This window comes from Agelaius phoeniceus, chromosome 23, assembly GCF_051311805.1.
Source record: "Agelaius phoeniceus isolate bAgePho1 chromosome 23, bAgePho1.hap1, whole genome shotgun sequence".
Taxonomy (NCBI): Eukaryota; Metazoa; Chordata; class Aves; order Passeriformes; family Icteridae; genus Agelaius; species Agelaius phoeniceus.
In genome coordinates this window covers 4,012,475-4,295,239 of record NC_135287.1, presented here as the reverse complement: position 1 = coordinate 4,295,239, position 282,765 = coordinate 4,012,475, and the positions used below count along the sequence as shown (strand labels likewise).

General features: G+C 49.0%; 7 protein-coding genes across 13 annotated transcripts; 3 read left to right on the top strand and 4 right to left on the bottom strand.

The window, feature by feature from the left end:
* Positions 1–69,307: 69,307 nt before the first annotated feature.
* Positions 69,308–115,485, top strand: B3GAT1 (beta-1,3-glucuronyltransferase 1). Of its 4 annotated transcripts, none has more exons than XM_054647550.2 (7): positions 69,308–69,499; positions 97,960–98,088; positions 98,228–98,374; positions 101,380–101,888; positions 105,358–105,654; positions 111,415–111,532; positions 113,245–115,485. In XM_054647550.2, exons 3-6 carry the CDS (start codon positions 98,263–98,265, stop codon positions 111,499–111,501), a joined length of 1,005 nt encoding a protein of 334 aa, XP_054503525.1. In that variant the 5' UTR covers positions 69,308–69,499; positions 97,960–98,088; positions 98,228–98,262; the 3' UTR covers positions 111,502–111,532; positions 113,245–115,485. The 4 variants fall into 4 exon arrangements, with proteins under 4 accessions (XP_054503525.1, XP_077046121.1, XP_077046120.1 ...); XM_077190006.1 differs by having other exon boundaries at positions 69,481–69,499; positions 97,960–98,071; positions 101,416–101,888; XM_077190005.1 differs by having other exon boundaries at positions 69,481–69,499; positions 97,960–98,071.
* A 487-nt stretch (positions 115,486–115,972) lies between these two features.
* Positions 115,973–150,915, bottom strand: LOC129129455 (beta-galactosidase-1-like protein 2). Of its 2 annotated transcripts, none has more exons than XM_077190002.1 (19): positions 150,718–150,915; positions 144,434–144,631; positions 142,645–142,713; positions 141,892–141,987; positions 139,951–140,059; positions 139,372–139,464; positions 136,520–136,601; positions 131,903–131,967; positions 129,273–129,357; positions 128,558–128,695; positions 127,853–127,933; positions 126,977–127,083; positions 126,491–126,637; positions 125,052–125,123; positions 122,988–123,069; positions 119,976–120,063; positions 118,102–118,216; positions 117,098–117,214; positions 115,973–116,686 (listed from the first exon to the last, which is right to left on the bottom strand). In XM_077190002.1, exons 1-19 carry the CDS (start codon positions 150,798–150,800, stop codon positions 116,600–116,602), a joined length of 1,914 nt encoding a protein of 637 aa, XP_077046117.1. In that variant the 5' UTR covers positions 150,801–150,915; the 3' UTR covers positions 115,973–116,599. The 2 variants fall into 2 exon arrangements, with proteins under 2 accessions (XP_077046117.1, XP_077046118.1); XM_077190003.1 differs by having other exon boundaries at positions 122,988–123,066.
* A 1,468-nt stretch (positions 150,916–152,383) lies between these two features.
* On the bottom strand, positions 152,384–162,692 carry ACAD8 (acyl-CoA dehydrogenase family member 8). Its single transcript, XM_054647312.2, has 11 exons — positions 162,392–162,692; positions 160,460–160,560; positions 159,926–160,095; positions 159,171–159,280; positions 158,786–158,862; positions 158,417–158,554; positions 157,651–157,786; positions 157,452–157,549; positions 156,182–156,334; positions 153,962–154,064; positions 152,384–153,123 (listed from the first exon to the last, which is right to left on the bottom strand). Exons 1-11 carry the CDS (start codon positions 162,690–162,692, stop codon positions 153,071–153,073), a joined length of 1,440 nt encoding a protein of 479 aa, XP_054503287.2. The 3' UTR covers positions 152,384–153,070.
* THYN1 (thymocyte nuclear protein 1) lies at positions 162,598–168,318 on the top strand. Its single transcript, XM_054647314.2, has 8 exons — positions 162,598–162,728; positions 163,720–163,803; positions 164,732–164,958; positions 165,405–165,473; positions 166,122–166,214; positions 166,809–166,904; positions 167,855–168,005; positions 168,087–168,318. The coding sequence occupies exons 2-8, from the start codon at positions 163,761–163,763 to the stop codon at positions 168,131–168,133; spliced, it is 726 nt and encodes a 241-aa protein (XP_054503289.1). The 5' UTR covers positions 162,598–162,728; positions 163,720–163,760; the 3' UTR covers positions 168,134–168,318.
* A 745-nt stretch (positions 168,319–169,063) lies between these two features.
* On the bottom strand, positions 169,064–181,394 carry VPS26B (VPS26 retromer complex component B). Its single transcript, XM_054647313.2, has 6 exons — positions 181,041–181,394; positions 177,331–177,487; positions 175,529–175,693; positions 173,729–173,904; positions 172,972–173,114; positions 169,064–172,073 (listed from the first exon to the last, which is right to left on the bottom strand). Exons 1-6 carry the CDS (start codon positions 181,261–181,263, stop codon positions 171,927–171,929), a joined length of 1,011 nt encoding a protein of 336 aa, XP_054503288.1. The 5' UTR covers positions 181,264–181,394; the 3' UTR covers positions 169,064–171,926.
* A 191-nt stretch (positions 181,395–181,585) lies between these two features.
* On the top strand, positions 181,586–222,333 carry NCAPD3 (non-SMC condensin II complex subunit D3). 3 transcript variants are annotated; one of them, XM_077190044.1, is made up of 35 exons: positions 181,586–181,788; positions 182,598–182,752; positions 183,373–183,535; positions 184,343–184,518; positions 184,606–184,779; positions 185,285–185,346; positions 185,606–185,693; positions 187,885–188,018; positions 188,692–188,764; positions 189,061–189,183; positions 189,327–189,579; positions 190,928–190,990; positions 191,169–191,252; positions 194,049–194,122; positions 196,355–196,489; positions 197,967–198,187; positions 200,189–200,380; positions 200,658–200,755; positions 201,828–201,943; positions 203,322–203,429; positions 203,962–204,076; positions 204,687–204,794; positions 208,295–208,533; positions 210,703–210,782; positions 211,997–212,134; positions 212,432–212,565; positions 212,711–212,910; positions 213,341–213,451; positions 213,847–214,002; positions 214,744–214,913; positions 216,041–216,180; positions 216,524–216,601; positions 220,261–220,335; positions 220,447–220,507; positions 221,646–222,333. In XM_077190044.1, exons 1-35 carry the CDS (start codon positions 181,728–181,730, stop codon positions 221,758–221,760), a joined length of 4,473 nt encoding a protein of 1,490 aa, XP_077046159.1. In that variant the 5' UTR covers positions 181,586–181,727; the 3' UTR covers positions 221,761–222,333. The 3 variants fall into 3 exon arrangements, with proteins under 3 accessions (XP_077046159.1, XP_077046158.1, XP_077046157.1); XM_077190043.1 differs by having other exon boundaries at positions 190,928–191,011; positions 214,747–214,913; XM_077190042.1 differs by having other exon boundaries at positions 190,928–191,011.
* Positions 222,334–223,261: 928 nt separating this feature from the next.
* JAM3 (junctional adhesion molecule 3) lies at positions 223,262–259,110 on the bottom strand. Its single transcript, XM_054647560.2, has 9 exons — positions 258,995–259,110; positions 232,073–232,138; positions 230,860–230,973; positions 229,888–230,040; positions 228,521–228,717; positions 228,153–228,252; positions 227,697–227,826; positions 226,335–226,389; positions 223,262–225,745 (listed from the first exon to the last, which is right to left on the bottom strand). The coding sequence occupies exons 1-9, from the start codon at positions 259,044–259,046 to the stop codon at positions 225,710–225,712; spliced, it is 903 nt and encodes a 300-aa protein (XP_054503535.2). The 5' UTR covers positions 259,047–259,110; the 3' UTR covers positions 223,262–225,709.
* Positions 259,111–282,765: the final 23,655 nt, after the last annotated feature.

Sequence of the window (282,765 nt, the reverse complement as noted above, 5' to 3'; positions counted from 1 at the left end):
AAAGAATAAAGCAGGGATTTCTTAAAATGCCTCAATGGATGCACCTTGGGCAGCACAAGAGCCCAACCAGGGCTGCACCCAAGGTGAAAAAAAATGGCCCCAAAATGAACCCAAAATGAACCAAAATGGTCACAAAATGAACCCAAGGTGAACCAAAATGGTCCCAAGATGAACCCAAGATGAACCCAAAATGCACTCAAGAGGAACCCAAATGGTCCCAAAGTGCCCGAGCGCTCCCGGGGTCTCTCCCTTGGATCAGTTCTGCTCCATTTGCATCTTGCAGTTCATTGTCCCATTCCAGCTTTAGCCCCTGCAGTCCCATCCTTGTTTTTCTCTCTCCAGCCCACGGGGTTTGTGCTCCTGGGCTGAGATTTGGATCATTTGTCCTTGGTGCCCAGCTGGAGCAGGAATTGTTTTGTGTCCCTGCTCTGTGCCCAGAGCTCAGCATCCCCTGATGTGAACCCAGACCCACACACTAAAGCAGCACAGAACCTGAAAATAGAAAAACTAAAGCTGAAGCACCATTAGCACCCACGTAAAAAGTCCCTGTGCATCTTTCCTGTCTGTTCCCTGTCAGACCTGGAGCAGCCCTGGGGACAGGAGGGCTGCCAGGATGGCTCCCACAGGGCTGAGCTGAGCTGCACTCAAGGCCACCACCCCCTGACAGGTCACGAGCAGGAGAGGTTTGGAGGAGCCAGCCCACCTGGAGACACAGGACAATTGTCTGGAGGGAGACAGGCATTCAAGTGTTGCTAAAAAAAGGCCTGAGGAGCTGGTTCAGGCCTTCCCAGCCATGGAGGCTGCGGTGGAGCACCCAGAGCTCTGTTCCCAGTGCTGGCTGAGAGCTCTGGGTGCTGGGCATGTGGGAGGCTGTGAGTCAGCCCCCACAAGGGCTTGGATTCCTGCAGGCTCTGACTCAGCCTGGCTGCAGTGAGAGGGGGAGGTTTGGAGCAGGAAAAAATCATCTGTGAAGGGGAAGGGCCATGGACATTCTATCATTAACCTCTGAGTGCCTCTTTGGCACCCCTAGCAAGGGTATGAATAATGAGCTCTGGCCAGGGTCGTTGCTGTCCAGAGACCACCTCAGCCACCTGTTTCAGGGAGCAATTAAATAATTCAGCTGCTCCTGCAGTCCTGGGCTGACTCTTGCTCTCAGCAGGGCTGTGCCTGGGGCAGGATGGTTGTTTGAAGCTCCTCTTCCTCACTGTGCCCAGGACATCAGAGCTGGGACAAGTTTGGACACTGGAAAGGGACAACTGGAGATGCTGGGGGTGGGGAGTGCTGGGGACAGCTCTTGGATGAGCAGAGAGCCTGGAGCTGTCAGGAAATTGCCAAATATGAGAGCAGGCTGGAGTTTGTCCATCAGTCCATCCCTGGTGATTCCAGCAGGCACACACAGCCTCGTCCCTGTCTGAGAGCAGGGACCAAGGGAACCTCACAGCTCCAGAGCTTTGTCCTGCACACAATTCCAGCTGTGGTGGGTGTTTGTGTGCTGCTGACCCACCAGGTGTAGCAGCTCTGGCTCTGATCATGGTACTGGTGATCATCACCCCTCAAAACTGAGTCAAACTGCAGCGGCCAGCATGGAAAATATTTTGAGATTCCACTCCAAGGTCCAGCAGTGGAAAGGGTTTTGGGGTGAAAAGTCAGGCTGGGGATGAGGACAGCCAGGTGTGGGGGGTGGATATGGGGTGAGGCTGAGGATGTGATTTTGGTCAGGCACTCTGGGTGACGTGTGACATTTCGGAGAGCTGGAAAAAGGCAGAAAGCAAACAAGGCTCATTAATCCCAACAAAGGGCAGCGTATACAGCTGCCAGCTCCTGCTCTTTCCTTCAGCTCATTGTCTGAGGGCTTCTGCACCATAAACAGCTCCACAAATTGCACAACAAATAGAGCTCTCAAATATTAAATGGTTGAACAGTAGGTAACAAAGGGTGGGAGCAAAGCTCTGTGACACAGACACTTCCACGTCCTGCTCCTGTCTGATTTGGAGGTGCAGAGCTGTACCCAGGGCTGTGGCTAAGCTAAGCTTAAAGCTAAGCCCACCCCAGGCTGTGTTCAGGGTAAAACCTGCCAGGAGGAGCTCCACAGGCAGGGAGCAGCTTGGGGAAGCAGCTGACAGGGAAGAGCACAGGCAGCAGTGACAGGCAGGACTTGCAGAGGTGCCAAATCATCTCTGCAGGCTATTTCAGTGCAGGCACTGGGCAGCAGAACCAGGCTCCCCCACAAAAAGCTGGATTTGGATGATAATTCATCCAGGGGGGCTCTCCCTCTCTCTTCTCATGGCCAGGCTCCTGGGCCGCACAGAACATTAGAAGAAGAATATTCAGGCATGAATTTATTTTTAAAAGTGGAACAGTCTGTTCCTGTTTGTGGAAAGGTTCTTTTTTGAATGCCCCGAACAAAAAAAGATCTAAAATCACCTGTGGATCCTGGAGACAGCTCTCCCTCTTGGAAGAGCTTGGTTTCTTTCTTGCTGTGTAATTCAAGCTGGGCAAACATGAATGTTGCTCAGCTAAGGATGATTTAATATTTAACAGCCTGCTCTGAGTGGTTATCAAAGTGAAGAGCAACTTGGGAGTTTCTATTTAATATCCTGCCCTGTGTCACGCTGTGTCTCGAGGTGGTGATGCTGGATGGAGATTTGGGTGCTCCACATCCCTGGGGTTGGGGTCCATGCTTGGGATGGCCAGAGGAGGTGGTGTGACAGTCTGGCACAGTGCACACAGGAAAGGAAGCCCAGGTGTTCTCATGTTGAGCTCATTCAGTGCAGATCTGGGAATTAAGTGTGAGCACAGAAGGCCTGACACCTTCCCAGGAGCTCAGGAATTCCCTCTGGGTGTGCCAGAGGGAGAATTTGTGCCCAGCTGTGATGATTTCTGATCTGCAGTGAGCTGAAACCTACAGGACAAGAGCACCAGGCCAGTCCCTTTTTGCATCTGACCTCCAGAACCACAAATCTGGACACGTGCACATTGCTCACCCTGCCCTCCTTGATCTGAGCTGCTCTGCCCAGCTCTTCTTGTGAGTCCACCACTGAGTCAGAAATTACACAGATAAATGAGTGACACACTCCATGCATTTTCAGAAGGCTAATAATAATTTTATTAGGAACCCATTCCTTTTTATACCTCAGTTCACCATAGGTGGACCTGATTGGTCATTTAATCAACACATTTCACATGATTGGTTAATTAAGACACCATCTTTATGAGGAAAAGAACTTATTACAAACACCACCTGCATATTGTTTTAATATTTGACTATCATTGTTTCTCTCCAGCTCCCTAAAGCTTCCCAGACCAATTAATGGGAAAATTTATCTAGCTTTCCTTCTCTCTGACCAGACTGTCACATCCACACTCCTTAGACTTTATCAGAGCCACATGAAGGCAGCTTTAATTTTCCAATCTTATCCCAGTTCCAGACACATATGGGATGACAGGTGTCTGCTAAGGAAGGCAGGAGCCTCCTCTAAAATGGAAAAAATGTAAACCCCCTCCCTCTGAATTTCATAAATTTTAAATTAAGGGGCTCTCAGGCAACAAATATGGGAGCAGGAAATAACAGTTCTTTAATAGGGAAGAAAATAAAAAGATAAAATAAACAATGCAGTAACTAAACCAACACTGCCAGAGTCAGAACCCAGCCTGACACCCTGTGGGTCAGGGTGCTGGCAGCAGAACCATTGGAATTGTGGCTCAGCCCTCCTGCAGTGTCAGGGCTGGTTCTGCTGGAGCAGGGATCCTGGAGAAAGGTGCAGTCTCTGCCTCTGGAGATCCAGGGCAAGAGGCAGCTGCTGCTCCTCTGGGGAATCCAGTGCAGAAGCCGTGCTGGTGTTCCAGAATCTCCAGATTATATCCAGGCAGGAATGCTTGGCTGGTGTTCCAGAATCTCCAGATTATATCCAGGTAGGAATGCTTGGCTGGTGTTCCAGAATCTCCAGATTCTATCCAGGCAGGAATGCTTGGCTGGTGTTCCAGAATCTCCAGATTATATCCAGGTAGGAATGCTTGGCTGGTGTTCCAGAATCTCCAGATTATATCCAGGCAGGAATGCTTGGCCTGTGTTCCAGAATCTCCAGATTATATCCAGGCAGGAATGCTTGGCTGGTGTTCCAGAATCTCCAGATTATATCCAGGTAGGAATGCTTGGCTGGTGTTCCAGAATCTCCAGATTATATCCAGGTAGGAATGCTTGGCTCCTCCCTCTGGGCTCACATCTCCCAATGGGATGCTGCAGTTCTTATCAGCCATGCAGGGACATTCCATAGCTGTTATCAGCAGGTGTCTCCCAGAGGGAGGAGTGGGTGTGGAAGAGATAAGGCAAACTGCCCACTGAGCAGAAGCCAGCTGCCATGCACACAGCAAACAGGACACAATGTGCTTGGCAATCCAGGACAGGTGGTTATCTCCTATTTTCCAACCAGGGCATGGACCAGGCATTGTCCTAACTTGGTTGTTCCTGCTGCACCCTTCAAGTTTATGAGGTTGTTGCGTGATTCTTTCTATTTACTACTTGGACATTTGGGGTTTTGGCTCACTGCAGGCAGTGGACAGGAACAGTCACAGTTCCAAAACCAGGATGAAAAGAAGTTGCCTGAAATCAACATTAAGAATCAGAAAAAATCTGATTTTTGGTGCTGGTAGGACATGCTTGTCCTGCCAGCATGGAGAAACTCCTGCTTTGGTCCAAGGATCAGCCTGAAAACCATCTCCCATCTTCCTGCTGCTGCTTCAGGAGTTTCCTGCTATACAAGCCTGGAATTCATGCCCTGCTGGTGTTTCACAGCTCTGCTGGTTCCAGCACCACCAGGACCTTCCCCGAGGCTGCACAATCTCCATGGAGACCCCTGACATGTCTGTGCACCTTGGCCCTGGCATTAATCCTGTTGCAATGTACCACAAAGTCAGCTTTAGCTGGGAGGAGAGATCAAATAAATATGAAAACTGCTCCCAGAGGAGGTAAATATTCGCTAGACAAGCAGAAAGAAAAGCAATAATATACCGTGTAAGCTACTGCCTTTTATTAGCTCAGCTCCCTTTTCTCCCCTTGTAAAGCAGTGTTGTGTTGTTATATTAATCTTTACTGTGAAGCAAATTAAAGCAGGGACAGTTGTCAGAGCATTATCAAGAGCATCTGTTTAATTAGGGCTGCCTTTGCATCCCTTTGAGGGGGGAGTGGAATTGCCCTGCTCATCCCCTCCTGCCTCTCTCCCCCTGCCCCTGTGGTGAATCCAGAAGCCTTCATCACCTCCCCTTCCTCTGCTAAAGCTCTCCCCATTCATCCTGGGAAGGAAGGAAGGAAGGAGGAGCAGCAGCAAGGTATGGCTGTCCTGGGGTTCTTGAGTGATCTCTGCCTTGAGAGCCTCCATCCCCACTTACTCCCCCTCAGAAAATAATTTGAAATTCTGTAAAGAGACCATGAACAACTATTAATTATCATTAGCAATTTGCCATTCCAGGCCAGGCTTTCATCTGGGAATCTCAGAGCAGTTTTACAAATGCTAATTAATTGAGACTACTTCATGAAGAAGTCTGTTAAACTCATTTTGCAGGGGTAAATCAAGGCTGAGAGATAGGCAGCCACTTGCTGGAGTGCAAGGTGGTGCTGCCACTGGAACCAAGACACAAATTGTGTGTTTCAAGGACATTGTGTGTTTTCTTCTCAGACACAAATTGTGTGTTTCAAGGACATTGTGTGTTTTCTTCTCAGACACAAATTGTGTGTTTCAAGCACAATTGTGTTTCAACACAGCAATTGTGTGTTTTCAGCCACATTCTCCCACTTTCCTTTCATCCCCTTGCACAAGGCCACACCAGGAGGGGACAAAACCAGCTGTGGCCTTGCACGAATCTTTATGTTCCCCAGATTAGGCTCACTAACAATTATAAAACACAGGGATTCAAATTAAAACAGGGATTAAAATTATTACAGGGATTAAAATTAAAACAGGGATTTAGCTGCAGTCACGTTGCCAGGGTTTGGAGGGAGCTACAGGGCTGCTCTGAACATCTTTTGTTCTCGCTGCTGGTCCCTGTCAGCACTTTTGCTCCATTCAGAGCAGCCCTGACAATCTCCCCTCGCTTTCTCAGGTATCTCTGTGTTTCCCTGTCTGCCCAGATAGCAGAGTCTGATTGTCTTGTCGAGGCACCATTTCTCCTGTATTTATGTAGCCATTTACCCAGGCAGCCAGCAGTGAATTAATCATTGTGTCTCCAGTCTCTGCTGGGAGAGGCAGGACTGTTTGTTACCTGATTGTTGGAACCCAGGACATTCCTCTGGCTGCCCTGGAGGACTCCAGACCCTGGCAGGGGGCTCAGAGACCTTGGCACAGAGTCAAAACCACCTGTGCCTTAGATTTTAACCCATGGAAACAATTCCCAACTTTGTATGAAGATGTACAAGCCACAAGGGTTTGAGTGGATTGATAGTGAATTTATCACAGGGTGAAAATGTAGAATTTTGGGGTTTTTAGAATGGGGATTCAGGAGGCAAGATGGAGGAATCTGGGCATGTCCTGTCCTTCTTCTTCTCCTTCTTGGCCTCCATCTTCTGCTGTGATGGTGGCACTGCTGGATTGGTTTAGAGTAGAGACAAACTGTCTAATATAGGTGATAGGTATTTGAAAATTATTGTAAATAAAGCACATGTAGTTTTTAGTATAAAAAGCCAACACCAGTGTGCCTCAACCCGACCTGCTGGACAGATCTCAGCAGGTCAGAGAAAGAATGTTATAGATAACAGAAAATAAACGACCTTGAGAATGAGAACCAAGGAATCCTGGCTTCTTCTTCAGTCTGGGGCTGGGAAAAAGAGACTTTCCAACCCCTCGGGGTCATCTCGACACCAGAGACCTCCTCACCTGCATTTGGGGTGGCAGAGGGGCTTTAATGAATGAAGGTCTGGGCCCAGCAAACAAAAGTTTGTGTTTGGGGCTGGGCTCTGTGCAGTTCTTCACACAATCCCAGCCTGGTTTGGGGTGGGAGGGACCCTAAAGATCAATTCCAGCCCCCTGTCCTGGGCAGGGACACCTTCCCCAAGCCCAGGATGCTCAGGGCTCCATCCAGCCCAGGCCTGGGCAGTGCCAGGGATGGCGCAGCCGCACCCTGGGCATTCTGCAGGAGCAGAAATAAATCCACGAGGACTGAGAGAAACAGAACTGAGTTCTCCCCAGCAGCCATTTCTCCTGGTGCCCTGCCTGTGCCATCATGTGCTTTTGAAAATTAGGAATTTCAATGGAGTCAAGCCTGGCTGTCCATTTAGCAGAGACATTTTCCCTGGGAGTACATTCCCTGAAAGGTCTGCCTGCTCAGGCACATAAATTATCCCCAGGCTCAGGCTATCTGGGGAGTTAATCAGGTTTAGAGCTATGTCAGGTCACTCAGAAGTTCAAAGCTGCCCAAGCCTACCTGTGAATCCAAATTCCAGTGAGCAATGGGGGATATTGTAGCAGAAGCTGTTTTACATGCTAGAAATAGTAAAAAATACCCAAAAAACCCCAAGATAAATCCTCAACTTACAAGTGCTTTGGAATATAAGGAGTTCTGAGATAGTCTAAAAAATCTGGACTCTGAATATTTGAGGCTTTCCCATCATTATGAGAATTAAGCATATAATTAGGTATTATCTGAGAATTATCCATAAATGCTCATCACAACATGATATTTGCCAAGTAATAATTAGGCCATGAAAGGAGCTCAAATAATACCTTTGTCTGGAAAATTAAAAGCCCTGCCTTGGGTTTATACAGCACCATGCTGAGGGGGTAATAGGGTTTAAAATTGCAGTAAATTGCAGTTAGACCAAATCTCAGCCCCTCAAGTGTAAGGAAGCTGCAGAGGGAGAGAAACAATCAGGGCTCCTTCCCTAAAGAAAGGCAGGAGAAGGCACCAGGTTTGTTCACAGGAGCAGCACCTGGGCACTAAAACTCCTTCCACATTTTCCCTGGAGCTGAAATCCCCATTTTCCAAACTCAGGTTCTGCTCAGAAGTACAGGATTCTTCTCTTTTACCTTGGGCTGGGTGGAATGGTTATCCGAGGATGGTAATGATTTCTGGGGGATAGAGTTCATTTTGCTTTGGTTTGCAATGTTTCAAACCTCCCCTGATGAGCACAGCAGAATCTTCTGTATTAATTTATCATCATTAGAGATTTCTGGGCTGACCCTAAGGAAGACAAACATGCAGATTGCTTTGAATTCCTTATTCCCATTAAATTCAGTCCAGAATCACAGGGCACAAGAACATTTGGGACAAACTTTTGCTGCACAGGATAAAAAACTGAGTGTCTCTCTAGCAGAAAAGTCAAATTTTGGCATCCTGTCTGAAACCCAGACTGTGGCTGGCACATGATGGCATTTCCAGGGATAAAAGCAGCATTTGACCTCTGGAAATGGAAAAGAACAAGAGTGTGCTGCTTGTGGGAGGCTTCCTCACTCCTTTCCCCACTTTTTATATTTCCATTTTATTTTCACTTTTATTTCCTTTGTGCAGCCAAAGCTTTAAATGGTGCAATAATTATTTTTTTTTTTTGCTGTCCGTTGGTTCTTTGCAGAGGGACTGCAAAGAAAAGGAGGAGCAGCAATACCAGAGGGAGCTACAGCCCCTGGCATGATCCACCCTCTGCAGCAGCTGGGATGTCCTGGAATCCTCCCTGGAATGCTTTCCTGGGTAAAACAGAGCATTCCTGGTCACTGGGATTTGAATTGTGATTTTCTGTGGCTGAAACCCAGCTCTCATCTTGCCTCCTGTTTGAGCACTCTGCTTCCCAGGGGGGAAGGAAAAGACATTTTCCAGCAGAGATGTCCATGGAAATTCAGGCTTTGTGAGCTTTAAACGCTTTCATCAATAGATCAGAGCTGATGAGAAGTGGTGGTGTGGCAGCTGAAACCTTCTGAAATCCTCACTCCACACCTTGGACCACCAGGGTGTCTCAAACCACCCACTCTGGGCTGAGCTGAGAAATTGCTCCCATTTCCAGCAAAAACAGTGGAGTGGGAATTTCTGGCTGGAATTTCTCTGTTCACACTGGGATTGATCCTCAGCAAACTCAGCTCATGCCATTACCCCACTGCTACCAGTCAGTGCCAATCTGGATTTATTCAGGGCTGGGACCTATAACAGGTGACATCTGGGAGTGTGGCATCTGGGATGCTGTGAAATTTCCATGCCATCAGGAAATAACAGAGCTGAGGGAAGCAGACAATTTGTCTGAAAGAAAAAACAGCGTTTGAGAGCATGAGTGGTGTTTAAATCTGAGCAGAAAGTGCAATATAAAGATCTCGAACAAATGTAAAACATGTTTTTAATCAAGTTGCCCTCTCAGCCTCTTTATTGTAGGTTTTAAATGCTAATGTGCAGAGAGGACAAAGGAGGTGACTTAAACCTGCCACTGCCTGGTGAACTTGGGGTTTTTATATCAGGAGTCCTCTGCCCAGAAGGAATTGTAAAGAAAATGTGTTTGTGTGCTGTGATCCATGAAGGATCCGTGCTGTGCTTGTTCACTTCACAGAGGCAAACATCTCCGTGGTGAGGACATGGGATTTAAGGACAATGCCGTGCTGCTGACATTGAAACTGGGTTAAAAGTCCTGTTCTGGGGTTATTTAGAAAGCCCAGTCCTTGTTCAGGCTCAGGCTGTTCAGCTCTTCATCCTGCCCACGATTTGGAGAGGAGGCTGCAAGTGAAATCCCCTGGAATAGAGGGTCGTGCAGCTGTGAGCTGCTCCCCAGTAATACATTGCAGTTGAAGCTAAAAGTTGTTTTTCAGTTTTCTTGCAGAAAAAAATTCTGAGATCTTTACTTGCAACATTGGCAGCCTTGTTTGCCTGTGCTCTCTTTGTGCTTGGTAAAAACATCTTCTTGTTTGGGGTGGGTTTATCCTTTGCTCTAAGCCATAAAAACCCCTTCTAACTCACACAGCCTTTGCCTCCTTGGTTATCCAGTGACACTGGCTCAGCAATTCTTTTCTTCTATATCAAAACTTGCTTCCATTTCTATTCCTTCTTCAAATTCTACATTCAAAAATCTTTCTGCTAAACATCTGTGAGACCTTGTCAAACTCTCATCCTTCCCAACAGTGTGATGCCAAGCCCTTGCCCTGGTGAGCTGTGGGCATGGATGAAGGTTTGAGTGCCCCAGCCCTGTGTCCTGTGCCTGTCCCACACTGCTGGCTGGGGCAGGAATACCTCACAGGAGTGTGAATTGCAGAAAAAGAAAACAAACTCCACAACTGTTGTGGAAGTTGTAAATCTGGTATGTTTGTTACAGTGCTGGATGCATGTGGAGATCACTCCCCTTAAAATGACATTCGTGCTTCTGGGAACTCCAGATCCTTTTTTAATCTCCTTTAATGATCCATATACATGGAATTTCACCATAGGTTCACACATATTCATTCTACTGATTTTGGGTTGCACTTACAGGTGGTTACCCTTGGCCAATCCCACAAAGCTGTGTCCTGGCTGTCAGCAGACAGTCACATGTGGAAGGGGCTAACAGCTAAAGGAGCGAGAAGAAGCTGAGAAGTAGAAGAAACTGATAAGGAGCTCTCTCCAAGGCTGCAGCCAAAGAGACCGAAAGAAGAAAGATAGAAGAACTTTGCAGCTGAATGAAACATTTTTAGAAAGTTAATTAAGTCACTATAACTTCTCACCAACAGTATTATGTTGATTTATTGTGGCCAATAGTAAAGATAGAAGAAAGATAAACAATTGAAAAGTGTATAAAAATCAGCCATATTCAATAATAAAGTGTTGCCAACTGAGACTGCTTGTAGTCTCTGCTTTATGTCGTGACCGCCTCGACAGCGACAGTCACGAGTTCTCTTTAGTATTTGTAATATAGTATAATATAGTATAATAAAGTAATTAATTAGCCATCTGACACCATGGAGTTCTGTGCATCATTCTTCCCAGACACAGGGGATCCTAGCACCAATAGCTGCTCTCCAGGAGCAATCTGCCCCTGTTCCAGCTGGGATGAGCTGATTTTGCTCACAAGAATGGCCTCATGATGGGAATGAAGCCACCTTCTGCTGTGGGTTAGGCTGGGGGCACAGAGCCCACCCAGACAGGGCTAAAGAGATTTTTATCTGAGGGTAAAAATCCTGTTGGTTGAGGTAAAAACTGTTTAATCAAGCAAAGCAAAGTAAGGAATTCCTCCAGTGCTCCCCATTGCTCAGCTGCGTCCTCCCAGCTTCCTGCATTGCCCTGGCAGGCAGTGATTCCCACTCCAGGGACTCTGCTCTTGGAATTCTGTAGCCTTTGGTGAAGGTCAGGAGCACAAATGGACCTGGGAGAGCTGATGGCAGCTTGGAGTGGTGCCTTGGTATGCAAGGAAGCACCTTTGGAGGGGTTACAGCTCTGTGCCGTGCCAGGAGGTGAGAGCTGCAGCTGCCAGGAGCCCGGGGGCAGGAAAGGTTGGGAACAGGGGCAGGAAAAGGGGCAGGAAAGGCTGGGAACAGGGGCAGGAAAAGGGGCAGGAAAGGTTGGGAACAGGGGCAGGAAAAGGGGCAGGAAAGGTTGGGAACAGGCCTCAAGCTGAGCTCTGGAGCTCTAAATCTGCCCAGCAAGATTTGGGATGGTTTGACCTTGGTTCCTGATTTCCACTGGGACAAAAGTGCAAGAATCCCCCTCATCAGGTCCCACTGGTTGTAACCACAGGGGTCAGTGAATAAAGAATGACTTTCACCCTTCACTCTGCTCAAGCCCTGTTATCACTTTCCATTTCTTGGAATCTCCACACTCACCTTATCTCTGTTTTCTTTTCTTTTAACTTCACAAAACCAGGCCATGGCAGCGAGTTTTGGAGTCAGAGTCTCTGGAGGATTAACACCAATAATGGAGAGCACAACTCTGTGAGGACCAGGAGATTGCTAAACTCATTAATTTTATTCATAATAGGAAATTAATGTGCAGAAAGGCAATGCCAGCCTGGCAGTAATTGCTTTTTGGTTTTAAAACATGAAGTGGAAAAGTTAAAAGTCATTTACAGCTGCTGCTTCCTTTCTCCTCTCCCTCGCTCCCCCCTTCCTCCTCACACTCTTCCTGTCTCTTATTTGTGTTTCACAAGAATTGAGCTTATTTTTTCTCCCACCTCTGCTTCATTACGAGTCATTATATTTCATCATTACAAGACTTTGGTCATATTTCATTGCTTCCCCATTAAGTTTTCATCATTCTTTCTCCTGAAATTGCTGTGCAGGGCAGAGCCAGGCAGAGGATTCAGGCAGCTCAGCTCTGCTGGGGTAATGAGCAGCCACATCTCTGCCCACTTTGGGGCCAGCAGATGCCATTTGCTGTCCCTGATTCCTCTCCCTGGCTCCACCACCTCCTTCAGGCAATGGGATGTTCCCTCATTCCACCCCGGGAAAACAGAAATGTTCCCTGTTCCACCCTGGGAAAACAGAAATGCCACTTCACGCCCCCTTTAGGGTTGAAATAGCTCCTTCTCTTGTAAGCTTCGGAATGTGGGAGGAGGAGAGGCTGGTGGATGAAATAATTGGAGTTCAGAGCAGCCTAAAGCGTGCTGGGCATTGCCTGGCACTGCTCTTGGCTGGGATATTCAATATTTACACCGCAAAGAGAGACCCTGCCACGTCAGCCTTGTGATGCTCTGATCCTGGACTCGCCCCAGGTGCTCCCTTGGGGTTGGTAACGCTGCCACAAGGCCAGGGCTGAGCCCAGCTCAAGGTCTTTGGGGTCTGCTTAGTTAAACTTAGTGCAGAAGGATTGTGTGGGTTGGTTGTCAACATTCCCCAGTCACCTGTCCCCAAACCAGAGCCACCAACTTCAGCTTGTCCTTGAGGGGAAAGGAGTGGGAAGATCAGAAAGAGAAGGAAGAGGAAAAGGAAGAGAAAAAGGAGAAGGAGGGAGGGAGGGAGGGAGGGAGGGAGGGAGGGAGGAAGGAAGGAAGGAAGGAAGGAAGGAAGGAAGGAAGGAAGGAAGGAAGGAAGGAAGGAAGGAAGGAAGGAAGGAAGGAAGGAAGGAAGGAAGGAAGGAAGGAAGGAAGGAAGGAAGGAAGGAAGGAAGGAAGGAAGGAAGGAAGGAAGGAAGGAAGGAAGGAAGGAAGGAAGGAAGGAAGGAAGGAAGGAAGGAAGGAAGGAAGGAAGGAAGGAAGGAAGGAAGGAAGGAAGGAAGGAAGGAAGGAAGGAAGGAAGGAAGGAAGGAAGGAAGGAAGGAAGGAAGGAAGGAAGGAAGGAAGGAAGGAAGGAAGGAAGGAAGGAAGGAAGGAAGGAAGTTCAGTGGTTTTAATTCCATTTTTATCACTGCACTAGGTTTTATCAGTGTGTAAGCACAAGCAGATTGTGAATTCCTGGGAGCAGGGGAGGTGAGTTTGTCCTGCCTTTCCTCAGGGTCTGAGGAGTCTCTAAGGAGTCTCAGTTTGGGCTAATTTTTAATTGTCTAGACCAGAACATTAAGTCTGAAGAAGTCCTGTGACCCAGTTCCACATGCAGACCTCGTGACTCATCTCAACTGCACCCAAGTTTATGAAAAATCCATTATCATCCTTTTTTCCCCTTTCCCTCTTCCCCTTTGTTATATCTGCAGTATGTGTACAGCTTAATTTCAGTTCTGATAAAAGCAAATGACATTTTAATTTTTATAGCATGATTTATTGTCATTTGGCTTTAATTTATGAAAATATAATTGAAAAGAAAGAGAGATTTAACCCTGACCAGTATTCCTGCTATCCATGAGCCATAGCTGTGAGACTGCAGCTATTTCAGGGCATATTTTATTCACCCAAGCAGGACAGGGATATATCATCTTCTCTTACTGGTTCTGTGCAAAGGTCTAATTATTTGCTTGCTGGCTGAAAAAAGATCTGAAAAGAAAAATAATCTGATTATCACAGTGCACATTTTTTTTCCTATTGGTTTTCTGCAATTAAAATGAAATATCAGGGAACTGTGGCTGTTGTTTATTCTGCTCCTTTGCTCCAGAACTTTGTGCTGGTTTGTGCCATGACCATTCTGTTGGGTAACTCAGGGAATGGCTGCAACTGTGTCATGGGAGGGTCAGGTTGGATATTAGGAAAAGGTTCTTCCCCCAGTGCCTAAAAAATTCAGCTTTTATACATTTTTCCTATATTTGTAGCTATTAATACATGGTTATGCAGCTCCTGGTATTTTTCCTACCCTTTATCTTGGTTTGTAGAGTAATAAGTTAACCTTCTAACACATTCCTGAAATACTGTTTGCTCTTGTTTTCAACAAGAACATTTTGTTTTCCAATCAGAATCTGAGAAGACACAAGAAATGGGGCAAAGAAGCCCTGGACCAACTCAAATGGGGCAGTACCCAGGGGGAAAAATTACCTAATCAACTGCTCTTCTAATTGGAAAAGGTTTGTTAGAGATGCTAATTTGTTAACCTAATAAAAACTGCAGAAATCTGATACCAGAGGTGCCCATAGCCCAGAACTATGGACACAGCTGGGAGTTTCTGATAAAGAGCTGCTTTTTTATCTGCCCGTTTTAATGCTCTTGCAAGGGGCTTTGACCTTTGCCATCAGAGGGTGCTGGCACTGCCCAGGCTCCCCAGGGAATGGGCACAGCCCCGGGGCTGCCAGAGCCCCAGGAGGGGTTGGACAATGCCAGGGATGCCCAGGGTGGGATTTGGGGGTATCTGGGCAGGCCAGGAGCTGGTTCAATGATCCCTCCTGTAGGAGCGCTAGGGGTAGGATGGACGGGATGGATGGAGACGAGAGATCTCTGCAGCCAGGGCTGGAACTTGGGGTTTATTGCAAAGGGCCTGGGTGCAGGGCCCTGCTGGGAGCTGCCAGGCACAGCTCAGAGCAGGGCTGAGAGAAGAGAGGGGGAGAGAGGGTGAGAGGGTGAGAGAGTAAAAGGGGTAAGAGAGCAAGAGCATAAGAGAGCGAGGTTCCCGTTACAGCACAATAAATCTTCTTCTGTGTTGAATATTCTGATTCTCACTAACCAATCTAGTCCAAGATACAAACCCTACAGCATTTCCATACAGCCTATAAGAATCATTACATCACCATCCTGTGTTACATTTTAAACCCTAAAAACTCCTCTTTGGGCCCCTTCTGCCAAGCTGTAGGGTCTGCTCTGCCCCTTGGGGCTGTCTGCAAGCAGAGGGTGTTGTTCCATCAAAAGGGGATCACCTTCAGCAGCCACACCATTGTTTTCCAGTTGTTCAGTGACTGAGGGATCTCAAAGCTTGCTTTCATTTCAATCTCGCTTATAGTTTCCATATTCTCAAAATCTTTTGCCAGACAATCACATTGATAAGGCTTTCCTGTTTCATCTTTCCCAACAGAAGATGAAACATTCCTCCCAGCTCGGGATATTCCCTGATCCTTTCTCTCTGTCATCCTGGAGGGATCCAGCCCCATCCTGTGTGTCCCCAGGCCTCCTGCTCCCCGTGGTGGCAGGTGGCACTGGCTGAGGTGACACTGGCTGAGGTGGCACTGGCTGAGGTGGCACTGGCAGGCTCGGGAGGCCCTCGGCAGCCAGAGGAGCAGCAGGAGCTCTTGGACCCGGCCCTAAGTGGTCCTTGAATGCTAATTGGGCTCCTCATTAGCACCTCCCCGCAGGGCACAGGAGCAGCAGGAGGAGGAGGAGCAGTGTTAAAATCCATTGGAAAGGTCTCGGCCCTACCGGAGTGCCTGGAAAGGGGAATCCTCCAGGATCTGCTTCAAGGCTGGAGAGGGGTTGGGAACACAAACCCTGAGAGGAACCCCTGAGGGAGCTGGGGGTGCTCAGCCTGGAGAAAAGGAGACTCAGGGGTGCCCCCATCACTGCACAGCTCCTGAAAGGTGCCTGTGCTCAGCTGGGGCTGGGCTCTGTCTCCAGGAACTGACACAACCAGAGCACACAGCCTCAAGCTGCAACAAGGGAAATACAGGCTGGATATTAAGAAAAAGTATTCTCCAGAAAGGGTGATAAAGTTCTGGAATGTTCTGCCTGGGGAGGTGGTGGAGTCCCCATCCCTGGGTGTGTTTAACAAAGCCTGGATGTGGCACTGGGTGCCAGGGTTGAGTTGAGGGGTTGGGGCTGGGTTGGACTCCATGATCTTGAAGGTCTCTTCCAACCTGGTCATTCTGTGAGTCTCTCAATTCTGTGAATTCAGTGTGATTCCCTCTAATTCTTCTTAGGCCACACTCAGCATTTGCATCAGTTCCTTTCAAAATCATCTAGACCTCTATTTTGTCTAGTAGCAAATCCCACAGTAAATGATGCATTTTAAAAAGCAATTATTTACCTGTCTCCATCATAAACGAGCTGCTCTTTCCTCACTCCCTTCCCCACTATTTTATTTTATGCCCTCACAAGTGCTCACACCCTCACGGTGAGGTGCTGCTGCCAGGTGGGTGAGGAGGGGTCTCTTTGGAGCCTGTTGTGGTCACTGAATACATGTTCCAGTGAAAAACGAGTGTGCCCAGGGCTCCAGCTGCCTTTTGTGCTCCCAGCCAGTGTGTCCCTGTGCACTTGGCCACTGGGGAATTTCATATTTCTGTAAACATTTCCCTATTGAAAAATGCAATGCAACAAGAGCCTGGCTCCTCTGCCATCTGCAGGGGGAGCTCCGAGGGCCAGGGAGATGCTGGCTCTCCCTTTTCTCCACAATCCCGCAGGTTTAGCACATCTCAGACCCTGCTCTGTTAGTCACAGCTCTAAAACCATCTACAATTAAAAAATCCCACTAGAATAATTCCCAAGTAAGTTCCCCTGTTTTTCTATGCTTTAAACATCTTCCAGTGACTGCTGCCAGCACTCTCCCCTTTCCCCTTTTTTCTCCCCTTTCCCCTTTTTTCTCCCCTTTCCCCTTTTTCCTCCCCTTTCCCCTTTTTTCTCCCCTTTCCCCCGGATCTGTCCCATGAGCAGATGTTTGCATTTCACACTCCCCTCTCTCCCTCCCTGCCTTGCAAGGAGGTTTTTGTCACCCATCAGAGCCCTGGGGGTTCTCAATGAACAACCTCTGCTAAGGCAGAAAAAACTAACAAAAAGAAAAAGTCCTGCAAATGCCAGGGGCAGCTGGTGTTGAGGGCAGGATTCCGAGGGATTTCTTGCTTGGACAGGATAATTCTGAGCTCCTCCAGCCTTGTCTTCAGCAAAAGAGAGAAATTCCAGCACCCCTGGCCTGAGCTTTGCCACTTCTGCAGCCGCCAGTGCTGAAGGGCTGATGGTGAATCCATCCTGGTTTTCTGTGGTCCTCTAACTAAGCACCAACAGGAAGAAGCTCTTGGTGTCCTTTCTGAAATGCCCTCGTGGATCAGGAATTAAAGTCCTGCTCCTGATGCCCCGGCATGACACCTGCTATATTTAAATATATCTACTTAAATTAATTTATTTGGGCAGGCAAGGGAGGGAATGAAGTGAAATCCCAACCTGCAGCAGCAGGAGGCTGCTGAAGTGCAGCTCCAGCAACACAATTCCAGCAAGAGATAACATCACCCTGCTTTGCATATATTGGGGATGTGGTGATAAGGCAGGCATTCAGATAGCCTGGAATTCCCAGCGGGTTAGGGCAGGAAATGCAGCTAAAATGGAATCTGGAAATGGAGTTCACATTCCCAGCACAGCCCTGGGATGATGCAGAGCCACGGCCACGCTTCCTTGGCAGTCTGGGCATGTGTTTCCTGCAGAAAGACTCTCCCCCTTTGGAAATATTTTCTCTGATTGTGATTCCTCTCAGCAGTTTCTCGCTGACCTTTGAGTTTAGAAAGCCCTTAAGTACCACGGAGAAGGAAAGCAAAATATTTGTAGTGATAAATTTCCACCCTTGCTGGCAACTCAGCGTTAGTCCTATTTTTTGTGGCATTTTTGGGCTCTAATGGATTAAAAATGGACCTTGATTCTGGTATTTCTGGCTCCCCTGTGCTTTGGAGAGCCTGGCTGCAGGTCTAGCTTGAGTGGCAGAGAGAGAGATTGTCCCAACAGCTCCCAGTGAGGCACGGCACAAAGGGACAGGGGACGGACAGGGGACACCCAGGGGACACCCAGGGGACACCCAGGGACTCAGAACATCCTGGGCAGCCCCGTGGTTTCCCACAGGAGGTGCTGGAATCCTGGGAATTAAAGGCTGGGCTTAGCCAGCACACAGCCCAGCTGGGACAAGGCTCACCTGGGAGTTTGCTGTGCTCTGCCCAATCCTTCCCCCTCGTTTTAAACCCTCCCACAGCCCCAGGCAGATGTGGAATATTTCCCTGCTGGACTGGTAGAGTGCTGCCCTGGGTCTGCTGCTTGCCATGTGCTGCTGGCTGGGTTTCAATGCCAGATGACATTTTCCCAGTGCATGCAGGGTTTGTAACCAGCTCTGATGAAAGCTTTCTCCTTGAGCAGAAGGGCACCCACCAGGAGCAGGCACTGGCCGCTGAGCCAGGATGCTTTGATGCCCTCCCTGTGATTGACAGAACGTCCCAGGTCACCTCCAGGCTGACACTGGTGTCTCCCTTTTTCTGTGCAAAAATCCTCCAGGATCAGCTTTTCCTCCCTCCCTTCCTGTGCCCCATCCCCAGCAGAAACAGCCCAGCCCAGGCTGTGTTCCCCACACAAACTGGGGAGCTTTTTGCTTTGATGCTTTTTTGGGTTACCTAAAAACATTCCAAAGCAGCAAAACACAGGAGAAGCCAATCAGATCATTATTGTTTTCATTTTTCTCTGAGGCTTCTCAGCTTCCCAGGAGAAGAAATCCTGGCCAAAGGGATTTTTCAGAAAATGTGATGGTGACAATCCTGTCCTTTCCTGCTGCCATCACACCCTCCCAGCTCTGGAATTGTCCTGCTCAGCTCATGAGCTTCATGGTTGGCACCTGGCCACAGCCCCCTCCAGGCTGACACTGGTGTCTCCCTTTTTCTGTGCAAAAGTCCTGCAGGATCAGCTTTTCCTCCCTCCCTTCCTGTGCTCCATGCCCAGCAGAAACAGCCCAGCCCAGGCTGTGCTTCCCCACACAAACTGGGGAGCTTTTTGCTTTGATGCCTTTTTGGGCTACCTAAAAACAAAGTTAAGAGAATCAAAAGAGGGCCAGGAAGAATGAAGTGCATTTTCCCAGTGCATGCAGGGTTTGTAACCAGCTCTGATGAAAGCTTTCTCCTTGAGCAGGACATCCACCAGGAGCAGGCCCTGGCCACGGAGCTGGGATGCTTTGACACCTTCCCTGTGATTGACAGAACGTTCCAGGTCCTGCTCCACGGAGCACAGCAGGAGCCAAGCCATGCCAAACATCTCCTCTCCTTGCATCTTCAGCTCTGTCTCAGCCAGCACTTGGCCCAAATATTCTCCCTTTGCTGTCATTCAGAGCGGTGCTGCTGGAGCTGTTCCTGCCTCTGCTTAGCTCCTCTCCTGGCTTCCTTCTCTCTGCTCGTCAGCAAACAGACAAACCAGCACAAAAACAGCTCCCTGCCTTCTGCTGGGAGCACCTTGCACGGTGTTGCATTCATTTTGGGCAGTGATTTTCCCGTTTTATTGATGAACCACTTCTGTTTTGATTCCCTGACTCCATCCATCCCTGCGTGCCGGGCAGCACAGGGGGAGTGGAACAGGGACACGTGCACTGTGATTATACATCATTTCTGTATGCATGCACACATCTCTAGATGCCTCTCAGTCTGTGCCAGGAGTGTTATATGACAATACAAAGATTTTTTAATACATATTTGATGCTTTTCTGTGCAATGCCAACACATTTATTTTTACCTTCGGGTGAATTCCTGCGCCAAACCACCTCCCTTCCCTCCAGCCAGCCCATTGTTTTAAGCTCTGCCACTCTGTGTACCATGAAGGAGAGGTAAAAAGGCAGGCAGAGAATCGAGGGAGGCAGCTGGGAGATTATTAATGTTGAAAATATCAGCAAGCAGCAGCCCTTTGATCACCAGGCGTGTTTACAGAGGGACCTTTCCTCGGCAGCACCCCGCCGAGCTCGTTGGCATTCAGGGCATGCCAGAGCAGCTGCTCCTGTCTCCTGCTCCTGCCTGTCCAGAGAGGCTGGAAAAGAGTCAACAGGTAGGTAAATAAAGAGAGAAACCCAGGCTGTGGGTTTATGGAGATGCAGCCTGACAGGAGGTGGGGAGGGAGAAGTTGGCTGAGACTGGCCCAGCTCCAGAGGTCTGGGAGTGCCTTGATGCCTTGAGAAGGCTGAGCTAGAACAGAGGCTGGACAGAGTTAAAGAATAAAGTAGGGATTTATTAAAATACTTCAATAGATCCACCTTGGGCAGCACAAGAGCCCAGCCAGGGCTGCACCCAAGGTGAACCAAAATGGCCCCAAAATGCATCCAAAATGAACCAAAATGGCCCCAAAATGAACCCAAGGTGAACCCAAAATGGTCCCAAAATGCACGAGCGCTCCCGGGGTCTCTCCCTTGGATCAGTTCTGCTCCATTTGCATCTTGCAGTTCATTGTCCCATTCCAGCTTTAGCCCCTGCAGTCCCATCCTTGTTTTTCTCTCTCCAGCCCACGGGGTTTGTGCTCCTGGGCTGAGATTTGGATCATTTGTCCTTGGTGCCCAGCTGGAGCAGGAATTGTTTTGTCTCCCTGCTCTGTGCCCAGAGCTCAGCATCCCCTGATGTGAACCCAGACCCACACACTAAAGCAGCACAGAATGTGAAAAATAGAAACTCTAAAACCTGAAGCACCGTGGGGAGTTGGGAAAGGGCAGGGAACAGTGGGAGAAGCACGGTCAGCTGGGCCTGGGGGCCACTTTCAGACCTGCTTCACTTTCCCCTTTCACCCCACCTGCAGCCTTTCACTGCTGGAGAAGATTTGTGCTCCCCAGCTCATGGTGTGGCTGTGTTGATGCTGATCAAGGCCTCTGGGCTCTTCCAGAATAGAAATAACCAAGAGCACCAGCGTGGTCTGGGCTGTGTCCTCATGTGAACCTTCTTCCAAACAATTCTCCTTGGGACAGAGTCTGAACCACAGAAAACCAAAGATTGTCCCAGTCCCATCACCCCCAGCCTGGCCTGAAGACATTGATAAAATTTCCCAAGGGGTTGCTTGGGTTTGGTGGGGGTTTTTTTTGGTTTTTTTTGGTTTTTTTTTTTTACTTTCCCCTCATGGAAAACCACTGTATGACTCTGATGGGATTTTTTTTCCCTTTTTAAACCAGGAACCAGTCACATCCAGGCAGTGGCTGCTGTTTAACACTTCAGGTGAGCCCTGGAGCAGGGCTGGCCCAGTGGAAGCTGTTCCATGGCCCAGCCTGCTGGATGCTGATCACAGTGTAAATTATAATAATTACTAATTATGGCTGAGTAGCTGTCTGCAGCCCTGCCTTGCTCAGTGCCATCCATGCTGGCTCTGGGCTGCATCCTCATCTGAGTCCTCTTATTTGGAATTATTCTTCCAAATAATTCTCCTTGAGACAGAGTTTGAACGACTGAAACCCAAAGATGGTCCCAGTCCCATCACCCCCAGCCTGCCTGCAGATATTGATACAACTCCTAGGTGGCTCTTTGGGTTTCTTTTTTCTGTTTGAAGCACTGGATGACTCTGATGGGGATTTTTTTTTCCCTTTTCCAACCAGGAACCATCAAGGCAGTGGCTGCAGTTCAGGTGAGCCCTGGAGCAGGGCTGGCCCAGTTCCCTGGCCGAGCCTGCGGATGCAGATCACAGTGTAAATAATAATAATAATAATAATTAATAATAATAATAATTAATAATAACTGCTGATTAGCTGTCTGCAGCTCTGCCATGCAGGCTGGCAGCAGTGGCAGGGCTGGCTCAGTGTTGCCCAAACAGCATTTGCAGCTTTTGTTCTGCCTGGGTGCAGCTGTGGGCAGCAGCCCTGGGTGAGCCCCTGGCTCACACGTGGGTGAAGGGACAGCCCTGGGCTTGCTCTGAGGGACAAAAATCTACAAAATAATACCACAAAATAATAATTTTGATCCTCAAAACAAAAATGACAGGAGCAGGAAGCAAGGAGAAGGAACAACTCAGCTGTCCCAGGAGCTGCTGATTCCCACCTCTCTCCTGTGGCATCCTGGGGCTGTGTTTTCCTCTGTCCCTCTTTTATTTACATGAGGCATTTTTATAGCTTCAATTCCATTTTTCTTGGCCTTTCCCTCACACACAGGGGCAGTTTTATAGGTTTGGGTTCTCCATCTCATGCATGGAAATACCTGTGCACAGAAATGCACACACAAGCTGGTTTTATTGATTTTTATAACTTGCGTGTGTGTTTGCCTTGTAGTTGAGAAGGCTTCTGTAGCTTTAATTAAATTTATTCTTTTATTGCATATATAATATATAATATATAATATATAATATATAATATATAATATATAATATATAGTATATAGTATATAGTATATAATATATACTATATTATATATAGTATATTATATATTATTTAATTACACAGAATATAAAACTTTTTATCATACTATTTTATAATTATATTACTTATATTATTATTATTTATGATAAATATATTATAATATATTATAGTCCTTATATTTTTTATAGTATGTAAATAGTCTCTCTCATACATATTCATGCTTCTTTTCTTCAGTTCTGTCACTCAGAAGCAGGTGCTGCTCCATTTGAAAGGTAAAAATGCTGGGATTTTCCTACCTTTACATCTCTAAAATCAAATTAAAAGATCTCTTGCTTGTTTTTAGTCCAAGGGGATGGAAATACTTTAAGTGAAATTACTGGACTCAGCAGAGATAAATGGATGGATATCATGGTAAATGTAATATTTGTGATATACAAGAGATCACCTAAATACTCTTAGCTTCAAAGAAAGGTTCTGTTCTCTCTTGTACTTTACTCCTGGAAGAAATAAAATGTCAAAGCAACAGAAGGATTTGTGGTTATATCATTTGTTTTCCTGCTGTTCCAAAAAGTAATGGAAGCTGAAAATGTGAGTAAACACACAAAAAAGCTCTTTACTGTGTATCAGATAATGTTTTGCTTTGCAGCAACTTTGTTCTCTTCAGGTTTTCAATTTCACTTAGACCCAAACAAACAAAGCAGTGAGAAAACAAATTTTTAAAAGTATTCAAAAGTAATTGGGGAAGGGAGGGAAGCATTTTCCCCTTAGGACTTTGACAAAAAGAATAATAACCTCGTTTTTTAACCAGCTTGTCCATGGAATCTTCATCCTTCCTACATTTCTTTTTTACCTCTAGTACTCAGCTGCTGTAGAATGAATGAAAAAATTTTAAAGTTAAACCTCACAAACAATTTTAGGGCATTTTTCATTAAACATCACCCCTCATGCCAGCAGCAAAGGAGCTTTTAGTGGGAGCTGCTTCCTTTGGGAAGGATGAAAACTGCAGTGGAGAGGCTGGACAGGAATTAACTGCCATCTCCTCAGGGGCAAATGTTGCTCCAGCAGAATTTTTAGCATCTCAGCCTGGGAGAGGACAGGGAGCTGAATAAATGGCAATGCCCTGACGTCATTTGAAATGTTCCCAGGGCTCTCTCTGGTCACACTGTTTGTACAGTTTAAGGTTTGAAATGTAACAGTCGCTGTTATCCCAAGATAAGACACAAAGAAATGCTGTCTGTAGCCAGTGAAGGTTATTTCTGTAAATCAAATTATTTCATGCTGCTAGGTTTCCAAATAGACTCTAATTAAATTAAACAGCTTTTTTAACATTTTTTTTTCTTTATCACCAGAGGCAGATCGAGATTGTGTTGCCATTATGGGGGAAGATCTGTATTTATAGCATGGAAAGGATTTGTGCAGCAGTCACTGTTGTCTCTGTGTGCCTGACAGGACATTTCCATTCTGCACTAATGTTGTGTAACCTTCGGGTGAGAGGAACAGGCACAAAATATTTACCAGCACTGGCAAGACAAAGCTACAGGTCTTTCTTCTTTTGTGCTTAAAATATCAGAGCAGATGCTAAAGCCCTCTCTTGTTAATCTGTTGGAGGTTGAAAGCTGAATTCCCACTCGCTGACACCAATGCAAGGGAGAAATATCAGATATCCTGGGTGGCAGGAGAGAAATACACAAGAAATCCAATATCTGCTGAGGAATTCCACTTCTGCCTTGGCTTTCATTTGCTATCTCCCAGGTTGTGTCTGAGCAGCTGATAATCCTTCATGTCCCTGTCCCCAGAACATCCCTGTGAAAAATTGCCAGCCCGGCCACGAGGGAGATTGGCAAGGGGAGTTCATATCTTTTCCAATCTCAGCCCTTCATCAATCCACAGCTGGCAAAGGTTACACTGCAAAATTGGTTCCCCCCCAGCAGCAAGACAAAGCTTTTGGAGGCATTTCAGAACTGATGAGAGGAGCTGTGAGTGTGCCTTGGTTTGAACAGCCAGGTGTCTGCTGAGGAAGGCAGGAGCCTCTCCTGAAATGGAAAATGCAAACCATCTCCCTGTGAATTATTATAATTTTGAAATTAAGGGGCTCTCTGGCAGAGATATGGGGGCAGGAATAACAGTTCGTTATTAGGGAAGAAAAATAAAATAAAATAAAATAATAAAATAATGTGCAGTAATACAAAACAGCAGTGCCAGAGTCAGCCCATGCCCTGTCCCCTGTGTGTCAGGGGGTGGCACAGCCCCATCCCATGGGGGCTCAGCCCTCCTGCAGTGCCAGCTGTGGCTCTGCTGGAGCAGGGATCCTGCACAAGGGGGGAGTTTTCCTCTGCAGCTCCAGGGCTGCTGCAGATGGGCCTGGGCTCCCTCTGGCCATGCAGGGCAGCAGAAGCTGCTCCTCTGGCAATGCACTGGGCAAAGGCTGCTGGGCTGTCCCAAAGCTCAGATTGGATCCAGGTAGGAATGCTTGGCTCCTCCCCTGGGCGGAGCATCTCCCCATGGGATGATGGGATTGGATCAGCCCTGCAGGGACACTCAGTGGCCATGGACAGAAGAGAATTAATAATGAATGGCCCATGAACAGAAGATAATTAATAATTAATGGCCCATGAACAGCAGAGATCTCCTGGAGGGAGGATTGGCTGTGGGAGAGATAAAGAAAACACTGCCCCATGAACAGCAGAGAACTGCCCCAGAGATAGGAATGGAATTTGCACCCCCATTTCCAACCCAGCCGTGTCACTGGCCCTGGCCAGGGAGCTGTGAAAGCCCAGCTGGGTTTGTCAGAGCTGCTGGAACAGCTGGGCTCAGCTCCCTCAGGTCACTCCTTGGGCAGAGCAGCTCTGCTCTGCTCCTCCAGGTGTGCAGATCCCAGCCTGCCTGATGAAGGACCCTGTTAGTGATCCAGATGTGCTGGGATTCAATGCAGCAGCTCCTGATGCTGTGGGTTCCAGCAGACACCACTCAGACATTCCCCTGCTGTCCCTGCACTTGGCACCTCCTCATTACCATAATCAATGCAATTTGCACCCAAAATAATCAATGAGTAGCTATCAGGAGCACTGGGAGCTGTGTATCCAATCTTCTGCTCCAATTCTCACTTTTTTCCTTCACTGCAGCTTGCATTGCTATGAAAATATCTACAAGTTGAGCATAATAAGATTAAAAATACAAAAAAAGATTCGAAGTTCAGGGTGCAGCCTCATTTAACATTCCCAACAGAAATTAAAGAAAAAAAAAAAAACAAAACAAAACCCAACATTTAAGTAACCTTAATACATTTAAGTAACCTTAATACAAATTAAATACCACTTACTTATTCAAATCCAAAGAAAAACATTCCCAACCTGCTTAATCAATCTACCAATAAACAATTAACCAATACCACAAAATATCTCTCCAAATCTTTCATAATTCATTACCAATCCCACTAAAAAATAAAATATCTAAACCAAATTTCTCCCTAAAACACCCTCTAAACCTCCAAAATGAACAGCTATAATAATAATAAACAGCTCAAGTGGAGTGAGCTTCTGTGTTGTTATTACAAAATTATTTTTAATACATTTTCTAACATGTAAAAAAAATAAGTCTAGAAGGAGAACTCAGATTCTTCTTAGCTTCCTGGTGATGAGAATTAAGATTAAGGAGCTGTGGAAACTGGCCAGCAGATCAATTGTAACAAATGATAATGTTAAAATGTGCCCTTTTTTCACTTTGTTGGTTTTCCTTTCTCAAGCAGGGGAGGTTTTTGCCCTTTGCCAAGGCTCCATCACCCCAAACACCCCTGCAAGCCTTCCTCCCGTTAGAAATGAATACTCTAATTTAATAATTAAGGAAATCTATTAAATAATCAAAGTATAAATTTGGAAAAAACCACAAGCACTTCCACTCTGAGCCAGGCAATCAGAGTCGGGGATACCCAGGATTTGGCCTCAATGCACCAAAATCCCTGTGGGTCTCCAAATGTCATTTCTAAGGGGTTTGTTTTATATGGTCTTTTGGGCTCTGGAAGAGGCCCTTCATTAGCATATTTTAGCATATTATCAGAGTTTTTTTTCTTTCTTGCTGCCGTGTTTCTCAGACCTGGTGAATAATTGCTGAAATCCTGTCTGGTGAAAATCTTCTGGGATAAACTTCTGGTGTTGAATATTATTTTATTGATGATGCCTATCAAATGCCTCCTGCTGGGATCTTGTCAGATGAAAAAATCCCTTGAAATATCCATCTCTGGAGTCAGTGTCCTGCTGGTGTTTGAATCCCCATCCTTATCACTTAGCCTGTTACTGCTTGTTGCCCCACACTGGCTTCAGCACACAGAATGCTGTGATTTTTAATTTCCTTTAGCACAAATTATTTTATAACATATATTACACTCCTGTCCTCTGAATGCATTCAGGGAGTGTTTTGCAGAAAATCAGAGGCAGCTGCTGGGGGTGGTTTGGGCAGCTAAACCAGGGCTCCCCTTTTTGCTGTAATTTTCTGTGATTTGTTGTGATTTGCTGCTCTGAACAAGCCCAGGAGGGGAGGCTTGGCCAGGACAGTTCATTTCCCTGACACTGAGGGACTGTGGGGCAGCAGGGACATCAGGAGCAGGCTCAGTGCCCAGCAAATTGTCTCTGTGTCATCTGTGGCTGCATGCACAGCGCTGCCCTGGGGGGAACAGATTCCTCTGAAGAAGGAAACCACCTGAGTCTAAAATCCTGTTCTTCCTGGCCCACAGACAGGCACTGCACAGCTGATCCTTGGGTCTGGGGGAGTGTGGCCACATTTCTCCTCACAGAGAAAAGCAAGGCACAACTTCCCAAGGATTTTCTGGGATTCGCGTTCTCTGAACCTCAGAGAAACGAAAGCCAATTCTTTTCTCATTTACTGCCCCTGTGTTTTGGAACAGGTGGAATGCATTGTGGAAGTTTGTTTACCTGAAGGGAATTGGTAATTGGATTCTGGTGTGAGTGCCCTAAAATTGTTTGTGAGGTTTAACATGAAAGACTTTTCATTCATTTACAGCAGGTGAGTACTAGAGGTAAAAAATAAATGCAGGAAGGATGAAGATTCTGTGGACAAGCTGGTTAAAAAAAGTGGTTATTTCTCTTTTTGTCAAAATCTTAAGGGGAAAATGCTTCCCTCCCTTCCCCAATTTCCTTTGAATACTTTTTGATTCATTGACCAGTTGAATCCAGGTGTGTGTCAGGACTGTTGGCTGACAGTCACGAGATTCTGTGCAGTTGTTTGGCAGATTCAGTGTAATATAGTATAGAAAAATATAGTATAATAAAGTGATTAATTAGCCCTCTGATCAGATGGGGTCAGATGCATCCTTTTCTCTCCCTTTTCCTGCTTTTCCAATAGGGGAGCCCTGCTTTGGCTGCCCAAACTCACAGCAACTTAAATTCCACACTGGGAGCAGGAGCCGTGTCCTTGGCAGCTGCTGTGGAGCTGTGGTTTGAATAAAAAGAATAAAAATATGAGAAAAATATAAGAATAGGATAATAAGATAAATATTAATAAGACCAAAAGATAAGACTAAAAAGAATAAAAAATTAAAACCAGGATTTTATCCCTCTCTCCCAGGCTCTGCCCAGCCCAAGGGATTTTGTGGGCAGGGCTGGGGGAGAAGCTGAAGGCACAGCCTCTCCTTTTCCCAAGGAAACTTCCAGATGGCTGTAGGAGCTTTCCAACCAAAGATTCCCAGCCATATTCAAGGGAATATTTTCAGCCAGAGAGGTCTGGGACATCTCTCAAACACTGCCTAGATAAGCAGTAAATTACAAACCAATTAAGACAGAGGGAGAGGATGCCAGGTGTGGCCCAGGCTCTGTTTAAACTTGCTGCTCTCCCTGTCACACTTGGTGGCACTGCCAGCTGTCACTGCAGGCTGTCTGTGCCCAGGGCCTCGAGGTGACAGCACTGGTGCATGTCTGAAGCAAGTGGGCACCTTCTGGAAAAACATCTCAGCTGCCTGGTGCCATCCATCACAGAGGCAGCTCCTCTCAGCACTCCAGCCCTTGCTGTGCATCCCCAGCAGCTCTCCTGGCTCAGCATTCCCTAAGCCAGGCAGGTCTCCAGCATTGTGAGCCCAGTCTCAGCATTGTTATTCATCATTTTGATCATTGAGAAGCCACTCCCAGGCTCCTGGGTTTGTTCTGAGTACCCAGGAAATGACAGCGCTGTTCCAAAAAAAAACCCCAAACGTCCCAGGTAACTGGGATGGAGCAGGTCCCTACTGCAGAATGTTCCATCCTGTAACACTGCCTGACTTTCCATGTCCAACCCCATTGGGATCAGCAGGGAATCTGGCAGGGATGCCATCTCTCGTGGCCTGAGTGTCACCTGGAGCAGGTGATGACGCTCAGGGCTCACCTGCATTCAGAAAGGCTGGATTTATTTATCTATGGGTTCATTTCTTTGGGGTTTTGCTAATGAACAGAGATTCCTGACCCCTCTGCAATGAATCCATTGGCAAACATGCTGCAGATTTTGCTAAGCAGAGTTTACCAAGCTTTTGGAATAAAAACTCCTTAAGATGTCCAAGAGCCTGCTGCTATGCCTCACATGATGTGTTTTTCAGGACTGGATTATAATTCCAAACACGGCGCTACTTATTCCACTCTGTGGAGTCTAATTAACTGTCAGGAATGCATTGTTGAAGGGATGATGGATTATAGCAAGGAAAACATTAATGAAGCTCATTCCAGGCAGCACATGAAGACCAGAGCTGATGTCACTGGCTGCATGGGAAGTCCCTTCCTTTTGGTTTCCAAAGCCTGGAGCAGGATCTGAGTGCCAACCCCACCCAATTAAGAGCTCATTAGCTGCACCCTTTTCTCTCACTGTCGTGATCAAGGTGATTTTTTTGCCTTTGTGAGTAGCAGAGACTGGAAGTGAGCGCTGACTGGGGGAGTTCCTCACTCCAGGCTGTCAGAGCTGCGAGCAGAGCCAGGCTGAGGGAATATATACATATATATATATATATATATATATATATATATATATATATACTCTGCTTGACCATTCCCACATCCTGCAGAGCCAGGATCTGCCTCTTGCTGTGGAGCTGGGAGCAGCTAAAAGCTCTGAAGGACCAGCAGAGCATCTGTCCTGTGGTGCCTTCAGGGTCCCCAGTGGAAGGAAGAAAAAGCTGAATCTGACTCCATGTTCTTAGAAGGCTAATTTATATTATATTATATTATATTATATTATATTATATTATATTATATTATATTATATTATATTATATTATATTATATTATATTATATTATATTATATTATATTATATTATATTATATTATGCTATACTAAAGAATACAGAAAGGATACAGACAGAAGGCTTAACAAGGTACTAATTAAAAACTCCTGACTCTCCAGAATCTGACACAGCCTGACTGGATTGGTCATTAAGCAAAAACAATTCACATGAAACCAAACAAACAATGAGCAGTTGGTAAACAATGTCCAAACACATTCCAAAGCAGCCAAACACAGGAGAAGCCAATCAGATAATTATTGTTTTCATTTCTCTCTGAGGCTTCTCAGCTTCCCAGGAGAAGAAATCCTGGCCAAAGGGATTTTTCCAGAAAATATGATGGTGACAATCCTGTCCTTTCCTGCTGACATCACGCCCTCCCAGCTCTGGAATTGTCCTGCTCAGCTCATGAGCTTCATGGCTGGCACCTGGCCACAGCCACCTCCAGGCTGACACTGGTGTCTCCCTTTTTCTGTGCAAAAATCCTGCAGGATCAGCTTTTCCTCCTTCCCTTCCTGTGCTCCATGCCCAGCAGGAACAGCCCAGCCCAGGCTCCGCTTCCCCACACAAACTGGGGAGCTTTTTGCTTTGATTCCTTTTTGGGTAACCTAAAAACAAAATTAAGAGAATAAAAAGCAGATCTATTTATTGAAGGGTCTTCAGCTACATTTAGGGCAGACAAAACCCACCCAAAAATGGATAATGGGTCACAGGTTTCACACTTTTATAAGTTTGGTCCATTTGCATTTTGGGGGTGAATCTGCCAATTCCAGCTTCAGCTGATGAAGTCATTTACCCCAAGTTTGCTGCCCCCAACTCCCTTTTGTTCCCATCTCTGGGCCCTGAGGCAGTGAGGTGTCCTTGATTGCCAGGCCTGGAGAGGAATTGTTGTGTCTGCCCCAAATGGGGAAGCAGCAGCTCCCACTGGGTGTGGAGTTTGGAGTTATGCACTAAAGAACTGCAGGGCTACAAATAGATGGAAAATAGAAAAGCTGAAATCCTGGGGCAGTGGTTTGGACATCCAGTGTCCCGCACTGGGCAGAGCTGCAGGATCAGGGCAGATCCATTCAGCACTGGCCACCCCTGGGCTCCTTCTGGCCACAGCTGGGTCTCTCCTGAGGGCATCCAGAGCTTCTCCAGCCTCTCCCCAGCCCCTGTGTGCCCGCCCAGAGGTGACAGTGTGTAATTAAGTGGGAATGGATCCCCATGTGAGCCCAGCGGACAGGGGTGAACATAAAAGCCTGGCAGAATTTTTCTCACCTCGTTCTGAGCAGATGACACCTAATCAGTCCTCTCTCCTTTTTTTCTTTTTTTTTTTTAACCTTTTAAATAATGAAGCAGCAACCTGGCAGAAATGGCCCCATCTGGATCATATAATCCTAATCTTCCTCTGAGGTTAAGTGCAGGTTATGTCACCAGGAGCTGAGGTGACAGCATGGAAATGGCACACAGATCCACCTGTAAGTGACTTTATTTTCACCACTGGGAAAACTGGGATTGGGAATGGCTCCTTCTGGGAAAACTGGGATTGGGAATGGCCCCTTCTGACTGCAGACCTTTTTCCAGAATCCTAAATTAGTGTGTATTCCACTGCTGCCTTTTTCCCCTATTAACGGTTCTCACCCCACTCATTTAAAACACAACAGGTTGGAAGAGCAAACAGAGCCTTACTCTAAATTCAGCTGAAATCCCCAGCCTGGAGCTGCCCTGAGGCTCCTGAGGGTTCAGATCAGCGTGGAGGTTGTGGTCTGTCCTCTCTTTCTACTCCAGTTCCTAACCCAACCATTTAATTTAGCGTAGTGGGATTAAATCCAAGGCTTGACTTGAATTTTCTCCTTCCAAAATGTGCAGGAAAAGTCTGTCAGAGGCTGTGAGCAGCAGGATAGGAAAGGGTTTAAGGGTGACGCAGAAAATCTGAAAAAAAAACCTAGTGGGATTAAATAAAGCACTGAGAGTTTGACACAATCAGGAATTATATCCTATTAGACTACAGGATAATCCCAAGAGAGGTGGCAGAATGCAGCAGGCAGTTTAAACCAAATTGCTTATACCAGCCTGTGAATACTGAGAGATAAAAGGCAGCAGATAAATTAATTAAAAATCCATAGCTCAGACAGGCCTTGCTTTGCCTCTCACTGTCCCTGGAATTCATGAGGAGAGAGAGAGCAGCACAAAGCCAATGGCACAAGGGCTGAGCCTGCCATCTGATTATGTCAGTTAATTTAAGGCAAAGACACTGCAACACACACAAAAAAACAAAACAAAAACATTCCAGCAAACAAAAGTCGCATCCCAACGAGCCATTTGTCACTTTTTTTATGACTGCATTTAAAAGGCAACCTCTGAAACAAAGTTCACCCTGCTTATATCTCATCACCGGGACCTGGTGCCTGCTGCAATGAAAGCAATTAATTGAGGTCCTTTACATCACTTTCTCTCATGCATCATTGAGTTAATTATTTAATGACATATAAATCCTAACGGTTCAAAAGGTCTGGGGCTCTCTGCAGCTTCATTGCAAAGCTGTCTTTCATCTCCCTCTTCTCACACAAGAGCAACTCCCCTTCCCTGTGAAGAAGGAGCTCTCTCTCTCTGAGATATTGTTGTGGCAGCCATCAAAAGGTGTGATATGAAATGTTTATTCACACACAGATAGCAGATATTAAATGAAATGAGACATATGTGGTTGCCTGTTTGTTTGGTGCTCCCCTGCTAAACCCTCAAGACACTTCCCTGTCACTCTCTCTCCTTGGATTGGCTGTGGGATGGGATATGTCTGTTTGATCTGGTGCTTTCACTTCCATTAGATAGTGCTTGTCAGCAAGGAAACACCACAAATTAATTAATTTGTTAAAAAGACTGAGTGTTTCCTTAACAATGCCTCGCATTTGTTTGGAACCTTTCATGTAAGGCTCTTGGAAAGCTCTGCAGAACTGAATTAATTAGTGGTGAGGTGGCATTTTCTGCCATGCCAGTGTGAGCTTGGCACTTTTGGGGCTACAGCTTTAAATTAAATTAAAATTTTTTAAAGTTTGCGCTTTAAATTGTGCGTTTGGGCCCAGGGCTGGCAGCTCCTGGGTGCCTCCACCCCTGAGTGCAGGGACACTCTGCCCCTCTCACAGCCTGGGGCACAGCACCCTTCCAGCTCAGGGGAATTCCTCATGAGAGGAATGAGTGATTTGTCTTTCCAAACCAGCTGTGGGTCTGCTGGGAGAGAAAAGAAACAATGGGGAGGATTCCACTGAGTGATGAATGGAAAAAGAGATTTGCTTTCACAAGTAAACTGTAGGTTTGCTGATAAATGAAAATGGATATTGAAAGGTGAAAGAAACAATGGGGAAAACTCTAAATTCCATAAGAATTAAAAATTAAAAGGCAGGGTGGCAGGGTTATACATTAGAGGGGAATCTTTGGTATCAGGTGTTTTGGGAAGTCTGAACCATGATTTCTTCTTCTCATTTGTAGCCATTTTGTGAATGGCTTTGAATGCCTGAGCTTCACAAAAAAGAAACGGCTGTGTTTCTCAAACCCTTCCTTATCAGGCTAGAAAACAATCATTCTTCATTGTAAACCCAGCTTTAGAACGTGTGAATTATCTCGTGTCCATCACAATCAGCTGAAAACCTGGCATGGCTGCATCCACTGCGGCTGGGGGAATTCAAACACATTTGCAAACATCCCTTGTGTGCAGAGGGAACAATGGGCCGGGCACAGCTGCCTGGGGAGCGCTCAGCACCAGCTGCAGCCTGGGCCTGCTCCTCTGGGAGGTGACAGCTGGGGAAGGACAGGGACGGGAGGTTGGTGACAGGAGAACACCCTGAACTATGGCAGGGAGGGGGACACCTCGGGGAGCTGCTCTGCACCCCCACCAAGGAGGTAAATGTGTTTTCTTAGGGTTAAATTTCTATGCCTTTCATGATCTTGGTACCTCACCTGCCTTGGAGGTTCAGAAGAGCTTGATTGCACAGTGGGCAAAGCTTGGCTGGTGCAAAGGCAGCTGCAGACATGGGTGTCCCAATGAATGTGAACAGAAATTAGCATGGAGAGCGAGGATTACTCTAAAAATAATTTGTTTGATAGAACAAAAGCTGTGCAGTTTGAGTAATTATTCATACAGCACTTTTTGGGGAATCCCCTCTTGCTTTCTGCTCCCTTGTTCCAGCCTCAGCTAACAGGTTCCTTGTTCTAGATTGCAAGGCAAGATGTGTTCTTGTATGCTCTTGCTCTGTATGGCAGATTATCTTTTGTCAGGTGAGCAGTTTGCCTTATCTCTCTCTGAGTGACCACAATCACTCCTCCCTCTGGGAGACATCTGTTGATAACAGCTATGGAATGTCCCTGCATGGCTGATAAGAACTACAGCATCCCATTGGGAGATGTGAGCCCAGAGGGAGGAGCCAAGCATTCCTGCCTGGATATAATCTGGAGATTCTGGAACACCAGCCAAGCATTCCTGCCTGGATATAATCTGGAGATTCTGGAACACCAGCCAAGCATTCCTACCTGGATATAATCTGGAGGTTCTGGAACACCAGCCAAGCATTCCTGCCTGGATAGAATCTGGAGATTCTGGAACACCAGCCAAGCATTCCTGCCTGGATATAATCTGGAGATTCTGGAACACCAGCCAAGCATTCCTGCCTGGATAGAATCTGGAGATTCTGGAACACCAGCCAAGCATTCCTGCCTGGATATAATCTGGAGATTCTGGAACACCAGCCAAAGCATTCCTGCCTGGATATAATCTGGAGATTCTGGAACACCAGCCAAGCATTCCTGCCTGGATATAATCTGGAGATTCTGGAACACCAGCCAAGCATTCCTACCTGGATATAATCCAGAGGGTTTGAGACACCAGCACGGCTTCTGCACTGGATTCCCAGAGGAACAGCAGCTGCCTCTTGCCCTGGATCTTCAGAGGCAGAGACTGCACCTTTCTCCAGGATCCCTGCTCCAGCAGAACCAGCCCTGATACTGCAGGAGGGCTGAGCCACAATTCCAATGGTTCTGCTGCCAGCACCCTGACCCACAGGGTGTCAGGCTGGGTTCTGACTCTGGCAGTGTTTTAGTTACTGCATTGTTCATTTTATCTTTTTATTTTCTTCCCTATTAAAGAACTGTTATTCCTGATCCCATTTTTTTGCCTTAGAGCCCCCCCTTAATTTCAAATTTATAACAATTCAGAGGGAGGGGGTTTACATTTTTTTCCATTTTAGGGGAGGCTCCTGCCTTCCTTAGCAGACACCTGGCTTTCCAAACCAAGACACCAACATTACCCCATATGTGTCTGGAACTGGAATAAGATTGGAAAATTAAAGCTGCCTTCACGTTTTCTCCATTTCAGGGGAGGCTCCTGCCTTCCTTAGCAGGCACCTGGCTTTCCAAACCAAGACATTCTCTTCCTTGCCTTTCCTCAGGAAAGGGGTTGTAATTGAGAGAGAGAGAGGAGGATGAATTAAACAGATCCACTTTGAGAGTGAATTGTAGCTTTTCAGGTTGCCCAAACTCAGGCAGACAAGCTGCCCTTGAGATAAAGCTTTTGCATCTGTGGGAGAGAAACAACTGGCCAGGAGAACCATTTGCAATCCATTTCAGCAACACTTTCTAAAATAAGTGCTTTAAAGATTCCATTTAGATTCTGTCAGGCAGTTTCTGGGTGTTAATTAAATACTGACTGATTATGGAAAACTTATTTATGGGAATCCTAGACCTGCTGATGACTCTAGGAGCATTTTATAACACATCCTGCTTAGAAATAAATTTTTTTTTGCATTGATTTCTCTACACCCTTTTTTTTTTTTCCCCACTTATTTTGAAAAATGCTATCAGGAAAAGAAAGATTTCTTTCTTAAAAGTTTTCCTGCCATAACTTTTTAATTCTCTGGTTCTTACTGGATGAGTAGGAGACTGCAAGTGATAAATCATAGACTCCAGTTAGAAATATTTAGACTGTGGAAATGCAGCCAATGGAATTAAAAATGAGACATAGAAACCTTTTATACTCTTAATTTGTGGGCACTCATTTTGCTGTGAACAACCCTTTTCTGGTGGTGTCAGCAGCAGGTTAACCATGACAACCACCGTGAAAAGCTGACAGAATTACAGATTCACTGGCTCAAAATATTCACAAAAACAGGGAAAAAAACTTCTCGTAAATGCAACAGGTAGGTGTGGAACTCTGGCAACTTGTCTTGAGGAACAGGACTGCTGGGATTGTCACTGGGGTTGTCACTGGGATTGTCACTGTCACTGAGGTTGTCACTGGGGTTGTCACTGCCAGTGGGATTGTCACTGGGGTTGTCACTGTCACTGTGGTTGTCACTGGGGTTGTCACCGTCACTGGGGTTGTCACTGGAATTGTCACTGGGGTTGTCACTGTCAGGAAGCAGCAGAGGGAACTGGCAGTGCTTGGGGAGCTGCTGCATTTTCTTGTGGGCACAGGAGCATCTCTGTGACCTGCAGTGCTGCATTGGTGACACAGCTCCTGTGCAGCTCCCAATTCAGCCTTGAGGAGCCTGGCTAATTAATGCTGTGTAATACACCTTGAAAGGGCCCCCGGGTGTGACTCATGCAGGGGAGCTCAGCAGAGCACCAACATTTTGCTTGAAACTATTAAAACTGAGCTTAGCAGCACACCCCAAAGGGGAGGAATGACAAACAGAGGTGACCAGAGCAAACACAACCCTTCCAGGCTGGCATTGGCCCCAGAGAGCCAGATGGGCATCCTGGGTTTGCAAAGAGCACCAGGGGTTGTCAGCCCCAGGTTTAATGCTGAATCCAGGGAAGTGTTCAGGGATCTGTTCCCTGATCCCAGAGCCTCACGTGGCCCTGCAGAAGGGCTGGGCCCAGCTGAGCAATGCCTGATCCATCATCATTGCCTTTGATTTAATGCACAGTAACCCTGCCTCTAACCTAAATTAATTGCATGGTCGTACATATGAGTCACTTAATTGTAATTGTTATTACCTTAATTTCTACAATTACAGTGGGTAAACAACAGGGCTTCATCTTCCAAGGGACGTGGCTCACGTTTGGAGCACGTTTGCTTCCCTGCCTTGCTCATCTCTCCTGTCAGATCTCTAGAAAACATCATGTGCATCCTCCCAGGCAGGGAATTTGGAAATATTCTTATGGTAATAAGAACTTCTCCTTCAGCTCTGGCCAGCTCCTGTGGGTGGGACGTGGTGACTGAGTGGCACCAGCCTACCCTACAAAGGGACAACTTCATCAACAGCTGGGTGCCAAGAGCTTGCAGCTCTTGTCTTCCTTCTGCACCCCACACAATGGTCTGTAAACCCAGATTGTAAAGTGATTTGTAAACCCAGATTTACAGATTTTCCAGACACTGACTTTTTTTTAATTTGAATTTTAGATAAACATTTTGTAGGTCTGGCCCTGTAGTTGTAGCGGCTGGCTGACGTCTCCTGCTGATGGGATGAGGCAGTGCCTCTCCAGCTCCAGACATCACAGATCCCAAAGAGCAGAATTCACCAATAACTTTAATTCCTCTCCTCTCCCTTCAAGTTACAACCCCTTTAATTACAGGCCTGTAACATTTTTCAGTCGTTCTCACTTCCCAGCAAATAGTTTGGCTAATAGTGGTTGTATTGATGGACCCATCCAGCAGAGCAGAGAAAGAACCAAAGCTCCTGGATTTAAAATGAATGGAGTGTTTACCTGTACATCATTTTAATGGATGGTGAAATTCATTCTCATGATAGACCCATAAATGTCACTTTCTGTCTGCCACAGCAAAATACTCGTGTAACAAATGGCATGCTGCATTAATACCCAACAAGAGGATGTTCAAAGCAGCTTGACTTGCATTACACACGCTAATAAAGGCTCAACCTGGGATTTTTATTCATTCTGTTGGCTCAGGGAGCAGCAGAAACACATGGGTAGAGGTACAGCAAGAGGGAAGATGAATTATATGAAATTAAATATAAACTAGTCTGGCTCCCAGAAATGAGATCCTTTGTTGAGCTTGGGTCTATTCCAGGTGCTCCGGTAGAAACTATTTTTATTTGTTCAGTTTTTTTTTTTTTGCCACAATCCTCTGTGAGTTTGCTCAGCTTTGAGAAAACCTGGAGGCTGATAGCAGCTTCTTCCATCCCTCAGTGGAAATGCAATCACATCCCTGAAATCCCAGTGTCCAGGGAGCTCAAAGCCCTCCAGGTGTGCACAGAAGAGCAATCAGGGCCCTTTATTACATCCTGTTCTGCCCCCCTCTCCCAGGACAGCAGCAGGTTTGGGACCCTGTGTGCAAAGAGGAATCAGCAAAACATCCCCAGCCTTTCTGTTTCCTGTTATTTTCTCTCCAGGAAAACATTTTCTCAGGTTCTCTTCTCCTGCATTCCCCTGGGTTGGGAAGCACAAACATTGTCCTCTCCTGGGCCCAGGGATGGAGCAAGCAGCAGAGAACAGCTCCAGCCCCCATGCCAGGAGCCAGCTCTGTGCCTGTCCCTCTGCCTTTGACCTCACAAATCCACCCTGTGGGATTTCAGAGCGGGGAAACCAAAGGAAATTTTAGAATTAAAATTTATTTAGTAAAAAGTCAAACCCTCTGTAGTCCTATAGAAATCAAGAAGTTTCTTCACCTCTAAGTCACCTTCTAGGCTTTAACAGAGAATAATGTCTCATAACATCCCTTGAGAATAATGTCTCATATCTCATCCTTTTTACCAAGGATGGTAAAAATAGGTGCAAAATGTAGAGAAAATGAGGATTTCTCTCTTCCTCTTAAGATCCCCATAAGCAGCTCTTATCTCAGCATTTGGGATGTTCTTATCTCCCTGTGATGGGAAGGGCTGGGCGTTTCATGGGCCACAAACAGTCCCACCACCACTTTGGGGCTGAGGAAGACTCCAGGCCTGCGAGAGCTTTCCTGGATCAGCCTTTACCCCTCCAGAAAGGCACTGATTGAAGCTCCCACCCAAAGAGCACTCCCTGTGTGCCCTCCCACACTCCCTGGTGATAAATTGGGCATGAGGGTGGATGAGAAACCCCTGATTGTGGCTGCTCAAACAAAGGTCAGGGCTCTGTGTTCCTCAGCAGAGGATTAGAGCCTGGGGGAAGTTTAGCAGGACCTAAATTGAATCATTTAATTAACAGAAAACTCCCCCTTCCCATCCACTGCCAATTTTCTGTTACACCTTTGGTTTCATCTTTATTCCCTTTGGTTTAGTTCCAGCTCCCCTGTCCCTAAACTCTCAGAGAGGAGCCCTCCTGCTTTTCAAAAAAATGCTGCAGCTCAGTTTGCAAGCCTTGCTGAGCTCTGTCAGATCATTTAAATATTTAACTTAGCCTGGATGGACTATTTGTTAATTAGAGCTTTCTGTGTTAGAGAAATGTTCCTTAATTTGCATCTCCCAATAAAAATATCCCCTGGATACCAGCACTTAAAGCTGCAAACCCCTCCACAGGAAGAAGCTGTCGGGGACAAAGCAGAATGGGATTCCCCTGCTTCCCAATTCCCAGGATCCATGGCCACGTTCCTCAGATTGGAAACATCCCAAAAGGAGGGCTTGGATGGAGCTCAGTGTTTGCATTAGCCCAGGTCTCCAGCACAAGGAGCATCCCAGATCTCCTGGGCTCTGTCTGAGGGTAGAAATGCAAAATGTGGCTGGGGGTGTGTGTTCTATTCCCATTTTTTACAGGTGGGGCAGTTCTCTGCTGTTCATGGGGCAGTTTTCTTTATCTCTCCTACACCCAATTCCCCCTCCAGGAGATCTCAGCTGTTCATGGGCCATTAATCATTAATTCTCTTCTGTTCATGGGCCATCAATTATTAATTCTCTGCTGTCCATGGCCACTGAGTGTCCCTGCAGGGCTGATCCAATTCCAGCATCCCATGGGGAGATGCTCCGCCCAGGGGAGGAGCCAAGCATTCCTACCTGGATCCAATCTGAGCTTTGGGACAGCCCAGCAGCCTTTGCCCAGTGCATTGCCAGAGGAGCAGCTTCTGCTGCCCTGCATGGCCAGAGGGAGCCCAGGCCCATCTGCAGCAGCCCTGGAGCTGCAGAGGAAAACTCCCCCCTTGTGCAGGATCCCTGCTCCAGCAGAGCCACAGCTGGCACTGCAGGAGGGCTGAGCCCCCATGGGATGGGGCTGTGCCACCCCCTGACACACAGGGGACAGGGCATGGGCTGACTCTGGCAGTGGTTTGTTTTGTATTACTGCATTTTTATTTTATTTTTATTTTTTCCCTAATAATGAACTGTTATTCCTGCCCCCATATCTTTGTCTTAGAGCTCCTTAATATAAAAATTATAATAATTCAGAGGGAGAGGGTTTGCATTTTTCATTTCAAGGGAAACTCCTGCCTTCCTCAGCAGACACCTGGCTTTTCAAACCAAGACACAGGTCCTGCTGATGGGATCTGAGGCGTTCACCTGCTCCTGATTTCTCTCACTGAGCTGTTGTAGGAACATGTTTGAGGCATTGCTCCTCTCTGATGGCCTCTCCAGCTTTCTGTGTGAGGAGAGTGGTAATTCCACTGGTGATACTTCAAGAAATATCCCTGGCTCTGTGTATTTAAGGGCTTTGAATCGTGAAGAGAAAGGGGAAGTGTAATCTTCTTACATTATCATTAAAGGCATCAACTAATCCTGCTGCAAAAGGTGTGACTTGCTGATGGAAAGGGGAACCTTGCTGCTGCCTGGGAATGCATCTTGCCAGCTAATGAACACTTCTCCCCCAGTTCCTCAAAAGCTTATCTGTGCCTGATAAATTCCAATCCCCGCCTGGTTAATGCACAGTCCACACCTGGCAAATGCTGTGGCCCTGTCCATAAATATTTGCTTTGCCACCGCTGAGTAAAAACAACAAACTGGTGCTGGGATGTGCAAGTGCTGCAGATCAGGCAGGAGGTGGCACAGTCAGGTGGGCAATCATCAAAGCAGCCAGGGGCACACTCAGGGTTTTCATTTTGCTGCTGACTTGATCTGCTGCCTCAGGCAAAGCACTTCACTGCGTTCTGCTTCCAGTTCCACCCACTGGGAAAATAAATATCAGCATACCCAGCTTTGTCCCTCTGCTTTGGAAAACAAAGGAGGTGAGATCTGGGAAGAAGCATTCCTGCATTTAGCTGTGTGGCAGTGATCTCTGATTCTTTTCCAGGCAGGATGAGGGAAAGTTTAACTGTCCCTTCCTCGATTTGCACTCTTGTGCCAACCCCACAGAGGGGAAGAGGGACGTGAGCAAGGTTTGGGAGCCTCTGGGCACAGGGATTTATGGAGGGCAGAGGTGCCAGTGTGCTGACAGAACATCTTCTTTCCTCCCTTGATAAGTTTTTTTCCACTGCAGGTGCAAATTGGTCAGATTTACCTTGCTCCTGTGTGTTCCATCTGCAGGCACACAGCAAATTGGTTCTGCTGATAACTTCCCCTCCCCACACATCAACCGTTCTCTCCAACACTCAGTGCCTTCCAAAAAGTGCTCCATGGCTTGGAGAGGCTTTGCACAAGGAAAAATCCAAGCCAGAATGTTGAGGGATGGCTGAAATGGTGTTCATGGAAAGGAGTTTTGGGTTTGGTGCAGGGTGTTGGAGTCCAAGTCAAAAATCCTTGAACTGAGTGGGCTGGGGACCACAACAGGATTTCGTTCCAGGGAGTGGAGGTTTCACAGGGAGGAGGTTTGTGCAAGCAAGAGGAACCCAAAGAGGGAGCTTTTCACGAGGATGGAGGAGTTGAAGTGTCTAATATATGAATAAGGAATAATCTATGAATAAGGAATAATCTATGAATAAGAAATAATCTATTAGAACCCCCAGGCTGACAGGGAGCAGCAGTGTGTGACAGGAGCAAGGATTGTCCTGGACACGTGGCTTGGCCATCCCAAAAGCAGAGATAACCCCAGGTTGTGCCACTGCTGTCAGCAGCAGGAGCTCTGCAGCCAGCTGGCAGAGAGGGGAACTCTCTTATTTCCACATTTATTTCATGCCAGGGTTCCCCAGTGCATCTCAGTGACTGCAGCACTATTGGAAAACAAACACAATTATTTTGGATTTGCCATTTCTTATCTCTATTTTTTAATTTTTAAATTTTTTTTTTTGTTCATTAGTGGCTTGCTTTTAGTTAATGAAACCTCCTGCTGCTAGGGAAGGGAAGGGAAGGGAAGGGAAGGGAAGGGAAGGGAAGGGAAGGGAAGGGAAGGGAAGGGAAGGGAAGGGAAGGGAAGGGAAGGGAAGGGAAGGGAAGGGAAGGGAAGGGAAGGGAAGGGAAGGGAAGGGAAGGGAAGGCTGTGATTTCCAGCCAAATGTGTGTGTGTGTGTGCCAGGGACTGTCAGCACAACACCCTGCTCAAATTTGGGCAGGGACCTGAGTGCGGGAGGCTGATTGAAGGAGCAGGACATGAAATTCCACTTGCCTGGCTTTTTCTGTGGGATCTGGAATTCAAATTTAGGCTTCACTTGTTGATGTTAGACCTGGAAGTGCCTGTTGCCATCACTGATTCAGGTGGACACGCCAGGAATTGACTCCAGAGAGGAAATGAAACTTTCTGAGCTTGGAGTCCACACCTCCATCTCCTGTCGGGTTGGACACAGAGGATTTGTAGAATCCTGTTTGAAAAATGGGCAACAGTTGTGATTAAAAAGAAAAACCCTTTGCCAGCTTTCTTAAAAGCTATTTTATTATTTTATTATTATTTTACCTCAAAAGCTATTTTATCCCCCATGTGGGGAGAAAAAGGGGGAAGGATGCCTTAGAATAACTCCTGTGCCTTGGAAGCATTTTTAATATCCCTTTAAGTACAAGCTCCAGCATATTTCTGGCTGATATGAATTGCTCTTATATTAAAAATGTAGCAGTGGTGTTTTATGAAGGGGAAACATTTTTAATGCCAAAGTAGGGCTATTTTAAAATGAGTTGCTTTTATGAAATGGATGAGGTGGTTTTATTTAAAAAAGACCATTTGGGAGGGAAAACTGTGGCAGTATTTCTGTCTCACAGTGCAAGACAAAGCTGCATTTTTTACACTACCTCTTTTTTGAAAAGAAGGGGCTTGATTTGAATTTTTTGGGGTTTCCATGGAGTCTGTTTAGGCTCTGCCTGCAGACAAAAATCCAGTTTTTCATGAAGGTTGTGTTATTAGAAATAGTCCAAGGTGTTTCTTTGGCTCAAATACAAAGTGACCTTGTGGGAAACTGCTTTGGAGTAAAACCTGCATTTATAATTATAAATAATAATATTATTTAAAATATAAATAATAATTTATAATTTTAAATAATAATGTAATAAAAAATACAAATAAAATGCAGGTATAAATATAAAGATTATACAAATAATTATAAAAATAATTATAGTATTATATTATATTATATTATATTATATTATATTATATTATATTATATTAATTATATTATATTTATTATATTATATTATAACCTGCAGCACCCACTCTGCTCTCATCTTGCTGAACTGCTCCATAAGCCTGGATTCCCACCTTTGTTTCCTCATTAAAAGCTCTGATCCTGGATTCTCACCTCTGTTTCTTTATTAAAAGTTCTGGTTCTGGTTCATAATTCTGGCTTCTCATCTTTGTTTCCTCATTAAAAGATCTGATCCTGGATTCTCACCCCTGTTTCTTCCTTAAAAACTCTGGTTCTGGTCCATGACCCTGAATTCTCACCTCTATTTCCTCATTAAAACCTCTGGTTCTAGTGCATAATTCTGAATTCTCCCCTTTGTTTCCTCATTAAAAGCTCTTGTTCTAGTGCATAATCCTGGATTCTCACCTTTGTTTCCTCATTAAAACCTCTGATCCTGGATTCTCACCTCTGTTTCTTCATTAAAAGCTCTTGTTCTGGTCCACAATTCTGGCTTCTCTCCTTTGTTTCCTCATTAAAACCTCTGGTTCTAGTCCATGATCCTGGACTCTCCCCTTTGTTTCCTTATTAAAATCTCTTTAAAAGTTCCTGGAATTTTGTTATTTTCACTCCATGGTTCATTTCTCAGCTTGCTGCTGTGTCTACCCCACCCCTCATCTCTCACTTCGTGCTTGTGGGCAGAGGGAAAAACCTTGGGAATGCACCTTCCAAAGATCAAAAGAAAGTTAAAAGCCAGGAAAACACTTTTTCTGAGCGTGCTTGCTTGCAGGAGGTTGAGAGTGGCCGCGGATGTTGTGAAGGAGAGCAAGGCTGATCTGTGCTCACACAGATTTCTGGTTTTGAAAACAGACTGGGGGTGGCACAGGACCAAAGGCAGATTTAAACACTTTTCAGAGGTGAAATTCCTCCTTTCCTAAATTACTGTCTTGGCTCATTTCAGGGTGTGGTGTGTGTGCTGCAGAGAGGCTGCCAGAGTGCTGGTAATGCTTTGGCAGTCCTGACTGACCTCAGGTGCTGCTTCCACAGCTCTGTTATCCATCCCAGGAAATCTGTGCTCCTGGTTTGAACAGCCAGGTGTCTGCTGAGGAAGGCAGGGACCTCCTTGGAAATGGAAAATGTAAAACCCCTCCCTGTGAATTATTATAATTTTGAAATTAAGGGACTGTCACGCAAGGATATGGGAGCAGGAATAACAGTTCGTTATTAGGGAAAAAATAAAAATAAAATTAAAATACAGTAATACAAAACCCTGCCAGAGTCAGCCCATGCCCTGCCCCCTGTGTGTCAGGGGGTGGCACAGCCCCATCCCATGGGGGCTCAGCCCTCCTGCAGTGCCAGCTGTGGCTCTGCTGGAGCAGGGATCCTGCACAAGGGGGGAGTTTTCCTCTGCAGCTCCAGGGCTGCTGCAGATGGGCCTGGGCTCCCTCTGGCCATGCAGGGCAGCAGAAGCTGCTCCTCTGGCAATGCACTGGGCAAAGGCTGCTGGGCTGTCCCAAAGCTCAGATTGGATCCAGGCAGGAATGCTTGGCTCCTCCCCTGGGCGGAGCATCTCCCCATGGGATGATGGGATTGGATCAGCCCTGCAGGGACACTCCCTGGCCATGGACAGCAGAGAATTAATAATGAATGGCCCATGGACAGAAGAGAATTAATAATTAATGGCCCATTAATTATTAATGGGAGATTAATAATCTCAGAGATCTCCTGGAGGGAGGATTGGGTGTGGGAGAGATAAAGAAAAAACTGCCCCATGAACAGCAGAGAACTGCCCCAGCTCTGACAGGTGGGGACAGAATAAACACCTCTGGACATATTTTGCAGCCTAAGACATTTGTGTTCTTGAGTAGAGAGAGAAATCATGGCTCCTGTCACCCAAAGATGCATTCCATGTAGGAATCATCTCCTTGGCCTCTGGGTTGGGAATCAAGAGCTCACACAGCCCTGCAGGTCAACAGGTTGCACACTGAGTGTGCTTCAGGTTAAGTTTCTGCAATTGCTGAAAGGCAAAGGGGAAAAAACTCATTGGTGTTTGTTTTGTCTTTAATCACTCCTGCACAAAGGCAGCTCTGTGCCTCCCTGGGGTCTGCCTGGGTGGTTTTGCATATCTGAGAGATGCAGTGCTGGCTTCCCCCTTCCCTCTCCATTATTTATCTATCCCTTTGTGTCAGGGCCAGCTTAAGTTGTGCGCAGTTCTCTGGGCTGTGGTGATAATTATATTTATTCTTCTGAGATGGTTTTCCTTGGGTTTTCAAACAAGACAGGGGCCTTTGAGATCCCACTCTCCGTGGCTCTCTGATAGCTTTTGAACCATTTGTGAATCTCCAACAAATTTCCCCAGCATGTGTCAGTCTCGAAGAGAACTGGATGGGGATGTTATTTTTGTTACCCAAAGGGACTGCTAGAATCCTGTATTTCTGTAAGTTTCATAAACACCGGGGGGAGAGAAATGGGTGTTAATTCCATATTTCCATAGGCTTTGTAAATGGAGGTGGGAGAGAAAAGGGTGTCAGTCCCACTGCTGGGGGTTGAGGGTAAGGTCACCCTAACAAGAAACCAGGATCTGTGTGGGAGACATCCCAAATGTCCCAGGAACAGGAAAAGCAGCTTTGTGCCTAAACTTCCATCCATTTCCATGGGAAATTCAGGGGTTTGTGGTTCCACCACCCACAGAGTGACCTAAGTGTTAAGCCTTATATATTTAGAATTTATTTTGTCATGCTGCTCCTTCTGCTGCTTCAGCCATCTGACTGACATCTATCTCAGCATTTCATAGCTCAGTCTCTTCCCTGAGAGAGGAATGTGTGAGGGCTGCAGGCAGAATGAGGTATCCGTGCTTGGGATGGAGAAGGTGTCAGGAAAATCAATCCACAAACACCAGGGGTTGATGTCCAAAAAGGAGACAGAGCAGTCCTGGAACTTCATTCCAATCAAGGCAGAGGCCATGGGCCATTCCCCTGGGGTCTTTCCTATTTTTGAAGGACTCAGCCTCCTTTTTATCCCAATTTCCAGCCACATTTCCCTTCTCTCTTTCCCCATTTCTGAGGTACTTGAGAGGTTCAGACTTCCCAGAACACCTGATCCCAGAGATTTCCCTCTAATGTATAACCCTGCCTTTTAATTTTTAATTCTTATGGAATTTAGGGAGTTTTCCCTATTGTTTCTTTCACCTTTCAATGTCCAATTTCATCCATCTGCCGACCTACAGTTTCTTTGTAAAAGCAAATCTCTTTTTCCATTCATCAATCAGTGGGATCTTTCCCATTGTTTCTTTTCTCTCCCAGTGCTGGTTTTATCTCCACAGCTGGTTTGTAAAGACAAATCCCTCATTCCTCTCAAAGATGCCGTGTGAGGCACACACACCCCTCGTGTCTGGCATTTTGGGGAGTGCAGAACGCCCTGGTCCCGTCCCTTCCTGCAGACAGAGACGCTTTCTGGGTGCATGACTCAAGTGAACTCAATGATTTTGTCTCCCTGCCATCCTCGGGGCTGGCACAGATGACCTCATGTCTGGGAGAGCACAGGGCACCCTGTCCTCTGCTTCCTGCACGGACAAATCCGCTCCCTGCGTGTTCTGAGACCTGATTTTCAGTGCTGCTCCCTACTGAGTGTCGGGTCTGTCTGTCTGTCTGTGCCCCGACACGGGTAGGGTGGTTCTTGGGTGCCCCGCGTTTCAAAGGACGAGTCTGGACTCTTCAGCTTTTCGATCTTCAGATTGTTTATTGTTTCTTATCTACAAAATTTTCTGTCTGCCCAACAGAGGTCTGATCTGCAAGCAGTCACAGGCACTCTGCCCACCCACGGGGCGGTCATGTCTTTTTATACTAAAATCTACGTACATGATATTTACCTTTATTTTCCAATACTTTTCACCCATGTTGGCAAGTGCACCTTCACCATAAACCAATCCCCAAGTGCCAACATCACCACAGGAGATGGAGGACAAGAAGAAGAAAGAAGAAGGACGAGACACGCCCTGATCCCTCCATCTTGTCTCCATAACCCCCCTGTACCAAAAACCTTAAAGTTTATATTTCACCCTCTAAATGTGTCCCTTTTACACCCTTCACTCTAAAGTGATTCTCATGTCCTCAAACTGCTGTCACTTCTGTGGATGGATCAAAATCAAGCCACCAAACACTCCTGGCAACATTCCAGGATTTCCGAGACCCCCAAGGGTTCTCCTGGCATCTCTGGACATCGGGAACGATGTGCTGAGATCCCACACTGAGCACCCCCATTCAACCAAAAAAAAAAAGTGTGCAAAGCCTTCTATGTGCAGTTTTCAAGGGAATTTCTGCGTGAGAAAAAAAGTATAGAACAATTGCACTTAAATACTTCATTCATTTTTAAAAGAACTCTTTGTTCCTTTCCTCCCTTAAAAGCTCCTTTAGTGATTTATCTCAGCAAATTCTGAGGGCCAAAAAGGCTCCTTGGGGTGAGCTGGGAAGGGACCTGCAGCCTTCCAGCCTGGTGACACCAGGACAGCCATTGCTCCTCTCTGTCAAAAGCTCTAATTCCTAATTTAGGAGGCAATTCTAGTGCAAATTAGTGCGCCTTGCAGATAGAATTAGAGTCTGTGTGATGATTTGGAAAATACAATCAATTTACTCCAATTGTTTGTACATGTCAGATCTCTCTCCAATAATGAAGAATTTACTCCCTTCGTGCATGAATACAAACAATGAGCCATTAACCACGGAATGGGAGGCAGAAACAGCACATGGGGGTGAGGGGCTCCTCCTCAGGGAGGGTATTTCCAGGTCAGGGAGGCTGGGAACCTGCCTGACCTGGGAACAGCCTGGAAATATCCTCCTGGAAATATCCCTGGCCTGGAAATATCCTTCTGGAAATATCCCTGACCTGGAAATATCCTCCTGGAAATATCCTCCCTGGCCTGGAAATATCCTCCCTGACCTGCGAACAGCCTGGAAATATCCTCCTGGAAATATCCCTGGCCTGGAGATATCCTCCCTCCCTGTTCCTAGGTCAGGGAGGATATTTCCAGGTCAGAGAAGCTGTTCCCAGATCGGGGAGGATATTTCCAGGTCAGAGAGGATATTTCCAGGTCAGGGAGGATATTTCCAGGTCAGGGAGGATGTTCCCAGGTCAGGGAGGACATTCCCAGGTTGAAATCCCAAGCCCTGCCCTGTGGAAGGCTGCAGGTAGAGGAGGGATATTGGGTTCAGGGTGACCCCTGTGGCAGGGAGGAATGATGAGGAGGACTCCATTGATAGCACAAGGCTAATTAATTACTTTATTATACTATATTATTCTATATTACATTACACTAAACTGAATCTGCCAAGCACCCAACTCTGCACACAACTGCCCAAAATCTCATGACTGTCCCTCAACAGTCCCAACACACACACACACACACACCTCTGGCCAAGGAACCAAAACCCCATCACTGTGGGTAACAATCTCCACACTGCATTCTGCTTTGGCACAAACATGGGCACAGCAAATGAGATAAGAATTGTTTTTCCTTTCTGTGATGTTCAGAGAATGTGAAACCCAGAAATACCCTTGGGAAGAATTGTGCCTTGCTTTTCTCTTTCTGAAGAGAAATGTGGCTACAGAGGGATGTCAGGGATGACCTTCCCCTGCCCAAAATGATGTGGGAGGAGGATGGAGGATGGCCAGTCCTGCTGCTGGAGCAGGGGAAGAGAGGCCAGTGCTGGGGCCAGGGTGGCTCTGTCCTGCAAGGGACACCACGTCCTCCCCCTGTCCCCAACTGGCTGTCACAGGGTGGCTGGAGGGGCTCTGTTCCCAGGGCTTTTCCAAGTTCCTGGCCTCCCCAAAGGTTCATTCTTCTGATGAAGCTCCTGAAAAGTGCATTTATTGAGACATCCCACTGGGGACCATGCTGTGGCCATCATTACCATTGCAGGTGTGATTTCTGTGCTGCAATAATTCCCCCTCGGCCCTGGGAGGATGCCAGGCTGGGCCTACAGCTGGTTCCAAAGCTCTGGGCCATTTCTGAGTGTGTCCAGTGCCTCCCTTGCAGAGCTCCTCCAGACCATCCCCTGTCCCACATCCACCCAGAGCTCATCAGAGGCTGCCTGGGGAGCGATTGTTGCTCTAATTCTCCATTTCTGGTCTTTTCACAGCTTTTTGGGAAGCAAACAATGTGCATATTTCATGGAATTCAGCTCAATATCTGTTTCATTGTGAACACCCTGGGTGAGTTTCCAGGAGCTGCCCCAGTGAATCACTTGAGCTGACAAAGAGGGAAACTGGGGAGGAGTTTCTGAGCTCCAGGCCTTCATCAGCGTCCTGCTCCTCTCCCTCAGAAATCAGAGATCAGCTCCTCTGCCTCGGGCTGGCAAAGCCTGATTTTCTCCCAGCAGAGTTTCATGTTTGGTTTTGGAATTTGAGCAGATCCTAAGGAAAGGCCATTCCCAGGAAAAGTTCCCTTTAATCCCCAGGATGGCTGGAAAAGGCTTCTTTATCAGAGACCTCTGCTGCCTGCTGGGGCTGGAGGCCAGGATGGTTTGTGCTGTACAAATCCACCCAAAATTCCATCAGGGATCCCCAAAACTCCCAAATCCACCCAAAGATTCCCCCCAGATTTCCACCCAGGAATCCCAGAAATCCTGAAATTCCCAAAAATTCCACCCAAAATTCCATCAGGGATCTCTGAAACTCCCAAATCCACACAAAGATTTCCCCCAAATTTCCACCCAAAAATTCCCCAAATTTCTGAAATTCCACCCAAATTCCACCTAAAATTCCACCCAGGAATCCCAAAAATCCTGAAATCCCACCCAAATCCCACCCAAAATTCCACCCAAAATTCCACCCAGGAATCCCAAAAATCCTGAAATCCCACCCAAATTCCACCCAAAATTCCACCCAGGAATCCCAAAAATCCTGAAATCCCACCCAAATCCCACCCAAAATTCCACCCAAAATTCCACCTAGGGATTCCAAAAATCCCCAAATCCACCCAAAAATTCAAAAAAAATTCCACTCAGGAATCCCAAAAATCCTGAAATCCCACCCAAATCCCACCCAGAATTCCACCCAAAATTCCCAAAATTCCACCTAGGGATTCCAAAAATCCCCAAATCCACCCAAAAATTCAAAAACATTCCACCCAGGAATCCCTGAAATCCCAAATCCACCCAAAATTCCACCTGGGAATCCCAAAAATCCTGAAATCCCACCCAGAATTCCACCCAAAATTCCACCCAAATTCCACCCAAAAATCCACCCAAAACCCCACCCAGGAATCCCAAAAATCCTGAAATTCCACCCAGAATTCCACCCGAAATTCCACCCAAATTCCACACGAAATTCCACCCAAATTCCACCCAAATTCCACCCAAGAACCCCAAATTCCCCAAATCCACCCAAATTCCACCCAAGAACCCCAAAATTCCCCAAAAAATCCCCCCCAAATCCAACCCAAATTCCATCCAGGCATCCCCAAAATCCCCAAATTCCACTGAAAGTCACAGATTCTCCAGGAGGGAGGATCCTGTGGCTGTAAATTCCTGGGGCATGCAGATGTTCCAGCATATGTATCCCATCTCTGGGGCCAGCCTTAATGCTGGGGGAAACGCACAAGATGCTAAAACCTGCATTATCTGGGATTTGGGATGTTTGCTTGGCAGAACAAGGGATTAGAGAACAGAAAGCTGAAATGACCATCTGTCTGCAGAAAAAGGATCCCGTGAATTCAAATTTCCATGGTCGTTTTCCTTAATCTCCTTGGCTTCGTTTGATAGCTTCTATCAGAGCCGATGCCCTGTGCCCCAAACAGGGACAGAGTTCATTTCCCACACGTGGGAGTTCTCTCCTACTTGTCTTTCTCTAGAAACTGTCACTTTTGAGTTTTTCCTGTTGTTTGCAGCCCATGGTTTTAGTATTGGGAAAGAGGAAAGCTTTATCAATACGATTGCCTGGCAAAAGATTTGGTGTCAGAACCCAGGAAATTCCTCTGGCTGCCCTGAGGGCTCCAGCCCCTGCCCAGGGGGCTCAGAGACCTTGGCACAGAGCCCCAGACACCTTGATCCATGGAAAAACCATTACCAACCTTTATATGAAGAATTACAAGTCAAAAGAGTTTAAGTAGAATGACAGTTAGTTTGTCATGGGGTGAAAAATCGATTTTTGGGGTTTTTAGAATGGGGGTTCAGGGGGCAAGATGGAGGGATCTGAGCATGTCCAGCCTTTCTCCTGCTTCTTCTTGGCCTTCATCTTCTGCTGTGATGGTGGCACTTTGGGATTGGTTTAGAGTAGAAGCTCAGTGTCTAACACAGGTGATGGGTATTGGAAAGTTATTGTAAATATTGTACACATAGTTTTTAGTACAAAAAGATAACACAGCCCTGGGGGCAGGCAGATTGCCTCTGTCTGTCCTGCTGAATGAACCTCACCAGGGCAGGAGAAAGAATTTTATAGATAAGAAACAATAAACAACCTTGAGACTGAGAACTGAAGAGCCCTGACTCCTTCTTTGACTGCCAGGCTGGGAAAAGAGACTTTGGAACACATCTGGGGGTCACTGTGAACAGCAGAGATTCCAGGAATTTGGAGAATATGGAAACTATGAGTGAGATTGAAATGAAAGCAAGCTCTGAGATCCCTCAGTTACTGAACAACTGGAAAACAATGGTGTGGCTGGCTGAAGGTGATCCCCTTTTGATGGAACAACACCCTCTGCTTGCAGACAGGCCCAAGGGGCAGAGCAGACCCTACAGCTTGGCAGAAGGGGCCCAAAGAGGAGTTTTTAGGGTTTAAAATGTAACACAGTGTGGTAATGTAATGATTCTATAGGCTGTATGGAAATGCTGTAGGATTTGTATTTTGTACTAGATTGGTTAGTGAGAATTAGAATATTGTTCTAGATGGATAATGAGATGATTGGCTCTCACAATTAAGGGATAACTATTGTGTGAATATTAAGACAAGCTTTAGTGATGCACAGTTATGTTATTGCAGTTTAGATGGCCTCTGCTCTCCCCATGGTTCCCTTTCCCCCTGTATTGCTGCCCTCAGACAGCCTGGGCTGTCCAGGACAGGTACAAAGAAGCTGCACAGGTGTCCCTTACCTGGGGCAGGTGGGAATGGAAAAGCTTGGGGGTGCTCAGGGGGTGGGCATGGCAACACCTGAGCTCCAATGCAGTGACAAGAAAGCAGTTTGCACTGATAAATGGCACAGAAGAGCTGAGTGACAGATCTTGGGAGGGGCCAGGGCTGGCTGATGCAACCCCAGGGTATAAAAGCCTGAGCACCCATCTTGAACATGAACTGGCCATGTGCTGTGCACGAGGGGCAGCTCCCAGCGCTGCAGCTTCTCCCTTGTGTAGTCCTTTGTTGGATTTTTGTCAAGGTTTAATAAACCTCTTTAAATTTTCACAGTGAGCAGTTGTCTCTCACCATATTCAGCACAGAAGAAGATTTATTGTATTGTAATGGGAACTTCCCACCTCTCTGGGGCTCCTTTGGGGCTGCTCCAAGCTGTGGCTGGCAGCTCCACCCAGGCCCTTTGCAATAACCCACAAGTTCCACAGCCTGGCTTCAGAGATCTCTCTCTGTCCATCCTGACCATCCTTCCCCTGTCACTCCTACATTCTTAGGGTTTCCAGCACCTTCTATCCCCAAAGAATGAGAGCTGGGTTTGTATTTCTTCTCCATCTAGACCTGAAATGTTTTTTCCTCTGGGCTGGGATGACTCACGCTGTTGGACCCTATCACTGCACGAGGGTTTAGTCACCAATTCCAGCTGTTTATACACCAATTTTTGCCACGTGCTTGTGAATCTGTTGGTATTTGATGTCTCCCCATAGAGCCCCTGCTCCTGGAAATGTGAGAACCTTGAAATTTTGGGTTTAAAAAAGTTTCAAGGCCCTGTGGCTGTCGAGGAGAAATCTGGAAGTGTGTTAAAAGTGCTGCCTGTGGATTCACCGCCCAGAGAGCTTAAAGCCCCGAGTTTATTAATTTTAAATCTCATTACCTTTAAGAGCAAATTATATTTTCCTTAAAATAGCAGAGACATAACACCTGCAAAGAGGCAGCAGATCCTTGGTTCTGTGGTGGGGCTGTGCACTGGGAGATGCAGAACCTCAGAGCCTGAAGGAAATAAAGTCCTTTGCTTTGTTTTAAAACCTTGCCTTGCTCCCATTTTTTAGGATTTAGTTCTGAAGGCAGCGAGCCTTGCTGGAAGACCTTGATTTGGGGTATCTTCAGCAAGACAAAGAGGTTGCTGGGCACTAATCAGCTCTGCTGGAATGGTTTGTGGCCGTGCTGGCGTTAGCATGAGCTCCCCAGGGGCTCCCAGGTGCCTTTGGAGTGAAACACCAAATAAATTGGGGTCCTCACCCCTGTGCAGGCTGCCTTCAACCACAGAAGCTTGAGATTTCTTTCATTTTTTTCCTGTTCTCTGTGCTCTGCCTTTCCAGCTTTCCTTCTCTTTTAGCATTTCCTTGTTTACAGCAAGGTGAGTGGTATTTACAGCGCCGGGGAATTTGTCAGGAGCTGCATTCTGCTCCTCATCTGCTCCGTGCCCGTCTCACAAAGCAATTAGCAGGCAGAGCATGTGAATAACAAACGGTGCTGGAGGGGCTGCTCAGCCGGCTGTGCCCAGCAGGGCTGCTCCTGCCACAGCTGGGAGCTGGCAGTGCCAGCAGCGCTGGCCAGGGCCACTGCCAGGGCCACCAACCTGAGCGGGGGGACAGGGACAGGGAGCCACAGCTCTGGGGACACTGGGGACACTGCTGTGGGGCCCTGGGGACACTGCTGTGGGGTCATTGGGGACACTGCTGTGGGGACACTGGGGACACTGCTCTGGGGACACTGGGGACACTGCTGTGGGGGCACTGGGGACACTGCTGTGGGGGCACTGGGGACACAGCTCTGGGGACACTGGGGACACTGCTGTGGGGACACTGGGACACTGCTCTGGGGACACTGGGGACACAGCTCTGGGGTCACTGGGAATACTGCTGTGGGGACACTGGGGACACTGCTCTGGGGACACTGGGGACACAGCTCTGGGGTCATTGGGACACTGCTGTGGGGCAGGGAGTGGCAATTAGGGACAGGTATCAGCTGTAGGGCAAGGACAGGGAGCCACAGCTCTGGGATCCTTGGGGACACTGCTGTGGGGTCATTGGGACACTGCTTTGGGACAGGTATCAGCTCCAGGATGAGGACAGAGAGTCACAGCTCTGGGGTCCTTGGGACACTGCTGTGGGGCAGGTATCAGCTGTAGGAAAGGACAGAGATCCACAGCTCTGGGGTCTTTAGGACACTGCTTTGGGTCCCTTGAGACACTGCTGTGGGGCCCTTGGGGACATTGCTTTGGGGCAAGGAGTGGCAATTAGGGATAGGTATCTACTGTAGGGTGAGGACAGAGATCCACAGCTCTGGGGACACTGGGGACACTGCTGTGGGGTCCTTGGACACAGCTTTGGGGTCCTTGGGACACTGCTTTGGGACAGGTATCAGCTGTAGGAAAGGACAGGGATCCACAGCTCTGGGGTCCTGGGGGACACTGCTTTGGGGTCCCTGGGGACACTTTTTTGGGGTCCCTGGGGACACTGCTGTGGGGCAGGTATCAGCTCCAGGGTGAGGACAGGGATCCACAGCTCTGGGACACTGCTGTGGGACAGGGAGTGGCAGTTAAGGACAGGTGTCACATATTTGGCCTTTCCTTTTTCAGTGGAAGCTGATGAGCTGTGCCTCCAACTCTCAGAGGTGTCCTGAGCTGTTTTAGTCTTAGAATCAAAGAAATAAAACTTTTGTGCTCAGTTCTGCTGCCTGAGATGCAGCCTGGGCTCAGCTGGAGTGTGTGGCTGGGGGTTTAGCCAGGGGAGAGCTAAAAGAGGTGGGATAGCAGAGGAGTATTTCATAGACACTTTAAAAAGTCATCTGCAAATATAAATTAATATTTCTCTTTGTTTGCATGGGATGGTTCCCTGCCCTCAGTGCTACGCTGAATTTGGATGCTGGAATCAGCCAGGGAAGGGTGAACAGAGGGATTTGAGGCTGCTTCAAGTGCAAATGTCTGTGCAAACTCAACCTGGAGCTGCTGCTGACTTTCCCATTATTCATTTATTGGGTGCCTTGCTCTGAGGCTGAAATTGGTACCTCCAAAACTCAGCCTGGCCCTAAATGAGGAGAGGAGAGGAGAGGAGAGGAGAGGAGAGGAGAGGAGAGGAGAGGAGAGGAGAGGAGAGGAGAGGAGAGGAGAGGAGAGGAGAGGAGAGGAGAGGAGAGGAGAGGAGAGGAGAGGAGAGGAGAGGAGAGGAGAGGAGAGGAGAGGAGAGGAGAGGAGAGGAGAGGAGAGGAGAGGAGAGGAGAGGAGAGGAGAGGAGAGGAGAGGAGAGGAGAGGAGAGGAGAGGAGAGGAGAGGAGAGGAGAGGAGAGGAGAGGAGAGGAGAGGAGAGGAGAGGAGAGGAGAGGAGAGGAGAGGAGAGGAGAGGAGAGGAGAGGCTCCATCCTCTATCCCAGGCTTTTGGACACTTCCCAGTCTTTTCCTTCCCTCCCAGGATTGCTGTGCTGCCCTTCAAGCCAGCACTTTGCCTGAAAAGCAGGCCCACATCACCCAGCCTGGCCTCCAGCTGCCTTCCCATGAAATAATAACGAGAGCATTTAGGAAATGAAGCCCTGAGTGTCGCCCGAGGGCAGGCAGGCCCTGCTCAGGGAGAGTGGAGAGGGTTTGTTCAGAGCTGGGAAGCAGCACAGGATGGAGCTGAGTGCAGGGGACAGCCCTGAGCCTGATGCCTCCTGACGGGCCCTGGCTGCTCCCTCCATCCCCTTGTGCCCCAGGGAACCCATCCCACCTGGGGCCAGGCTGTGGAGGTGAGGGATGGGCCTGGAACAGCTCTGAGTGTGTGTGTGTGTGTGTGTGTGTGGATGCAGAGCCTGCCCTCAGGAAGGATTCCAGGAGTGGCCGTGGCCTCAAAGCCCCCTGTGCTTGAGCCAGATTTGGTTCTGGTTGATCCAGGTGTGGTTCTGGTTGATGCAGGTGTGGTTCTGGACACCTCACTGCCTCAGGCCCCAGAGATGGGAACAAAAGGGAGTTGGGGGCAGCAAACTTGGGGTCAATGACTTCATCAGCTGCAGCTGGAATTGGCAGATTCACCCCCAAAATGCAAATGGACCAAACTTATAAAAGTGTGAAACCTGTGACCCATTGTCCATTTTTGGGTGGGTTTTTTCTGCCCTAAATGTACCTGAAGGCCCTTCAATAAATAGAACTGCTTTTTATTCCCTTAATTTTGCCTGGCCTCTGTTTTTAGGCTGCCCAAAAGGCATCAGTGCCATCAGTGAGAATGGAATGAGGTTGCTGTCCCTGCTCCAGGCTTTGGGGGTTCCTTCCTGCAAGGACTTGGGCAGTCCCTCCCTGCAGTGGGCTCTGCTCTCAGAGGAACCCTGACATTCTCTCCCTTTTTTGTCCCTCTCTTTCTAGACAGGAATGAGTAGCTGGGAGACTGGGAAAGAAAGAGGAAAGGGTTGTCAATAATCAGGGAAGAAAGAGGAAAGGATTGTCAATGATCAGAAATTCAGGCAGTTACAGAATGGTTTTGGTTGGAAGGCCATGGGCAGGGATAGCTTCCACTGTTCCAGGCTTCTCAAAGCCCTGTCCAGCCTGGCCTGGAACGCTTCCAGGGATGGGGCAGCCACAACAGCTTAACAAATGTTCCATTTCTGTTTATGAAAAGGCCCTTTGGTGAGCTGGTGGCCATTTAAACAGCTCCCTAATCCAGTGCAGGCTCTCAGAAAGGCCAGCAGTGGTTGGCAGCACCTGAGATGGATGAGATGGCTCCTCTGCTTTCACCAGGAGCAATTTATTTACAGGGTGAGGCTGTCAGCCCTGCATGAGCGCTGCCAAAGCTGCCAGGAGGAGCTTTTGTTGGGTTTCTATTCCCAGCTTCAGCCAAAGCAGCCCTGCCTGGGCCATGGCTTTGTTCTGAGGAGAATGAGGTGGTCCAAGGCAGCTCCTGCTCTCTCTTGGTGCTTCCATGTCTGGCATGGTGCTGTGTGGGACGGCTTGGAGCAGAAATGAGAAGTGCAAAGGTGGTGGGATGGAACCCAGGACATTGCTCTGGCTGCCCTGGAGGGCTCCAGACCCTGGCAGGGGCTCAGAGACCTTGGTACAGAGTCATAGACACCTGTGCCTTGGATTGTAACCCATGGGAACAATTCCCAACTTTGTGTGAGCCACAAGAGTCTGAGTGGAATGACAGTGAATTTATCACGGGGTGAAAATGTAGAATTTTGGGGTTTTTAGAATGGGAGTTCAGGGGGCAGGATGGAGGGATTTGGGTGGAAATTCCTCTGGCTGCCCTGGAGGGCTCCAGACCCTGGCAGGGGGCTCAGAGACCTTGGCATGGAGTTAAAACCACCTGGGCCTTGGATTGTAACCCATGGAAACAATTCCCAACTTTGTGTGAAGAGTTACAAGCCACAGGGGTTTGAATAGAATGATAGTGAATTTGTCACAGGGTGAAAAAGGAGAATTTTGGGGATTTAAAGTGGGGGTTCAAGAAGCAACATGGAGGAATTTGGGTGTGTTCTGCCTTTCTCCTTCTCCTTCTTGTCCTTCATCTTCTGCTGTGATGGTGGCACTTTGGGATTGGTTTAGAGTAGAAGCTCACCGTCTAACACAGGTGATTGGGAAGTTATGGTAAATAAAGTAGAGGCAGTTTTTAGTATAAAAAGCCAACACCACCCCAAGGGCAGGGACTGTGCCACAACCCCAACTGCTGGACAGATCTCAGCAGGTCAGAGAGAGAATGGAACAGATAAGAGCAAATAAACAACCTTGAAAAGCAGAGCTGAGGAATCCCAACTTCTTCTTCAAGCACGGGGCTGGGAAAAAAAGAGACTTTTTAATACCTCAGGAGCCATTCCAACAGCTCAGAACCCGAGAGTGGTGTTGCTTGTACCTCCATGGAGAATCAAAGCCTGATTTTTCTCTTTAGCTGGGAATTAGCTGGGGGAGTGACTCACTCTGCTAATGCTGCCTGCAGAATTATCCTGGCCACAGCAGCCTGGGCTCCTCACTCACTCTGCTCCACTTGCTCTTGGCCAAATTTAAGGTTTGCGATTCGGTTGCTTTTGCTGCGCTGCTTGCTAAGCTGCTGAGGGGATCAGCAAGAGAGGTGGGAGGAACTGTTGGGAAAAATCAGGGATTTCAGGGCATTGCCAGAATTCCAGAGCTCAGCCTGGCCTGGCTTGTGGCCTCCAGGAGAGATCAAACTCCATGAGCTTTGGATCTGCTGTCTGTGGCAGATTAATGTTTCTGTTCCTCTGGAGCCCACGGCTCAGAAACAATGACCTGGCGAGAGGCACATCCAAACAGTCCACGGAAAGGTCATGATAACAATTACAGGGGTGCAATAAATGCAATTAAGAATTCACAGCAGCTGATTCCTCGCTAAGGGTGGAGAGATCCCATTTTGGAGAGGAGCAGAGGCCAGGCAGCAGAAGGGTGAGGAGCATTTTTGATGTGGCAGGGAATGAATTCCCTGCCTCGAGCAGGGTGAGTGTCCCTCTGATCCCTGCTCAGGGCTGGGCAGGAGCAGGGATCAGCACAGATTATGGAGAATCCTCCTTATACACCTGCCCTGAGGGCTGGCAGGTGGAAATCTGCAGGATTTGGTGCTGTGGAGGGGCAGAGACGTTCACCAAAGCCCAGTGATGGTGAAAGTCCTTGAGGACAGGGAGCAGCAGCAGGATGGGGGAGGCTCCTCTGCAAGGAGGGGAAGGTGCTCACCCTCTGTGGCTTCAGCAGCTCATTCCTGGGCAGGAAGGAGAATGGGAGCATTCCTGGGCTGAATTAATCAGGATGGGAGCATTCTGGGGTGAAAGGAGCAGGATGGGAGCACTCCTGGGCTGAATTAATCAGGATGGGAGCATTCTGGGGTGAAAGGAGCAGGATGGGAGCATTCCTGAGGTGAAAGGAGCAGGATGGGAGCATTCCTGGGCAGAAAGGAGAATGGGAACATTCTGGGCAGAAAGGAGCAGGATGGGAGCATTCCTGGGATGAAAGGAGAATGGGAACATTCTGGGCACAAAGGATTAGGATGGGAGCACTCCTGGGCTGAATGGAGTGGGAATGGGAGCATTCTGGGGTGAAAGGGGCAGGATTGGAGCATTCTGGGGTGAATGGAACAGGATGGGAGCGTTCCTGGGCTGAAGGGAGCAGGGTGGGAGCAATCTTGGGCTGAAAGAAGCAAGATGGGAGCTTTCCTGGGCAAAAAGAAGCAGGATGGGAGCATTCCGGGGTGAAAGGAGCAGGATGGGAGCATTCCTGGGCTGGATAGAGCATTGCTGGGCAGAAAGGAGCAGGATGGGAGCATTTTGGTCGGAATGGAGTGGGAATGGGAGCATTCCTGGGCTGAAGGGAGCAGGATGGAGCATTCCTGGGCAGAAGGGAGTGGGAATGGGAGCATTCCTGGGCTGGATGTGGCATTCCTGGGCAGAAAGGAGCAGGATGGAGCATTCCTGGGCAGAAAGGAGCAGGATGGGAGCATTCCTGGGCAGAATGGAGTGGGAATGGGAACATTCCTGGGCTGGATGTGGCATTCCTGGGCAGAAAGGAGCAGGATGGAGCATTCCTGGGCAGAAAGGAGCAGGATGGAGCATTCCTCACTCCACAGGCTCTCTCTGCCTCGCTGCAGGCCTGTTCCTGCAGCTCTGCCAAAGGGTTTGTAGCTGCATCCTCTGCTGTGCAAAGGCAACGTTTGGCTGCCAAGGTGATGGTGTAACTGAGATTGAAGGCCTGTGTGTGTGCAAAACCCTGCAGGGTTTGAAATGGGAGTAGGAACAGTCGTCCTCAATCTGCTCTTTTTGTGCTGTCGGATGAATCTCAGGGGGAAATTCGAAAAGAAAACACATTTCCCGTGCCAAAGGTAAATGCTGGGACATTTCTGGGGGCAGTGGTGGTGTTTGCAGGGCAGGATTGGTCCCCCAGTGCTGGATGAGGGGGTTTGGGCACAGCCCATCACCTCCATCAATGCCAGGGCTGAGGAAGCAGCTGGGATTTATGTGCCTGGCTTTGGATCCACAGCAGAGCTGGAAAAGGGACCCCAGTGCCTGGGATCTCAATCTTCTGCTGGAAAAAGGATCTCAGTGCTTGGGATCTCAATCTTCTGATGGGAAAAGAACCCCAGTGCTTGGGATCTCAATCCTCTGATGGAAAAAGGACCCCAGTGCCTGGGGGGTTCTTAATCTTCTGCCCATCTCAGCACCCCAGGGGAATGGAGCCTTTCTCCAGTCCTCTGCTGGTGCTGCCCAGGGCTGGGAGGCTCAGCTTGGAGTGGGGATAGTCAAGGAGAGCTGTCAGTGCTGCCTGGGGCTGGCTCCTGGTGCTGCTGCTCTGGGGTGCTCTGGGATGATGTGGGAACTGCTCTGGGATATGGGAGCTGCTCTGGGATGCTCTGGGATGATGTGGGATGATCTGAGATGTGGGAGCTGCTCTGGGATGATGTGGGTTGCTGTGGGATGTGGGAGCTGCTCTGGAATGCTGGTCTGGGATGTGGGAGCTGCTCTGGGATGCTCTGGGAGCTGCTCTGGGGTGTGGGAGCTGCTTTGGGATGTGGGAGCTGCTCTGGGATGTGGGAGCTGCTCTGGGATGCTGTGGGAACTGCTCTGGGATGCTCTGGGATGCTCTGAGATGCTCTGGGGTGCTCTGGGATGCTCTGAGATGCTGTGGGAGCTGCTCTGGGATGCTCTGGGATGCTCTGGGATGCTCTGGGGTGCTCTGGGATGTGGGAGCTGCTCTGGGATGTGGGAGCTGCTCTGGGATGCTCTGGGAGCTGCTCTGGGATGCTCTGGGATGCTCTGGGGTGCTCTGGGATGCTCTGGGATGCTCTGGGGTGCTCTGGGATGCTCTGGGATGCTCTGGGGTGCTCTGGGATGTGTGAGCTGCTCTGGGATGCTCTGGGGTGCTCTGGGATGCTCTGGGAGCTGCTCTGGGATGTGGGAGCTGCTCTGGGATGCTCCGGGATGCTCTGGGATGCTGTGGGAGTTGCTCTGAGATGTGGGAGCTGCTCTGGGGTGCTCTGGGATGTGTGAGCTGCAGGGATGGAGTCGCTCCCTGCTGTTAACCCCTGGCTGCCCTGTTTGCCCCTCTCCAGGAGCACCCTGCAGGCTCCCTCTCTGTGGTGGGCTGTTTGTTTGGCAGCAGTTCCACCTTTGTTCCTGAGCCTGGAGCAGGGCTGGGCAGAGGCAGTATAATTAAAGTTTGTTCAGACAAAGCTCGGTGACGAGATGCAGTGTTGCTGAATCCACAAGGGGCACAATTAACTGATAAGAGTAAACTAATTGTTATTCATATTAAATTAGGGCACAGGTGATTTGGAAAATCTATAGACACTCCCATATGCTTTGCAGTTTTGCATTGCAGATTATGGTTTTATAAGGCCCTTCTGGGATTCGGATTAGAGAGGCAAAGTGAGGAGCTGTATCTAAACTGAGCACACTCCTTCCTGATTAACTACATGATAAAAACATAAATGTGACCATCAGAGGATTTGTCACTGTTTGCATACTAATTTTTCTTTTCCAGGCATGAACACAACAGGTTTTTTTTAATACATCCCAGTGATTTTGTTTAGTGGCAGCTTGGTAAAGCCAGACAGGGTGACGTGATTGCTGTGTTGTCACATAAGGGTTTGGAGCTGGAGGTTGAGAGGAATGAGGGATTTGTGTTTCCAAACCAGCTGTGGGGCTGCTGGGAGACAAAACCAGATAAATGAAACAATGGGAAGGATTCCACTGATTGATGAATGGAAAAAGAGATTTGCCTTTACAAATAAACTGTAGGTTTGCTGATCAATGAAATTGGACATTGAAAGGTGAAAGGAACAATGGGGAAGAAAAACCCCTAAATTCCATAAGAATTAGGAATTAAAAGGCAGGGTTATACATGAGAGGGGAATCTCTGGGATCAGGTGTTCTGGGAAGTCTGAACCTCTCAAATGCCTCAACCAAGGGGGAAAGGGAGAAGGGAAATGTGGCTGGAAATTGGGATAAAAAGGAGGCTGAGTCCTCCAAAAATTGCAGAGACCCCAGGGGATGCCCTATGGCCTCTGCCTTGATTGGAATAAAGTCCCAGGGCTGCTCTGTCTCCTTTTTGGACATCAACCCCTGGTGTTTGTGGGTGAATTTTCCTAACAAGGTTAACAGCAGGGAATGGCAGGGACATGCCTGCCTCAGGAGCTGGTTCACGCTCTCTGTGGATATTTGCAGATCTGTGCTCACCCTGCCAGGATGAGGTGAGGCTGCAGAGAGGTGCAGTCTCTCCACACAGCCTGGGAAAGCCAGGCTGGAGCTTTTGGAGCAGTTCTGTATCAGGCTCCGTTGGTTTAAAACATCTCTGAAATGAATATTTATAAATGGGACACGAAGAAAGAATCTAAATTGCTTGTGTGATCTTGGGACGTGAGATATTATGATTATTTATGCGCTTCTATGTCTTGCTTTATCAGTTCATTGTGTTGCAATCCCAGAGTGTCACAAGCTGCTCTTGAAGAAGGTTCTCTCTCAGTTAGAGGCAAAACTGCCTGGAGAAGCAGTGGTGGGAAATGTGGGGACAGCAGGGCAGGAAATGGGGCAGAGGATGAGCCCACAGCCCAGCTGGGGTGTTGAGGGAAAGAGAGATGCAGGCTTGGACGGGCTGCTGACCCCTGAAAACAAAGAGTCTGTGACTTTTATCATCCTGAGGTCCCCATTTGGAGTTGTCTCAGCACACCCACTGTTGGGGAAGATGAAACAGGAGAGCCTTATAAAAATGATTGTCTGGGAAAAGATTTGGAGAATATGGAACTATAAGTGAGATTGAAATGAAAGCAAGCTTTCCTTGTTACTCAGTTACTGAACAACTGGAAAACAATGGTGTGGCTGCTGAAGGTGATCCCCTTTTGATGGAACAACACCCTCTGCTTGCAGACAGGCCCAAGGGGCAGAGCAGACCCTACAGCTTGGCAGAAGGGGCCCAAAGAGGAGTTTGTAGGGTTTAAAATGTAACACAGGATGGTAATGTAATGATTCTCTTACAGGCTGTATGGAAATGCTGTAGGATTTGTATCTTGTACTGGATTGGTCAGTGAGAATCAGAATATTCAACACAGAAGAAGATTTATGGTGTTATAACGGGAACCTCGCTCTCTTACCCCATTTACTCTCATGCCCTTCTACTCTCTTACACTTTTGCTCCCTTATCTTTTTACTCTCTCACCCTCTCACCCTCTCTCCCCTCTCTCCTCTCAGGCCTGCTCTGAGCTGTGCCTGGCAGCTCCCAGCAGGGCCCTGCACCCAGGCCCTTTGCAATAAACCCCAAGTTCCAGCCCTGGCTGCAGAGATCTCTCATCTCCGTCCGTCCCGACTGTGCTACCCTGTGACCGTGCTCACAGGGGTCCCAGGATGAGGGAAGAGATGAGGATCTGACTCCATGTTTCAGAAGGAGCCAGTTGGTCAAGAGCCAAAAAACAATTTATTAGAAAAATAAAAGAACAAAGAAACTAATGGCTTTTGTGGGGTGCTTTACCAGAGGCAAGAACCTCTTTCACCTGGCTCGGGTTTTCTCTGTAAAGAGTTTTGTTATTTTGCCTTTTATTAAAACTTTTCTGTTTCCAACGCTACCACAAAAGCCATCCTGCTGATTTTATGCCATCTAAGGTGGCTGAGCTATCTTGGGTGTGATACAGATCTCCAAGAGCTTATGAGACCTGGCTTGAGAAGACCATAAATCCCTCTGTCCATGGGGAGCCCCAGGCACAGCTCTCATCCCCTGGGCTCTGAGCTCTGCAGGCTCAGAGTCTCAGCAGGGCAGGGAACAGGGGGTTTGTGTTGGGCTGAGGTGCCTTCACTGGAGGAAATCCTGGTGGGAAATGCCAGGCTGGGGCTGGATTGCAGGGGAGAGCACCACCTGCTGATCCAGCACCACGGCTCCTCTGCTCTTCTCTGCCTCTCACCTGCTCCTGAACGTGCTGTGCGCTGCTGTGAAGCATCCTGAGAGCTGCACCCACAGATCAGGGAACAGAAACCTCCTCCATCCACTTCCAGAGCTTTGCAGGGGTGGCCAGCTCCTCCCTGATGCTGGGGAAGAAAGTGGGGAATGTCTGTGTGCCTGTCCTGAGCCTGCTGGCCTGTGGCCCTTGGTGAGCAACAGGGTTAGGGTTATGAGGACAGCCAGCACAGCAGGTGCTTGTTGAAGGGTGTTCTTGCCCAGGGTGCAAATGACAACCAAAGCAGGAGCAAGGATCTGTCCCAGAGAGTGGGAGGGACTGGGAAGGTTGAAGGGAGCACCATAAACACTGGGCTGGGGGGTTTGGTGGGATGGAGGGTGAACACAATTTGTTAGTTTGGTTTCTGGGTGTGAGCAGCTACAAACACTGTGGGAAGAAGGGCAGTGGTGTTAGTTTGGCAAAGTGGCCAGAATTTGGCATTCTTTTCCTCCCACAACCTCTGGGTTGTCATGCAGGTGAGAGGGACCATCAAGTGACACAGAGACCCACAGAGAGGCATTGCTCCATCCCTCTGGATGAAAATTACAGCATGAGGCACCCAGAGCTGCTCCTGGTGATCAGAGCAGCAGAACAACCATGCAAAGACACTGCCCTGGCATTTCTTACAAAGACACTGCCCTGGCATTTCCCAAGGCTGTCCCTTTGAACCAAGGGCAGGGCTGGGTCTGAGGAGCTCAGGGCTGGGTCTAAGGAGCTCAGGGCTGGGTTTCAGCATCTGGCCCATGCCACTGCTCTCCCTGTTTCTGCAGGCAGTCCTGTCTCCAGTCCTGCACAAGGTGACGATGGCCTGGGGAAACTCCCTGAGGGGAGGAAGAGGAGGCAGTGCTGCTGGGGTGTGAAGCTGTGGCTGGGGCAGCAGCAGAGGCTGACAGCCAGGTGAGGTGCAGTCAGGGATCTCTCCAGCTGCTCCCAGCCCCGTGTCTGTGTGTGCCCTGCTGAAGCACACTGTCCTGGATTGCCAAGCACATTGTGTCCTGTTTGCTGTGTGCATGGCAGCTGGCTTCTGCTCAGTGGGCAGTTTGCCTTATCTCTTCCACACCCACTCCTCCCTCTGGGAGACACCTGCTGATAACAGCTATGGAATGTCCCTGCATGGCTGATAAGAACTACAGCATCCCATTGGGAGATGTGAGCCCGGGGGGAGGAGCCAAGCATTCCTGCCTAGATATAATCTGGAGATTCTGGGACACCAGCCAAGCATTCCTGCCTGGATATAATCTGGAGATTCTGGAACACCAGCCAAGCATTCCTGCCTGGATAGAATCTGGAGATTCTGGAACACCAGCCAAGCATTCCTGCCTGGATAGAATCTGGAGATTCTGGAACACCAGCCAAGCATTCCTACCTGGATATAATCTGGAGGTTCTGGAACACCAGCCAAGCATTCCTACCTGGATATAATCTGAGATTCTGGAACACCAGCTCAGCTTCTGCACTGGATTCCCCAGAGGAGCAGCAGCTGCCTCTTGCCCTGGATCTCCAGAGGCAGAGACTGCACCTTTCTCCAGGATCCCTGCTCCAGCAGAACCAGCCCTGACACTGCAGGAGGGCTGAGCCACAATTCCAATGGTTCTGCTGCCAGCACCCTGACCCACAGGGTGTCAGGCTGGGTTCTGACTCTGGCAGTGTTTTAGTTTACTGCATTGTTTATTTATCTTTTTTTTTCCCTATTAAAGAACTGTTATTCCTGATCCCATTTTTTTGCCTTAGAGCCCCCCCTTAATTTCAAATTTATGAAATTCAGAGAGAGGGGGTTTACATTTTCCATTTTAGGGGAGGCTCCTGCCTTCCTTAGCAGACACCTGTGTGTTCAAACTAAGACACATACCCTGCTATTTACTGAGGACTGGCCCTGGTGCTGTTCCCTCGCCCCTCACAGCCCTGGCTGATGAGCTGGTTGTTCACTGGAGAGAGGCACCACTCCTGTCCATGCCTGGCTCCGAGCACAGACACTCCCAGCACTGCCAGATGGCAAACACAGGGCGAGGAGAGCAGGGAGCTGCAGCTCTGCTTCCTCACAGGAAAAAAGCCTGGAGGGAGCGAGCCTGCCCTGGCCCTGCTGCTGCCTGGCTGTGGAGTTGGGAAGGGCAAGACAGAGCAGGGTCAAGGACTGAGCCCTGAGCCCCAGGGTGGCTGGGGCAGTGCAGGGTGTGGGGCTAGGAGTGTCTCCTTTAGGTTTGCACGTGCCTCCAGCCCTGTGGAAACAAACCTTACATAAACGTAGCCAGAAGCACAGCATTAATATTTAAAAAAATGACATTTAAGGTATTGGATGTGCGCTGTGCTCTCCAGCAGTGTCTCTGTGTTTGCGTGTGCGCACTCACGCTCCGGGCTTTGTTTTCCTTTTATAGTGGATTGTTGTGTGTATGTGTTTTACTCGGGGTGTTCTGTGCTATAATAAGAAGGGAGAGGGAGCAGGGAAATGCTGCTCTGTTTATACACACTGCTGTCAACAGCAATGCTGCCTCTTCCAGACTCACATCCTCCCTGAAGCTCCTGGATCCAGCCAAAGATTTCCCCCTTGATCCCAGGATCCTGCAGGACTGCCTGAGCCTCTCCTCCCATTCCCTCTCCTGGAATTTGGCCCAGGGGAGCGTGGCACAGCCCCGTGCAGTGTGCAGACAAGTGGATATGTGCAGGTTCAAAGGGACAACCTTGGGAAATGTCAGGGCAGTGTTTTTGCATGGTTGTTCTGCTGCTCTGATCACCAGGAGCAGCTCTGGGTGCGTCACGCTGGGGTTTTTGTCCACAGGGATGGAGCAATGCCTCTCTGTGTCCCTCCTGAGCTTCCTTGATACTTTTCCCAATGTTTTCCACCTTTGTGAATCTTCTGAGGCTCTGGTGCGGGACTCAGCCTGAAATGTTACTGCTCACCCATAATTTTATAAATCTCAGGTGTAGCACATCTCCTTCCCCTCCCCCCTGAATTTTGATGTGTTTAGGTTTTGTGGCAGGAGCATTTTTATGCCTCTTCTCATTTTTTTCCCCTGAAATATTCACTGAATTTGCCCTTTTCTCATTCTGATATGGGCCTCAAGGGACAGATCGCTCCTATCCATCTCCAGCATGCCATAACAGCCTGGGACACGCTGGAAAAGCACTGGGTCTGAATCCACCCTTTTGATATAAGTGGACATTATGCATTTTTAATAGACATGGAGCTCAGTGAAACCCTTAGTACTAGCTGAGCTGGCACAAAATTCCCAGGCAAGGAGTCTTTGGAGCTGATCTCTCCCTAGGTACCTTGCAGAAAATGAGACCAAGGACAAAAAAAGGCCACGTTCCCTTTGATTGCAGGAGCTGCTGTGTTTTGCAGGAGCAGGAGCTGCCTGGCTGTGCATGAAGGACTCTGGGCTGGCAGTCCTTGCTCATCCTGTTGTTCCACAGAGTAGGTGCAGCTTGCAGGGAGAGGCTGCTTAAAGCTCCATCCTTCCAGCATCACCTTGGTCTGGAGGCATCATCTGCCTGCTTTGTCCAGCCCAGGCTCAGCAAAGCTCATTTCCACCTGAGGCAGGGGTGTGGAGCCCTCCAGCTCACCCCACTGCAGGAAGAGGGAATGTGGGAATCCCTGTGCCTCGGAGGGTGCAGCTGGGCTTTGTCAGTGAGCCTGATCATTTGTGGGTGATGTTTGGATTTCCAAACTTCTCAGCAGAAATCTCTGCATCCCCTGGAGATGCACAGGTGAAAGCTGGAGTCTGAATGCTGTGGGTTCAAAATCAAAAGATCCAGTGAAAATGGTGGGAATGCCTGGTGAAGATCCCTGAGGCTGCTCCACGCTCTGGATCCCATATCCCTGTGTACTCCAGCTTTCCCCAGTCACCAGAATGATGGGGTTTGTTTTTGTTTTTTTTTTTTTTTACTTTGTTCTTCCTTTTTTGGTGAAGCATAAGTAAATCTGTCTATACCTACAGGTTTCCATGGCACTGTAACCTTACAGAGAGGGAGCAGCAGGGGAGGATCCGTGGATCTGTGCACGTCCACTGTGCAACAGGGAGAGATAAATGGGGGTACTTGGAGAGGGGTGATGTGGTTGGAAGCAGCTCAGGACAGGTGAAAGGTGCCTCATCCCCAAGCTCAGCAGTGACTTTTGGCTCAGGTTAAACTGCCCAGCTGCCATTTGGAGACACATTCACTGTGGTGCTCAGCCTGCTGAGCAGGATCAGCTGCTAAAGGGCAGGATCAGGAGATGAGACCTTTGCTCTCCCTGTCCCCTGAAGCTCTGCCTCCTCCAAGTGATCCCCAAGGAGGAAGGGAGCATCCCTGTGGTTCTGTGCATGGATAGAGGTCACACACAGGTCCCATGTGCCTGCTGGGCTGGGTGCAGGTGTCACAGCTCAAGGGCAGCCCTAGGCACATCCAGAGCCTCCTTCCCATGGGAAAACGCTCCTGCTGCCCTTTGTCCAGTGCCAGGACCCTTGGGCAGCGCCCAGGAGGGACATGGGGGTGCTCAGTGCTTGGGTGGGGATGGCTGAGCAGGGCTGTGGGAAGGCTGGTGCTGCAGGGAAGGGCAGTGGGATGAGGTGTAAGGAGGGCTGCCCGCTGCTCCCAAAGCCTGGCTGGGCTCAGCTGGGAGCCACCAGCACGAGCACGGGCAGAGAGGAGCTGAGGGGGCTGCTCTGAAGAGCTGGAAGCGGAGCAGAGCTCTGCCTGCCACCCTGGGGGCTGGAGGGGACCCTCACACCCAGCACATGGTCACCTTCTGAGCTTCCTCTGAGCAATGCTGAGCCCCCTCCCCAGCCAGAGCCTCTCCATCCCCATGCCATGCCATGCCATGCCATGCCATGGATCTCATCCCATCCCAGCTCATTTCATCCCATCCCATTATCCCATCCCATGGATCCCATCCCATCCCATTATCCCATCCCATCCCATCCCATCCCATGGATCCCATCCCATCCCAGCTCATTTCATCCCACCCCATGGATCCCATCCCATCCCATTATCCCATCCTCATACCATTATCCCACCCCATTATCCCATCCCGTTATCCCGTTATCCCATCCCCTCTCTCCCCGGTCCCGCGGCCGCAGCTCGGGCTGTGCTCAGGGTGAGCAGAGCGGATCCAATTCCTCGCGGGGCCCTTTCCCTGCCGCTGTCGCAGGGAGCGGTGCCCCTGCCGGAGCGGGATCAATTGGTACAGACCATTCCCAGAGCATCCCCTCCTCTGGCAGCCAGAGCTGCCGGCGCTGCTCTGGATACAAAGCAGCCACGCTCTGGCTCCTTCCTCCCGCATCCCGCTGGCCTCCTCCTCCTCTTCTTCCTCCTCCTCCTCCTCCTCCTCCTCCTCCTCCTCCCTGTTTGCTCGCTCTCTTTCTCCCCCGAACGCCAGGCTGCAGAAGGCAGAGCTGCGAGCCGGAGCACAGCGAGGAGCTCCCCGAGGCTGCTCCTGGCCGAGGGAAACGCGGGCAGGGATGCGATGAAGCAGCGCCGTGCTTGCTGCCTGGATTAAGAAAGAAAACATTTAGAAAAAAAACCCAAACACCTAAACAAAGCGAGAAAAGCACCACAAAGCCGGACGCAACAAACGAGGCGGAAAGGGGGGAGAGAAAGAGGCGGAGGTTGCTGGATGGGCGAGGAGCCGCTTTGAATCGTGCCTCTGTTCGCAGGGATTAGAGCATGAATGGGAGACGCTTCCCGGCCGCGATGGAGACAGAAGGCGGCTCCGGCTGTGCTCACAAGGTAACTCTGGCTGCCTCCCCTGGCTGCATGGCCGAGCCGAGCAGGACACGCGTCCTTTATGCCCAGGGTGTGTGTGTGGGTGCCGCGGGCAGGGCACGGCAGGGAGCAGGAGATGCTCGGAGCGGTTTTTCCCAGCCCTCCCAGCGCAGTGAGAGGACGCAGAGCGGGTCCGGGGGGCTGCGGTGCTCTGGAGATTCACTTTGCCCCCCCTTTGCCTGAGGACACCGAGCTGCCTTCCCCGGGGATCGCTCCAGGAGCTCCCAGCATCGCCCTCCCGACCCTGCGCTGCCCCGGGGTCCCTCGGTGGCCCCGCATCCTCCCGAGCATCCGTGCACAATTAGGGGAGGGAGGTGAGAGGCCGCCCGGAGTTGCTGTTCCCCTCCCTTGGTCATCCTCTGCCTTTTCTTAGCACAGCAGAGGGATGGGATGCAGGAGGAGGGGGAACTGAAATCGCTTTCATTCGTGCCAGCAGCGCCGGGAGCCAACTTTGAGGCTGCTTAAAGGGAAAAGCTTCCCAAGTGGTGTCTTTTTCTTGGGGAAGAGGAGATGGCTGAGCAAGGCTTTGCCGTCTGAGGAGGGATGTCTGTGTTGTGGTGTGGAGTGGGAGTGGATGAAAGCCAGTGGTTGTGAGGGAGAAAGTCAGGGCTGATCAATGAAGCTGCCCACAAATTATGCTTTCCTCTCCCTGCTGGGCCTCTCTCTGACTCAGTTCCTGGGTCTCTGACCGTGAAACTCCGAATTTCTCTCAGCCAGAGCAGACAGCACAACTTCAAACAGGGCTGGGAGGTGCCTTTAGCCAGATGTTTGGGAAAGCCCCGAGGAGAGCCCGATGTTGGCAGCTGTGGAGCCCCTCCCCAGTCATCCCCAGCGAGCAGAGCTCCTGCCTGGCCATCCCTCACTGCCTCGGGCAGGATCCTGCTGCTGCCACATCCATTTGCTCCCGTTCCCCTCCTCCCCTTGCCTCCAGGGGCTGCTCGATGGCTCCTGGCACGGGGTTAGGAAGCGTTTGCTTTGATTACTGAAATAACGACGTGTCCCACAAGTCCCCACTGGTGTGAACACATCCTGAGCCCCAGAGTGCCACCGGTCCCTGTAGCAGCCTGGATGTGCAGGAACAGTGATGCAGGAACATTCAGGGAGTTTGTGGCCCAATGTGAGGGACTGGCAGGGACTCTGGAGTCTCTTGCACTGCTCTGCACACACTCGCATTTTTTAGTGTCCCTGAGCTCCCCCTCAGTGAGTGGAGTCACCAGGATTGGGCTGGAAGGTCACAAGGGCTGGGATTTCTTGGCTTGCCTGGCAGAGATGGGGCTGAAAGGGTGTGGAGAGGAAAATGGAGGCACTGGGGAAACAGTGGGGAAAATATCTTCTTTCTGTGTGAAACTCCAAACTCTGGTGTCTGTGCCAGCCCCGAGGAATGTAGATGATGTTCTGGTGAAGGAATTCAAGAATTAGGAATAATATTTCTCCCAGCAGGGTTAATTCTGTGGCAGGGGCTTTGGAAATGGCCAAAGCCAGCAGGACAGTGGCTGTTGCTATAATGGGAAGGCAGCTGATCAATAATTTTATTTTTCTGTTTGAATATTTATGGGTGTGGGGAAGGCAGAGGAAGAAACGTGCAGTCTGTGATGTTGGCTCTGGGCACGTTCCCACTCCAGCTGGATTACAAATCCCTTCCTGCACCCCTCCATGGGCATTCCTGGGGGGATCCCAGCAGTGCCCTGGCAGCTTCAGGGTGCAGAACAGGGGACACAAACCTCATGTTTGGCTTCTCTGGGTCAGAAAAGCCAGAGGGTCTCCATGAGGGTCTCCCTCCGTGCAGGAGTCCCCAAGAGAAGAGAGGGGGAGCTTTCCCACCTGGCTTCCCAAAGTTTCCTGACCCATCAGGGTGGCTCAGAGTGCACAAAGTGCCCCAAGCCTGGCAGGGGCTGTCACCCTGTCTGTGTCACAGCTGGCACAGGGCAGTGCCACCAGAGCCCAGCCAAGCTCAGGGGTGCTGGATCTCCTCTTCCCTGCCCGTTTGTGGTGCATCTTCCCGGGGTTTCTCTGCAGTTGTGCCCCTCAGAGTGCAGGGCTGGTGGGGTTTCAGCATCCCCAGCCCTGCTGCATCCTCCTGGCAACCCTCGGGGACATCTGGCCTAGGCTCACCAAGAATCCTTCCAGGACCGAAGTGTGAGCACACGCTCCCTCCTTGGCCAGAGCCGGCTGTTCCCTGCCAAAACGCTGCTTTCTGAACCCAAAACAGGGCATCAGCTGCCCCTTCAATCTCTTCCAGCCCTCTCCTGTTGCCACAGCACAAGCCGTGGGAAATGACAAGAGCTGTCTTAAAAAGGGACACCAGGGCAAATGCTGCATTTCATTTTTCAGTGGGTTTTGCAGACTTGCCTTTTGAGATGATTTTGCTCTCTCTTGCCCTTGTTCTATTTCTACTGGCTCAAAAAAAAAATAAAAGTTGTGCAAAAAAAGCAATTTTTAGTTCGTCCAACAAAACCCAGTGGGCAGATCTGAATCCAGAGGAGGACAGGATGTGGTCCTTTCTTGCATTTCTGTGCATTTTCTCTGGCAGGGATGAGCAGTGCCAGAGGCTGCCTGGATTCCAGGGCTGCTTTTCAGCAGCATCCCTGACCTCTGGGGATGCAGCGAGCCCTGGTCAGCATCTTCCTCTGTGGCCATGCCCTCAGTGGTTCCCTCACCCTCCACTTTTCCTGCAGGCCTTCATTTCCTGCCTCAAAAAGTTCAGTGGGCAGCAGCTGCAAGTTGTGTTTAGCTGGAGGAGCATTTGGGGGAGCTTTGATGTCTTGTGTCCTGCTGTGGTCACCAGAAACTGATGCCTTGAGAAGGCTGGGCTAGAACAGAGGCTGGGCAGAGTTAAAGAATAAAGCAGGGATTTATTAAAAGGCCTCAATGGATGCACCTTGAGCAGCACAAGAGCCCAGCCAGGGCTGCACCCAAGATGAACCAAAATGGTCCCAAAATGCACCCAAGATGAACCAAAATGGTCCCAAAATGAACCCAAGATGAACCAAAATGGTCCCAAAATGAACCCAAGATGAACCAAAATGGTCCCAAAATGAACCCAAGGTGAACCAAAATGGTCCCAAAATGAACCCAAGGTGAACCAAAATGGCCCCAAAATGCACCCAAGATGAACCCAAATGGTCCCAAAATGCACGAGCGCTCCCGGGGTCTCTCCCTTGGATCAGTTCTGCTCCATTTGCATCTTGCAGTTCATTGTCCCATTCCAGCTTTAGCCCCTGCAGTCCCATCCTTGTTTTTCTCTCTCCAGCCCACGGGGTTTGTGCTCCTGGGCTGAGATTTGGATCATTTGTCCTTGGTGCCCAGCTGGAGCAGGAATTGTTTTGTCTCCCTGCTCTGTGCCCAGAGCTCAGCATCCCCTGATGTGAACCCAGACCCACACACTAAAGCAGCACAGAACCTGAAAAATGCAAAAGCCAAAACCTGAGGCAGCAGCTGCAACCCACTCCAAGGCAAAGCTTCTTCTGGGATCAATGTCCCTGGAAGGTGCCTCTGTGGGTCCTTTTTCTCTGGGATGTGTTTTCTGCTCATGCTCTGCCTGTGGAGATCCTGGATCAGCCACCTGCCCGTGCTTTGCTGCTGTGGTGGCAGGAGGAGGGACCCATGCCAGGGGGGCTGAAGGGTGAGGATGGACTCTCCCTTTTCCTCCTGCATTCCTTGACTTTTTGTGTTTGGCTCGGCCATCAGGGCTGGATTCACCTCCAGGAGCTGAGGAGGGATTCTCTGAGCAGACACCATGGGGTGGGGCCCATCATTAATCTCCATCTCCTGCTGGAGACACAAGGAGCAGCCCCAAGTGCTGGCAGTGAGTCCCTGGGGAGTACATCCTGCTCCAGCTGTGCTGGGAACCCCACACCCCCAGGGAATGAGAGAGTGGGCAAAGAATTCCCGGTGCTGGGGAGCACATCCTGCTCTCTCAGTGCCCTGTCCCAGGAATTCAGCCAGCTCAGCCCTCCTCCTACCCTTATCCCTCTCCCTCTGTGGGTTTTTTGGCTGTACCAAGTGTCACTTCCCAAAAGACATTGTTCACAGGCTCAGAAAATTATTCCTGGGCAGGAATGCACTTTAAAGCACAGTTCCACACCCATTTTTCCATTCTGGAAGTGAGCTCCTTCCCTCTGAAGAGTTCTGAGTGGTAGCACACCTCAGAGCACACCTCCACACCCATTTTTCCATTCTGGAAGTGAGTTCCTTCCCTCTGCACAGTTCTGGGCAGTAAAACACCTCAGAGCACACCTCCACACCCATTTTGCCATTCTGGAAGTGAGTTCCTTCCCTCTGCATAGTTCTGGGCAGTAAAACACCTTGGAGCACATTTCCACACCCATTTTTTTCCATGCTGGAAGAGTTTCTTCCCTCTGCACAAATCTTGGCAGGAATACACCTTGGAGCACATTTCCACACTCATTTTTCCATCCTGGAAGTGAGTTCCTTCCCTCTGCACAGTTCTGGGCAGCAAAACACTTTGGAGCATAATTCCAAACACATTTTTCCATCCTGGAAGTGAGGCCCTTCCCTCTGCAAAGTTCTGGGCAGGAATACACTTTAAAGCACACTCCCACACTCATTTTTTACCATGCTGGAAGTGAGTTCCTTCCCCTACACAGTTCTGGGCAGCAAAACACTTTGGAGCATAATTCCACACCCATTTTTCCATCCTGGAAGTGAGTTCCTTCATTCTGCACAGTTCTGGGCAGTAAAACACCTTGGAGCACACTTCCACACCCATTTTTCCGTGCTGCAAGCGAATTCCTTCCCCTGCACAGCCCTGTGCAGTTGCTCTCCCTCTGTTCCTGCCCTGCCCAGGTACCACAGAGCCTTGAAGCAATTTCCCAGCTGCAGTGGTGCCTCTGAAATCCCTGCAGCTCTGCTCTCCCTGTGAGCCGTGGCCAACACAACACGCTGTGCCTGGCTGTGACAGCAGAATAAATAGGAAATGCTCGAGATCCCCCTCCTGCCTGCATCTGAGCTGTTTTCCTAAAGCCAGGACAAGAGCTAAGCCTCTGTCGAGGGATTTTTGTGCTGTTTTCTTGAAGAGCAGCAGAGAGGGAATTGAAAGCTGAGGCTCAGAAGGAGAAGCCTTCCCTCCAAAAAATGGGGAACCCTTTGCTTCAGTGCTCTGAAGATTGGGGTGCTGCCTTAGGTAGGTTCAGCTGTAAAGAAAAATAGGAATTTCCAGGGTGAAGCTCATCTGATCTAAAGGAATTGCCCTAAAATAGACCAAGTTGTTGTTTGCAAAGAGAATGGAGAGAGGCAGCTCTGCTGAGGGGAGCTCCCTGCTCCTGTGGCCCTGCAGGGAGCAGGAGAGGGAGGCACAATTCACTCTCTGACAGGAGACAGAGCCGTGGGATTTGTCTCAGTCTCCTTGCTGGACATCATTCCTAAATTCCCTGCAGGTTCCTCTGGAGATAAAAGGCAAAAAAAAAAACCACACCCAAAAAAAACCCAAAAAACCCAAAACAAAACAAAAAAAAAAAAAACAAAAACAAAAACAAAACCAAACAAACAAAAAAAAACCACAAAAAACAAACAAACAAAAAACAAACCAAAACAAAAAAAAACCAAAACAAAATAAAAGAAAAAAAAAAAAACAAACCAAACTTGCTGGACATCATTCCTAAATGCCCTGCAGGTTCCTTTGGCACCTGAAAGGCAAAAAAAACCAAAAAAAAAAATCAAAAAAAAAAATCCACAAAAAACCAAAACAAACAAACAAAAAAACCCAAAACTAAAACCAAAAACCAAACAAAAACAAAACCAAAAAATGAAAAAACAAAAAAAAAAAAGCCAAAACAAAAAAAAGGCTACTCCAGGAGAAACACCTCAAGTCTTCCTCAGCTTCCATTGAGCTGGAAAGAGCCCAGAGCAGAAGGAGGGATGCTGGGGCTGTGCTCTGCATTTCATGAATGGATGAATGTAGAGACACAAGAGGGGATTTGGAGGGGATTTGGAAGCCTGCTCCAGGATTTGTCTGGCACACAGAGCATTTATAATACTTCCAGCATTATCATAACATAATGCCAGCGTGATTTGGGGCCCACTCGGGCTCTCAGTGAATAAGGAGCAGCACTCCTGTCACCATCAGGGGGACAGGGATCTCACTAGGGATGAGTTGGGGTTTGCCTGGTCCAGATTCTTGTCCTGGTGGCCCCGAGCAGGGGCTGAGATGCTCTGGAGTGCTGCTGTGAGGGACTGGGGCTGCTGAGGGTGTCAGTGCCACAGTGGGTGGGTCTGGTATTTGCTGGGTCCCCCAGGTGCTGGTGATGGGGACAGATGGGGACACTGACTTGGGAATCAGAATCTGATTTTATTGTGTGTCACCCTGGTTTTTTAAGATTTTCTAAGCCTTCTGCTGTTGACATTCTTGCAGTGAACTTTCTCACTTTCTGTAAGTAACTCATTGTTTTGCATTCCTTTATGGAAGAGGAGAGAGTTGATGGGCTGTTGGTTCGACCAGTGGCATTGGAGAGGTGCCACTGTCACCCTCCAATCCACTGCCACTTTTAGAAAACTGTAAATGTTGGAGTCAGAAAATAAACTGCCCTTTTTTCCTCACCTTGAGAACGGTGGTGAGCTCGTGTTCTTTTATGTCCTATAGTGACAATTGTGGGATACAAACACTCATGTACCATTTCAGGGAGAGCAGTAACGTGTACCACAATGATCAGGTTACAATCCCATACACAAACTTATGCATACCTTGCTTGCAGAGTTTAATGGCATTTTCTTTTTCCAGTAAACCCGTTGGATTGAATCTTCTTGCAATGCAGGTCTAATTTTCAAAATTCCCTTTGCTTTTGCCAAGGCATCCTGTTATCAAATCTCTGATGTTAACCAGGTCCAAAGTCCATCACCTGTTTTGTGTCCCCCAACATCCCAGCACCCAGATGAAGGAAGGAATGATGAATCTGACTCCATGCACTCAGATGGCTAATTTATTATTTTATGATACTGTATTATATAAAAGAATACTAAACTATACTAAAGAATACAGAAAGGATACAGACAGAAGGCGAGAAAGAATAATAATAAGAACTCGTGACTCTTTTATAGATAAGATACAATAAACAACCTTGAGACTGAGAAGTGAAGAGCTCTGACTCTTTCTTCAAGCACTAGGCTGGGAAAAGAGACTTTTGAACTTTTCCTGGGGTCACTGTGAGCAGCAGAGATCCCAACATTTGGGGAGTGGGCAGGAGCTGAGGGACCCTGAGGGACATGGGGCAGTGATGAGGCAGAGCTGCTCCTCCTGTCCACCACAGAATAACCACAAATCCCCCAAAAATGAGGGACCCAAGCCAGAGCTGACCCCCTCTCCTCTCCCTGAGCTCAGGCTGGGAAGGGAGCAGCCAACAGAAGGGATTTTGTCGGGCTGGGTGCAGTACCTGGAGACTGGTTTGGCTCATGAATAACTTGATATTTCTCCTGAATAATAGATGCACGTGATGGCTGCTGAGAGGCAGGGCTGGGAGGGGGCTGGGTGCCTGAGGGAGGCACAGGGATGAGGCAGCCCTGGGCTGAGCTGGGGGCAGGAAAAGGGGCAGAGGGGACCTTTGGGTGTGAATGGGTGTGACCGAGGCAGGGAGGGGGCTTGGCTGGTGGTTTTGTGTCCTCTGCAGTCAGCAGGAGTATATAAGTGTGTATTTATATAAAAATATATTATATAGTGAATATATATTGTATATATGTATATATATTATATTCTATAATTACATTATATATGCATTACATTATATTACATTATCTATACATTCACTATAAAAATATATATTTTTGTATATAGATTGTGTATAAAAATATATATTTTTGTATGTAGATTGTGTATAAAAATATATATTTTTATATGTAGATTGTGTATAAAAATATATATATTTTTATATAGAGAGTATATAATATTGTATATTATATACATTATATATGTACACATATATACATGTGCTAAACATATATATATGTATTATATATGTATTATATTAATAATACATACATAACAGGTATTATTATATGTACTACATACATGTAGTACATTATATATGTATTATACTATATTATATATGTATTATATATGTATTCTATATTATTAGTGCAATACAGCACTGCCCAGCTTGTGCTCTGGGGCTGGGGAGGGTGAGTATTTGTAATTTGCAGCTTTTAAAAAAAGTTCTAGTTTACTATTTCAATTTTTATTTTTAAAATGTTTGCGAATATTTGCCATTTCTCTGCCTCCAAGAGGGGCTTCCTTGGCTGTGTCCATGGCAGGAGGGCGATGGGTGCTGTGGATAAATCCCAGCACGGTTTGTGCTGTGGGTCAGGACAAACTGGGCAGGTTTGGGAGGGCCCAGAGGCTGGAGCTGAGGGCTGTGGGGGTTTTTGGGGGTTCCTGGCAGTGCTCAGACCAGCAGGATGCTGTGACAGGCAGCCTCTCCCTTCCTTGAGAGACAGCCTTCACCTGACTTTCTAGTGGCACGCTCTGCTTCTAATTTGGGAGAGAGGGAAGGATAATCTGGCACAGGGCTGCCACCTCTGAGAGGCTGCCAGGCACTCTGTGGCACTGTCTGCCTGCTCCCTGCAGCCTGGGATGCAGGAATGTTCCTTCCCTCCTGCCATGCCTGGCTCCTGAGGAGGATGCAGAGCTCAGGAGAGGCTGCTCTGGGTGGTGTGGGCTGCTAGGGACAGCTCAGGATTTATTCAGATGGGCTCTGATCCACTTGGATGGACAGCAGCTGGTTAAGGAGATTGGAGCCACACAAGTCACCGCTGATGAATAATTCTGCCAGTGTCTTTCTTATAATAGTGTCACATTCAGCAGGCATGACTCGGACATATTCATCTTCTCAGAGCGTGCAGCTCCTGGAGTGACCTTCTGGGAGGCTTTGGAAGTGTTGTCTTCTGTTTGTCACACCAAGGAGCATCAGTCCTGACATGATTTTTAGCAGAGACAAAAAATTACAAGTGCTGAAATGGGGAGTATTGAAAAGAGGGGTTGGAAGCTGTGTGGAAAAGGGAAATTCTGAGAGCACAGCTCACTCCTGGGTGGGCCAGTTTGAAGCCTCATCTCCCTTGGAGTTAGTTATTCTAAGTTATTAGTTCCTTTAAATTCTCCCAAGTGCAAGCAGCCAGAGTTGAGAGAGGAGCACAGAGAAGGGGCCTGGCAGGCACAGCTGTGAATGAACCCACTGTGAGATGAATCCCCAGCAGCAAAGGGGGATCTGCCTGGATTCTGCAGGTGGAAATTGTGTCTCTGCCTCCAGCCTGGCAGGCTGGCCTCAGGAAAGAGGAAAAATGGCAATAAAAGGTGCCTTTCTATAAATAAAGCCCAATTTCTGCCCTTTGTGGAGGCTGTGGCATTGAGAGGATGCAGGAATTGCTGTCAGGTGCTGGGCTCAGGGAAATGCTGCACACCACAAATCCATCCCTGTTTTGGGGGTTTGGGGAGTTTTGTACTGGCAGAACACGTGTGGGAGGGAAGCAGGGGGACCTGAGCTCTGTCCCTTGGCTTTGGGAAATGTCACAGCTGTGGAGCTGCTGGTGGCAAAGGATTGGTGGCAATCCCCTGAAGCTGTCACCCCACACGTGCACCTCCTTCCTTCCAGCCATTTGTCTCCTGAAAATGCTGCCAGCACTGTTTCTGCCCTGTCTGTCTTGTTCCAGAAGGCTCTAAAGGCAAGGGGTTCAGAGTTAATAAATAACTCACCTGAGAGCCTGGGTTATCCCAGTACAGAGCAGGGTGGGATCTGGGTTATCCCTGCACTGGGTTATCCTAGGGCAGAGCAGGGTGGGAGCCCTGCAGGGTGGGAGCCAGGCTGGGCACAGAGCCTGGGGAGTGGGGAAGAATCCAAATGTGGGAAGGGATCAGCCTGTGGAGTGGGGAACAATCCCAAATGTGGGAGATGGGATCAGCCTCTGGAGTGGGGAACAATCCCAAATGTGGGATGGGATCAGCCTGTGGAGTGGGGAACAATCCCAAAGTGTGGGATGGGATCAGCCTGTGGAGTGGGGAACAATCCCAAATGTGGGAAGGGATCAGCCTGTGGAGTGGGGAACAATCCCAAATGTGGGAGATGGGATCAGCCTGTGGAGTGGGGAACAATCCCAAATGTGGGAAGGGATCAGCCTGTGGAGTGGGGAACAATCCCAAATGTGGGATGGGATCAGCATGTGGAGTGGGGAACAGTCCCAGTGTGGGATGGGATCAGCCTGTGGAGTGGGAAAGGATCCAAATGTAGGATGGGATCAGCCTGTGGAGTGGGGAACAATCCCAGTGTGGGAAGGGATCAGCCTGTGGAGTGGGGAACAATCCCAAAGTGGGATGGGATCAGCCTGTGGAGTGGGGAACAATCCCAAATGTGGGAAGGGATCAGCCTCTGGAGTGGGGAACAATCCCAAATGTAGGATGGGATCAGCCTGTGGAGTGGGGAACAATCCCAATGTGGGATGGGATCAGCCTGTGGAGTGGGGAACAATCCAAATGTGGGATGGGATCAGCCTGTGGAGTGGGGAACAATCCCAGTGTGGGATGGGATCAGCCTGTGGAGTGGGAAAGGATCCAAATGTGGGAAGGGATTAGCCTGTGGAGTGGGGAACAATCCCAAATGTGGGATGGGATCAGCCTGTGGAGTGGGGAACAGTCCCAGTGTGGGAGATGGGATCAGCCTCTGGAGTGGGGAACAATCCCAAATGTGGGAGATGGGATCAGCCTGTGGAGTGGGGAACAATCCCAGTGTGGGATGGGATCAGCCTGGGGAGTGGGGAACAATCCCAAATGTGGGAGATGGGATCAGCCTCTGGAGTGGGGAACAATCCCAGTGTGGGATGGGATCAGCATGTGCCCCCTCTTCACCTTCAGCTTTAAAGCTTGGGGTGCTTCTCAAAGCTGTGCTACACTGGGGGGATGTGGGAAAAAGGGATCAGGGAGAGCAGGGAATCCTGTTCCAGAGGCAGGATGGGAATCAATGGCTTCACTCTGTGCTCAGAACCAGCACATGCAGAGAGGCTGAGACAGAAAATCCTCTTTTTTGTCAGCATGACAGCAACAGGGTGGACCAGGAGTGCCCAGATGTCCTCCCTGATGTGCCACATGCCCATTTTCACAGCCTGCATTTCCCAGGAGCCCCAGTCCCTGGAGCAGCAGTGGCCCCATGCAGCACCTTCAGAGCCCATGCAGCTCTGCTTCCTCCCTCTATCTCAACCATCATTTCTGTTCTGGCTCATTATCAACTGAGTCAATGAGTTTAGTAACTCATGTTTTTAAAGATTAGTCATCTATAGGAATGACATTTGAAAGACTGACAGCTCCAATCAAATCACAAGGGCTGCTCTTGTGCTTGAAGTTGTTTAATTAAAATAAAAAAAGGTAAAATCAACCTGACTAATTACGCGTGGTACCCTGAGATGCAGCTGAGGGAAGAGCAGACGTGGTCCTAGGAAGGAAGGAGCTGCCAGGGTGGTGGGTGAGGGCTGGGCAGGCCTGAAGGGAGTGAGCTGGAGCTCTGTGGATGTTCCCTTAACCCTGCTCCCTCCTTGGGCAGGGCCTGATCTGTGCCAGGCAGGGCTGGTGACAGTGGTAATAATAATAATAACAACGCTGTGATTTGCCTGGCTGATTTGAGATGTGCCATAATTACTGTGTGATTACAATATTCTTAGAGCAGGGCTTACAAACCCCCCCAGCTCCTCAGAGCTCCCCAAGGGCTCATCTGGCACCTCACCTTGCAAGCAAAGCCTGCAGGGGAGGCTGGGTGCTGTCACTGGGATATTTTATGAAAAATCCCTTTGCCAGGATTTCTTCTCCTGGGAAGATGAGGAGCCTCAGCTTCTCCATGTTTTGCTCTTCTGGAATGTGATTTGGAGAATTGCTTACTCTGCATGTGAATTGTTTTTAATTAATGATCAATCACAGCCAGCTGTGTCAGACTCTGGTCAGTCACAAGTTTTTTTTATTCATTCTTGTTTAGCCTTCTGATGATGTCTCCTTTCTCTTTCTTTAGTATAGTTTTAGTATAGCATTTTCATATAATAAAATATAATATAACATAACATAATATGATATGATATGGTATGGTATGATATAATATAATATAATATAATATAATATAATATAATATAATATAATATAATATAATATAATAGAATATAATATAATATAATATAATATAATATAATATAATATAATATAATATAATATAATATAATATAGTATAATATAATATAATATAATATAATATAATATAATATAATATAATATAATATAATATAATATAATATAATCAGCCTTCTGAGAACTTAGATTCTCATGTCTCACCTGGTCCTGGGGACCCCACAACACCCCAATATCTGGGTGTCCCTCAGGCAGCTCTGGCTGTGCCAGGTGAGGGCTGTGTGCCCTCAGCCACCTGTAGATCAGAGTTCCCTGCTTCTGAGACTCTCTGGGGGAGTATTTGGTAGCAGGATGGTGCTTGGCCAAGCAGGACAAGCTTTTCCAAGGGCTGAGGATGCTCCTGGGAAGGGCAGGGGCTGGGCAGTGGCACCTGGGGATGCTTTTCTTCCTGTGACAACCTCGTGCCCACTGAAGTATGAGGTGTGCAATTCTCAGCTTCATTCTGTCTCCAGCTTCTGCTTTGATGCCTTTTGGGGCTTCTAAAACAGAGGCCAGACAAAATAAAGAGAATAAAAAGCAGATCTATTTATTGAAGGGCCTTCAGGTACATTTAGGGCAGACAAAATCCACCCAAAAATGGACAATGGGTCACAGGTTTCACACTTTTATAAGTTTGGTCCATTTGCATTTTGGGGGTGAATCTGCCAATTCCAGCTTCAGCTGATGAAGTCATTGACCCCAAGTTTGCTGCCCCCAACTCCCTTTTGTTCCCATCTCTGGGCCCTGAGGCAGTGAGGTGTCCTTGATTGCCAGGCCTGGAGAGGAATTGTTGTGTCTGCCCCAAATGGGGAAGCAGCAGCTCCCACTGTGCGTGGAGTTTAGAGTTCTACACTAAAGAACTGCAGGGTTACAAATATGTGAAAATATAAAAGCTCAAATCCTAAGGCACCAGTTTGGCTCCTCCATTTCTCATTCAGAAGATCTGGATAGGCTTGGACCTTGAGTGAGTCTAAATTCAGGAGGAATTACCTTTCCCAGGCCATAGGATTGGGCTCTGCCAGCATTGGTGCCTCTGCCATCACTGTGCTGAGCCCCTGAGCTCCCTGAGCCATGAAATTCCTGGCCAAAATTGGGCAGCTATTTCCATCTCACCTCCAGAGCAGGCTGAGGTGAGCTGAGCCAAAATAACTCAGGCACAGGGAAGGCAGAGTCAGCACCAGGCTGGGGTTGGAAGCTGGACAAGCCTGAACATTCATCCTGTGCCTTTCCCTCTGAGAGCCAAATCCCATTTCCTCAGGCAGGGCTGGAACAGCTCTGGGTTTATTGGATTGGCACAGGGGGATTTGTGCTGGTGGAAGAGAAAGGAAATGTTCCCTGCCAAACACCTCTCACATGGAATGGGCCAGGTTATCCTGGGGATGCCTTGAGAAGGCTGAGTTAGAACAGAGGCTGGGCAGAGTTAAGAATAAAGCAGGGATTTATTAAAAAGCCTCAAAGGATGCACCTTGGGCAGCACAAGAGCCCAGCCAGGGCTGCACCCAAGGTGAACCCAAGATGGTCCCAAAATGCACCCAAGAGGAACCAAAATGGTCCCAAAATGAACCCAAGATGAACCAAAATGGTCCCAAAATGCACCCAAGATGAACCAAAATGGTCCCAAAATGAACCCAAGATGAACCAAATTGTCCCAAAATGCACCCAAGATGAACCAAAATGGTCCCAAAATGCACGAGCGCTCCCGGGGTCTCTCCCTTGGATCAGTTCTGCTCCATTTGCATCTTGCAGTTCATTGTCCCATTCCAGCTTTAGCCCATGCAGTCCCATCCTTGTTTTTCTCTCTCCAGCCCACGGGGTTTGTGCTCCTGGGCTGAGATTTGGGTCATTTGTCCTTGGTGCCCAGCTGGAGCAGGAATTGTTTTGTGTCCCTGCTCTGTGCCCAGAGCTCAGCATCCCCTGATGTGAACCCAGACCCACACACTAAAGCAGCACAGAACCTGAAAAATAGAAAAGTTCAAACCTAAGGCATCACTAACATGTCAAAGGCTCCCAGGCAGGCCTAATTTCATATTCCCTGGGGAGAGAGCTGGTGAGCAAAGGATGATGAGAGCCTCTCATGGAGCCCTTGTGCTTCTTTGAGCAGGCCCAGCAGGCTCAGAATTTGGGCAGGGAGCAGAAATCCCCACAGGAGACCTTTAAAAATGACCTTCCAAGCAGGGTGTGTAGGTTTGTGGCTGCACTAATGGACTGCAGGACTGCAAGCACCAATTGATTGTGCTGCAAGCTGCTGAATTACAGTTAGGCATCTGCTTAATCATGCCAGATCCCCCCCTCACTTCCCTTTCCACGCTATGGCATCAAAGAATCAATGTTAATTCCTCAGTCCCATTAGTGACTCCTGTGTGGGCACCCAGCACTGAACAGGGATCAGGATTTGAGCCTCATCCCTTTAAAGGAGCCATCTAACAGGGATGGGAGCTGGGAATTTTCTCTCTAAGCTGATGGAGTGGCTGATTTCCTGTCCAGCTGCTGAGCTGGGAGCTCTGAGTGCCACTCTGAGCTCTGCTGGAGTTTCCTGAAAGGCCACGGGAGTGAAAACCTGATGGAAATATTCCTGTTGGTGCCTTTTTGGGCTACCTAAAATAGAGGCCAGGCAAAATTAAGGGAATTAAAAGCAGATCTGTTTATTGAAGGGCCTTCAGGTACATTTAGAGCAGACAAAACCCAACCAAAAATGGACAATGGATCACAGGTTTCACACTTTTATGAGTTTGGTCCATTTGCATTTTGGGGGTGAATCTGCCAATTCCAGCTTCAGCTAATGAAGTCATTGACCCCAAGTTTGCTGCCCCCAACTCCCTTTTGTTCCCATCTCTGGGCCCTGAGGCAGTGAGGTGTCCTTGATTGCCAGGCCTGGAGAGGAATTGTTGTGTCTGCCCCAAATGGGGAAGCAGCAGGTCCCACTGCGTGTGGAGTTCAGAGTTCTACACTAAAGAACTGCAGGGCTACAAATATGTGAAAAATATAATAATATACTAATATTACATATAATTTATTATTATTGGTAGTAGTAGTAGTAGTAGCATTAGTATTAGTATTAAATATAGTATAATCTCTTTCAAGTAGATGGAAAATAGAAAAGCTGAAATACTGGAGAGGAATTGTTGTGTCTGCCCCAAATGGGGAAGCAGCAGCTCCCACTGGGTGTGGAGTTCAGAGTTCTACACTAAAGAACTGCAGGGTCACAAATAGATGGAAAATATAATAATATATTATTGCTAAAATTATTATTATTATTATTATTATTATTATTATTATTATTATTATTATTATTATTATTATTATTATTACTACGTCATCTATTTCAAATAGATGAAAAATATAAAAGTGCCAAAATCCCAAGGCATCACTGTGACTGGCACTGCTACACCATGAATCTGTTCCTGCACTGCTGGGATGAGCTCTGGTGTTGCAGTTACCCTGGGAGCCTTGGCAGCTCTGCATTGCAAGGGTGGCTTCAAATAAGACAGGAATTTAACCATGAGTTTATCCAGATGTTGCAATAGGACACAAATGAATGACACACACAAGCTGAGATGTCCAAGGTAAAAAGAGAGCAGTTTATTTCCCAATTCCAATATTGATAGACTTTCAAAAGTGACCATGGATTGGAGGATGAAATTACCACCTCTCCAACCACACTGGTCAAACCAACAGTCCATCAATTCTCTCCTTCTCCAAAAAGAAGTGTAAAACAATCATTATTTACATGAAAAGTGTGTGAGAAACTCCATTACAACAATGTAAAGATCAGAAGGCTTAGAAGAACTTTAGAAGAACAGGGTGACACCCAGACACTGCTCAGCTGAAATTCCCAGTGTGGTTGTTCTGGGTGTTTCTGACTATCAAAGCTGCTCCTTGCAGCTCTTTCTTGCAGCTCTTTCTTGCAGCTCTGCTCCTCTGCCCAGCTCTGAGCTGCACCTGTGGGGAGCAGCAGGGAGGTGATGCCAGCTGGAAATGCACAGCACTGGAATTCCAGAGTGCCAGGAGCCCCCTGTTCCCCCAGGCAGGAGCAGCCTCTCTCTGCCCCCAGGCAAGGAACTCTCCTGCCTGTCTGGAGCATCTCCCAGCCCGGACATTGCTCAATGTCCAGCAGCTCCTGCACAGCAGTTTCTGCTTCACCTCTGTCTTCAGGGACTGCTTCCTGCATCAGCTGCTGCTGTTTCCAAAAGTGATGGAGAATTTGGATGTGTTCATGGTTTTTTTGGGAAAAAAAACACCTCTAAGATATTTGATGTTAGCTACTGAAAAGAGAACAATCATGTTTTTAAGAGCTAAATCCCTTTTTCAGGTGATTTAGTTCTAAAAAGTTCCCTTTTTAGAGAACTCAGTGGTGGCTTTCTGCAGTGGGAGAGGGAACTCGCTCACAGCTCTGCGAGCTTCTTTCTCCCCTTTTCTTTTATACATTAGAATCAGGTTATTAATAACTCCTTTTAAATAGAGCAGGATTTATTTTCTTCCAGGGGTAAGGAAGAGCTCTTTAATTAAAAGTGAGTGCTGATGGCTGTGGGGCTGCTGAGCTCTGCCAGGTGATGCCACAGGTGTGTCCCACCCTGCCATGCCCCCTGGCCCTGGGTGTGGGAGGAGAGCAGCGTCACCTCCAGGTCTGCAGTTGAGAATTTTGGGATTTGGGAGATAAATTGAGCCCTTGTGGCTTGCTGGGCACAGCTCTTCCCATCTGAGGGTTGGATTTGTGAATTTTCCCAGGTGCCAGCGTGAGGGGAGGCAGCTCCCAGCGTGTCCCACCAGCCCACAGAATCCTCCACCAATAATTCACAGAGGAAATAAGAGCTTCTCTCAACCATCACCTGCACGAGCTCTGGGGTGGTGGAGGTGATGGAATCCTTAATCCAGCATCAGTGAGCACCAGCCTGCCTCCTTTTATTGCTGTGTTCTGCTGGTTTGGCTTGTTTGGCTTTCTTGGGTACATGAGGAAAGGGAAAGGGAAAGGAAAGGAAAGGAAAAGAAAGGAAAGGAAAAGAAAGGAAAGGAAAAGAAAGGAAAGGAAAGGGGAAAAGGTCTTGACACATTTGGCTCGATGATTCAGCCTTGCACATCCTGGAAAAATGCAGTTTGCTGGCCTGCAGGTTGGAAAGATGAGCTTTTTCCTCTGGAAAAGTGAGGTTTGGTCATTGTGACCTGCCACCTGCTCCCATGAGGTGTCACGTGGCAGCTCCTGCCTCCAAACCCTTTGGACAAAGCATATGCAAAGCCTATTATGGAGCTGTGGAATTCAGCCTGATCTTGTTGAAATTGGGTCATCCTTTGTTAATGTCACTTGTTCAGATCCATGGGAGTCAGCAGTGCACAAACACTCGGTGCAATGCAGAGCACAGAGGTGGAAATGGAGAGCCTGGGAATGTGTCTGATGTGGTCTGGGCTGAGCAGAGGGGACAGCTCGAGGTGTGTAGTGTCACCAGATGAGGAGAATTGGATGAGAAACCCTCAAATGAGCTAATTGTTGCAGCATTTCCACCAGCAACCTTTAACAAAAATCCACCAACTTTTCCTGAAGCAAAGCAACTCCCAGCTGCCTTTCTATTTTGGGAGTGGGCTGCAAGTCAAACAGCTTTTTATCTTGGGAGAGATGTTTCTTAAAAACTGTGTGTGAAGGGCAGCCCTTCATCAGGGAGGGCTGGGGGCAGGAGAGGCCTCCTCATCCCACACCTGAGTCAAGGCACAGCTTTCCTGGTGTTGCCCATCCTGGCAGAGCACAGCATCCTCTGTCTCATAGATGAGTAATGCCATGGTTGACTCACAATTTAAAGGCAAGTATTATGTATATGTTAAGAGAAGTTTTATAGGTTTATAGTTATATAGATTATATATAACTAGACTATATGTAACTATTATATATTATAGTTATAATTTTTATATATAACTATATAATATATAATATATAATATATTATATATTATATATTATACATATATATAATATATTATATATTATACAATATTCTATGTTATATATGATATATGATATATTATATATTATATATTATATATTATATATTATATATTATATATAGTTATATGTAACTATTATATATAACTATTATATATATTACATATAGTTATATATAACTATTATATATATTACATGTAACTATTATAACTATATATCTTATAACTATTATATATAACTATTACAATTATATATATTAATATATATTAATATATATAATTATATGTATTATAACAATATATATAACTATTATATATAATAACTATATAGGTTATATATATAACTATAACTAGATATATTTATATAGGTTTATAGTTATGTTTTACCCCCCTTGTGTTGTTATCAGGGGGTGCCCTGGGTTTGGGACATTTGGGAGGGTGGGGTTGTTACTATGGCAGCTCCTGACCTCCAACCAAGATTTAAGGCAGTGATTTCCACCCCTGGGCAGTGAAGAAGGAGTTGATGGACAGAACTTTGGGAGGGGCTAAAGGGTTAAAAGGCAAAATCTCCATTGTGTGGAAGAGCACATGGTGGGAAAAATCCTCTGCTCCAGCACTGTAATATTTTCTCTGTTCAGTCTGCTGTTGTATTTTTAATAAACCTTTAATAAGGTTTTAGTAAACCTTTCCAATTTTTGGAAGTGAGCAGCATTTCTCACATCTGGAAGCAGAAAGGGTCCCTAAATCTGGTGCCACTCCCTGGTGAGGCTGTGCCAGCACCCAGGACCCACAGCAGCCTCACCACTGCTGGTGCCAAGTGTGTGTGATGCATTTTTTTGCTCCTGGCACAAGAAGGCTGCAAAGCTCAGGTCCAGCCCTTTCCAAAATCATTTAATAAAAGGATTCCTGCCTTCTCCAGCCCTGGAAAAGATCCCTTTGCAGCAGCAAGGAGAGGAAGTGCAGTGCCTGTGGTTAAGGAGAAATCTGGACAGCACCTGGGCACTGTGGTGATGCTGCAATGTGAGAGCCTGTCCAGGAGAACAAGCACATTTAGGGCAATAAATCCAATGTTTTCAGGCTCTCCCAGGAGGTGCACCTTGCTGTTGGAAGCAGTGGAGCCCTGGGACTGTGTCACAGCATGAGAGCAGTGCCACTACACCTCCTGTCCCGATTCTACCACGGAGGGTGGATTAATCTGGAGAAGAGAAAGTTTCTGATGCTTGTTAAAATTTGGCTGAAGCTCTGAAACTCAAGGGGTTTTATGTTTTCCAAACTGGTGGGTGGTTCATTCTAATTATGGATATGCAGTTTATTCACATACACAACTAATCCTTTTTTGAATCCTGTTAAGTTCTTGTTCTTCTCAGTATCCTGTGGCAATAAGTTCCAGCAGCTAATTGTGCTTGTGTTGAGCTCCCTTGATCCACTTTACTCATGCTTGCTTTAAAATTTAAGTGTTGTTCTGAAGAGCTTGGTTAATTTTTTTATTTTATTTATTTTATTTCCTTTTTTTATTTTCTGGGAGATAATCTGTTTTCTTGATCCCATTTGTGGCACCAAGGAAGCCAGGGAAGGGTGGGTTGGGTTTTGCCTCAGCTGTTGCAAGGTCAGGGGAATTTTGTGCCTCAGTTTCTGTGGCAGTTTGGAAAGCACAAGGAGTGGCTCTGTAGGCAAGGCAAGGCAAGGGGTTTGTAGGTTAAGCTGGAGAAAATACTGAGTGAAAAAACAGCCTCCAGAGGCTGAGCTTCCTTACCAGGCTTTTCCAGTAACTCTGGGTTTCTGAAATCTAAAAAAATTACCAACCAAAAAAACCCCAGCCAAATAAAAAACCATAAAAAGGAGAATGAATTATTTCAGTATTCTGGCCATAGAAATTATTTCAATTTTTAAAAGAAGGAAACGAATGCTGAGTGAAGAGGTGATGCCAACCCTCACCCTCCATTGCAGCATTGGCTCCAAAATTTGGCTTCTCATGGATGTATCTGGATCTCCTCTGGCTGGGAGGATTCTCTTGGACACCTGAAACATTTCTGATCATTCTCCTTCCCTTTGCTGACCTGCAGTCCAAGGTTTGTGCTGCACAGATCAGCTCAGGGATGGCCATTCCCCCTCAGAGCTGTCTGGGAGGGCTGACCTGAGAATCCTCTGTCCTTTTGTCCCCTGGATCGGGAGAATCTGAGCTTGAAAACACCACCTCTGATTAAATCCTCCAAGAAGCAGCAATTCTGTGTGCTCATTACTCAGTTCTGGCTATGTTCTGCTTAATAACTGAACACTAATTAGCTGCACAGTTTTGCTACTATACTTATAATAGCCCCCATTAAAGTTATGGGGTTTTTAGGCAGTAATGGCTTACAGAGTAATTAACGAGCAAGAGGCTTTTATTACTACCTTTATTTTTAGCCTGTGCTTTACAAGCCTGTTCTGCCAAATACCAAAAATCTTAAACAGAGGCTTGGAATGCCCATCCCCTGCCAAGCAGTGTGATAAAGAACAGGGATGAGTGTGCAGCACCTGGAGCTCAGAGCTGCTCCAGAATCCCAAAATTCCAGACTGGTTCGGGTTGAAAGGAACTTAAATCTCATCCAGTCCCACCCCCTGCCATGGGCAGGGACACCTGGCAGGCCCAGGTTGGTCCCAACCCCATCCAGCCTGGCCCCTTGTCCTGACCCAGCCCTGTCCCCAGTGTCTGCTGGGCTGTGACCACTCCGTGCCTCAGTTTCCCCCTCTGGGAAGGGGGCAGGACAGCCCTGAACTCACAGTTCTGGGGCTGATTTCTGTGCCAGGCACCTGCCTGAGCTGGGGTGGGAATTCACAAGGGTTTTTGGGTTGAGGAGGGCAGAGCAGAGGGACCAACTCTGTCTTGTGCCACTCCAGCATCATTTTCCAGCAGAGATCAAACCCAGCTGCTGTTACAAAAGTGGAAGAAACCCTGATTTTAGATTTTGGGAGGGAAAAGCTTTTGGTGAGAATCTCCTTTAGTGTGAATGTTTATTTTCTTTGCAAAGCTTTTGTTGCAGGTTTTGGCAGCATCTGTTTATTATTTCCTGGCTTGTTTGAAGCACAACAAAACAAGTGTTTGCTACGTTTGTTTGGGGATTTTTTTTGGGTGCATTTTTTTTTTTTCCACATCTAGACAATGTTTTTACTCCAGTAAGATGTATAGGTACAAATTCAAATCAAGCCTTTCTTTAGCTTAACATTTTCTAAATCACTTCTCTTCAGTGTGGGCAAACCAAGGATTAATGACACTGGGGCTGAGCAGCCCCAGAGGAGGAATGAAGGTAAAACTGACTATAAAGGTTGCAGATCAAATCACTCGCTCCTATGGCAAGTGTCAGAGCTGATGCCAATTAACTTGATTTAAAAAAAGAACCTTCAGTGTTTAATAATCCAGCATGTTACTAACACGTGGCTCCAGGATTTATTAAAGCTTTTTTATTAGATCAGTGCCCTTTCCCTGTTGTCATTCCTCGACACCATTGCCCTCTGCCGGAGGATGGGGATCTCTTTCATCTTGTGGCACCCAATTCTTCCCAAAACCGTGCAAAACTCCTTTGTTTTAGGAGTACTTTAACCCCTAAAAACACTTACTTTTGAGTCAGTGATTTGTGGCTTGCACATTACCTTTCAAAAGTAAAAAAAAAAAAGGCAGGATACTTTCTGTAGTGGAAAATAGATTTTGATTGTTTTAATTGATGTTTAAATTTGTTCCTTCTCCTTCATTTCCCTGGGGAAGAAGAGACAGGAGAAGTTTAAAAGTGACAATCTGAGTGAAGCAGGTTTTGTTTCAAACAGTTTCAGTGAGAAAAGGAGAGTGCTGCTATGATGGGGAAGGGGTGGAGTGAATGCCTTGAAGAGGAACATTTTTCCCAGACCAATTTTTCTCTCGTGCCACAAACAGCAACAAAAATCATCGCCTGGCTTTGGCAACAAGGGAATTTTGGGATTCAGGGCAAGCCCTCTGTCCTGGGCAGTGTAAAATCACAGATTGCCACATAATTCCTGGCTGGTGGCGTTCACAGGAGAAAATGGATTTCACCTTTGGCCCGTGCTGAGAGGGGAGTGTGGCTTTGTGACACTGAGAGCTGGTGTCACCTCTCACCGTGGCATCAGGGTGTGGAGAGGGAAGCTTGGAATGCTCTGGATGGAGATTTCATAGCATTCACTGTGACTGTGTTCACAGGGGTCTGAGGATGAGGGAAGAGACGAGGATCTGACTCCATGGTTCAGAAGGCTGATTTATTATTTTATAATATATATTACATTAAAACTATACTAAAAGGATTTTATCAGAAGGCTGGCTAAGAATAGAATAGCAAAGAATGATAACAAAGGCTTGTGACTCGGCTCTCTGTCCGAGCCAGCTGGGCTGTGATTGGCCATTAATTAGAAACAACCACATGAGCCCAATCCCAGATGCACCTGTTGCATTCCACAGCAGCAGATAACCATTGGTTGCATTTTGTTCCTGAGGCCTCTCAGCTTCTCAGGAGGAAGGATTTTTCATATAAGCTGTCTGTGACAGCTCACAGCTGCCCCAAAGGAATTCTTACCACGTCCTTCAGGCAGGATCATCAATAACAGCAAATCCCTTCAGGAACCAGCAGTGAGGGAAGGCTGCAGAGCAGAGCTGGGCAGATCAGGGTGCAGAACTGGGCTCAGCCTCTGGCTCCATGTCCACCCATCAGCATCAGGGACCCACGCTGGGCTCGTGTCCCTTTGGGGACATTATTGCAGCCACTGCAGCCGAGTGGCACCTGCAGCCCAGGAGTGCTGATGGCACAGAGGGAGCTCAGCCAGCTCTGGGGGACAGGGAAGGGAGCCCTGGGACATTCCCTGGGCCTGGCAGCTCTCCCTGCTGGGCCTGGGCAGCTGGAGCTCCACAGGGACAGCGCAGTGCCCAGGGAGCTGCTGAATGCTCCGGAGCAAATGGAAATAACCAGAGCAAAGCACAAACCACTGGAGCTGCTCGGTGTCCCCACTGCTCAGGGGCTGGGGAGCAGAGCAGCACCCCAGCCCAAAGGGGCCCATTTGCCATCATGGCAAGCTCAGCCTGTCCTGTGGGATGAGGCTGGGTTGAGCCTGGATGGGCAGGAGGCAGGGGAACAGCAGATTTAAGGTAGGGGCACCGTGCCTGGAGGAAGCTGCCTGTGACAAACAGGGCATTTGGTGATGCCAGCCCACGGTGGCAGCTTGCCAGGGGCTGTCCATGGGCTCTGAGAGGCTTTTTGAGCTGTTGTTTCCTCCCACCCCCTCTCCAGCAGCAGAATCCTGTCCTGGGTGCATTTCTGGGGAAGGCACTTTCCTGGGAAAGGTGTTCAGCCTTTCCAGCTGCCCCTCAGGCCCTGCAGGGATGCTCAAGGGACCTGTTCCAGCTTCATCAGGGGATTCCAAGGGTGCCACCACTCCTCGTCCTCTGTTCAGGCACAGTCAGCAATGCAGGCACAGCAGGGATGATGCTCTTTCCTCAGGGCACTGTGCTCTGGCAGATCGAGGCCAGCAGGAATTCTCTGGCTCCAAGAGCTGGACAGGGATGCAGCAGAAGGCTGATGCTTGCTGGAATAATTCCTCCCCTTCCTCCCTGGTTTATTTTGTCTGAATGAGGCTTCTTTCACCAATTCTGGAAACAAATGAGAGAGCTCTGACTGGGGAACTGGCTGTTTGCTAGAGCTGGCTGGGAATTTTCCTACGAGTTTGGGTTTTGTATGCATGGAAAAGAAATTATTCACTGAAACGTCAGTTGAGGGACATTTACATGACAGTTTTAAGGACAAAGCCCTGTTTTCCCCGGTAAATTAATACCTTTGTGATTGAAGTGCTAATTTGGAAGAACCAGGTTCTATCCAGCCACTTGAATATTGCTTGATTGCAAGATTCATTTAGAGGAAAAACCTGTCAGTTCTTGGAGCTGTTTCACTCCGAGTGAGCTCAGTGCTGGGGGCTGGCTGTACAGCCCAGTGGCCAAGGAAAACTCAGATCAATCCAATTTGGGCTAATCAAGGATCTGAACCTGGATTTCTCCATGTCTTCCCCCAAGAAAAAGCCACCTCTGGGAAAATATTTGCACAAGCAGCGTGGCACCTGTCACAGACAACTTTTATGAAAAATCCTTTCCTTAGGATTTTTCCTCCTGAGAAGCTGAGAGGCCTCAGGAACAAAATGCAAACAATGGTTATCTGCTGCTGTGGAATGCAACAGGTGCATCTGGGATTGGGCTCATGTGCTTGTTTCTAATGAATGGCCAATCACAGCCCAGCTGGCTCGGACTCTGTCTGAGCCACAAACCTTTGTTATCATTCTTTGCTATTCTTAGCCAGCCTTCTGATGAAACCTTTTCTTCTATTCCTTTAGTATAGTTTTAATGTAATATATATCATAAAATAATAAATCAAGCCTTCTGAACCATGGAGTCATCTGAGACCCCTGTGAACACGGCCACAGCACCGGACTCAAGGGGAATTAGGGAGCGGATGTGATAACTCCCAGATCACTGTCAGAGGGAGAGCAGAGCTTTTCCCAGAGCATCCTGCTCCCTCTGCAGCATCCCTGGGCTCTGCCTGCCTGCACTGCAGCCCTTTTAGCAGCCTCTAATGCGCGGCCCCACCTGGGAGCAGCAGCACTAAACTGCTACCCGTGTTTGCAAACTGCCCTGGAGCGTGGCAGCCCTGCTGAGTGCTGTGCTTGGGGCTGAAATACAGACTGCTTAAATCTTGTATGTGCTTGTCTTGCATCAAACTAAGCCATTGTGGCACTTTAATAGACTCCAGGCACGGCACCTCTGAGAGGGAGCCAACCTGAGCTTTGCTGGAAGCCTGAGCTGAAAGTGGAGCTGCCTGCAGGATGGGCTGAGCTGAGGGAGTGCTGCTGGGAATGGTGCCTTTGTCCTTTACCCAAAACAGGCAAAATTAAGGGAATAAAACGTGTATAATAATAAAGATAATATTAGAGATATAATAATATATATTATTATATTGATAATAATATATATTATTATATTAATAATATATATAATAAAATTATAATACTAATAATAGATAATAAAAAGAATAATAATATTTATTGAAGGGTCTTCAGGTACAAAACAGAGGCCAGGCAAAATTAAGAGAATGAAAAGCAGCTCTATGTATTGAAGGGTCTTCAGGTACATTTAGAGCAGACAAAACCCACCCTAAAATGGACAATGGGTCATGGTTTTCACACTTTTATAAGTTTGGTCCATTTGGTTAAAAAGTGGTTGTATTTATTGAAGAACCTTCAGGTACAAAACAGAGGCCAGACAAAATTAAGGGAATAAAAAACAGTTCTGTTTTTTGAAGGGTCTTCAGGTACATTTAGGGCAGACAAAGCCCCCCAAGGGCTGCACCCAAAAATGGACAATTCTAAGCTGATGGAGTGGCTGATTTCCTGTCCAGCTGCTGAGCTGGGAGCTCTGAGTGCCACTCTGAGCTCTGCTGGAGTTTCCTGAAAGGCCACAGGAGTGAAAACCTGCTGGAAATATTCCTGTTGGTGCCTTTTTGGGCTACCTAAAACAGAGGCCAGACAAAATTAAGGGAATAAAAAGGGCTTTCAGGTACATTTAGGGCAGACAAAATCCACCCAAAAATGGACAATGGGTCACAGGTTTCACACTTTTATAAGTTTGGTCCATTTGCATTTTGGGGGTGAATCTGCCAATTCCAGCTGCAGCTGATGAAGTCATTGACCCCAAGTTTGCTGCCCCCAACTCCCTTTTGTTCCCATCTCTGGGCCCTGAGGCAGTGAGGTGTCCTTGATTGCCAGGCCTGGAGAGGAATTGTTGTGTCTGCCCCAAATGGGGAAGCAGCAGCTCCCACTGGGTGTGGAGTTCAGAGTTCTACACTAAAGAACTGCAGGGCTACAAATAGATGGAAAATATAATAATATACTATTATTAAATAGAATTTATTATTATTGGTAGTAGTAGCATTAGTATTAAATATAATATCATCTCTTTCAAGTAGATGGAAAATAGAAAAGCTGAAATCCTGGAGAGGAATTGTTGTGTCTGCCCCAAATGGGGAAGCAGCAGCTCCCACTGTGTGTGGAGTTCAGAGTTCTACACTAAAGAACTGCAGGTTACAAATAGATGGAAAATAGAAAAGCTGAAATCCTAAGGCATCAGGGAAAATATATAGGGAAAATATGGGATTTCTGTGGCCAGGATCAGAGGTGCAGCCACCCCAAGGGCCCTGCCTGGCCAGGGGAGGATGTGGCAGGTGCCAGCCTGTGCTTCTGTGCCCGGCACTGCTGTGGAAGGTTCTGCTCTGCTGGGATGGCTCAGACACTGCAGCTCTGAGCAGCTTCAGCTCAGCTGACAACAGGGGCTTGCCTGACAAGGGGATGCAAAGGGAAAGCAAGGCCCTGGACACACAGGAGACATCTCCCTGGAGGGGTGGGACCCGGCTGCTGCTGCTCACTGCCTCCCTGGGGTTTGCTCTTCTCAGGAGAGCTCTGGGGCTTTCTGTGCCTGTGAAAAACGCCAATCACTTGTTTTTACAATTTTAGAAGTTTAATAGTAATAAAATGGTTATTAAAATAGTAATACAATTAGAGTAATAATAATTTGGACAATTTGGATTAGGACAATACGAGACAATAGAAACAAAGAGTTATGGACAGTCCAGGTACCTCTTTCTGGGCAAAAGGACCCACGTTAACAGAGGATTAACCCTTAAAAGCAACAGCCTGTTGCATATTCATACATCCCATACATGATGCATAAATTCCATTCAAACACAGGATTCTGTCTGGGCAGTGTCAGCTTCTTCCTCTGAATCCTGATGGTGTCCTGGATCCTGAGTGAGGCAGGCAGAAGTCAGCTTCTTCTGATAAGAGAACAATAAATTCCTTTTCTCTGAAAGATTTAGGTGTCCTGTGGCTGCTATCTGGTGCGAGTACCTCATTCCTTTCTTAAAAAATATCCCACTTACATAGTTCCTATTTTAACTACAAAAGTGACCTTTTAACTACAAAACTATTAAAATGTGAATACAGCACTACTAATCAATACAACAAAACACACATAGTAAATATCTGCATAGAGCAGATGACAATATGAACCAGCAGAAACAAAGAGTTATTTTAACTAAAAAAGTTAATTTTTAACTGTTTTAACTACAGAAGTTTTTAACTATTTTAACCACAAAAGTGACCTTTTAACCACAAAACTATTAAAATGTGAATACAGCACTACTAATCAATACAACAAAATACACATAGTAAATATCTGCATAGAGCAGATGACAATATGAAACAGCAGAAACAAAGTTATTTTAACTACAAAAGTTAAAGTTTAGTTTTAACTATTTTAACTACAGAAGTTTTTAACTATTTTAAAACTATCTTAAAATAGTTTTAACTACTAGTTAAAATAGTTTTAACTACTAGTTTTAACTCCTTTTAACTACAAAACTATTAAAATGTGAATACAGCACTACTAATCAATACAACAAAACACACATAGCAAATATCTGCATAGAGCAGATGACAATATGAAACAGCAGAAACAGAGTTATTTTAACTACAAAAGTTAAAGTTTATTTTTAACTACAGAAGTTTTTAACTATTTTAAAACTATTTTAACTACAAAAGTGACCTTTTAACTACAAAACTATTAACATGTGAATACAGCATATAATCAATATAACAAAATACACATAGTAAATATCTGCATAGAGCAGATGACAATATGAAACAGCAGAAACAAAGTTATTTTAACTACAAAAGTTAAAGTTTAGTTTTAACTATTTTAACTACAGAAGTTTTTAACTATTTTAAAACTATCTTAAAATAGTTTTAACTACTAGTTAAGATAGTTTTAACTACTAGTTTTAACTCCTTTTAACTACAAAACTATTAAAACGTGAATACAGCACTACTAATCAATACAACAAAACACACATAGTAAATATCTGCATAGAGCAGATGACAATATGAAACAGCAGAAACAGAGTTATTTTAACTACAAAAGTTAAAGTTTATTTTTAACTACAGAAGTTTTTAACTATTTTAAAACTATTTTAACTACAAAAGTGACCTTTTAACTACAAAACTATTAAAACGTGAATACAGCACTACTAATCAATACAACAAAATACACATAGTAAATATCTGCATAGAGCAGATGACAATATGAAACAGCAGAAACAGTTATTTTAACTACAAAAGTTAAAGTTTATTTTCAACTATTTTAACTACAAAAGTGACCTTTTAACCACAAAACTATTAAAACGTGAATACAGCACTACTAATCAATACAGCAAAACACACATAGTGAATATCTGCACAGAGCCATACAATATGCACTTTTCACAGCGCCTGCTGGCCTTTGCTGTGTGTTGCAGGTTTCCTCCCACCTGAGTCCCTGAGGTTCCTGCTGGCAGCTCCAGCAGAGCCCTGCAGAGGTGCCCTCCTGCTCCTGGCTCTGAGGCCCCTCCAAACCTGCTTCTGCAATGGGTGGGTTGTAAGCACTGGTAAGACCCACGAGCCGTGTCACCTTGCTGCTCTCTGCCTCTCTCTCGCGTTCTCTCGCTCTGTCCTCGCTCCTTCCTGCCCATTTATTTCTGTTCTCCATGTGCTCTGCTGTTCTGTCTCTGGGGTTTTCACTGTCAGGTAATGAGGAGCTGTGGGCCCAGTCAGTCTTGGAGATGCCGAAGAGACGAGACATCCTGGCTATCGTGCTGATAGTTCTGCCCTGGACACTGCTAATCACCGTCTGGCACCAGAGCACCATTGCTCCTCTGCTTGCAGTGCACAAGGGTGAGAGAAACCAAACCAGCCCATGCCAAGCCCGTGCATCCCCCCCTTCGTCCTCATCTCCTCTCTCATTTCATTCCTCCATGGCAGCCATGCTCATCTCAGCTCCCAGACCATGCCCATGCAGGAGCCTCCCCACCTCTGCTGCAGGGGTTCTTCAGAGGCATCAAACTCCCCATCTCAGCTCCTAGGGGTTCTTCAGAGGCATCAAACTCCCCACCTCTGCTCCTAGGGGTTCTTCAGAGGCATCAAACTCCCCATCTCAGCTCCTAGGGGTTCTTCAGAGGCATCAAACTCCCCAGCTCTGCTGCAGGGGTTCTTCAGAGGCATCAAACTCCCCACCTCTGCTGCAGGGGTTCCTCAGAAGCATCAAACTCCCCACCTCTGCTGCAGGGGTTTTTCAGGGGCATCAAACTCCCCACCTCAGCTCCTAGGGGTTCTTCAGGGGCATCAAACTCCCCACCTCAGCTCCTAGGGGTTTTTCAGAGGCATCAAACTCCACGCCACGGGATGTGCTTGCTGCACCTGGAGAGCTCTTTATGGCCTCAGCCCAGAGTGCTGCTTCTCTTTGTTCCCTGAGAGGATTCCCTCCCTCCCTGCTGGCCTTTGCAGAGCTCTGCACACAAAGTCATTCCAGCGGGAAAGCTGCAAAAGAAACAGCAGAGGAAACAAAGCTGCCACTCGAGGCAGCTGCTCTGGGAGACCTGAGGCTGAGAGCACTTTTAAGGAAAGCAGAACAGCAGTGCTCTTGCACTTGAAGGAGAAGGCAAGAACCAGATCTCACCTGCCTGAGGGAGCTGAAGTGCTCTGAGAAGTTGACTCCACACTCCTGTCACACACTGCAGCAAACACAGCCCTGGCCCAAACCAGGGGCTCCAGGAAGTTCTGAGGGAACCCTTCTGGCCAGAAGCATCCCAGTTAGGTCCTGTTCTTGGCACAGCAGCAATGTCCAAGGGCTATGAGGGCTCTTGGGGGCTGGAAGAAGCCATGCTGCCTTCTGCCATCTTCCTTCTTGGTTCTGCCCTTCTGCTGTGGCCAGGCTGGTCTGGGGGAAGAAGACCAGTTCATTTTCAGACCCTTTCATCCTCTCTGGTCCCTTTCTCTGAGGGATTCTCTCCCCTTTCAGTGTTTGTCCCCATCCTGCATAGCTGCTTATCCCTTTGCTGGACACTCTGATGTGCAGTTTGAGCTGCAGGAACTTCAGTCTGTCCTGAGCAGTTTTCCCTTTCTCCTGACTGCCACCTCTGAGGCTTTGGGCAGGGAAAAATGCCTCTGATCTCTTCTGGAAGGTGGACAGTGTTTCAGAGGATGAGGGATCTCCTGGGCTCTAAAAGAGGACTTTAAAGATGACTAAAAACACACTGCCTGTCTGTACAGCAGTTTGATCAGTGCCCTAAAAGCTGTTTTCTGTGAATGGCCTCTGCAGTTTCAGCACAGAGACTGCTCCAATGGCTCGGTCAAGAACGCACCAATGACCTTGATGAGACACTTCTCTGCTTCTCAGAGCCCCCAGCAGAGAGTGAGTGGTGGTAGAGACCAATCTGAAATCTCTCAAGAGGAATCATTTTGTTCTTGTGAAGCATTTCTGAGATGCTCTGCTCACAGGTGCTGAGAAAGATGTGCACCTGGAGATGGCCAGACAGCAGCACTTCCCCGTGCCAGGGCTCACAGCTGAGGATCTGACCTGCAGGGCTTTGCAAACTGCCTCAGGCACCATCCTGGCTAATTACATTTGTGTCTGTGTCCAATGCATTTCGCAGATTTATTTCTGAATTGATTCCAGCTCTCAGAGAGCTCTGCTGTGATGCTGAGGTGCTTTGCAGCACATAGGGCCTGATAGCAACGTGTGCCCTGCTCCTTCCCCCAAATATCCACCCCCCTCTGTCAATACCTTGGAGTACAAAGCCTTCATTTGGTTCAGGTATCAAAGCTTTGCTGCTGGAAGAATAACATGCTATGAAAAAGCCATGGGTAATCCCATGCTGGGTCAGATCTAATGGCCCTCTGTTCCTGTTCTTTCTCATCTCAAGTACCTGATGTTAAAAAATCTATGGCTCAAAGAGCTCTGTGCCCACTGGAGAGGCAGCCTTCCATCCTGAGTGGGGGTCCCCCTTCATCTCTGCAGACTGTGGCATTCCCCCTGCCCTGCACTGGAGAATTGCACGTGGAACTTGCACCCTGGAAAAGCAGCAGGTGCATCAACACTGGTTTTCCTCGAGCTGATTGTGAACATTTGCAGGGATTTTGTATGTTTGGATCAGAGTATCCGATCTTTAGGCTGTTCATGTCTCACATCTGCAGCCCTGAGGGGGCTGTTCTGTTCAGAGGCTGGAGGGGCCTTTTTGAGGCAGGTTAGTTAGAGGCAGGGGAAAGTCTCTGCAGGAAAAAACCTACAATTACAGGCTTTAATTTCCACTCTCCATTTCTGCATTTGAAGTGTGCCTTTCCCCACTTCTCTGTGGCTGTCAGAGAGCAGTGGGGCACTGCAGTGTCCTGCCCAAACCGTGCTGCTGGGGATCTTCACTGGCCTGGTGTTTTCCACCAGTTTTTTCTGTGCCTCCCAGTCCAGGTCCTCCAGTTCCTGAGTGCAGATCTGAGTCCTGCCCCACTGAGCGTGGTGCCCAGAGCCCTGGAGCTCTTCAGGGATGATGGACCATCATTCCACGTGGCTATTCTCTTTATCTAAACCTACCTGCTCTACAATCCTCTCTTTTCTGGGTGCTTTTTGAAGCTGCTTGTTGTGAGCGCTCAGCCCAGTTGTGAGCTCAGCTTGTTGAGCACTCAGCCTGTTGTGAGCTCTCAGGCCTTTTTTCTTTTCAGTGCTGGTTTTCTAGCAGCAGAATCTTCTTTTCTCACGTGTGTTTGTCCCTGATTCCTTTATTTATCCGTGCCCTTACCCACGAAAGCCTCCACTCCTGGCACCCACGAGGGTGACCCGCTGGCTCAGCCAGGGGGTGCCGGACGCCCGAGTCCATGCAGCTCTCTCTTCTCTCCATGCCCTTGCCCAGATGATGGTGGTGACTCCCAGCGTGATCTCGCTGCAGGCTTGGACTCCAAGGAATACTGCCTGTCGGACCGGGACATAGTGGAGGTGGTGAGGACAGAGTACGTTTACACGCGCCCACCCCCGTGGTCGGACACGCTGCCCACCATCCACGTGGTCACCCCCACCTACAGCCGGCCGGTGCAGAAGGCAGAGCTGACCAGGCTGGCCAACACCCTGCTGCACGTGCCCAACCTTCACTGGATCCTGGTGGAGGACTCGCAGCGCCGCACGCCGCTCATCACCCGCCTGCTGCGGGACACGGGGCTCAACTACACCCACCTGAACGTGGAGACGCCCCGCAACTACAAACTGCGAGGGGACATGAGGGACCCCCGCATCCCCCGCGGCACCATGCAGAGGAACCTGGCCCTCAGGTGGCTGAGAGAGACCTTTCACAAAAACAACAGCCAGCCCGGGATTGTTTACTTTGCTGATGATGATAACACCTACAGCCTGGAGCTCTTCGAGGAGGTATGGGCCTGCTGGGAGTGTGGATGGGGCTGGTGAGCCTGGGGAGTGTAGGATGGTTGTGGGTCTTGTGGTGATGGTTGTGGTGTGCCTGGATGAGTGTAGGAGTGGAGTGGTTGTTCTGTCTATCTAGGATGGGGCTGGTGAGCCTGGGGTAGGACGGTCGGGATGGACGGAGACGAGAGATCTCTGCAGCCAGGGCTTGGAATTTGGGGTTTATTGCAAAGGGCCTGGGTGCAGGGCCCTGCTGGGAGCTGCCAGGCACAGCTCAGAGCAGGACTGAGAGAAGAGAGGGGGAGAGAGGGTGAGAGAGTAAAAGGGGTAAGAACATAAAAGGGTAAGAGAGCGAGGTTCCCGTTACAATACAATAAATCTTCTTCTGTGTTGAATATTCTAATTCTCACTAACCAATCTAGTACAAGATACAAATCCTACAGCATTTCCATACAGCCTATAAGAATCATTACATTACCATCCTGTGTTACATTTTAAACCCTAAAAACTCCTCTTTGGGCCCCTTCTGCCAAGCTGTAGGGTCTGCTCTGCCCCTTGGGGCTGTCTGCAAGCAGAGGGTGTTGTTCCATCAAAAGGGGATCACCTTCAGCAGCCACACCATTGTTTTCCAGTTGTTCAGTAACTGAGGGATCTCAAAGCTTGCTTTCATTTCAATCTCACTTACAGTTTCCACATTCTCAAGATATTTTGCTAGACAATCATATTGATAAGGCTTTCCTGTTTCATCTTCCCCAACAGGGAAGGGGTGAGGTGTAAGGGGTTACAGAATGGGTGAATGAAGGTGGTATGGAATGTAATCTTATCCCCTAAAGAGTTGCAGCTGAACCAATTACTAAAGATTAGGAGCAGGCCTGATGATAACAGGCCACACCTGTAGCCAATAAGAAGAGCATTAGAAAAGAGTGGATTGGTGGGAACTGGAGTCAGTTGGCTGCTATGAGGACAAGGAAGAGTCAGTGCCTAGAGGAGCTGCCTACAAGAAACATGGAGGAGGTACAAAACTCTGGTAATATGGAACCCTTGTAATGTAATGACAACAGAACTCTTGCAATATAATGACAATAGTGAGGGATGCTGGGCTCCACAGCCTTCCCAGGACATCTTGTTCAGACACGTTCCCTGTGCTGGTCCCTGCCTTGCTGCACACATGAGGAACAGGAGTTTGCTGGAGCTTTTGGTTCCCCCCCTGGGAAAGCAGAGCCCTTCATACAGTGCCTGGGGGAGGGATGTCTGTGCCAGGAGATGTGTCCAGTGTTTTCCCCCTGGAGCAATTCCTATTCCAGCACTCAGCATGACTCTCCCAGGGTGCTGTCAGCAGGCAGAGGGGCTGAGATCTCTCCCTGGAAGGTGGCAGCTTCAGGGCTGATTTTCAGCATGTCCTGACAATGTGGTTGGGCTTGAGCAGGGGAAGATTTTCTGGGCTTTCTCACCTTTGCTCTTTGTTCCAGCCCAGCTGGGGCTCTACATGAGCTCCTGTCTGCAGGTTTGAATGTTCTTACTTGGCTTCCAGCTCAGAAATTACTTGTTCCCTTGCTCTCTTGAGGCCAAACTCTTTCACCAAGGGATGAGAAAGGAGGATTGCTTCCTTCCCACCAGCTGCCTGTTTTCATACCAGGGATCTCCTATTTATTTCCTCATGCATGCCTCTTTCCCTTCCCCAATGGCTCTCACTTTAGCTTGCACAGCCACAGGGATGGCTTTGGAAGCTGAGAGTGAATTCAGGCTGAATATCTTTCTTCCCCTGTCCCCTTTGAGGCTGGCTCTGGTGGCATCTTGAGACAGACTCCTCACATGAATAAAGCAGAAAGGGCTCCTTCATTCACTCCTGTGCTGTGCTCATAGAGGCTTCTCCTCTCAGATGTGTCTCTGCAGTTAAGGTCACTGAGCCAAGGAAATGTGCTGTGAAATGCAGGAGACACACATTATTGTTCCCTGTGGACAGGGGCTGCCGTTAGCAGCTGTATAATGCAGAAGGGCAAGTGCCAGAGCTCTTCTGCTCTCGTTTGCAGTAATTAGCAGTGATGAGATTAGCTCTGGGAGAGCCCTGATCTAAGAGAGCGAGCTGAGAGCAGAGATGGAGGCTGAGCCTGCCAGGGAGCAGGGCAGGGTGCTGAGGGTGAGTGGCATTCAGAGCATCTGCCTTGGCCAAAGGGGGCCCCTGGTGGCTCTGCTCCATTTCTGGTGGCCACAGGGAGCAGAGGCACCCTGTTCCACAGGGCAGGGCTGTCCTGCCTGCTGGCAGTGTCCAGAGAGGCTGTGCTTCCCAGCTGTCCCCCAGGCTGGCAGCTGCACTGCCCCACTCTGGAGATGCCCTTAGCCCTACATAGCCTGAGACTGCAGCTTAAATACCTTAGTAGAGACCACCTTTCTTCCTAGATGTGCCATTCCTGCATTTCCATGAGGCCTTGGACAAGGTTCTTCCTTCCTGTGTCTTGGTTTGCCCATGTGGAGCCCAAGGGCTGGACAAAAACCCCACTCATAAATCCCAGAGATTTCAAACAAACTTCTTCCTGCCTCGCTCGGGCAGGATGATGCTGTTAGAATTATGAGGAAGAAGTTGATGATGACCAGCCAGAATCCTGTGTTTGAATGGAATTTATGCATCATGTATGAGATGTATGAATATGCAACAGGCTGTTGTTTTTAAGGGTTAATCCTTTGTTAACGGGTGTCCTTTTTTATGGGCCTATGCTGCCCAGAAAAGGTACCCAGACTGTCCATAACTCTTTGTTTCTCTTGTCTCATATTGTCCTAATTCAAATTGTCCAAATTATTATTATTACTCTAATTATATTGCTATGAATTAATACAGCATGTGTAAAATACGTACTTTATGATTGGCTTTTCACAAATATTAAAATGAATATTGTATGTGTTGTGTTAGAAAGTTATGCTGTATTAATTCTCTCAAGTAGTGTGTTAAATATAGTTTTAGGTTATAACAAAATGTTAAAATAGAAACTATGCTCTGTAGGATACTTTTTTTCTAAAGAAAGGACTCGCACTGAGATAGCAGCCACAGGACACCTAAATCATTCAGAGAAAGCAAATTTATTGCTCCATTATCAGAACTTCTTCCTGCCTCGCTTGGGCAGGATGATGCCATTAGGATTATGAGGAAGAAGTTGATGATCACCAAACAGAATCCTGTATTTGAGTGGAATTTATGCATCATGTGTGAGATGTATGAATGTGCAACAGGCTATTGCTTTTAAGGGTTAATCCCTTGTTAACGGGTGTCCTTTCTTTGGGGCTATCACAAAATCCACATTTTTCACACTCTGTGTTTTCCTGGCAGATGCGCAGCACCCAAAGGTGTTGGTGTGGCCTTCATGGGCAGCCTGCGCTTAAAGTTTTCATACAGGCACAACTTATTTCACATATATTTTATTTTAATATGTGCAAAAAGCCAAGCACAGCATACCCATTTCTCACACTCTGTGTGTGCTCGTGGCAGATGCGCAGCACCAGGAAGGTGTCGGTGTGGCCCGTGGCCTTTGTGGGCGGCCTGCGCTACGAGTCGCCCAAGGTGAACGCGGCGGGGAAGGTTTACGGCTGGAAAACCGTCTTCGACCCTCACCGGCCCTTCGCCATCGACATGGCCGGCTTTGCTGTCAACCTCAGGCTCATCCTGCAGCGCTCCCAGGCCTACTTCAAACTGCGCGGGGTCAAGGGCGGCTACCAGGAGAGCAGCCTGCTCCGCGAGCTGGTCACCCTCAGCGACCTCGAGCCCAAGGCTGCCAACTGCACTAAGGTATGCTCTCGTCCTGCTGCGGGGTGCTGGGGAGCCAGAGGGGCAAGAAAACACAGTTTTCTCCATCATTCCATCACCTCACAGATTCACAGTATTGATATTTACCAATACAGCCAGACGGGGCATGCCTGAGCTTGTCTGGCCCTGCTGCTGAACCCAACAGCAGCACTGTGGTGTTTCACCCCACAGACACTTTTGGCCGGCTGGGTGTGTGGTGTTTCACCCCACAGACACTTTTGGCTGGCTGGGTGTGTGGTGTTTCACCCCACAGACACTTTTGGCCGGCTGGGTGTGTGGTGTTTCACCCCACAGACACTTTTGCCTGGCTGGGTGTGTGGTGTTTCACCCCACAGACACTTTGGGCTGCCTGGGTCCTGCAGCTGGCACGTGGGGACAAGTCCAGGCCTGCAGGAGCTCTGGTGGTGCTGGGATGGAGCTTCCCCCCATAACAGGGGCTGCTCCTCAGGTTTCCCTCTATGGAGAAGCTTTAAGGCAATGGTGAAGGAAAGGAGTCAGTTCTGATGGAGGGTTTGGATCCAGAGCTTTATTCTGGCCCTCAGGCCTCTGGATCCAGCACCAGCTCCAACAGAACTCCCTGAGCCCGTGGCTGCTGCTCCTTTGAACCCCGGGGAGAGGGGCAGGGCTGCTCACACAGGCTCTGCCTTGCTGCCAAGTTGTCTTCTCCCTCCTGACATCTCTGCAGTATCTGTGCTGTCGGTGCCCACAAAAACCTGGATCTTTCTATGTCAGAGATAACACAGAAATGTTGTAGTGCCTGGGATATTGCTGTGAGGTCCAGGAGGCTCCATTTGGGGGAATTTCACTGCTTTTAGCTGACTGATCAATGCTGCCTGTACACATGGCTGGGTCAGGGAGCAGGACCCCGTGTGCTAAATAACACAGAAACCATGGATGGTTCTTCTCCTGAAAACTTCCCAGTCTGAGAGGAGAGATGAATCTGTCTGGGCTGACAGGGACCGTGGGAGACACCATGAGACAAAGCTGCTTAGAGTGACAGGCATCAATCACAGCCCATGAGCCACAGAGGTGCTGCCAAGGGCTTTGAAGCTTTGGGAATGGGTTCCCTAAATACTGGAGGTGTGCTGGGGGTCCCTCTGAAATCAGAGACCCCTGTGTAGCACTCTCACACCTTTGTCTGTTATAAACATCAGCCAGTCTGATTTAGAGAGTCTTTATTGCTTAATTACCCTCACAGAATTGTTCTTTTATTGCAAATAAGTTGTTATTGCCAACAGCCCCAGTGTTGGATCCAGGTCTCATCTTTTCTGGGATAGGAAGAAAAATGTGGCTTATAGCCTTTGCCTGATTTCCATGTGCACTGCTCCAAAACCATGGAAAAAACCAGGAATCTGAATGTTCAACAGTGCTCTCACAAGGAATCCAGGAATGAGGAGGAGGAGCCGAGGGGAAGGAGCAAGTCTGGGCTTTATCTGATACCTGCTGTGCCTCTCTGAATCCACATTTCTGTGGTTATGGCTGTCCTACACCAGTTCAAATAACCCAACCAGCCTCCCAAGAAAGAGGAAAGAGTTTGGATTAAAATTGGATCCCTGTTCCTGGGCTCTGTGTGGAAATAAACGTGTTTCCAACAGGCAGGAGGGACGGACAGGCTGCTTTTACTCTGTGTACAGAGGATCAGGGCTGTTTACCTGATCTTCTCTCCACAGGGTGTTTACCAGGGTGTTTACCTGGCCAGTTCTGCAGTCTTTGGTCCATTGTCCCTGCTGTGAACAAATACCTGCTGGAAGGAAGCTCTGCTGAAAGGCTGGGGTGGGAAATGACAGCCCTGGAGGAAGGAGAGGAAGGAAAATGTTGTTTCCAGGAGGGGGAAACAAAGGGTGCTGGAGCCAGGCAGGGCTGAGCCAGGCCAGGGATGGGAGGAAGCAGCAGGGATTGCTGCCCAGCACTGGAAGCAGACTGAGTTTCCTTTCTTGGCTGGGCTGGGGGGAGCTCACAAGGCTCCTTGTTGTGAGCTGAATGCTGTCTGCTCCTGGCAGGCTCTGAGTGCAGCTTTGCAGCCTCCATTTCCCTGGAAATCTCCATTTCTGCTCTTACTCACCTGTGACTGTGTTCACAGGGGTCTGAGGATGAGGGAAGAGATGAGGATCTGACTCCATGTTCAGAAGGCTGATTTATTATTTTATGATATATATTACATTAAAACTATACTAAAAGAATAGAAGAAAGGATTTCATCAGAAGGCTGGCTAAGAATAGAAAAAGAAAGAATGATAACAAAGGCTTGGGGCTCAGACTCTATCTGAGCCAGCTGGGCTGTGATTGGCCATTAATTAGAAACAAGCACATGAGCCCAATCCCAGATGCACCTGTTGCATTCCACAGCAGCAGATAACCATTGTTTGCATTTTGTTCCTGAGGCCTCTCAGCTTCTCAGGAGGAAAAATGCTAAGGAAAGGATTTTCCATAAAAGATGTCTGCTACACTCACCCCTTTTACCAGGACAAGAGTCAGGGCCAGCAGCAGGGAAGGACCAAAGCCAGCTGTGGTCTGGGCTTCTCTGAGCCTGAGGTCACAGCTCAGGCTCCTCTCTCCCCCCTGTGCTCCCAGCACTTGTCATGCTTTGCTCCTGTTAAACACAACCACACACCTGCTTTGCAGGGAGATTTACATTAAAAATTATGATGTGCTTAGACAGAGTCATTAAGGGGGGATCAGAGGAATGTGTAAGATAAGCACAGACATCTGTTCTCCAAAAATGCTGCCTTCCCTGTGTGCTCTGCTGGTGCTGGAAATGTTGATCAGAATTCAGCCCACAAACACACACTCCTGCAGAAAGCTGAAGTGTAGGCCAAAGATCACGTATCATGCTTATTTTGTTGGATTTGGGAACTGCCCAGAATGAAGGAGAAAGTAAAGGAAGTCAGTATTAGTTGCTGAGGAGAAAGGTATCCCTCCTTATGAGGAGGGAAGGATTGGTTGATCCTGGAGCTGTAAGGGAACAGGGCTTTGCAAGGGTTCTCTGTATTTGGATTTCTGCTGTTTGTGCATTTCCCCAGATCAAACCATCCTCTCTTCAACCCCTTGGCACAGGAGTGAGGTCTGAGATTTGGCATTGCTGTCAGGCTGGTGGAAGGGGGGGACATTCTGTTCCCCATTTTCTTTGGACAGCCAGGGAACAACCTGCAGTGAGCTCAGGCAGGGAGGACTGAAGCAGAGACAGAGGCCCATGGGCACCACAATGCCACAGCTGGGGACATTTTATTGTCAGGCTGCAGAGCAGGGAGCAGAGCTGCCCTTTCAGCCTGGTGTCTCTTTTTTCCCCATTCTGTAGTTTCCATTTCAAACAACAGCAATTCCTGAATCCCTCCTGGGAGGGTCTGCTGGAAACCCTGTGATCCCTCCCACTGCAGGTCGGACACTTCTGTTTGTTTTTTCATCTCCTGTTGGGAGACAATGAATTGTTCTGCTGTGGAGATGGAGCCTTGTGACCTCCTAGGTCTGTTTTGAGTCCTGTGACTCCAAATGTCAGGCCAGGAATGAGTGGAAGGGTTTTGCAGTAGTGTTTTTAAAGGGGGTCCCTTGAGTGATCTCAAGGGTGATGTATGAAGTGATGTATGAAACCACTGCTCAGGAAAAGTCAGATATTTGGTCCCCCTCACTGTTTGGTCCCTCGTGAGAGAGCCAAAGCTTCTCTGAGGCATAAAACACGCTGTTTGTTGGAAAAAAAACAAGCACTGGCTGAAAGGAAAAGCAAATGTTTCTGTGGTAAATGGTGATCTACCTCCCACGTTAAGGAGCACAGCATGGAAAATGGTAAAAGCTGCTGTATCAAGCTGTAAACTCTGAAAATGGGTCAGTTTTAGCCCATTTGATCTGCCCTTTTTGGCATTTGGCTTTAAGAGAGCAGAAGTGGGCTCCAGTTGAAGCAGAGCACTGGTGCTGTGTGGTTGTGTTGCTCTGCTGCTGGAGTGGGAGTGAGCCCTGGGCCAGAGGAGGGCCAGCAGTGCCAAGGGCTCTCTCTGAAGGGGAGAATTGGCTGCAGGATTTCTCCAGCACCTTTTAATCCTTTCACCATCACTGCAGAGCCCTGAGAGCCACTCGTGAGCCCCGCTGGGTTTTGTCTTTTCCCGGGCATGCAGTGCAGTAATTGCAGCAGTGGGGAGAGCAGGGCTGGAATCAAGGGTGACTTTGATGAGCAGGCTCTGAAGTGCTCGTGGGGGATGATGAAATGGATTTTTGGACCCACTCCAGCCAGCAGTTGGTCTCTACTGCTTCAGTATTAGCAGAGATTTAAGCTCCACGCAGGAGGTGACTCACATCAGAGAGGATTTTGGTCAAACAAGGTCCTTGGGAAGGGAGGGAAGGTGCTCTGCTTGAACCAGGAGGGTTTGAAAGGGGCTTTGTTCATCCCTCAGAAGCAGAACGTGGCCTGGTTTTTCAGGAAGGCAGGCACTGGGTGGAAGAGGTTTGCAGGATTGGGTGTGCAGGGGATTGTCATGGCAACCAGAGGGAAACCCCACGAGGTGGGAAACAGCCAGGCACAGGTGAGGGGAAGCAGGAAACCTGTTTGGAGAGGATAAAGCTGCAAGGAGGAAAGCAATGAGGATAATTGAGTATTTTAAGCAGCTTCCAGAACCGTCTGAGCACAGCAAGTAGAAACAATTTCCTACAACAGCCCCTCTGAAATACTCAACCACCTCAGATTCTGCCAGTTCTCCTCCACAGATGTTGATCTCTCTGCAACTCTGCTGCCAAGACAGAGGGAAGCTTTTAGGAGGAGCTCCAGTTGTGTTTTAAGCAAGTTTGGGAGGGGTTTTAATACCTGGTAGAGAATCGGGGGTGGCTGTATGGGGACAGCATTCCAAAGGCTTTTTTGGGGGATCCAAAAGCTTTTGGGGGATCCATAGGGGAATGCTGGGTCATGAGAGGGTGTGTGCAGCCCAGAGCTCGTGGGAAGAAGGGAGGATTCTGGAGCCAGCTCCTGTCTCAGCAGCTCTGAGGCTGCAGCAGCAGCGAGTCCTTCCCTGCTCAGTGACACTCAGTGGCTTTTTAGGCTCTGGAAAGGATTTAAAAGTGAAAAGAGAAGTGGTGGTTTTGTCTTTTCCCGGGCATGCAGCGCAGTAATTGCAGCAGTGGGGAGAGCAGGGCTGGAATCAAGGGTGACTTTGATGAGCAGGCTCTGAAGGGCTTGTGGGGGATGATGAAATGGAGGTTAGGAAATGAGGTTAGGGGGCAGACTGGTGCCTGCTCCCCAGGAATGGATTTTCAGGGATGCACTGAAAAATTCAGATTGTATTTCCCTCAGCCAAAGGCAGGGGTGGACATGGAAGAGCTGCTGATGCCTCTTCCCTCCCAACACCACCTAAATGTCAGAAATTTGCATTTCCCCTCTGAGTGACTCCAAGGCTGAGGGTGTGGGTGATAACCAAGGAGCAGCTGAGGAGCTGTGGGAGGCAGGGCTGTGATTCCAGGCTGGGAGGGAGCTGCCTTACCCCATTGGAAGGCTGATGAGCCTTTGGAGGGAGCTGCTGGATAACTACATGGAAGGAGCAGGGTAATGTCCCACGACAGCACACTGTAAATGGTGATTTCTGTGCACTGTGCATTCTGCAGAGCAGCAGCTCTGCCTAAATGAAGGTTTATGCAAAGCCCCTCTCAGCAGTGGATGCACCATTAGGCTCCAGGGTGGCTGCTTAAATTGCACTATTGATTTAATGTGCAGGAATATTTCCTAGTGCACTGGAGAGCTGCAGCTAATGACTTCTGCTGGCTTCCTCAGATTTTAGTCTGGCACACAAGGACAGAGAAGCCTGTGCTGGTCAACGAGGGCAAGAAAGGATTCACAGATCCCAATGTGGAAATCTGACTGTGCATGGCTGACAGAGACCAACAACCAGGTAAGAGCTGTTTCTAACAGCACTGAGAAACTACACAAGGGCAGGAAAAAGAGAAAAGCTCTTTTAAATGTGCTTTTTCATTTCCATTTTTCACAACCCTGACCTTCCCTTACTGCTAAACCTCTCAAGACCATTTGTTAATCTCTCTTTTTTAGAGTTAATCCATGTTTAAGACAAAATACCTGCTGAGAGATTGAGGGGAAGAAAAATGCAGGGAGTAGGAGTTTCAGCAGAAGTTGCAGCATTAAGAAAAATCCTTGTGTAAACAAGGTTGCCTTATTAACTTAATATAGCTAAAGCACAGAGGTGAAGGGTGTGGATTTATCCACCTGCAAACACCTGAGGGAAGCTAAAGCAGTAGCAGCAAAAAGATTTTTGGCCAGGCAGAAGCTTTCACTGAGGGAAATATTTAATTCAGGCCCACAGTGAAGGCACAGAGGGGCAGTGATGAGTTTGGAAGGTGTGGATTGAACCCTGCCTGAGGTGTTTGTTCACCTGAGGAGACCATGGGGTGTCTTTTCCAGTGGAAAGGAGGAAAGAGCACACACATTGATATTTGTTCATGCCCTGGGTGTTTCTGCAGCTGGTTTGCAGGAGGATGAGCTGTTCACTTGTATCTGCAGCCTGTGGAGCTGCCCTTCATTCTTATGGGCAATAAAATAAATGCACAACTCCCTTGCACTGGAGTGTAGAACCAGGCCTGGAGGGACAGGAGGTTGCTGCTCCTGAGTCCTGAGAAACAGGAGCAGGAAGGGGTAGATTTGCTCAGCAGGGGTGAATTTTTACCTGCAATGAGCTCCCTTGTGTCCCATTCCCTGGGGGAAGCAGGATGGAGCCCTGGCTGCTGCTCTGTGCCCTGGGCAGGGCAGGAGGAGAGCCTGGGCCAGGGAGAGGCTGTGCACGGGGGCTGCAGCTCTCCAGTGCTGCTCCCCCTGCCCAGGCAGCACAATCTTGGGATCTGCTCTGGGACAGGGCTTTGGGATGGCCCTGCAGTGAGGAACAGGGCTTTGGGATGGTTCTGCAGTGAGGCACAGGGCTTTGGGATGGCTCTGAAGAGTGGGACAGGGCTTTGGGATGGATCTGCACTGGGACAGGGCTTTGGGATGGCCCTGCAGTGAGGGCCAGGGCTTTGGGATGGCCCTGCAGAGTGGGCCAGGGCTTTAGGATGGCCCTGCAGAGTGGGCCAGGGCTTTGGGATGGCCCTGCAGAGTGGGCCAGGGCTTTGGGATGGCCCTGCAGAGTGGGCCAGGGCTTTGGGATGGCCCTGCAGAGTGGGCCAGGGCTTTGGGATGGCCCTGCAGAGTGGGCCAGGGCTTTGGGATGGCCCTGCACTGGGCCAGGGCTTTGGGATGGCCCTGCAGTGAGGGACAGGGCTTTGGGATGGCCCTGCAGTGAGGCACAGGGCTTTGGGATGGATCTGCAGAGTGGGCCAGGGCTTTGGGATGGCCCTGCAGTGAGGGCCAGGGCTTTGGGATGGCCCTGCAGTGAGGGCCAGGGCTTTGGGATGTTTCTGCAGAATGGGACAGGGCTTTGGGATGGCCCTGAAGAGTGGGACACAGCTTTAGGATGGCCCTGCAGAGTGGGACACAGCTTTAGGATGGCCCTGAAGAGTGGGACACAGCTTTGGGATGGCCCTGCAGAGTGGGACACAGCTTTGGGATGGCCCTGCAGTGGCCCAGGGGTGCTACCCACGCTGTTTGTGTCTCTTGCAGAAGATTTCTTCATGCACAGCCTGCAAGGTTCCTCTCCACAGCACCCACCCAGGCAGGAGCCAGGAGCTCTGCTGACTCCCACCAGTTTTAGCCTTCAGAAAAACCAAGCACCACTGCATACATGAAGTCCCCGGATCCCCTGCCCCTCCTCCCGGGCTCCGGAGGTGGAGAACAAAGCACAGCAAGGCGGGACCGGCAGCTCCCGGCCCCAGGCTCCGGCTGCAACGTGAGCAGGGCTGTGCCAGCACCTGCCTGAGGGTGAGCGCCACCACAGTGGCCCCCAGGGACTGGTTTTGCTGAGCAACACGAACTTTGTGGCCGTGTGTGAGACAGCCTGAGCAGCTCTCTGGCCGTGGAGGGGACAGCTGCCTTCCTAGATGGCACCTTAGCCCTTAATTTTAAGCCTCCTTTAATCAGTGTTTGTTACGCTGCACAAGAGGGGAAGGGTTTGGGGCGGGGGAAAACAAGGCAGGTTAGAACAAACCCTGGAAGCATCACTGTTCTGATTCCCTCTCCTTTTCCTTCCTCAGTTTCACAGTTTGGGGGGCACCTGATGTTCCTGTGTGGTCATGGAATCATGGAAGGGTTGGGGCGGAAGGGACCTCAAAGGTCCTCTGGTCCAAGCCCTGCCCTGGGCAGGGACACCTGCAGCTGGACCAGGTTGCTCCTGTACTGGAATATTCCCAGGATTGGGGCATCCCCACCTCTCTGGGCAGCCTGAGCCAGTGTGAACCACCCTCATTGTAAAAAATGCCCTTACATCTCACCTATCCTCTTTGAGCTGGCCCCATCTTTCTTAGAAGAGCCCAGAGTGGGACAGGAGCAGGGGGCTGCTGATCACCACCAGTTCACCACTAATCCTGATGGAGTCGTGTCTCCAGCATGTGGATCTCTAAAAATGCTAAAATAACTGGAAATGGGGTTTAATGAGATTGTGGGGGCCATACACCATAATATTCATCCAGATCTTGGTCCTGTTTGGCCCTAATTTGGCTCCCATGAGCATTAGGTATGGGATTCTCTCAAGGGTGCTCCTACATAAAGGCAAATTTCCACTCTTAAAAAATAAAACTGCTTCAAACTAGAGATTGAACACTAAGAGGTGATTTTAGTCCATTTCCCATTTGACTGGAGTGTATCCTCCAGCCCCTTTTTCTGCTACTGCAGAGCTGGTGTGAAAAGCCACCCTGGAGCAGTTCCCTTGGGAAGGGGATCCTGGGCTCAGGGCTCTGCTTCTTCACCATCTGGTGGTGCTGCCACCATGGGTGACTCTGTTTGAGACTGCCAAGCTTGCTGAGATACAAACTGAGGTACAACAGGCCCCTTCTCCCCAGCCAAAACCCATAAATTCCCTCCTCCTCCTCCATAACTCTTGTCAAACCTTTTTCATTCCCCCCACCCCTGTCCTAATTCCTTCAAAAATTTTGAAGCACAATTTTACCTTTGAACTGAGGGAAAAATGTAATCCTGCAATAGACTTGGTTATTTTTAGCCCTAACACATAGAACTATTAAAATGCTCTGGGTTTGATTGTTGGCTTCACAGTGCAGAAGTCTCCCCTTGGACTAATGACATTGTGTATTTCCTGATATTTCAAAGGAAAATATTTTTTGTAAGTTATTTTCTCCCACTGTATATCAGAACCGTTGGGGAAAAGTCTCATTCTTTAGTTCCCAGCCACAGAAGCCTTTACAAAAATGTTCCTTTTAGATGCAATGGCTGAAGCACCACTTGGAAAGAAAGTGTTGGATGCTGCTGGCTGCTCTATGGGAACAGGTATTGTTACCTTGGATTAAAACTCTGCACTCAAGTAGATTTATTCTCTTACTGTACTGGCCTTCCAAGCTCCCTTCAGTCTGCAAACCCTACAGTGGAAAAGAGACATTTTTCAAGGACTACCAAGTTTTCATAGCATTGAAATAGTTTCCAGCTGATGTCCTCTCCGAGCTGCATGTTTTGGTTCACTGATCTGAATTCCAGTCCCTGCTGGGTTCCAACTTTCCCTCCTTGGAAGGAAATAATAACTTTCAGAAAAATGCAAAGGATGGAGTGCTGAACACAGCCCTGCACGTTTGCTCTGCCCACAGGAGCCTGGGCCCTCTCAGCTGTCCCAGAGCTGCTGTGGCCCTGGGGAGCAGAGACAGACCTGGCCAGGATGGAGTGTGTTCCAGCTGCACTGTCTGTTCTCAGTTTTAAACAAACTGTATTTAAATTTGTTAAATAAAATGATGGTTTCTAAGAGCCAGAATAGCCTGCACCTCCCTTACAGACACAGTCTGGTGTTTCTCCTGGTACTGGCACAGAAAGCAGAGACTCCTTGGAGATTCTGTAGGATTCACAGCTCAGGTTTGATCTCTCCCTCTCCCTAAGGAGGCTGCAGCTCCTCTGTGCCTGGAGCTGCTGAATTAAAACAATGTCATGTTTACCTAAATCCCAAGTTTCTGTTTAGAGGGACAAAAAGAAAGAAAAAACAGGACCCAAGATCCCACAGCAGCTTTAAGGAGAAAGCAGGGATGAGTTTTTCCAACTTGCTCCCTTTGCTTCTACCCCAGCCAAAATGGGATCCCTGTTCATTTTGCAAGGGGGAATTTCATCTTTAGGTGCTTCAGTGTGAGCACTGCTGGAGAGGGGACTGCAGCACTCACTTGTTCTTTTCTCCTCCTTGAAAATTCTCACTCCTGCCTGGCCTGAAACATAATGATACATTTGACAGAAGACAAAACACATCTCACTTTTTAAATTTTCTCTTTTTTTTCCTTTTGAGAGAGAGATGACCTCCATAATAAAACTTAGTGGAAAAAAAAGCTGAAATTTAAAGTCATTTGACAACCACCTTGCCTTCCAACAAGGGAACACGTAATGGCCTTTCTGCAGAGAGACTTGCTAAAATCTGCCTCAAAATGGTTTCCCACACCTGATTGCTCACATGTTCACCAACTATTTTCTCCCTACCTAATTATAAAAACGAGGAGGCCAAGGATAGCACATTTTGAAAGTCCCTGGAAAGCTGAGCTCAGCTTCCAGTTCAGATGGCTTCAGTTCTTTCTCTCTCTCTCTCTCACCTGCCTCCAGCACCTTTTTACTCCCCCACATCCACCAGATGGTCCAGAACATGCTCAGCCATCGGGGCTGGGGGCCTCAGCAGGGCAGGGGATGAGCTCCATCCATCCATCCATGGAGCAAGGGCGCTGCTTCCTCGCTGTCCTCTCCTCTGGCCTCACTGCCAGAGGGCAAATCCTTCCCCTGGCTCTGGTGGAGATGAGCATGCCCAAGTGCTGAGCCACCAGGTCCCCAGCCATGCAAGCAGGAGTGCTCAGGGTGAGCCAAACGTGGGCCAGGAGCTCTCAGCCCACTCTCAGTCCACGTACTGGGTCCGTCCCAGGTAAGGGATGTCCACGGACTGGATGATGCGGCCCGCCGTGCGCTCCTCAAAGATCACAATCTGCACAGGACAGAGAGAAAATCCCTTCTTGCAAAGCCTGGGGCTGCAAAAATGCTTAGGAGAAGCATATTTAAAGCACCATTTCAAGAGCTCAGTCAGTGTGGGTCTAACAAGGACTGAGGCTCTGCCTTGGGGATGAAGCAGCATCACCCAGGTTTGGGGTGATTTCCAGCCTGAGGCAGAGCTGTGAAGTTCAGCTGCCATCCCTGAATGGCTGTCAGAGCCAGAGCCAGCTTTGGAGCAGCACCTTCCCTCGTTTTCAGAGATCTCAGGAGACAGCACTGCCCTTCCCCTCTGTGGCACTGGCTTTCAGCTAAAGGTTAATTGCTGTCCTGTGTGTGCCTGGCTCTATGGGACAAGGATCTTTAACAGCCCCAACAGGCACAGAGCAATCCCAGCAGAGCCTCTCACCTCGTTGCCCCCTCTCCTTAGCCAGGGCCCTGGAAGGTAAAGAGTTTCCTGAGGTCCAATCTTCCAGTATCTTCCCAGGTTCTGACCATTGACAAACACCACTCCTTTCTCCCAGCCCTGGAATCAAGGCAGAACATGAAATTACTGATGCAGCTCTGCTGCCTCGTTAGCATCCCCACAGGAAACCAAATCTGCTTTCACACTTGCATTCTTTCCAGCCACTTTCTGCAGGTTTTCTGCTTGCTTTCCCTGTGCAAATCCCTGCAGCCAGGGAAAGGGATTTAAACGAGCCCTGCTGAACAGGAGTTATCCTTAATGTGCTCATTAAAAGGATAAAGCTTTCAAAAATGTGCAATTTGTGATTCGTGCTTGTATGGGAAGTTTCTTCCCTTTGAACAGACGGGCCTTTATTCCTCCCCAAGCATGGAATAGCTGCCCTCACCTCTTTCCCAGGTGATAGAAACACTGAATTGCTGCTGGCTGGCCTGATTTACAGCAAATAGAATTTTCCCAATACATGGAAAAGTGAGCAGGACAGTAGGGCCAGGCACAAGGTTGGCTCTAAGGGAGGGAAATCAGAGGAGGAAGTTTAATAATATTTAAAATCTCATGTGAAGTTCTGTGCAGTCTCCCACAGAAGCATGACAGGAATGCTAACTCCCATGCCACAGCCACAAAGAAGTGACTCTTTCCATGTCACACTGAGGAGACAGGAATAAAACAAGGCCCTCCTTTATTTTCTGTGCCCATTACTCCTCTGCAACTAGAAAAGAGCATTTGCATGCCAGCAAAATAAGACTGAAGTGGTCACGGGCAGCTCTGCAGGGTCAGTTTTCTCACAGGACCTCCCCACACTGAACAGAATTACCTGGAGGAGACCCTCAGAATAATTCCCTAAGAGAGAGGGGGAGGCTACAGACACAGAGATCAGTCAGAGCTGCTGCACAAGTCTCTCTAACCAGTTTTTTTTAATAAAAACTTGACCAAGAAGAACCAGGACTTGCCTGCAGCTTCAGGAAGGTGTCCTGTGGCTGCTGCTCTATCCACAGCCTCCCGCGGAAGAACGCCGGCCCCACGAAATAATCCGGGACTGAGCTCCAGCCAGACACGTGCTGCAGGCTGCAAGAGAGGGACACCTCACTGCCCACGGGGCCACCTGCCTGTCCCCACCACCCACAGCCCTGGCAGGCCAAGCTGGGCTGCAGAGGAGATGCCTGGGGCTGTCACCACCCCTGATGTCAGCACTTCAATGTTTTTGACAATAGTGTGTGCTGACGGGACAAAGGGGAAAGGATTCAGGCTGGAAGAGAGCAGGTTGGGATTGGGTATTAGGGAAAAATTCTGCCCTGTGAGGGTGTGAGGCCCTGGCAAAGGTTGCCCAGAGTATCTGTGGCTGCCTCATCCCTGAGAGTGTCCAAGGCCAGACTGGAGCACCCTGGGATGGTGGAAGGGGTCCCTGCCCATGGCAGCAGTGGGATGAGAGGATCTTAGAAGTCCCTTCCACCCACACAATTCTGGGATAAAAGCTCTGCTTCACTTTGGCTGCTGAGGATCCTTCAGATCTGCCAGGGTGCTTGAGATGGCTGTGGCTTGCTAAAGGAGACTGCAGAAGTGACAGGATTCAAACCAGACACTCCTGCCATGGCTCCAAACACAAACACATCCCTGCAGTGTGCAGCAATCAGGGGGATCTGACATGATTTCTTACCTGTGGCAACCATTTGGGAGCAGGGCACAAGCAGAAGAGGAAATAAGGAGAGCAGAATCCCACAGAAGCCCTGAGCTCCTGTAAGAACATGTTCCCTCCAGCCCTTACAAACTGCATCTCTTGGACTGGGGGAAGTTATTGATCCAGTGCAGCCTGGCTGCTACTGAATTATTCAACTTAAAGCCTGTGACAGCTCCTTTCACAACACTCCTCTCCCTCCTCCCCCAGGGGACTGTGAGCTGATTGTGTTTCAGTGCTGCTGGTCAGCAGCCAGGAGCTGAGGCTACTGGTGACTAATCTTGCTTTTGTTTGGCCATGGCAGCTCACTTGCTTTAATGCTCCTCACTGGAAATATTCCTCTAACACCCTGCGGTCCAAAAGGCTCTGAGTTACCCCATCAATAAGAATCCTTCAGGTAGCTCCTCAGCACCTGGTAAACTGCCCTGAGGCATTTCAGAATGAACCTTGTCCCTTTTAAAAGCTTTTTTATTTTAATGTGGCCTCTCCCTCTCCCTCCTACACAAAATGGGGCAGCTGTGATATCTTGGGGGATGCACATAAGTTGTTTGCTGGTATTAAAAACATCACTGAAAAGAGTCTCTGGACTGTGGCCAGAGTCCTTAGGGCATCTGCTGCCTGAAACATTTGCTGAGGTTTTCTCTATGTGCTGACAGAGGCTCTTCAACATCCCCCTGCTAAATTTCCTCCCTTAAATTAAAGCAAAACAACATAAAAGAGAGGGAGCCATCTGGATTGTTAATGCATTATCAGTAGCTTTCTAGAATTAATCCATCCCTTGCCAGGCTGAATTACTAAATATATCAGCCAGATTGGTAATTTCCAGAAAGACCCAAAATTTCCAACATGTGGGTGTGAGGGGATCCTTCCCTTTGGATAAGTCTGGATTTACCTACCTGATCTCACCCTGCTGCCAGGAAACCTTTAAACCCCACACAGTGGGCTTAGATGTCTCCCTAAATGATGGTTTGGATCAGCTGGCACCAGTTCCTGCACTATTTCAGGCAAAAGTATCAACAAAAGTAGCAGTACAAAAATCCACTCCCCACTGTTACCTCATTTAGCTGCTCCCCATTAGACACTGCACTGCTGGAAAGCAGGTGGTTTGAAATGAAGAAGGAAAAAGAAAATAAAGGTTAAAATCCCACAAACCTTTTCATGAAGGCAGGTTTCATCTCCAAGCTGTAAATCTTGAAGTTCCTCAAGGGGGTTTTATTCAAGAAGATGTCACCAATTAAGCCTGTGAGAGCAATGGGGGTAATGAGGAGTTGAGGAACAGCTAAAGCTGATGGATTTTGCTATTTGAATCTGAGGAACAGCAGGAGATGGAAAGCAGCCACGTTCTGCAATGGAATTAGAGTCCATATGGTCCCATTGCTCATGCAGATTGAGTGGGGAGCATCTCTAAACTCTGCCCTCTCCATTCCCTCCTTTCCTCAGCTCAGCAGGGCCCCCAACCCTCCCAGGAGAACCCCCTGGGATGTGATGGGGCCTGTGGGGATTGTGGGGTTCAAGCTGACCATGCACAGATTGTTTTTAAAGCAGTCAATCACTTTTTAAAGCAGTCAATCACTTTTTAAAGCACTCAATCACTTCTCTAACAGGCACAGCAAAACACAACTGAGCCAGCACCAACGCCCAGGGCTGCTCCAGGGCTTTTCATCCCAGGATTTTAAGGCACCTGAAGAAGTCATTCACCTTTAGCAGCCTTTTGTTCAAAGCAAAGCCTGCTCCTAATCACAGCTCTGAGGCTGCCTGGGCAGCACTGAGGTTTATGCCATGTTTCTGCATTAAATAAAATCAATACAGTCACGTGCCTAACTCCATTAATCCATTTTATAGAGCTTTTGCACATAGCTCCCCACTAAAATAGAATCAACCCCTTCCAGCCCCACCACTGTGTGTGATAGGCTTGAGCATTTCAGTCAATTCTGCTCCATGGGATGCACTTCCCTCCTCCTGACATTGTGTGAGCTTTTAAATGGTGTGATTCTCAAATATCAACCTCTCCAGGGAAAACACAGATTAAAAAAGGTATTTTCCTTCCCTCCTTGTGAAGTAATATGCTCAGAGAGCAAGAAAAGGGAGCTGAGCATCACCTAGGAAACCCAGAGCAGAGCAAGAGCCACTGACAGCCCTGGGTTTAGCTGTACCCTTATCAAATAAACCTTGGTGCACTGAGCAGCCACTGCTTCTCCTCCTATCACTGCAGAGATGGGGGAGGATGTTTTTAAACCCATTCCCACTGAGCTGTAGCCCAGCTCCCCCACATACACAGTGTTAACAAACACCTGCAGAACAGAGCAGAGCAGAGCAGAGCTCATCACTGATGTCACAATCACATCCCTGCAGTTGGGTTTGGCCAGGAAATTGTCTCTGCTTCAAACTAGAACTCAGGTGTCCATAACTGTGCCACTGTCAGCAAAGGTGGGAATAAAATTATCAAAATAGTCTCAGGACATTCAACATTCTGATAATTCTGTTTAAATATAAATTCTGTTTAAATATAAATATTTAGCAAAGTGGAACTAGAAATTAGCAACTGGAAGTTGCTCTGAGGAGCAGAGCTCATCAAGGATGTCAGAATCACATCCCTCCAGCTGGATTTGGGCAGGAAATTGTCTCTGAACCCAGAACTCAGGTGTCCATAACTGTGTCACTGTCAGTGCAGGTGAGAATAAAATAATCCAAATATTCTCAGAATATTCAACATTGTGATGTTTAAAGATGTTCTAAGTTTTAGCAAAGTGGAACTAGAAATCAGCAACTGGAAGCTGCTCTGATGAGCAGAGCTCATCACTGATGTCACAATCACATCCCTGCACTTGGGTTTGGCCAGGAAATTGTCTCTGCTTCAAACTAGAACTCAGGTGTCCATAACTCTGCCACTTTCAGCACAGGTGGGAATAAAATTATCCAAATATTCTCAGGAAATTCAACATTCTGATAATTCTGTTTAAATACAAATTCTGTTTAAATATAAATATTTAGCAAAGTGGAACTAGAAATTAGCAACTGGAAGTTGCTCTGAGGAGCAGAGCTCATCAAGGATGTCAGAATCACATCCCTCCAGCTGGATTTGGGCAGGAAATTGTCTCTGAACCTAGAACTCAGGTGTCCATAACTGTGTCACTGTCAGCCAAGGTGGGAATAAAATAATCCAAATATTCTCAAAACATTCAACATTTCTCACCAACTCCCAGTCCTGACCAGCACCATGAGAGCTGTCCTGGAGAGATTGGTTTTAAAAGAAAGTAACAGTCACACTTGTGGCTATTTCAAGAATCTTCCAGGTATTTGTGATGTGTGCAACAGAGCTGAGCCCTTATAGTTCTTGAGGTTCTTAATATTTTTAGACAAAGAAACATCTATTAATTTAATTATGGTGACAGTGATTTAGGCACTGATGTACCTTGACAATCTTCCACACTTCCTAAGACAATGTGACACACCCAGGGAGTTTTGGAGTCAGCTCCTGTAGTTTATTTAGCTGCCCACAAATTTGTGTAGCAGCAGGAGCAAAGATTTTCAGGGATACAATCCTGGATTTACAACCCATGTCAGGCCTGCAAAGTGCTTGAACAACACTGAAATTCCTAATACTGCTGGAGTTTGCAGAGACCTGAGACATCAATTATGTTTTCCTAAATCCTTCTTCTGTACTGTTACAGGACTCCAAGATAGCTGACCTGAATCTGGAGCTGCTTTTATATCTGACAATAAATTATAAACACAAACATTGCCTGCAATGTTTTGGAAGAATCATGGGAGGACCACAAGTTGCTGAAAAGCACCTGGGCCCTCAGCTGGTTCTGTGCAAAGCACACAGGCAGCTCTGAGCATTTCCCCTCTGAGCAGTCCCTGGGAGGGTTTGGGAGCTCTGAGCAGTCCCTGGGAGGGTTTGGGAGCACTGAGCAGTCCCTGGGAGGGTTTGGGAGCTCTGAGCAGTTCCTGGGACAGTTTGGGAGCTCTGAGCAGTCCCTGGGAGGGTTTGGAGCTCTGAGCAGTCCCTGGGAGGGTTTGGGAGCTCTGAGCAGTCCCTGGGAGGGTTTGGGAGCTCTGAGCAGTCCCTGGGAGGGTTTGGGAGCTCTGAGCAGTCCCTGGGAGGGTTTGGGAGCACTGAGCAGTCCCTGGGAGGGTTTGGGAGCACTGATCCACACCCACCTTTCCTCTGCTCATTCAGTGCCAGCCCATAATTGACACGGCCACGGTTCTCCACCAGCAGCCTCAGCTGCCTGAAGCCCTGCTGGAAAGAAAAAAGGACAAACATCAGCTGCAGCAGCCCTGCCCTCAGCAGAGGGGCTGATGGGGAGAAATGGCAGCACTGCCTTTGGCAGCTGCAATTTATAAATTTACTTTCAAGTTCTCTATGATTGTTGCTGCTTTGTTAATGAAGGAATGGGACTATCCTGGGTTAAGAATTTATTGTTTAGATGAATGTCAGTCTCTCAGAGGCTGTGAGATTTTAAAGGAGCAAGCAGCTGGCTATAAAGCAGTCACAAGTTCTTTGTTACAAGACAATTCATAACTTTCTAATCTAATGGACAGATGCTACAAGGTTTATTTTGCTTTACTAACATCACCTTTCCTTACTTCTCCTGCACTGTGGATACTTTTACTTGATAGGCTGCTGTCTCACATCCACACATATGCTTCTGTTATAACTTCTAAACTCTTTTATAACTTCTAAACTCTTTTATAACTTCTAAACTCTTAGCTTACTCTGTACAACCACACCCTACACTACAAACCCTTCAACATCTTACCCAATACAGTTTCCTACATTTTAAACCATTCACACCAATACAGTTTCCTACATTATAAACCCTTCACCATCTTATCAAACAGTTTCCTACATTTTAAATCCTTCACCATTTTATCAATAGTTTCCTATTTTATAAACCCTTCACCATCTTATCAATAGTTTCCTACATTTTAAACCTTTCACCATCTTAACCCAATAGTTTCCTACATGATAAACCATTCACATCAATACAGTTTCCTACACTATAAACCCTTCACCATCTTATCAAGTTTCCTATATTATAAACTCTTCACCATCTTATCAATAGCTTCCTACATCATGAACCCTTCACCATCTTATCAATACAGTTTCCTCACCATCTTATCAATACAGTTTCCTACATTTTAAACCCTTCACCATTTTATCAATAGCTTCCTACATTTTAAACCCTTCACCATTTTATCAATAGCTTCCTACATTTTAAACCCTTCACCATCTTATCAATACAGTTTCCTACATTTTAAGCCCTTCACCATCTTATCAATAGTTTCCTACATTATAAACCATTCACATCAATACAGTTTCCTACATTTTAAGCCCTTCACCATCTTATCAATAGCTTCCTACATTATAAACCCTTCACCATCTTACCCAATTCAGTTTCTCACTTAAGGCATATTCTTACTTACAGCTACAGAAACACAAGTTTATTGTTTTTCTACTTCATGTCTGCGTAATTTATTTTTACATCAATCAAAGCCTGCAGATCAAACCCTCCTGTATCTGTAGAAATTTCTATATTTCCATTTCCCACAGCTCTCTACTGCAAACAGGGAGGAACTCACAGCCTTTGCACAGATTTCTGGGTTGGTTTTTTTTGGTTATTTTTTAAATCTTGAATTTTTAATTCCCATTTTAATAGCACCCACAGAGCCAGCAATGGAATTTGACACAGGGCAGGCTCGTGCCATAAACTCTCCCACAAGCCCTAAGAACAACAGTGCACCCACCCATCCCCTCAGCTGCTCCCACAGCCACCAACCACAGCTCTGGTGCAATGTGCTCATCAATACTGAGCTCTTAGTGCCAGCTTCTGACAGGGTAAAACTGCTCTCAGAGCTGAACAGAGACATTCCTCCTCATTTAATTTGAGACCCAAGAGCCTCCAAAGCCCCTTAAAACCTGCTTTGTGCTAAGGAAGAAGCAGCTTGCAGAGATTTAATCTGCAATAACAGGGTACAGGTACTCAATGTTGTGGCTGTGTAAGAAGGCTGGCAAATTTTGTACAGCAAGGGCTGCAATAACTTGAATTTTCTCCATGGAAAAGCATTCAGAGCCCACTTTTCAATCACAAATGGTAACTTGGCAGTGAAATCCCATTATTTGTGTCTGATTGGGGTACCAAGCTAGTCTGGGGTAGGAGGAGGTGCCTTTCTGAGCCTTCTCCCTTCTCAGTGATCTCGTTATCCACACCCTGGAGTTACCTGGCCCTCAGGAATGGAGAGCTCCACTGAGTTGTAGTCCAGCTCCCCCACATACACAGTGTTAACAAACACCTGCAGAACAGAGCAGAGCAGAGCAGAGCTCATCACTGATGTCACAATCACATCCAATCACATCCACAATCACATAAGTATGCTATAAGTTTTAACAAAGTGGAACTGGAAATTAGCAACTGGAAGTTGCTCTGATGAGCACAGCAACTGCTGATCAATGATGTCAGAACCACATCCCTCAGCTGGATTTGGGCAGGAAATTGTCTCTGATTCAAACCAAAACTCAAGTGCCCATAATAGTCAGCACAGGTAGGAATAAAATAATCCAAATATTCTGAGAACATTCAACATTCTGATGTTTAAATATAAGTTTTAACAAAGTGGAACTGGAAATTAGCAACTGGAAGTTGCTCTGATGAGCACAGCAACTGCTGATCAGTGATGTCAGAACCACATCCCTCAGCTGGATTTGGGCAGGAAATTGTCTCTGCTTGAACCCAGAACTCAGGTGTCCATAACTGTGCCACTGTCACTGTGCCACGTCAGATGGGAATAAAATAATCAAAATATTCTCAGAATATTCAATATTCTGATGTTCAAATGTTATAAGTTTTAGCAACTCAAATATCCATAACTGTGCCACTGTCACTGTGCCACGTCAGATGGGAATAAAATAATCAAAATATTTTCAGAATATTCAACATTCTGATGTTTAAAGATGTCATAAGTTTTAGCAAATTGGAACTGGAAATTTAATTAGAGGCTATAAGGGTTTGGGGCTTAGCTAAGAAGGGGAAATTCATGTTTTCTCCCCATTTGCTGCCTCCACCCACCCTGAGTGAGCCCTGTGCCCCTACCTGTGCCTGGTCCTGACTGTGCCACTGTCAGCACAGGTGGGAATAAAGTTATCCAAATATTCTGAGAACATTCAACATTCTGATGTTTAAATATAAGTTTTAACAAAGTGGAACTGGAAATTAGCAACTAAAGTTGCTCTGATGAGCACAGCAACTGCTGATCAGTGATGTCAGAACCACATCCCTCAGCTGGATTTGGGCAGGAAATTGTCCCTGATTCAAACCAGAACTCAGGTGCCCATAATAGTCAGCACAGGTAGGAATAAAATAATCCAAATATTCTGAGAACATTCAACATTCTGATGTTTAAAGATGTTAACTTCATCTTTCCTCCTGTAGCTTGAAGCTTGGCTGGCATTCCCAGTTGGTGAAATGCTATGGTTAGGAAGGACATGGGAGGATGCATTGCTCTGGTTATGCCATTTTTCCTGTCACTGACTTGGTGCATTGATATGTGATTACAGGTTTTAGCCAAGTGAAACTGGAGGTTTAATTAGAAGCTGTGAGGGGTTTTGCTCAGCTGAGCAGTGCAGGGTTGATGTTCCCCCATGAGTGAGCCCTGTGCCCTACCTGAGCCCGGTCCCGGACGTGGTCCCTGCTGTGCAGGTGTCCCCCCCCAAAAATGACAGTCTCATAGAGCACATAGCCATAGGGCTGCCCAATGCTGTCGTTCAGCTGCAGATTCTCCATGTTCACAGGGAACTCTGACTTGATGGGCTGCAGGGGAGAAGCAAATTGAACATCAGGAGTGGAAATTCTTGGAGGAGCAGCTCATTTAAAGGTTCGCTCTGCCACAGGTGAGAGCCTCCAAACTCTGGTCCAACCCAAAATCCCTCCTGACCAAAGTACCAGAAAAAGGAGCCAAGGACTTGCAAAAGTGCAATTCCAAGAGAACAGAAGGAGCAGTGAAAAAGCTGAGATAGAAGATTTGCTGCTTTTGAATATTCTTGGTAAAAAAATACCCCAGCCTCATCCTTTTGGGATAAGGCAGAGCAGAAACTGCTCTACAAGTTGATGCCTTTTAGGTCTGGGATGCAGTAAGAGAGGTGTCAGTACCTGCAGAAGTGCTGGCAGCACATCCCACAGAGAGATGTACTGGTGCAAGAGAATGGCACCATAGGAGGCCTTGCTCTCAATCATGGGAGGCAGAGGAAGGGGCTGGCCTGGGGTGCAAAAACAAAGATGGAACAATGACTTCAGACAACAAATTCAAGATACCTCCCTCCCACACCTTCTTTGTCCTCCCATCCTTAATTCCCAACCAAGCAGAGCTCCAGAAAGGTCAGTGTCAATAATTCCCATCCAAGGAGAGCTCCAGAAGGGTCAGTGTCAATAATTCCCAACCAAGGAGAGCCCCAGAAATGTCAGTGTCAATAATTCCCATCCAAGGAGAGCTCCAGAAATGTCAGTGTCAATAATTCCCATCCAAGGAGAGCTCCAGAAATGTCAGTGTCAATAATTCCCATCCAAGGAGAGCTCCAGAAGGGTCAGGGTCAATAATTCCCAACCAAGGAGAGCCCCAGAAGGGTCAGTTTCAATCATTCCCAATCCATCCCCAGTTTCCCTAATTCCCAACCAAGCAGAGCCCCAGCAGGGCCAGTTTCAGTAATTCCCATCCAAGGAGAGCCCCAGAAGGAGCCCAGAAGGGTCAGTTTCAATAATTCCCAATCCATCTCCAGTTTCCATAATTCCCAACTAACCAGAGCCCCAGAAGGGCCAATTTCAATCATTCCCAATCCATCTCCAGTTTCAGTAATTCCCATCCAAGGAGAGCCCCAGAAGGAGCCCAGAAGGGCCAGTTTCAATCATTCCCAATCCATCCCCATTTTCAATCATTCCCAATCCATCCCCATTTTCAATCATTCCCAATCCATTCCCAGTTTCAATCATTCCCTGAGTGAACAGTGCTGAGACTCCTGGGTTGGTGATTACCAATGACCATGCTGAAGAGTTGTCTCAGCTTGAAGAATTTGGATGTGTAGTCCCCAGCCTCTGTCAGCACAGCATCATAATCTGGAAAAGCAGAACAGCAGCACGTGTTTGAAAAACATTTTAAAAAACCCATAAAAAACTATAAAGCAGCTCTGGGATGGCTTCATGCAAGAAATAAAAGCCCCAGGCACAATTTTCATGGCATTGTCTGCAGAATGGAAATCTGTACACTTTAATCTGAGTGAACATCACTAAACAGCCACAAAATTCCTTAAATTAGAGAAGAGCCATTCACACTTTCAGAGATCTAATTTGCACGTATCCAGAATTTCACACAGGATAAAGTCAACAATTAACCATTTTAACCAGGGGCTGTTGGGATGAAAAGAGATTTACAGTAAAATTTGACTTTGTAAAATTAAAAAATGGTGTTTTGGATCATCATCTCTCCCTAGAAAAAAGAGACATCAATTCATCATCTGTGACAGCTCTGTTTAAAATTCAGAACAAGGGAATCCCCCACTTCCTGGAATGGCTGGGAATCAGAATCACTCACGTAAGCTCCCTTTTAGACAGGAATTTACTTCTGGGCTGTGTCCTACCTCATCTCTCAGGACAAAGTGGTTGTGCTGATCCCTTCTGAGCGTGGCTGGTCACTGTCAGCAGCCCAGGGCAGGCAGAGCTGCACAGGCAAAACAAACTCACCATAACTGGTGACATCTGACTTGTACTCATCAGCTTCCAGAGCCCCACTCATGAAGCCAAAGTTGGTGCCTCCATGGAACATGTAGAGGTTGATGGATGCTCCTGTTTTGAGGATGCTTTCTACAGTATTCACCATCTCTGTAAAAAAAAGAGATTTTTTTGCAGTGCCAGGGAGGCCACGGACACAAATCTGGGCCAGGAATTCAAATCAGAAACATTCTGGTAACTCCTGCCCAATGACAGTGATTTGTGTTGTGATTTGCTCTCAGGAAGGGGCAACACATCTACTGATGCATTTAAATACTAAATTTATGTATAATAATAATAATAATAATAATAATAATAATAATAGTTGTTGTTGTTGTTATTAACTTAATTATTTGAATGTATTAAATATTTAATATTTAATCCTCTTCTCCAGGTGAAAAAGGGGTAAAGCTCATGGCCTCCAGCAAGAATTTTGCTTTGAAGAAGAAGAGTTACAAGGACTCCTCAGCCAGACTAATGACCCAATTACAAAGACAATTGCAGGAGGATGAAAGTTGTTAAACCAGTCCTGTACAGCTCTGCTTTCATTGCTCTTTAGATGCCCTGGGGGTTTGTTTTTTTAGTAGTAGCCTTCCAAATGAGCTTTTAACCTGGGAGAAAGTGCTGCACTCCCAAGGGGCTGAAATTCACCACAAAATGTTCTACAAGAAGAACGTTTGGTGCTCACCATCTGCATCAAAGACATAGTGAGGGCCTCCCCAGTTATCAAACCAGCCAGTCCAGTACTCCATCACCATCTTAGGCTGGTCTTTCTGTCAAGAGAAAAACAGAGTTGACATGGATCCAGGACAGGCCTGCAGCCACCCCTTTGTTCTGGAGCAGCATTGTTGAAACAGAAGAAGGAGGAGAGGGAGGATGAGAAGAGGAAGGAGGAGGAGAAAAGGAGGAGAAGGAGGAGAAGGAGGAGAAGGAGGAGAAGGAGGAGAAGGAGGAGAAGGAGGAGAAGGAGGAGAAGGAGGAGAAGGAGGAGAAGGAGGAGAAGGAGGAGAAGGAGGAGAAGGAGGAGAAGGAGGAGAAGGAGGAGAAGGAGGAGAAGGAGGAGAAGGAGGAGAAGGAGGAGAAGGAGGAGAAGGAGGAGAAGGAGGAGAAGGAGGACAAGGAGGACAAGGAGGACAAGGAGGACAAGGAGGACAAGGAGGACAAGGAGGACAAGGAGGACAAGGAGGACAAGGAGGACAAGGAGGACAAGGAGGAGAAGGAGGACAAGGAGGACAAGGAGGACAAGGAGGACAAGGAGGACAAGGAGGACAAGGAGGACAAGGAGGACAAGGAGGACAAGGAGGACAAGGAGGACAAGGAGGACAAGGAGGACAAGGAGGACAAGGAGGACAAGGAGGACAAGGAGGACAAGGAGGACAAGGAGGACAAGGAGGAGTTTATATTTCTTGACTCCAATATTTATAGATTTTCAAAAGTGCCAGTGGATTGATTGGAGGATGACATTGTCACCTCTCCAATGACACTGGACAAACCAACAGTCTATCAAATTTCTCCTCCTCCAGAGAGGAATGTAAAAACAATAACTATTTTAATTATTTACATAAAAGTGTGTGAGAAACTCCATTACAAGAATGCAAACATCAGAAGGCTCAGAAGAACAGGGTGCCAGTGTGGTGCCATGGTTTTACAGGAGTATTTTCTTCTCAACTGGCACAGCCAAAAAGGCACCTAAGGAGCTCTGAACAAGGAGCTGTGGGCCAGCAATGCCCAGAACAGGCAAGCAGAGCTTTGTTCCTCTGCTAGTCACAAAGCACAGAGCACACAATCAGGTGCTGTCAAACATTTCTGGATGCTGCTGTTTGGCAGAGCTGTAGCAAAGGGACAAACCAACTGTCAGTGTTTAGTTCTTGCTAAAAACACACATTTATAAATGTCTGCTTATCTGCCACGCCACTGCCAGCTGAGAGCTTGCAGGTGCAGGGCAGCCAGAGCTTGCCAAGGTACAGCAGCAGACCTGAGCTGCTTTAATGCCTTTTTAATGCTGCATATGGTGCTGGCAGGGAAGAATTTGCAGGAATTAGGTCTTCATTAAAGGCTCTGCACACAGAGCAACTGCTTCCCATTTGTCAGTGCCTGGCAGCTCCCTGAGGCCCTGCAGGATCCCTCCTGTCCCCATGGCATGGGCAGGGCAATGTGTGCTCAGCCTGGCTGCCCCTCCAGCCTCCTGGGCTTTAATTCCAGGCAGTTTTGTGACAGGGGTTTTGTTTAATGCCACAGGAATTGGCTGAGGTAAGTGGCATTAAAGAAACTCGTGTTTCATTAGGAGAAAACAACTGCCTGTAATCATCTAAACATCCCTGGAAATACATTTAATCAATCCATCCCCAGTGAACCAGGCAAAGAAGGGATTTTATCACCTTCTGGAACAAAAACCCATAACAAGGAGAAGATAAAACAGCTTCATAACCCCTAGAAACACTTCCTATCTCATTACTGGTGTGGCAAAGGAGGAGCTGCTCCTTTGGGGCCACATGTGGTGGGGAAGGTGCCACCTTCTGCTCATTTGCAAGGTTTGGGCAATTTTGGCAGACCTAAAGGAGGTGAAAGCACTTCCAGCAGAGCCTCTTTGGCCAGCAGAGGAAAAGAAAACAAATGCAAGCTGCAGGATTGAACATCCAGCATGCCAGCAGGGCTCTCCTCCACAGCCAAAAGGTGAGCAGAGAATTGATCAGGGCTGGGGCAGATCCCAGCTGCTCACATCCTTCATCTGCTGCAAGCAGAGCACAGGGAAAGAGGACAGAGGGTGTAGAAAGAGAGATAACCTGTCACTGAGCCCAAAACCTGCCATTCCCTCACCACTCCCTCATCACAACCAGGACACTGTTCACATCAAGAGCTCATTAATTAATTAATTCCCTCCCTGAGGCAAACCTCTGAGAGCACAGAAGGGTTAAAAATGCTCAAGTGACACAGTAAAACCTCATAAATCTGAATGAGGCCCTGGAGGTGCACAGCCACAGCTGCAGCACACCAGCAAAGAGCACCCACAGCACCAGGGTGAAAGAGTTTGGGAAAAGGATGATGGAAATTCAAGAGAGAGGTTTGATAATTGTGCACTGGGATGCTCTGGGTATCACTTGAACAAGTCTAACCCCCACCAGCTAAACACAGGGCACAGCTGGGTGAAAATCCCTTTTAGAAGGACAACAGGACACTTAAATCCTCCTTCTCTAAATCCAGGAGGATTTGGCCTCGTGAGAAGGAAGCCCCAAACCAACAGACAAATCCCAAACAGAGTTATCAGCTTCACTTCCAGTGCTGGGAAACATGGATGAGCCAAGTGTTTCTGCAGCTCACCTGCACTGTGTCAAGGTATTTCAGCAGCCCAGGCTCCAGCTTCTGAAAGTTAACAGTGGCCAGTGCTAGTGGGAAAGGAAAAATGTATTAATTTACACTCATCCAAAATGTCCAGGGGATCATCTCCTCAGGCCAGCAGGAGGGAACTGCAACACCTCCTGAACCCCCAAAACACCTCCTGAACCCCCAAAACAACCTGCTCAGAAACTCCCATCAAAGCCTGCACTGGTGTGCAGAATCCAAGTGAACCACAGCACAGAGTGGAATCCTCCCAGGCCATCTTTCAGCTCTAATGTGCAGAGATATTAGAGAGAGAGAGCATCAGAGCAGCTCCTGGGGTGTCACCAGCTCTAATTAGAGCCTGTAAAGCACTTGGAGATCCTCACTTAAAAGGCACCACATAAAGGCAAATTTATTACCAAGGCCTGTGTAGATGGCACAGTGCTCTGCCAGGCTTTAGCTGCAGGAATCCCTTCCCAGGCAATATCCCACAGCCTGTCATGTCTGTGGGGGTGACTGAGAGCAGCCACAGCACACGAGAGACACAGAGAACCAACTGCAACTGGAGGAATTCTCTGTGCTTCTGCCCATCCTCAGGCTCTGCAGTAACTTCAGTCTAACAAGATGAAGTTTAATTAAAGTCCAAGTGCCCAGTCCTGCATTTTGGCCACAATAGCCCCTGCAATGCCATGGGGATGGTGTGGCTGGGCAGTGCCCAGCACAAAGGGACCTGGTGGGCAGCAGCTGGACAGGAGCCAGCAGAGTGCCCTGGGGCCAGGGAGGCCAAACTCCTGGCCTGGGGCAGGAATGGGGTGGCCAGAGGAGCAGGGAGCTCACTGTGCCCTGCCCTGGGCACTGCTGAGGGCACACCTCGAGTGCTGGGCCCAGCTCTGGGCCCTCAGCCTGGGAAGGACCTTGGGACACTGAGCTCTGAATTTGCCAATGGCATCAATTACAGACTGGGTGACACTTTCAGTTCATTGTCCCTCTGCAAGCCCTGAATGGACCCAGGAGTAGCTGGACAGAGTGATGCTGTCTGGTACATAAATTTAAGACTGATGGAAGACCTGCATTCAAGTTATCTTATATATCTGTATCTGTGTCTAATATCTATACCTGCACATCCAGAGGGGACAATGGGGCTGGAGAGGGGCTGGGAACACAAACCCTGAGAGGAACCCCTGAGGGAGCTGGGGGTGCTCAGCCTGCAGAAAAGGAGACTCAGGGGTGCCCCCATCACTGCACAGCTCCTGAAAGGGGCCTGTGCTCAGCTGGGGCTGGGCTCTGTCTCCAGGAACTGACACAACCAGAGCACACAGCCTCGAGCTGCACAAGGGAAATACAGGGTGGATAGCAGGAAGAAGATTTTCACAGAAAGGGTGATAAAGTTCTGGAATGTTCTGCCCAGGGAGGTGCTGGAGTCCCCATCCCTGGGTGTGTTTAACAAAGCCTGGATGTGGCACTGGGTGCCAGGGCTGAGTTGAGGGGTTGGGGCTGGGTTGGACTCCATGGTCTTGAAGGGCTCTCCCTGTCAGAATCCAGGACATTCCTCTGGCTGCCCTGGAGGATTTGGAGCCCCTGCCCAGGGGGCTCAAGACCTTGGCACAGAGCCCCAGACCCCTGTGCCTTTGATTTCGCCCTTGGAAAAAACAATCACCAACCTTATATGGAGAATTACAAGCCACAACAGTTTAAGTAGAATGACAGTGAATTTATCACAGGGTGAAAAATCGATTTTTTGGGGTTTTTAGAATGGGGATTCAGAGGGCAAGATGGAGGGATCTGAGCATGTCCAACCTTTCTCCTTCTTCTTCTTGGCCTCCATCTTCTGCTGTGATGGTGGCACTTTGGGATTGGTTTAGAGTAGAAGCTCAGTGTCTAACACAGGTGATAGGTATTGGGAAGTAATTGTAAATATTGCACAGGTAGTTTTTAGTATAAAGACATAACCCTGCCCTGAGGGCAGGCAGAGTGCCTGGAACTGTCCTGCTGGAAGGACCTTGACTGGACAGGAGTAAAAATTTTATAGATAAGAAACAATAAACAACCTTGAGACCAAGAACTGAAGAGCTCTGACTCCTTCTCTGACCACTGGGCTGGGAAAAGAGACTTTGAACACATCTTGGGGTCACTCTGGGCAGCAGAGATTCCGAGATCTGTGCTGTGATTCTGTGATTCTGGGTGGGAACACCTCCTGCAGGACAGGACCCCAATCTGGGATCAGTGTCCCAGCCCCTGGCACACATTTTAACCATTTTTGTATCTCCCAGCCCTCAGTCACGCTGATCTTTCTCCCAGACAAACTCTGCAGCAGCAATGATGTGATTCAGCATTAAAAATTGACTTCCAACAAGAGAGCTGCTATCAAATCCAGCCCCAGTTGTGTCAGGCAGATCACTTCAAACAGAATATTTACAGAAGGAAAAGCTCACTTCTCACTATTTATACCTTGATTTTAATAGGCTGACCCATGTAGTGAGCTGAGCTGGAGAATTCAGCACAGAAAACACGAAAGGAGAACAAAATAAAATGTGGATTTAGCACTGATGCAATATGTTAGTTGGCAGTTCTGAAGGAGAACGTGCCCAGCTCTGTATGGTTAACAGCAGCCCATGGAAAAGAGAACCATCCCCAGAGCCTTCCTGATCCTCCTCATGGGCTGTTCTTCCCACACACACACACACACAGGGCATCCCACCCTGCTCTGGAGGGACAGCAGAGGCTCTGTCACCCAGCAGCTCCCAGAGGGGCCTCACCAGGTCAGATCAGCTTGGGAATCTTGGAATCAGGGTGGGATTGGGATGGGAAGAGACCTTAAACTCATCCCTGGAAGGGCAGGGACACCTCTCACTATGCCAGGGGATCCAAACCCTGCCCAGCCTGGCCTTGGACACTTCCAGGGATGGGCAGGGATTCTTGCCTCTCCTTCAATCCCTTCCTCACACCCTGCTGCCCCTCACTTGGAGCCCTGGTTATCCCACACATCTGTGAGGAAGCCCTGAGGGAGCTGGGGGTGCTCAGCCTGCAGAAAAGGAGACTCAGGGGTGCCCCCATCACTGCACAGCTCCTGAAAGGTGCCTGTGCTCAGCTGGGGCTGGGCTCTGTCTCCAGGAACTGACACAACCAGAGCACACAGCCTGGAGCTGCACCAAGGGAAATACAGGCTGGAGAGCAGGAAGAAGATTTTTCCAGAAAGGGTGATAAAGTTCTGGAATGTTCTGCCCAGGGAGGTGGTGGAGTCCCCATCCCTGGGTGTGTTTAACAAAGCCTGGATGTGGCACTGGGTGCCAGGGTTGAGTTGAGGGGTTGGGGCTGAGTTGGACTCAATGATCTTGAAAGTCTCCTCCAACCTGGTCATTCCATGAATTCTCTAAATTCTGTTATTCTGTGATCAGTGACACCCTGGCTCTCACAGATTGCTGTGACATCCAGAGGCAAACTGGGATCAAAGAGCTCCCAGCAGAACAGGACACTCCAGACAAGGAGGAGCTGCCAACATTCCCTCCCTCAGGAGAGGAGGCCAAGGCAGGGATTTCTCCTTTCTCCTCCTCCTGACAGCTCTGTGTGTGTGTGGCAGGCAGACAGTGACTCTGTGTGGTCACAGCTGAAAACTGCTGCACACCCAAAAACATCCAAAGGAATTTTTCACCGTGCTGCTGAAGGCCCATGACTCAGTAAATGAATTTATCCCTCTCATACTGACATGGAAAAGCAAAAGGAGGGAAAAAAGGAGGGGAAAGTTTTTCCCTTTAATCATCTCCATGCCTGAGATTGGAAATTTAACATTATTTATGACTGAGTGATAACAGGAGCACTCAAAGGCTGTACCCTGCAAATACTAAATTTGGGGAGCAATAACACCCCAGGCAATTGGCAGGAACACAGGAGAGAGCAGAAGCCAAGCACAGAGTAAATCCCAGCTGAAATTACCCCAAATTCTGGGAATCAGTGCTCCAGACAGTCAGATTTAGGGCTCAGTGAAACTCAAGCAGCTGCACCTCCATTTCTTCCCAGGAAAAAGGAGGAGGGTGCTAAGCAACATTTAAAAAACTTATTAGAATTATACTTTATAAAAGGGAAAATGGGCATCCTTCTGCATTCTACACATCTGACACCCTCCTTTCTCCACCTAAGGGTTTACACCCCAAAATAAGCTTGCTCAGAAGATAATGCTGCCCCACAAACTATTGCTACATCTACTGCTTAAATGTAAAACTCAGAATCAAGGTTTTAATGGACCTTTTTTTCCTTCTCTTTTTAGTTGCAAAGCTTTTACCTTAGGAATGAGTTACTACTGCTAGTAATTGCTGAGGAACTTGTTTAGTATCTATTGAAATGAAGCAATAAGTAGCATTTTCAGCCTTGTAGTCAGGTGAAACATTAAGAAATGCTGGGTGCTGCCATCTCTTGACTCAGTGGGAAGTACAGATGCCCATCCCTTCCCACAGTGTTGCACTATGTGGAAAATAAATAATTCTAAACCTTTCTGGGAGGGGTCTGGGTTTGTCCTGGCTGCACCATCCAGCCAAGGGGTCCCTCCTGCTACAAGGAGGACTCAGGGGGTGCAAAGGGTGAATTCAAGTCCTGTTTTCCTCCCTCAGCTCTAGAAGCACTCACCTCCTTCCACCAAGCCAAAGGACAGCCCATTCTTGTTGTCTGAGGTCATCAGCAGCTCCACAATCCCTCTGTTTAACAGGGCCTGGGTTAAAAAGAGCAAAAGCCATTGTGCTAACACAATTTAGCATTTCTCAGGGTATTAAAGCACTCCAGCATCACTTCTGTGGGCACAGCCTGCAACTGGCAGTGCCTTGTAATAAATATTATCCCTGTGACATCTCCCATTCCTCCTGAAGCCTCCCTGCCTACTTTTCCCAGCTTAAAGACCACTGGAAAATCTTATTTTGTCTTAGAAAGCTGGATTGGTTTCTCACTGATGCATCCAGCTTCAGGATTATAGCTTCTGAGATCAAGGCAATAAACAGCTTCACTGCTTTCATCAGGAGAGGGATTCAGGTGGAAGGAGGAAAGGAAAATCAGCTCAGGCTTCCCAAATGCCTGACAGTGGGAGCTGGAAAGAGGGAAGAGCTGATTTTGCACAGAACACCTTCACAGGACAGCTCAGGCACAGATGTTTTTCAAAAATCAATGAATTTAGTGGTTCCTCAATATTACAGCTCTAGAGGAATCAGCAGTCCAAGGTTTTAAAATCCACCTGCACACACAAGATCCTCCCATCAGGATGGTTCTCTTGCAGCTGGTCCTGAACAGAACAGTGCCTTAATTAACCACTCATTTCACTGCTCCTCCATTGGAAGTCACTCCTGCAGCTCCCAGGAGCTCTGAGAGCAAGGCTTCAGTCCCTTCAGTCCAAATCACTAATTGTGAAATGTGATAAAACCCTTTGGTTATTGTCCCTGCCTGCACTAAGAGCAGACCTGGGCATGAAACCTTGCAACACAGAGCCTACAGACAAACCCAGCCCAGAGCCAGGACAAGCTGGGCACTTCTTCAACCCCTCCCCACCAAATTTATACCTGAACAGAAGCTGGATTCAGACAAAATTCAGCTGCTGAGGGAGCTGGAATTTCTAACCAATTTTACCAAGGTAATTCTTTGAGCACTGCACTAATGCTGAGTTTCTTCCCCTCCTTTTGAGTGTAAATGCAAAACAGAGGAACAGCAGAGCTCCCACACATTCAGTGCCTCCCAGAGTGCAGCAGAGAACAGGAATAGAAGCTCAGATCTGTGTGGGAAGGGCCATGTCAATAAATCCTTTCACTTTTAGGAAGGCAAAGGTACCCAAAAAGTGAGCTAAGCACAGGGAGTTGAGGTTTTGTGTGAGCTCTGGGTGTTTTGTAATGAGTTTATTAATTCCAGGAAGGTGCAACTTGGTCAGTGATGCTAGATGTGAATTAATCACCTTGCCACAAAGCAGAACAAAGGCTCAGAGCCCCACCTCACATCAGATCCCACTCCAACCAAAACCAAAGCCCTGCAAATCCTGCTTTCCAACATTTCCATCTCTAACCACTATTCTGCACTGCCTCAGATGCAAATTGCACCCAATCCCAGAATATGATGAAACAGCACTGCAAAAATACACCCACAGGCCTGGCAGGAGCTGTGTCCTGACAAGTCTGAAACAGCACAAACTCTCCTCACCAAGGAAAGCAAGGCCAAGCCTGCAGCCTGCTCAGACCCCCAGAACCTCTGTGTCCCCTTCATCCAGGGCTCTGAAAACCACCTGCTTGCCATTATCTCTAATTTGTTTGTGTACAAACTTTATATTTAACCTTGTAAGGAGAGCTAAACCACAGCACAAGCTGGAGTTGGTGCAGCCCTAAGGAGAGGAGCACTCCTGCCATGGATTGGTTTGTTTGAAAAGCCTCTGGACACCCTGAGCAATGGCACAAGCTGAGCCTCAGGGTGTCACCCTCATTAAACCCTACACTCCTCACCACCCTGGCTGTCCTCTCAGCAGCCCTGGGAGGATGAATAGGACTCAACCAAACACAAATCCAAACAATCCTAGCTTTTTCTTCCATCTCCCACCTGGGCTGAATAGCAATCATTATCATCTACAACCCTAAGCTTACACTCCTCAACTTCTATCTATACACTGTAATAACTGCAACTGTCTTCCTCACCCTAAATACAATCAAAGCCCTAAAACTATCTACCCTAATAACTAAAAATAAAGCTATCTACCCTAATAACCCCGAGGGTGAGCCTCAGGGTGCAGCTGGGCTACCCAAAAGGCCCCAGAAGGATCCCATCATCCTGCAGCAGAAGAGCAAGCCTGCATGGGTGACCCCCCTGATGTGCAGCAATACCTTTAAGCATTCAGTGAGAAGAAATGAAACAACAAACCCTGTGAGGCAACACTGCAGATCTCATTATCTGCCTGCCCTGCACTGGGTCAGAGTGCTGTGAGATCCACCAGGATAATCCAGCCTCCCTGGGCATGGGCCAGCTCCTCATCACTGACTCAGAGCAGCCAGGGCACAGTTCAATCCCTTTCTGACAGGGCTGAGGGAGGCATTAGGCAAATTAAGCTCCCTGATGCTGAGCTGCAGATTACACAGGTTTAGGAGAGTGCTGCTGACTTGTTCCCATCAACTTTCCTGCCAGGAAAGCCAACAAAGGGAAACCTTTATCAAATATATCTAGGAGAGGCAAAAAAGGACCTGCAGGTGAGAGCTGCTTCAAGGCAGGCTGTGCAGGACAGACACTCCCAGCTCACTCTCTCCCTCTTCTCTGGGAGATGTAAGAACACAGATTTATCAACACTCAGAGGCTCATGTGCCAACTCTTCCACTCCTGGAGGAAACATCCAAGGCAAATGCAGCTGGTGCTTTCAAGAGTCTCTCAAACCACACTCAAAAGTTACAAAGAAAAAAGAAAACACTGTAGGGAAGGAGATTTATGGGAGAGATTAACACAGAAACAAGTAAAAGTGCCATCATTACCATTTTGACATAGTTCATGTAGTTTGGGTCTTTGGCATAGGAACCATATTCATTCTCCACCTGCACTGCAATGATGGGACCTCCTTTCTTGTACTGTGGGGGACAAAAAAGGGAGAAGGAAGGTGTTCACCATGATTTCTAACTAGCAAAAATCCCATTAGCTGGCAGGAAAGATGCACCAGCATCAGAAGGACTCAGCTCCACCCTCCCATGTTCCCACAGAGTGGGAGCATTCCTGAGCACTGAGAGTGGGAGCACTCTCCACCTGCACTGCAATGTGGGACCTCCTTTCTTGTACTGTGGGGGACAAAAAAAAGGGAGAAGGAAGGTGTTCACCAAGATTTCTAACCACCAAAAATCCCATTAGCTGGCAGGAAAGATGTACCAGCATCAGAAGGACTCAGCTCCACCCTCCCATGCTCCCACACTGACAGAGAGAACAGCCTGTGCTGATTCCTGGTGCATTTTTGTGGCAGTTTTTGGTTATTGCCTGACCCTCTGCTGTCACACAGAGCCCCCAGTGCCCTGTGCAGCCACTCCCAGGGACAGGGACAGGGACAGGGGCAGGATGGTGCTTGCCTGGAAAGGGACAACCACGCGCATCAGGCGGTCAAAGTAGGCGTCCACAGCCTCCGTGAAGCCCTTGTAGGTCGTCCTCAGCTGCATCTCGGGGTCCTGCAGCAGCCAGCTGGGGAACAGCAGCAGAAGAGATGTGTTAGACAGCCCTGTCCAGTGATGCAGAGGTGTTCCAGCCACTGGCATCAAGTCCCACCTGGGCAGGGACCATCAGTGTCACCTGGCGGAGCCCACAGTGACACCGTGTCCCACCCACGTCGTGCCCATCTCTCACTTGGAAATAAATCCAGGCTCCAATTCCCAATCTCCTCCTCTTCTTTTTGTTTTGCATTTCAGGCCCAAACTCATTTCATCACCTCTTCCAATAATATTTCAAGGCTTAATCTTATCACTCCAAAGTGAATTCCCTGCATTCCTGAGGGCACTCTGCAACCAAGTGCTCCCTCAAAAAATCCCAACCCTTTCTCAAATAAAAGATTGCTGTCATTGTTCCCACTGTTTCTACTGCTGATTTACAAGGCTGGGTTCTGTTTGGAGTTAACAGCAAAAAGGGAAATTTGTTGAAGAGCAGAACAATATAGTGCTGTAACAATTTAAGGGGAATGAGCCTGTATTTTCCTTTTCTCAGAAAAATGAGGCCTTAACTAATATCCTTCCAAAGATCTGAATATTCAACTCTTTGCTAAATGTGGCTTTGTGGACTTAAAAAAAATCATGTCCTCTTTAGCTGGAAAATGAGAATAGTACTGCTGCCCTTTATTAGAATTTTTTATGTGTCTGATTAAAAAACCACATGGGTGATGTGACAACAACTGACAACAGATGCACTTCTCATAATCTAATGTGGAGGTGGCTTCTGGCTCGGTCATGAAGAGCTCTGCTCTCAGGAGTAAGTCCCTGACACCTCAACTCTGATGCCAAAGGCAGGTGAAAAGTGGGAAGTTAAAAAAATAATCCCCAAGTAATCTGCACTGAGGTTTGTGCTGTGTGCAGTAAGGAAAACATGTGATAACCTGGCACTGGCTCCACTCAGGAACCAGGAATGTCCCAGGGCTCCCAGAGCCTCCTCCTGTTGTGTTCTTCAGGGGAAAACACCACAGGAGGCTGGGGTTTCATCACTGCCAGCCATATAATGCAGATTTCTAGTAGGACTTTTAAAATGGAGCTGAGATGGAATAAATTCTTACACCAAGCTGCAAATCCTGTCCATGTTATGCAGAGTCAAGGTGTAACAGCAAGATGGGTTCCTCCAATTCTATTTTCTTGCTGTAACCATTATACCATAAAACAATTATTATTATTTTAACACTCAAAAACAAAATTAGAAGAGCTCCATAAGATAATGAGATAATTTCTGTTTGGGGAACACAGAAAATAAATATCCCCATCAAGCAGCCAGCCATTCCAAAGCAATTCCTTTGAAGGAGCCTCGACTATGTGATCGTGTGTTTTATGAAAAATCTTTTCATTAGGATCTCTTCTCCTGAGAAGCTGGAAGTTTCAGCTTCTCCATGTTTTGCTGCTTTGAAATATGATTTGGAGAACTGCTTACCCAGCATGTGAAATTGTTTTTACTTGATGACCAATGACAGCCACCTGTGAGCTATGAGCAGTCACAAGATTTTATTATCATTCATTCCTTTCCTTGCTCCCTTCTGATGAAATCCTTTCTTCTATTCTTTAGTATAGTTTTAGTATATCATTTTCTTTTAATATAATATATATAATAATAAATCAGCCTTCTGAAACATGGAGTCAAGATTCTCATCTCTTCCCTCATCCCGGGACCCCTGTGAACACCACCACAATTGGGAGCCTGGGATTTGTTTGTCCCTGATGTTGTGATCAGGAGCTTGGGATTTGTCTGTCCCTGATGTTGTGATCAGGAGCTTGGGATTTGTCTGTCCCTGATGTTTCCCTGCAGTGAACAATTCCCACACTCACCTGGGCAGACCCCCGAGGTCCCACTCTGAGCAGATGTAAGGTCCAGGGCGCAGAATCACCCACAGCCCATTTTTAGCTGCCAGGGAAAGGAAGGCCCTGGGGATCCAGACAGAGGAATTATTGTCTGCAGAACCCCCACCCCTAATACTCCAAAACCATTGAATTTAGGTAGCAAAGCAGAAGGGAATTGCATGATGAAGTAACCACACAGGATTGGTGTCACTGTGATATTTTCTGAAAAATCCCTTTGCCCAGGATTTCTTCTCCTGGGAAGTTGAGAAGCCTCAGAGAAAAATGAAAACAATAATTATCTGATTGGCTTCTCCCTGTTTTGCTGCTTTGGAATGTGTTTGGACATTGTTTACCAACAGGTGCATGTTTGACTGGTTTAATGTGAATTGTTTTTATTTAATGACCAGCTCTTGTTAAGCCTTCTGTCTGTATCCTTTTTCTGTATTCTTTTAGTATAGCATTCTTTTAATATAGTATAATATCATAAATAATAAATCAGCCTTCTGAGAACATGGAGTCAGATTAATCTCTTCCCTCATCCTGGGGATCCCAGCAAAGATTACAAATTGGTGCTAAATTGATCAGGTTCCCAGAACTTCAGAAGGATGAGGAAGGGGAAGGAAGGAGTCCCCACTGCCTGATCAAGGCACATGTGGAAATGACATCTTCACCCAAACACCACACACCCCCTCCCCTCCAAAGAGGAGTATTTCAGAACAGAAATATGTCTGTGCCACATACCTCAGCTCCAGGTTTTTACTGAAGTCAAACTTGCCTCTTTCCTTTTCGTGCAGGTTCCACGGCACGTACCTGAAAAGCAGAGCAGGTGAAGGTGAGCTCTGGCATACTCAGAGAAAAAGTGAGGCCCCACCATTCTTTTCTGTAGGAGCCACAGGGGGTAGGACATGGAAATTGCATTTATTGCAAAGGGCCTGGGTGCAGGGCCCTGCTGGGAGCTGCCAGGCACAGCTCAGAGCAGGCCCGAGAGAGGAGCCCCAAAGAGGGAGAGAGAAGAATAAAACAAGAGGAAAAAAGAGAGCAAAGTCCCCATTACAATACCAAAATACCTTCTTCTCTGCTGAATATTCTAATTTTCACTGACCAATCTAGTACAAGACACAAATCCTACACCATTTACCTACAGCCTATAATAATCATTACATTCCCATCCTGTGTCACATTTTAAAGAAGCTCTTTCCTCACCAAGCCTTGGAAAGCAAGGCCAAGCCTGCAGCCTGCTCAGACCCCCAGAACCTCTGTGTCCCCTTCATCCAGGCCTCTGAAAACCACTTGCTTGCCATTGTCTCTGTTTGTGTACAAACTTTATATTTAACCTTATAAGGAGAGCTAAGCCACATTACATTACCATCCTGTGTTACATTTTAAACCCTAAAAACTCCTCTTTGGGCCCCTTCTGCCAAGCTGTAGGGTCTGCTCTGCCCCTTGGGCCTGTCTGCAAGCAGAGGGTGTTGTTCCATCAAAAGGGGATCACCTTCAGCAGCCACACCATTGTTTTCCAGTTGTTCAGTAACTAAAATATCTCAAAGCTTGCTTTCATTTCAATCTCACTTATAGTTCCATATTCTCAAAATCTTCTGCCAGGCAATCATATTTACAAGGCTTTCCTGCTCCATCTTCCCCAACACTTTTCCCACAGTAAGGAGCATGGAAATACATCCTTATGGCCTGTCACAGACATGTTTTATGAAAAAATCTTTCCTTAGGATTTTTCCTCCTGAGAAGCTGAGAGGCCTCAGGAACCAAATGTAAACAATGATTATTGTGGAATAATATTGTTATTATTCCACAATAATCTGTGGAATAATAACAATATTATTATTATTCCACAGATTATTGGAATAATAACAATATTATTGTTATTATTCCAATAATCTGTGGAATAATAACAATAATGACAATAATAACAATATTATTGTTATGATTCCAATAATCTGTGGAGTAATAACAATAATATAACAATAATAACAATAATAACAATATTATTGTTATTATTCCAATAATCTGTGGAATAATAACAATAATATAACAATAATAACAATATTATTATTATTCCAATAATCTGTGGAGTAATAACAATAATATAACAATAATAACAATAATAACAATATTATTATTATTCCAATAATCTGTGGAATAATAACAATAATATAACAATAATAACAACATTATTGTTATTATTCCAATAATCTGCTGCTGTGGAATGCAACAGGTGGATCTGTGACTGGTCTCATGTGGTTGTTTCTAATTAATGGCCAATCATAGTCCAGCTGTCCAGACTGTCTCAGTCAGTCACAAGCCTTTGTTACCATTCTTTTTCTATTCTTAGCCAGCCTTCTGATGAAATCCTTTCTTCTATTCTTTTAGTATAGTTTTAATAATATAATATATATCATAAAACAATAAATCAGCCTTCTGGAAAACCTGGAGCCACCATTCTTGTCTCTTCCCTCATGCTGGGACCCCTGTGAGCACCAGCAGAGTGGAGAGGCTGGGCAGGGAGGGCACTCACGTGGTGAGGGTGTTGAGGCCACAGGCTCTCATTTTGAGCATGCGATCCTCCCAGTACTCCCGGGGCACTCTGAAGTAGTGCATGGAGCCCCCCAGGATGCGGAAGGGCATCCCCTCCAGCAGGAACTCGGAGTTCTCTGTCTGCAGGCCATGGCTCCTCCCCCACAGCCCCAGAGGGGTCAGCTCGCTCCAGTTAAACCTGCAAGAGAAAAGGAGATGGGTCAGCAGACAGCCCTGGGGGAGGAATGTGTCCCACTCATTGCACCTCACCCAGCACAGAATCACGAGGTTGGGAGATGTGGTGTTACATTTTAGTTAAATGGTATGCTCTGTCTCACCTCTGAAAATGGAGGGTTTATTCCAAGCCTGTGACCCTCCCCTGAAGTACCATGGATCTGTAATCCCATTGGCCCAAGCCTTATTCCATGCCCACTTTGAACCTCCCTGTTAAGCTGGGCCAGGGAGACCAAACCTCTCCTGGCCCTTTTTCTCCCTCTCTCTGCAACAGGAAGAGACTTTCAAGATCATTGAGTCCAACCCAGCCCAAATCCCTGAACTCAACCCTGGCACCCAGAGCCACATCCAGGCTTTGTTAAACACACCCAGGGATGGTGACTCCACCACCTCCCTGGGCAGAACATTCCAGAACTTTATCACCCTTGCTGGAAAAATCTTCCTGATATCCAACCTGTAATTCCCTTGGTGCAGCTTGAGACCAGCTCTGACCTTCCTGCTTCTCAAGCAAGCCACACTCTTGTTCCTACAGAGCACAGAGATGGTTCAGAAGGCTCTAAGCCAGCTGGAAGATCTTCTCAAATATAGATTTAAATCCATTTCACTGGCTGCTTCCCCCCTGAACCCCCAAGCCACTGTGCCACACTCTACAACTGACACTGCTCAGGCACAGAGCATGGAACTCACTTGCTGAAATCATGGATGGGCAAGTTTTCACTGACAATACTCACAAACACTTGCCTAACCTATGGAATTCAACATCTCCCTTTGCAGTAGGAGGGCACATGGCTGATTTCCAGACCCATGTTCCAACACCAGCTGCATCCATCACTGCCATCCCAAATGTCTTGGGGACTCTGGCATCTTCCAACACAAAGCATGGAAAAAATAAAACCCTCTCACCTGTTCCCTGTGAACAGAGAACCTTTTCCTCAGTTTGATGAACCCCCTGGATTATATTCATCACCCAGAGAGACTAAATCAGCTGTCACTACAAACTTACCTCTGCTCACATCACTGTTTATGTTCATCCTGAAAATGTTATTTGCCAGAAGAACCAGAGGCACGGGGCCAGCAGCTCCTCAGCACTTACCAGGGTGAGCCCTCCTGCTGTCACAGCTCCTCTGGGGTCAGCTCCTGCACTACTCATGGCCTTGCAGGCTCCCAGCTCTCTTTGGCTGAGCCAAAACCCCATCTCACCAACAAGACAGTGTCTGTCTTTACCAAAGCAGTGTCACTGCCTCCCTCAGCCCACCCCATGAACACACAGAGGGTCAGACAGTGGCAGCTTGTTCCTTATCAGAGCCAGATGTGAGCAATGAATTCCCAGCTCCAGAAAGCAGCAATGACCAGCACAGTTGGGAGAAAATCACAGGGAAGAGAGGAGAGGAACACCTAAGGCTCCAGCTGCTGCCTAGGCTATGTGAGAAGCAGCTGTTAGCAGAGGGTGAGGATGCTCAGAGCTTGTGGCTTACAGGGATTGCTAACCACAGCCTGTCTGTCCTCTGACAGGCCAGGGGGACTAAAAGGAGCTGAACTAAGGCTTGCAGGGCACTGCAGGGCTGCCTGACAAGCTCAGAGGGTACCTGAGTAGCACAGCATTCTCACAGGGCTCTGAAACAGCCAGCAGCAGGCAGGGGTAATACCTGGAAAAGGAAGCCAGGTTAGATATTCAGTGCCTCCAGACAAAGAGACTCACAGATTGTCCAGCCATTCCCAGTGATTTATGGTCCTTCCAGCCAGGTCTCATAAGCTCTTGGAGATTTTTATTACACCTAAGATAGCTCAGCTACTTTAGAAGGCATAAAATCAGCAGGATGGCTTTTGTGGTAGTGCTGGAAACAAAAAAGTTTTAATAAAAGGCAAAATAACAAAACTCTTTACAGAGAAAAATCGAGCCAGCTGCAAGAGGTTCTTGCTCCTGGTAAAACACCTCACAAAAGCAATTAGTTCCTGTGTTTTCTTCTTTTTTTTAGTAAATTGCTTAGGCAGGACTTTTTAGCTCCTGTGCAATTGGCTATCCTTAAGTTTGAGGTGAAGTCCCCCAGGTCCTATGAGGTGTCTTTTTACCTAATTGAGGAGAGAAACTGTCACAGACATGTTTTATGAAAAATCCTTGTTTTAGCATTTTTCCTCCTGAGAAGCTGAGAGGCCTCAGGGACAAAATGCAAACAATGGTTATCTGCTGCTGTGGAATGCAACAGGTGCATCTGGGATTGGGCTCATGTGGTTGTTTCTAATTAATGGCCAATCACAGCCCAGCTGGCTCGGTCAGTCACAAACTTTTGTTACCATTCTTTTTCTATTCTTAGCCAGCCTTCTGATGAAATCCTTTCTTCTATTCTTTTAGTATAGTTTTAATAATATAATATATATCATAAAATAATAAATCAAGCCTTCTAAACATGGAGTCAGATCCTTGTCTTTTCCCTCACCCTGGGACTCCTGTGAACACGGTCACAAGAAACTTCTGGGCTTTTTTCCTTTTTAAGGAGACAAAGGATAGTTTGGTCACTCCATCAACAGGGAGCACATTCCAACATCCCAGCAACAGAGCTGAGCAAGGAGACTCTGCAGTGTCAGAATGTGGGGTGATAACAACAGCTGCTGATGATAGTGCAGCTCAGACAGGAGAAATGAGTACAAACCACAAATCTGCCACATTTAAAGCGTGCCTGGGTAAGAACGGGACCCAACGTGCTCATCTGCATGAGAAACAGCCAGAGAAGGATGGCACGAGGCTGGGGAATGGCAGCACTGCTCCCAAGGAATTGTGATGAATTTCAGCAGCAGGGGAAAGGGTTCTCAAGCCCCAGACAGGACACCCCATGGCCACCTGCTCCTCTGTGCTGCTAAATTACAGATTGGGACTTTGGCAAATGTGAAAAATGCGTATTTTATGATTGGCTTTTTGCGAAAGTGATGCTGTATTAATTTTTTTAGTAGTGTGTTAAATATAGTTTTAGGTTATAACATAATGTTAAAATAGAAACTATGCTATGTAAGATACTTTTTTTAAAAGAAAGGACTTGCAGCAAGATAGCAGCCACAGGACACCTGAATCTTTCAGAGAAAGAGAATTTATTGCCCCATTATCAGAAGAAACGAACTTCTTCCTCCTTGCTCAGCCCTGAAGAGCTGTCAGGATTCAGAGGAAGAAGCTGACACTGGCCAGACAGAATCCTGTGTTTGAATGGAATTTCTGCACCATGGATGAGGTGTATGAATATGCAACAGGCTGTTGCTTTTAAGGGTTAACCCTCTGTTAACGTGGGTCCTTTTTCAGGCTTATGTTGCCCAGAAAAAGCTACCCAGACTGTCCATAACTCTTTGTTTCTATTGTCTCATATTGTCCTAATCCAAATTGTCCAAATTATTATTATTACTCTAATTATATTGCTATTTTTATAACCATTTTATTACTATTAAACTTTTAAAATTTTAAAAACAAGTGATTGGCGTTTTTCACAGCAAACCAAACCAGCAGCTACATCTACTTCTGTTTTCCAGAGGTGGAAAACTCAAAGGGATCTGGAGATGCAAAACTCCAATTTTTAAAGATTATGTTGGAAAAGAGTTTCCAAGTTGTTTCTTAGCTAGGTAGAGCCCCAAATTCCCCCTGCACACAGAAGTGCTGCTGAGTGCTGCCAGAACGAAGGCTGTGCTCAGGAGGCACACACAGCCAGATAAAAATAAACTAATCACTTAAGCTCATCTTCTTAATCCCAGGCACAACTAACCTGGCACATTCCCATCAAGTTTCCTACTTTAAAACTCCCCATCTCCATTGTTTTTCCTCCCCAAGAAGGGCTGGAAGGAAGCTCCCAGTCTCCCAGTATTTTCAACACATTATCCTAGATATCCTGAAACCCACATTTCTCATTAGGATCTGTTCAAGTAACCTCAGGAAGAAACATTTCTGTGACTCAGCAGAGCTTGATCCTGTTACCCTGAGCTGGATTGCCAGAGTTTAAAGTGTACCTGGGCTCTGTGCTTCCTCCTGAGAGCAATTTACAGCTCCCAGAAGACTTTTTTTCTCACTTCTATAATGACAAAACAGGTTGCAAATAATCTTTTTTTTTTCCCTTTGTTAAAGGTTCCTGGCTTTCTTTGTCAACCTCAGCAGCCATCCCTGGGAGTGTTTCAGTCAGGCTGGATGGGGCTGGGAGCAATCTGGGATACTGGAAGTGAAAATTATAGGATTCCACGATTCTGTGATGTCATCTCTGCCTCAGGGAAGTCTCTTTTGCAGAAAAACCCCAAAACAACCATTCCATTACCAACTAACCCCAGAGCAGAGACTCTGAAGTTGGATTGCATGAGTTAGCCCAGGAAGATGGAATAAGCCTCTGTAAGATGGAATGTGAAGTGCAAAACAGAGCACACGGAAAAGCCAAGTCCCAAATAACTTCTGAACCAAACAGCCATGCTGCTCACGCCTGTGAAACACAAACATGGCTCAAGTCCTCTCTGCAAGAGAGATTTGAAAAACCTCTCTGATTGAACACCAACCTTTGGTCTTCAACCACCCCATATCCAGAGCAGTTGGGAGAAAAAGCTGGTGGAAAACAGGCAAACCAGGGAAAAAAGACAACAATTTCTTTGCTGATACTGAAGGATGTGCTTCAGAGGACAAGGGACTGTGCTGCTGATCCCTAAGCTCCACTGAGACCTCCAAGGGCTTTGCTCTTTATTCTGGGCTTCCTCTGGCCAGGGGAAAGTGAAAGCTCTGAGCTGCCCTGGCCCCCGGCTCCCTGCCCTGCACAGCCCCCCTGCTCACAGACCAAGGCTGAGGTAGCAGCAGCAATATCCTGTAAAACTGCTTATTCTGCACACAGGGGCTTGTTCTGCACACAGGGATTTGTGGCTGCACTCCTAGAGGAGACAGATGCTGTGCCTCCATCAGGTATCAGTTTGCAATAATCCTCCCTAAGAACCCAGGTGGCACAAATCCAAGGCCAGCTATGCAAGAATTTTGCTTCTAATTATGCAAAGATTTATTAAAGCTTTTTCCATAGCTCTGAGGATCAGGTTTACTTCCAACTATGATTTTAAGAAGGTGTTATAAAACAATCCAGCTGGCAATAAATAACTCTCTTACATCTCCATACACATCCACGTGTATTTTCCAGCATGCCACTGGGAGGGACCGAGGAGTTTCTGACACCTGGAAGCCACAAACACGGGGAAAGAACATCACCCCCAGAATGAACGTGATCTAAACCACGTGGGATTCAAGCCAGAACCTCAAAATACTTCTTGATACTACTGGTGGGGTAGAGCTGCTGGTCTGGAGGGTGAAACAGGAGCAGCAGAAGGAAGAGAAGAGGTTTGGACTGGACAGGTGGGCATGGCCCATGGGTACCACCCTGCTCTGGGGACACGGAGCAGGGACAGGCAGCGCCAGGCCGGGGCTGCAGAGAGGGAAACAACGCCTGGGAGCCCGGAGCTGCGATTGATTCGCGGAGCGCATCATCCACCAGCGCTGCGGTGATGCAAAGGCTCCCAAGGTCGGCACAGAACTGATTTATAACGAACACAGAGCTGATTTATACCACAGAGCTGATTTATAACACAGAGCTGATTTATGGCGCTGGCAGCGCGGCTTTCCCCGCCGATATTTCGGTGACGGACGGTGTGGCTATCAGGTGCAGCACATATTTATATTTATATTTATATTTATATTTATATTTATATTTATATTTATATTTATATTTAGCTTCGCTCATTCCGCGCTCCTTCCCACGCTCCCGTTCCGCTGCAGGAATGATGGCAGCGGAGGTCTCCCATCGGAAAGGACGGGATTCTACCGAGCCTGCTCCCGCCCGGTAATTCCCCGGCAGCGCTCGGGACGCACGGACGCTAATTACGTTAATAACCGTTCTCCCGTGCACCGGCGCCGCCGATTCCATCCATGCGCAGTTCTCCCGCAGCCAGCCCCGCTGCCAGCGGCGGGGCCTGCGCCCGGCGGGCACCGACACCCGCCTCACGCCCGGCCCCGCCGCCCCCGGGGCGCGACCCCCGCTCCCCCCACCTCGCGCCGGGTCTCACCTGCGCAGCAGCAGCCACAGCACGACGAGGAGCAGCGCGACGCCCCCGAGGCGGCGCTGCCGCCGCCCCCCGCACGGCCACATGGCGGAGGGAGCGCGGCCGGGCCCCGGGAACCCAGAACCCCGGCCCGGAGCCCCCCGCGCCCTCCGGGCCCGAACCCCCGACCCGCCGGGCGCCGACCCAGAGCGCGCCCGCCCCGCCTCGGACCCGCCCCGCCCGCCGCCCGCGCGGCACTGGCCCCGCCCCGCCGGACCGCCTCCCCAACTCCCATTGGCTGCCGGAGGGGCGCGCGCGGCCGAGGGGGCGGGGCGTGAGAGGGAGAGGCGCGGCCGTGAGGGAACGGCCTGAGGGGGACGGAGAGACGGACAGAGAATGGGGAGAGGGAATATGGATAGAGAGATGGGACTGAGAACATGGAGAGAGAACATGGATAGAGAGATGGGACTGAGAACATGGAGAGGGAACATGGATAGAGAACATGGATAGAGAGATGGGACTGAGAGATGGGACTGAGAACATGGAGAGAGAACATGGATAGAGAGACGGAACAGAGAATGGGGAGAGAACATGGATAGAGAGATGGGACCGAGAGATGGGACTGAGAACATGGAGAGAGAACATGGATAGAGAGACGGAACAGAGAATATGGACAGAGAACATGGATAGAGAGATGGGACTGAGAACATGGAGGGGGAACATGGATAGAGAACATGGATAGAGAGATGGGACTGAGAGATGGGACAGAGAACATGGAGAGGGAACATGGATAGAGAGACGGGACAGAGAATATGGATAGAGAACATGGATAGAGAATATGGACAGAGATGGGACAGAGAATATGGATAGAGAACATGGACAGGGAACGTGGAAAGAGAGATGGGACAGAGAACATGGATAGAGAGCACTGGGAGAGAGCCCAGACTGAGAGAGAGCCCCAGGAAAGAACCCAGGCTGAGACCATGGCCAGGGACCCCTGGGAGAGAACCCCAACAGAGGGACCCTAGGCAGGGATCCCACAGAGAGACCCAGGACAGAGCCCCCCAGGAGAGAACCTGCACTGAGACCCTGGACAGGGACCCGTGACAGAGATCCTGGGAGAGAGCCCAGACAGATCCTCTGGGCAGAAACTCCCCACGGAGACCCTGGAGAGACTTCAGACAGGGACCCTGGGCAGAGACCCCAGCCAGAGACCCCTTCCCACTGCCCAGAGACCCTCCCAGCCCAGGACACCCATCCCCTGGGCAGGCAGAGGGTCTCCCCCGTGGGCAGGGGGCTGTTCCTCTTTGAGGCACTGGTGTTTATCCTTTCAACTGTCCTGTGGGGCAAATTCAATGTGCAATAAAATGAGGGAGGGGACATTCAGGGCCTGCCAGCAACAGCAGGAACTGAGATCAAACAAGTGGAAGGTGTCTGGAATTAGTTTAAGGGTTTAAGGTCCCTTCCAACCTAACCCATTCCATGATTCCGTTGCTAATCTCTGTCATCTTCCCCCTGCCAAGTACTGCTGAGAAAAAAGAGCTGGCTGACCTGAAGGGGTTAACAAAGACATTACCTAAAAAGCCCTCAAGCAGAACTATTTTGCAACACCTACTTCAAAAATTCCCTATTGCTTCTGTTTAAACACCTGAAATACCACAGAAGGAAATTATCTTAATTTCCACTCCAGTAACATTTCCATCATTGCTTTATTGATTTCAAATCAGAGAGGAGAAAATAATTTACCAATATTTTTACTCCCCTTACATTGTTCACAGCCTCACTGATTGGAGGCCACAGAGCTCAATATTTCTGTACATGACTTTATTTTTCATTTGCACTTTCGTGTTGCAAAGGCTTCTTTAAGATTAAGCACCAAGATGTGGTGGGAATACAGAGAACAAGCAATGGCTGGGAAAAGTTTAGGAAAAGTTTGCTGGGAAAAGAGGGAGTGCTTCTAGCTAAAGGAGAGGCATCCTAGGATAAAAACCCTGTGGTTAGAGCCTTTGATCATCGGTTCCCAGGGGTGCTGTGAGCAGTTAATTCCTTCAAAATAAAGATTTCAGTGATCCCATGGGCTCACCTCTGCCTGAGATTCCCATTCCAGAGGTGAGCAGCAGCTCTGGGGTTAGTTTTTCCAAGGAGGACGTGTGGCAGGCAGGCCAGCAGCAGGGTTTGGAGACAGAGGCTTGGACTGACAGCTGTGATTTCTGGCTGCACAACGCCAGCCTGGCATGCAGCTGTGCCAGGCACGGCATGCAGCTGTGCCAGCCAGCTGGGGGTGAGGCAGGAAGGCTGTTCCCACTGGGGCATCCCCCTCTCCAGTCCCAGGGAGAGAGCAGCCAGCAGGGGAGGGAAACAGGCCGGGCTCCTGGCTTCAGCCCTGCAGCAGATTCCTGGCCACAATCATCCTCATGACCTCGTTGGTGCCTGCAGCAGGATGGGCATGCAAAGGAAACACAGTTAAGGCACGGCCCACCCAGTATTTTCCCCCTCAAAAGACCAAGAGAATTCTGCCCTGCTGTGCAGTTTATAGCTCTTCCCACCAGCTGAAGTGGCATTTAGGAGGGGCTGGGCCAAAACCCAACTGCCAAGGGCCAGCATATTGCTTGGGAAAGCTGCTGCTGCTTTTTATGTGAGTGTTGGGAGGCTGCAGGAGCAGGCATTGAGCAGAACTGGATTCACAGCAACATCTGAGCTCTCTGCTGTACATTTAACACATTCACCACACACAGGCTGCAAACCCACTGGGTGTAAGAAAGAGCATGTCCCTCACCAGCTACCCTGATTGTAGGTGAGGAGATTTCAAAGCAGAGGAAACAGAATATTTAGGAGGCCAAACTGAGATTAGAAATGGCCAGATACTGTTAGAGATACAATGTCAAGGAGTGCAAACAGACCAAAATCACTGTTAGAGACATGATGTCAAGGAGTGCAAACAGACCAAAATCTCAGGAGAGGAATTGTTAGGGAGAATCATCACGTGGCCAGGAGTAATGGGATGAAACTGGACAGAGGCATTGCTAACATGACAACTAAATATATTTCTCTGCTGTAAGACTCTTAAAATAGCCAGCTAAATATCTTCCTCTGCCCTCACACAGCCAGAGCTGCCAGCCAGGGCTCTCACACACAGCACACCTCATGCTCAGAGCACAGCAGGGCTCTGAAACCCAACAATCAGACTCATGTGGGAAGGTGGGGCCGCCAGGGGGGTTTTCCTCCCAACCCCACTGCCAACCTCACCTGTTCTGGGAGTGTCATTTACCTTCCAGGATCTGGTGCACTCTGATGTCCCGCACGAACTGCTGCACGGCGTAATCCTTCAGGTAGCCATAGCCCCCGTGCATCTGCAGAGCCTGGTTACAGATCTGAGGGGATAACACTGCTCTGAAGGGACTCGTGCAGGACACAGCAGTGGCAGAAGTTCAGTAAGGGCCCAGGAATCTGGGCTCACTTTTTTTCCCTGGTCACCCAATCTCATCTCTTAAAAACGTGGTGTGACTGTCAGACCCCATCAGGGCTGCTCTCCATGCTATCATATGTCCTGTTTCACATGAAGGGTGTGTTTATGTGAACAGCAATGCCCAGAAATACCCAGGGATGGGTACAGATACCCAGGGATGGGTACAGGGATGCCCAAGAATGGGTACAGATACACAGGGATGGGTACAGGGATACCCAGGTATGGGTATAAATACTCAGGAATGGGCACAGAGATACCCAGGGATGGGTACAGGGATACCCAGGTATGGCTATAATACCCAGGAATGGGCACAGAGATACCCAGGGATGGGTATAGACACCCAGGGATGGGTACAGAGATGCCCAGGGACAGGTACAGATCCCCAGGAATGGGCACAGAGATACCCAGGGATCAGTATAGACACCCAGGGATGGGTATAGATGCCCAAGGATGGATACAGACACCCAGGGATGGGTACAGAGATGCCCAAGGATGGGTACAGACACCCAGGGATGGGTACAGATACCCAGGGATGGGTACAGAGATGCCCAGGGATGGGTACAGAGATGCCCAGGGATGGGTATAGATGCCCAAGGATGGGCATAGACACCCAGGGATGGGGATCTTTAGGGAATAAATTGATTTTTGTTGCATTTCTGCCGTTTGCAAACCCGAGCCGCCACCTGGCGCCACCTGGCGGCCACTCAGGGGAGGGGCAGGCAGGGCGCTGGTTTCCATGGAAACGCGACTCCACGCGTCCTGTCCCCCAGTTTGGGATGGAAAACGGAACAACAGCAAAAATTCAAACTGCTGAGCACATAAACAGCTTCTAAATGGCACTGGGATAGGAAATGTCAAGTTCTTTTCCCCCCTTCTTGCTTTCTCTTTCTGGGAACATTTTGATAAAGTAACAAAATAAGGTATTTTTCAAAGGGATAAGATAATTTTCAAAGCAATAATGTAATTTTTCAGCGGTCTAGGAAAGACCACTTCCTACCTAAGAACAATCACCCTGCAACATACAAATTTTCCTTGGAAAATAAAAATGCTCTGCTCCCTGTCCTGTCTCCCTTTTGGCCCCCCAGGAAGAACAGTGGAAAGATGTTTGAAATCTCTCAGATTAATCCTGAAGCCTCCATATGTGTTATAAAACATCCTGTCCTCAAATGAGGCTCCTGTTGGCTTTGGCTTGTGTAGTGGTTTTGGTTCACCAATTTAAAGATCTTAATCTTTAAATTAAGATTTGAGATTAAACCTTAAAATTTTAAGATTTTTTTAAACCTTTAAAAAAAAATTTAAGATTTTTTCAAATTTAAGATTTTTCAAAGATTTAAGATTTAAATTAATCTTAATTTAAGATTAAGATTTAATCTTAAATTTAAGATTAAATTTAAGAATTAAAAAAAATACAAATCTTCAGGGACAAGATCAAACTTCTCCCTGACACCCTGGGCATTAAGATTAAATATAAGATTTGGAAAAAAAAATTAAGATGTCACTGTCATATTTTCTGAAAAATCCTCTTTGCCCAGGATTCTTCTCCTGGGAAGCTGAGAAGCCTCAGAGAGCAATGAAGACAATAATTATCTAATTTCTTCTCCTGTGTTTGCTGCTTTGGAATGTGTTTGGACATTGTTTATTTACCAGCTGATCATTATTTGATTGGTTTCATGTACATTGTTTTAAATTAATGACCAATCACTGTCAGGCTGTGTCGGGACTTTGGAAGAGAGTCATGAGTTATCATTGTCTTCTTGTTAAGCCTTCTGTCTGTATCCTTTATTCTTTAGTATGGTTTTAGTATAGCATTAATATAATATAATATAATGTAATGTAATATAATAATAAATTAGCCTTCTAAGAACATGGAGTCAGACTCATTCCTCCTCCATCTGGGGCACCTCAAATATGACACTAAAATTTTTCAGGGAGAAGATCAAAGTTCTCCCTGACACCCTGAGCATTAAGGGGGGCATCTCCAACCTTCTAAGGAGGATCCCAAGAGGAGTTTGAGGCACCTACCCCGAAGCACTCGTCGGTGGCAAAGAGCTTGGCCATGGAGCAGAGCACGGCCGCGTCCTCCCGGCCCTCCTGCAGCGCCCGAGCCGCGTTGCGCACCATCAGCCGCGCAGCCAGCAGCCGGGTGGCCATCTCTGCCAGCCTGAACTGCAGGTACTGCAGAGCCACAGGAAACCCCCATCAGCACCTCACAGGGGTCTCAGCCAAGCCCACCACAGCCAGGCAGGGCTGGGAGCCACAGCTCTATAGAGAGGCAAACACAGCCCACCACTGCCAGGTAGGGCTGGGAGCCACAGCTCTATAGAGAGAGCAAACACAGCCCCACCACTGCCAGGCAGGGCTGGGAGCCACAGCTCTATAGAGAGGCAAACACAGCCCCACTACCACCAGGCAGGGTAAGGAGCCATAGCTCTATAGAGAGGCAAACACAGCCCCACCACTGCCAGGCAGGGCTGGGAGCCACAGCTCTATAGAGAGAGGCAAACACAGCCCCACCACTGCCAGGCAGGGCTGGGAGCCACAGCTCTATGGAGAGAGGCAAACACTGCCTCACCACTGCCAGGCAGGGCTGGGAGCCACAGCTCTATAGAGAGAGGCAAACACAGCCCCACCACTGCCAGGCAGGGCTGGGAGCCACAGCTCTATAGAGAGGCAAACACAGCCCCACCACTGCCAGGTAGGGTTGGTAGCCACAGCTCTATAGAGAGGCAAACACAGCCCCACCACTGCCAGGCAGGGCTGGGAGCCACAGCTCTATAGAGAGAGGCAAACTTTCCCTGGGGAAGGCTGTGAGAAGATCAGAGAAAATAATGAGAAACAATTTATATCTCCACTTGCTGCACCTGGTGTTGTGCACGTGTGGAATGTGTTATGGGGATTTGGTTATACAAAGGGTGGTTTTGTAATTGGACACTGGATAGTGTTGGGATTGACCAATTGGATCCATATATATATATTATATATTGGATCCATATAATATATATTATAACATATTATAATATGTATATTATATAATAGTATAATATAGTATAAAGTATAATATAATAATAATATAGCACAGTATAACAGAATAAAGCAATTGATCAGCCTTGTGGAATCATGGAGTCAATGATTAATTATTATTACCCCGTTCAGGGGACTGCTGCTATGATGAGGGCTCAGGCCTGATACACTTCCTTAGGAAAGTGTGTTCTTGACTTCTCCAGGGAGGGCCCTGTGAGGTGAGGGATGGCCCTCCCAGCATGAGGAAGGTCAGGGCTGCTGCAGGCCTTACCTGGTTGTTGGCGAGGGGTTCCCCGAACTGCTTGCGGACAGTGAGATGCTCCTGAGCCAGGAGAACTGAGGCGTGAGCAGCTCCTAACGAACAAGAAGCTGGTGGGAGAAGCCAAGGACACAGAGTGAAGGTGAAGCTACTTCAGACAGGCAACAGGAAGGTCCTGCCCTCCTCCCCTGGCTCTCTTTGGCTTTCTCACCAATGTTTATCCTGCCTCCATTGAGCCCCTGCATGGCGATGCTGAATCCCTGCCCTTCAGCTCCCAGCCGGTTGGCCACAGGTACAACGCAGTCCTCAAAGATCACAGCTCGAGTTGGCTGGGAATTCCAGCCTACCTGGGAAAAAAAAGCTCCTTCCAGACTGCTCCTGAGGAGCAGCACAGCTCCAACACAGAACCACCCAACCCCTCGGTCTCACTGCCAAGCTGCCACAAAGCACCCGCGGCCTGCATGGCTTGGCCTCAGTGTGGAAATTGGAATGGGTGTTTTTGAGAAGAGGCACAAATCCAGTGATCTTGATTTTCCTGAGACTAAAATCCTTCACTTACCAAAGGGATGGGTATTGGGCAAACTTCACCACTTGGTGAAACCATGACAGTTTGGGACTACAATCCCATCCATGAAGAGATCCCTAATGCTTTGCACAGACAAGCTCATTGGGACCACAGGACACAGCCTCAAGCTGTGCAGGGGAGGCTCAGATTGGACATCAGGAAGAATTTCTCCATGGAAAAGGCTGTCAGGCATTGGAATGGGCTGTCCAAGGAGGTATTTGAGTGACCACCCCTGCAGGTGTTTAAGGAATGCCTGGATGTGGCACTCAGTGCTCAGGCTGACAAGGAGGAGCAGTCACAGGTTGGATTCAATGGTCTTGGAGGTCTTTCCAATCCTGATGCTTCTGTGGTTCTGTGATCTCTGTCCTGCACTTCCCTCAAGCACACAGGAAGCACAACCCAAGCCTCTTACCTTCTTCTCCTTCTTGCCAAAGCTGAGCCCTGGCATTCCCTTCTCCAGCACGAGGCAGGAGATGCCCTTGGGGCCTGGGCCCCCCGTGCGACACATGACCACGTACACATCGGTGTCACCTCCCCCGCTGATGAAGGCCTGCAGGAGGGCACAACAAGAAATGTGAGGCTTTTTGGGGGGGGGGGTTTGCAAACTATCCCTGAGCCCACAGCAGCAGCTGGCAGGGTACAGAAATGGAGAGGCAAAGAGCCCACAGCCAGAGGAGTTCAGGGACCCATCTCTGCAGAGCACATCTTGCCTTGGGAGAATGCACAGAGGTGAGGAGGCAGCAGGAATGGGAAGGACAGTTTAGCAGGAGCAAAGAGGTACCTTGGAGCCATTCAAGACGTAGGTGTCCCCTTTCCTCTGAGCTGAGGTCAGCAGGGAAGCTGCATCACTGCCACTCCCTGTTTGAGAAGCAAGGAAGCAGCCAGTGAAGCAGAAGGTCCAGAGCCTACAAACTCTCCCTGGGACCATACCCTGACACCTGAGTTTGTCCCACAAGCATCTCAGCAATCATCATCTGCCTCTCCTCAACTTCACAAATGAATATGGAAAGAAATGTTTCACCTGCAGCCCTTTGCAAGATTCATGTGCAGTTAAAGAGGGAGGAGATGTCCTGGTTGAGGATGCTCACCTGGCTCAGTCAGGACCTTTGCAAGGTTCATGTGCAGTTAAAGAGAGAGGAGGAGATGTCCTGGTTGAGGATGCTCACCTGGCTCAGTCAGGCAGTAAGAGGCAAACTTTTCCATGCTACAGAGAGATGGGCAGAACCTGTGCCGCTGCTCCTCGTTGCCAAAGGTGTCGATCATCCAAACACACATGCTGGGGTGGGACAGAAGGAGCAGCATTCAGGATTGAACATAGGTTGTACAAGAACATCCCTGGCTGAACAGAGCTGAGCCACAAGCCCTGAGGCCTGAAAATGTTATTGTTACACCTTCCATTCACCACAGACTCACTGCCCTGTAGAACAGCAGGTTCTGCTTAAGAGCCTCAGTCTCCTCTCCATGAGCCCTGCTCCCTCTCCAGGAAACTGCACCTGGAGAACAAGCAGCATCACTGCAGCTCTCTGTGCCAAGTGACCTGTCACTGGACATGTCTCTACAAGCAGGACAGCCCTGGGGTCAGCTGGTGCCTCTGGGCTCTGTCACAGCATGGCCGAGGCACAAAAGCTTTTTCCAGGCAGGTTACTATCTATAGAAAGCTTAAGTGGCAGGGCAGAGAACAAAATCCAGAACTTAATCCTATCTTGCATGCCACAAAGCTAAAATTACTTCTTGGTGGCATCTCAGTCCTTGTGGCCTATTTGTTTACTGCCATCCAGGGATCCTCACAGGGATGTGTGTACTCGAGGTCAGCACTTAAATATATAAATAATGAGCAGCAGCCAGGGAGTGCCTCCAGCTGTATTTAGAGCCCACAGGGCAGCCAGGCTGACACCATCCACCCCTGCACAGACACACTCACTTGTGGATGCTCATGTAAGCAGTGGTGCTGGTACATCCTGTTGACAGAGCTTCAAAGATGATGGAGGTGTCAAGCCGTGACAATCCAGAGCCACCAACATCTGGTTTCACATAGATCCCACCAAATCCCAGCTGGGCTGCCTTCCTCATCGTTTCCACAGGGAATATTTCCTGTTGGGGCAGGAGAGATATCTCAATGAATATTCAGGATTAGTTCAGTCCCTTTGGGTAGCCTTGGGCTACCAGTTTGAGTCCCACTGTCCTGCAGAGTTTAAGACAGCTGGGTGGGTCAAAGAAGAGCTGGTACCAACACAGACACATTCCATCTTCAGCAGTGAATCCAGGACCCAGGTGATTGAATAACCTGGCTAGGAAAGCTTCAAGGTGTTTCTGATGACTTCCCCTTCCCCAGCTACAGCAGCAGCTTCAATGACAACCCCCAGAGCTACTGCAGGAACCCTCAGTGAGACCCATGGGTCACAATGTCCTAAGGGAGGAAAAAGGGAGCAGTGCAACCCTGGTGAGGCTGTCCTACCTTCTCATCCCACTCGGCCATGTAAGGAGCCATCTCCTTCGCAGCAAAATCAAGGGCAACTTTCTGGAATTCCTTCTGATCCTCAGTGAGTCCAGTGGATGCTAGAAAAGCAGCAAGAGATGAGAACACGTGTCTGTTGAGGGAAAGCAGCACAACCACCTCGTCTACACCCCAAACAATTTCAAGGTGCCCCTTAACTCACACAAACAGTTCAGGGTCTCTGCTGCAGAGACCATTTCTCTGTTCCTCAGGAATACAATGAACTGTGCTGAGAGCAGGGGGCTTTGGGAGGGGCTTTCTTGGGACAAAACAAATCCAAGATCCCAGCTGGCTCTGTCTGCTCCATGCTAACTACATTAGAAAGCCAGGACAGGGACCACAGTCACTCCATCTCACTAAGTCTGTGCTAAAGAAATCTGAGGGAGCAGTGCTGGGACTTCAAAGAAAGGAGATTGGAAGCAAATAATACAGCAGCCCTTTGGAAACAGCATCTAAAGCTTTAGTTAGGTTCTGCATTTAAAACCTGCTTCACTGACACATAGATCCAACATTGTTTTGGTTGCTCCTCTCCTGAAATTCACAGCTATGCTGCAGCCTCAATTTTTAATGTTGCTACATTTAGACACCGAAGCAATTCATCTGCAAAGTGTTCTGGAACCAGAATGGTTTGGATTGGAAGGGACCCTAAGGACCATCTTGTTCCAACCACCTGACACCTTCTATGAGACTAAGCCTGTCCAACCTGGCCTTGAGCACTGCCAGGGATGGCGCATCCACAACTTCTGGGCAACCTGTGCCAGCTGGAATTCTGCCTGAAGAATTTCTTCCTAATATCTAACCTGAATCCCTCCTCTTTTAGCTTAAATCCATTCCCCCTTGCCCTATCAGTCTGCCTATATAAAAAATCACTTTCCTTCTTTTTAAAAATCCCTCTTCTTTTGAGAGATACTCTTTGATTCACTGTCAAATCTGAAAAACCATGAAAGGTAAGGGAAGGACATGGAGATGTCGCTATAGGATACAAAACAACAGGAGCGCACACACCACTGCTCTTAAGGTGAAGAAAAAGGGAGTTTATTTTCTGACTCTAACATTTATAGTTTTCTAAAAGAGACAGTGGATTGGAGAGTGAAAGTGCTCCCTCTCCAATGACACTGGACAAACTAACAGTTTATCAAATTTCTTTTCTTCTATAAAAAAAATGCAAACCAATAAGTTATTTACAGAAGGTACGTGAGAAATTTTACTACAAAAATGTAAGCGTGAAAAAGTTTAAAAAATCTTTAAAAAATCAGAGCAACATGGAGAGAGACGGACCTTCCTTGTGGGCTTTTTCTCACTATTGAGCATGGTCTAAAGAGGTAAAAGGAGGGACATGGAGAGGGATGGACCTTTCCTTCCAGGCTCTGTCCCACTGCTGAGCATGGTGTAAAGAGGTAAAAGGAGGGACAGGGAGAGGGAAAGACCTTTGCTTGTGGGTTCTGTCCCACTGCTGAGCACGATCTAACAAGGCAGAAGGAGGGACAAGGAGAAGGATGGACCTTTCCTTACAGGCTCTGTTTCACTGCTGAGCACAGTATAACAAGGCAGAAGGAGGGACAAGGAGAAGGATGGACCTTTCCTTGTGGGCTCTGTCCCACTGCTGAGCACGGTCTAAAGAGGTAAAAGGAGGGACAGGGAGAGGAAAGGACCTTTCCTTGCGGGTTCTGTCCCACTGCCAGGCACCCGCTGCGCGTGTCCGCGCCCGCACTGCCCTGACCGGGAGCAGGACCCGGGGAGGAGGGACGCGGGGAGCGGTGACACACGGAGCAGTGACACGAACAGCTGGGAACATCCCTCCGGGCGGGGACAGGACCCGGGGGCCACCGACCCGCCGTCCATCATGTCCCCCAGCCCGCCTCCCCCGGGCCGCGGGGCCGGGCAGCTCCTTACGGTCGATGCAGGACGCGATCCCCCGGCGCCCCAGCAGCAGCCGCGCCGCCGCCCGCGGGGCCGCTCGCCACGCCATGGCCATGGCCGTGCGGGGCCGCTCCGCTTCCCGGCTCCTGCCGGCTCCTGCCGGGGCAGGCTGGGAGCTGTAGTCCTGCCCCCGGCACCGCCCGCCCGGGCGGGGAGGGAGCGAGGGGAGCCGGCCCTGCCCCGGCCTTTGCATAGCGGGCACCGCTTCCGAGCGCGCTTCCTCCTCCTCCTCCTCCTCCTCCTCCTCCCCGCCCGGCACCGCCAGCATCCTCATCGCCCCGAGCAGGACCGGCGGCAGCGGCCCGGGCTGGTGAGCGGCAGCTCGGAGGGCTGGCAAGGAGGGAGGGAGGAAGGGGAAAGCTTGGCATAGAAGGCGGAAAAGTTGATGCCGGCCGGCCTGGCAGGAGGCAGCGGGCTCGGAGCCGTGCGAGTGCTGCTGGCAGAGGGGGCAGGGGATGGGCCGGCCGGCCCCAGCCTCTCCCGGAACCCCGGGGTCCGCAGGGCTGAGAGGGACCTGGGGGCCAGCGGTGAACCCCCCTGGCCGGGCACGGCCACCTGCGGCCAGGTGCGTTTGGCGCTCTGCAGGGAAGGGGCCGCTCCCGGGGGACGCGGGCGAGCCCGGCCAGGGGCAGAGCCCGGGCAGGGGCAGGCAGAGCCCAGGCAGGGGCAGGCAGAGCCCAGGCAGGGGCAGGCAGAGCCCAGGCAGATCCTGACCAGAGGCAGGCAGAGCCTGGGCAGAGCCCGGGCAGGGGCAGGCAGAGCCCGCGCAGGGGCAGGCAGAGCCCGAAGCCGCAGGCAGAGTCCGGGCAGAGCCCAGGCAGGGGCAGGCAGAGCCCGGGCAGATCCTGGCCAGAGGCAGGCAGAGCCCGGGCAGAGCCCAGACAGGGGCAGGCAGAGCCCGAAGCCGCAGGCAGAGGCCGGGCAGAGCCCAGCAGAGCCCGAAGCCGCAGGCAGAGCCCAGCAGAGCCCGGACAGAGCCCCGGCAGCCGGGGCGAGGCTGGGCTGAGCCCTGGGCAGCAGCACAGCTCCTGTGCCAAAGGCAGAGAGGGCCCGCGCTCTGCCCACGCACCTTGGGGATTGCCTGGGTACAGCAGCGATCCAGCCCTGCTGCTGGTGTCCATCAGGGCTCCAGGGTGCGGTCCCCAAGCCCTGCCAGCATTCACACTGATAGAGGAAGTGGCTGAGCTCAAGGAAAGATTTATTTGCTCTCCACTCGCCCTGCAGCTCCCTGCCTCAGCCGTCTGTACTCTTTTCAGCCGCCTGGAGCAGCAGTAATTCCTCCTCCTTCTCTCGTCCATCAGGTGCTTCTCAGTGAAGAGAAGATAATTCAGAGAGACCAGAGATGCCTTGGCCGAGCAGAAAGAGAGACAAAGGAGCAGTAGCAGGTCTGTGCTGACATCCTGACTGATTTAGCACCTCTCATTTGAGGTTCCAGGCCATAGTGAAACTACAGGCAGCCGTGCTAACCGTCTGTCTTTCACAGGCAGTGTCTTACAGACAGCATTTCCTGTGCCAAATGGGCTGAGCACCCGAGCGTGACTGAGACAAGCCTGCTAGGTGTGTGATAAGGACAGTGATGTATTCTCAGCACAAGGGGCTAAGGAAATGGAGTTCAGGCCCATTTTTGCACAGCAGAGTTGGTCAGTCAGAGTACACCCAGTGCAGTGCCAGGAAACTGATGTGGTACCAGCTGCAAAGACAAAAAATAAGAAAATGGCACTGGAGGCATAATGATGTGGTGTTTAAAGTACAAGATGAAAAAACTGCACCTCTGTGCCACCCATCTGCTTGATCCACTCTAGCAAATAACCACATTTTTATCCTTTAATCACTTCTTAATAACTGGGGCCTTTTTGTCTGTGTCCTGAAGAAACAAAGGATCCCTTCTGAACAGGTAGTTTAGTGGAGGTTAAGCTAAGATTTCCAGCTCCTGCAGGAATTGAAATAGTTTGGTTTGCTTGGTGAATGTTCCTCTTACCAGATTCACCTAAGTCTGCTTTGTTGCCTGGAGCTGATTTCTAAGCAATTAATTAAAAAAATTCAACTACACTTCATGTGGGCAAACATGGTCTATCCTGAGGTCTTTTTATTACTAACTGTGAGTATTAAACTACATTTTTGCAGACCCAAAAAAATCTCCTTATTTCAGATGCAAATTAGAAATACTCAGAATCATTGGTGCATAATGCTGCTACCTTACCCTGAGCACCTGGGGTGCCCCAAACTCCTGCTGCAGTCAAATGTGTGAAACCAGCTTGGACAACTAAAAATATTTTTTGAAACAAAATGCGTTTTATCTCAATGTCTTTTAAGATAAAAAAGAGCCAGATGCTAAAATTGCCAAAACCGAGAAGGAGACCTCGGATAAGGAGGAAGAAGAGAAGTCTGCAAAACCTCCAGCTGGGAGCTCCAAGTCAGGATGGAAGAACTGGAAGAAAAAAGAGTCAGAGTCCGGTGGGGAGGAAAGCAAGATCACATATTGTCACTGGCTGCTGAAATCAGAACCTGAGAGCAGGCTGGAGAAGGGGGTGGATGTGAAGGTGAGCACTGGCACCCCCTCACTCAGCAAAGGACAGCAGCAGGGCCACTCCTGCCCACCTTTAGTCCCAGATGCTGAGGGACAACATCAGGCAACTCAGATTGCTTTATCCTCTCCAAACCCATTTGTCCTCCTGGAAATAGAAAAACAAAATGTTCTTGTCCAAGGTGACAACCTTGGGGTTTCATACATGTAATACAAGAGGAAATCAGCTCCTCAGGATGCTTGGCTGCTGGTCACAGGAGCAGCATCTATTTCAGACTCTGCCTTTTCACTGCTGCTTTGTAGAGGTTTTTCTGTAGGCCCTGTGGGAGATAAAAATTGTGTCAGGTTTGTGCTATAATTGAAGGAGCTGCTAGCAACAAATGCTTAGGCTCAGTGCAGACAATGACACTGTAAAGATCAGAATGCTCCTGAATGAATGTTTATTTTCATTTCATTTGGCAGTTCAGCGTTGACGACTTGAAAGCTCAGCCTAATCAGACAACCTGCTGGGATGGAGTAAGGAACTACCAGGTAAGAAGCACATGGAGGCACTGAAATAGCAGTAGAAGAAGGTGGCTCTGCCCACAGCTTGTTCCTGTGCCTGAAGCATTTCCTCTGGGGCACTCTGCCTGTTCATGCAGGTGCATTTTGGCAGGGACCTGAATCAACTCTTGCTTAGTGGCCTCAAGGTCAGAGGTAGATTCAGGCTGGTGAATATTCTGTCAAATCACCCAGTTTTTCTTTCACTTAGACCAACCTTTGATACCTCACAGCAAGTCTGTACTTACCCAAATCCTCTGTCAGTGCACAGCTTTCTGTTCCAAAGGAATTCCACGTGTGTTCCCCTGCTGTGTATGATGCCTGTGCTGTACAGGATTCCCTGTTCCCCTACACATGATCTGCTCTGAATTGTTTGCTGACAGCTCTCCTGGGCAAGGGTGGCTGAGCTGTTGAATTCCCACACACTTTCTGACCAACAGGAGCTTGCTCTTCAGCCTTGTTTTGACTTTATTTAATTCCAACACAAAACCATCTCTATGACAACTGTAGGAAACATTATCTGAGTAATTCTGAAGCACATCTACCTCTCCTCTTGTTGGTTCCTGCTCTTGGCTGCTTCTAATGAAGCCCTGAGAGCTCGATGGAAAGAGCTGAAAGTCTCTTGTTTACTCCTGACAGGCAAGGAATTTCCTGAGATCCATGAAACTTGGGCAGCAGGCCTTCTTCTACCACAGTAACTGCAAAGAGCCTGGCATTGTGGCCCTTGTCAAGGTGAGTGTCTCTGTTTTGGGGAGAAGCGATAAGGAATGGATTATCAAGCAGCTCACTGCTTGTGTCTCAGCACCAAAGAGTGCAGGAGTTGTCCAGTGAGAGCAGGGAGTGAGCCCAGGACACCTCAGCTCAGCACTACAGGGCTGACTCAGCCATGTGTCCCCAGAGAGATGGAACCACGCTGTGCTGTTTTCCTGCTGACATTTCGGGGCACTCCCAGCCAAGCCAAGTGCTGTTCCACACTCTGATTCCAGTCTGACTCACTCCATTCTAGTCAGCAGAGCCCACAAGGCAGTAGACTGAAACCAGGGCACAGAGCAGCTTTTTCTTTAAGAGCAGAATTCATCACAAAGATCAGCAGCAGCTACCCAGTTTTCCTCTGCTGCATTTCCTTCCACACTGATCTCCAGCAGGTGATGCTGCACTCACTGTTCTGCACTTCTTCCACCCAAGAAATGTAAAGGAAACTGTTAGAACGGAGTTCAGGGAAAGCAAGGCTGATTTTTCACCAGGATTACTCTCTGTCACATCTCATGCCCTTTGCTGGCAGGTGTTTTGAACTGATGGAAACTTTCCTCTCCCCTTCTGCTTCAGATTGTGAAGGAGGCGTACCCTGATCACACACAGTTTGATCAGAAGGATCCTCATTATGACTCCACCAGCAGAAAAGAGAACCCCAAATGGTCCATGGTAATGTATTCCATTAAATACAGCCCTGTGTGCAAGCCAAGAGAAGGGAGAAGCCTCTTTGCATCATATTAAAAATCTTAAGCTTCTGTCCTGGCCTAGCTGCCTTCTTCTCTCTCAAGAGAAAATTCAATCCTATTTTCTCTGCTTTTTCCCCAATCCCTTCCAGGAGGCTGCCAAAATATATCTCCCTAAATTTTCATATCTTGGCTGCAGAGTTGGCCTCCACACATGGCAGAACCCTGAGTTAGAAAAATGAGCTAAGAGCCACTGTCAGTGCACAGTGAGCAAAGAAAGCTGTAGTTTTGAGGCACATTAGATTGTAGGGAAGGGAGTGTCACATCTGAATTTTGCATTGTCTGTGACATGAATGCACCTTGCTGCTGCACATTGCCAACAACATCACCTGCAGAACCCTGAGTGAGAAAAATGAGCTAAGAGCCACTGTCAGTGCACAGTGAGCAAAGCTGCAGTTTTGAGGCACATTAGATTGTAGGGTGTTCATGTAGGGTGTTCATGTAGGGTGTTCATGTAGGGTGTTCATGGGCTGCCTACATCCCACATCTGAATTTTGCATTGTCTGTGCCTTGCTGCTGCACATTGCCAACAACATCACCTGCAGAACCCTGAGTTAGAAAAATGAGCTAAGAGCCACTGTCAGTGCACAGCGAGCAAAGCTGCAGTTTTGAGGCACATTAGATTGTAGGGTGTTCATGTAGGGTGTTCATGGGCTGCCTACATCCCACATCTGAACTCTGCATTGTTTGTGACTTGCTGCTGCACAATGCCAACAAAACACCTGCCACAAATACTGGGAAGCTCCTTCAGCCTTCAGCAAGGCAAAGTCAGTGCACATCAGTCACTCCCTACAGCTCCAAATCTTTACCCCTCAAATCTTCTATGGGCTGTGGAGGCTGTGTGCCTGTCCAAGCTGCTGCTGCCCTCCCTTGCAGGTGGATGTGCAGTTTGTGAGGATGACCAAGCGCTTCATCCCCCTGGCTGAGATCAAGGCTCACCACCTGGCACACAAGGCAGACGGGGGCCCCCTCAAGGACATGATGCTCTTCAGCAGGCAGCGTCTGTCCATCCAGCCCCTGACACAAGGTGAGAACCTCCCAGGACTCTTCCTTCCCTCGGTCAGGCAAGCTGCAAGTCCCATTTATGGTTTTTCCTTCCTTACCACAGAGGAATTTGATTTTGTCTTGAGCCTGGAAGAGGAAAAGCCACATTAAAGCAGCACAGCTCCCACCCAGCCCGCTGATGCCTCCTCCTCCTCCACCAGCACAACTCTCCAGTTCACCTGCTCAAGCACAGCACCATGAACATGCCACCACAAGACCTGCAGCCACACGTCCCTTCCCTTGACACACTGTTATTTTTGCTTATTTTTTCAATAAATAAAGCCTTTTGGAATCAACTGCAGCTACTTGGGTTTAAATAGTAGGAAAATCTGCAATTCATCTCATGAGGAAGAAACAGGTACATCTTCTTTGTTTAGTTTGGGGTCTAGTGCAGCTCCATGTACTGCAGAGGGACATTTTTCTGCAGGAAGGAATCCCTGAGTTCTGTCTAGAACCAGAAAATTTCGAGTCCTTGAATAGCCTGGGCTGGAAGAGACCTTAAAATCATCTCATTCCACCCCTTACCTTGGGCAGGGACATTTTCCACTATCCCAGGGTGCTCCAAGCTCTGTCCAGCCTGGCTTTGGACACTTCCAGGGATGTGGCAGCCACACAATCAGGAGGAATTTCTCCCCAACATCCCATCTAAACTATTTTCTGTCAGTTTGAAGCCTTTCCCCCTCCTCCTGTCAGTGCATGCTGTTGTAAACAGTCTCTCTGGAGATGGATACACAAAGCAGATCACAGTGAACTTCCTGCAGGTACAAAAGTTCCCACGTTATTTTAGTTCTGACATCAGGGAAATGGAAGAAAATAAAGCCAGCCTGCTAATTTTTAAGCCACATGGGTCCTCCACCAGCACAGCTGCCAAGCAGTGACACAGCTTAAAGAAAGACCAAGGATTTATAAAGATAACAAAGGACAAACTCCTCCAGCATGTTTGAGAGCTGCACACTGTGGCACTTTTAAAGAAAAATCTCTCCATACCACAGAAAAAAACCCCAACCCAACCCAATACAAAACATCAGACAAACTCATGCACAGCATTTGACAGCCAGGGCTGGCTCTTTTTAATTGGAGAGACAAAAAAACCCAAGTTTTAAAATACAGCCATTGAAAAGACGACGAATTAAGAAACATGTAAACACAGCAGAGGCTTAATTACAACTTGCACTGCTTGGTTTGGTACTTGCCCACTCCCCTGTGCCTGGGAGGGAGGGAATGAGCCAAGTACAGCACAGAACCACCAGCTCAGGGGGACAGGAGTGCCCCTGGACATGCTAACAGAACACTGCTCTGGAGTGCCTTGTCCTGCAGTGAGCCCAGCTTCTCTCGAAGGATGCTCAGCACATCTGCTCCACCCCACACAAACACAGGGCCCAGTGCTAACAGGCTGGAAATGGTCCTTCAGATTCACTAAAAACGGGGGTCACTTCTGAATCCTGGTTCCACACACAGGGACATGGGGTAGGAAAAAATCCCCCAACTGAATGTATAGGCTCAATCAATGTATAGGCTCAATCAATGTACAGGCTCAATCAATGTCCAGGGTCAATCAATGCACAGGCTCATGCACCTTTTCCAAAGGAACCCTCCAGGTGGGATGAGCAGATGTTGAACAGCCACCTCCTTAGAGCCAGGCAATGATCTCACACCCAGTCAGGCAGGAAAAAACCACTCCTGGAATGCAGGGACATCTCCATCCAGGGGGTTTCTTTCCTTCTACATGGCCTACAATCCAGGGGAATAAAGGAATAAAGGAGTAAAGGAATAAAGGAAAAAAGGAAAAAAGGAATAAAGGAATAAAGGAAAAAAGGAATAAAGGCAAGGAGGGAGCTGAAGGAAAGCTGAAGAAGATTGTAAGGGCACTGCTGTGCTCAGTTCCCCTTAGAACACTTTGCTATCCCCAAGAGCTCCCAAAGGAGCCTCGCTTGTCCCTCAAGGATTGTGCCTGGCTGCAGCACAGCCAGTTCCCCCCAGGGAAGGAGGGAGGGAGGGAGGAGTGTCCCAAGTGCCACCCAGGGTCCCTGCCATGGCACAGCAGGCTGATTGTTGTTTGCAGGGAGGTTTTGCCCCAGCCTTGGGAAGGCAGGGGCCAGCCCATGGCACAGACTCCCCGTGGGGGGACAAGCAAGCCAGGACCTCAGTGGGGCACAGCAGAACCAGGGGGTGACACAAGCACTGAGCAGAGAGGAGAGCATCAGTGTCCTCTACAGAGCGAGACTGGCCAGCTCTACTACAAACCACAACCTTACACGTGGTGAGGAAAAGATAACTGACTTTGGCAAGCAGAAACACACATTTATCACTGAAATACAGTAGCTGTCATTACAGAAAAAGCTCCCCCTTCCCACCCCAGCCCCACTCCCTCCACCAGCACCGTTCCACTGAACACAGCAGACACTTCCATTGCCCAGACACCCGCTCCACACTCAGCTGTAGGACAGAGGAACTTGATTCCAGAGCCAAAAGGAAGCTGGACAAACTAACAAGCCACAAATTCAGGGAAATCCAGACAAATCCCACTTGACAGAGCTCATATCCCAGCACTTGGTGCAGGCTGGTCTCTCCCTGGGGTAGGAGGTGTCACCACCTGCTTGAACAGGAGGGACAGCCTCCAAACTCAGTCAATCAAGTCTACAAAGCCACATCTGATTTTTAATGGAGGAGTGACTTCCTTCTGGGAATGTGCTCATGAGTCTACTTAGCTGAAGGCTAAAAGCAGCTTATTTAAAAAAAAAAGAAAACCCACATTCAGGTTCTCAGCTCACTGCATGCTCTCAGACCTCGCTGGTGACTTCAGCTCAGGCCTCAGGAATGTGTCTCTGGAATCAGAGCTCTGCCACCCTTCCAGGTGCTGCTTGGCTCCTTCCAGCAGCCCACACTGGCCTGTTTGAGCCCCCCACAACAACTGCATCCCCCTTCTGTCCCCACTAACCCTCATCCTACAGGCACGAGGCAGCAAACCTCAGCAAACCAGACCGCATGCACGTGTCCCCACACTGCTGTCCATCCCCACACACAGCCTGCTCTGTCCCCAGGACACAGACACAGGCAGGGCAGCGTGGGCAGCACAAACCCACCCACAGGAGAGCCCCCAGGAGCTCCAGAGCTGCTCTCCACACCTCCCTGCAGCAGCACCTGCACGAGAGCAGCAGCCGAGTGTGGATCTCAGGACAAGAGAAGGAAGGCACAGCTCGTGGCCAGGAGCCTTCCTGGCCCCACTTTGCTGCCCACCCATGAGCACTGGGACCGTCACCGCTCTGCCCACGCCATGGCACCTCCTCCTGCAGCCACATCTCACTCCCTCCTACCAGCCCCAGCTCCTGGTGGGACACAGCCCGTGCTCCACGTGGCTGGGTGGCAGTCCCAGGGCTGAGTCACCTCCAGCATCCAGCTGCTTGAGGCAAGGAATCCAACGCCAGCACGAAGAGGGAGAAGGGGAAGCAGCGAGGGGATGACACCACAAGGTTTCCAGCAGGTCACACCAGTCTCTGATCCCTCCTCTAGCTCCTTCTGCTGGGACCTCCATCCAGCTCATCACCAGGCAAGATTTCCAAAAGGCAAGGCAAACATCCATCCTGCACACCCCAAAGCACCCTGCACACGGCAGCCTGGGCCTCCCCTCGCTCTCTCCTTCCCCACAGCCCCTGGGAGCTCTCGGGACACAGAGGAGACCAGGAGGAGATCAGGAGCTCGGGCATGGCCTCCAAGCAGCCACGGCCCCCAAGGAATGGATGGACTGGGCAGTGCCACGGCGCCTCCGCTGCAGCTGGCCGAGCCCTCCCGCCCCGTCCCACCCCGCCAGTCCTCCAAAGGAAGGAAGGAATGCAGTCCAATGCGGGTTTACTCGGTGAGGTCCCTGGTGCCCCGCGGTGCTGGGGGGTCCCGGCGCCCCCCGGCCTCACTGGCGGCCGTTGTTGTCCGCGGGCTGCCCGGGGGCCTTGGCCTCGCCGTGCGAGGAGCTGCCCTCGAAGCGCTGCGACGCGATGGCCGCCTGGTGGGACATGCTCTTCCTCACGATGTCCCCTTTCCTCCACAGCACCACCTCCTGCAGGGACACAGCAAACGCTTGTCAGGGCTCCTGAGACCTTCTGCTGGGACCTTCTGCTGAGAGAGACCTTCTGCTGACACCTTCTGCTGAGACCTTCTGCTAGGACCCTCTGCTGAGAGAGACCTTCTGCTGGGACCTTCTACTGAGACCCTCTGCTAGGACCTTCTGCTAGGACCCTCTGCTAGGACCTTCTGCTGAGAGAGACCTTCTGCTGGGACCCTCTGCTGAGAGAGACCCTCTGCTGACACCTTCTGCTGAGACCCTCTACTGAGAGAGACCTGCTAGGACCCTCTGCTGAGAGAGACCTGCTGGGACCTTCTATTGAGAGAGACCTTCTGCTGGGACCTTCTACTGAGACCTTCTGCTGAGACCCTCTGCTAAGAGAGACCTTCTACTGAGACCCTCTGCTGAGAGAGACCTTCTGCTAGGACCTTCTGCTGAGACCCTTCTGCTAGAACCTTCTGCTGAGACCCTTCTGCTGCCCCACCCAGCCCCCCAGGCTGAACCAGGCTCAGTGTCCCACCCACAGCCAGGATCCACCTGGCAGTGCAGCCTGCCTGAAATTCGGGTAGGAAGCTCCTCCCTGGGTCTGGGCACACAGAGGACATCCACAGCTCCTCTGTCCTAGTGCCACTGCTAAGGTGGAGCACAGGAGCTCCACCACAGAGCAGAAAAGATATCCCAGGCAGGCACTTTGCAGACTCCTCCTCACCACCACACACACCTGACCTGCATGGACATTCTTCTAGATCATCTTTCCATGTGATGAATCCCAAAATGGAATCCTTCTAGACTATCTTTCCACTTGCTGAATCCCAAATTCCCAGCAGGTCCTTGTAAAAGCATCCCCATCACCATGCACGGGCCCAAAGAGAATAGCAGCTCTGGTTCTCACCTGCTGTTTGAAGTAGCGCCTCTCCTCCTCATCAATCAGCACCAGGTTGAGGTAATAACGCACAGAGAACTTCTTGTTGATGTCCCTCATGGTTGGAGTCAGCTCATAGCCAGCCAGAAAGAGCCTGATGGGAATGGACTCCCCTGGAAAGGGCACAGAGCTCTCAGCACAGACAGGATGCAAAGAGAAACCAGGAGAGCAGCAGCAAAACACAAACTCACACGGCCACAACCTTTGTCACCGCTTCCACAAGTGGACTAACATGAGCTAGAAGACCTCAACTCCCTCCAGAAACCAGCATGCACGGTGCTCAGCCAGATCCTGCCCTTGCTGACAGCTATTCCAGCTCCACTCTAACAGCACAGGACTCTTTTGGGACCTGCATCAAGACAGCACTGCAGGAAAAAATGAGTAAGGTGACATTTTCTCTAGCAGGTGACTCTGCTGGGCAAAGGAACTGGCACAGGAGATTGGCACAGAGCAAGAACAACACCACCTCTGCTCTGAGCTGCAGCAATGCCAGCTGCTGGCCCATGCCAACTGTGAGTTTATAGCTGGTTCTGCCACTGCTCCATCAGAAAGAATTATGATCCTGTCTTAGTCACCCCTCATCACACTGGAGAGGGAAGGGGATCAGATCAATCCCCTGCTCTGAACCCACAACAGTGGAACGGGATGCTGAGCACACTTCAAGAGTCATATTCCCACCCCAGAATCCTCCAGGAGAGCAGTGCTGGGGGTTGCTGTGCCCTCTCACCTCTCACAGGTGCCCCATCCATGATCTCGTACTTGGCTATGGTGTCGTTCTCGTGGTACACGTTGGGCCCCGTGCCCGTTGTCTCCCTCTTGATGATGTCAATCTCCATGTGCTTGATCTTGATCCGCACCAGCAGGAAGTAGATCTTCCCCACAATCACATCTTTTAGATGGTACCTGGCACGAGAGGGGAGGGAACACCAGGATCAAAGCCTGTGAGATCAGCAGAGCAGGGCTCAGGCTGACGTGCAGGAACTTGCTGGGCAGGCACTTTGCTCTCATCCCCAGCAGATGGCAAACCAACCACCCCCACCAGCAACCAGCCCTTTATTTCCATCCTCTGCTCTTTTGGAAACCCACAAGAACATTTAGCACCAGCATATAAATTAAATACTTTGCCTCAGGCTGAATATCTGCAAGAAACCCCTATAAGAGCAAAGGCTCCAAAATCAGTATTTTACCTCAATTAAAACCAACCCAAATCACTGAATCATTTAGGTTGGAAAAGACCTCTGAGATCATTGAGTCCAGCCACCACTTGCAGGGAGATTTGCCAGCACCAGCTGGGAAGGATGCACTAAGGGTAGTTTAAAAGAGCTCTTCCTAACTTCTTTGCTAGAGTTAATTTCTACTTCAGCTGTATTGCCTGGAAAGGAGCAACCATTGCCTTTTGGAGGCACCTGGAAGTACTGATCTGGATACAGGGAGTGGGAAGCTACAGCAAGAATTTCATGCTGTGCTCCAGGCTCAGTGAGCCACAGCCATTGCTTCCCACTCCCTGACCCAGAAATATGAGAAAAGGAGAGGAACCCATGGAGCAGGGAGGATCTGAGCTGCCTCCAGCCTGTCTGGAGCACGTGTGAGACACAAACTTTAAGGAATTTAGGGATTGTAGAGGAGCTAAGATTTTAGTTAGAGATAAGCTTTATTGGAGTTAATTAAAATCAATGGGTAGGCCTTGATGAAGTTAAGAGTTAGCAGTTAACTAATAATTGATTGCTTGGCAACACAATGCTGGGTTAGCTGGGTTTATAATGAAGAATATAGAAACTGATAAATGGCTTTTAGGAGCATAAGACAATTGTGGCCTCCTCTGTTCTGAAACCAATTGAAGACAGGAATGGGAGTTCTACCAAGGGTTCATTTGTCAGATTTGCATTTAAAAGGCAGCAAGGCCAGAATGAGGAAGACTTCATTTACTTCCTCATTTTGGGACCCCTCCCCATGAAAGGCACCACTGACCCATTTCAAGGAACAAACTACACATGCTTAATGGCTTTTGAACTAATTACCATGCTTAATGACTTTTGAACTAATTACCATACAGAGTGGGGAATGGGATGTACCAAAGTTATGAACATGCATTTGTATTTTGGGTATTCAATACTTGTACAGATAAAAGGGCTCTGTAATCACCTGTCAATTGAGGTTTGTATTTGGGAGCTATCCCACAATAAACAAACACTTTGTAATTCTAAACTGTTAGAGAGTTTTTGGATATTGGTACTAGATCAATATCCATATTGGGAATGGGATGTACCAAAGTTATGAACATGCATTTGTATTTTGGTATTCAATACTTGTATAGATAAAGGGCTCTGTAATCACCAGTAAATTGTGCTGTGTATTTGGGAGCTATCCCACAATAAACAAACACTTTCTAACTCTAAACTGTTTGAGAGTTTTTGTCCCTCACAGTTGGATATCAGTACTAGATCAATATCCATATTTTTTTCAATAAATCACATGAGCATGGAATTCCTTTGAGGAAACCCCAGCAGGTGGGGCCTGAGCCACTCACTTGGACTTGTTGTACTCGAACTCGATGTGCAGGCAGTCCTCAATGCCCACTTCCATCTTGATGGAGGAGTTGAGCTCGGGGTAGGTGCTCAGAGTGTGCACAACGATGTCCATCTCCTTCACCACATCGTTCAGCCTGCGGCTCACGGTGGCACGGAGGAAATACCTGCAGGGACAGTTGTCATGGACATAGCTCATGAAAAATCCTTTCCTTAGGATCTTTTCTCCTGAGAAGCTGAGAGGCCTCAGGAACAAAATGCAAACAATGATTATCTGCTGCTGTGGAATGCAACAGGTGCATCTGGGATTGGTCTCATGTGGTTGTTTCTAATTAATGGCCAATCACAGTCCAGCTGTCTCAGACTCTCTGGTCAGTCACAAGATTTTATCATTCCATTCCTTTCTTTGCTAGCCTTCTGATGAAATCCTTTCTCTTTCTTTAGTGTAGTTTTAATATATCATTTTCTTTTAATATAATATATATCATAAAATAATAAATCTTTCCTTTAGTGTAGTTTTAATATATTATTTTCTTTTAATACAATACATACCATAAAATAATAAATCCTTTCTCTTTCTTTAGTGTAGTTTTAATATATCATTTTCTTTTAATATCATATATATCGTAAAATAATAAATCAGCCTTCTGAAACCTGGAGTCAAGATTCTCATCTCTTCCCTTGTCCTGTGAACACCACCACAGACAGTCCCTTGCCACCAGGGTCACAGCAGGCACAGCCCCAGGGGGGCTTGGGCTGCACTATCCTTAGGACACAGATCCATGTAAAGAGCTGAAATGCATTTCAATGCAAATCTGAATAAAACGTGTGATCAACTCAGCAGATCCACTGAGAAAGTTCCTTTTTCCCACTGAAGCTTGGAGCTTTCTCCTTGGCAAGGTGAGGTGCTCAGCTCAGCTCATGCACAGCTGAGAGGAGGGCCAGCATTTCAAGAACAGGGAATGGGAAATGTCCAAAGGGATGAAATAAGCAGGAAACCAAAGAATTGCCACAAGGAATCACAAGAGCAAGGAAGCTCCTCTTCCCATGTCATTTGCTGTTCCATTGCCCTTTTAGCCCAGGTCTGAACAAAATAAACCCACAGTAAAAGAGCCCCCAGCTCTTTACATGTACCTGCCCCTGGAGCAGCCAACACCCCACACTGGAAAAGGCAGAAGGGAATTTTCAGATCCAGAAGGGAATTTTCAGATGGAAAAGCAGAATCCTCTCAGCTCCCAAGCATTTGCGAGCCTGAGTTACCTAAGCCCCATTTTGGGGCTCTGAGGAACAGCCTGCACATGTTCAAACCACGGCCCTTTTGCAAGATTACATCAGGCTGCACAGCCACACCTCCCAGTGCACATCTCAGACTTTTCCAACCCCCATGTGAAGGCAGTGAAAGGATTTAGAGTCGATTGAGTGCCTTGATGTGAAATATCATTTCTAACATATGAACAAGGCACCAGCAAAGCATCTGTTTGCATACAGAGCACAATTAAAGTTGACAAGACTGATTACAGCAAAAATATCCCCACTGGAGACTAAACCAAACAGTTTATTTTGAATTTTTGAATTATCAAATAAATTAGCAAGTATTTGATTCAAAAGGGGCTGATTTCTCTTGTCAGTCAAAGGGGAAAAACAAGTTCCATAAAGAGCCTGATGCATGCTTGTAAAATAAAGACCTCAAAGGCAGCCTTTTTACAACTCAGGCACTAAAATTAATTTGGAGTTCTGCATCATCAGAGGGAGTATCAGCACTCACAGAGAGCAGAACTGGGCTCAGCCAGAGCAGGGGACTCACCTTAGCTTCACATTCTGCCCCGTGTAGGACTCGTAAGGTTTCTCCACATGTGTGAACTCAAAGTCAAACGTTTGTGATTGAGTGAACTCCCCAGGCCGGGCCAGGTCCTTCACCAGGGACACGAACTCGTGGTGGTTCCCTCGGTCATAGTAGAGCTCTAGAAAATGGAAATCCAGGTTAAGCTGAACCCCACATGACACAGGAGATTTTCAGCAACTCTCTTGTCCAGGTCACTCCTTCCTTCAACACCATTCACAGAACCTACCAGGGGAGCTGCACTTGTTCCCTGCTCTCCATCAGAGCCAGGTGCAGGCCACAACTTTCCTCCCTGAAACAGGAAGGAAAAGGTCCACACAATCTCCTTTACTACAATTAATCAAGAACTTGCCTTGGGGAGGCACGAGTCGCCTATTGTCAATATTAAATATCTGTAGCTCATGCAAACCCTTCCCATAATCTTCTGCACTGTATTCCAGGCCAAAGGCATTGCCCCTGTGAGGAAAAGCCCCCACTGCTTGTCTGGAACAGCCAGTGACAGAGCAAAACCAAGGGGACACGATGATTCCAACTGCTCCTGCTTATCCTTGGGCAGCAAAGAGCCTGAGTGGCCTTGAGCTGCAGCAGGGAATAAATGACAATGTTGATCCTGCTGCACAAGCAGCCTGTGTGTGGGGAGGCAGCTGAACCCTCCAGCCCATGGGTAACACATTCCTGGCCATGTGAGCATGCTGAGGGAAGAGCTCTCACCTCTGGAAGCACTGCTCAAACCAGCTCAAGTGACCAGCACTGCCTCGCTCTTCCCCACAACCCTCCCACATCAGCAGGAAACTACAGCTTTCCTCATTTAATGAAAGCAATCCTCCGCACCTCCACTGAGTTTTCAGCCTCAAGACAAAGCAACAAAACCCTTCCATCTCTGCAATTTGCATGAACAGCTTGGGATTACCCAAACCCATCAATGAAACCTGCCCTTCCCAGCCCTGTGTGTGAGCCTGTGCCTACAGCACACCCACACAGTCCTTCTGCAAGGCAAAGCCTTTCTGCTTACATGAGGAAACAAAAACCTAAGTCATCACACAATCACACACAAGCTCAGTGTCAGCACTAAACCGTGCAGAGGAGGCTTCTGAGAGGTATCAGAGGTGCTCAGGAACTGCAGTTCAGCCCTCCTTGAGATGCACAATGAGATTTCAGCTTTTAAGTGATGTCTGTTCCTCACAGCCCTTTGCTCACCTTATCTCTCTAATGGAAATTTTGGCACTAGAGCTCCCCTCACTTACGCACAACAGCAAATGTCACCAAGCCCTTTAGGCTGGGCAGGTGACATAAATAACCCAGCCTCTCTCTGTGCACTGAATTTGTGTGTCCACTGAGAGGAAAGTGCTTGCTGATGTGACAGGGAGAAGCCACGTGCCAAGAGAAAAAAGAGGAACCAGCCACAGAAATGGAGGAATCAGCCCAGACCATCGTGACACACGATGCAGAAGGCACAAATCAAAAAAGCAAGGGGAGGCAGATGTCAGTGCACTGAGTTCTGTGCTACCTCAGAAGGTCATGTTTGGCACCCTGCAGCCTTTAGCAGAGTGATGTTTCCCACACTCCAGCCTGTCAAACAGGTATAAGCTGTAATTTCAGGTTTTCAGAGCTATAAGGTTTCCAGACTTTCAGAGAGAATAACCTGCCAACATTTCAGTGGCTTGCTCAGGCCACAGCCACCAGAGGTGAAACCATCTGGAATGGGTTCTGGGCTGACTTGAGAGCAGGCAGGACCCAGCACTCACAGTCTGGCCTCTGGTACCTGCTCTGGAGCGTCTTCCCTGCAAAACATCCCTCCTTCACATCCCAGTCCCCCTGCCTGTTAAACTGCCTCACCTCCACGCTGACCTTGTGGCAGCAAGAAGTCAGAATACAAGATGGAAAGCATTGAGAAGTGCAATTAGTGGAACAAACTTCAGTGATTTATCAAAAAGGCCTGAGGGGCATAAGGACTGACGTGCAGCCACAGCAGCTGTAACACACCCTGCTTGGGCAATAATGTGCATACAAAGCAGTAATCCCAGGCAGGCATGGCTCAAAAGTCTTCCAGAACAGGGAATGAGTTGCAGGCAAGGCAGCACAGCAGAGACAGTGGAGCAGGAAACAAAGTTCATGCTTAACTTCCACTGGGAACCGTATCAATAGGAGCTCATACCCTGGCTCCTGGTGAACAGCCTCACCTACACTCCATCATTTACAAATCAACATCCCTTCCCTTCCAAAATCCAGAGTCAGGCACAAGCAAAGCCAATAAAACTCAAACAGCAGCATGGGGCTGGGTGGGAAATCTCCTGCTCATGTTCCCTCACCACACAATTTGCAATGCAAAGGCTGCAGGCCCTTGGCTCCAGCAGTGATTTTGGGGTTTAGAGCCAAGCACAGAGAGCCACAGATGTGAGGCCTCGCACGCAGCCACGGGAAGGAACATCCTGAAGTTATTTTGGCTTGTGGGGCTCAAGGCATATCTGTGGAGCAGGGACAGCTCTGCTCCGATGGAGGAGTGGGTGTGGCAGCTGCCTTTCCCCTTCGAAAGCAGGAAATATTAAACCCGAATTGCTTACACGCACAGATAACCACAAGTTTTGAACAACTTGAAGTCACCCAACCAACCGTGCAGGGGTGTGTGGAGGAGAAGGTGGGTTCAGCCAAGGTGAGCCTGCAAGCCTCAGGAAAGGGGATCCACGCAGGTTAAAGGGATGTAAGGACAAAACCCACCCCATCAGCACCCTCAGCATCCCTAAGAGGATCAGCAGGCACACGAGGGAAGTGGGCAGGTAGCTCCTGGAGCAGGAACAGCCAGCCTGGGCAGCAGGTCTGGGCTGACCTGCAGCTGCAGGACGGAACCAAAGCACGCCCGGCTCGGAGCTGAAACTGGTGACCGAGCAGAAGAGAGAAATTAGGACAGGAGAACAATGACCTGGAAAAGGACTGGAATGCCCTTCCTTCTGCCAGGGCTCAAGCCTGGAGAACAGGCCAGGCTGCCCAGCTCGGAGGGTGGAATAATGTCCAGCAGCCGTGGGAATGCTGCGTGCAGCCAGGAGTGAGAGGAACCTGCTCAACACCAGCAGGATCCCAGTGCCATGGGGCACAGCAATACCCCCAGTACCAGTGGCATCCCAGTGCCATGGGGCACAGCAATACCCCCAGTACCAGTGGCATCCCAGTGCCATGGGCACAGCAATACCCCCAGTACCAGTGGCACCCCAGTGCCATGGGCACAGCAATACCCCCAGTACCAGTGGGATCCCAGTGCCATGGGCACAGCAATACCCCCAGTACCAGTGGGATCCCAGTGCCATGGGCACAGCAATACCCCCAGTACCAGGGGCACCCCAGGGCAATGGGCACAGCAATACCCCCAGTACCAGTGGCACCCCAGGGCCATGGGCACATCAATGCCCCCAGAGCCCCGGTACCAGCGGGTTACCATGGGATGCAGTGATGCTCCCTGGACACTCAGCACCAGCAATGCTCTCTGGATCCCTGGCACCCGCAGGGATCTCAGTACCATGGGGTCCAGCACTGCTCCCCAGACCCTTGGCACCTGTGGGATGCAGTGATACCCCCCGGACCCCGGCAGCAGCAGGATCCATCCCCGTGCGGTGCAGCGCTGCTCCCGGCACCCACGAGGGCCATCAGGAAGGGAGCCCGGGCCCGCAGGCCGCCCCGCTCACCGATCTGCCCGATGAACTCCACTTTGATGCCCTGGTGCTCCAGCCGCTTGTTGGGGTTCTTGAGGGTGAGGACCACCCTGCCCGACACGGTCTCGCCGTCATAGAAGAGGAAGTATTTCTCCTTCTTGCCTTCCTCCGTCTTGTGCTCCACCCGCCGCCGGCTCTCGGCGTCGCTCAGCACCAGCTCCAGCTCCGGGCTCTGCCCGAACCCGAAGAAGCTCATGGTCCCGGGATGCGGCGCGGGCCGGCGCGGCCGGACCCCGCGGCCCCGCTGGCGGATCGCGGCCGGGGCGGGGCTGCGCGGGGCGGCGGCGGCGACGCCGGGGAAGGAGCCGGGGCGGCGGCGGCGGCGGCAGCAGCGGCGGCGGCGGCGCGGGGGGGCCGCAATGCGGCAGCGCTGCCGGGGCGGCGGCGGCGGGACCCGCGCACCGCGCACCGCGCACCGCGCACCGCGCACCGCGCACCGCGCACCGCGCACCGCGCACCGCGCACCGCGCACCGCGCACCGCGCACCGCGCACCGCGCACCGCGCACCGCGCACCGCGCACCGCGCACCGCGCAGCTCCGCCCCGGCCCGGCCCGGCCGCGCCCGCCCCGCTCCTTCCGGGGCAGCGGCGCCCGCCGCGATTGGCCCGCGCCGCCCCGCGCTCGCCATTGGCGCGTTCGAAGGCGGGCGGCGGCGGCGCGATGGCGGCGGAGCGGCTGCGGAGCGCGCTCGGCGGGTGGCGGCTGCCGGAGCTGGCTGCAGGTGCGGGCCGGGAGCGGGATCGGGATTGGGATTGGAATTAGGATTAGGATTGGGGTTAGGACCGGGAGCGGGGCCGGGGTTAGGATCGGGGCCGGGGCCAGTTTCCCGACCTCTTTTCCGGTCTTGGTCGTTCTGTCTCTCGGTCTCTCTGTTTCCTGGTCCCGCTCTCTGTCCCAGTCTCTCTGTGTCTGTTCTGGTCTCTGTTTCGGTCCCGGTCCAGGTCTCTATTCCGGTCCCGGTCTCTGTCCCGCTGTCCTTCTCTGTCCTGTTCTGTCTCTCTGTCCTGTTCTGTCTCTCTGTCCCGCTGTCCGTCTCTGTCCCGTTCTGTCTCTCTGTCCCGCTGTCCATCTCGGTTTCTGTTCCCTCTCCCGGTCCTGCCTCTGTTTCCGTCCGGGTCTCTGTCCCGGTCCCAGTCTTGGTGTCAGTCTGTGTCCCGGTCTCTCTGTCCCGGTGCCGGTCTCTGTCGCTCTCCCGTTCTGTCTCTCTGTCCCGTTCCCTCTGTCTCTATCCTGGTCCCGGTTTCAGTCCCGGTCCCGGTGTCAGTCCCGGTCCCCCTGTCTCTTTGTCCCGGTGTCGGTCCCGGTTCCGGTGGCTCTCCCCGGTCACGGGGGTGCGGCTGACCCCAGGCATGGGGAGGCTCCTGGCACTGACAGCGTTGCCCTCGGCCCGCCCGTGTCCCGCTTGATTTTGGGCAGTCCGTGCTTATTTTGGAGCCTTATTTTGGGTGAAACGCGTTTCGGAGAAATCTCACCCCTGGCACTTATAAACACTTTTTTTTGGGTTTTTTTTTATTTTTTTATTTCTCTCAGTGTGGGTGGACACGGTGTGGGATCTGGATTTCACGGAGACCGAGCCTCTGGATCGCTGGGTAGCGGAGGAGATCACGGCCGACGGGCTCGACACCTTCACCCGCCTGTACAGCGCTCTGGCGCCCTTTGCTGCCGGGGACCAGGAGAGCAGAGAGGTGACATCCCCTGAGCACAGCCAGCCACTCTCCCTTTCTCTCTTTCACATCCGTCTTGCCTTGAAATTGGCAAAATATTCACAAACTATTCAAACAATTCTTGCTCTGTGTGCTGGAATGCTTCAGAAGGAAGCTATTCCCAAATTTTAATAATAGAACTCAGTATTAAATCATTGTATTATATTATATTACATTACATTACATTACATTATATATCATATACATTATGTATATCATTACATTATATATCATATACATTATATATATTATATACATTATATATATTATATATACATTATATATTACTATATATTATTATATTCTATATATTATATTTAGTATACATAGTGTTATTATAATTATTGATAATAAGCATGTTTTAACAATTATTAATGTTAATTTATTAATTTAATTACTAATGTATTATAAATATTAATAAAATTAAAATACTATAGATATTAATAGTTACAGTAATAAAATAATTACAATAATAAAACACTTTTAAAAGCAGATAACACATAGGGAGTTGGTCATGGTGGCACCTGTTAAAATCTGAATAATGGCTAGTTGTGGACATCCATGTTATTATGGGATTCCTGACTATTCCTGTTTTGCCTCAGAATGTCTGGACCTTGTTTGCTGGGAGCAGCCTGTCCCACCAGGCCCTGGTGGCCGTGCTGCATCACTTTGTGCACGTGGGCCAGCACAAAAGAGCCAACACACAGCAGAGGGTGTTTGCTCTGCACTCAGCTGGGCTCTACCTGCTGCTGCTGGAGATCCCAGGTGAGCCCTGAAATGTTCCTCTTCATGCCTGGGGACAGCACAGGTCAGGCAGGGTCGGGTTTGTCACAATTCCAGGTGGAACAAGTGGCGGTGTTGGCTTGGTGGCCCTGAAATCCTCAGGGGTTTCACGAGCTGAGCGTGGTGTGAGTGCTGAGCAGTGTCACTGGACCCCTGCCACAGAGGTGTTTGGTGGCCCAGAGTGGGTCTGTGTCCTGTTACAAGGTGACAAAGGAGAGTGCACAGAGCTGGAACCACACAGGTCCCTCTGCTCTGACAGTCAAGGCAGGAGCTTATTCCTGTTCCTGTAAGCAGGGAGCATCTCAATGTGCAGCACATCTGGATGGGTTTGATTGTGCAAGCAGAAATGTCAGTTTAGAATGACCAGCAGCTGAGTGTTTCCAGCAGGTTTGTTCACAGCTGGATCCCTTTGCATTCCAGCATGCCCTGAGGTTTTGCTGATGTCCAGGGTGCAGCTGAGCTGGAAGGGGTCATTCAGCTGGTGGTGCTCCTGGAATGTGTCACTGCTGATGATGCATCAGCCTGGTGCATTTCAGGCAGCTCTTTGTTCTTCTCTTGAACGTTTTTAGGCTCTGGGGCACCTGTGGAGAGATCATAGAACCACAAACTAATTTTGGCTGGGAGGAACCTTAAAGCTCATCTCATTCCATGGGCAGGGACAGTTTCCACTAGACCAGGTTGCTCCAGCCTGGCACTGAGCACTTCCAGGGGTGGGACATGATGCTCAGGTGGTTTGATGTTCTCTGTATCTTGTCTGGAATAGGACTGATGTTTGTCTTTTCTGGGCAGGCAGCATAGCCAACCAGGTGTTCCACCAAGTGATGTTTGACAAATGCCTTCACACCCTGACAAAATGCTGGCCTCAAGAGATGAAGAAAAGGAAGAAGGCACAGTCTCAAAGCTCTCAGCCCAATGCCAGAAGGAACAGAAAGAAAGGGAAACCATGCAGGAATGACAGCTCCAGTGTAAGATATTTGTGCAATTTCTTCAGATACAAATCCCCAGTTATAAGCAAATTGTTGGCAAGCTGTTTCTCTTTTCTGCCAATACAGATGGAAGAGACGTTGGAAGAGGAGAAAGAAGAGGATGATGAGAATGTTTACTTCTCAACAGAAGATCTTCTCCAAGTCCGCAACGCCATCTTCCTTCTCTTGAAAAACTTCCTGAGGCTTCTGCCCAAGTTCTCCCTGAAAGAAAAGCCTCAGTGCATGCAGAACTGTGTGCAGGTAAGAATGATCCAGCTTGATGAGCCTTCTGTCCCCTAAGCCAGACTTTTTGGGGGTGCAGAGCACTCCACATGGAGGAGGTGGCAGCCCTGCCTTCCATCACCTGGTCCCTGATGGGAACTGGGGAGATGTGGGAGCAGGGTGCCTGCCCTGCCTCTGCCTCTCCTGCTGAACACTTGCAAGTGTTTTGTTCCTGGAATCAGAAGGGCTTGGGTTGGAAGGGACCTTAAATCTCATCTTGTTCCACGCCCTGCCATGGCAGGGACACCTTCCACTGTCCCAGGCTGCTCCAAGCCCTTGTCCAGCCTGGGCCTGGGCACTGCCAGGGATGCAGGGGCAGCCCCCACTAGTTCCTGAGGGGAGATTCTGGGCTTTGGGCTCTGCTTTTGTTCTGTTCAAGGGAGGTGTTTGAAAGTTAAGCCCAGTGGTGTGACCCCAGACATCCAGAGCCCTGCACAGCCTCCCCTCAGGGCACTGAGCTCAGCTTGGCTCTCTTCCCTTGCAGATCTTTGTTGAGATGACCAGCTTTGAGGCAGTGCTCCACGAGTTCGAGTTTTCAGCAGCCATGTAAGCAAAAAATTCTCAATAATTCTTAGTGTTTATAAAATGGTCTGAACAAGTAAAGCCATCAGTGCTTGTGTTATTGTCCTGTTTGTATAAAAATGAAAGTGACAAATTCTCTTATAAAGATAATTGGAATGTGTTCCACGTGCTGACAGCAAAGAGCATCTTGTGAATATTGAATGTTTCACAGTCAAAGAGCTCTTTTAACAGTCACATTTACTCTGATGAGAGGTGAAGACATCTCTTTGCTTTCTTTCCTTAGGGATGTTAATAAAGCCAAGTACATTCCTGAGCTGGCCTATTACGGACTTCACTTACTGTGCTCCCCTCTCCATGGCACAGAGGATAAGGTACAAGTTAAACAGAATCTTTAACATCCTCACAGCAGCATGGAAAAGGAGTGGTTGCTTCTTTCTTTCTCAGCATGTCCTTTTTGCTTGGATGGTTTTTACTTTTCACTTCAGTTTCTCTCTTTGTGCCATCTTTGCTGGGTCAGAGCAAAGATGGTTTTTCCCACCCCAGTCCTTATTTGCTGCTGCACTTGTGTGCAGTGAATTCTGTGCTCTGCTGACTCTTATGGCAAATGAATTGAAAACAAAGGAGATCTGCAGTGACATTGGGTCTCTGAACCTTAAAGAAGAGAGTTCCAGGTGGCTGCCTTTGCCTGGAATGTTGTGATTCCCTGCTAGATGGAGCTGCAGCACCGCCTGGCAGCGTGTGAGGGGCTGGGCTGTGCAGAGCTCTGTGCCCTCGGTGAGCCTGAGCAGGGCTGGTTCTTCTTCACAGAACACTCTGGGATCGTGGAGCAGCCAGTTCTGCCAGAAATTCCCATCTGTACTTGTTTAAATTGGCAAGCAGAGCCACTTACCTGAGTGCTGCTGCTCTGCATGGGCTGCTGAAGGTTGGGTGTGCCCAGGCTGTGTCTGGGAGCCTGTGTGGCCCCCTGGGCTGGTTCTGAGCCTGCAGGCTGGGGATCAGCAGCTGTCTAGTCAGGAAAGCCTGGAGAGCACACCAGCCTGGTTATTCCTGAGTGCCAGCCCAGCTGCAGCAGCCTGTGTGTTTCTGCCTCCTTGGTTTCTCAGTGCAGCATGAGCTTTGCAGAGCTGTTGGCATTTGTGGTGACAGCAAGGTGTAGCCACTCTCCTTCCCAGACCTGCCTCATCTTCCCTGCCTCTCCTGCTTGCTCAGGGAATGTCAGGATCATGAGGAAAGCTGTGGTCCCAAAAACATTCAAGGGAGACAACTCCAAGCGTTCAAGTACAAAACATGCATTTAGCTTAAGACACCTCCTGTGCAAAACCCAGTGAGTTTCCTCAAACTCCAAATGTTTCTGGCAGAAAAAGAAAAATCCACAGGGGACTTTGGAGGGAGCACTTTGCCCTGTTTGGAGGGCAGCTGTTAATGCTTTCAGAAAGCCCTTCTGAGACCTTGCTGAGCTTGCATGAGAACATCACAGTCAGGAAAAGTGTTGTGTGTATTTAGAAAGTGTCCTCGTGGAATTTCTCTGCTAGGAGTCATGCTTTAACCTGTGCTGCTGTTTGGTTCTAAGCTTGGTTCAGAATTATTTCATGACCCTGGAGTGCCTATCCATGGAACAGAGCCTGCCAGTCACCTCTTCTTTGCAGACCCTTCGATGTGTGTTCCAGCGACTCCTCAGTGTCGTTCTGGTTTCATGCTTTATTATTATATTTATATTTATTATATAATTATATTATATATTATTATTTATTATGTATATTATACTATATAGTTATGTTTTATTTATTATATTTATTATGTTTATATTTATTGTATTTATTCATGCTTTAACCTGTGCTGCTGTTTGGTTCTAAGCTTGAGTCAGAATTATTTCATGACCCTGGAGTGCCTATCCATGGAACAGAGCCTGTAATCAGCCCTTCTTTGCAGACCCTTCGATGTGTGTTCCAGCGACTCCTCAGTGTCGTTCTGGTTTTATTATTATATTTATATAGTCATATAATTATAAAAATATATTGTATATTATTATTTATATATTATATTATATTATATTATATTATATTATATTATATTATATTATATTATATTATATTATATTATTATATTCATATTATATTATATTCATATTTATTATATTTATTCATGCTTTAACCTGTGCTGCTGTTTGGTTCTATGCTTGATTCAGAATTATTTCATGACCCTGGAGTGCCCATCATGGAACAGAGCCTGCCAATAACCCCTTCTCTGCAGACCCTTCAATGTGTGTTTCTCTGCAGACCCTTCAATGTGTGTTTCTCTGCAGACCCTTCAGTGTGTGTTTCTCTGCAGACCCTTCAGTGTGTGTTTCTCTGCAGACCCTTCAGTGTGTGTTTCTCTGCAGGCCCTTCAGTGTGTGTTTCTCTGCAGACCCTTCAATGTGTGTTTCTCTGCAGACCCTTCAGTGTGTGTTTCTCTGCAGACCCTTCAATCTGTGTTTCTTTGCAGGCCCTTCAGTGTGTGTTTCTCTGCAGACCCTTCAATCTGTGTTTCTCTGCAGACCCTTCAATCTGTGTTTCTTTGCAGACCCTCCGATGTGTGTTCCAGCGACTCCTCAGTGTTGTTCTGATGGTGGAGAGCAGTGGGGGCTCCAGGTGTGAGGCCCTTCCCATCACATCAGCTGTGACCAGCGCCAGGAACCAGGCTGTGAAATTCATCAGGTGACATTCAGAGCTCTGAGCATGGCTGCTCCTTTCTTCTGGCATGCCTTTGCTTTGCTGTCAAGGTGATAAAGGGATGAGACAAACTGGCACTGGCTTTGAAGTTGTTTGTGCAAATGAGGCTTAATTAAAATGTCTGGAATGGGAATTTACCCAGCTTGCTGGCAGAGGGGGAAGAAGGTGCTGTGGAAAGGACCCATTTTCTGTATTTTGCTTTGTGTCAGTTTTTCAAGTCCTGTGTTCAACTACAGAGAATTGTGAAGGAAATGAAAGATTAACATGGAGCTCGTTCCTCTGTAGTTGTTGCTCTCTCCTGCTTAATGATGTGTTTTGCCCGTGTTTATCCCCCCTTTTGGGGATCCATGTTGTTGGAAGTGTAGTTTGTGCAGAGATCCCCAGACAACATATAAAAGTAGATTAAGAACAAAGAAGCTTTTCATGTTACCCTTCTACTTGTTAGAAAAGTATGGGAAGAAATTATTTTGTGCCTGCAAAGCCTGATTAACGTGGGAAGCAAGGATGGTGCTCTGATCATATCCTGCTGCACTCATGATTCCAGAGTCATGGCCACTTTTCCTGACTTTTCAAATGCATTCCAAAAGGAATGTCCTTGACTTTTCCTCTGCTATAAACCAGCTTTGTTAAAATCTGCTTATGTCTTTCCCCTCTGCAGTTCTCTGGTGGATGAGCTGAAAGAAGCTGTTTATCCTGTTCTGCGAATCTTGCTCCAACATATCTGTACCAAGGTATGCCAAGCTCTGCTGCTTCTGGGGCTGGAGAACTCGTGTGGATACACTGGAACATCATTAATAGTTTAGGAAATTTGTTCTCACAATCTTTTCTAAGCAATGAAAACATGTGATGGTGAAGTAGTGACTGAGGAAGCTGTGATGATTCTCACTGTTGTTAAATGTGAATATATCAGCTCATTAAATAAAAAACCACTTCTCTTAAGCCCTGAAATGCCTTTCTGGCATCCAGAGCAGTGAAGTATCACAGGGTGCCCTTGTGTCTTTCAGGTTTTAATTAAATTTTCTCTCAGGTCCCAGACAAGGCTGATTATCGCACCTACGCTGCCCAGGCCCTGGTGACCCTGCTGGACAAACTCCCCTGTGCAGAGTTTGCTGAATTCATTGCTTGGCTTTATAAATACTCCCTCACCAAAGTAAGTGCATTTCCTTGATGCTTTGCAGATGAAGGGTTCAATCTCAGCACTGAATAGCTCTGTCACTGCTGGTACCCAGAGGCAAGAAAACTCCGTGTTCACTTCCATTAACAGAGCGCCTCGTGTGCTTTTTCTTCCTGCAGGTTTCCTACAGAGTGTTTGCTCTTGATGTAGCCTTGGCTTTGTTGGAGCTGCCAGAGAGGAGCCCAGGCAGCTCCTTGTCCCAGGATCAGCAGAGTTTGCTAAAGCACAAGTTTTTAGTGCAGGTCATGGTGTTTGGCCGGTGCTCAGACAAAGCCCCCGTGGTCCGGAGCAAAGCTCTCAGCAGCCTCGCCCATTGTCTCGAGATGAAAGCTGCTGCTGCCTTGGAGAGCATTCAGGACTTACTACAGAGCTGTGAGTACTGTGGGCACATGAGGTAATGAAAATCATTCTTGAACTTTCAAGGGGATAATTGCTGGGAGGTAGGAGTTGTCAGGAACTTAAAAACTGGCACGCAGAGTCCTTACGTGCTGTGCCATAATGAGCAGTAATTCATGAGCTGTTGGGAAGGATGAAAGTTTGACAAGAAAGTCTCACAGATATGTGTGTTTAGCAGAAAGATTTTTAAATGTAGAGTCTGATGAAGGAATAGAGATGGAAGCAAGTTTTGATATAGAAGAAAAGAATTGCTGAGCCAGTCTTGCTGGCTAACCAAGGAGGCAAAGGGTGTGTTAGTTAGAAGGGGTTTGTATGGCTTAGAGCAAAGGAAAAACCCACCCCAAACAAGAAGATGTTTTTACCAAGCAGAAAGATGGCACAGGAGAACAGCCTGCTGATGTTGCAAGTAGAAAAAAGGTCTCAGAATTTTCCGCTACAAGAAAACTGAAAAACAACTTCTAGCTTAAACTGTAATGTACTGACTTTGAGTGATTGGAGAACAGTAACATGAATATGGGAATTACAGCAGTTATGATAGGCTATAGACAATAGTTAGGGTATAGATTGGTTCTACTGTATTAAGATGCTCAGCAAAGAAAAGCATAAAATGCATTGGAACCAAAAGTAAAGTATAGAATGCAATGTAACCAAAAGAAAAGTATATAATGCAATGTAACCAAAAGAAAAGTATATAATGCATTGGAACCAAAAGAAAAGGATAGAATGCAATGTAACCAAACGAAAAGTTTCTAATGCATTGGAACCAAAACCAAAGGGCTCCAGGCCTGCCTGCAGCTGGAGCTGACAGCTGTAGACACAGCCCTGTCACCCACAACCCTGGACTGTTGCAATGTCTTAGATAGAATAAACTGCACTTTGGATACAATAAACTGCATTTTGGAGAGCTGCCTGGAGTCCCACATCCCTCATTTAAGCTCTTACAATGAGCCTTGTTCCTTATGAAGCCTTATATTTGGAAGGGATTTATTCTCCTGTATCAGTTCTAAAGAGATTCCTCTGTGAGGCCCCTTTGAAGGATGTTTACAGACAACCAAAATTGCTCATTGGGAAAAAAAAAAAGCAGTTCATTCTTGCCTGACAGCTGATTAAATCTTGAGTTGCCTTTTGCTTCTGCTAAGTTGTGCTGTTCGTGACTGGCATTCCGAGCTCCCTCAGGTGTGCTGAGGGCCAGATGGCACAATTCAGAGCCTGCACACAGCATCCCACGGCTAGATTGCTCGCCCAAAAAGAATTTGGAATGGCAGGGATATCCAGAATTCAAATACTTGGTTTGATTTCCTTTTTTATTTCTCTTTTTTGGCAGCCTCTGTCCGCACAGTGTTGGAAGCAAACACAAACACTGCGAGCGTGACAGTCAGTGCAGAAGGTACAGAGTCATTCTTTTCCAGTAAGTCTCAGGCTTTTCTTGGCATGCCATTTCCTAAAAAACACACAAATCTGTTAAACCTAGGGCATGCATGAGGCTCTCTGTTTAACACTGAACCATCTTCTTGCCAGGTGAATATATGCTTTTATTATTCCTCAGCTTTTATCTTTTCTTTCAGCTGTGTCCAACCATCCACTGAGGACCTTCCCAACTTTCAGAACTGTGGAGCTGACAGACAGCAGTGACAGTGCTGGGCCTGATGGTATGTCAGAATTAAAGCAGCCTTTCCAGATAAGCATTCAAAGCCTTAATTGAAATCAGACTTTCTGAAGTGTATTCATTGTCCATTTCTCAAAGGAAGTGGAGAAATCTGGTACAAAACACTTAAGGGTGATGAAGGGGGTGGAATTGCCAGCCATAAAGTAACACTATTTCCACTCAAGTCTGAAAAATACATTTAATCCTGAAATGCAGATGTCTGTTGGTACTAATGTGGTGGCAACCCTTGTTGAGAAGCAGGTAATTTATTCTTCCCAAATTGTAATTTATGTGGAATAAAACACTTGTAGCTCCATGAATTTCAGGGTAATTAAATCTCTTGCTCCAATGCACAAAGAACTGATCTGTTTTGCTGTGTAAAGCACAGCACCTTTCTGTTCTGGAGGCAAGGATCTGTTTCTCTGCAGCATCAGGTTGAAAGCTGAAAGCAGAGTGTCACACAAAATGTCCTGATGCAGCATGGCAAGCTGCCTCTAATGTGCTGATAGCCTGAAATCACCGTGCAAGTTGGCTTTTGTGGCCAGGATGTTCCTCCTTTAAACCTCTCCCTTTCTTTCCCTCTTGTGTGGAAAAGCTTTTCTTGCTAACCTTTCAACCCCTGCCAGGATCTGCGCTCTCAGTTCTTGCTGTTCACCTCCCTTGAACTGCTGACAGTTTCAATTCTCCGCTTGCCTCACATCCTGCAGTGCTGCCTTTGTTCCACGCTGCTCCTCACATGGGATCTCCCTCCCTATCTCCAGGAGCCAGGCTCCAATCTCCCCCCATTGAAAGCTCCTTTTTTTTTTCAAACACACTCTGCTGATAAATTTCCTTAATCTGCTCCCTCAGACAGAAAAGTCCTCCAGGCCACTCAAGGTATTGTGAATTCCCCGTTTAGTTGCAGGCTCCTCGTGCCAGAGGATGCCTGGGTTTGTCTCTGATACCCAGCTGAGCACACTCTTGGCACTTGGCAAAACAAATTAAGAAAAGGCTGGAATGAAAAAAGACTGTCTGGAGCTCCAGAGGGTTCTGGAATCCAGGGCTCTCCGAGGCAGTCAAGGTGCATTAGCAAAGCTGTCTGGCCCATGCCTGTGCTTGGCTTGTGCCTGTGCTAATTTTGCTCTCCTCTGAAGACCAAACAGCTCATTTCTCTTAGAAAAGAGACAAATCTCAGCCAGGGATAGTCAGAACATGCTCAGTGCTCAAGGGCAGAGATCAGAAGGGTGTGGGGATAACCTGCAAGGTGAGGTGTGCACTGCAGAATTCCCCCTGCACACCAGCATCAAACATTCCCTTCCCTTGGGAGTCCCCAGCCCTTTAGAACTTGGGATTTTTGGTTGTTTTGTTCTTTGTTTCCCCCCTGCCCCCTCCCTCTTTTCTACATCAGAAAGATCAATGTCAAAGTGTGATTATTTGGTCACCTTCACAAGACTGGACTATTTTAGTGGCAAAATCTTGCAGTAGGAAGGTTCTGTGCTCTTCCTGTGCAGCTGCTCTTGGGAGGAGGATGAAAACTGCACTTAGCTGCCCATTAAGAAAGCCCAGATCAAAGTCCCTTTGCTTCCTTTTGGTAAAAATGTATTTTTAAGCTAGTTTTGCTTAGTTCCCTGTGACTAATCCTGTTTTTAATGGCAACAGGATGGATGTCCATGTGAATCTCTAAGTAACAGATCTCCAAATTTGGCATATCTTTGGGAAATCTGACAAACAGCAATAAATAAAAACCCTAAAAGCCATGATAAAATGCTGGAAGTCCTTATGGCCAGTTAATAGCCTAGTGATTCAAAATGTGAGAAATAATTGATCTGTGTGTTCAGTTGTGTGCCATTTAATAACTTCTTGCCTTGATGATGTATTTTTTCCCTGCCAACATGCAGAAATAAGTATGAATATGGCTGTGCAGGGTGAAATTTGGGCCCTAACATGACATCCAGGGAAGAGAGATGTGTTCTGGTTTCCTTGCAGGCTCTGAGGTGGTTCTTTGCAGCTGCTGGTTCAATTCTACACCCTCAAGGAATTAACAAATGGAGCCATTTTCCCTCTGCAGCACACAGCAGTTCATCCATTGATGCTGTGTGCAGCTCTGAGGCAGAACTCCCAGGAGGCTGTGGGTGTTGTGAGCTCTGCAGAGCCTCCCCTGGCTCTGTGCTGGCTCCTTTTGTCTGAGCTCTGCCCAGGTAGCTCTTCCCACAGGTACCAGGGTTCCCTGAGCCACAGACTGTGCCTGACTCATCTGCTGAGCTCTCAGACTCTGAAGGTAGCCTCACATCTTTTGTGTAGACAATTAAGAGGTCAGAAATTACAGATTCACCTTTTTTTTTTTTTTGCTGTGTGTCTCAAGTAATTTGTTCCATCATTTTCTTTTGTGATATATTAAGATGAGTTTTCAAATGGACAAAGTGGGGAAATGGTTTGGGTTTGTTTTTTCCTTCTGGCTTATGCCTCATTCTGGATTGTTCTGGGTGGTTTTAATTGTTCAGTCCTTCTGAAAGTTTTGGGGAGCCGTTTGTTTTTGCTGATTTACTGAGTTTGTGCTGCTTTAGGGTGGGCAGGCCCTGGCACAGGGTGCCCAGAGCAGCTGGGGCTGCCCCTGGATCCCTGGCAGTGCCCAAGGCCAGGCTGGACACAGCTTGGAGCACCTGGGACAGTGGAAGGTGTCCCTGCCATGGCAGGGGTGGAACAAGATGAGCTTTAGGGTCCCTTCCAGCCAAAACCATCCTGGGGTTGTGTTGTTCCAGCTGGTGCTGTGAGTAATTCCTTCTTCCTGGGGGTAATTCCTTTTTATCCTCATTTTGGATAGGAAAAGAAGTCATGGCCATGCTGAGAGTGAGAGCTGGAGATGAGAAAACCAACGTGAGGAAATCTGCTCTGCAGGTAGGGTGAGGTTTGCATCCTTCCCTGCTCTCAGTGATTACCCAGAATTGTTAAGTAATTAATTAGGCCACAGCTTTGCTGCAAACTCTATCACTTTGCCCACTTGTAGCTTCCTGCTCTCCCTGCAGAGTGCCTTAGAGGCATTTAGGATCTTGTTTACTAGCTCCTGATAAGTAAATAATGCAGGCATAATGATGGAAATTTCTCTAGTACCCTTGCTGGCGTTCTGTTATTCCGTCATTTGCAAGGAGAGGCTCTTGTCAAATGTCAATAGGCATTTCAATTAGGAGACTTCCTCATAAACTGAAGCATATTAACTGCTTAGTTTGTTTTGACCTTGTTAGCAAAGGGATTAGGTTATATCGAGCCTCTTTTTGAGCTCTGTGCTGCTTTCCTTGCTGCTCATTTCTTTAATGAAGTCATTAGCTTTTAAAGAGAGATGCTTCAATGGAAATTTCCTTGTTTTTAAAAAAGAGGTGTCTGCTGCTGACTGCCTTCCTCTGTTAGTCCTCTTCACCCCAGCTCTTCCCCCTCAATTCACACACTGATTTGAGCTTCCCAGTCAGGGCTTTGCAATTCATGTTTTAATGCTTTCTGATTAAGAATAAAAATAAATCCCTCTTCCTTATTATGAAGTAAAAGCTGTGGCTCATACAAGAGGCACGTTACTTTCAAGGGGAAATTGTGACACCCTCCCTCTCCAGCTGCTGTTCCAGAGCAGCAATGACTGGAATGATGTTTTCTGATTCATTTTCCATCTCTGGCTGTGCCCAGCACTCATGAATTGTTAATGTGCTTCACTCTGGGTGTGATGAATCTCTGGTTGCTGTTGGTGGGGGGTAAATTGTATTTTTGCTTTGCCACCCAGTGCCCCTGGAGTGCCCAGCCCAGCTGAACCTAAATGGTGGGTCCAGAATGGGAGGGGATTTGGGGACAAAGAAGGAAGTTCATGGTGACTGCATTCTTGTGAAACAGGAGCTTTAGCCTGAACAGGACAGTGGGGGTCTAGGTAGGATCACTTGGGTTTGGACTCCCAATTACCCTCCTTGCACTTGTTCCAAATATCAAGGCAAGTGCAATGAGATGCCTGTCACATTCAGTAATTCTGTCTGGTTAAGGTGTTCCTACCATAATTAATGAAAAGATTTTGAAGGCTGCAAAGCAGTGGGGAGGGACAAGGGATTTTTTTGGCCACCTGTTTTTAAGCTGCCCCCGAGAAAATTCCACAAGTAGAGCACATGCAGTTTGTGATTATCAGTGAAAATGGCAACACCAGAATGGAACTCAAACTCCTTTTTATTGAGCTCTGCTCCAAACCCAACCAAACATGTTGCAGATGTAAACGGAGCTGGGAACCCTTCATGGGAGCTTTGAAATGCAACTATTGGAATTAAATACCAATACAGCCAGATGGGACATGCCTGGGCTTGTCTGGCCCTTGCTGCTTGACCAGAGGTGGCACCTGTGGTGTTTCACCCCACAGACACTTTTGCCTGCCTGGGTATGTGGTGTTTCACCCCACAGACACTTTTGCCTGCCTGGGTGTGTGGTGTTTCACCCCACAGACACTTTTGGCTGGCTGGGTGTGTGGTGTTTCACCCCACAGACACTTTGGGCTGGCTGGGTGTGTGGTGTTTCACCCCACAGACACTTTTGCCTGCCTGGGTGTGTGGTGTTTCACCCCACAGACACTTTTGCCTGCCTGGGTGCTGCAGCTGGGCACGTGGGGACAAGTCCAGGCCTGCAGGAGCTCTGGTGGTGCTGGGATGGAGCTTCCCCCCATAACAGGGGCTGCTCCTCAGGTTTCCCTCTGGCAGAGAAGCTTTAAGGGGATGGTGAAGGAAAGGAGTTGGTTCTGATGGAGGGTTTGGATCCAGAGCTTTATTCTGGCCCTCAGGCCTCTGGATCCAGCACCAGCTCCAACAGAACTCCCTGAGCCCGTGGCTGCTTCTCCTTTGAACCCGGGGAGAGGGGAGGGAAGGGGCAGGGAGCCACCAAGCAGGGACAGGAGGGGAGGGACAAAGGGACAAAGGACACCTGGATGGCCCAATGCCCCCCGCCAGGGACAGAGGGCATCCTTTGGATCTGCCAATCACTGATGCCCTTCTGGAATGCCAGGACTGACAGACAGTGCTGGGAGGGGAAAGGAGAGGGGACTGACACACCTGGGGAGGGACTGGGAAAACTGCCATCCCAGCACACCCCAGCTGAGCGCTGCTGTTTGCCTGGCAGGTGTTTGTGAGCCTCCTGAGGCAGGGCGTGGTGCCCTGCAGGGCCGAGGAGCTGGGCGTGCTGCGGGAGCGCTGCCGGGACCCCGCCGTGTCCGTGCGGAAGCAGGCGCTGCACTCCATCACCGAGCTGCTCCTGGTGAGCCTGCCCAAGAGGAACACAATTAATGCTGTCATCCTGCTGCAGGGGTGCCATGCTGTTGTCTGCTTATCACAAAAGTTCCATATCTTCTTGCTGTTTCTCCTGAGTCAGCTCCTTATACTCCTGGCCTCCATACTGTTGTCTCCTTATCACAAAAGTTTCACACCTTCCTGGTGTTTCTCGTGGGCAGCTCCTCAGAGCACTGACTCTTCTTCACAAAGCATCCAACTGACTCCAGTTCCCTTCTCCAGTGGCCAACCACTCTTTTATAGCATCTTCTTCTCACTGGGTACAGCTGTGGCCTGTTAAAGTCAGGCCTGCTCCTAATCTTTGATAATTGGCCCAGCTGCACTCCTTAGGGCTAAGATTACTTTCTACACTATTTTCTAATATTCTATCCCACTACAGTTAAATGGGTATTTATGTTATGTCTTGGTTTGGAAAGACAGGTGCCTGCTAAGGTGCCTGCTCCTGCCTCCCCTGAAGTGGAAAAGATGTAAACCCCCTCCCTCCAAATTTTATAAATTTTAAATTAAGGGGCTCTCAGGCAAAAAATATGGCAGCAGAAATAACAGTTCTTTACTAGGGAAGAAAATAAATTTTCTTCAAAGAAAACTCAAAGAAAATTTTGTTTGTATTTTTTGGGGCCTGAGACAGTGAGGTGTTCTCAAGTTAGAGCCCTGGAGGGATTGTTTTGTGTGAGTAAACAGGAGGTGATAGTGTATATGGAGTTTAGATTTATACTCTAAAGCAGCACAGGATTTGAAAAATATAAAAGCTAAAACCCTAAGGCATCAAGGGGAATGGAAATTCTGCCACACCTGGGAAGGGGGAGAGCAGGAGGGACCTCACCAATCAGTTATTCACTCTAGGAGCTGCATTTTAGGCTGCTCTAATTCTTTTCATTACCTTTTGACTCGGAAGTCATGACTCACTCTGATACCTACTTGTGATTTATGCAGAGTGCTTCCAACTGTTGGAAACACTGATTTTTCTGGCTGTTGATTTATGTGTCATGAAGAAAATGTTTATGTTGCTGGCCTTCTCAAGTTAAAAAAAACCCTGAATCACTTTCAGATGTAATGTGTGGATGATAGCAATGCTATATTTTTCTTTCTTTTCTATTTATTCACAGGGGGTTTGTAACTCAGGCTTGGAGCACAGGGTTTATATTAAGCAAAGCTCTTTTTTTTAGTGCTAAATCATCTGCTGTACAGCCTTATTGCAAACCTGTTATAATTCTTTATAGAGTCTCAAAACAAAGTGTTACAGTACTTTAGCAGAAACACCAGGTATTTATCATAGAGATGATTAAAGACCTTGTGATGCTGAGTTTCCCTGTCCCACCTGCTGCCACACTGCTGGGCTTGATTAAAATTCAAGTTTCGAAGTTTGTAGCCGAACCTGGAGGCCTTTGCTGCTCTTACCCATGCATTTGGGATCCCCTAATGATTTAAAAATGTGTTTCTCTCAGTCTCAGCCCAGCAATGTCCTGGTGCAGAAGGCCTGGTTGGACGGAGTGGTGCCCGTGGTGATGGATGCAGAAAGCTCTGTCCAAGAAAAGGCCTTGGATTGCCTTGATCAGCTCTTGCTGCAGCACATAAAACCTTACCATAAATCCAGGAGTGGTGATGGGAGGCAGGAGCTGGCTTGGGATCTGCTCTCCCTGTTGTCTTCAGAAAGCCAGGAGCTGAGGTAAATGCATTTTTCCCTCCCTTGCCTCTGTTAACATTCAGGGATAAAACCCACAAGTTTGGGGTTTTTTTCACTTTCAATCCCATTAGAATACACAATTTTTCCTTTACAGAAGGAAATTACCTGTTGACAGAGGACTAAGATAAGAGTCTGAGTTTATGTTCTCATTCCCTGTGTGGCCACAGCCTGTGAGGTTCCACAGCTCACACACACCCTGTTAAAATGCACGTGCTGTGCAAGGACAAGAAACCAAATTTTTCTCAGGGATTTCTTTGAAACTGCTCAAATTCCCTGCTTGAAAGCCTCAGTATCATTCTGGGGATGGAAACTGCCACTCTGAGGTGCTTGTGTTGCCCTGCCAGCTCCCAGGACAGGGCTGTTGAGCATGGATAAGAAGAGTTCAGCCTTGCTCTGTGTCAGGTGTTTTCACCTGCTGCTCCTGTTACCTGTGCTCTCTCCCTGGACTGAACTGCTCATTGTTCCATCCCATGCTGGATGCACTGATAGCACATGAATATTTAAGTCAGATGGAGGTGTTCCTCTGACAGAAGTGAGAGAGGATATATAAAGCAAGAACATCACCTTGTATTAATTCTTATGTACAATATGTTACTTGTCTTGTGACAAATCGAATTATCCTGCCTGCCGTGGGAAGGAGAGGGAGAAATGGGATGACACACAGCATGACAAGGACACAACATTGATTAAAGACAGCTGTATGTTTATTAGTCAACAGGGCATAATAGCTCAGAAATAGCAGCTGAGGCACTGGTGGTGCTGCCGTGCCAGTGTGGGGAGCTGTCACTGTTCTAATTTGGGCCATTTTCTAACAGGGTTTGCACATTCCTGGCACCTTCTTCCTCCTGACCCTGCAGGACCTTGCAGCTTGAGAAATCTCACAGCTCTACCAGTGTGGAGCAGATAATGAGGGTTGTGCAGAAAAACGAGCAGGCTGTGATGCCTGACATGACTCTGCTGTGCCTTCATCCCTGGGAGTGCTCAGGGCCAGGCTGGATGGGGCTCTGAGCACCCCAGGTTAGGGAAAGGTGCCCTTATCCATGGCAGGGGGTGGAATGAGATGATCTTCAAGGTCCCTTCCAATTAAGGCCATTCTATTGATGCCTTGTGAAGGCTGAACTGGAACAGAGGCTAGATGGAGCTAAAGAATAAAGCAGGGATTTATTAAGAGGCCTCAATGGATGCACCTTGGGCAGCACAAGAGCCCAGCCAGGGCTGCACCCAAGGTGAACCAAAATGTTCCCAAAATGAACCAAGGTGAACCAAAATGGTCCCAAAATGAACCCAAGGTGAACCCAAGATGGTCACAAAATGAACCCAAGGTGAACCAAAATGGTCCCAAAATGAACCCAAGATGAACCAAAATGGTCCCAAAATGCACCCAAGATGAACCCAAATGGCCCCAAAATGCACGAGCGCTCCCGGGGTCTCTCCCTTGGATCAGTTCTGCTCCATTTGCATCTTGCAGTTCATTGTCCCATTCCAGCTTTAGCCCCTGCAGTCCCATCCTTGTTTTTCTCTCTCCAGCCCACGGGGTTTGTGCTCCTGGGCTGAGATTTGGATCATTTGTCCTTGGTGCCCAGCTGGAGCAGGAATTGTTTTGTGTCCCTGCTCTGTGCACAGAGCTCACCATCCCCTGATGGGAACCCAGACCCACACACTAAAGCAAAACAAAATCTGAAAAATAGAAATGCTAAAACTGAGGCATCATTATGACTCTGGGTATTAACTAAGCACTGCTGGAAAGTCTTGGGTACAAATTGCTAAAATTATAATTTCCTGATGTGTCATGGGACCAGTTGGACCTTCTGTGTTACTGCCCCAACACCCATGTAGGGAGGTCAGGTCTGTAGTGAAAATATGTGTAAATGTGGAAATTTTCAGTGTGAATTGTAGCAATGCCAGGCAATAGCAGCTTTGTTGTGTTGGATTTTACTGTTTTTTTTATTTATTCCTCCCTAAACTTTCCTTTCCTCCCTGCAGCCGTTACCTGAGCAAAGCCTTCCTTATGTGGTCCAAGCAGAACAAGTTCACCTCCACTTTTGTCAATAATGTCATGTCTCACGTGGAGACAGAGCATTCCAGGGCAGCTTGGATGCTGCTTGCCAAGGTGGCAGGCTCTTCCCCGAAGCTGGATTACTCCAAGATCATCGAATCCTGGGACAGCCTCAGCAGGTCAGTGTGTGCTCCATTCTGCCAGGGAGCCCTCAGTGCCCTTCCACAGATTGCCTTGTAGCTGCTAAAATCCCAGTTTTACCTTCAAACTGTCACTTCTGCAGCTGGAAATCCAGCAAAGGCTTTGAGATCAGTGCAGTAACCAACTCTTTCCTCAAGCCCTCTGGGTTTTCATGGCCTTTGACAGGCCTGCCTTAATCATGCATGTCCCAGATGGGCGAGGATTGCTCAGCTGTGCTTTGGTGGCGTGGCTCAGAGCTCACTGTTGGTTTTGCAGGCAGCAGGACACCAACAGTGGCACCGTGGGACACGTCCTGTGTGTCATTGGGCACGTGGCAAAGCACCTCCCCAGGAGCATCCGTGAGGGGCTGAAGGGTGAGTGGCCCTGAACACCTGCAGAGGTTTCATCTCGGGAGTTTTGCTGTTAGTTGCAGCCCCAAGATAGAGGAACAGCCTCTGTTTTGGCCTGTGCATTCAAAGAATGAGTCAGAGCTCTTCAGTTTTTGGTCTCTATATATCTTATCCATAAAAATTTTCCTCCTGTCCAGCTGAGGTCCACTCAGCAGGACAGACAGAGGCACTCTGACCGCTCTCAGGGCAGTGTTGTCTCTTTATCCTACAAACTACGGACAACATGTTTACAATTCCTTTCCAATACCTATTGGAGGAATACAGTATGGGTAAATGAAGATGGCATAGAATGGAATCTTATCCCCTAAAGAGTTGCAGCTGAACCAATTACTAAAGAGTAGGAGCAGGTCTGATCTTACCAGGCCACACCTGTAGCCAATAAGAACAAGTGGCATAAAAGAGTGGATTGGTGGGCACTGGGGTCAGATGGCTGCTGCAAGGACCAGGAACAGTCAGTTCCTTAGAGGAACTGCCTGTGAGAAGCATTGAGGAGGTATGAAACTCTGGTGATATGGAATCCTTGCACCATAGTGATAAGAGAACTCTTGATATATGAGACAACATATAATAATAATAATAGAACTGTTGTAATATATGGGACAACAACCTATCACCTATGTTAGACAGTGAACTTCTATTCTAAACCAATCCCAAAGTGTCAGCATCACAGCAGAAGATGGAGGTAGAGAAGAAGAGGAAAGGCTGGACATGCCCCCAAGTCCCTCCATCTTGGCCCCCAAAAACCCCTATTCTAAAAATCCCAAAATCTACCTTTTCACCCAGTGATGAATCTATTATTACACTGCTTAAACTTCTGTGGCTTTCAGGTCCTCATACAAAGCTGGTAATTTGCTCCAGGGGTCATAACCAAACCCCCAGGTGCTCTGGGCTGTGTGCCAGGGTCTCTGAGCCCCCTGGCAGGGGTCCCACAACTCTGGACACCCAGAGGGATGCGCTGAGTCCTGACAGTTCTGTGCCTCCACAAACCCTTGAACAGCTTAGAAAATGTTTATTTTATGTGTGATGTCATCTCCAGGGAGCATCCAGAGCTGGCTGAAGGAGTCTCAGTGTCCCCTGGAGGTGATCAGCCCAGCTGTGGAGACCCTGCAGAAGCTCTGCCAGGCCTCTGCAGCTGCACCAGAGGAGGCACAGGTGGGACTTAAAATATTCCTTTTAAAATAGCCTGTTCCCCACTCAGGGGGTGTCTGCTGCTGTCTGCAGGCTGTGGGATGGATGATGAGCTCTAAAAAAGAGGCTCTGATTCCAGCAGCTCGAGCCTGCTCTGCTCAGCTCTGCCTCTTTGCTGCACTTGAGCTGGAGAACATCCTGGGGCTAAGCCTGGCTTGTGAGAAATCTTCTGCCTTCAAATGTGTTCCCCCCACACACCTCTGAAACACCTTGCATTTGCCTTCTGTCCAAGTTTACGGAATTCCTAAAGGAAATTTCCTAAAGGAAACATGTAGCTGTGCTTGGTCCAGCTTGAAGCCACAGATTTATGCTGTAATCTCTGTGTTCTCCATCAGAGCTGCTGGAAATACACATATTTCCTAGACCTCTTCCTGGAGACCAAACAGGGAGTTAATAACTTGCTCATAACTTTTTTCTGCCTCCATTTGTTTTATGCCATGGCTCTGTTCTGCTCCCATAGTGGGAAGTTAGGCCATATTTTGTTGGTAAAATAAAAATCTCAGCCTGGACACAATAGCAGAGAAGCCAAAATTGATGCAGGTCTCTGTCCCTGATGCTTTCTCTTTGTGTCTGTTTTATATTTCTCTTTCAGTGTAGATGGTAGCTGTTTTATAATAAGCATCCCAATCAAGTTTAGTAAATAATGGACAGAACTGAACCTTCTGTGCCTCAGCAGCCAGGGTGGGATGATGGTTTTTGGGTTTTTAAACTGACAATCAGAAAATCCTGCCCTGTAGGTACAGCCACCACAGAGTGTTGGCTTAAAATGAAATGCAGATGTTCCTGTCACTGGTCACTTCATCACATCTAACATTAAATACTATTTATATATGTATTTGGTTATTAAAATTATCACTTTTAGATGGTGGAAAACCAGAAATTATGCTTTATATTCACCACAGTGTAGTAGATAATCTGCTTTTCATGTGTTTCCCCTTCACTCTTTGGAATTCACATCATGTTTTCTTGGTTAATGGAGCTGCTTTTTTCAAGCAACATCTAAAAATTCCCACAGACACCTCCAATGTGTTGGGTGCACATGAAACAGTCGCCTAAATCCTTTTTGTTTAAGTCTGTGTGATTTCTATAATGAAGTAAACTTGGGCCTGTGGATCATTAAAAGCCACATTTTTCCAAGGTGTTTTGACACTTGCACACATCCTTTGATGTGCAGGGAGAATTTTAAAGCTCTAAGGCACTGTCAGATTGATTTTAATGGAATCCAGATTATTAAAAGCACATAAAGACTTTGATATTAGGGATTCATGTGTGGACAGATATCACAGCTACCTTTTGTTTAATTAATAATGTGTTGAATTAATTTTGTTTAATTACTGAACAGGAGCTGCTCAACCAGGTGTGTGGAGATTTGGTATCCACCTGTGAGAGCTACATCTCCAACATAGTCCTCAAAGAGGATGGAGCAGGGCAGCTGCAGGAAGATCTCTTGGTAAGTTTGGGGATTATTATTGTAAATAATCCCCTTCAAGGGTTATTTAAAGGGTGGAGGTGTGCCTGGAGCTGGTGTTCCTTGAAATCCATGCCAAGAGCTGGGATCACAGGAATGTGCAGGGCCTGTGTGTGTGGTGAACTCTTGTGTTTAAGGGCCTGGGAGCCCACAGCAGTTTTACACACCAGCAGTTGCTTTAAGGATATGGCACCCCATGTATTTTTAATACATGACGTGGTTTTTATTTCCTTGCCTTTCCACTCAAACTTCTGAGATGAGCTGTTTGGGAGAGATGCATGGAATGCTCTGAGGAGTATTTCAGTCTCATTAGATGTGGTGGGGGCTGTTGGAGCATATTAAACACACCCACCCAGGATTTCTGTTCCAAAGCCTCCCCTTCTGTTCTCCAGCCACTGCCTTGAAAGCACTGAGGGAATTTTGAGTTGTTTTTTTGGAGAAGAACTGACTCCTGCTGGCTTAATTTGCAGCTCAGCCTCTGCCTTTTGACTGCAGTGCTGCTTTCTCTCTGCAGGTCAGACACCTCTTCCTGCTGGGTGAGGCTGCCCAGCTGTGCCCAGCCAAGGTGGACAAGCACATCTTCCTTGTGGTTCAGTCCATCCTGGCCTCTTCTGGCAGCAAGGACCAACGTGAGCCACTCTCCCTCTGCCTTTAGCTGTGGTGATGTTCACAGGGGTCTCAGGATCAGGGAAGAGATGAGAATCTTGACTCCATTTTCAGAAAGCTGATTTATTATATATATTTATTATTATATGATAGATATTTAGTGAATTATTATTTTATTATATATATTATTGTAGGGTATGTATATTATGATACATATATTTATATTTTATATATATATATTTCTTCTCCCTATGATTTAGGGAGAAGAAGAATATAATATATATTATATTAAAACTACACTAAAAGAATAGAAGAAAGGAGCTCATCAGAAGGCTTGAAAGGAAAGGAATGATAATAAACTCTTGTGACTGACCAGAAAGTCCGAGACAGCTGGACTGTGATTGGCCATTAATTAGAAACAACCACATGAGCCCAATCCCAGATGCACCTGTTGCATTCCACAGCAGCAGATAACCATTGTTTGCATTTTGTTCCTGAGGCCTCTCAGCTTCTCAGGAGGGAAATCCTAAGGAAAGGATTTTTCATAAAAGATGTCTGTGACATTTAGCTTTGAATTTGCAGTCACCCCTGTGTGCCAGGCCCTGTTTCCATCCCTGCCCTGTTCTTTTGCAGTGTCTGCTTGCACAGACAGTGAGGAGATGCCCAGCTCCCAGCCACTGTCCCAGTTCAGGGGCTCAGCCATGCCTCCCGTGGTCAGGGCTCACGCACTCATCACTTTAGGTAAGTGCCACCCTGCCTTAAAAATGGGCCTTTGTGTATCTCAGCCTTTCTGGTGAAGTTCTGCCCAAAATCCTGCAGAAAAGGAGGCTCAGGGGGGACCTTGTCACTCTGCAGCTCCCTGGCAGCAGGGAGGGAACAGGGACAGGACAAGAGGAAATGGTCTCCAGCTGTGCCAGTGGAGGGCAGGTTGGACATGAGGAAGAATTTGTCCATGGAAAGGGTTGTTAAACATTGGAAGGGGCTGCTCAGGGAGGCTTGGAGTGCCCATCCCTGGAGGTGTCCAAGGAATGCCTGCATGTGGCACTCAGAGCTCTGGGCTGGGGACAGAGCAGGGATCAGTCACAGGTTGGACTGAATGATCCCAGAGGTCTTTTCCAACCTAAATAATTCCATGTGAAGCTCTGGCAGTTGTGACAGAGAGCCCCAGTGCTCTGTTGGCATTAGCGCAGCTCAGAGCTTTTAGCAATGCAAATATCCATGGAAACAAGTTGGGCAAACCATCAGAACCCTGCCAGCTCTGCTTCTCCAGGTGGTTAATGCATTAATAGTGACCAGTAATCAGCATTGTCCCCAGAGCTGTGCTATCCTTGTACTCAGAGCTGGGTGCTGAAGGATCCAGCTCACTTTCAGTAAGGTGTTCTGGAGAGGGTGAAGAAAACTTGGTGCTGTTGATGTAGCTTAGAGCAGGATGGCTGCACTCAAATACTTCTTCTCCTCAATGTGAGGGAAATGCTGCTTTCAGAGAAGCCTGGCCAGCTGCATTCCCAGGATTCTGGGGAATACCACGTGAAAGTTCTGGGTTTTAATACTTCCTTGGTTAGGAACAAGTTTCTTTTGCAGATAGGCAGCATTATTCTTCCTTTAATTGCTTTGGAAAGTTTAATACTTTGTGCAGAGCTTGGGAACAGGGAGAAGTGATGTTAGAACTATTGCAGGCTATTTTATTTTAGGTTGGTTCAGTGATGCTCTCTGAGGTGGGTGTCTCCCTGCTATGCCTATGACAGCTGGGGCTGTTCTTTTTAGCTGCTTTGAATAATACCCTGCACACAGAAATAGTTTGCTGTGAAGGAGGGAATTTGGCATGGAGACCCACTCTATAGGTCTAAGGGGAGTTTGGAAGAACTTGAAGTACCATCTCCCTGAGAGATCGTGCAGATTGCTCATCAAGTTCCAGCATGAGTTTCTTGTTTATTCCCTTGTTTACTTCCTGATTCCTTGCCTGGTTTGTTTTGGAGGCAGTGAGCTGGGCTGGCTGGGAAGGAGAATTTATCCCAGCTCTGGTGATGCCTTGGAGTGGCTGCCTAGAACAGAGGATAGACAGAGTTAAGGGAATAAAGTGGGAATTTATTAAAGGCCTTTAATAGATACACCTTGGGCAGGGTTACAGGGGCTACACCCAAAATGGACACCGGTCATGAGGTCTTGTATTTGTGGGGTTTCCAGATGGAAGAAGGAATGATGACTCTGGCTTCATGTTCTCAGAAGGTTAATTTATTATTTTATGATATTATATTATATTAAAGAATACTATACTAAAGAATAAAGAAAGGATACTTACAGAAAGCTAAGAAGATAATAATGAAAACTTGTGACTCTCTCCAGAATCCTGACACAGCTTGGCCCTGATTGGCCAAAGAGTCAAAACAATTCACATGAAACCAATGGAACAATCACCTGTTGGTAAACAATGTCCAAATGCATTCCAAAGCAGCAAAACACAGGAGAAGCAAATCAGATAATTGTTGTTTTCCTTTTTCTCTGAGGCTTCTCAGCTTCCCAGGAGAAGAATCTTGGGCAAAGGGATTTTTCCAGAAAATATGACTGCCACAATGAGGTTTTCAGACAGATTTGAGTTTGGTCTATTTGCATATCAGAGGTTAATCCTCTAATTACAGCTTCAGCTAATGAAATCATTCATAGTTTACTTCCCCCAATCCACTTTTGTTTATACTTTTTGGGGTCTGAGGCTGTTGGGTGTCTTTGGATCTCACACCTAGAGAGAAATTGTTTTGTCTGACCACAATATGAAGAGTTCACTAGACTTTACATGGCACTTAGAGCTGTGCTGTCTTGGTTTCAAAAGACAGGTGCCTGCTAAGGAAGGCAGGAGCCTCCCCTGAAATGGAGGATGTGAATGCCCCTCCCTCCAAATTGCTATAAATTTGAAGTTAAGGGGCTCTCAGGCAAAAAAATATGGGAGCAGGAAATAACAGTTCTTTAATAGGGAAGAAAATAAAAAGATAAAATAAACAATGCAGTGAACTAAAACACTGCCAGAGTCAGAACCCAGCCTGACACCCTGTGGGTCAGGGTGCTGGCAGCAGAACATTGGAATTGTGGCTCAGCCCTCCTGCAGTGCCAGGGCTGGTTCTGCTGGAGCAGGGATCCTGGAGAAAGGTGCAGTCTCTGCCTCTGGAGGTCCAGGGGAGCCTGCTACAAGTGGTTGTGGAAGAGATAAGGAAAGAGCCTGCCTTAGTTCAAGTCCAAGAAAGGAAGGAGTCAAACCCCCATATGTTGGTTTCAAGGCAACCGCATAGACCACTTATGCTTCTTTCTCATAAGGAGATGTTAGTAAAACAATTACATAGCCTTGTCAAGACTAAATTGCAGGTGAAAACCCAGCACATCTCTATCTAAATATGGCCAACCACTCACAACTTAACTTCCAAGACACTTCCTCACCTATCATAGAAGAGCTGATAGGATTCCATGACCATGCCCTGATGTGACCGTGTTCACAGAGGTGCTTGGATGAGGGGAGAGACGAGGATCTGACTCCATGTTTCAGAAGGGTTGATTTATTATTTTATGATGTATATTACATTAAAACTATGCTAAAAGAATAGAAAAAAAGGTTTCAGAAGGTTGGCTAAGAATAGAATAGGAAGGAATGAGAGCAGAGGTTTGTGGCTCGGCTCTCTGTCCAAGCCAACTGGGCTGTGATTGGCCATTAATTAGAAACATCCACACGAGACCAATCCCAGATCCACCTGTTGCATTCCACAGCAGCAGATAACCATTGTTTGCATTTTGTTCCTGAGGCCTCTCAGCTTCTCAGGAGGAAAAATCCTAAGGAAAGGATTTTCCATAAAAGATGCCTGCGACACCCTAATGGTTACACTAGCAATCTGCAGCCTAGTCCTCTACCTATTAACCCATACACTCAGAGAAAAACTATCATCAAGGATAAGGAAAACTGCCCACGAAACAGAAGACAACTACACAGATGGCAAACAGAATCCACCTTGCCTTGCAATCTGGGACATGCACCCTAAGGAGGCACCAGCAGGCCAACCAGCATTACAATTGCTATCTTAACCCCCATGTCCGTCATCCTCCTTCCTATCTCCCCTACAAACCTTACCATTATCTAAGAAACTTAGGATTACCTAAACCCAAGGCCTTCAAAGCCTTAAACGAGAGTTAAACCCTCTTAGCACAGGCTCTGAGAACCACAAGAACCTGAAGCTGCAGGCGTCACCAGCGGTGTTGCTTTGCAGGGAAGCTGTGCCTGCAGCACGAGGAGCTGGCCAAGAAATGCATCGCGGCGCTGGCGCGGGAGCTGGAGGTGTCGCCGGACGTGGCCGTGCGCAACAACGCGGCGCTGGTGCTGTGCGACCTGTGCGTGCGCTACACCTCGCTGGGCGACAGATACATCCCCAACATCTCGCTGTGCCTGCGGGACCCGCAGCCCTTCATCCGCAGGCAGACCCTCATCCTGCTCACCAACCTCCTGCAGGTGAGACTATGCGGAAATTATCGGGATGGGAATCTGTTTTAAGTGAAATGTGCATTTTTTAATTGAGTCCGTGGCTTGCAAACACAGCTGCGACACCCCTCAGACTATTGGCTAGTTAAGGAAACACCCTCATCCCGCTCACCAACCTCCTGCAGGTGAGACTATGCGGAAATATTCTGGATGGGAATCTGTTTTAAGTGAAATGTGCATTTTTTAATTGAGTCTGTAGCTTGCAAACACATCTGCGACACCCCTGAAACTATTGGCTAATGAAGGAGACACCTGCATCCTGCTCACCAACCTCCTGTAGGTCAGATAATGTAGAAATTTTCTGGAGTAGAAATCCATTTTAAGTGAAATTTACGTCTTTCAATTAAGTCTGTAGCTTGCAAACACAGCTCCAACACCCCTCAGACTATTGGCTAGTTAAGGAGACTCCCTCATCCTGCTCACCAACCTCCTGCAGGTGAGACATAGTGGAAATTATCGGGATGGGAATCTGTTTTAAGTGAAATGTGCATTTTTTAATTGAGTCCGTGGCTTGTAAACACATCTGCGACACCCCTCAAACTATTGGCTAATGAAGGAGACACCCGCATCCTGCTCACCAACCTCCTGTAGGTCAGATAATGTAGAAATTTTCTGGAGTAGAAATCTATTTTAAGTGAAATTTACATCTTTGAATTAAGTCTGTAGCTTGCAAACACAGCTGCAACACCCCTCAAACTATTGGAGACACCCTCATCCTGCTCACCAGCCTCCTGTAGATGAGACAAAATGGAAATTTTCTGGAGTAGAAATCCATTTTAAGTGAAATTTACATCTTTGAACTAAGTCTGTAGCTTGCAAACACACCTGTAACACCCTCAAACTATTGGAGACACCTTCATCCCGCCCACCAGCCTCCTGCAGGTGGTGAGACAGAGTGGAAATTTTCAAGAGTAGCAATCCATTTTGATTTAAGTGAAATGTACATTTTTGAATGAAGTCTGTAGCTTGCAAACACAGCTGCAAACACCCCTCAGACTATTGGCTAGTTAAGGAGACACCCTCATCCTGCTCACCAACCTCCTGCAGGTGAGATAATGTGCAAGTTTTCTGGATAGAAATACGTTTTAAAAAAATGTGCATCTTTGAATTGAGTCTGTAGCTTGCAAACACCCCTCAGATTGTTGGCTAGTTAAGGAGACACCCTCATCCTGCTCACCAACCTCCTGCAGGTGAGGTTATGTGGAAATTTTTCAGAGTAGAAATCCATTTTAAGTGAAATGTACATTTTTGAATTAAGTCTGTAGCTTGCAAGCACAGCTGCAGCACCCCTCAAACTATTGGAGACCCCCTCATCCCGCTCACCAGCCTCCTGCAGGTGAGACAAAATGGAAATTTTCTGGATAGAAATCCATTTTAAGTGAAATGTACATCTTGAATTAAGTTTGTAGCTTGCAAACTCAGCTGCAACACCTCTCAGGCTATTGGCTAATGAAGGAGACACCCTCATCCTGCTCACCAACCTCCTGTAGGTGAGATTATGTGGAAGTTTTCTGGATAGAAATATGTTTTAAAGGAAATGTGCGTCTTTGAATTGAGTCTGTAGCTTGCAAACACCCCTCAGACTATTGGCTAATGAAGGAGACTCCCTCATCCTGCTCACCAACCTCCTGCAGGTGAGACATAGTGGAAATTTTTCAGAGTAGAAATCCATTTTAAGTGAAATGTGCATTTTTCAATTGTCTGTAGCTTGCAAGCACAGCTGCAGCACCCCTCAAACTATTGGAGACACCCTCATCCTCTCACCAACCTCCTGCAGGTGAGACAAAATGGAAATTTTCTGGATAGAAAACCATTTTAAGTGAAATGTACGTTTTTTGAATGGTCTGTAGCTTGCAAAGGAGTGCAGTGTAAAAACAGTGTTGAAGAGCACACCTGCCATGGGGTGGGAAAACAGATTTTTCATTTTTCTGCTTTATTCTTCATGCCTGGGGTAAACCTCAATGTGCTGTTGTGGCATTTATGCTGCTTAGAGCATCCCCCAAAATACTTGAGGTTGTTTTGGGGTTTATTTTATGTGCCTCTTGAGGGTTTACAGCTTGTTTGTTTACCTGACTGCAATTGGGAGGTTCACACTGAATTTTGCTGGTTCAGGTTGTTGATTTCTGCTGATTTTCACAGGAGGAGTTTGTGAAATGGAAGGACTGCCTCTTCTTTCGGTTTGTCAGTGTCCTGGTGGATCCAAACCCAGACATTGCCAGGTAAAGATCTCAGCTGTGAAATGATGGAGGAGGTGAAGGTCAGAGATGGCTCAAAACCTGTCTCAGTCTTGGCACCTTCACATTGTGAAGAGAAATGCCAGTGATAAAGCAGATTATCCCTCTAACCCCTGTACTTCCTTTAGGGTCTGCAGTGGTGGCACAGGGGTGATGAGCCTCTCCCCAGGTCATTTAAAGTCCCAAAGTGTCCTTGGCTGTCCTCAAAACGTTCAGCTCTGCTCTATTCAGGACTCAGTTATCCAGAAAAAAAAGGCATTTTTGAGGCAGACACTTGTGAAATCTTCCTTGTGGTTTTCTGACAGGCTCTGTCTCAAGTGCTGGATTTGTTTAAGAACCAGGATTAAGTATTTTGTTGCAGTTTCTTTTTTCTTATGTTGCATGCCTTGCCTTTTCAGCCTTCTGCCACATCTTGTAATTGTTAGAGGAATGACCTGTCAAATGATGTGTCAGAAGAATTATGCACTCTCATTTTAAGTGCATGTTTATGAAGTTTTTGGAGGTTTCAAGGTCTCCAGCTGCTCTGTTATGTGGGAAATGAATGGGGCAGGTTTCTCTCAGGTGGGGAGCTCATGTAGAAATTAGGATTACAGAGGAGCATTGGACACCTTGCTGCTCATTTCTGCCTGGAACAGTCAATCTGAGATGGATATTTCCAGAACCATCGACCTTTTGTCAATTGCCATTCGCATTCCCTTTTCTCTTCAGTGTCTTTTGAATATCTAAAAATGTCTTTCCAGTAGATGGTGGCATTGCAGCATCGTGTTCCTCCCACTTCTTTGGGAGCCTTTTCCTTTGCATCTGCATTTGGAGACTGCATCCAGCCAAAACCACTTTCTTCAGGCCTGGGTTTGCCCTGCAGCTCTTGCAGGACCTTTGGTGATGAACTCGTTGCTGAGTGCTGTGTGGTGGAACTCAGGTTAAATAATTAAAATGCTGTGACAGGATTCAGATTTATTTCTGACTCAGTTTGCTTTAATGGCCATAAAAATGAGTAGTGCTGTGGCTGCTGGAGATGTCTGTCCCTCTGGAGATGTCTGTCCCTCTGAGAAAGGGTGGAAGTCAGTGAGCTGGGCAAGAATTAAATGTGGTATTGAGGGAGAGGAAAACCATCCTCCAGCCTTGAGAGCCCTACACAGTCTCAGGGGTGGCTTTTGGAAAGCATCCAGTGATAATTTCTTCCTTCTCCTCCCCTGCAGGTTTGCAGAGTTCTGCCTGGTGCATCTCTTGCTGAAGAGGAACCCTGTGATGTTCTCCCAGCACTTCATTGAGTGCATCTTCCATTTCAACAGCTACGAGAAACACCAGAAGTACAACAGGTTCCCCCAGAGCCAGCGGTCAGTTGAGCACATTCCTGGCTAATTTTTGCTAAATTATGGGCTGTCTGGCCATGCAGCTCTCAGTGACAGCACAGCATTTGTGGCACTTGATAATTATCCATGCAAGTGCTGAGCTGGGTCCTGCCTTCCCTGTGACACTGCTGTGTGTAATTTGTAGGACTGTGTGCTGTCCTAGCAGGTTTATGGGTCTTAAAAGTGGCATGCAAATATCCCTGGCTGATTTAAGGTCTCATTATTCCTGGGAGCTGGCATGATGTGATTTGGGCCTCTGTGAAATGTCCTGCTCTGCCACAGGGCGAAGCAGCTCTTCTCTCTGAAGGGGAAGGAGAACAAGGAGAAGAGGATGAGGATCTACACCTTCCTGCTGGAACATTTTACAGATGAGCAGAGGTTCAGCATCACCACCAAGATCAGCCACAGCATCCTAGGTAAAGGTTTAAAAATGCCTTTAAAAATCTGCCAAACAAAAACCTGGTGTCTGTATAAAATCTCATGATCCAGGTGTTTTTATCCTGGCTTGCCCATCATCGCTGCTTCTGGAAAAACAAATTATTTCTTGCCTGTGTCTTCCAGCTTGCTTTGTGGATGAGGTCCTTCCTTTGGACCTGGAAGGCAGTGAGCTGCTCTCAGATACATTTGCAGTCCTCAGCTGCAAAGAAATCAAGCTCTCCAGTATGAGGTCCAAACCTGAGGAGGACATTCAGGCTGATGAAGATGAGATGGCCATGGCCAATGCTGTCATGCAGGTGGCCCAGAAAAAGCTCATTTCACAGGTGAGGGGCACTTGCTGTGCTGTGGGGAGAGGGCTGGGCAGCTCATATTGTAAAAGCACAATATGAAGGCAGAATTGCTGAGGGATGCTTGTTGTGGAGGTGGAGGGAGCAGAAGTGCATTTCCCAGGAGCCAGGGGAGCTGTGCTGAGCTGGATTTGTTCCCCACCCCTCTCCTTGGGCAGGCATTTGAGCGGAACAATGATTTTCCTGCACCTCTGGGCAATTTGCCTTCACTGTGAGATCTGAGTGACTTAGTGATGCATCTGAAAAGGCTCCACTTAGGTTAAAAGCCTCTGTGCATGTGTGTGGTGTAAGAGCAGCCTTAATTACAGTGATTCCTTGGCTGTGGAGGGAGAACTCCTCTGTGGAGCTGCAGAGTGGCTTTTCCTTCACTGCCTCGCATAACTGTTCATGCCTCGTTCACAAAAAGGTTCAAAAGAAGAATTTCATCGAAAACATCATCCCAATAATCACATCACTCAAGTCCTTGATGGAGCAGAAGAGGATCCCAGCTCTTAAGGACCTGATGAACTGCCTGAGGGTAAGGGGAAGTGTTTTCCTGCTGGTCCTGATGTTTTGATCCTCTCTGGAGTTAATGTGCAACCACTGCCACAACCAAGAGCCTTCTGAGGAGGGAGGGATTCAGAAGATAGGATGTTGTGACACTGCCACTGTGTTAAATAACGTGGGAGGTGGAGGGATTGGAGATGAGGCTCTCAGTGTGGAACGTGGGCAGGAAGAGAGCTCAAACGCTGCAAAGCTTTTCCATGTTCTGAGGAACAAATTGGAGTTAAAACTCTTCAGTCTGTTAAAAACACCTCTGCTCTACCAACTGGTGTTTCCTTTTGCTCCCAAGCAGCTGTGATCTGAATGGGGATGTGAATCAGTAGCTGAGGGAGATTTCTGAAGGGGTCCAAACATTCCTTGTTGCTGCAGGAAATGATGCAAGATTACCGAAACGAAATCAAAGACTTCTTTGCTGTGGACAAGCAGCTGGCAGCCGAGCTGGAGTATGACATGAAGAAATATGAAGAGCAGCTGGCCAGGGAGAAGGAGTCAGAGCAAGAGCAGCTCCCAGCAGCCCACAGGGAGGTGGTTATTGCCATTAACTCTCTCCATGTCTCCTCTGCTCAAATTTGTGTGCTCACAGCGCCCATGCCCTGCCTGGGGACCCTGCCCTTGGAGCAGGATGGTTATCAGGGGTTTTCCTCCCTCTTTGTACTTCCTGACAGAAGTTTTGGTTTCAGAGTCGTTTAATAGACTTAGAACATCAGCAAACAAAGCTAAGAGGAGCAGCAAATGATTAATGGAGAGAGAATTAAATTTAAAGGAAAAAGCAAGTCTAATTTGGCACTGGCTGGGTTTAAATGCTGTATTCTCTCTGTTCCCAGAATGATAAACTGGTAACAAAGAAAAGAGTTCACTTTGCCTGATGTCAGGTGTCTACAAAGTGAGAGTTCAAAGCTGTCCCAGTCATGAGATACTCTTTTAAATTCAGTGTAAAGAAATAAATATGTGCCTGAGTCAGTTGTCCTGAGCTATTTTAGATCCCTACCTTAAGATGAGATGACTTCTAGCCTGGAAGTTCATTTCTCTGCAGACCTTAGAAGAGCACTTTTTATATATAGACCTCTAAACTGGGACATTTGTGTCCCTGCTCACTTCTTGGTAAAATTTTGGCCAATAAATTGTTCCTCCCCAGCACCCTTTCCATCCATCCCATCCCACAAAGGGCAGTTCTGAAACACTCAGGCCCAAGCACCTTGCAGGGTTTTCTGCTCTTGTCTCCACTGGCAGACATTCAGACATGACCTGTTCTCCTGTTTTCCACAGCAGACTCCATCTCTGGAGAGAGCTGCAGCTCCTGGTGGCCAGAATAACACCAGTGCTCAGTCCTCTGGGGGTGGGAGGCCATCCACACCTGGCTCCATCCCTCCCCCTGGCCCCTCTGAGTTTGCCACTCCTCGTGCTGAGGCTCTCAAGCAGCCACTGGTGGGTCGCAGGTATGGGCTCATTTTGTTACCTGGTATTTTACATTTATTATATATTTATATTTCTTTTATTTATAATTTGTATTTTTATATTTTAATATTATATATTATTTTACATTCTATATTTATATTATTTTTATTATTATGTATTGATATTGTATATTTCAATATTGTTTGTATATTAGAGTTTATATATTTTGCATTTTTATTTATATTATTTTTATTAAGTATTTATATTTTCTATTATTTTTATATTAGAGCTTATATATTATGTATTTTATATTTTTATTTATACTATTTATATTATTTTTATTTATTTACATTGTGTATTTTTATATTATTTTATTAGAGTTTATATATTTTATATTAATTTATTCATATTATTTATATTATTTATTTTATTTTTATTTGTGTTATATTTTTATTATTTTTACATTAGAGCTTATATATTATGTATTTTATATTTTATTTGTATTTATTATTATATTATATGGATTTATTTTATTATATAGATTTATTATATTATATTTTTATATTATTTTATATTCGAGTTTATATATTTAATATTTTTAATTTATTTATATTGTTTATTTTAATTTTATTATTCATATTTTAATATTATTTTTATATTAGTGTTCATATATTTCTTATATTTTAATTTATTTATAATATTTATTTATTTGTATATTTCCACTTATTTATGTCACTTTGCTGATCCTTTCTTTAGAGAGTGGTCTGAAACTCATGGGTGTTGCAGCATAATCTCATTGTTAGGTGTTGAAGATGCTGAGGGAGGGGACAGACCTTCCCTCAGGGTCTCATCGGGGCTTTCAGAGGGACATCCCAGCCACTGTCCCTTTGTGCCCTAGGGCAGCATCCCTGAGCACCGTGGCCATCTTCACCTGTGTCCCTTTGTGCCCTAGGGCAGCATCCCTGAGCACCCTGGCCATCCTCACCTGTGTCCCTTTGTGCCCTAAGGCAGCATCCCTGAGCACCCTGGCCATCCTCACCTGTGTCCCTTTGTGCCCTAGGGCAGCATCCCTGAGCACCCTGGCCATCCTCACCTGTGTCCCTTTGTGCCCTAGGGCAGCATCCCTGAGCACCCTGGCCATCCTCACCTGTGTCCCTTTGTGCCCTAGGGCAGCATCCCTGAGCACCCTGGCCATCCTCACCTCGGCCAGGAAGGCTCTGCAGGAGAGGAGCCAGCAGCGCAGCAGGAGCGTGGGCAGGAGCCTGTCAGCGTCCTCTGAGGCAGGGGGCACAGCTGGCAGCCAGCAAGGTGGGCACTGCCCTGTCCCTGCTTTACATGGGCACAGCTGGCACCAGCAAGGTGGGAGCTGCCCTGTCCCTGCTTTACATGGGCACAGCTGGCAGCCAGCAAGGTGGGCACTGCCCTGTCCCTGCTTTACATGGGCACAGCTGGCACCAGCAAGGTGGGCACTGCCCTGTCCCTGCTTTACATGGGCACAGCTGGCACCAGCAAGGTGGGAACTGCCCTGGCCCTGCTTTACATGGGCACAGCTGGCACCAGCAAGGTGGGAGCTGCCCTGGCTCTGCTCTGCACGGGCACAGGCAGAGCTGCCCTGCATTTCAGATCTCACTTTTTCCCTTCTTGTTCCCAGGCTCCTTCCAAAGCCTGAACCAACAGTCCAGTGGAGGAACCATGGCTGTGGTGGGGAGAGCAATCAGCACCCCAGAGGGTGAGTAGGAACTGGTGGCTGTGGGTTATTTATTTATCTAAGGGCTTGCAGGAAGGAAGAGCCCTCCTGAAACCAAGGGATGAGAAAACTGAAACTGTGCATGGGAAAGCACAGCCCAGTGTCTCCATGTGCATCTCACAGGGTCAGTGCAGGAGGGAATTTATTTTGGGATGCTGACATAACACAGTGCCCTTTCTTTCTTCCTTGGCTCTGGGGTGCTGAAGAGGAAGGTGGCTGGGGTTCCTCAGCAGCCTGCCCTGCCCAGGGGTGTGGCAGCAGCTCTCTGGCCATAGAGAGAGAGATTTTCCCAGGATTTTCCTGGGGAAGGCTGTGATAAGATCAGAGAAAAGAATGAGAAACAATTCTTATCTCCTCCTGCTGCACCTGGTGTTGTGCACATGGGGAATGTGTTATGGGGATTTGGTTACCAAAGGGTGATTTCTTAATTGGACACTGGTGATGGTGTTGGGATTGACCATTTGGATCCGTCTGGATCAGACTGTAAGGGTGATGAGCTTCTTAATAAGTATAATTATATATATATACATAGTATTTAATATAATAATATAGTGTGTATACATATTATATAGTATATAATATAATAATATAATATATAGAGAGGCAAGCTTTCCCAGGATTTTCCTGGAGAAGGCTGTGATAAGATCAGAGAAAAGAATGAGAAACAATTCTTATCTCCTCCTGCTGCACCTGGTTTTGTGCACATGTGGAATGTGTTATGGGGATTTAGTTACCAAAGGGTGATTTCTTAATTGGACACTGGATAGTGTTTGGAGAGATTGACCAATTAAGTCAGAGCTGTATCAGACTGTCTGTAAGGGTTGCAAGCTTCTTAATAGATATAATATTATACTTATACCTAATAGGTATAATATTAAGTAGTATACCTATTATATAGGTATAATACTTAATATTATACCTATTAAGTACAAGCTTCTTAATAGGTATAATATATTATAGTAGAATAAAGGGATTGATCAGCCTTCTGCAATCATGGAGAACTAATATTTATAGCAATTATTACCCATACTAATTATTACCCAGCTGGGGCCCTGCTATGACACAGGTGCAAGGCTGAGCACTTCCTTGGCTCTGGAAGCTCAGCTGAGCAGTGTCAGTGCCCTGCAGAACCCTGCTGCACAGGGAAATCCTCAAGGTCAGGTTCTCCCTACTCTGAGGTGTCCAAAAAAGAGGGTCTGGGGTGAGCTGCAGGCTGCTCCCAGAGCAGCACAGGATCTGCTCACAGGGATTAACAGCCTGCACAGACACTGAGGGTGTGTGTTCCACACTCAGAAGTGGGCAAGGAATGATGTGGTGTGGTTACTGCACAGAGAGGAACATCCAGTGCACAAACTGTGAGTCTTTGCTTGTGCCCACTGCAGCTGAGCCCTGCAGGGACAGATTCTGCTGGAATGCTCTGACAGTCCTGCAAGCACGAGAGGCACTTAGAGCAAAAGCCAAATGGAGCTGAGTTCCAGCAGGAAATCCCCTTCCTTTCCATCCCTTTGCTGCTGAACTCCTTTAGATCATCTCTGTTGTGCTGTGAGGTGCAGAGAATTGAGAGAGAGCTCCAGGTGTGCGTGTGTGACAGCTCAGCCCTCCTTAGGTTTGGGGGCCTGCTTTGGGAAGGGTCTGGAATCCCCAGGGAGCTGTGGGACTGACTGACAGCTCCCCTTAGGTTTGGGGCCTGCTTTGGGAAGGTTCTGGAATCCCCAGGGAGCTGTGGGACTGACTGACAGCTCCCCTTAGGTTTGGGCCTGCTTTGGGAAGGGTCTGGAATCCCCAGGGAGCTGTGGCAGTGCCCCTCACGCACAGCAGAGCCACACTGCAAACCCCTGACAGCCCTGAGCAGCCACTGGAAAATCTGATCCTGCCCTTCCTTCCCCGTGTGCTGGGCTGCACTTGTTGCCTCAATGTTTCTCTTTTCCTGAGCAACAAGCCAAAAAAAAAAAGAAATGGGGTTTGGTGCAAGAAGTGTTTTTAGAGAGCAGGATTCTTTGAGTGCTGTGGTCTCCTGGAAGCTTGCACGGCTGTTGCTCTTAAAGCACCATATGGTGAAAAAGGAGGGAAAATGTTAATCTGCAGTGGTGCTAGAGCTGAATTCCTGCTTTGCTTGGAGGCAGCATGTGTCCTTCAGCAGGGAGACAAACTGTACAGAGCAGGAGCATCACTTCAGTCAGCGTGTGTTGAGCCATCTGTATGGTGGCACAGGCTGATAGACAACCAGAATAAAACATTTTATTCCTCTGCTGTATCATTCTGAGACTACTGGAGACGCAGTTCTTTGTAAACAGGTTTGTACTTGAGAAGCTGGGAGCAGCTGTCCCCTCTTGCTGCCTCCTTCAGCTGTTCTGGCTGTGTTCTCTCTTCCCTTCTGCCTTTGGGGCTCCTCAGCTCCTGCTTGGTGCTTTGGGAGCAGCCTCAGTGAGCTGGGTGCAGGGGATTGTACATAAACTGTACATTATTGTGGAGATAACCACACTGCAAGGAAGCCCTACTCCCCCCATTTTTCCCCCACTTCTTTTCTGTTTAATCTTTACCATTTCTTTCCCCTTCATTTCCCTTCCTTCCCCATCAATGGCTCCCTACCAAGGTAACTTTTTCAGGCCCACACTGCACAGAGTCACTGGCACAGTCCTGGGAGATCCAGGGCAGAGCTAAGGTAGATGGATCAAGTTTGATTTCTGCTCTAAGCTTCAGTGATTCCCTTCCAGGACAGGGGAGGAGTTACAGAGCAAACCCAGCTCAGCTGTGAAGAAAAGTCCTTTCAGCTGAGTTTCCAACTCCTGCCCTATAAAGCACTTCCTACCTTAATTCCTTGTGAAAGGTTCTGGGAAACACGAGCATAAAACAGAGCGTTGAGTTAAGTAAAATCTGAATATTGTGACATCTCTCCTGAGATAAATGACAGGAAAGAGACAGCTGACAACCAGGGCCTATTCAGGCAAGCTAAATTCCACCTAGCTCCCCTGTCAAGTGATTCCTCTTGTCTGACTGCAGGCAGCTCCTCACTGAGTGGCTCTTCAGGGCCTTTGGCAGTTTTCAGATTCTGCCTTGAGTAAGAGGAGCAACTGCTCTGGGTGGGATGTGCTGCTGGGAGGGATGGCAGAGCTTCAGTGCCTGCCAGGGCAGGGGCACAGGACCAAGGGGCCACCCTGATTGCCTCCAGCCAGGGAGGCTGGGATTTGGGGGTGCTGTGCCCATCACAGCACAGGGGTTTGAGGCTGGGATTTGGGGGTGCTGTGCCCGTCACACTCAGCACAGGGGTTTGAGGCTGGGATTTGGGGGTGATGTGCCCATCACACTCAGCACAGGGATTTGAGGCTGGGATTTGGGGGTGATGTGCCCATCACACTCAGCACAGGGGTTTGAGGCTGGGATTTGGGGGTGCTGTGCCCATCACACTCAGCACAGGGGTTTGAGGCTGGGATTTGGGGGTGCTGTGCCCATCACACTCAGCACAGGGGTTTGAGGCTGGATGGGAGGCCCTGAGGTCTGGGAGGAAGAGTTGGATATGTGTGTTTGCAATTAACTGGATTTACTTACTCTGTGACACTTGAGTATGGCACAGCAGCCTGCCTTGTCCTCTGGCTGTGTCACAGGCTGCTAATATGTGATTTTTTATTTGTTTTTATTTCCAGAGACCATGAATGAGTTGACATTTGGTGCTGGGGTCAGTTACATCAGCCTGATGCACACACCCCATTCAGCTCCAGGCAAGTCATCTCTGGCATTCTTATTTGAGGGGAGGGGGAAATGAAACCAACCCCAAATGACCAAACTCTGTGGCATTTTGTAAAACACGAAAACATATGTATTGTTTGCAGTGAAGAAAGAGCCTGAGGACGAGCCAAGGGATATCATCTGTTTGACATCTCCAGAAAAACCGTGAGTGCAGCACGGGGCTGGAGCTGGCACTGCTGGGAGGGAGAGAGGGGCTGGAGCTGGCACTGCAGTGAGAGAGAGGGGCTGGAGCTGGCACTGCAGGGAGAGAGAGGGGCTGGAGCTGGCACTGCAGGGAGAGAGAGGGGCTGGAACAGGCACTGCAGGGAGAGAGAGGGGCTGGAGCTGGCACTGCTGGGAGGGAGAGAGGGGCTGGAACAGGCACTGCTGGGAGAGAGAGAGGGGCTGGAACAGGCACTGCAGGGAGAGAGAGGGGCTGGAACAGGCACTGCTGGGAGTGAGAGAGGGGCTGGAACAGGCACTGCAGGGAGAGAGAGAGGGGCTGGAACAGGCACTGCAGGGAGAGAGAGGGGCTGGAGCTGGCACTGCTGGGAGGGAGAGAGGGGCTGGAACAGGCACTGCTGGGAGAGAGAGAGGGGCTGGAACAGGCACTGCTGGGAGAAACAGAGGGGCTGGAGCAGGCACTGCTGGGAGAGAGAGAGAGGAGCTGGAAGAGCCATTGCAGGCAGAAAGAAACACTGGAACAGCCACTGCAGGGAGAGAGAGGTTGGAGCAGGCAGAAAGAGAGGATGGAACAGGCAGAGAGGGGCTGGAACATCCACTTCAGGCAGAGAGAGGTGCTGGAGTACTCGCTGCTGGCAGAGGGGGGCTGGAGCAGGCACTGCAGGCAGAGAGAGAGAGAAGCTGGGGCAGGCACTGCAGGCAGAAAGAGGGGCTGGAACAGGCACTGCAGGCAGAGAGAGAGGGGCCTGGAGCAGGCAGAGGGAGGGGCTGGAAGATCCACTTCAGGGAGAAGGAGACACTGGAGCAGGCACTCCAGGGAGAGAGAGAGGGGCTGAAGCAGGCACTGCAGGGAGAAGGAGACGCTGGAGCGGGCACTGCAGGGAGAAGGAGACACTGGAGCAGGCACTGCAGGGAGAAGGAGACGCTGGAGCAGGCACTGCAGGCAGAGGGACTGGAGCAGGCACTGCAGGGAGAAGGAGACGCTGGAGCGGGCACTGCAGGGAGAAGGAGACGCTGGAGCAGGCACTGCAGGGAGAAGGAGACGCTGGAGCAGGCACTGCAGGCCGAGGGAACGGCCAAGGGTTTGGAAATGCAGGGCTGCTCTCCTTCCTTCCTGCAGCCCGTGCCGGCCCCGGGAGTGGAAGGTGGAGTCCCCGGCCCGGAGGAGCGGCCAGGCCCAGGCGCGGCCGCTGCGGCGCTCACAGCGCAGAGCCCCCCTGAGGGCGGACACCTGAGGGCCGCGCACAGAGAGGCACCGGGCTCCTGCACTGCCCCCGGCACTGCAAACGGCTGTGAATGCGCATCCTGCCCTGCCTGCTCTGAGCTGGCTCTCCCCAGAGCTGCTCTGGAGATGGGCAAAGCCTGCAGAGCACAGGGATGGGTTGTGAGTGCTGCTGTTCACGCTGCAGGGCTCAGAGCTGCAGGGTGAAAGGAGGGTGGCTTTTCACTCTCTGGATGTGTAATTTGTCCATTTGGAAAAGTAAGGGCATAATGTCACCACGAGCTTGGCAATAAATTCATTTATCACAGCTTGCAGGGCAGTGAGTGGCTGGGTTTGCTCACCCAATCCCTCATTGTCCCTCTTGGTTTTATAATAGAGTTGCTTTAATTTGAAAAAAGGTGAATCAGCTTGTCACTGCCACACCCCTAAATCTGGTAATTGCACGCTACATCACCTCTTATTTGTTGTGCAAACTCCTGTGTGTATGAACAGCCTTAATGTTCTTTTTATATGGAATATTTCCATTCTTGAACTGTGTTATTTCCAACTATTAGCATTTGATGAAAATAAATGGTTGCAGAATTAATTCCACCCACGGCGTCTCCCCTTTTCTTCAGCTGACAGAGAAATGATTTTTTTTTCCCCTGTAGATTTCTACAGCTTCTCAGTCTCTTCTACCACATCATTGGTATCTTGGGCCCTCAGTTCAATTATTGTTGGGCCAGCAGCTTTTAAATAGAGACTTTGACTCGACTGCAAGCAGGGTATGAGTGACTCAGACAAGGTGGGTAAGTGCCTTGTTTATCCCAAATATCCTGGGTACATCTGACCCTTCCTGAGTCTCCCTGATGGCCACATGCACATCACTGAAGTTTTTCTGTTTTTAGCTTTTATCACAGAGCTCATGGCCTAGATTTCATTGAAACTTGGAGCTGGGTTTTGTTTTATTCCTGCTGGTTTGTCTAAGTCAGACACCAGCCCCAGGTATGGAACAGGATTTGCTGCAGGAGTGGAAACAGAGGCACTTTCCTCCTGCACTGGAATCCCAATGTTTGCCTCCACTTTCCCTACCCTCTTTTGAAGATCAGAGAACCCTTCAAAGTGAGGTTAAACTTTATTCCCAAAATCAAAGTCAGAGAACAGAGGATGTATGGAATGGCTTTGGCTGAAGCTATGGCCAAACCATATATTGCTGTACCTTCTCTCCTGCCTTCAGCTATTATTTGACCACTCTGAAGGTAAACTGGGATCATTTATTTCCTACTTTTAGTTTTGTCCTCGAGCAGTATCTGAGATGGGCCCTGTGAGTTTTAACCTGTCCTCTCTAGAGAAGAACCAGGAACAAATGTCCAAGAATAAACTGATAAACAGCCCTGGACTTTGTCACCTCCATCCACTGTGAGTGCTCTGACAGGAGAGACCTTCCCTTATTTCACTGAGTTGAAAACAGGAGCTTCCCATAATTTGGCTGTTTGAAAACCACCACCAAGCCCCAACAAAAACCCCTACAAGAATGCTTTAGAGCTTGATATTTATGTAAAACATTCTTGGCAAAGTTAAAAGATAATACATTAGTACAAACCTGAATATTATTCACAATGATACAATGAATTCATCCATCAGCTCTCAGGAGCTGGCTGGGGGGAGATCCTCTCCCCTTTCTCTCAGTTAGAGATGCCACTGTGCATTTTGGAACTGGGAAAAAAAAAATAAAATGAAGTTTGGATTCCTAGCTCTGCTGGTTTGTCACACGAAGGCTGCCTTTGGTGGGGCTGCAGATTGTGCTCCCAGAGCTACCCTGGTCCAACCCTTTCCTCTCTCTCCTTTATTGAGGTACCCTGAAAGCAGCACAGAGGAGCAGTGGGTGCCCAGAGGGTGCAGAGGAATGTCAGAACAATTAGAGGCAGCAATCAGCACTGGGTGGTGGGATGAAGAGCTGGCATTAAGAAGGTAACACCAGGGAAAAGCTGCAGGATAGTGGTGATGGGTGAGTTACAGAGAGAACGCCTGGCTGGGGCTGCCCCATCCTTGCCTTTGCTTCCCCTGGCAAAGGGACAAGTGGCAATGCTTTGTTGGGGTGGAACAAATGCAGCAATGGCATGTCCAGCAAGGGCTCTAGGAGACACAGCAGAGTAAAGCAGAACACGAAAAAATAACACTGACAGTCCAAATTGTCAAGTATCCAAAATACTGTATACAGGAAAAGTTAAGACAACTCAATTCATATTGGAAATACAAGAACACTAAATTCTGCTACATTAAAAAACTTCCTAAACCACAGCACAGTCCTAGTGTTGCATCCACATCTTGCAGCCTGGTCTCACCCAATGCTGTTCAACACTATCAACATGGATATTTTGGGAAACAAAATATTCCCCATCATTCTCTCTAAAGCCAAGAGAACCAAATTTGGTTGGTTTTGCTTTTTCTTCTTTTTTTTTTTTTTTCTTTACCATCTAGAGAAGAATTTCATCTGACACTGTAAAAGTGCTTTTGTGTTGAGCTTTTGCTTTCCCAAGCCCAGAAACAGTGGCCTTGGCCATGTGGTTTAAACCTGCCAAGCTGCTGCAGCTGTCACACTGTGTTAGTGCTTTAGGGAACTTGCAGAGGGGCAGCAAACACTGAAGTCACTCTGTCACCTCTTTGGAACTGAATCCAAAAACCATCCTGGCTATTTCTTGCAACGACAAAAACAAAGTGTTGGTCACTGGCAAGAAATTTTTTTTTTTTTCATATAAAAAAGTTGATAGCTCCTGCCATAAATTTACAAAAACTATCCCTGAGTGACTCTGTTCTGTGTCTGGTAAGACCTCTTGTGACAAGGAAATGGCTGAAGCTGGCTGAAGAGGAAAGAGATGCTGTTCCACCTGCAGCTTTTTGTTACACTTTGCACTAATACTGATATGCTCTGACAGTGCCACACTATAGCAACGTGTGAGCTCCTCTCCTGTAGCTTCAACAGTAAAAAAATAGCTCCGTTACTCAAACACTGCTGGCATCGCATATTTACACTTTTAAATAGAAATGTTACCTTTTCTGAAGTAATCAAAATAGATCTTTGCAAAAAATTTAGAAGGTTGTGGGGTTTTACAAAATAAACGGAGAAGGTAAAAAAAGCTGGAGGATCTCTCAGTACCTTTTATGGCAATCTTAGCCCAGGAAATTATTTGGCTTTAATTTTCCTGAAAGGGATGTCTTAGCAGTGGTTCTGTGCCTCTCCTGTAAGCCTCTTTGCCCACGGAAGGACGCAGGAGCCAAGCCTGCTTTGTGCAGATTAGAACCAGGGGTTACCTGGGTGCAGGAGCCCTGCCAGGCACTGCCCTGCCCTGAGGCTCCTGTTAAACCAAGCATTTGGGGATTTACACAAGGGCTGAGGGCATTAGTGGTGGTTTCACTGTCACTGGTGGCCGGGCACCTGAGCAGAGCCAAGCACAGGACAATCACAGATGTGGAAAAGTCACCAGCCAGGCCTGGGCAATCAGCTTCTGGGAGGAAATCCCCCAAATCTCACTCTCTGAAGTCCATCTACTGCTGTATCAGCACCTTTTTTTTGTCTACTGGTGACACATTGCTGCTCATGTCTACTACAGGTTTACCTAATGCTGTGTCCCTGCTGGATTTGCACATTGTGGCCGTGTCCCTGCAGCACAAAGAGAAGGCAATTCCACAAACTTCACACAGCCCAGTCTCTTGGGAAGGATGGAAACCTTTCCTCAGTCCAAGGACAGGTTTGGGTGATCCTGTTGGTATCTCCAGAGGCAGGGGAGACGCGAGTTGGGCAGTGAGGAGTTACTTTAAACTTTGGCAAAGAAAAAAAAGATATACAGATAGCTAGCTATCGAGTTCTTGTGTGTTCCAAACTCTTCCAAGCGCACTTAATTAATCTTTTGCTCTTGCTTTGAGTTCCTGGAGGAGGTATTTTCACACTTGCTTTTGCTGGTTTGCAATCTCCTTTTGGCGTCTTAGATGACAAATGAAGACTTGTGTCTGAAGTCGCCCTGCAATGAAACAGTTTGGGATGTAGGAAGGATGCAGCAGCTTTCCAGGCAGCTCTCTGTTCCTGCTGGCCCCAAAAGGTGGATCCAAGCTGTGTGACAATGCCCAGGCAGCTCCCATTTCCCACTGGGAAGGAGAGGGAGGCACCAGTTCCCCCATCCTCCTCTCACACCAAGGCGTGGCAGGGACTTTCTCATTCCCTCACTGATATCTCTGCTAATGGGAGAGGCTTTTTCTGCTCTTAAGCTCAGTGATCTACTCAAATCCCAAAATACAAATTCTCTCGTAAAAGCATCACGTCCTGCCCACTTAATCCAATGAAACTCATCCTAAGGGGGTCAGGCCACGAGATAACTCAGAGCAGAGCTGCCTCTGATAGCTCCTGGCATCAGTCACTTCAGGCAGCTTCAACTGTTCATCATTTCTAAGGAAATGACTCAGCCCTCACCCTTCTGTTTTCCCTCTGTTCCCCAGCCCTGCTGAGGAGGGGAGCCCACTCTCACAGAGTCTGTGGGCCCTCCCAGCGCCTCGTCCTCTGCCCACCCTCCTCCTCTCCTGCCAGAGATGGAAATGCAAAGCATTTGTTGTTACCTCATCATCTGTCCGGATATAGTTAACGCCATCAGGCTTTGCTGGAGTCTTGTAGCTGAAAGAAAGGGGAAAAAAAATCTCATTTCTGGGACAGGAAGACTGCAGGGTTTTGGAGGGGAGGTGCTGGGGAAGATGGAAATGAGGAGGAGGAGCTGAGTGAGAAGCAAGCAGAGAGAAACCCAGTTTGTTTCTCAAATGAGAGGTCTGTGTTTATTCCATCATTTACCATGACTGGGATTTTGTCTAAATTCCCCTTCAGCACAGGGTGAGAAGATTGCTGTGTGTTTCCCTAGAACTCTGCAAAGAGATAAACTGATTCCTTCCTGGGCTTTGCTGCTTTGGTGTCTGTCACTGCCTTTCTGGGCCTCCTGCTCTGTTTCCTGTGGCAATTATAAAGTTCATTTTAATCCTTCACTGCCAGAAGCCTTCAGCATTTTTCTTAGTTACAAGGAAGCACCACTTGTTTGCAATCCCACAGGAACTCGGGATTTATACAAGACTGTCAAGTCCAGTGTATGCCAACCCTCAGCTGCATTTAAATGGCATATTTAGAGCTTTTTTCTGAAAAACAAACGAAACCAACGAGAAAAACAAGACAGGACTTGTGCTGAAAAGCAACATTTAGCACAGAACAAATCTATCTGGTGAGAATCTTGGCTTTGCATATATTATCTCCTCTCCAGACTCTGTAAGGACATCGAGGCTTGTCTCTGATGCTAATGCTGTTGTTTTTAACATTTTCATCTGCGCTCCAGAACGGCTGTTTTTCATCCCAAATTTAGGTCCTCACAACTAGTGAGACTTTCTGTGGAGAGCCTGCTCTGCTGCATCCATTCCCTATGCATGTCCTGATGCTTCAGACTAATTAGGCAGCGAGCTGAGATCATTAAACCACGGCCCTCGTTATGCCAACAGCACAGGAGCTGCTGGACAAACACCTGCAGGCATTTAATTGTGCTGGGCCTCCTTTCCATGCAGAGGATGAGGGTGGATATCAGAGCACAGCTCTCATCCGCACCACAATTCTCCCCTAGGAAAATGCCATCCATTCCTGCAAGTGTCCAAGGCCAGGCTGGATGGAGCTCTGAGCAGCCTGGTCCAGTGAAAAATGTCCCTGTCCATGGCTGGGTGGTCTTTAAGGTCCCAATTGAACTCTGGGATTCTGTGATGATTCCATGAAATAAACCTGGATGCTGCAGGGTTTTACAGCAGGGCATTGGATGCCTCAGGGACTGGCTTGGCCTGAGGACTTTGGTGGGGAATTAGGCACTGAAATTCCTTTTAGCCACTAATTTTTGGCACCCTTCAGACTCCTCCATGCTACCTGAGGGTGCAGGGAGTTGTCCAAGAAGCCCAGCTTACCTTTCCCCACTCTCTTTGCCATTTGCAAAGTATCCCCTTCTGTAGGCACAGCAGATCCCAAAAGTGATGAGCACCAGGACTGCAAGGACCACCAGGACTCCCCCGATTATCCCACCAATATTGAGGTCATCTGCCAAAGAGAGACACCAGCTCAGTGTTTCTTCAGGGCAGCAGCCACATGCCAGCTTCACACACACTAAAATGCCATCTCCCAAGTCTTTCAAGCAATAGTTCACAGGGAACAAGTGAGTCCCTGACTTCAAGATTAAATCTGTTCACAATCTGACGTTTCCCTGCATTTTCAGATTATTTTTATCTCCTTATGTTTGGGGCTATGAGAAAGCAGGGAAGACTTAATGCTGTAGGATGTCCCTCCCCAATCCTGATGGTGATGGCAATTTATTTATGGTGATAAATCAGGCAGCATTGATGAAAAGTGTTCAGAGAGCCACTCACAGACTTCCATCTCCTGCTCCTCACACTTGGCAAAGCCAGCCTCGTTTGTTGCTATGCAGGAGTAACGACCTGTGTCACCTTTGTGCACTGCATGGAAAACCTGGGGAGGGAAAAGGGACAAAGGGAAGGGATGTGACATGAGAAACAAAGCACTGTGAGGGTATAAAAATGTGTATAAAAATGTATCTCTGCTAAGATCTTCTTCCATCAATCTTCCCCCTCCCAACTAACCCAGACCCTGGCACACCTCACCCTCTTCAAATTATTCATTCCTTGAAAGCCAGGCAATGTTTTTGTAAATTTACAAGCAGCCCTAAAGATAACCTGTCCAGCCAAACAAGTGTTGATCAGGTGTGTCAGGGCATTACCAGAGTGCCTGTGGCAGGGTTCAGGCTGTAGGAGGAGTTGTGGGGTTTGGATTTGCTGTCGGCTGACAGAGGTTCGCTGTTGCGGTACCAACTGTAGGTGGACTTGGGGAAACCTTCATTCTCATGGCAGTGAAGAGAGGCTGACTTGCCAACAGGGACAGCTTTAGGCACAGAGCATCTGGGAGTCATGGGTTTCACTGTGGGGAGACAAAAACCAGGTGAGCGGCACTAAAATTCTCTGCTTTCTTAGGCAAAACCATCCAAACTCCCCATTATTTCCAGCTGGTTTTAAACCTCCCACTGTTTGGAGATGCCCACAGCCCTTTGTGTTCCCCTTGCAGAGGCTGTGGGTTTGTGTTCATTTGTGTTTGTGCCAAGCAAATTGTATTCTATTTTATCTATTTATTCTATTTTATTTATTTATTCTACTTTATTCTATTCTGTTACTCTATTGTATTCTAAATAGAATTATATTCTATTTGCCATCTGTATGAAAGTTGTCTTCTGTTCAGTGGGCAGTTTTCCTTATCTCTTCCACAACCATTCCTCCCTCTGGGCAGACATCTGCTGATAACAGCTATGGAATGTCACTGCATGGCTGATAAGAACTACAGCATCCCATTGGGAGATGTGAGCCCAGAGGGAGGAGCCAAGCATTCCTGCCTGGATATAATCTGGAGATTCTGGAACACCAGCCAAGCATTCCTGCCTGGATATAACCCTGAGATTCTGGAACATCAGCCAAGCATTCCTGCCTGGATATAATCTGGAGATTCTGGAACACCAGCCAAGCATTCCTACCTGGATATAATCTGGAGATTCTGGAACATCAGCCAAGCATTCCTACCTGGATATAATCTGGAGATTCTGGAACACCAGCCAAGCATTCCTACCTGGATATAATCTGGAGATTCTGGAACACCAGCCAAGCATTCCTACCTGGATATAATCTGGAGATTCTGGAACACCAGCACAGCTTCTGCACTGGATTTCCCAGAGGAGCAGCAGCTGCCTCTTGCCCTGGATCTCCAGAGGCAGAGACTGCACCTTTCTCCAGGATCCCTGCTCCAGCAGAACCAGCCCTGACACTGCAGGAGGGCTGAGCCACAATTCCAATGGTTCTGCTGCCAGCACCCTGACCCACAGGGTGTCAGGCTGGGTTCTAACTCTGTCAGTGCTGTTTTAGTTTACTACATTGTTTATTTTATCCTTTTAATTTCTTCCCTAATACGGAACTGTTATTCCTACTCCCACATTTTTGCCTTAGAGCCCCTTCATTTAAAATTTATAGCAATTCGGAGGGAGGGGATTTACATTTTCCATTTCAGGGGAAGCTCCTGCCTTCCTTAGCAGACACAGTTTGGTACCTTGGACTGTGAGCTGGATGTTGATCTCGTCGATGGTTTTGGTGTCGGAGGGCGCGGCCACCTCGCAGCGGTACGTGGCCGTGTCCATCCTCGTGGTGTTCTTAATCACCAGGGACGTCCTGCTCAGGATCTCTGCCCGAGTCGCAAAGTCTCCTGACACACAGAAAAAAGAGGGAAAACAGCAGGGGAATCAAGATTAATGACTCAGGACTGAAAACCAGACTCGTTTTGGGTGTATAAATTAAGTGGTTGTTCTCAGACTCTCTTCCAGAGTCAAAGGAACTCGATGCTTGAAAACCCCAAAGGAAACCAAAGCTTCCAGCCATGTAAGAGGATGAACTGGAAAGCATCACTCCAACCCTCAAAAACAGTGGCAAAATCGAACTTCCAAGACAGCCTCAGGCCTTGCCTCCTTTGGCAGATTCGTTTGGATGTGGCTCTTGGTCCCATGTGAAGTGCTGGAGTAATTCCAGATGGAGTCAAGCCCTCCTGGCACTGGAGTTCTCTTGTCAAGCCAGTGAGGCTGCTTCTAATGCTCCCAGGATGCTGCAAATCCCTGAGCAGCTTCAGCAGAGAGCACTGGCAGCTGGACACACAGGTCCCTGCTGGGTTGCAGGGGGAGCTCTCAGATGTTCTGGGGAAAGCCTGGAGGGGTCAGTGCCTGGTGCTGAGATCTCAGACACCCAGTGACCATGGGACCCACAGAAGGGAAGCTGTGTCATTCCTTTCTTCCCCAGAAAATGCCTCCTAAGGAGGATCTCACTCCAGCTCCCTGTGGCTCCCTACTGTGACTTGTCAGTAATGAGGCAGGGAGGAAAAAAACATCCTGCTCCCTCTCCATCCTGCACTTCAACTGTTCCAGAAGAAAGCAGCCAGCCAGCCAGAGCTCCTGCCTTTCACAGGCTTGTTTGTTCCCCATTGTGCTGTTTCTGAAAGCTGTTTTGGACATCTGAGAACAAGGAATCTTCATACCCTGCATTTTGTTGCCAAAAAACACGTAAGAGGTTTCTCCATCTCGGATTTTCTTCCACTCGATTCTGGGATCTGGCGTCACCGTGGATTTAATGATGCAGGACAGCTCCACACCTAGCAGGAGAAATGGAGGCAATCCAGATTAATAGGAAGCAGCTGTGTTTTTGCTCTGCTCTGAACACTCTCACTCAGTGTTTTATTAGGAGATGCTGCCCACAAAGCAGAGCCTTCTCTTTCATCTGCTTCACAAACAGAAACATTGCTGGGTTCCAGGAGCTATTGGAAGATGGATTTTGGCCAGCAAAAATAATAGTCCAGCAGATATCAGCTATGGAGAGAAATGAACACCCTGTTCTCTGCAGACTGGGGCTCATGGCAAACAAAACCTTTAGGCAGAGTGAGCCCTCAGCCCTGTCCTGCTGCTGAGCAGAGCCACCCTGTGAGCCAGGGGTGCAGCATCTCCCTGGGCAGTGCCTGGGGATGGGCTGGGAGAGCAAGGCATAAACCCAGCCAACCCTGTCCCCTCTGCAGCTGGCCCTGGCACCCCAGCTCCCCAGCAGGGTGAGAGGAGCCGTCCCAGTGTCCCAGACATCTTTTATGGAAAATCCTTTCCTTAGGATTTTTCCTCCTGAGAAGCTGAGAGGCCTCAGGAACAAAATGTAACCAATGGTTATCTGCTGCTGTGGAATGCAACAGGTGCATCTGGGATTGGTTGTTTCTAATTAATGGCCAATCACAGCCCAGCTGGCTCAGTCAGAGAGCCGAGCCACAAACCTTTGTTATTCATTCCTTTCTATTCTATTCTTAGCCAGCCTTCTGATGAAACCTTCCCTTCTTTTAGTATAGTTTTAATATAATAGATATCATAAAATAATAAATCAAGCCTTCTGAAACATGGAGTCAGATCCTCGTCTCTTCCCTCATCCAAGAACTCCTGTGAACACCATCACAAGAAAATATAAATTTCTCTCTCTGTGTATTAATTGCATTGTTTTCCTTTTCTTGGGACCCAGTTCAAAAAAGCACTTAGGCAGAGACTTTGCAATGCCAGTGGCTTGCAGAGGACCTCAATAAACCATTTAAAACAAGGAGATACAAACACATTCTCAGGCACTCCTCTGAATCCCTGGCTCTCATAGTCCTAAGGAACCAGTGAGCAATAAGCCAAATTCTCCTGCATTGTTTGGCCTGATGCAGCACAGGCAGCACTCACTTTGGAATTCCTGCACCACGGGCTTGGTGTTGCTGGATGTCAGCTCCACAGCCAAGAGTCTGCAGCCTGGAAAAACAAACAGAAGGTAATAAGAAATAGCACAGCTCATAAGTCACCCAGCTAGGAGCAGGCTGCCTGCTGAGAAATCATCCTGGCCAGCTCTGAGGAGTGACTTCCCCTGACAAAACCTCTTCCTGCCTACCAGCACAGCTCCAGCAGGACTGAGTTTATTTAGGAGTTGTGGTGTAAATACAGGAAAATATAATTGTTAGAAGTAGCAATTAAAGAGGAGGATAAGCATAATGGCACAAAGGCAGTGCCAGCACAAGCCATTTCCTTGTGCTTATGTAGATGGGAAAGGAACTGTGCTAATGCAGGAGTGAAAGTTTTATTTTGAAAATTAACTTGATGGTCAGAAGACAGGAAGCAGACCAGTCTCCAGAGATCTGGTCAGTTCCTGGGAGATGGAATGGGCCAGGCCTGGCCTCTAACAAATGCTGATTACATTGGCAAATACTGCAAGTGTGGTAATGTAAAATGTGAGGCAGTAAATCACAAGAGGACTGTGAATCAAGAGAAAACAGCTCAGCTCTTTGGGTAGAGCCCCAGCCAGACCCACACTGGGCAGGAAGCTCAGCCATGCAATGCTGTGAGACTCCTTACAACACAAACCTGCTTGTTCCCTTCCTGCTCTGAGCACTAATTCCCAATTAATCCAGTCATCTTCCCTATTTTGCATGTTCCTTTAGTTTGAAAAATCTGCCTTCTGTGTCCCTTCTGCTGTGCACCCCACCAGAGCAGGCATCAACAGCAGTCTCGCTCTGCTGGATACCAAATTCACCAACAACTCTCCAGAGGGAGAGGGAAACAAGCAGGGATTTCCCTGGAAGAGGAGAGTGAAGCAGGCAGGATATTCTGGAGCTGGGTGTTCTGGTTCTCCTTCTCCCATGCACACCCTGGTGTCACCAAACCAGGCTCCAAAGCCCCTCCAGGAGGAGGCCCCATGCTACAATCAGTGCCAAAATAATCAGCTGCAGGGGCCTGCTGGGGTCACATGGGCAGCTCTGCTGTGACAAATCCCATCACAGGTTGGTGGAAATCTAAGGGAGATGCCCACTGAGCTCGCTGGGCATTGATCAAACAGCAGCTTAAAAATGATGGAAAACCCAGCCTCAGGGACATGGGATGCAGCTGAAGGTTAAGAGTAAAAAGCCATAACAAGCATGCATAGAAAGCAGAAAAGGGAGATGTGGAGAAAGAAACGCTCTCCAGCATCATGACCCAGCTGGAAATTCCTGTGCTGGCTTTCAGGGGGGAAAGCTTTTGGGCAGGGACAACATCCCCCTGTGGAGTGGCAAGGCAGCAGCCTGAGAAGCACCCAAGAGCTGCAAAGTCACTCCCACTCAAAGCCTGAGGGCCTTCAACACCCAAAACCCTTCCAGCAATGCTGAAATGTTCCCTGCTGGTTCCTGCCCCTCATTTGTTAATGCTGACACTTTCCTGGTACCCCAAAGACCACCAGGGAGTTTGGCAGGGTTTAGAAAGCTGCCTTTGTGTCCAAAATCATTGTTTCTCCCACAAAAGCCACCAGCTGATGCGGACTAATAGCTGGCCCAGCCAGAACTGCTCCTAGCAGGACTTTTCCATCCTTCCCCGTTCTGCACTGGAGACAGTCATGCAGCCTTTGGGAGAAATCCAATACTGCACTGAGCTGACAGAGCTCTGCACTTTGGTTCTCTCCAGGCAGCAGCTGGTCTAAGCAGTAATTTTTGCAAGTCTGTTTTGAAGCAGAGTCCATTTTCATAAGAGTTGCTGCTTCCAGACCTACCCCCTGAAAGCAGGGAATGGTGCCAGGCAATGCCAAAGCATTCCCTGCCCTCTGTGCATCAGGGAACTGTGGATTGATCTGGGTTGGAGGGGACCTTAAAGACCCTCCAGTCCCATCCCTGCCATGGCCAGGGACACCTTCCACCGTGCCAGAGTGCTCCAGCCTGGCTTTGGACATTGCCAGGGATCCAGGGGCAGCCACAGCTGCTCTGGGAACCCTGTGCCAGAGCCTCACCACCCTCCCAGGCAGGAATTTATCCCAATATCCAGTCTGTTCTGTCAGCTGAATCCATTCCCCCTTGTCCTGACACGATGTGCTCTTGTAAAAGGGGATTTTTTAAAGTTCTCTGATCCTCCAGGTGTTCTGTGTGGGGCTCCCATCCTCGGGAGCATGAACAGATTCCACCGACCCCGGCAAACCCCAGAGCATGGGAAGCTGCTGATCCCCCAAAGACAAGGCACAATTTTGGGAAAATCCTTTTGGAATCTTTGGAAACGTTTCTAACAGTGAAACACAGCATTTGAGTGCCTCTGCTGTGAGATTGCTGCTTCTGGAACCAAGAACTGAATTGAGAGCCCAGGCCTGAGCACTCAGCTGATCTGAGGGGATGCTGGCTGGCCTCCTGCTCTGGACCAGTTTTAGTTTTGTTTCAGATTCTTGCTTGCACAATATCTTTTTCTGGGAAAATGCTGTCCCATCAAATAGACATGGCAACAATCCTACATCTGCTGTAGTTAGAAAATCTGTTCAGCTGAAGGTGGGGACAACAAAACCACGGAGCTGTGCAGCTCTGAGGGAGTTATGGCTCTGGAAATATTCACTCCAGGCCAGTGGGACTCCATCAGATTCCAGCCCCATCTCATTTCTCAGAAACTGCTCACAGCAGGCTTTTTCTCACCCACTAAACACAAGAGATTCAGGTCTATCCCTCAGGCACAAAGCAGGATGACAACAAATTTTAGACAGAAGCTGAGTCCTTGGAGACTGTGTGAGAGGTTCTGACATTATTACATGTATTGACCGTGGGCAGAGATCAATGTGGCTGCTTAAATCACTGCTAAGGCAGATTTATTCCCTTCTGTGTGGCAGAATACTGCAAGTAGCATGTTCTAAATTAAAAGAAGGTGACAGCAAAGCAAAACAAAAACCTGAGCTGACCATACAGACTGTACAGAAAGAGAGGAATGCCTTTCTGGAACCTCGCTCTGCTGGCAAGAGTTGTTTGTTTGTTTTGTTTTGTGTTAAATCATCATTAGTGCTTAATAATCTTCTAAAAGGTGTTGCTTTAGGCTCCTTCCAGCCCAGCACAAACAAGCAGCAAAGGGTTTGTGTTATGTAAATCTCACTTCAAAGGCCGCAGCAGCCGGGGTTTGGAGAACAGCTGGAATTGCATTCCCTGTCCATGTGTGCCACAGCACAGGCTCCCAGCACAGCCGTATGTGCCACATCCCTGGATCCCACCAGGTCCATATGTGCTGCACCTCCCAGCTCCTACCAGGTCTCCATAGGCTGCAAAATCCCCAATCCTACCAGATCTGTATGTTCTACCCCTCTGAGTACCTACCAGCTCTCTGTGTGCTGCAGACTCAGCCAGACATACGGCTGAATCCCAAATGTCATCAGTTCTCCAAAATAGAATCCAGGACAAGCCACTGAAGTCTATAGCATATTCTTATGGCACTTCTTTTTTTTTTTTTTTTTCAGCTAAAGAGATCCAGCCCATGCTTGTTACTGTGACTCATGGTATCTGAATCATTTTAAAACGCTATACTGAAGAAAAAAAAGCAGCTTTATAGGCGACTCTGTGTGTTAAATCTCCTTTCTACTTTTCAAAGCCAAGCCTGACCTTCCATCTCCTTCCATCCTGATGTCTGTTTGAAAGGTCTAGGCAGAAATTTGAAGAGGAGGTGAGGTATTGTGTTATAGGGAAAGTGAGAGGATGACCAGGAGACAGTTTGGGAGAAGTTGCTGGCAGCATCCTGAGCTGCAGCCCCGCTCGATGTTATCTGATACAGTAATTTTAGTGAATGCACTGTCAGGCACAGGCAGTACAAAACCACGCAGCTGCATTTAAACACCTGCCCACCAAAGCAACAGAAATATTCCTTGCTCGAGGTGTCCATCAACACCAAGCCCTTGCTGGATTTGCAATTCAAAGTGTGCCTAAGCCATGTGGGAACGCTGCATAATAAACAATAAACCACACACCTTGTTAGGCACCTCTGCCTTCTGGGGGGGTACCTGGTGCAGCAGGAGTGAGGGATACATTGGGGGGTGTTAAAACACGTTTGCTGAACCCTCTGCATGTCAGCAGCCTCAGGGCTGCTCGTCTGGAGGTGCCCCTGGAGCATCCATCCATCCATCCATCCATCCATCCATCCATCCATCCATCCATCCATCCATCCATCCCTGTGTCCATCCATCCCCCATCCATCCATCCATCCATCCATCCATCCATCCATCCATCCATCCATCCATCATCCATTCCTCATCCATCCATCCATCCATCCATCCATCCATCCATTCCTCATCCATCCATCATCCATCCATCCATCCATCCATCATCCATCCATCCATCCATCCATCCATCCATCCATCCATCCATTCCTCATCCATCCATCCATCCATCCATCCATCCATCCATCCATCCATCCATCCATCCTTTCATCCATCATCCATCCATCCATCCATCCATCCATCCATCCATCCATCCATCCATCCATCCATCCATCCCTGTGTCTGTCCATCCATCCATCCATCCATCCATCCATCCCTCATCCATCCATCCCTGTGTCCATCCATCCCTCATCCATCCATCCATCCATCCCTCATCCATCCATCCCTCATCCATCCATCCATCCACCCATCCATCCATCCATCCCTGTGTCCATCCATCCATCCATCCATCCATCCATCCCTGTGTCCATCCATCCATCCATCCACCCATCCATCCATCCATCCCTGTGTCCATCCATCCATCCATCCATCCATCATTCATCCATCCATCCATCCATCCATCCATCCATCCATCCATCCATCCATCACTCATCCATCATCCATCTATCCTCAGTGGTGACAAGGACAGCACAGCCTGGGCACAGAGCAGCCCAGGGGAGCTGGGCAGGGCAGCCAGGCTGACCCAGGGCTGGCCCTGCCTCTCAAGGGGGGTGTGCAGCAGGGAGGAAGCTGCCTGGGAAATGGGTGGGAAGCCTCCAGAGGAAGAAGAGCAGAGGGAGCCATGCAGAGCTGGACTGGGTAAAACAAGGAGAGGGGAGGCTGCATTCCTGCCCTCAGCTTATTTTGAGGAAATCACCATAAGCCCTTTCAGGAGCCTCAGACCATCTGCCTGGAAATATCCATCCTTTTGTCTCCCAGTGCTGCAGGCTCTTTATCCCCCCTCTTCTCTATTCCCAGAGCGTCTCCTTGCAATTCCACAAGCAGACTTGTGCCAGGTGGTGCAGGACAGACAACGCAGCGTGGCACAGCAGTGAGACACCACAGTGCCTTAGGCACTGTTTGGTGAAGTTTTTTTGGGCTTTCTTTGTCCAAATGTCTTTGTGTGGAACTTCAGGAACAGCAAATGTACTTGTGACAGATAAAGACTGGATTTGTAAAGGGTGAATAAATGTTTTGCAGCACTCAGTCTTAACTTCCACTCCTTTTCCTTCATCCCAAGGAGCTGGTGCTGTGTTTGCTCTGGCCCCTCAGTGTCAGGCTAAAGCCCCTGGGGGCTGATAGGAGGGAGCAGGCAGGTGATGGGCCGTGTTTGCCCAGTGACCCAAGCGAGCCATGTGCCTTTTTTTATTCCATTTTTCCATGGCACCTCCCTGAGCTCAGCCTTGACTCCAGGGTGGGTTGCCCTGCTGGAGAACAATGTCAATGTGCAGCCAGAGATTAGTGAACAAAAGCTTAGGAGTGTCTCCGTTCAAATTAAGTAACAGATGGACCTGGTCTGTGTGGGAGCTGATAACAGTTATAAAAAGGCCATCACCAGACTGTGGCCAGCCCACCCTGGAAAAAACCCACTCAGTCGTAAATCCTCTGTGCTGTTATAGCTGCTTGTGCGAGTAAGGCTTTATTTTTACCAGCTATCATCAACCAGCACGCCTTATTTTAAGATGCATGGCTTTTACTGCTCAGCTAAAAGGGTGCCAGCTCTCTGACAGACACCTCCCAACAGAGATGTGCCCGCCTGGGCAGGGAGCACCAGGCAGAATTAACCCAGAGAAGGGAAATGCAGCCTTGCAGAGCAGCCTTGGCATCCACAGGGCTTTGCTCTCCTCCTCTTAGGGAGCTCACTTGTGGCACTCTGCTGTGAAATGCTGGTGGTGAGGGGTCTCTGGTGGTCCCAGCAGCAGCAGGACCCCGCAGGATGGAGCTGTGTGAACACCACCGGGTGTTTGCATTCATCTGGAGGTGTAAGAACTTGGGATTTTGCCCTTAATTCACTTTCTTCCTCCTCACCAGTACAGAAGGTGAGGAGATGCCTGACTTCAAACGGGTACGTGCAGTTCTGGAATGAAATCTTAACCTGTTAAATCTCCTGATTTAAATCTCCTGACTTCAACTGGGACCTTAAAGACCTGACTGCATTTGCTGCAGAGAGGGCTCATTAGCACCCAGGCCACGCACACAGGCTTTTCTCTTCCTTTCCTTTTTCTTTTTCGCTTTTTTCTTTCCTCCTCCTTCTTTTCTTCCTTGCTTTCCTTTTTGTTTTCCTTTTGGACAGGAGGATTTAGTGTCCTACCTCCTCACCAGACAGCAAAGCACACCCACCCTGAGGAGTGGAACAGGTTACTCTCAAGGAGATTTGGAACCCTCTTAGGTCAAAAGCCTCTCTGCAAAGCAGCTCCTTCTGCAGCCAGACACTCCTCCTGTCTCCCAGGCAGGCAGGGAACCATAGGTGTTGCCTGGGAAGACCACACAGAGCTCTCTGATGGTTTCCCCCAGCCTGGTTTCATCACACTGGGCTGCAGCTGCAGACAGACTGTCTCAAGCCACCATCTGATCAGGGCTCCTGCAGCTCAGGGTTTCACAACCTTTGCTTGCTGTGGCATTGCAGCGTGGGCAGAGATGAGATGTTAAGGTCCTGCAGATCAGCACCTTCACAGAAACGACCCCATTTTATTAAAATGGGGTTTCCTCTGTCCCAACAGAGCTGGCTGGAGGTGCCAGCCCCACAAAGGGACCCTCACTCAGCTGCCAGCAAGGAGGAGATGGACATTTATACTCCATTTAATACCCTGCAGATGTGGCTGTACAAACCTTGCCCAACATCTTAATCTGGGCCTAGCTCTCCTGTTTTCCCAAGCTCATCCCCTGGGCTCTGGCTCCTCTCCTGGAGAGCACTGGCTGTATGTGCAATATTTGTGTGCATGACTAATACCCAATACTTAAAGAGATTAGGATGGAAGCAGCAAGGAGAGCTTCCAGCATGTCAGATTGCATCTCTTTCTGGAATATACTTCAGGCCAACTTCAGCTCAGGGAGAGGACGGAAAGAGTTGGAATTTGCCCCTCAAAATCAGGGATGAAGGGTAGTGGAGGGGGAACAGAAAGGAAACATGAACAGGAAAGCTGTTACCACCATTCCCTGCATTCCTGAATTGCTTTTTCCTTCCCAACAAACCTGAGGCTGAACTGAAAGTCTCATTTCCCTTGTGTGAGCAACAGGGAATAGGGCATGGAGCTCCTGCCAGGGGATTAAGTCCTGCCCAGACCACTTCTTTGCCTTGCTGGTGGCCTCTGGGGTCAAGCCCCTCAGAGATGCTTTGGGCTTCCAGTGTTAGGCTGAGTCTCCAGGAGGCAAAACAGGGGCAGGTGGCCTTGCTGTGTGGTTCTGAGGCAGGAGAGCTTCTCCTTACAGCTGCACCAAGGTTTTGGCAAAATAACAGAGGAGAAATCCCAGATCACTCGGCCAGGAATGCATCGAACCAGCCAGGATGTGCTCAGTGCTGGTCTTGCCATTTCATTAACAAATGGGCAGCCTAATTACACCTTCAAACTGGGCTGGCTCACAGCCAGCATTGGGGAAATAAAATGGGGATGAGGGGATCCCAGGAGGGCAGCTCATCCCCACCTCTGTTTAGGGCATGGAAACCCCAGGGATGCAGCTGGCCAGGCCCCTGGCACCCTGAGGAAGCTGAGGGTCTCTTGTGCAGTTTCCCCCCATCATTTCCATCTCCCCAAGTGCTGTACATTCCTCAGCTGAGCCTCAGTCCCTCCACATTCAGCATCCCCTGTACTCAGTGAGGATGTACAGTTCCAGTTCACTGGAGGAAAAAAATGAGGAATGGAAATCCCAGGAAGAGCAAAGGCACACGCTGTCTCAGGCAGCAGTGGATATGCCTCTCTGTGACCTGTTTACCAGATGAGAATGCCTTGCAGCAGCAAATCCCAGGAACAGAGATGGTGAGCACTGGAGAGCAGTGGGAACTTTTGCACAGGGCAGATTTGAAACCAACCCTTCCTGCCTAGTCCCACTTGCCTTCCATTGTTTCCTCAGCCAGCCCTAGGAACTGCCATGCAGGCACATCCTACGTTATTTCTCACTTCAGCAAGTCCCCTTCCTCCCCAAAGTGGCAGATGCTGGTACCAAATTAGTGCAAAGTGGGAGGGAACCAGCAGATAAGCACCACAAAAGCCAGGAGCAATGGTGCTCCTGCTGTCCTCTCCCTTCCTCCCAGCAGGACTCTCCTGGCAGCCGACAGATGCTGAGGGATGAAATCCAGGGCAGAGTGGGGTCAGTGAGATGTGACAGGGATCTATGGCCAGTGTCAGGGAGAGGGAGTGAACTGCAATGGGAAAAGGGGCAAGTTCCTTTATTTTTGGCTCGTGTGGGGAATTTGACTCAAGGATTGCTGAGGATCTCAGAAGCCACGGTGACATTTTCCAGGCTGAGCGCCAGCCGAGGCACAGACTTGATCTCAGCAGGTATTTGACTTCCCTGGGAGCTGGGATGCTTGCTACCTGCCTGACCCTGCCTTTTGATGAGGACACACATCTCAGAAGCTGCCTGCAATGCAAAGACAGGAAATAAGCGGATATGCTATCAGCACCAGGCTTTGCAGCGCTCCTTAGTGTCTGGCTATGTCCCAACCATCAATACAGAGACTTGCAGGGGTTTAGCCTATAATCCTCTATTCCTCTGTCTGTGACTCTAATCTCCTGATCCTCCCTTCTCCTCCAGCCTAGAGGCTTGACCAGCAAAACACGGATCCGAGGTTCTGCTTATTGAAGACCAACCATGTCATCTTCCTGTGGAAAATGGGAGCTGGGGAGAGAGCAGCAGTCATCCGAGCCAAGAGCCGGGAGTGGGCTGGAGAAGGGAACAGGAGAGGGCGTGAGCAAGCACACAGAGAAATCATTTATGACAAGACTGAAAGCAGCTCTCGTTTTAAGAACATTTCCTCCAATTTTACAGTGTAATTTCTGCCTTTTTTTTCCCTTTCCCCGCGTGCGTATAATTCTAGCCCCGGGTACAAACCGCAATTGTCTCATGAACGCGCCATGAAACACGCACAAATAAACGCTGCAGGAGCCTGCTGCAGGCACCCAGGGAACATCCCCAGCTGCCTGTGAGCACACCAAGAGCTCACAGAGATCCCTGTGCCGTCATTCCAGGCGGGAGAGCTGGGGCCGGCCTCCGCCAGGCAGCTTTGAAGCTTTGCAGAGAATCCGTCAGAACAAAGGACGCAGCCCCACAAGGGGGGAAAGGCACTCAGCAAGCCCAGAGATGTGATTTTAGGGGCAGCCCTGGATCACAGGAGCAGATCTGAGAAGACTTGCCTTGTTAACATCAACCTGAGCAGCACAGGCTGCCAACCTGCGCGGGGAGAAGCGCCGCAGGGTTCGGGGGAGATTATTTTCTTAGGAAGTGCACCGGGGAATTAAAGGGAGCCCAAGTGAAGTCACAGACAGATAAAGATGAAAAGCCTGACACACAGAGCTATTAGGAAGATGCCAGCATAAATGAGCAGGGGGAGAGGGAAGGGAGTAATGCTGTGTCAGAGCAAAGAGGACAAAACCCAGCCTGGCTCGGCCCAGCCTGGATTCCTGACCAGGGCAAGTCTGTTTAACAGAGCAGAAACGAGCCTTGGCACAGAGGGGTTAAAAGATTACTTGTCCTGGGTGAGTTGATATTAGCCACATATCTGGGAACCAACTTCTCCCAGACCCTGCCTTGTTTTTCTCCTTAAACATCATCTGCTGCTATTTTTAGCAGAGAATTTTCTCAGCTGAATGCTCCCAGTGGAGCTCTGATCAGGGGCCCTTTTCCCAGGGAGACACGGGCACAGCAGCACATGCTGGCCCCTGGCTCAGCCCAGCTCTGTGCCACTACCATCTCTGGGTTCCTGTGCCACACTGCCAGCCCCTCCTGAGGCATGGGACAGTGCCCACCCCAGCCTGGGCCAGGTATATTCAATGCCCTCAAAAAGCCAGGGGAGGCTCTAAGGTCAGAGACAGCTAAAAGGGGTGGACTGGACTTGGTAACTCGCCTGGAGGCTTTAGCAGCATGAATGGCAAGAAAGGTGGGAAGGAGATGGAAAGAAATGATTAGGCTGACATTAATAACAGGATCTGCTTCTCAGGACTAAAATCTATTTGGATTCGTTCCAGTTCCTCCGAGGGAAACCATGGAAGCTTTTATTGTTCATAAAAGTTGTAACTAAATTCGGACTGTATGAAGCTTAAGGAAATACCTCTCAGAGGACAACCCTGCTAAAAACAAATGAGGTAACTCCCTTCCTCTTCTCTGCTTTTCTTGGGGCCTTCATTCTTCCTTGGCCAACACCCCAAGCTGTCCATCAGCCCATCAGCCCCTGGCTCCTGGCTGCTCAGCCTCCAGCACTGCTATCTGTCTGCCTGGCTGCAATTAGCAATGTGTCACTGGATGTCTGGGCTGCTTCTCAGGGAGGCAACGCTGGGAACTGCTTTTATCTCCAGCTTGAATTAATACCTGCCTGCCAGAGATCAGCACGGAAATCAAAGGGCCAGATCAGGGCACACAGATGGACAAATTGAGTAAAGCAGGAGCAAACCCCTGCCTTGTGTGTGCTAATGTGCAGCTCAGGCTGGGGGAGTTGGGAGGATTGAGCTCTGTGGATGCTGGGGATGAAGTCAGGAAGGTCCCTGTAACAATGGCCCCTTCTTGGTCAGTGTATCTGTTCCCTGTGTGTCTTGGAGCCATGTCAGCGAAGCAAACAGATTGGGAACACATTTGCACTCCCCACAGCAGCACAGAAGCCAGCCCTGACACAGAGGAGCAAGCTGGGCTCTTGGCTGCTCCGTGCCTCGGTGCCAAGTTTCCAGCTCTGCTCACAACCTGTGCTGGAGCCTGAGAGGACAGGCAGGGCTGGGGAATGCTCAGCTCACAGAACCTGGCAGCTGCAGGACAGGGGAGCCAGGCTGAGCTCACCTGCGCTGCTCTGAGGCCTCCCAGGTGACACCAAACCTGGCACAGTGTGGCTCTGGCCTCCTCACGGCCACGCTGGAACAGCTGGGGCAGCAGGAGCCCACACAGCACACAGATGCTGCACAGGGCCTCGTCCCCATGGCAAGAGCTGCCTGCAAAAAGCTTCCCCCAGCCCTGCAGGAATCCCAGGAGCCCTGGACCTCTCTCCTGACCTTCATGTGTGCATTCCAGCACATGGCACTTAACCTTTGAGGCTCCTGTGCAGCGCCAGTGCCAGCGTTTCACGGATGAGTGTGCTTCCCCTCGCATCTGCCCCTGCATCAGAGGCTGCCAGCACCTCTCTCTCTCTGCTGGCCCTGCTCCCAGCTGAAGGACAGACAATAGGCATTTGAATCCAGTCTCCACTTCCCCTCCCCAGCAGCCTGGGGAGATGGCATATCAGAGGCAGTGCTGAGAGCAGCTCCTGCCAGCTAGCCACAGGTCTCTGCAGATCCCAGGCTGTCCTCTCCTTCCCTCCCACAGCCACAGAACCACCACTGCAGAGGTCCCTGGGCACCCAGGCCAGCTCTGCTGGGCAAGTCCTGCCTCCCTGCAGCTAGCCAGGCCAAGGGAGCCTTCTCTCAGCACTCTGCTGCTGCCAGGATGGACTGGATCACCCTGCATCCCCAACCTGCCAGCCACAGCACTGGGCACGGGGCTCTCCTGGACCTCTCTGCCCTGCCAGCTCACTGCAGACACACTGGCCACCTCCTGGACCTCTCCTGCTCACTCTTAGGAGCATCTACCTGCACTTAAGTGATCCAGGTTCCACCTGCAAGAGGTTCAGCCAGGGTCTGGTGAGAACTGTCCTGGATTCTCCTGAAGAACCATCTCCCATCTTTCTAGAACCAGCTCTGCCTCTGGAGCCATTCAGCCTGCTTGGCACCATTCCTGCTGCTTCAGAGATAACAACAGAGAGTGAGAAAAACCTGTCTAGACACCATTTACCTTCCACGGACTCCCACTGCCACATCAAAGCACCTCTTCAAACAAAACTGGCCAGGGAAAACTCCCCAGCCCTCCTGTGCCTGCTCCAGCCAGAGGCAAGGACTCATCCCATCATGCTCCAGAGTTTATCTTTAATCCAGGCCCTTCTGACAACAGGAAGAGAGGGAGGATGAAAAATCTCATTACAGGCACATCAACAGAAGTCACCTGGCTTTACCCTGCCCAGCTGGGGGCTGCATCCCTTCTGCTCAGTGCCCAGCTTCAAGCTGAGATCTCACCTGTCTCCTCTGGGCAGGCTGCAACCCCCCAGCTCCTCTCCAAAGCTGCCACACACTTGTCACACTTGTCACACTTGTCCCTTCTGCTCAGCTGCCTTCCCATGTGTGTGAATGCTGGGCAAGCTTGGCTGCGAGCTGGGGATCACAGAATATCTTCCTGTGACACCCAAGGGAAGGGAGGTCAGCACCCAGCTCAGGACAAAGGCAGGGGAGCTCAGGGAGAGGCTCAGGATACCCTGAAACCAAGGAGAGAATTTCAGGTTTCTTGAGCAATTCAGAATTCAGTTCTCAGTTCTTGAGAATTTCAGGTTTCTTGAGCACAAATTCAAGTCCCTGCTGTGAGGAAGCACCTGGTGCTGGCATCGAGCACTGACCCCACACAGCCACCACGAGAGCAGCATCCACCTCATTATTTTAATCAGGGTCCTTTGAAATACCTCCTGTGTAAGAGACAGCTAAGAAAATCCCAGTCTGGCTTTATTCTGTCTCAGGCAGAAACAGCCTTTATTTAGCAAACTGCTGCTAACAGCTCTGTCTCATTAGTCAGTGTTTAGGGAAGCAGGCTGCAATTGTTCTGAAGTCTGGCATTGCAGAAAGAGCCTTGATAATGAGGTCTGCAGGAGACGATTCCTCCTGACAGCCCCACAATGACCTAGAAATCCTACTTAATTCCCTGTCAGGGAAAAGTGCTGAGTAACAGCGAGGTGCAGAGGCACCGGGGGCTGATCCCAGAGGGAGCTGCTCACACTCGGGGCTGCCAGGCAGGTCCAGGGTGGCAGAGCCAGCCCTGCCCAGCTGCAGCAGCTCCCCAGAGAGAGCCTGAGGGGCAGGGACATGGGGCTTGCTGTGGGAAGGTTTTGGAGCCTCGTCTGGAGAGACTTGGCATATAGATAACACAACAGGAAAATCAACAGCAGCACCTGGGTCTGGGCTTCCCAAGGCATGCAGCACTGCCTCCTCTGGATTGTACTCACCTGCAGACTGTGCCAAAGCCCTGCCAAGGAACTCCCTGGCTCAAACAGCTCCACTTTTCCCTCTGTTCTAGGTCTGGCATGGCTGGGAGCTCGCCAGCTCCGCTGCTCCCTGTGCAGTGTGCTGCTGTGGAGCACCCCTGGAGCTGCACAGAGGAGCAGACTCTGGGCACATTGTTAGAGCAGCCCTCCAGCATCTGAAAACAGCCTACCAGGAGGAGGCAGATGAGCTACACAAGGGCACACAGTGATAGGGAAAGTGTGGATGGCTTTAAAACCTGAAGAGTATGTGTTTCCTTTGGATATTGGGAAGAAATTCCTTGCCAGAAGGGTTGTGAGACACTGGAACATGTTGTGGGTGACCCATTCCTGGAAGTGATCAAGGCCAGCTTGAATGGGTCTTTGAGCTTAAGGCGATCTAGTGGAAGGTGTCCCTGCCAATGACATGGGGGGTGAAATTAGCTGAACTTTAAGGTCCCTTCCAAACCAACCATTCCATTATTCTGTGGTAATATTCATTCTGTGCAGTGGCAGTAAGCAGTTGAAGATAGAAATAACAGACTATTCATTCTGAGAAACTGCTATCCAATGAGTTTAACTGCTTGGCTCTCACATGTATGCTCCATTTAGCATTACTATATCCAGAAACAGTCCTAGCACTTTATCATACACACAAATATTTTATAACTTTTAACATTTCTGAACATTTGGGAACAGGATATGGGACACAGAGTGTGTGCCCTGAGGTGCTGGGGAGCATCTGACAGGTTCTGCCCCAGCTGCTTTCCCCCATTCCCTTGGAGGGGCAGGCAGCAGGCTGGGGCAGGCTCAGCCCATAGGCACCCCATTTTCAGTGGGGTGGTTTGTTCCCTACAAGCAGCACGTGGGCATGGCCAGAAACCTCTGGGCTGGGTGGCCCAGGGCCAGCTGGGCCAGAAGGTGAGGCAGGAGGTGTAGCAGGAATGTGGGCTCCATACTCCTGCAGGGAGGCTGTACAAAGGTGGGGTTGGTCTGTTCCACCAGGCAGCACTGACAGAACCAGAGGACACAGCCTCGAGCTACATCAGGGAAGGGATAGGTTGGATATTAGGAAAAAATTCTTCACCAAAAGAATAATAAAGCACTGGAATGCTCTTCCCAGGGAGGTGGTAGAATCACCATCTCTGGATGTGTTTAAAAAAAGCCTGGACATGGCACTTGGTGCTATAGTCCAGTTGAGGTGTGAGGGCATAGGTTGGGCTCGATGATCTTAGAGGTCTCTTCCAACCTCATTATTCTGTGATACAGCTGACCCTAAAGACCACCCCCAGCACAGACCCCCAGAGCCATGTGCTTGCCACCTGTTCCAGCCAGCAGACAAGGGGCTAAGGCAGGAATTCTGGAGCTGAATACAGGGTCTGTTCAGGAGGGGTCTGGAGCCACACTGGGCTGGGGGTGCTGTCCCAGCCCCTGGCACAGGAATGCAGGGTCTGGAGCCACACTGGGCTGGGGGTGCTGTCCCAGCCCCTGGCTCAGGAATGCAGGGTCTGGAGCCACATTGGGCTGGGGGTGCTGTCCCAGCCCCTGGCACAGGAATCAGCTCAGCCCATCACGTGCAGGGCTGCGAGCGCGGCGCTGTTTAAAGCACAGCCCAAATGTGCAAAAGACTGCTGCAAAAAAAAAAAGAAAATTAAAAAAAAAAAAGTGCAAATGAAATCAGCAGCCGAAACAGTGTCTAGAGACAGCCCCAGCCAAGTCCCTCGAATGTCAGCAGCAGAAGGAGGGCTCAGAGATGGAGAACCCAGCTCAGTCTGCTGGCACACACGGAGGATCTGCCTCAGAGACATGAGGAAAAGACATATGCTGAGAAGGGAAGGCCCAGCTTTATTTTACCAGCCTCTGTTCCCACCCAAGATGTTTTAAAGACTGCCTTGCAAAGTAGGAATTAAATCCAAAGGTGCCTATGCATCTTCCTTGCTGTCATCCCCTTATCAGTTATCTCCAGCCTGCTCTGAGCCAGAAGATGAAAGGATCCTAACACCACTTATCTTCCCTCTTAAGAACACGCTTAAAAGCTTGCTCTTAAAGAGCAGGACACTCAAGCCTGGGGAAGCAGCTGTAAATTCCGCAAATGGGCTTCCTTGCATGTCTTTGAAGGAGCTACTGCTTCTCAATGAGGGGCACAGATACCAAGAGGAAACTCGGGAGAGAGGAAAGAGAGAAGCCTTGATAGCCAGGGGAGTCTTTGCCTCATGTCCAGGACGTGGAGCTGAGTGACAGTTCCTCATGATACCATGAAGAAACTCAGGAGAGAGGAAAGAGAGAAGCCTTGATAGCCAAGGGAGTCCTTGCCTCATGTCCAGGACATGGAGCTGAGTGAGAGATGTGAGACTTAAAGCATGTGTGCCTCAGAAGTGACCAAGGACGAGCCAGGAATTGCAAAGCTCTTGGGAAATATGGAAGCAGCCAGAATGATGGCGTATTTGTCACTCCAAAACCAGGCTCTCCTCGGCCCTGTGCAGTGTCACGGGCAGCAAAGGTTAGGGATGCCCTTGCAGGCTGCAGGCAGAGCTGCTGCATCCAGCCCTGCTCCAGGACCAAGCCTCGAGGCCAGGACCTCTCCCACACAGCCCCGTGTCTGAATTTGACCCTCAGCTCCCCTCTTTGTAGAGCTGCTTGTAACCACAGTGAACCTGGCTCCAGCTCGCTTTTGTCATTTAATAGCTGAGTCAAACTGTCAAAACAGCCAAAAAGGATCTGTTCCAAATATTTGCAGAAAGAGGAGGATCAAGGAGCCTGCAGCAGAACAGCAGGAGCCTGCCCAGGCAGGGAGAACAATTCCCATTGTGGAGCAGCAGCAGGATGCTGGTGGGCGATGAGCACGCCTTGGGACGTGGGCACAGAGCTCCAAAAGCCCCCAAATCCTCCAATGTTCAGGGATAAACTGGAATCTGGAGTCCCCTCTGTTGGGGTGTCACTCACTCGGGGACATCAATTGTGGTTATTAATTGTTGTGGCGTTGTGAGGGTCCCCAGGACGAGGTGAGAGATGAGAATTGACTCTAAGTTCTCAGATGACTGATTTATTATTTTATGATATTATTTTATAGTATATTATATTTATTATATTATATCAATTATATTATGTTATATATGATATATATTATATTGTATTATATTTATTATATTTATTATGTTATGTATATTATATTATATTATATTATATTATATTATAATTATATTATATGAAAATTATATAATATAATTATATTAAAAATTATATAATATAATTATATAAAATTATATGAAAACTATACTAAAGAAAGAGAAAGGAGACATCAGAAGGCCAGACAAGCACGGTAATAAAAACTCATGACAGACTCAGAGAGTCCGACACAGCTGGCTGTGATTGGCCATTAATTAAAAACAATTCACATGCTGGGTAAACAATTCTCCAAATCACACTCCAGAGGAGCAAAACATGGAGAAGCTGAAGCCTCCCAGGAGAAAAACCCTGGCAAAGGGATTTTTCAGAAAATATGTCAGTGACACCCCTCTGCCCCCTGGCAAAGCCCAGCCCTGCAGGGTGACCCGCCCTGTGGCAGCTCAGCTGTTGGCTTGGAGGAGCAGTTGGCAGAGGGACAGGGGGTGCTGGGGCGCCTCAGGAGCTGCTGCCAGCCCCAGCAGGGACTTCAAAGGGCTCCTCTCTCCCTGCTGTGTGGGACAGGACAGCTGTGTGCTGGGCAGGCCCACCAGAGCATTTCTGATGGCAGCACGCAGGGGCTGGTACCTGGTGTAAGCTCCTCTCTCTCGGGTTGCTGTTGATAATTGCTGCCCTGGGATGTGCAGGGTGTCTCTGCTTCGGCCCACACGGCTGAAGAACGAGTCTGGACTCTTCACTTTTCGCTCTTGAGGTTGTTTATTAATTCTTATCTATAAAATTTTCTTTCTGCCCAGCTGAGGTCTGCTCAGCAGGGCAGCCACAGGCACTCTGACCGCCCCCGAGGTGGTGTTGTCCTTTTATACTACAAACTACATAAAACATATTGACACTTAATTCCCAATACCCATCACCTGTGTTAGACAGTGCACTTCCACTCTAGACCAATCCCAAAGTGCCAACATCACTGCAGAAAATGGAGAACAAGAAGAAGAAGGAGAAAGGCTGGACACGCCCAGATTCCTCCATCTTGTCCCCATAACCCCCATACCAAAAATCCTAAAATCTACATTTTCACCCTGTGATCATTTTGTTATTACACCATTCAAACCTGTGTGACTTTCAGGTCCTCATACAAAGTTGGCAACTTGCTCCAGGGGTCAAAATCAAATCCCCAGGTGCTCTGGGCTGTGTGCCAGGGTCTCTGAGCCCCCCGGTGGGGTCCTGGCAACTCTGGGCACCCAGAGGGATGCACTGAGCTCCAACACTCTCCAGCAGACAGAGCTCTGAGATTTATGGGATGCTGAAACCTGGCCAGAATGAAGGGAAACACCAGCTCCAGAAGGATGTTTACCAACTCAAACTGCCAGCTCTGCTTGAGAAAGAGCCCACGAGGCTCAGTGGGCGATTATAAGGCACTCTGCCAGTTCAAAGGCAACTCCATCAGCTCTGAAGGAGATAAGGCATTGCCTTGCTGGGAAATCAGAGCAGCCCCATGCACATCCACCACCTGCAACCTCAGCAGAGCAGCTCACAGCAAAGAGGGAGGGAAAGCAGCACCTCCTGTGCTGTGTGGGAGCCTCTAGATCAGCGAGGAGATCCGTGGTGGGTGAAACCAACCTGTCCCATGGCTCATGTCTCCAATCCCAACCAGGGTGTTGGAACCCAGGACACCCCTCAGGCTTGAGACCCTGCCAGGGGGCTCAGAGACCTTGGCACAGAGCCCAAGACCCCCTTGTGCCTTTGATTTTGACCCATAGAAAAAACAATTACCAACCTTATATGAGGATTTACAAGCCACAAAAGTTTAAGTAGAATGATAGTTAGTTTGTCACAGGGTGAAAAGTAGAATTTTGGGGTTTTTAGAATAGGGGCTCAGGGTTCCAAGATGAAGGAATTTGGGCGTGCCTTGTCCTTCTTTCTCCTTCTTCTTGTCCTCTGTCTTCTGGGTGATGGTGGCACTTTTGGATTGGTTTAGAGTAGAGACAAACTGTCTAACATAGGTGATAGGTATTGGAAAATTATTGTAAATAAAGCACAGGTAGTTTTTAGTATAAAAAGACAACACCACCTCGAGGGCGGGCAGTGTGCCACGGACTGACCTGCTGAACCGACCTCAGCAGGCCAGGGAAAGAATGTACTAGATAAGAGAAAATAAACAACCTTGAAAAGCAGAGCTGAAGAATCCTGACTCCATCTTCAGTTGCTGAGCTGGGAAAAGAAACTCTCTGACACACCTTGGGGTCCTCCTGACCACAAACACTCCCGAGACATGGCTCATGTCTCCAATCCCAACAGACAGGGGTGTTGGAACCCAGGACACCCCTCTGGCTTGAGACCCTGCTCACTCCTTCTGCTCACTCCTTCCACTCTGCTGGTACCCAAACACCTCAACAGCTTCCTCCAAGGGCTCCCACAGGCTGGGCTGGAGCAGAGCTCCAGAGCACAGAGCTGGGACTTCCCTTTCCAAGATGCTCAGGACCTCCCTAGCACAGAGCGGATGTTTTCCAGGCTCTAAAAATAACCAGCTCCAAACAACGTGGTGGGCACGAAGAAATATTTATCTGCAAGGTTTTTGCTGAAGATCAATACGGGAGAAAAAGATTAAAGCAAAGATTTAAGTGTGTATTAAAAATAGCTGTTGATAAGTTCCCTTTGAGGGGATAAAAGCTTTTTTACAGGAGCAGCGAGAGCTGCAGGACTTTGCAACACCTTCCCTGCCGTGTGAGCTGCAGGAAATCATTCAGGAGAGTGTCAGCAGCCAGAGCCTCGGGAGGAAGTCCATTAGCAGGCAGCAATTCCTTAATGGGCCCTGGGGTACGTGGGAAAAGCTGCTGTGGACATAGGGGCTCCTTCCAGCACCACGATTCACACAGCCACTCACCATCCCATCCTCCCAGGAACGCTCCTCATCTTTATGGCAGCCTGAGAGCACCATGAATTCATCTTTTGAGGAGCTTCCAGTGAGTTTTTGCTTTTTCTTTCTCTTTTTTTTTTTTTTTTTTGTCAGCCCCTCAGCAAACAGCCGTGAACAGAAGCTGTTCTGTAAGGCAGCTAACAGCAGCAGCATCCATTAAAGCTCTGTTTCCCAAGGATAACATCCTGGCAAAACAATAAATGCTGCTCTCCACGGGTGATTTTGGGGCTGAAAGATCTTGTCCACTTACAGACAAAATCATTAAGTTCTCTGCCGTGCAGCCACCTCCACTCCAGGTCTGAGAGAACAACACGGCCACCCTGGAGGGATGAAAAGTGGCAGGAACCTTTCCACTGGGAATAAAAAGCAGGACTGCTGTGCAGAGCTCTGCTTCTCTGCTAAAAGGTAAAAAAGAGCTCTCCTCCACTGACCTTGCTTGCCAGCCTTATTCCATGTCACCAATGAAACACAACTCCTGACTTCCTTTGGATATGTGGGATTTTCATGGGCTCCTTCAGCAAGCGCTGAAGGCTGTACATCTTGAGAAATACTGGGCAAGAGTGTCAAAAATGGCAATTTAATTAGATGTCTCAATGGGAAGAGAGCAGGGAAGCCGGGTGCTGTCAACAGACCTGAAATTTTAGAAGTATTTCACTCCCACCTTTCAAAACAGAGCCTGAAAGTGTCCTGATTTACGTCCTCTCTGTCAAATACTGGCCACTTATATAAGAAATTGCCCAAAGTTTATTAAGGCAGGGATTTTCAGAGGAGGTCATGGGCATTAGAAACCCAGCCTAGTAATAGGAACAAAATCCCCTTAGATTTCAGTGGATTTCTCCAGCTCAGCAGAAAATCTTACCTAGGCCACCAAAATACATTTTTAATAGCGTGATTAAAAATCTTGAAATACTGCTGAACATTGCCCACTGCTGCCTTTCAGCCTCATGCCAAAGATAGAGTCAGTCCCTGGCATGCTGCAGTTTTAAAGCTCAGTGTCTTCAAATGAGCCAGCTGTGCCCAAACAAATTAAGAGGGTCCAAAAAACCTGCTGATCTCACATTTGTGTTGTAATAATCAGGTACATTGAAGGGAGTAGGTTCCAGCATGTTCTGGCTTTAACTCTGAAATCCCTAGGATTTATGACTTAAAAAAAAAAAAAAAAAAGAAAGAAAACCTTAAGCATTATCTGAACACAATTTAATTTCATCCATTGGTGCTCTGAAAAACCTTCATTTCCCCTTGTAACTGAGTCTTAAGCCCTGTGCTCCAGCCCATGAGGGGCACCAGAGAGCCCAATACCTGGGATTATTTATACTGACAAGCAATGCTTGCATGACAGAACAATTCCCATTAATTTTTCGAGCTTATCTGAAGTACCTGTGGGCTGTCAGGTTACAACATGTATGTGCTTTAGTTTCTCTTTGATTGGCCAATGCCAGCCCAGAGCTGACTGGACTCTCATCTGACAGCATTTCACAGGTGAGTTCATGGGAATCCAACCCAGCTGTGCTCTCAGGAGCTGGAGAAATTTCCAAAATATTTGTTGTTTTGGGGTTTTTTTTGGGGGGGATTTTGTTTTTTTTTTTTAATTTTTTGGGGGGGTTGGGGGTTTTGTTTTTCGGAGGTTTTTTTGTTTGTTTGTTTTTTGGTTGGTTGGTTTGGTTTTTTTGTTGTTGTTTTGGGGTTCTTTTTTGGCCAACTCCCATTTATAAATTTTGCTCCTGCCTCTGCTGCTCTTTCCTCTGCCTGTTCTCTGCTTTGGAACATGCACCTAAAGCAATTCCCTCCAATTCCCAACACAGCAGAAAAGCAGCTTTGACAAGACACTGAGGAGCTGCAGAGGAGCTCCCTCTCCAAACCTCACTTTTTACATATTGGGGTCTTTTTCTAAGACATTTGAAGGCCTGGCTGAGGATGCTGCCCTGAGGAACAGGACTCCAGCTCCGTGTGCAGCTGTCCTGGTGCTGCCCAGGAGTCACACAAAGCTTCCTCAGAGTGGCAGCAAGGCCACCAAAGTGATAGCAGGACCTCAGCTGGCTGTCCCTGAGCAGAAAACACCTTTAAAATACACCTCCCTCGATGTTTATCCCCCAAAGAGGCTGCCTGACCCCTGAAATGAGAAGCAGGAGCTTGTGAGGACTTGATAATCCCTGAAACCAGTGTTCTGGTGAACCCCAAGGAATGGACTCCATGAACTCCTCACTGTCCTGTTCCCCACAGATTTATTTTGCTGAAACCCATGGACTCCATGAACTCTTTGCTGTCCTGTTCCTCACAGATTTATTTTGGGGAACCCCAAGGAATGGACTCCATTAACTCTTTGCTGTCCTGTTCCTCACAGATTTATTTTGGTGAACCCCAAGGAATGGACTCCATGAACTCCTCACTGTCCTGTTCCCCACAGATTTATTTTGGGGAACCCCAAGAATGGACTCCATGAACTCCTCACTGTTCAGTTCCCCATATTGATTTTGGGGAACCCCAAGGAATGGACTCCATGAACTCCTCACTGTCCAGTTCCCCACAGATTTTGGTGAAATCCAAGGAATGGACTCCATGAACTCCTCACTGTCCTGTTCCCCACAGATTTATTTTGCTAAGTCCCCACAAAAAAAGAATTGAAACTCTCCAAACCACACCTCTCCCCTCAGGTTATTCCTGTTGGTGCTCTGAAGGGTCACGAGCAAACAAAGACCTGAACTTTCCAGCCAAAAAAAGGTCCAGTTTTAATGTTATTATTTATTCTTCTGAAAAGTGAAACCCCTGGTTTCCAGCAGGGAGCTGGAGCGCTGTGACCCAGCAGTTATTTCCTCTGCCCCAAGCACAGCTATTGCCAGAACTGCACCCAAGCAGCAATCCAGGCCCTTTGGGGGAATTTCAGGCCGTGTCCAGAACATTCATTAGTGCAATTAAAGCCATTAGCTGGTTCTGAAGCCATGCCCTGACTCAGCAAGGACTGGGGTTTGTGCCCACGCCCTGACTCCTGCACCTCCCAGGAGTGATGCTCAGTGCTTAGCTGGGCTTTGGTCCTGCCTCACAACAACGTGATACTCCCTGGGGGCTCTGAGGGAAGGCAACCAGCCCTTATCAATCAGGAGAAGACGCTGCAGCTCAAATTCCCGTCGATGGAGAAGCCAGATTGAGAATGTAATTATCCTAATTAATTTTATATCTGGAACTCATCTCCTTTTGCAGTTTCCAAGCAGGCCACCGGCTTTTTTTTTTGCACAGAGCAGCGGTTTTATCTTGTTGAAGGGCATGTTGGCAACACAAGCTCTTGTTGTGTGAGACAAGGACTCTTGAGGACTCGGGATGCTGCTGGCCTGTGGAAATCTTTGCCTTTGCTAACTCCCTCCCACCACTTCAGGCCGGCTCCGTAAGGAGTTCACGAACCTTCTCCGGATCATCGGGGCTTGATGCAATCAACTGTGAAGCATTAGCTCTAAATATACAACTGGGAGGCCAGTTCTGCTTCAACACACAAACACTCATGGCAGAGGATGAGCCAGCAGCCAGCCCAATTTGCAAGAGGAACTGAACTAATAATCCAAGCAAGCTGCAGGGGAAGCAGGAGTGAGTGGGGGCTGATCATTGCTGTGCCCTTTGGGGATGGCTAAAGTTAGGGGCAAACTGGCCTGAGGCCACCCACAGCTTTTGTCCTTGTTGGTGGAGCTAAATGCAGCAGGTCATTCTGCTTTATTTACTTGTTTAGGTGATTTTTTGGCAACTCCAAGCGTGTCCCTGGTGCAAATCCTCCATGTGTGGACAGATAATTGAAAAACAACAGCAGCAGGCCAAGAGACCCAGCATTCAACTTGTACAGGGAAAATAAACACTGAAAGAACCCAAGCTCACAAAGCAGAGCAACATCTCAGCCCACAGACTAAAGCAAACACATTTTACTCTTTGGATCTCCTCGTGTTTCAGCAACCAAGAAATTCTCAGAAGCATTCGGGGCAAGAGGGAATGTGCTGGTGTCACGTTCTTTGTCAACAGCTGTAAAGGAGATGTGCATCCAACCACTCTTTGGTGGCCATGCCAGACCCCTGCTTACCCAAAAAGGAACACCAAGCCCTTCCTAGGAATTTTTTGGAAGATGTTATTAAGCATCTGATTTTGGCAGGGCTCTCAAAGCCGTTTGTCCCGGTTTTTTACTGCCTGTTGAAAAGAAAGCGATACTACAAATACTTCCCATCAGAACATACCAACAAGCAACCTATCATCACTGCAAGGGAGCTAACAACATTTCCACCGAGTGGTTTTTGGCACTGACAGCTGACTCAGAACAGTTGTTGGTGGCTGGGACAGATGGACTTCATATATTAAAAAAAAAAAAAAAAAAGGAAATGAGAACTTCGACTCCATAGATTTTAAAAAGCCTTTTGCGAAATCCAACCTATTACCAAGCCCTCAGAATTAAATCAAAAGGAGATTTGAATATAATGAGCTTTAAAGCTGAAATGTGCCTGAGACTTGCCCATATCTCCCCATCAAGGACTACAAGCTATCAGCATGTTCCATTTTCAACAGGAAATACTCCAGAGTTTTGGGAGGGTCTCCACAGCTCTGCCCTCAGCCCAGCCCGTGAAATCCTCTAAAATCCAAATATTTGTTTCCACAGGGAAGCTGGCAAGGAGAGAGAGCTGGAGGTAGAACTGAAGTCAGCCGTGAGCCCCACTCTCCATCAGTGCCGCCGAGAGCTTCCCCTGCTCTAATCGTGGCCATGGCATTTCCCTGATGTGCAGAACCTTTAGAGGCTTTCAGTGCCTAGAGCTGGGAATGCTCTGAACGCTCCATGCTTCACTGGCTCCCCTTCCATGGCAATGTTTTAAGGCCATGAGCAAGAACAGGGGTTGTTCTGGCAGCAGCACACAGCAGAGGCAAGCCCAGCCCGCAGCACTCGGGGCTCAGAGCAGCACCTCAGAGTCTAGAGCAGGTCAGAGGTGGCATCTCAGCATCTTGGGAGCTTTGCCTCCTTCTTTTCATGCCTTTTTCTTTTTTCTCCCCCAAGTAATCAGTTGGCACAAACACATCCTTCCAGTCACGCTCCCATCCCACTACCCAGCACCAGCCCTGCAGGCTTCAGTGCATGTCTAATTTTATGTACTGCTGACAGCATAACCCTATTTTAGTGGGGTGCCCCCAGCACCTCAAGTCAGGCGTGGTGGAAGAAACCTTTTTATTCTCAACCTCACTCTGCCCAATCTTTTGGGCTTATGACCCCAAGTTCAAACATTACTGGAAATCAAAACAGGATGAGGCACTCTGACTTTGAATTTAATGGAAAGCAAAGCCTGGCACCACTGGGCTCACTCACCAGGTAAATCCTCTCAGTCAGAGGTGTGAAACCAGTGGGGTTTGGCTGCTTTTAGCAACTACTGTCCATCTGAAGAAACACAGAAATATCTGGAGTTTGTTTCCATTCCTCCTATCTTTTAGGCCAGATTCAACAGGATACTTGGGCTCTGTTCATGCAACACAAGAAGGAGATGGGGCACCTTTCTACCCTGCAGCCCCTCTGCCACGGAAAGTCGTGTTAAATCTGTGTTTTTTCTCAGTCAAAGGGAGCAGCTGAATCCAGAGCTAGCACTGGGCAGACTGTGTGATGCTCTGGGATCAGGCACTCCTGATTTCTCCCACTGAAGCTGTTTCTGCTCCAAACCACAGCAAAGCAAGTGAACACCAGAGCCTGGAGCGCATGACAACCCTCTGCTTGTTGGGGATGAGTGTCAGAGTCATCTTCACACCCCTCCGCTGACTGATTGGGTAAATAGTGCCCAAATCTCACTTTCCTTGAGACCCAAAGCGACTCTAAGAGACTCTGTGAGCTCTCTGGAGTCACTGGAGGAGTGTTTTTTGTCCTTAGATAAACTGTTTGAAATATTTCCATTCACTTCCTTGAAAGTTGACCCAAAACAGTGACTGGTGAGTGTGTACACGCTCAGCCCTGTGTATTTTGGTACTCAGCTGTAGGCTGGTTGTCAGCCTAACCCCACTCCACCCCATCTTCTCCTCCTGCCATCTGGGCAGAGGGGGGGAGGACAACGTGAGCCCACCGGCTGCTGTCCCCCTCCTCATCCCCCAGCTATTAATAGCCAGACAACAAATGAGCCCAAATTCATTCCTGAGCGGAATTAGCAAATGTTTTTGCAATTAAAACTGCAAACACTCACGCGGGGCCCCCCGAACAATAGGCGCCTGTGCCTGGTCTTGAATAGGCACCAGTGTCCTCCCTGCCTGCCTGCCGAGCCTGCACATTCCTGGCACCCTCAGCCCTGGACCCGCTCCTTGCTGAGCTGGGTTTTGGGATGTTTCCCCCTGTGCTGTGTGTGTCCCACGCTCCCTGCAGCATCCGGCGGGTCCTTGCTGCGGGCTGGCCCTGGCCCCGTGTGCTGGCCCCGTGTGCTGGACCCGAGTGCCGGCCCCGTGTGCTGGCCCGTCCCCATCCCGGCGGCTCCCACGCTGTCCCCGCATCCCCCCGCGCCCGGGCCAGCGCATCCCTCCCCTCCCTTCCCTTCTCCGGGGCAGCAGGAGCAGGAACAGGGGCAGGAGAAGGAGCAGGAGCAGGGGCAGGAACAGGAGCAGGAGAAGGAACAGAAGCAGGGGCAGGGGCAGGAGCAGGGGCAGGGGCAGGAACAGGAGCAGGGGCAGGGGCACGGGTACGGGTACGGGCAGGGGCAGGGGCAGGAGCAGGAGCAGGGGCAGGAGCAGGGGCAGGGGCAGGAGCAGGAGCAGGGGCAGGAGCAGGGGCAGGAGCAGGAACAGGAGCAGGGGCAGGGGCAGGAGCAGGAGAAGGAACAGGAGCAGGGGCACGGGTACGGGCACGGGCACGGATACGGGCAGGGGCAGCGCATCCCTGCCCTTCCCCGGGATGGTGGCGGGGGCAGCGCATCTCCCCCTTTCCCTGGGATCACAACCGGGCAGCGCATCCCTCCTCCTTCTTTCACTCCAGGATGGGGACGGGGGCAGCGCATCCCTCCTCCCTCCCTGCCCCGGGATCACGACCGGCCAGCGCATCTCCCCCTTTCCCTGGGATCGCAACCGGGGCAGCGCATCCCTCCTCTTTCTTTCTCTCCGGGATGGGGACAGGGACACCGCATCTCTCCTCTCTCCCCGGCTCCGGGATGGGGACAGGGACACCGCATCCCTCCTCCCTCTCTGAATCTGCGATCGGGACGGGAGCAGCGCATCCCTCCTCCCTCCCTGGCTCCGGGACAGGGACACCGCATCCCTCCTCCCTCTCTGAATCTCGGATCCGGACGGGAGCAGCGCATCCCTCCTCCCTCCCCTCTCCGCGATCCGGACGGGAGCAGCGCACGGCGGTGCGCGGTCGGCGGGGCGGGCGGCGGGCGGTGCGGGGCGGTGCGGGCGCTGCCGGCCGGTACTCACCGAGCAGGGGCAGGAGCAGGAGCCGGAGCAGCTCCGGCCGCCGCAGCGCCATGATGGGGTGTGCGGAGCCGAGCCGAGCCTGCGCACTGCCCGGGCGGCGCCGGCCCGGGGGCGGGGGTGCCGCCAGCCCGGTCCCGGCTCCGCGGGGGCACCGGCCGGGGGCGGGCTCGGCACGGCTCGGATCGGCTCGGGAGGGGAGGGGGCACGCACCGCACCCGCGGGCAGGGCGCGGCCCGGGCCCGCCGCCTGGAAGAGGGGATGGTCCCGGCAGGGGGATGGTAAATGGAGAGAGGGGATGGTCCCGGCAATGGGACCCCCGTGAATGCGGAGAGGGGATGGTTCTGGCAGTGGGACCCCGTGAATGGAGAGAGGGGATGGTTCTGGCAGTGGGACCCCCGTGAATGCGGAGAGGGGATGGTTCTGGCAGTGGGATGGTGAATGGAGAGAGGGGATGGTCCCGGCAATGGGACCCCCGTGAATGCGGAGAGGGGATGGTTCTGGCAGTGGGACCCCGTGAATGCGGAGAGGGGATGATCCCGGCACTGGGACTCCTGTGAATGGAGAGAGGGGATGGTCCCGGCAATGGGACCCCCGTGAACGCGGAGAGGGGATGGTTCTGGCAGTGGGACCCCGTGAATGCGGAGAGGGGATGGTTCTGGCAGTGGGACCCCCGTGAATGGAGAGAGGGGATGGTCCCGGCAGGGGGATGGTGAATGGGGAGAGGGGATGGTCCCGGCAATGGGACCCCGTGAATGCGGAGAGGGGATGGTCCCGGCGTTCACGGGGGACCCCCGTGAATGGAGAGAGGGGATGGTCCCGGCAATGGGACCCCGTGAATGGAGAGAGGGGATGATCCCGGGAGGGGAACCTCCGTGAATGGGGAGAGGGGATGGTTCTGGCAATGGGACTCCCGTGAATGGAGAGAGGGGATGATCCCGGCACTGGGAATCCCGTGGATGGGGAGAGGAGATGATCCCAGCAATGGGACCCCCGGAGATGGGGAGAGGAGATGATCCTGGCTGTGGGACCCCGTGAATGGGAGAGGGGATGGTTCTGTCAGTGGGACCCCGTGAATGGGGAGAGGGGATGATCCCAGCAATGGGATGTCCACACCGTGAGAAAAGGAGCCGTTCCTCCCCATGGGACCCCCGCCGGATGGGAGAGATGGAGATCCCGGTAGTGAGAACCCCGGCGAGTGGGGAGAGGGGTCGGTCCCGTTAGTGGGACCCCCAGCCGGCAAGGAGGAAGAGTGATCCCGGTCTTGGGACCCCCGTGGGTGGGGAAAGGGGGTGATCCTGGCAGTGGGACCCCCATGAATGGGGAGAGGGGATGGTCCTGGCAGTGGGACCCCCATGAATGGGGAGAGGGGATGGTCCCGGCAGTGGGACCCCCATGGGTGGGGAGAGGGGGTGATCCCACCCATGGTGCAGAGAGAGGCCGTTCCCAACCGCTGGTTAAGCTCTGTGGAGAGAAGGAAACTCAGCCCGAGTAAGGCACCAAGAGGACTTTAATGTTTTTGAGCCAGGATATTAGCAACATTGTGGTTATAAAACCCATCTAAGTTTTGTTCCAAAGTGTTTCCCCTTTATGTTTAAGAAGAACCCCTAAAAAGAGATTTCTCTGAGAATTTGCCCCGAAAAGCCAACTCTCATTGGTCTGTGAATTTCACTATAAACTTTCAACAACTTAAAGTAAGCAAGAAACATAAACAAGCAGCTGGGCAGAGAATGCTGCTCTTGAGGAACTTCCTGAGCCATAGAATCACAGAATGGTTTGGGCTGGGAAGGATCTTAGAGATCATTTAGTTCCAACCCCCATGAGCAGGGACACCTTCCCCAGCCCTCCTGCTGGACCAGATCCTTTCTGACACAGCCAAATATTTGATTTAGTGATTTTGCCCTGAAAAATAGCTTGGCACAGAGAGCATCCCAAGCTGCTGTGTGGTCCTCAAAAGTGCCCCAGGATCTTTTTCTTTGATTAAGAGCAACAGAAATGATCAGCATGGGACAGTGGCCCCGAATAGAGCAAGTTCTGTGTTAATGCTGGCTCTTGCGTCACTGCCAGCAGAGTCTGATGAGGATGCAATTAAGAAGCTGTTGAAGATCAAGCAGCTGGAATGAAAGGCAGAGCTCTCCTCTGCTCCATAAACCAGCTCAGCAGAGCTGGCAGGAGTTAAGGGATGTAAAAATGTATTTAACCTGATAACGCAGCAGATCTAACTCGGGATGCTAATGAGTAGATTTAAAGGGATGATCTGAGCCCGGTGAAATTAATACAGGGAGTCTCATCAATTCTAATGACCAGATGGGACATTTCCCTGAGGATGAAGGGGAAGGAATCACCTAATAAGGCTGTATGGCTTAAAACCTGACTCTGGCAGTCTTTGGGCTGGGTCCCTGTCGAGTTGGGAATCATTTTAACACAGCCCATTTGGGCTGCTCTGACAGGAGAAGTAAAATGTGATGACAGCGAATATAATCAGCGATAAAGTGCAATCACTGAAGTGTCAGGATCCTCTTTAGCTTCCAGCAGCAGCTTGATCAGGGCAGAGAGGAGATGAGACAGAAGAGACAAAGAAGGATGGGAGGTCTCTAGCTAGATTGCAGAAAAAAAAAAGAAAATTATTTCAGTTTGGATGGTGCTTGGAGCAGCCTGGTCTGGTGGAAGGTGTCCCTGCTTGTGACAGGGGGTGGAACTGGATGATTTTGGAGGTCCCTTCGTCCCCAAACCATTGTGTGCTGCTCTGAGTGGGAATGAGCCGTGCTGGGACAGCCACAGGAGGACTGTGCCGAGGTGTGTTGGCTCCCCCAGGCCATCTGGGCCACTCGAGGGGGAGCTGGATCTGCTCTGAGGAGCTGCCCCAAGCCTTGATTCCCCTCTCCAGGCTGCTGGAGCCCAGCCTAGGCGTGCCCTGAGAGCGTGTTTGAATAATCAATGCAGGCAGGGGCCGGCTTTGGAGTCAACTGGCAGAGCAGATATCACCTTCAGGATAACACCAGGGCATGGAACCTCGGGCATCATCCCAGATATCCATCCTGCACCAGAGGGATGTGCCAATTGCTGTTCTCAGGCTGATACAACCCTGCCAGCTCTTCTCTTTGTGCTGCCCCCATGGTTTCACTGCAGCCAGGTCCTGCCTTTTCAGCTGCCATTGCCTCTGAGGAGCGTTACTCTGGTTTTTTAAAGTTCTTTTAAGCTTTTTGATATTTACATTTTTTGTAATGAAGTTTTTCACGGAGTTTTTATGTAAATAATAATTGGTTTGTATTTTTTCTAAAAAAAAAAGAAAAAATTAATAAACTGTTAGTTTGACCAGTGTAATTAAAAAAATTAACAATTTCATTCTCCAATCCATAGCCACTTTTAAAATTCGATAAATATCAAAATCCAGAAATAAACACACCTTTTTTTACCTTAAACATCTCAGCGTGCAAGTGTCATTCATTTCATGTCATATTACAACAGAGGAGCACTTTGAAACGTGAAACTCAACAAGCTCAAAGAGTCACAATAAATACTATGCAAGATATTAATTTATTAATAAATATTATACAGAATATTAATTCATTTCTATTAATATATATTATATATTATTATATATTATATTATATATATTATATATTATATATTATATATTATATATTATATATATTATATATATTATATATATTATAATATATTATTATATATTATATTATACAAATATATTATATTATATATAATATATTTGTATATGATAAATATTATACATCAGGCTGGGATGGCAAAGCACTGCTGTGTAAAACACTGATTTCCACACACAGATGGAGCTCCCTTTCCCTTATTTATTGTTGAAACAAGCAACTAGAATAAAATTTGTGCTGAGGGCAGCCCTGTGTGGCACAGGGGTGTATTCAGAAATGAGGAGGACCTCTTCCTGTGGTTTCCTTGTTCTCTGGAGGGTTTTCCAATCCATGCTCCAAACAAGCAGAGGAATCTGCAGGATGATAGGGAAGGAGCACAGGCCCTGCCAGGGAGCTCCAGGACAGCCTGTGTGGGGAGTGATGGAGAACAAAGTGTGGGATAAAGCCATAGATACTCCTTGTAAGAACAGAGGGAGGGTGACCAAGGACTAAACTGGGGAAAAAAAGCCCTGAGGGATTTCTGAAGGTTGCACGGAGCGTGTGGTACATCAGGTGTTTGGGATCTGAAGGCAGCTCAGAGAAAATGGATCTTTTTGATGCTTGCAGTGCCTGGAGGCCCAAACTGAGTTTCAAGCCCTGCTGGGAAGAAGCTGCTCAAACCTGAAATAACAGGCTGTGCCTGTCACGATGGCTTTTCAATAGCAGCCCACATGGCAGGCAGGAATGTGATTATCCCAGGCACCAGGGCTCTGCCAGAGAGCTGTGCCATACCTTGTGTGAGGAGGAGCAGCCTGTCTGAGCCCTCAGGGCTGTCCATCTGCACCTTTCCCAGCCTGCAGCTTTCTCCAGACCTCTTTAGCTTTGATGCTGTGATGGTGACAGGACTCTGCTGGCCTGGGGTGAGGGAGGTCCTGGCAGATTGCTCCACCAGAGAGGGTTTGGCTGTTGTCAGCGGTGGGAGCAGCAGCACTGGGGGGAATCTGTTCTGTTAATGAAAAAACTTTACACAAAGGAGAAGGGTTCTGGGCCACAGTGTTTTCTCGGGGGAAAATACCTGCAGATGTGATTTTATTGGATGATCTGAAGTGTCTCCAGAGCCACCTTTGCATGCGACAGATGGAAGGTCACAGGTGATGTGTGTAACTGGTGACAGAATGGCCACCAGAGAGGAAAAGTCTCCCTGGAGCTGCCCTGGGGTGAGCAGGAGCTGTGTCCCAGCCCTGGTTCCCCTTGGTGGGACAGAACCTCTCAGTCTGACTGGGTAGGGTGTCTGGAAACAAAGTCCTGCCTTGTCCTGGAGGGTTTCTAGGGTCAGTTTAGGCAGGTACATGTTTGTGCACATCACTCCTGATCTCTGGATTTACCCCAGATCACTCCCAGCAGCTCTGGGGAGAGATGCAGGTGTCTGGCCTGTGTCCATCCCTCTTTCACACCCTCCTGCTGCTCGGGCAGCTTTTTACGGATGGCCTCATGCTCCAGTGCCTCTCACTCCCAGCTGAAGACAGCATCTCTTTTTTTGTCTGCTGCAGTCTAGACAAGCTGTTGATTCCCTGGTGTCACAGCCCATGACCCCACTCCTCCACCAGTGCCATCATTTCCCCCTAGTTCATTGCTCAGGCATATGCTCATCTATTTTGAATCATTTCTGTGTGTGAGGCTGAGTGGCTCTAATCTCGTCTCCCTCCCGGGGCGTCAGTCACACTGGCATGTGCCTTTTCCCTGTCTGCCTCTTTATGGACTATGGGTATTTTTAACTCTGCCCTCTAATTAGAGGCAGTATTCTCAGGATATTTTGTGCTGAAGGGCTCTCACGTCTGTGGTCAGCAGGGCAGGCAGTGAGCACTGGGGACTGGCCATGCTTGGAAACCTTCCTGCTGAACAAACAGGGGCCAGCAGCAGAGCCTGGGATGTGGGGAGTGCCTGCATTCCTCAGCAGCGTGCTGGGGTGGCAGCCACACAGAGGAGGCAGCTAACCCCCAGTGTGAAAAACACAAATCGCTTGGTTTTTTTAAATTTTAAAAGTTAATAGTATTAAAATTGTTATAAAAATAGTAATATAATTAGAGTAATAATAATTTGGACAATTTAGATTAGGACAATACAAGACAATAGAAAAAAAGAGTTATGGACAGTCTGGGTGCCTCTTTCTGGGCAACATAAGCCCGAAAAAGGACCCACATTTACAGAGGATTGACCCTTAAAAGCAACAGCCTGTTGCATATTCATACACCTCATGCATGATGCATAAATTCCATTCAAACACAGGATTCTGGCTGGGCAGTGCCAACTTCTTCCTCTGAATCCTGACAGCTCTTCAGGGCTGAGCAAGGCAGGAAGAAGTTTGTTTCTTCTGATAATGGGGCAATGAATTATTTTTCTCTGAAACATTTAGATGTCCTGTGGCTGCTATCTCGCTGCAAGTCCTTTCTTTAAAAAAAGTATCTTACATAGCATAGTTTCTATTTTCACATTATGTTATAACCTAAAACTATATTTAACACACTTCTTAAGAGAATTAATACAGCATCACTTTCTAACATAACACATCTAATATTCATTTCAATATTTGCAAAAAGCCAATCATAAAATAGGCATTTTTCACCCCCAGGGACAGGGCCACAGCTGCCTCCTCATCCTGCAGCACAGCGCAGAGCCTGCTCAGAGCTCCCTGCAGCTGCCTCCAAGCTGCACGCTCATTTCTCCCAACCTGGAGCAGCCACATCCCCAGAGACATCCCTGGGGACATCCCTGAGCTGAGCTCCCTCACCCTGTGCTGGTCCAGGCACGGAGAAGACAGTGATACTGTGTCACTATAGGACATGAAATAAAATGACACACACGCTGGAAACTCCAAGGTAAAAAGAAGGGAAGTTTATTTTCTGACTCCAACATTTATAGACTTTCAAAAGTGACAGTGGATTGGAGGATGAAAGTGCCACCTCTCCAATGACACTGGACAAACCAACAGTCCAGCAAATTTCTCGTCCTCCAGAAAAGAATGTAAAACAATAACTATTTACATAAAAGTGTGCGAGAAACTTCATTACAAGAAGGTAAACACCAGAAGGCTTAGAAGAACTTAGAAGAACAGGGCAACAATACTAATTAGAGGAGGCCTTGAACCAGGTGTCCCCAGCCAGGACCTTGTCTCCTTGTCCTTCCAGCACCAAGCAGTGCTGCCTGCCTGGCCCCAGCACCCTCTGGAGCCCCAGCCTGCTGGAAGCTGTCTGTCCTAGGGTGAGGTTATGATGCTTGTATCCCCATTTGTGTGTTTTGTTCATGCTGCATATCATGTTCTGTGCCTTCAAGACTGGCTCTGAAGAGTGAAAGTTTTGTTTTGATTTGGTTTGGTTTGGTTTGGTTTGGTTTTTCTATCAGCCGCTCCCCACGGCTGGTGGGACACACAGACAGGGCAGCACATGGTTCTGCTTTTGCTCTTTGCTTTGCTTTTCGCTTTGCTCCTGCTTTTTGCTTCTGCTCATTAGCTAGTTTAGTTAAGCAGTCTGAATTTTCCCCTGGACTGTTTCTCCTTTCCCTTTTTAGAACCACTCAAACCTGCTCCGGACTGGGACCTGGGAAACACTGAGAGTTTGCACCTTGTGGCTGCAGCAGCTGCCCCAGCACTGGAGGGACTGAGAACAGAGTGAGCACCCCCAAGAGAGACTTTCTGAATTTGCCATCTTTTTCAGAGCTGTAACAGAGTGGTGTCACCTGGTATTGTTCATTCTGTGTGCTGGGGGGTGCTTTGCCTGTTAAATAAACAGGTTCCTTCCACTTCTCTCCAAGGAATGCTTCCCAAGCCAGTTGGGCAGAGGGGCTATGTGGGTTTGCTTTCTGGAGGGGTCCCCTTTGGAGGTTTTCTCCCAAATTTGCCCTAAACCAGGGCACTGTGGTTCCCCAGCGCAGAGGCGCGAGGCAGCCGTGGTGAGTGGCTGGTGTGAGCAGAGCTTCCCTCTCCCTGCCCAGCAAGCAGCATCTGGCTGGCCCAGGGCAGCCCCCTGGCAGCCTGTGGTGTGCTGCACATCTCCTGTTCACAGCCAAGTGCTCACTGCCCTGCCACAGCCCCCAGCAAAGCCAGGCCAGCTGTCATTGCCTGTCCCACTGACTGTGCCCTTGCCAAGGCAGCCGGGGGTGGCACCAGCTCGGGAGGGGCAGGGTGGGTGCTGGGGCTGCTGACCCAGCTCGGCTCTGTCACTGGGAGCAGCCAGCCCTGCTTCCCTGGCTGGGCTGCCTGGACAAGGGGGATACAGCTCCCTTTCCTCTGCTGGGGTGTGGGAAGGGGAGGCTTCCTCTCCCTCCTGATCCCATCCAGACCCTGCTGCACACACTGATAACTGTTAGAGATAAGGCTCTGTCGAATTTATCTCTGTGCTTGAAAGACAATGGGGAACACAGAGGGAAAACCGTTTCTTCAGGAGAGTGAGGATGTTCTGCAAAGCTCAGGGCTCAGGCTGCTCACGCCCTGGGGCAGAAGGAGCTGCTCTGCTTCTTCAGCACCATGGCAGGAGGGCAGTCAGGTCCCCAAATCCAACCTGTGCAGGTGAGAGCAGCCTCCTTGGGCAGTGCCCCTCACTGCCTCCCATCTCCCTGTGCTCCCTGTGCTCCTTCCCTTCCTGAGTCACTGTTTACCCTGGCTCTGAGGGCTCCTGCTGCTGCGCTAGAGCAGCCTCGTCTGGATTTTCCAAGCTCTCCAAGGTTGTTTTGACATGCCTGACTAACATCCAGTGTCAGCCAAGGGTCTCCCACCACCCAAGCAGCACCTTGCTGGCCAAACAACACACGCCCTGGGGCAGGCAGCTGGCCATGCAAACACCCCACGCATGCACACACCTCTTGCACTGTTTTATTGTTTAATAAGTGCCTTAGGTTTCGCCCTCCCAGCTCTTCTCCATGTGAATCCCTGGCTCAAGCTGGTTTTCATGGCTCTTGATGGAAACCAGTCGGGTTCTGCATTGGCAATGTGCTCAAGTTGCTTGGAAAGGAGTCAAGGATTTAGTTCTTGTCGGTCTCTTGAATCCCTGTTGGTGCATTTTCCCCTGTCCCATCTGCCTGATGGCTTTTCCAGGTGATGGCACCCCACACCTTTGGGTCTGAAGCAGTCCCAGAGGAGGGCTTGTCTCATGAAGAGAGCTGCTCAGGCTCCTTTGGAGGAACAAGGAACTCTTGGGGGGTCTGGCTGCTTTGGGACTTTGTGCTTCTGGAGGGCTGTGGGGCTGGGGGAATTGCTTTGTGCCACTGAGTGCCACCCTTGGTCCCCTCCTGGGCAGCCTGGTGGGAGCAGTGTCCTGCTGCCTTGCAGTGGAGAGCAGTGCTGGGTTTGGAGGAGGAGCAGGGCTCTAATCTCTGCCAGTCGAGTGGTGCTTGCAAAGGCGATTAGACATATGCCAGCTAATTCATAGTAAACAGGATGGAGGGAGAATTTGCCACTTATAAATGGCAGATGAGCAAGCCCATCATTGCTGTCACTCCTGGGTAATACAGGCTGACATAAGCCCAGTTTAGCTGCAAGTTTATCATTGCTAATCCTGCTGGCCCATGCCCCTCTGTTCCATCCTCCTGGCATCCTTCTTCCCCTTTCTGTGTTTTATCTCTTTCTCCCTTGCTCCTGGTATTCCATCTTGGGGGCAAAGTCCTCAGCATCTCCCACCCTCTTCCCAATACATTTGTCTGCCAAGGAATGTTTTCCTTCCTCCTGAAAGTGTCCCTGTGCATATTGAAGAGATATATGAGGAGATCTATGGGGAGATCTATGGGGAGATCTGTGGGGAGATCTGTGGGGAGATCTATGGGGACATCTTGTCACCCCCAAGGTTTTGGGTAGACTTCCCAACCCCACTGCAGCTCTCATCACCTTCATTTGGCTCTCTGACCCCTTGGTGCTGCTTCTTCACATGATGCAGCATTGCCCAGCTCCCTTCCAGGTGTGCCTGTCTCTGATGTCATCGATGCTCCTGCATCTCCCACATGCGGGGTTGGGGCTCAGACAATGGGCTCAGACCCCCCCATGGGTTCTGCTCAGGGCTGGATCCCACCCAGCCTGGAGTTTATCTGATACCTTTCCCCAAACAGACACTCCCGTGGGCTCTGTGTGAGCAGCACCACAGGAAATTTCATCTTGGAACCACCCTGCTGTTTGGAGAGCCACGTGGCCAAAGCAAACACCATCCTCTGCTGCTGGGGAGGGGGGTTGGAGCCTTCGAGGAGGCGGAGGGGAAGGTGAATGTCCATGGGGGAGAGCAGTGGCCACACAGCCTGGCTGTGGGAATACAAAGCTGGATGGCACCAGCCAGATGTGGGACCAGTGCTCAGTCTTACCTCTGCCCCACTGAAGGACTCTGGGCTCGCTCCAGAGCGTGGCAGGTCCAGCTGGGATGCAAATCCTGCTCCTCTGTACCTGTGTGGGTGCCAGGGACAGCAGTGGGAGCCAGAGCAGTGACATCTTTCCTGGGAGTCCTGTTGGATTTCCTTCCCAGTGATGATACCAATGTCCAGGTTTTCCTTGCTTGACCCAGCCACCCACAGAGGATATGTGGGGGTTTTTGGGTACTCTCAGTGATGTCTCAGAGACATTGCCCTGCTGCTCTCCTTCGTTCAGGTAAACTCCCTCCCCCTGCCTGGCCTTCATCCCTTGGATTGGATCAGCTGGAGAAAGGAGGTCAGAGACAGGCATCCCATGAACCCAACCCCTCCCCAGGGGCAGGGTGATGGGAGATGCCCTCAGGTGGTTTAGGGCAAGCCAGGGTGTCCGAGACCCGTGTGCTGAGCGAGGGCAGAGCATCCTTCCCTGGGGAAAAGCCTCCCTGGGAGCAGGGCTGAGGGTGCCGAGCCGCGGAGCTCCTCTGGGATGGATTTCTCCAGCCCAGGAGTTCCCCCTTGTGGCAGGAGGCTCGGGCTGGTGCGGGGAGCTGCCGGGGAGGGCTCTGGATGTGCTTTGTCTTCCGGAGGGTGCTGTCCGTGGGTGTGCGGCTATCACCGAACCAGCGCTGGGTTTGCCCTTCCCGTGGCCGCGGCGGTGCCTGGATGGACTCGGCAGAGCTCCGAGCTCTGCATGTGCCGCAGTTTGCCCCTCACCTCACAGGGGCTCTTGCTCCAGGGTCCCTCTGCTCCCCGTCCGTGCGGGCAGCTCGCTGGGAGCAGCCCTCGATGGATGCGTGGGCACGGGGCTGTGAGTGATGGAGAGCCCGCTCATGGTGAATTACAGCCAGGAGCCGGGTCCTGGCCCCTCTCCGAGCTGCCCAGAGCCAGGGCTTCCCTCTCACACCGGGAGCAGCCAGCGAGATGCTTTGCAGCTCCCTGCTGACATTTGTGGCTGCTGCTGCAGCAGCCGGGCATGAAGGGGAGGCCTCCACAGCTTCCCTGCTCCAGATCAGCCTCTGAGCATCCTCTGAGCCCCGTGCCGGCCCGGGGAGCCGAGGGCAGCTGTTCCCGTGATGAATCAGCACCTCCCGGGATGCTGAGCCGGGCTCCTCACGGCGCGGAGGCGACATCGATGTTTATTAATGACTCTATCGGGGATGCTGTTTAGTCAGCGCTCCCACGGAGCCCGAGAGGCACCCGAGAGGGGGGAAGCGGCTCCTCTGTCCTCGGGGGACACCTCAGGCACCCCAGCACCCGCAGCGTTTAGCGCGCTGATAGCCGGGTCCCACGGGATGCCACTGCTGCTGGCACACTGATGGGGAAGATGAAACAGGAAAGCCTCATCAATGTGATTGTCTGGCAAAAGGTTTGGAGAATATGGAAACTATGAGCGAGATTGAAATGAAAGCAAGCTTTGAGATCCCTCAGTTACTGAACAACTGGAAAACAATGGTGTGGCTGGCTGAAGGTGATCCCCTTTTGATGGAACAACACCCTCTGCTTGCAGACAGGCCCAAGGGTCAGAGCAGACCCTGCAGCTTGGCAGAAGGGGCCCAAAGAGGAGTTTTTAGGGTTTAAAATGTAACACAGTGTGGTAATGTAATGATTCTTATAGGCTGTATGTAAATGCTATAGGGTTTGTATCTTGTACTAGATTGGTTAGTGAGAATTAGAATATTCAACACAGAAGAAGATTTATTGTATTGTAACAGGAACCTCGCTCTCTTACCCCTTTTACTCTCTTACGCTTTTCCTCTCTTACCCCTTTTACTCTCTCACCCTCTCATCCTCTCTCCCCTCTCTTCTCTCAGTCCTGCTCTGAGCTGTGCCTGGCAGCTCCCAGCAGGGCCCTGCACCCAGGCCCTTTGCAATAAACCCCAAGTTCCCAGCCCTGGCTGCAGAGATCTCTCATCTCTGTCTGTCCTACCCCCAACGCTCCTACAGCACACGGCTCCAGTCCCTGCAGAGCCACAGCACGCAGAGCTGGGGAAACTGAGGCACGGCGGGCAGCCAGGGGTGACAGCAGGACACGGACAGACCATGCTGATCTGATGGGCAGCGGGCTCCTGCCTGCATCTGGCACATCCAGGGGGATTTATTGGTGCGAGAGGGCTGCAGATTTAACTGGTGACAACCAAGCAAAACCATTAGAGGAGGAGGGGGGATGGTTCTTAAAATGCTGGGCAGCGTGGGGTGTGCTCTGGGTGCACGCTGGGGACGTTTTGGCACAGAGAGGAAGCTGTTTAAGGGCTGGGTGCTGTTATTAAACTCTGTGACGAGCGTTTTCCCACTCCGCCATCTGCAGTGCCATGAAACTTGCATGAGATTTGAGATGAAAAGTCTATTTCTTTGAATGAAGTTTTAATAAGATCAAATTGGAAAAAGAAAATAGTGCCTCTTCCCCCTCCCGTCCTGCCCCCCTTCCTTGGCTGCTGTTGGATTTAGTCTGGTGGAGGTAAAACCCCTTGTGAAGGGGCAGGGGCTGCACTGGGAGCTGGGTGTTCAGGGGTCTCTGCAGGGGATGGGAGGAATTTGAGGGCCATAAAAGCTGAGGGGTAAGAATGGAGGGGCTGTTCTGGTGCTGGGGGTGGTGGTGAGCTCACAGGCCATACCAGGGGCACACATTGACACGGGCTGCAGGGACTAAATGACCTTTAAAGGTCCCTTCCCACCCAAAAAGGGGGGCAAGCCCCTCCTGGTTGGTGTGCCAGATCCCTCGGGATGCTGGGAAGGGCTCAGCTGCAAACCCCTTCATTAACCCTCTCTTTGAACTATAATTTAAATGGGCTTAAGCTGCGTCCCTGCTGGGTGGAGGGAGGATGCTGCAGGGGGCGTTCCCAGCTCGGGGCAGCACAGAGGGCAGCTGGTGGCCCGGGGGACCTGCCGGTGTGGGACACTGCCAAAAGGGAATGCTGCCGGTGTGGGATGCTGCCAGGGGGGGAGAGCTGCCGGTGTGGGATGCTGCCGGGGGGGGAGAGCTGCCGATTTGGGGTGCTGCCGGTGTGGGATGCTGCCGGGGGGATGTTGTCGGTGCGGGATGCAGCCAGTGTGGGATGCTGTCGGTGTGGGTGCAGCCGGGGCGGGATGCAGCCGTTGTAGGATGCTGTAGGTGCGGGATGCTGTCGGTGGGAATGCTGCTGATGGGAGATGCCATCCCTGCCCCTCTCCGGGCGGGGCGGGGCCGCCAGGGGGAGCCTGCAGCCGCGGCGGGAGCTTCATCCCCCGCTGAGCATCATCGTCATCATCATCATCATCGTCATCAGCAGCACCATCCTCCCCGCCGCCCCGGGGCTGGGACGCGCTGCCGGGCTCGGCGGGATGCGAGTCCCACCCTGCCCCAGCCCTCCCGAGTGCCCGGCTCCCCACGGCATTTCCAACGGGGCACGTCCAGCCCCGGGGCCCCGAGGGATGCAGCTTCAGCCAAGTGGGATGGAGAGGAGAGCTGCGTGGCCCTGTTCTCTGAGAGAAGCACGAAGCCCAGCTGGCGTCTCCTCATTGCCTGGGAATGGCTCCCAGCACATGGCTGTGCTGCCAGCGCCGGGATGGGCTGGATGCCCCGGAGATGGAGCCCGGGGCATTGCCCTCTGCTCCTTCTGTGATCAGCAGCTCCCAGCACTGGCGGGTGGGGCAGGCTCCAGGAAGGGGAAACTGAGGCACAGCCCAGCAGCCGTGCTGGGGACAGAGAGAAGAGCAGTTGCAGCCCAGCATGGCTCACCTGGAGGTGCCAGCCCCAGGAGCTGTGCCCAGGTGTGCTCTTGGCCCTGAGCTGGGCTCAGCCCCGCGCCAGCCAGGCCGGACAGGAGGCTCTGGTGTTTTGCAGTAGCCCCCAGGCACAAAGGCCCCTTCCCCTGCAGATCTCATGGCCACACGTGCCAGGAACCAGGTGTCCCTCTGGCACACAGGCTGTGACACGCCACTGCCCTGCTGCAGCCTCACCAGCGGTCAATAAACCCTCTCTCTGGTCTTCCTACCCCTGCCAGCTTCTGTCCCAATGCCAGAGGGCTGGCACTGCCCCAGCTGGGAGAGGAGCACTCCAGCTTCACCTTTTCCAGCAGCTGGGAAGGCAGAGGGAGAGGTGAGAAGGTACCTGGAGCTCAGGGAGTGTGTTAACATGAGTGACATTCCTGGAAAAGCAGGCACAGATTTAATTCGCTCGGCAGCGTGGGCTGGATCCTGCTGCTGGATCCTCCACCATGGATCCTGAGTGCCTGAAGTGTCCGTGGAGGTGGTGCTGCATCCAGTGCCAGCTATTTTGGGCAGGTGTCAGTGCCCTGCTCCTCATCCTCCCCCACTCCACGTGCCCTGGCTGCTCCGTGCCACCATCCCTGAGCAGTGGGAGGCTGAGGATGGTGCAGTCCCAAGGAGCAGGCTGAGGGTGCCAGGCAGTGGGGCTGGCAGGGGCTGGGAGGTGCCCCAGGACTAGCAGAGGGACAGAGCAGGGTGAATGACTCGTCATGGCTGGCCCTGCCTGTCCCTGCCCACCGGGGTGGCCCCGCTGGGTTCCCCCTCTCCATATGGCTGTGGATGTCTGGAGAGGCGTTTGACACCCTTGGATGGGTAATAAATAGAATCAGGCCCGCTGCCTTTTGTTTTGATTGATTCCATTTGTTCTGCATAAGCAGCTCCTTCCCCTTGCCAAGGCTCAGCTCCCGAGGAAGGAAAATGCTGAGAGATGGAGGGGCCCAGTCTGGCTCTGCTGGGAAGGTCCCCGAGGCTGAACTCTGACAGGGAGACACTGAGGCACCCAGCAGTGCCAGGTTTTGGTTAAGAAGGGAAACTGAGGCTGGGAAAGGTGATGTGCTGTGCCCTGGGGATGCACAGTGAGGCAGGGGAGCCTCTCAGGGCCAGAAGTTCTTTCTCTGGCACTGGGTGGGGATGAAGCCACCCAGACTGGCAAGCAAAGAGTGATCCAGAGACGTCGGCCAGCCCATGGTGCCACTGGCACAAAGGGAAAATGACTTTATAAATGAGCTTGGGATGAAAATGAGCACAGGAGCCAGGACTCCTGGCTTCCTTTGCCAGCTTGGTTGGAAACAGCTGCTGGTGTGGGATGCCTCGGGCGAGTCTGGTTCCTCCCTGCCTCAGTTTCCCCAAGCAGGAGAGGCTGTTTATCCATCAGGAGCTGGGGAACAGGCAGGTTTGGGAGCAGCTGGGATGAAAGGCTGGAAGCTCAAAGCCAGGGGGCTGCTCCATGGGCTCCCTGTGGGGTGGCACAGCACATGGGCACAGCAGCGAGGCCCCGAGTGGTGGGCGATGGGTGGGGACTGGTGGGACCCCAAAGCCATCTCCTGCTGGTTCCCCGTGTGTAACCCCCTCACCTCCTTGCCTGGAGACCCCCATTCCCGGCAGAAGGAGGGACGGGGTTAAAACCATCGCCCCACCCCGGTGCTGCCGTGCCCCCCGGGTGAGTCAGAGGGCCGGGGGTGCGCGTTCCTGCTCCGCAGCTGAGGTGCCACGTCAGGGGGAGCGGGTGTGGGCCCGAAGGACACAGCTGCCTCCTCTCCGCGTCCTCTCACTGCTCCTCTCCTCCTTCTGATCTGCCTCATTATCTCCTGAGTCATCATCGCTCCCACCTCCGCTGCAGCCACCGCCGCCCGCAGCCGGCACCGCGCGGGGCTGGAGCTGCCGGCGGGGAGAGGGGAGCTGCGGGCTCCTGAGTGTCACCTCCCGGTCCCCAAAGGTGTCCCGGTGATTGGGGACCGGGAGCACCTCCCCTGCGCATCCTGCTGGGCGCTCAGATGGACACAGATGGGTGGGTGGTCATCGCCCATCTGCTCCCACTTCCTTTCTTCCTTTTCCCCCTGCCTTCTTGGCAGGGAGACCCTCCAGCCCCCTCCTCCTTCTCGGGGCTGCAGAAGGGTGAGAGCTGCCATGGCCATGAGCTGATGAAGACCTTTTTTCTGAACAGGAAGGTATTTTCAGGCAATAACTGCTCCTGCCCGGCACGGAGGGATCCCTGGGCACGGTGCTTGTCTTGCAGGGATGCTTTAGGGCTGGCAGTCAGGCTCCGGTGTGCCAGGCAAGGCTGCAGGCTGCTTCCCAAGCCCCGCACGTACCAGGAGCCAGGAATAGAGCCGGTCTGCTCGCTGCTGCCCAAATAGGTCCCGATCCAGCTGCTGGCATTGCTGAGCACACGCTGGCGTGCTGCAGATCCCGGGTTTGGCATGAGCAGCCTGTGGTGCATCCAGGACACGGCTGTGCTCCCCAGAGAGCCCGAGGCATGCTCCAGGATTTTGCCTCCGAAGGTGCTGGGATAAAGCAAGGCCAGGGCTGGCTCCATTTAGCTGCCGGGATGAGAGGCACAGCTCCGAGCTGAGCGGAAATCCGAGGAAGTGCCTCTCTCTCTCCCCGTGGCACTTGGCAGCCTCTTCGCAGCGTTAATTCCTCTTGCTGCTACCAATTTGTGGCTTATTAATTCTCATTTGAGCTCCCCGGTTTCCTCTCTCCGCTCCTCGTGCTGCCTCTCCCCGGCAGCCCCGAGTGCCCACAGTGGAGGAGCTCGGGGGGGATGGCAGCCCCCATGTCTCCTCTCGGCTGCGTGGGTGCAGCAGTTTAGGTCTCTTGTCAGAGGGTGTCTTCTCCCAGAGCTGGGAATGTCTCCGAGGCTCGGCATGACCGACGGCGGCTGAGCTGTGAGCTGCGGTGGCTCGCAGCCAGGCTCTGTCTCGCAGACTGTTCTGGAAGTGCCCCGGGTTAACCTGTCCATCACCCACAGATTTCTGCAGATCTGAGCCTGGGCTCTTCCCCCCATCCCTCTCTGCTTTGTGCTTTGCCTCCATGGCTAATAACTAGGTCAGGAGTCCTGGAGCAGCCGGGTGGGTGGGTGGTCATCGCCCATCTGCTCCCACTCCCTTTCTTCCTTTTCCTCCTGCCTTCTTGGCAGGGAGACCCTCCAGCCCCCTCCTCCTTCTCGGGGCTGCAGAAGGGTGAGAGCTGCCATGTCCATGAGCTGATGAAGACCTTTTTTCTGAACAGGAAGGTATTTTCAGGCAATAACTGGATTATGGCCTCACAGCCGGGCTGTCAGCTGTAGCCAATTGAGCCCGTGGCTGTGAAGAGCCTGTCCTGATGGGAGCATCCTTCGGTACAGACATCCCTGCAGAGGGTTTCCTACCCCCCAGCACTGGGGGATGTGGTGGGGTGGTGACCGTGGCCATGGCAGTGGGAAGTGCTGGAGCTGTGCGGGAGGCTCTGAGGCGGTGCAGAAGGTAACAAGCAGCTGAGTGACAGCCACGAGAGCCCCCCGGGGACAGCCACACGCTGCCGGAGGGCCGGGGAATCAAAGCCTTGGGAGAGCTGATGTCTGCAGGCTCCAGGAGAAAGGCTGCTCTCGAGAGGAAGGGATGATGCAAAGGCCACCTGCTCGCAATGCCCTGTGCCAGCAGGACCCGGGTGACATTGAAACAGCTCTGTCCCTTGAAGCACCCGGCTCCCAACGCCTCAGTTTCCCTCCGAGGGGCAGAGCTGCAGCCCCCGAGGGCTGTGGGGGTCCTGTGGCAGCATCCGGTCCCGCTGGCCACCCCTGGGACGGCGCCGGCAGCGCGGGTGCTCCGAACAGGCGGCCCTTGTGCGGCGGGGCCGGCGGCGGCTCCGAGCCCCCGAGGGGAGCGGGGAACAAGGGCGGCTGTGTGCGCCCATGGCACTGCCTGGCCCTCTGCCCTGACACGCATTCCCGACACGGGCAGCGCTTTCCGGGCTGCCGCCGCTGGGATGCGCAGGGAGGGGGTGCTGGCTTCTATAAGGGGCTTGTTGTGGAGTTGATTTTCTTTTCTTTTTTTTTTTTTTTTTTTTCCCTCCTTTTTCCTTTTTTATTTTATTAGCAGCCTTTGGGTGTCTTTTTGAGCAATTAATCTGGGTCATGACATTCGCTGAGCAGATCGGAGAGCCCGGGGCTCATTAGCACCCGGCCGAACGTCGCTGGAGAGGCGCTCCCGGCAGCTCCGCGGCTCCGCCTGCTTGTTATTCTGGGCGAGTCGGGGGCTGCGGCAGCTCAGAGTCCCCTCAGCAGAGACCCCACCGCACTGCTCTGGGCAGGGGGGGCACTGCGGGGTGGCCGGGGTCCCCTCCTGCCGTGGTGGTGTGGCTGGAGCAGCCGGTGATGCTGTGCTGGCGCTGGGGTCCCCGGTAATCAGCAGGCAGCACCGTGCTGCAGGGCTCAAGGACTTTTGAGGGTCTCAGCCTCCCTGCTTCGGCTTTGGATTGACTTCATTCCCTGTCCATCAGCTACTGGAGTCCTCAGAAGTGACCTGCAGCTGCTGCTGCATCGGCACCAGGAGTGGTGTTTGGTCCTGGCAGCCCTGTGTAGGAGCTGGTGCTGCTCCCCTCCCCTCTCCTGCCTGGGGAAACTGAGGCTGGAGAACTCACCTGGCCCAAATCCAGTTGCCTGCCTGTCTGTCCCTGCCAGCAAGGAAGGAACCATCTCTCCTTGGTCAAATCCAGCCCAGCTGTCATAGGGAACTGGTCTGTGATTCCCCACCTCCATCTCATGGATGCTCCTCTGTGGCTTTGGCCGGAATTTTGCTTTGGTTTTCCACAATGCCCCACGGCCATGAGCTGCTCCCAAGCTGCAAGCCCTGGCCTTAAACCTTCTGAGGGTTTTCACCTCAAGCCTCAAGCCTTCACCCCATCCTGCTGCCCACCTCCTGCACGGCCCGGCCCCGTCCATAGGCCTGGGGAGCAGGAATGGCGAGGAAGCTCCCTGTGCCTGGCTGGCTGTGGTGCAGCATATGTGCTGGGATCTGCTCCCTGCCTGCTGTTTATCCGCTTCCTTCGAGTTAACTTATGTTTCCATCGCTGCCCATCTGTCTCCTTCTCTTCCTCTCTTCTTTCCACTCCTTCCGTGCTGGCAGGCGCCGGCGGAGCGCGGGGTCCCCATCCCCGGCAGCTCGGGGTGACCCTGGGGACTGACAGGAATTCTGCTTCCCTCCACTGCTCCTGTATCCCTGCAGGCCAGTTTTTGGGGAATCCCGGTGTGGATGCACCCAAGGCTGAGCTCTGGCAGTTCCCTCCATCCACCACTAAATCCAGCAGGAATTCCGTCTGGAGGATCCCCTTCATCCATTAAACCTGAAGCCGCCGGGGCTGTGTCGGTGCCGGCAGCTCCCTTTCAGCCTTCCACTCCCTCCCTTCCTCCCTCTTCCTCGGCTCTCTTCACTCCCCAGGCTCAGCGACGTCGCTCCCATCCATCCTGTGTGGAATTTGCTCTTCAGATGTCTGTGCCTTCCCAGCTCCGGGAGGGAAGCCCGGCCCCGCTCCCACCCGGAGCCTGGCTATTAGGGATACCCAGGCTTCTTCGGGAAACACAAAGGCATCGAGAGCCGGAGCCAACATGCACCTGCTTTTCTTGCTGCTTCAGAAAGCCCTTGTGGCTGCTGCCTCCCACTTCTCCAGCTTTTATTTATAGTCTGTCTTGCTCGCGCTGGGGATTTTTTCTTTCTTTCTTTCCCTCTCCCCGGCGCAGCTGAGCTGCTGAACTCGTAGCGCTGCGGAGAGGCTTCTCCCTCAGCTCAGCTGCAAGGCCATGGAAAAGGGACTGGGAGAGAAACTGGATCCCCACAGGAGCATCCCAGAGCTTCATCACCGTGCTCTTCATCAGTGCTGGTCACCCCTGTGGTGGCCGGGGGCTCATGCACGAGGTCACTGCTGGTGGCCGTGACCCACATTTGGGGCTTTGCTGGGTGCTGTGGGCACGAGTGGCATCATGCTCGCTGTGGCACCAGGCTCTCAGGGCTCCTGCAAAGGACAGATCGGGCCCTGAGGAGGGACATCCCTCCAGCTGTCTGTGCTGCTTGTCACATCAGTTTGGTGACACCAGTCTCTTGCCTGCTGGGAACTGGGCTGAGACCCAGCAAGCTCGTGCTGCTCATGGCCCTTCAGGGGGATGCTGGGCAGAGATGGGGCTGGCGTTTTTCTCTTTTCCAGCACTGTCCCATCCCCAGGGCATGGCAGGATGTCCCTGTGCCCAGGGCTGTGCAGAGGAGCACTCACCCAAGGGACACCAACATCATGTGCCCAGGTCAGTGCTTTAAGAAACTTGGGGACTGGTTGGGATGAGTGCACCAGCCAGTGCTGTTCCATGTGGGACACTGCCAGCCTGCCATGTCCCACAGGGAAGCCACCAATGGCTGTGGAGAGTCACTGAAAGCCAGGCTCCACTCCTTTGAGCAAAAACACAATGCTTGCCACAGCCATCTCTGCCCTCCCAGGGAGGAGGTGGCCAGGGGACACAGCAACGAGAAGGGAGGGGAGAGGGGGCTGAGGACTGAAACAACAGCCAAAAATTACAAAATAAAATCCAATCACAAGGCGAGAGGCTCGCCATCTGCCGTGTGGGTGCCAGAGCAGGAGGCACCCGCCAGCCCCGCGCTGCTGCTGCAGCCTGGGTGGCACCAGTGCCAAGTGATTCCACACTGGGAGGGAAGGATGCTGGGGACCCTCAGGGCTTGACCCCACACCCCAAAATGTACCCTGGGGGAAAAGCCAGGAGGGAAACCCCTCACCCCGGGGGCAGCTGCTGGTAGAGGTTTTGTGCGAGCCATGGCTGCTGGGGTGAAACTCTTCACACCTTGGTGTTTCCTAATGAAAGAAGAAAATCCAGGTGGAAGCGGAGACTCCTTTGTTCCAGGGGAGCCACGTTTCCATGGCACCCAGTGGGAATGTGTTTCTCCACACACCTGATGCCTCGCGGGGTCCGGCAGCACGGCGAGGGGAGCTGGGGGTGCCCCTCCAACACAGCCATGGCAAACCAAGGCACCCAATCTGGGCAGGTGTCCCCAGACGGGCACAGATGCCACGACATCATGGGCAGAGGTGGCATCGGGTGATGTGTAAGCAGCGAGTGCCAACCCCGAGGCAGCTGTGCCGGGAGCACCGTTTGTGGCTAACACTGCATTCCTGGCTAAAGCCGTTCGTGGCTAACACTGCATTCCTGGCTAAAGCCGTGTTCCCGGCTAATGCCTGGTGGTGTTCCCGGCTAATGCCTGGTGGTGTTCCCGGCTAATGCCTGGTGGTGTTCCCGGCTAATGCCTGGTCGTGTTCCCGGCTAACGCCTGGTGGTGTTCCCAGCTAATGCCTGGTGGTGTTCCCGGCTAATGCCTGGTGGTGTTCCCGGCTAATGCCTGGTGGTGTTCCCGGCTAACGCCTCGTTCCAAGCTAACAGCCTGTTCCCTAACACGGTGTTCACCTAACGCCGTGTTCCCGGCTAACGCTGCATTCGTGCTCACGCTCCCGGCTAACGCCTCATTCCCAGCTAACACCGTGTTCCCAGCTAACACCACATTCATGCTCCTGGCTAACACCTCATTCCCAGCTAACACTGTGTTCCTGGCTAACACCACGTTCATGCTCCTGGCTAACGCCTCATTCCAAGCTAACGCCGTGTTCCCAGATAACACCTGGTCATGTTCCTGGCTAATTCCTCATTCCAAGCTAACACTGTGTTCCCACCTAACACGTGTTCCCAGCTAACGCCATGTTCCCGGCTAATGCTGTGCTCATGCTCCAGGCTAACACCTCTTTCCCAGCTAACACCGTGTTCCCACCAATACCCTGTTCCTAGCTAACACCCCTGTTCCTAGCTAACACCCCTGTTCCTAGCTAACACCGTGTTCCTGGCTAACACCCTGTTCCCAGCTAACACCGTGTTCTCAGCTGACACCGTGTTCCCACCTAATACCCTGTTCCCGGCTAGCACCGTGTTCCCAGCTAACACCCCTGTTCCCAGCTGACAATGTGTTCCCACCTAATACCCTGTTCCTGGCTAGCACCGTGTTCCCGGCTAACACCCCTGTTCTCAGCTAACACCCCTGTTCCCGGCTAACACCGTGTTCCCGGCTAATGTGGTGCCGGCACGGAAGACAAAAGCGGCATTACTCACTGCCGGGGAGGAGTGGCTCAGAGCATTACTCAGCCCCGCCAGCAACTGGGTCTATTCTTTGTGCTTCAACCTGGGGGACCGGGGAGGAGGAGGAGGAGGAGGGCAGGGGATGGGGGACTCATTTTTCCTACGGAGCAATGCCCGCCCACTCCTCTGCAGCCCCCTCCTTCCCCCGGTGTCACTGGAGGGACGTCAGCGGGGGGATGCTCGGGCGGGGGCTGTGCCAATGCCGGTGCCTCCGGTTCTCCATGTGCCGCTTCCTCGGGGCTAATTGGAGATAATTGATCCGAGGAGAAGCTGGAGGAGGCTCATGTGGCTGTGGGTCATGACCTCCTGCGCTCCTCTCCTCCAGGTATCTGGCAAAGAAAGTCCCCAAGACCCCAGATGTGGAGCACAGCTGGGGCTGGGGTTTTTGCTGAAGTCTGGGCACAGCTCTGGGAAGGCACTGGCATCATGCTGTTGTGGAATTCTCTGGAATTTTCTGCTGGGCCAGGTGCACACATTGCTCCACTGCTGGGGAGGGTAGCAAACACATTGCCCTCCTCCTGGGAGAGTTTACTCCTGGCTTAGAGGATTTTTTAGGGAGCACCTGGTGAGGCTGATGCTGGGATGGATGGATGGATGGATGGATGGATGGATGGATGGATGGATGGATGGATGGATGGATGGATGGATGGATGGATGGATGGATGGAGGCAGTAATGTAGGGGCACTGGAGAGGGGAGGCAGGGGTGAGGGATGAGCCGCTGGTGGATTTGTAGCCACGGATGCAGCTTCTTAATGGAGGAAAATAATCAATGTGAGCTGAAGGGGGGAAGAGGATTTTAAGTGGGGGAGGACATCGCTGCTCTGGGTTGGGAGCATAGGAATTCCCATGGGTGAGGGGAATGAAGGGGAACAATGTTCTCAAAGGCATGGCCATGAGCAGGAGCAGAATGGGGGTGAGGAATGGTGCAGGGGCAACACCTGCTCTGATAGGAAACACCTGGAGCCACCCAAAGCTGGGGGAACCCCAGCTGCAGAGGATGAAGCTTTAAATAGGGGAGGGGAAGCCCTTCCAGCATTCCAGCTTCTCTGCCCTGGTTCCTGCCCATTTTGGTGATCCTGTGGCTCCCCTGGCCAGGTACTGTCAGCATGGCTGGGCTGTGTGGTGGGGATTCTGGTTGTAAGAGGATGTCCCCTCCCCTTGGAGGTTTGGTTGGGAAACCAACCTTGGTGTGTGCATCAGGATAGGGCTGGCAGAGCCCTACCCCCAGCAGGACTTGGATTTCTGGTGGGGATTCTGCTTTGAGCTCCAGGGAATGCAGCTTGGAGGGCTCTGGGCATGGAGTGGCTGCTCCTGTCTGTTAGGGGAGTCCAGTTCTCCATGGCTTTGTCATGGGCAGGAAAACATGCTGGTATTGCTCAGTATGCAGGGAAATTGTTTCTTGCTCAGTTCCCAGACACAAAAGGTAATTTTGGGCTGGACCAGACCTTTTCTGGCTCTTTCAGCGCTGCAGCTCCTGTGTCTGTCCGCAGGGTCCGTGCAGAGCCCTGGCAGCCGTGTGTGTCTCCACGTGGCTTTGCAGGCACTAATGAACATCCCCCGTGCTGAGCTCCTCGCTCCCAGGGAGGAAAACCTCGTTATCCAGGGAGATGGATGCGGTGGCGTGTTCCCAGACACCCCGTGGCAGAGCCAGCCTCTAGGTCTGGATGCCTGGGTTACAGAGGTGCCTGGGGAGATGCTTTTGTTCCCAAAGCAGTGGTGAATTTAGGGGATTCGAGTCCCACCACCCTGCTGCAGGACCCCTGGGGGTCTCCTTATTCTCTGCATCCCTCATGTTGTTCCTGTAAATGCACCCTCAAGCCTCTACCAAGCAATTAAAACCGCAGCTACCCATAAAAATTAATTGTGCCGTGTAACGCTGCTCTCTGGC

Coding starts and splice junctions, on each gene's coding strand:
- NCAPD3 (XM_077190042.1), top strand. CDS start 181,728: ATGGCGGCGGAGCGGCTGCGGAGCGCGCTCGGCGGGTGGCGGCTGCCG. Junction 200,381..200,657: donor TCCTGGGACAGCCTCAGCAG/GTCAGTGTGTGC, acceptor TTGGTTTTGCAG/GCAGCAGGACACCAACAGTG. Junction 212,911..213,340: donor AGAAAAAGCTCATTTCACAG/GTGAGGGGCACT, acceptor GTTCACAAAAAG/GTTCAAAAGAAGAATTTCAT.
- LOC129129455 (XM_077190002.1), bottom strand. CDS start 150,800: ATGTGGCCGTGCGGGGGGCGGCGGCAGCGCCGCCTCGGGGGCGTCGCG. Junction 129,358..131,902: donor AATACCTTGACACAGTGCAG/GTGAGCTGCAGA, acceptor TTCTCTTGACAG/AAAGACCAGCCTAAGATGGT. Junction 118,217..119,975: donor AAACCTGCCTTCATGAAAAG/GTTTGTGGGATT, acceptor CCTCTCTTGCAG/CCTGCAGCACGTGTCTGGCT.
- ACAD8 (XM_054647312.2), bottom strand. CDS start 162,692: ATGAGGATGCTGGCGGTGCCGGGCGGGGAGGAGGAGGAGGAGGAGGAG. Junction 160,561..162,391: donor GATCGCGTCCTGCATCGACC/GTAAGGAGCTGC, acceptor CTGCTTTTCTAG/CATCCACTGGACTCACTGAG. Junction 159,281..159,925: donor GCTTACATGAGCATCCACAA/GTGAGTGTGTCT, acceptor GTCCCACCCCAG/CATGTGTGTTTGGATGATCG.
- B3GAT1 (XM_077190005.1), top strand. Junction 98,375..101,379: donor TCTGCTTGCAGTGCACAAGG/GTGAGAGAAACC, acceptor GCCCTTGCCCAG/ATGATGGTGGTGACTCCCAG. Junction 105,655..111,414: donor AGGCTGCCAACTGCACTAAG/GTATGCTCTCGT, acceptor TGGCTTCCTCAG/ATTTTAGTCTGGCACACAAG.
- VPS26B (XM_054647313.2), bottom strand. CDS start 181,263: ATGAGCTTCTTCGGGTTCGGGCAGAGCCCGGAGCTGGAGCTGGTGCTG. Junction 175,694..177,330: donor GGGCAGAATGTGAAGCTAAG/GTGAGTCCCCTG, acceptor CTGTCCCTGCAG/GTATTTCCTCCGTGCCACCG. Junction 172,074..172,971: donor GGCGCTACTTCAAACAGCAG/GTGAGAACCAGA, acceptor GTGTCCCTGCAG/GAGGTGGTGCTGTGGAGGAA.
- JAM3 (XM_054647560.2), bottom strand. CDS start 259,046: ATGGCGCTGCGGCGGCCGGAGCTGCTCCGGCTCCTGCTCCTGCCCCTG. Junction 228,718..229,887: donor CATCCAGCTCACAGTCCAAG/GTACCAAACTGT, acceptor GTCTCCCCACAG/TGAAACCCATGACTCCCAGA. Junction 228,253..228,520: donor ACCCTGCCACAGGCACTCTG/GTAATGCCCTGA, acceptor TTCCCTCCCCAG/GTTTTCCATGCAGTGCACAA.
- THYN1 (XM_054647314.2), top strand. CDS start 163,761: ATGCCTTGGCCGAGCAGAAAGAGAGACAAAGGAGCAGTAGCAG. Junction 166,215..166,808: donor GCATTGTGGCCCTTGTCAAG/GTGAGTGTCTCT, acceptor CTTCTGCTTCAG/ATTGTGAAGGAGGCGTACCC. Junction 168,006..168,086: donor CATCCAGCCCCTGACACAAG/GTGAGAACCTCC, acceptor TCCTTACCACAG/AGGAATTTGATTTTGTCTTG.